The sequence below is a fragment of the Macaca thibetana genome, chromosome 1 (genome assembly GCF_024542745.1).
Source record: "Macaca thibetana thibetana isolate TM-01 chromosome 1, ASM2454274v1, whole genome shotgun sequence".
NCBI lineage: Eukaryota > Metazoa > Chordata > Mammalia > Primates > Cercopithecidae > Macaca > Macaca thibetana.
The window spans coordinates 21,562,642-21,848,969 of record NC_065578.1 but is presented as its reverse complement, the minus strand read 5'-3'; the positions used below and the strand labels follow the sequence as shown (position 1 = coordinate 21,848,969).

General features: G+C 50.9%; 2 protein-coding genes and 1 long non-coding RNA gene across 6 annotated transcripts in view; 1 reads left to right on the top strand and 2 right to left on the bottom strand.

The window, feature by feature from the left end:
* LACTBL1 (lactamase beta like 1) overlaps nt 1–15,998 on the top strand; it is a 20,124-nt gene extending 4,126 nt beyond the window's left edge. Inside the window, exons 3-8 of the mRNA XM_050791328.1 lie at nt 3,347–3,482; nt 5,560–5,669; nt 8,759–8,916; nt 9,932–10,170; nt 13,619–13,724; nt 15,017–15,998. Coding sequence (XP_050647285.1) covers nt 3,347–3,482; nt 5,560–5,669; nt 8,759–8,916; nt 9,932–10,170; nt 13,619–13,724; nt 15,017–15,998 — 1,731 coding nt within the window. The remainder of the gene's footprint in view (nt 1–3,346; nt 3,483–5,559; nt 5,670–8,758; nt 8,917–9,931; nt 10,171–13,618; nt 13,725–15,016) is intronic.
* A 34,663-nt stretch (nt 15,999–50,661) lies between these two features.
* Nucleotides 50,662–256,337, bottom strand: EPHB2 (EPH receptor B2). Of its 4 annotated transcripts, none has more exons than XM_050790405.1 (17): nt 256,138–256,337; nt 185,173–185,237; nt 181,560–182,244; nt 103,658–103,813; nt 101,606–101,941; nt 83,410–83,534; nt 72,751–72,913; nt 70,755–70,778; nt 70,207–70,315; nt 69,320–69,387; nt 59,950–60,072; nt 59,296–59,543; nt 58,095–58,310; nt 57,079–57,228; nt 55,663–55,856; nt 53,386–53,541; nt 50,662–52,517 (listed from the first exon to the last, which is right to left on the bottom strand). In XM_050790405.1, the coding sequence occupies exons 1-17, from the start codon at nt 256,196–256,198 to the stop codon at nt 52,409–52,411; spliced, it is 2,988 nt and encodes a 995-aa protein (XP_050646362.1). In that variant the 5' UTR covers nt 256,199–256,337; the 3' UTR covers nt 50,662–52,408. The 4 variants fall into 4 exon arrangements, with proteins under 4 accessions (XP_050646362.1, XP_050646371.1, XP_050646391.1 ...); XM_050790414.1 differs by having other exon boundaries at nt 69,320–69,384; nt 256,138–256,226; XM_050790434.1 differs by lacking the exon at nt 70,755–70,778 and having other exon boundaries at nt 69,320–69,384.
* Nucleotides 256,338–284,680: 28,343 nt separating this feature from the next.
* Nucleotides 284,681–286,172, bottom strand: LOC126956914 (uncharacterized). The gene is made up of 3 exons (XR_007726538.1): nt 285,972–286,172; nt 284,981–285,153; nt 284,681–284,858 (listed from the first exon to the last, which is right to left on the bottom strand). It is a non-coding gene; the product is annotated as an uncharacterized LOC126956914 (long non-coding RNA).
* Between the last annotated feature and the right edge of the window lie 156 nt (nt 286,173–286,328).

The window sequence follows — 286,328 nt, the reverse complement described above, 5'->3', positions numbered from 1 at the left end:
ACAGAGAAGTTAACTGATTTTCTTAAGGTCACACAGTGGTAAGTGACCGAGCTAAGATTGCAGATCAGGCAATCTGGCCATGGATTCACCACTACACTATTCTACCTCTCCACAGAAGTTATCAACACAGAGTGAAAATCAAGCCACAAACAAGAGTGTATGAACTCTAATAAGTAAAGAAAAGAGAATAGAAAAAGACCAGGCAAAGGAGAATAGTCCAACTGAAAAAAATCAAATCCAAATACGTACAATAAACACATGAACAGGTATTCAATGTTATTAGCCGCCAAGAAGATGCAGATTAAAAATATTAAGAGCAATGAGAATCAAAGGTGGGACGAGTAAAAATTAGAATGACAGCTTTAGAGAGGAACAGAACAGTATGTGGCTAAGTTGAAGATGGCTGTACCTTGCCACCCAGAAATTTCACTTTTAGCACAGGATTCCCAACTGGACTGTAAAATAGTCACGTTTTTAAGGTAGTCTGGCCTCAGGCTCTAACTACTACACTACTCAGTATGTTTATACAACAGCACACTCTACAGAAGTCAAAATGAATAATCCAGAACTGTAGTTAGCTAATTGAATAAAAAGCAAGTTGCAGGAGGATTATACAGTATGAAATCATTTATATATGTTCAAAAATGTGCAAAACAATACTATATGCTATTTATGGAAACATAAACAAATAGTAAAAGAATAAACATGTGCATAATTATGATAAACACCAAGATCAGCATGGATGTTACATTTGGGGAGAGTGGGAAGGGACTGAGATCCATGAAAGGTACCCAGAGGGCTTCAACTCCATCTAGAATGTTTCATTTTCATCCAGTCATTCATTTAACAAATATTTATTAGGGTCAGCTATGTTCCAGGAACTGTTTTGGGTACTGGGAATACCTCAGTAAACAAAACAAACAACAATCCTTATGGATGGGGAAACTGAACAAAGTAAGTAAGTAATGACATAGTATATTTGAAAAATGTAAATATATGAGAAAACTATGATAAAATGTTAAGATTCAACAAAGTTGAGTGTTAAGTGCCCAAGAATTCATTACAAGTCTCTCTCTCTATATATATATATGGCACCATTATATATATGTATACGTGTGTGTATATATATGTGTGTATATATATGTGTGTGTGTGTGTGTGTGTGTATATATATATATGGAGAAAGAGAAAGAGAGAGAGAGAGACAGAGACAGAGACAGAGAGAGCAAGGAACAGGGTCTTGCTCTGTCGTCCAGGCTGGCATGTAGTGGTGCAATCATAGCTCACTGTAGCCTCGACCTCCCAGGCTCAAACAATCCTCCCACCTCAGACTCCTGGGTAGCTGGGACCATAGGCATGTATCACCACACCCAGCTAATTTTTATTTTTATATTTATTTATTTTGAGACAGGGTCTCACTCTGTCACTAGGCTGGAGTGCAATGGTGTGATCTTGGCTCACAGTAACCTCCACTTCCCAGGTTCAAGTGATTCTCCCACCTCAGTCTCTTGAGTAGCTGGTATTACAGGCACACACCACTACGCCTGGCTAATTTTTCTATTTTTTGTAGAGGCAGGGTTTTGCCATGTTGCCCAGGCTGGTCTTGAACTCCTGAGCTCAAGTGATCCACCCGTCCTGGCCTCTCAAAGTGCTAGGAGTACAGGTGTGAGCCACTTCACCCAGCCAATGTTTAATTTTTTTGTAGAGAAAGGGTCTTACTATGTTGCCCAGGCTGGTCTCACACTCTTGGGCTCAAGTGATCCTCCCATCTTGCCCTCCCAAAGTGCTAGGATAATAGGAGTGAGCCGCTGGGCCCAGTGTATATTTTTCAGTAACCTTGAAATATTTTCTAATTGTAATAGGCCAGGAGGGCTTGATGACTGACTGGAGGTAGGGATTGAAGGACATAGAGGGGCCCAGGCAGACCCTGAAGCATGATTAAGTGGAGGCAGGTGCCACGAACTGATGTTGAAAACACGAGAGAAGGAGGAGGGGGTGAAACAAGCGAGTTTTCTGCTCCGGATGTTGAGTTCCAGGTGCTTGAGGACTTCCAGGTGGAAATGCTCAGCAGGCAGTTGAAATGGGAGTCTGAAGTAGAGGGGAGAGAGCTGGGCAGGAGAGAATCGGAAACCATTAGCATGTGGCTGGTGTCCTTGTGCATGAGATCACCTGGGGATTGAGTCTTTCAGGGAATTTGTCCACATTTAAACTGTCAAATGGATTGGCATATAGTTGTTCATAATATTTCTCTGTAGGAGCTGTAGTGATGCCTCCTTTCATTTCTGATTTGGTAATTCACCACCGAGGGATTGTATGTGTACTGAGGATAGAAGAGGCAAGGGGGACAAATACCACGTTTGTAGGACAGAAGTGGAAGAGGTGCCTTTGAGAAAGAGAGGTAGGCAAGGAGGAGTTAATGAAATATTTGGTTAACACCCATCTCCTCCTAAAACTGTAAATCTCCAAAAGGCAGGGAAGATTTCCTTTCTGTTCATCAGTATATCCTCAATATCTGGCTCAGTGCCTAGCACATAGGAGGCATTCAATAATAGCTAACACATATGTAGTGTTACCATGTGCCAGCTACTCTTCTAATTTATTAACTCATTCAATCCTTGCAACTGAATACAAGTAGGTACTATTATTTTCAAGGAATTGTATTGAGATATAATTCATATGACATAAAATTCATCATTGTTAAGTGTACAATTCAGTGGTTATAGCATATTTACAAGATTGTGCCATCAGCACCATAATCAATTTTAGAACATTTTCATCACCCCCCAAAAAACTAAAAGGCATTAGCAGTGACTCTTCATTCCTTGCTACCCCCCATCCCCTGGAACCAGTAATTACTTTCTGTCTCTATGGGTTGTCTATCTAGACATTTTATATAAGTGGAAGAATGAAATATGTGCCATACTTGTAAGTTTCCTGAGGCCTCCCTAGCCATGTTGAACTGTGAGTCAATTAAACCTCTTTCCTTTATAAATTACTCAGTCTTGGGTATGCCTTTATTAGCAGCCTGAGAACAGACTAACACAGGAGAGTTGAGGAAATCTTCCTGGAGGAGGTGGCATTTCAGCTGGTCTTACAACATTTCACTAAGTCCATAGAGGAACGAGGTACAGCAAGCAGAGGGGTGGGTGCTTTTGCAGGGCAGAACTATTGAAAGAGTCACACTGGGAAGGGCATTGGTTTCACAACTGTGAAGTTTATCCAAAGTTGTGGGCTCTTGTGACATCTGGCTAAACTGAGGCCTAGGAGGGGCCAGGGTTAGGGTCCCTCTTTTCCCTCTGTCCCTCTGACCCCCAAGGGGACTGTACCCTATGTCCTTGCTCTCCCAGGTTGGCTGGCGGCCCAACTTACTGAAAGTGAAGAAGAAGTGGCTCCTCCCGTCCATCTGTAGCTTCTTCTGCCTGCTCTCAGTGGTCATGACTGGCTGTTTCCTGTGGCAGTATCATCTCCCCAAGCTGAAGACCGGTGAGTGCAGAGACAGCCTAGAGTTCCTGCCCATAGCCCCTCTGGGTCCTCCTGGGCTTCGAGCTGCCACCCTGATTCTAGGGTGTAGGGAAGGACCATAAGATTTAGACTCAGAAGCTCTGGCCTCCATTCTGAGTCCAGCTGTTACTAGCTGTGCATCTTTGGGACAGTCTTGTGGCCTCTCTGTGCCTTGATGCCCTCGTGTATAAAATGAAGATCCTGATGCCACTGGGGTTCTTCAAGACACCCAGTTTGGGGGTAAAATTCAAGGACACCAAAGAAAGAGCAAATGGTGTTTCCCTTCCTCTGCCTTTGATCACCATGATGGGATCTCCGGGCTCTAGCCCCCTTTCAAGACTTTCCTGCAGCTGTGTGTAAGACCTCAATAGGAACAACTCACAGGTGTTCAGGGGCAGCAGCTGCCAAGCCTTGGAGCCTCTCCTTCCTGGGTGGGTCAAGGCTCAATAAAGGAGCCACCACTGCTAGTGATGCCTACCAGGCCCTCTGTTTTCCAATTAAAGTGGGAGGAGCACCACTGTCGACACCAGCCCCTACCTGGGTCCCAGGCTGAACAAAGCCTAGGCTGTAGCTGGGACCACCCTATTCTGTGAAACCCATGTCATGGGGTTGTTGAGAAATCCTCCCTAAGGTTTGTAATTTTCCTGTTTGGGACTGTGTCAGTTATCTATTGCTAAGTAACAAATCACCCCAAAGCCTACTGGCTTCAGACAAAGCAAGTGATTATTTCCCATAATTCTGTGGGCTGGCTGGTAGCTCTGCTGCTGGTCTAGCCTGGGCTCTTTCCGGTGCAGCGGGCAAGTCAGCTTAGGGGGCGGGGTGGTGGGTGGAGGAGGGACCGACCTCTCCCTCAGCGTGGACTCTCGCTCTCAAGGCCGCTATCCCAGATCCGTCCACAAGGTGGCAGTGTTCGCAGGGAGTAAGCCCCGTAAGGTCTAGCCTAGGCAGGTGGCAATTTGTTCCGCCTCATTCTTTTGGCCAGCCACAAAGCCAGCCAGCTTCGAAAGTGGAAGGAGCTGACAGAATTTATCGTCATATGGCTGAGCACTGCCTGTAATCTCAGCACTTTGGGAGGTGGAGGCGGGTGGATCATCTGAGGTCAGGAGCTCAAGACCAGCCTGACCAATATCGTGAAACCCTGGCTTTACTAAAAATACAAAAATGAACCGGGCGTGGTGGTGCACGCCTGTAGTCCCAGCTACTTGGGAGGCTGAGGCAGGAGAATCACTTGAACCCGGGAGGCAAAAGTTGCAGTGAGCTGAGATTGCACCACTGCACTCCAGCATGGGCAACAGGGTGAGACTCTTGTCTCAAAAAAAAAAAAAAAAAAAAAAGAATTTATGGTCATATGAAACCTACCGCAGGGACCTTGTCTCAGTTTTGGGTGGAGTCTCAGGGTGCAGTGGAAGACAAGGAGGATGTATTAATAGTCCTGGAGGGTGCTCATCCTCCTTCACACCCCATCCAGACTTAGAGGAAAAGGCTTGGGTGCTGCTGTGATGATATCACAGCCTGAATCCTGCCCTGCCAGCACCTCACCTTCTCCCCTGAGGTGCCGAGGAAGTCACACACCCGGACAAAGGCAGAACTGACTCAGGCCCCCAAAGCCCCGATGCTTAGCTCTGGTGAGAGAATAAGTTGTCGCTGTGGTTTAGGCCTGGATCCTAAGCGGGCTCGAAGTCCATCCAAACACATAATCAGGATGAAGGCAAGTCAGACAGACAGACAGACATGGCTGAGCCTGCCCCACGCAGCCAGAATGGTCTAAGTCCACTGACCACAGGGAGATGGGAAATTTGTTAAGCAAGAGAGAGGGGAGTACAGTGACCACCAACCAGTAGTGGTTGTGGCCTGCAGGGCTGTGCCTCCTCCCCAAGGACACATGCTGCTCCATAGGCCCCTCAGGGGCTATGGCTGGTCTCTGCACCCTGATATCCCCTGGCTTGGCTCGGCTGGGGAGGGCTGTCCTCGAGGCACTGCTCTGGCCCTTGCTGCCACTTGCCCCCTAGATTCCTATCCTGATCTCTGTCCCCTCCTCACCATGTGATGTTCCCTCCAGGTTCCCTGGGACCAGTGGAGACCTCTGCCCCTGTGAGGATGTGTCCCCGGCACCCTGAGCCTGTACCCCTGGCCCACCCACTCCCCGTGTTGAAGGAGGCCCTGGAAAAGGTCAGTGATGACCCAGGAGGGAACTGGGCATGTGGGCTGGGCCTGGGTGATGAAGGGGAGGGCAGTCCTTCTGAGCTGGCAGTGGCATTCATTCATTCATTCATTCATTCATTCATTCATTCATCCATCCATCCATCCATCCAACATGTATTTCTTGAGCATCTACTCTGTGCTAGGCACTATAGATATGGCAGGAAGAAGACACTGACCTGCTCTCAAGAAATTACTAATCTGGAAGTGAGAGAAACAGTGAAGCTACCAAACGTTTATAACCCTGGGGCAAGAATGAGGGTAAGAAAAGTTTAGAGGACTTTGGAGGCACAAAGGAACAGGTCTTAGAGTTAGGGAGGGCTTTTGGAGGAAGTGGTGTCTAGGCTGAGATGTGAACAAGTAGCAGATGCCCAGATGACATGTGCATGGTGAAGGAGCCTGGGGATGGAGAGGTGTGCTCCAGACAGATGGAACAGCACGTGCAAGGGCCTGGAGGCTGCAGAAAGTACATGACACATACAGAGAACTGAGAGGCCATAGGTGGGAGGTAGGGAAGCTGAGACGGGAGAGGATGACAGAGCCCGTATTGCAGAGGCCACCGTGATACTATTAAACACTCCATGCCCCCCAGCACAACATTGACCGTTGCAGGATGGCCAAACCCTAGAGGGAGGTGTCAGTCAGCTCTAGTCTGTGCCAGTCAGACCCCAGCCACTTGGGTCACCCACCTTGGGAGACATGGAGACAAGTGAAACATGATCAGAAGTATATGAGCTGCAGCATGGTGGGGGAGACTCGAAACTGTCATCCGAGGAACAGTTAAAGGGAAAGGGCTGTTGAGTCCCGAGAAGAGAAAGCGTGGGCCAATGCAGAGACAAAATCACTGCTTGCCAATACCTGAAAGGTTTTTGTGAAGGAGAGAGAACAGAAGGGTGCTATGTGGCTTTCAGGAGTTGTAGCACATTTTCAAAAAAGCAACAATAATAACCATGCTGCCTTCTGTTGAGCACCTGGTATGTGTGATTGCCACGTAACCACTTATATGCATTCCTCATGAATCCCTATCTATAGAGGAGGAGACAGAGGCTCAGAAAGGCAAAGTTAGAGCCGGGCGCGGTGGCTCACACCTGTAACCCCAGCACTTTGGGAGGCCGAGATGGGTGGATCATGAGGTCGGGAGTTCAAGACCAGCCTGACCAACATGGTGAAAGCCTGTCTCTACTAAAAATATAAAAAAATCAGCTGGGCATGGTGGTCCATGCCTGTAATCCCAGTTACTCAGGAGGCTGAGGCAGGAGAACTCTTGAACCCAGGAGGTGGAGGTTGCAGTGAGCTGAGATTGTGCCACTTTACTCCAGCCAGGGTGACAGAGGGAGACTCTGTCTCAAAACAAAAAACAAAAAACAAAACAAAACAAAACAAAAAAAAAAAAAAAGAAGGGCAAAGTTAGTGCAGGGATGGAAAGTGGAGGTGGACTGAGCTCTGCCAAGGATATGTAAAATCACTTGGCAAGGTGGTCTGGAGGTTAATTAAGACGTAGGGACCAGCTGCAGTGGCTCACGCCTGTAATCCCAGCACTTTGGGAGGCGTAGGTGGATGGATCTGAGGTTAGGAGTTCGAGACCAGCATGACCAACATGGTGAAACCCCCGTCTCTACTAAAAATACAAAAATTAGCCGCACGTGGTGGCGCATGCCTGTAATCCTAGCTACTCAGGAGGCTGAGGCAGAAGAATAGCTTGAACCTGGGAGGCGGAGGCTGCAGTGAGTGGAGATGATGCCACTGCCCTCCAGCCTGGGCAACGGAGCGAGACTCTGGTCTCAAAAAACAAAAAACCAAAAACCAAAACAACAAAAAAAGAAGTGGGGCTGGACTTAGCACAAGGTTCCAATCTTGATTCCATCAGCCAGTAGCCACTTGGGCAAATCACCTCCTAACTCACAGGCTCTCATTTCTTATCTGTAAAATGGGTAGAAATTAGCATTGACTAATGAGGATGAAAGGAGACAATGTATGAAAATCACTTTTGCCATGCCTGGCACATTCTAAATGTCCAATAAATGTCAGCTGTTATCATCATCATTGCACTTCAACATTGAAAGTTATGAGGTATTTTCAATCAATGTTCAGGCTAGGTGAGGCGGCTCACACCTGTAATCACAGCACATTGGGAAGCCGAGGTGGGAGGACTGCTTGAGGTCAGGAGTTGGAGACCAGCCTGGTCTACATAGTGAGATGCCATCTCTACAAAAAAATTAAAAAATGAACTGGGTGTGGTAGCATGTGCCTGTACTCCTAGCTACTCCACAGATTGAGGTGGGAGGATCACTTGAGCCCGGGAGGTCGAGGCTGCAGTGAGCTGTGCTTGAGCCATTGCACTCCAGCCTGGGTGACAGGGTGAGACTTCATCTAAAAATAAAATAAAATAAATAAATAAATAACCAAACAGATGTGCAAAGAGGGCCTAGGGGCCCTGTGTTAATAGTGAATTCCCCAACACTAGGGGTTCAGGCTAGACCTATTGGAGGTTTTCTAGGGCATCAGATATGGGTTTGACTAAAGCAGTAGTTCTTTTTTTTTGAGACGGAGTTTCGCTCTTGTTGCCCAGGCTGGAGTGCAGTGGCGAGATCTTGGCTCACTGCAACCTCTGCCTCCTGGGTTCAAGTGATTCTCCTGCCTCAGACTCCCAAGTAGCTAGGATTACAGGTGCCTGCCACCATGCCCAGCTAATTTTTTATATTTTTAGTAGAGACAGGGTTTCATCATGTTGGCCTGGCTAGTCTCGAACTCCTGACCTCAGGTGATCTGTGCGCCTTGGCTTCCCAAAGTGCTGGGATTACAGGCATGGGCCACCATGCCTGGCCTTAAAGCAGTCGTTTTAATCCCCTCTCCTTTTGAATTTTGTTAAGAAACTGTTTCTTTGAGAAAACATCTTATGAAGAAGCCCAACCGTGGGGACCCCAGCCCATGGGGCATGGTTTGGAGGCTCCCTGGGGTGCTGCATGCAGGGTGTGACTGTGGAAGAGGGTGGCTGTGCAGGATGATTACTGAGGGTGAGGGCAGGGGTCCTGTCACTGCACCCGTTCTTCTCCCTCAAGGTGGACCACATCCTGCGCCAGGCAATGTCTGCCCCAGGCGTGGCTGCCATGTCTGCAGTTGTCATCCACAATGATACTGTGCTCTGGACAGGGAACTTTGGGAAGAAGAATGGCTCAGACCCGGCTTCTGGGGCCCCCAATGAGTACACCATGTACAGGTCAGCTGGGCGATCTCTAGGGTCCTGTGGAGGGGGGTAAGGGATGGGAGGGCAAGGGGGACCTAGGAGATAAGGATACTGAAGAGAATCATGGCTGGGGTCTAATGTGCCAGGACCTATTATGAAGTCTTGACAATTTTATAGAAGAGGAGACTGAAGTCCAGAGAGGACCAGTGAGTGCCCAATGTTACATCACAGGGGTAAAGGGTCAGGAAGGAATCCCTTCTGGAAAGAACCTTAGCCCTAAACCTCCCAAATTAGAAAAGGCTACCTTGTGCCCAGCCCCCCAACCCTGACCATGTGCCACAAAGGAACCATAACCAGTTCCTGAGTCCTTGCCGCAGGTCCCTTCAAGTGGCAGCAGTGGCCCAGATGGAAACAGCTGGAGACATTCAGTAGCATACATGGAGTCTCCCCTCCTGCGTGTTGCCTGCAGGATCCTCAAAGCTCACGATGCAGAGTGAACACATTTGTTCCTGGGGACACTGTGGGTTTTACAGGAGTCCAGAGGGAATTGCACTTAAACTGCACCTGCTCTGTGCCAGGCATGGGGCCAATAGCTCTATGTGCTATCATGTATTGAGCACTTACCACCTCCCAGGTATGTAGACAGGCACTTTGCATGCACAACCTCGTTCCATCCTTTTATTAATACAACCGGTGAAGCAGGCAATGAAACTGAATCGTAGATGGGTCTAGAAACTTGCCCAAGGCCACATGACCAGTGAGAGGCAGAGGCACCATCCAAACCCAGGTCTGTCCTTGAATGAGAAATGGCTGGAAAAGAGCCTGGCACAGGGTATCCATCCCACCTCAGCCCCTCGGCTTCTGGTTATGTTCTCAAGCATCCCAAAGGCAGCTCCACAGAGGCTGGTTAATTTCTGTTGGAAATGTTGACTTAAGCAGGGATGCAGTGCTTTTCTAGAAAACTAAAAAGTTGCAGACTGGGGGCAGGAGGTGAGTTGTGGGACCAACAGGATGCCCTTTGACCCCTTGTGTTCCCCACATTATCTAGGATCTCCAGCATCTCCAAGATCTTTCCCGTTCTCATGCTGTACCGTCTGTGGGAGGAGGGCATTGTGGCCTCCCTAGATGACCCTCTGGAGCGGTATGCCAGCACCTTCACCATTAACAACCCGCTGGGCCTGGCATCAGCCCCCGAACAGCAGGGCCTGATGGACAGGCTGGAGCAGGTGGGCCCCGCTCCAAGGCCTTCGCCTGTCACCCTTCGAAGGATGGCCAGCCAGCTCTCAGGTGAGTCTCAGAGCTGACTCAGGCTAACCCAAACCATTTCAGGTGGGGAAGCTGAGGAGCAGGTTCTCATCCAGCCAGGCTGGGCTCACTCTTGGCTCTGCTTTCTGAACTGGCCCTACGTCCCACTCACGGGACGTGGGTGGTGGGCCAAGGAAAGAAACATCTCTAAAGGTAAAAACTGAACTGAAGCCTGGACATTTAGATCAAGTAGAAATATCAAGATGAGTTGGCAGGTCTTACCCATCAATGCAGGTCAAAATCAAGTTGAGAAGGCAAGAGCAAGTCAACGAGTCAATATGAGGACAGGCTCAGAGGCTCATGCCTGTCATCCCAGTGCTTTGGGAAGCTGAGGTGGGAGGAGCCTAGGAGTTCTAAACCAGTTTGGGCAACATAGTAAGACCATATCTCTAAAAATTTTAAAAAACAGCCCAGGCATGGTGGGTACACACCTGTAGTCTTAGCTATTTGGGAGGCTGAGGTGGGAGGATCACTTGAGCCCAGGAGTTGAAGGCTGCACTGAGCTATGACTGATGACATAGTAAGATCCGTTCTCTAAAAACAAAAGGCTATATTTGTAAACAATTCTACAAGGAAGACCTAATTTCCCTTAATATATAAAAGTCACCTACAAATTATTACAAAGACCAACAGCCCAACAGAAAAATGGGTAAAGGAGAGGAACAGAATTGACAGCGCACAGAAAATACTCTTAAGAATATTAAGGGCTAGGAGTAGGGGGAAGGGGGGAGGGATAGCATTAGGAGATATACCTAATGTAAATGACAAGTTAATGGGTGCAGCACACCAACATGGCACATGTATACATATGTAACAAACCTGCACGTTGTGCACATGTACCCTAGAACTTGAAGTATAAAAAAAAAAAAAAAGAATATTAAGGGCTGGGCGTGGTGGCTCACACCTTTAATCCCAGCACTTTGGGAGGCCGAGGCAGGCAGACCACCTGAGCTCAGGAGTTTGAGACCAGCCTGGCCAACATGGTGAAACCCTGTTTCTACTAAAAATACAAAAAATTAGCTAGGCATGATGGCTTGCGCCTATAATCCCAGCTACTCTAGAGGCTGAGGCAGAAGAATCGCTTGAACCTGGAAGGTGGAGGTTGCAGTTAGCTGAGATGGCGCCATTGTACTCCAGCCTGGGTGACTAGAGAGAAACACTGTCTCAAAAAAAAAAAAAAAAAAAAGAATATTAAGATATATTAAAAGATGCTCAACTTCATTCACAACAACATAAATATAAATTAAAACTATAATGAGATATGTTTTCCCTCATTAGATTGGCAAAGATGAACATGATGGACGCCCTGAGTTAGTGAGGTCTTGGTAAAACAGGCCTTCTTACCCATCAATGCTGGGAATTTAAATTGGTGCAGCCGTATGGAGGGCAATTGGTAATATCACAATTTAAAACGTACGTTCCCCTTGACTCAGCAATTTCATTTCTAGGAAATTCTCTTATAGATGTACTCACCCATGTCTTGCATGGAGGATGTATAATACACAGTTGATCACTACAGCACTGTTTGTAATAGCAGAAGACTGAAACAACCTAAATGTCCATCAATATGGGAGTGGCTAAATGAACTATGACACAGCTGTACAATCAAACACTGTATAGCCCTAAAAAAAGGATAATCATGTTCTGCATGTACTGAGATGGAATAAGAGAGAATACTAAGTAGGAAAAAAGCGTGTAACAGCATATTGTATATGCTACCATATAAATAATTAAAATAATATATACATATATAATGGATATGAATATATGTGTAATGTACATATTATATAACACACATATATGTATTAGCTTATATATAATATATATTATATATAATATTTAGTGTATATATTAGCTTATATATGCATCAAATATCTTTGGAAGGGAGCTAAAGAGATTGAAACATTAGGTTGCCTCCAGGGAGGGGAAATGGGTAGCTAGGGGGAAGGGTAAGAGGAAAATTTTTCATTGTATGCTCTTTGATTTCCTTTGAATCTTGAATCATGTAAATTAATTACTTATTAAAATAAATTATTTTATAATCATAAAGCTGTGATAACAAGTCAAGATGAAGTCAACAAGGTTGGGGGCGGGAGCAGGCTGGCACTGGAAGATGAAGCCAGGGCACAGGAATTGGGCAGGGCAGGATCAGGAACAAAGCAAGGTGGATGTGGAGGGATTGCTCTGAAAGCTTCTGAAGGACCCTCTGTTGGCCGTTAGAGGGAGGGGTGCTGTGTTTCGCTGTGATTGACACAGCCAAGCAGGAGAAGGCAGGTACCGTCTGCCCTGCCCCAAATGCCTTTGATTGGTCATATCTGCAGTCATAAACCCATCAACCCGAAAAAGTAGGAATCCCTCAAGCGCCCACGGCGTCCTCTTTTTACAAAGTGTGTTCAGGCCTGAGTCTTAGTCAATGGATGTGGTAGGTGTCACTCCCACACTCAGAACTAGGGCTCCTTCCTCCTCCTCCTCTTTCTCCTTCTCCTTCTTCTTCTTTTGGCAGGGTCTCACTCTGTGTCCCATGCTGGAGTGCAGCGGCATGAATATGGCCCACTGCAACCTGGCCTCCTGGGCTCAAGCAGTCCTCCTCCCAAGAAGCTAGGACTATAGACACGTGCTACCAAGTCCAGCTAATTATTTACTTTTTGTAGAGATGGGGTCTTGCTGTGGTGCCCAGGCTTATCTCAATCTCCAGGCCTCAGGTGATCCTCCCGCTTCAGCCTCCGAAGTGTTGGGATTACGGGCGTGAGCCACCCCACCTGGACCAACTCTTTTTTTTGTTTGTTTTTTTGAGATGGAGTCTTGCTCTGTCGCCTAGGCTGGAGTGCATTGGCATGATCTTGGCTCACTGCAACCTCCACCTCCCTGGTTCAAGCAGTTCCCCTGCCTCAGCCTCCTGAGTAGCTGGGATTACAGGTGCCCGCCACCACATCCAGTTACTTTTTTTTGTATTTTTAGTAGGGACGGTGTTTCACCATGTTGGCCAGACTGATCTGCAACTCCTGACCTCAGGCAATCTGCCTACCTTTGCCTCCCAAAGTGCTGGGATTGCAGACATGAGCCACTGCGCCTGGCCCCAAACTTTCTATAGTTGATGATAGCAATTATTTTTTGAGCAGTTAGTATGTGCCAGGCACCATATTAAACATTTTATCTAATCTAATCTAATCAGCCCTTGGATACAAGGATTATTTCCCTTATATTACAGATGAAGGACTGGGGCTCAGAGAGGCCCAGTGACCTGCCCAGTGACACACAGGCAGGAGGAGAAGGCAGGACTGGAGTCCACGCTAGGCTGATTTTCTTTTTTAAAAAACCGATTTGTTGTTGTTATCTCTCAACTCACGGAAGGTGGGGAGGGAGTGCACCCAGGGGCCCACCATCCCACCCTCAGCCAGGCCCGGTAAGTCTGACCACTGCTCCTCCATAGGGCTGCCCAGAAGGCTGCGCTCCACTTCGCTGCTATGGAAGGGCAGCACCCAGGAGGCCCTGAACCTGCTCAAGGATGATGTGCTGGTGGTGGACCCAGGAACCAGGTAAGGAGGATAATTTGATGCCCAGCCTCACGTTAGGAGCCTCCTGGGGAGACACAGCTGCCTGAGAAAGAGCCCACATCACCTCATCCTAGGTGGTCAGAGCCAGGACAGACCTGCTTCCCAGCTGGAAAGGCCAAGGCCTAGAGAGGGGAGGCCAGCAAGGCAGGGGAGAGCTGGGCCCAGAATCCTGTTCTGTTCGAATGGAATGTTTTTTCCATTCACCTTATTGAGCACCTACTTTGCCCAGAAGGTGCTAAACACCCAGTTTGCTCCTCGTGGAGTTTGCACTCTTGTGAGGGAGACACTGAGCAAATAAGCAAGGTGAATACAGATTTTGCCAGGTTGGAAATAAATGGGTTACTGACCAGACAAGGAGTGGGTAGCTGGGTGGCCACTGAACAGAGAAGCCCCACTCTGGGACCGTGGGGCTGTGGGGCTGGAAAGAGGACAGCTGGTACTCCCCAGCTTCAGAGGCCCCCTTCTGAGCCTCCGGTCAGTGACCCTTTTCCAAATTTGTCCCTCTGCTTCTCCAAATGCTGAACCTCAGGACCCACTTCCCTTAAGGAAGAAATGATCCAGGTGATGCAGAGAGAGGAGATACTTGGACATCTTTAGGCTGGAGTCCTCCTCTCAGCTCTGCAAATAACTTACTGCAGTGTGACCTTGGGTGATGCACTTTATCTCTGTGAAACTCATCTAACTAATCTTCCTCATCTGCAAAAATAAGGAAGTTGGCCTAGAGTTCAGGAATGCCTCGTAGAATTTGTGAATTTTCACCCATCCTTGCACCTTTCTGAGGCACTATTTTAGAGATTCTGAAACTGTATTTGCTCTGGGAAAGAAAAGAGGCCTCTTGCTGGTTACTGGTGTCTGCCGCAGCCTGGAAGAAGGGAGGGGCGAGACCTTGCCTCATACATGGTCACTATCAGTTTTGTTTCCCCAGAGCAGTGTAAGCCTTTAATTTTCCATTAGATAAGGTAAATCATACTAAAGTGTGAAGGACCAATAAGATTTGTGTGACAACTTTCCCAGGTGCACCGCTGAGCCCAGCCCTCTTCCAACCTGCTATATGACCCCGGGCAATTTCCTGCCCCTCTCTGGGCCTTGGTCTTCCCAGAGGTAGAAGAGAGAGAGTCAATGCTCCAAAGTCTCTTCCAGGTCTGACCACCTGGGATGTAGGGGAGCAGGTTCCTTCCCAGCCCCCAACCCAGTCCCATGAAACTGGTGGCATTTCAGACAGTGTGGGCAGGTGAGGAGGGGCCCCATCCCAGTTGACACTGCTTTCCTTCCAGGTGCCATTACAGCACGCTGGCCTTCTCGCTCCTGGCCCACGTCCTGGCCGCTCACACCGCCCAGGGCGACTACCAGCGCTGGGTCTCGGAGAACGTGCTGGGGCCGCTGGGGATGGCAGACACGGGCTTCGACCTCACGCCCGCCGTGCGCGCACGCCTGGCCGCGGGCTTCTACGGCAGCGGGCGGCCGGCTCCACTCTATGACCTGGGCTGGTACCGGCCGTCGGGCCAGATGTACTCCACCGCCGCCGACCTGGCCAAGCTGGCCGTGGCGCTCCTGGGCGGCGGGCCCCGGCGGCTCCTGCGGCCCGACGCGGCCAAGACGCTGCTGGCGCCGCTGCTGGCCTGCCCGGGCGCCTACTTCGCCAACGAGACGGGCACGCCGTGGGAGTTCCACGGGCAGCGGGGCTACCGTGTGGTGCGCAAGGACGGTGACCTGGACGGCTACGCCGCCACCTTCTCGCTGGTGCCGCCGCTGCGCCTGGGCCTGGTGCTGCTGCTGGCAGGGCCGCGGCCGCCCGGGCCCGACCTGGTGGCGCGGGCCTACGATGAGCTCCTGCCCGCCCTGGAGCGCGCCCTCCGGGAGGCCGAGCCCGGCCCGGCCCCGCCGCCCAGCGCGCACCCCTTCGCCGGCTACTTCACCTTCGCTAACCTGACCTTCTACGAGGTGCGCGTCGGGCCGGCGGGCGAGCTGCGCCTGCGCCAGTTCGGGCCGCGCGTGGAGGCGCTGGTACCCCCAGCGTTCCGCACCCTGGCGCTGCGCCACCTGCACGGCCGCGTCTTCCAGCTGCACGTGGCCCGCGAGTTCCCCTGCGCACTGCCACTCGGCGACGCATGGCTCTCGCTGGAGGCCCAGCACGGGCAGCTGGTCAACTTCTACCCCTTGGATCACCACGGGCTGTCACCCGGCTTCGACGTGCCCGGCCTCAACACGTACAGAGTGCTGCGGCTGCAGCGCAAGCCTGTGTTCAAGAACCAGTGACCCCGGGCTCGGCCTGGAACCCCCTACCCCTGGCCTCCCAGCTTTCTAGAGTGAGGTTTGGAAGGGGAGGCTGTGGGGATGCCTGTTGGAGAACCCGGGTAGTTGGCAAAGTGGAGTAGGGTGGTACTACTCAAAGTTTGGTCCGTGGACCACAGCCGGAAATTCAGATTTCTCCACATCTATGGGGGAGGAAGGATTAAGTACAGGCATTAAGAGTAAGCATTTAGAAACTTTAACAGGCAACCAAAAATTTCAGCATTGAAACAGTACTTTTGTGCCTGTTGAATCTAAAACAAAATATGGGCTTGTATTTTGTCTTTTAAAAATCAACCTAAGCAACCGGAGGCGGTGGCTCACACCTGTAATCCCAGGACTTTGTGAGGCCTTGGCGGGCGGATCACTTGAGGTCAGGAGTTCGAGACCAGCCCGGCCAACATGGTGAAACTCCATCTCTACTAAAAATACAAAAATTAGCCGGGCATGGTGGAGGGCACCTGTAATCCCAGATATGCGGGAGGCTGAGACAGGAGAAACGCTTGAACCCGGGAGATGGAGGTTGCAGTGAGCTGAGATTGTGCCATTGCACTCCAGCCTGGGCAACAGAGCAAGACTCCATTTCAAAAAAAAAAAAATCAACCTAAGCCTGAGCAACATGGTGAGACTCCATCTCTACAGAAATAAAATACAAATTAGCTGGGCATTGTGTCCTGTAGTCCCAGCTACTCAGGAGGCTCAGCCAGGAGGATCACTTGAGTATGGGATTTGGAAGCTGTAGTGACCCGTGTTCGTGCCACTGCACTCCAGCATCAGTGACAGAGCAATACTCTGTCAAAACAACAACAACAACAACAAACAAACAAACAAACAAAAACCTTATTGAATTATAACTTACATAAAATGAAATACACATGACTGGAGTACAGTTGGGTGATTTTGACAAATATTTATACCCACCACCACAATCAATATATAGAAAATTTCATCACCCCCAAGTAGTTTTCCCCTTACTCCTTCGCAGTCAGTTCTCTCTTTCTCACCTAGCCACAGGCAACTGCTGATCTGCTTCCTGTCACTGTAGATTAGCTTTGCCTCTTCTAGAATTTCATACAAATGGAACCATACGGTGGAGTCTTGCATCTGTCTTCTTTTGCTCAGCACGCTGGTTTTGAGGTTCATTCATGTTTCTGTGTGTATCAATAGTTCATTGATTTTTTGTTTTTTGTTTTTTTTTTTGAGAGGGAGTCTCACTCTGTTGCCCAGGCTGGAGCGCAGTGGCTCGATCTCGGCCCATTGCAACCTCCGCCTCCCTGGTTCAAGCAATTCCCCTGCCTCAGCCTCCTGGGTAGCTGGGACTACAGGTGCGTGCCACCACGCCCAGCTAATTTTTGTATTTTTAGTAGAGACGAGGTTTCACCATGTTGGCCAGGCTGGTCTCGATCTTGACCTCGTGATCCACCTGCCTTGGCCTCTCACACTGCTGGGATAACAGGCGTGAGTCACTGCACCCAGCCAATTGTTTATTGTTTTTATTCTGTTGCTCATATATGCCACAATTTGTTTATCTGTTTCTCTGTTGGTGGACATTTGGGTTGTCTCCAGATTAGGGCCATTATGAAAAAGCATTCCTATACAAGTCTGTGTGTCAATACATGCTTTCATTTCTCTTGGGTAGCTATCTAGGTGTGACTGCTATGCAGTTTTCCAAAATACATGTACCATATATATGATATATGATATATGTGATATACATGATATATATGACATATATGATATACATGATATATATGACATAACATATATACATGATATATGCGATATACATGATACACTATATATGACATAGTATATGATATATAATATGTGATATATGATATATATTATATGACATATGACATATATGATATATGATATATATGTTTTTTTTTTTTAGATGGAGTCTCATTCTGTTGCCCAGTCTGGAGTGCAGTGGTACGATCTTGGCTTACTGCAAGCTCTGCCTCCTGGGTTCACACCATTCTCCTGCTTCAGCCTCCCAAGTAGCTAGGACTACAGGTGCCTGCCACCTTGCCTGGCTATTTTTTCTTTTTTTTTTTTTTTTGTATTTTTTAAAGTAGAGACGGAGTTTCACCATGTTAGCCAGAATGGTTTCGATCTCCTGACCTTGTGATCCTCCCGCCTCAGCCTCCCAAAGTGCTGGGATTACAGGCGTGAGCCACTGCACGCGGCCACCATTTTATATTCTTAACAGCCATATGTGACAGCTCGCTTGCCCTATGTTTTTGCTAACAGTATTGTCAGACTTTTGCATTTTAGCCATGCTCATGGTTGTAAAGTCATATCTCACTGTGGTTTTAATTGCATTTATTGACTTGTGAAAGCTATTTATATAGTATGTATACTAATCCTTTGTTAGATATATGCTTTGCAAGTGTTTTCCCCCAGTGTCTGGCTTGACTTTTCATTTTCTTAATGGTGTCTTTTGAAGAACAGAATTTTAAAGTTTTGATGAATTTCATGCCTGTTAAATCTAGTATAAAATTTGGGCATGCATTTTGTATATATTTTTAAACAATTAAACTTTTGATTTTAAGATAATTGTAAATTTGAGATAATTGTAGATTCACATGCAATTGTAAGAAATAATCAATGTATCCTTTACCTAGTTTCCTCCAGTGGAAACATCTTGCAAAACTCTAGTGCAATAGCACCAGCAAAATATTGATATTAATACAGTCCAGGCTGGGCATGGTGGCTCATGCCTGTGATCCCAGCACTTTGAGAGGCCAAGGCAGGTGGGCCATCTGAGCCCAGGAGTTCGAGTGCAGTGGTGCAATCACAGCTCACTGCAGCCTCAACCTCCAGAGTTCAAGCAATCTTCCCACCTCAGCCTCCCCAGTAGCTGGGATTATAGTCACACGCCACCAAACCTGGCTAATTTTTGTATTTTCTGTAGAGTGAGCCCTCATCTCTAATACATCTCTAATACAAAAATTAGCCAGGTTTGGTGGTGTGTGACTATAATCCCAGCTACTGGGGAGGCTGAGGTGGGAGGATTGCTTGAACTCTGGAGGTTGAGGCTGCAGTGAGTTGTGATTGCATGACTGCACTCTACTCTGGATGGCAGAGTGAGACCCTGTCTCAAAATAATAATAGTAATAATAATAATAATGATAAAATACAGCCAAGGTCCAGAACATTTTCACCAGCACAAGAATCCCTCGTTCGCCTTTCCTAACCACACCCATTTGCTCCCCAACCATGCCTTCCCCTTAACCTCTGGCAACCACCAATCTGTTCTCCATTTCTATAATTTTGTCATTTCAAGAACATTATGTAAATGGAGTCGTATAATATGTAAGCTTTAGGGATGCTTTTTACCACTTGGTGTAATTCTTTGTAGAGTCATCCAAGTTGTTACAAGTATCAATAGTTTGTTTCTTTTTGTTACAGAATCGTGGTTCCGTGTATGGATATAGCACAATTTGTTTAACCATGCACTTGTTGAAGGACATCTGGGTTGTTTACAGTTTGGGGCTATTATGAATAAAGCTGCTATGAACATTTGTTTATAGGTGTTTGTATGAACATAAGTTTTTATTTCTCTGGGATAAATGCCCAGAAGTGCAACTGATGGTTCGAATGGTAGTTGCATGCTTAGTGTTTAAAGAAACTGCCAGAATGTTCCCCAGCAGCTATGCCCTTTTACAGTCTAGCCAGCAATGTATGCATGATCGAGTTTCCCCATATTTTCTGACTAGCATTTGGTATTGTCACTATTTTTTTCATTTTAGTAATTCTAATAGGTGGTACTGATGTATCGTTATGGTTTTAATTTGCACTTTCCTCATAGCTAATGATGTTGAACATTTTTATATGCTTTTTTGCCATCTGTATATCCTCTTCAGTAAAAAATACCTCTTTATATCTTTTGCCCATTTTCTAATTGGATTTTTTAAAAAACCTGTTGAGGTTTGAGGGTTCCTTAGACATTCCAGAAACCAGTCCTTTGTCAGGTATGTAAGTTTGCAAATCTTTCAATTCTGTAGCTTGTCTTTTCATCCTCTTGGGTCTTCTGCAGAGCAAAAATTTAAAATTTTGATCAAGGCCAATTTTGGTAGGCTGAATAGTGGTCCCTCAAAAGATGTATACATCCTAATCCCTGGAACATGTAAAGGTTACATTTTATGGCAAAAAAAACAAAAAAAGGAATTTTGCAGATGTGGTTGCAGGTGTGATTACGTTAAAGTTTTTTTTTTTTTTTTCTTTTTTTGATAAGGTTTTACTCTGTCCCTCGGGCTGGAGTGCAGTGGTGCAGTTGCAGCTCACTGCAGCCTCAACCTCAGGCTTATGCGTTCCTCTCACCCCAGCCTCCTAAGTAGTTGGGACTACAGGTGGGCACCGCTATGCCTGGCTAAAATTTTAAAAATTATTTGTAGAAACTGGGTCTTGCAATGTTGCCCAGGCTGGTCTCAAACTCCTGGGCTCAAGTGATCCTCCTGCCTCAGCCTCCCAAATTACTGAGATTACAGGCATGAACCACCATGCCCAGCAGGTTAAAGATCTTGAAATGAGAAGGTTATCTTGGATTATTGGGATGGACCCTAAGGGCAATCACAAGTATCCTTATGAGAGAGAGGTAGAGGATGATTCAGTACCAATGGACGAGGAAAAGGCAATGTGACTGGAGGCAGAGATTGGAATGATATAACCACAGCTATGGAATTCTGGTAACCACCAGAAACTGGAAGAAGCAAGGAATGCATCCTTTCTTAATACCGACAAGGGTTGTATAGACCTACTGACATTTTGATTTGTACCCAGTAATATTGATTTCAGACTTCTGGCTTGTGGAACTGTCAGAGAATAAATTTCTGTTGTTTTAAACCGCTAATTTTGTAGTAATTCTTATAGTTCCCACAGAAAATTAATATGCCACTTTGTCAACTTTTTCTCTTATGGATCATGCTTTTGGTGTCAAGTCTGCAAACTCTTTGCCTAGCCCTAGATCCCAAAGATTTTCTCCTATAGTGTTTTTTAAAAGTCTATCATTGGCCGGGCGCGGTGGCTCAAGCCTGTAATCCCAGCACTTTGGGAGGCCGAGACGGGCGGATCACGAGGTCAGGAGTTCGAGACCATCCTGGCTAACACGGTGAAACCCCGTCTCTACTAAAAAATACAAAAAACTAGCCGGGCGAGGTGGCGGGCGCCTGTAGTCCCGGCTACTCGGGAGGCTGAGGCAGGAGAATGGCGTAAAAACCCGGGAGGCAGAGCTTGCAGTGAGCTGAGATCCGGCCACTGCACTCCAGCCTGGGCGACACAGCGAGACTCCGTCTCAAAAAAAAAAAAAAAAAAAAAAAAAAGTCTATCATTATGTGTTTTATATTTAAGTTTGTGATCTATTTTGAATTAATTTTGTATAAGGTGTGAGGTTTAGGTTGGGGTTCATGTTTTTGCCCATGGGTGTCCTGTTATTCCAGCATCATTTATTGAAATGGCTATCTTTCCTCCCGTCTTAGTCAATTTGTGATGCTATAACAAAAATACCGGAGACTAGGTAATTTATAAAGAATGGAACTTTATTTCTCATAAACTAAATTTTGTTTAGTTCTGGAGGCTGAGAAGTCCAAGATCAAGGTGCCAGCAGGTTTGGTTGTCTGGTGATGGCTCCCCTCTGCTTCCAAGATGGTGCTGTGTATTGTATCTTCCGGAGGGGAGGAACACTGTGTCCTCACGTAGTGGAAGGCAGAAGGGCAAGCAAGCTGAATGCTGTGTGAAGAGAAGGCTCTTTTATACAGGCCTTAATCCCATTCACCAGAGGAGCCCTCATGAACTAATTACCTCTTAAAGGCCCCACCTATTAATACAACCACTTTGGCCATAAAATGTTAATACCTGAATCTTGGAAGGAACACAGTCAAACCACAGCACTTCTGTTGAATTGCTTTTGCACCTTTGACAAAAATCAGTTGGGCCAGGCGTGGTGGCTCACGCCTGTAACCCCAGCACTTTGGGAGGTCAAGGCAAGCAGGTCTCTTGAGACCAGGAGTTCGAGACCAGCCTGAGCAACATGGCAAAACCCTGTCTCTACAAAAACAAAAACAAAAACAAAAAACAAAAAAACCATAAAAATTAGCTGGGCGCAGTGGCACGTGCCTGTAGTCCCAGTTACTTGGGAGACTGAGAGATGGGAGGAACACTTGAGCCCAGGAAGAGGAGGCTGCAGTGAGCCGTGATTACACCACTGCATCTCCAACTCCAGTCTGGGCAACAGAGCAAGACCCTGTCTCAAAAATAAAAAAGAAAATCAGTTGGGCATATTTGTGTGGGACAATTCCTGGGTTCTCTATCCTATTTCAGTGATCTATGTGTCTGTCCCTCAACCAGGTGCTGTGGTTTGAATGCGTTCCTTCCAAGACAGCATAGTCTTGCTCACTATAACCGTATATAAATCTTGAAGTTATCAACTGGGTAGACTGATTTCCCCCACTTTATTCTTCTTTTTCAAAACTGTTTTAGCTATTACAGGTCCTTTGATTTCCATACAAATGTTATAGAGATCTTGTTTACATCTACTACAAAATAGCATGCTGGGATTTTGATAGAAATTTTATTAAATCTGAATATCAATTTGAGAAGACTCGCATCTTTTGAGTCTTCTAATTCATGAACACAATATGTCACTCTTCTGACATCTTCTTTGGTTTCTTTTAAAACTAGTTTATAATTTTCAGCACATTATTTCAGTATATGTTTTGTTAGATTTAAACCTAAGCATTTCATTATTTTGGAGTGTTTATAAAAGGTATTATATTTTTAATTTTACTGGTCACTTGTTTATTGCTAGTATACAGAAATATAATTTTTTTGGTATGTTAATCCTGTATTCTGTGAAAGTACTGTACCCATTTATTCATTCTAGGAGTTTTTTGGTTTTGTTTTTGTTTTTGGTAGATTCCTTGGCATTTTCTACATAGACAATCATGTTATCTGTAAATATGAATAGTTTTATTTCTTCCTTGCTAGTCTGTATACTTTTTACTTAATTTTCTTGCTTTATTTCACTGGCTCGAATTCCCAATATTGTGTTGAATAAGAATGGTGAGAGTGGACATCTTTTTTTTTTTTTTTTTTTTGAGATGGAGTCTTGCTCTGTCGCCCAGGCTGGAGTGCAGTGGCACAATCTCGGCTCATGGCAAGCACTGCCTCTCGGGTTCACGCCATTCTCCTGCCTCAGCCTCCCAAGTAGCTGGGACTATAGGCGCCCGTCACCACACCCGGCTAATTTTTTGTATTTTTAGTAGAGACGGGGTTTCACCCTGTTAGCCAGGATGGTCTCGATCTCCTGACCTCATGATCCACCTGTTTCGGCCTCCCAGCGTGCTGGGATTACAGGCGTGAGCCACCGCGCCCGGCCCTGAGAGTAGACATCTTTGCCTTGTTCCTGATGTTAGAAGAAAACATTCAGTCTTTTTCCACTAAGTATAATGTTAGCTGTAGGTTTTTATTTTTTGTTTGTTTGTTTTTTGAGACAGAGTCTTGCTCTGTCACCCAGGCTGGTGTGCAGTGGCACAATCTTGGCTCACTGCAACCTCTGCCTCCTGGATTCGAGCAATTCTCCAGCTGCAGGCTCCTGAGTAGCTGGGATTACACGCACGCGCCACCACGCCTGGCTAATTTTTGTATTTTTAGTAGAGACAGGGTTTCACCATGTTGGTCAGGCTGATCTTGAACTCCTGACCTCGTGATCTACCCTCCTCGGCCTCCCAAAGTGCTGGGAAGAAAGGCGTGAGCCACTGTGCCCAGCCTTTAGCTGTAGGTTTTTGGCAGGTTTTAAAAAATAAAATTGAGGAAATTATTCTCTTATTCCCAGTTTTCTGAGAGTATTTAAAAAAAATTAGTAACTGGATTTTGAATTTTGTAAATTTTTTTCTGTATAAATTGACGTGGTCATGTAATTTTTCTTCTTTAGCCTATTAATCTGGTAGATTACATTAGTTGATTTAAAAATATTGAACCAGCCTTGAATCCCTAGAAAAAAAAAACCCACTGGTCATGGCAGGGCAAGGGGCAAGACCTTTTCCCAGGTAAGAGTCGTCTCTTGGCAAACTTTAGAAAGCATCTCCTTGATGTCTTATGTATTCTTTCAGTCTTTCCAGAAAATTGGGGTCTCCAAGACAAATGCAGTTTCCAATTAACACCCAGAAGCTGCCATACTTCCTGGGTTATTTGGGCTATAAAAGTAGTTTCATAGCCTGGTGCAGTGGCTCACGCCTGTAATCCCAGCACTTTGGGAGGCTGAGGCGGGTGGATCATGAGGTCAGGAGTTCGAGACCAGCCTGGCCAACATAGTGAAACCCCATCTCTACTAAAAATACAAAAATTTGCTGGGTGTGGTGTCACACACCTGTAGTCCCAGCTACTTGGGAGGCTGAGGTGGGAGAACGCTTGAACCCAGGAGGTGGAAGTTGCAGTGAGCTGAGACTGCGCCATTGCACTCCAGCCTGGGTGACAGAGTGAGACTCTATCTCAAAAAAACAAAACAAAACAAAACAAAAACAGCTTCAGGCTGGGAGTGGTGGCTCATGCCTGTAATCCCAGCACTTTGGGTGACCAAGGCAGGTGGATTGTTTGAACTCAGGAGTTTGAGACCAGTCTGGGCAACATGGCAAGACCCTGTCTCTACAGAAAATACAAAAATTATCCAGGTGTGGTGGTTCATGACTGTAGTCCCAGCGACTAGGGAGGTTGAGGTGGAAGGGTCCTCTGAGCCGGGGAGGTTGAGGTTGTAGTGAGCTGTGCTTGCAGCACTGCACTGCAGCCTGAGTGACAGTGAAACCTTGCTTAAAAAAAAAAAAAAAAAAAGTAGCTTCATTGTCACGTTGGAGAGTTTGTGGGAATCCATATGGAGGAATTATTTCCTTCATTAGAGCCTTTACAACTTTGGCAGGTTTCTCAGTTCTAGTGAGGTAAACCTCAACCCAGCCTGGCCCTCCTGACTCCTTGTTCCATGAAATTGCTTCCCTCAGTGAAGAATTCTTTGTTGGGTTCTGTTAATAGCAAATCTGTGAGGCCCAGTCTGCTGGAGTAAACTTGATCAATTATTTGAATGCAGTCATCAACAGGAGGCTGGAGGTTCCTTGGTAGCTGGGTGGCAGGATTCAGAGTAGAAATAACTTTAAGAGTTATATTTGGTTTATCTAGAAGCATGGCTTGGTGCTTTTCCAGCCCTGGCAGTCAACAATAGCCCCCTTCTGCTTGGGCACGGGAAACACATAATGCATAGTAGGTACCTTCATGGGCTGCCCAAAGGTGAACATCTCAGCTTCCTGCAATATATCACAGGTGGCAGCCACTGCCCTTAGGCAGGTAGGCCAGACCTTAGTTACCTTGTCAAGCTGTTTTGTAAAGAAGGCAAGGAGACATTTTAAGGTCCCAAGGTCTTGAGTTAATTCTCCAAGTCCAATTCCCTGTTTTTCTTGAACAAATAAATCAAAAGGTTGGTGTAGGTCAGGGAGACTCAGGGCAGGGGCTGTCATCAATTTCTGTTTAATGGTTAGAAAGGCGTTTTGGCATTCTCTACTCAAAGGAAGGGGTTCCCTTTCTTCTTCTTTTAAAGTCTCCTAGAGAGGTTTGGCTATTAACCTGAAGTTAGGGATCTAAATTTGACAAAATCCAGGCATCCCTAAGGGACCACGTAGTTGTTTAAGGATACCGGAGACTGCCACCTGATTTATTGCCTCTGTGGTCTGGGAGAAGATTGTGAGTCCCTTGAAGCTCAGGTACTGAATGGTGGGATGAGAGATCTATGCCTCTTTCTTAGAAACTTGGTACCCTTTATGTGCCAGAAACTTTAAGACTTTGATGGCATGAAGGATGGAGTTACCCTCCATTTCACTGGCTATCAAGATACCGTCTGCATATTACAAAATAGTTCATATTAATTAACATGGAATTCTTAGGACTGTCGGATCTACATCTGTGTATTTCTTTTCTTTTCTTTCTTTCTTTTCTTTTCTTCTTTTTTCTTTTTCTTTTCTTTTTTTTTTTTTTTTTTTTTTTGTTGAGACAGGCTGGAGTGCAGTGGTGTGATCTTGGCTCACTGAAACCTCTGCCTTCTGGGTTCGAGAGATTCTCTTGCCACAGCCTCCTGAGTAGCTAGGACTACAGGCGTGCACAACCATGCCCAGCTAATTTTTTGTATTTTTAGTAGAGATGGGGTTTTACCATGCTGACCAGGTTGGTCTCGAACTCCTGACCTCAAGCAATCCACCTGCCTTGGCCTCCCAAAGTGCTGGAATTACAGGTGTGAGCCACTGTGCCCGGCCTACATCTGTATATTTTTGATAAGCCTCCAAAATTCTTTCCAAAATGCTAATGGATTCTCATCCACTTCTTGTCTAATTTCCTGCACCTTGTTTAAACTTTTGGTTTGAAGCACTCCCTTCCTGAGCCCCACCAGAAAACAGTCCAGAACCCTGGTAGATCAGATTCCAGCTGGGGTCATGGAGGGACACTGCCAGACTGTTACCAGTCCTCACCCTATTATTAGGATCTTCTGTGTGTAACCGAACAACCTTCTCCTGAGCCTTTTCTAGCACTATATGACACTCTTCAGATGTCAGCAAGACTTTAAGGAGGCTCTGAACATCAGCCCATGTAGGGCAATGAGTCGTGAAAATAGACTCAAAGAGGTTAGTTATATGTTTCAGGTCATCAATATAAGCAGGTTTGGTCTGCTTACAGTTATATAAGTTCGCATCATTCCAGCAGGCTGTCCTTCTTCAGCTAAACTTCCAAACTTCCCTGTCTCAGAGGGAATTGCCCTGTAGGGAAGGGTAGCAGAGCCCAGCCAAATTGTGTCCCCTGATGGGTCCAAGAGGACGAGACCATTTCTCTGGAGTTCCCAGATGTCTCCTTGGTGAAAGGAGAGAGCAAAGGAAAATATGGGGGAAGACCTGGCAGAACTAGGGTACGGGTCCTGGGTCCATAAGCGAGAGGGCTAGCAGGAGTCGGGAAAGGGTTTTGCAGGGTTTGGAAGTCTCAGGGTTTGGAAGTCTTAGGAGTTGGAGCCATCGAAGAGGCTGAAGCTGGCCCCAAGGCAGCTGGTGGAGAGTGCTGAGATGGCTGGGCTGAGGTTATAGAAGTTGTAGTAGCCCAGACTTCCTCATCTAAGGAGGATTCTTCTCTGCTGGCGACATGGGGATCATAGGGCAAAGTACAGATTCACCACCCTTCTTAAAAGCTTCATCCATTGCATCTAAATTTTACATTTAACTTGATCAGGTTTGTTCTGATAAAGGAGCATAAAAGCTTAGACATCAGGAATTTCATCCTACTTTCCCATTTGATAGCAAAATGAATCTAGTTGCGAGATATAATTAATCAATTTTGAAGAGTTTACTCAAGCAGGCTGCATTCTGGGGTTGAATTTTGTTTTATTATTTATTTAATTTTTTTGGGGGGGATCAAATTTTGATTTCCCATGACTGTATCGACACACACACAAATACTTATCGAAATACAATCTAGGCCAGGTGTGGTGGCTCATGCCTGTAATCCCAGCACTTTGGGAGGCCAAGGCAGGTGGATCACTTGAGGTCAGGAGTTTGAGACCAGTCTGGCCAACATGGTGAAACCCTGTCTCTATTAAAAGTACAAAAATTAGTTGGTTATGGTGGTGCATGCCTGTGGTCCCAGCTACTTGAGAGGCTGAGGCAGGAGAATCACTTGAACCTAAGAGGTGGAGGTTGCAGTAAGCCAAGATCATGCCACTGCACTCCGGACTGGGTGACAGAGCAAAACTCAGTCTCAAAACAAAACAGAACAAAAATCAATCTAACTGCAGTAGTGATTAACAAGCCCCAAAAGTGTCCAAACTGAAATAGAGTGCTTTCCACTCTCACATTAGTAGGATGGGCTTGTTTGACCTGCAACAAATGGAAATTCCTTCAGAATCTCCCAATCTGACAGGAGCAGCTCCTACTATCTGGTACCACACTTACCTGTCCAGATGCTGATGTCAAGTTCCAAAGAATATTCTTCCTAGGCAATCAGGACTGCAGTTGGGGCCAAAGAGAGAGAGAGACTGAAACCTCTGGCCAAATATGGCTGGACATCTGCTAGAAGGGTTTTCAAAACTCTCCCAGTCTGTGGCTGCCAAGTCACAAGCAATGCAATCCAAGTCAGGAACACCAGAATGTAGTCGCTGAATGCCAGGGGTTTGACCTAGGTCCAGTTACTCTCACTGCACAGAAAGCCAATCACTGAGACAACAAGTATTGCCGGGGAAGAAAGGCTTTATTGTGGGTAATGTCTGCCAGGAGATGAGAGACAAGTCTCAAATCTCTCTCCCCAACCAACTAAAGTTAGGGGTTTATATAGGAGTTGGTCAACAGGCATCAGGTAGTCAGATAAGGGGTTTGGTGCCTCACTGTCCAGATGCGGTGATCTGGAAAGTTTCAGCTCCCTGATAGCCAATTTCCTGAGAAAGGAACTCAGATAAGAAAAATCTAAGTTTCTCAAGCTTCAAGACTGGAAGGGTCAATTTCTGTTTTATTAAAAACAGTTGTAAACATCAGTTCTAAGGGAAAATTGGGTCAGTTCAATGGTATATAATTCTTTTGATATGTTGCTGACTTCTATTTGCTAGTATTTTGTTAAGAACTTTTACATCTGTACTCATGAGGAATATTGGTCTGTAGTTTTCTTTCTTTTTTGTGTATTATCTTTGCTTGGTTTTGGTATCAGAATAATATTAGCTTCATAAAATGAATTGGGAAATGTTTCTGCCTCTTCTATTTTCTGGAAGAGATTGTGTAGATGGTATTAATTCTTCTCTAAACACTTGGTAGTATTCTCCAGTGAAACTACCTGGCTCTGGAGATTTTCTTTTTTGGCAATTAAAAAATTGCCAAAAATTCAATTCAATTCAGTTCAATTCAATTTCCTAAATGGTTATGGGGCTATTCAAGATGAGCAAGTTGTGGTAGTTTTTACTTTTCCCAGAATTGGTCCATTTCATCAAAGTTGTTAAATTTGTGCCTGTAGAGTTATACCTAGTGTTCTCTTATTATCTTTTTGATATCTGCAGGGCCTAAAGTGACATCCCATTTCATTCCTCATATTGGTAATTTATGTCTTCTCTGTTTTTTTCCTGTTAGTCTTTCTAGAAGTTTGTCAGTTTTGAAACAGTGAAGCAAACCAGTTTTTTGTTTCATTGGTTTTCTTTCTTGCTTTTCTGTTTTCAATGTTATGCTCTTATTTTATTGTTTCAATCCTCTGCTTGCTTTGGGTTTATTGTGCCCCTTTTTTCCTAGATTTTTTTTTTTCTGGATTCTTGACATGGAAACTTAGATTATTGATTTGAGACTCTTCCTCTTTTCTGATGTAAGCATTTATTACTATTAATTTCCCTCTCACATAGCTTTAGCTATGCCCTGCACGTGTTAATATGGAGTATTCTTATTCTCATTAAAGTAAATGTACTGTTAAATTTCTTTTGAGATCTATTCTTTGACTGCATGAATTATTTAGAAGTGTGTAGCTCTGTTTCCAAGGGTTCAGAGATTTTCATGTTATCTCTATGCTGTTGATTTCTAGTTTGATTCCACTGTGGTCAGAGAACACATTTGTAAGATTTCAATTGTTTTTTAATTTGTTGAGGTTTGTTTTGTGGTTCAGGGTGTGGTCTATCTTGATATATATTTCACTGGTGCTTGAAAACAATGTGTGTTCTGCTATTGTTGGGTGGATTGTTGGATGTCGATTAGATCCTATTGGTTGTAGGTATTGAACTCTTCTGTATCCTTCATGATTTTCCATCTGTTGTTGTATCAATTGTTAAGAGGGAAACTAAAGTTCTCTAATTATAATTGTAATTTTGTTTATTTCTTTTCTCAGTTCTATCAGTTTTTTTTTTTTTTTTTTGAGACAGAGTCTCGCTCTGTCACCCAGGCTGGAGTGCAGTGGCCGGATCTCAGCTCACTGCAAGCTCCGCCTCCCGGGTTTACGCCATTCTCCTGCCTCAGCCTTCCGAGTAGCTGGGACTACAGGCGCCTGCCACCTCGCCCGGCTAAGTTTTTGTATTTTTAGTAGAGACGGGGTTTCACTGTGTTAGCCAGGATGGTCTCGATCTCCTGACCTCGTGATCCGCCCGTCTCGGCCTCCCAAAGTGCTGGGATTACAGGCTTGAGCCACCGCGCCCGGCCAGTTCTATCAGTTTTTGCTTCACATACTTTGCAGCTCTCCCTATTAACATGAATGCTTGGTATAGATTTAGAACAGAGTTTTTATTTTATTTTATTTTTTAATTTTTGAGATAGGATCTTGCTCTGTTGCCCAGTCTGGAGTGCAGTGGTGAAATCATGGCTCACTGCAGCCTATGCCTCCTGGGCTCCCACCTCAGCCTCCCAGGTAGCTTGGATTACAGGCACGCACCACCATGCCTGGCTAATTTTTGCATATTTTTGGTGGAGATGGGGTTTTGCCATGTTTCCCAGGCTGCTCTTGAACTCCTGGGATCAAGCGATCTGCCTGCCTTGGCCTCCCAAAGTGCAGAGATTACAGGTGTGAGTCACCATGCTTGACCTGACCTCTTTAATTATATGTTTTTAAATTGTATTTTATTAACCAAAAAATAGGTGTGAATAAAAGATGACCACAAGTGCCCTGCTGTTTCTTTTATTGAGAAGTGAGGGGCCGGGCATGGTGGCTCATGCCTGTGATCTCAGCACTTTGGGAGGCTGAGGTGGGTGGATCACTTCAAGTCAGGAGTTTGAGACTCAGCTAATTTTTTATTTTTGCAGAGATGCAGGGAGGTCTCACTTTGTTGTCCAGGCTGGTCTTGAGCTCCTGGCCTCAAGTGATCTTCCTACCTCAGCCTTTCAAAGTGCTGGGAGTACAGGAGTGGGCCACTGTGCCCATCCCTTAGCTGACTTTTAAAATAGGGAGATTATCCTGGATTATCTGGATGGGCTCAATGTAATCATAAAGGTCCTTAAAAGTGGAAGATGCAGGCAGAAGGAAATACAAGATGTAGAACAGTTAGAGAGAGATGCAACGTTGCTGGTTTTGAAGATGGAAGAAGGGGCCATGAGCCAAGGAGTGCAGGAAGCCTCTAGATGCTGGAAAAGGCAAGGGAATAGATTCTCCCCTAGAGCCCCTAGAACCTCCAGCTCTGCTGACACCTCGAGGTTGGCCTGTTGGGTCTTGCATTGGACTTCTAACCCATAGAACTATAAGATAATATATTTGTGTAGTTTAAGCCTCTGTATTTGTGGTGATTTGTGTTAGCAGCAGTAGGGAACATACACCCATGTGTCAAGGGAGAGGAAACTGAGATCCAGGAAGGGTCACAATTTGTTTGATTTCTTACAGCTGGAAGCTCTTTGCTTCTTCCAGAATCTACTGCTCAAGTAGCCATGGACAAGAGCTTCACCTGCCTTGCCCCATCCTTCCAAGAGCATCTGCAATATTCTCCCTCCCTCTCCTGTGACCTGACAGTCACTGTTTTATGAATGCAGAATTTTTTCATTTTCTTTTTCTTTTTTTGAGATGGAGTTTCCCTCTTGTTGCCCAGGCTGGAATGCAATAGCATGATCTCAGCTCACTGCAACCTCTGCCTCCTGGGTTCAAGTTCAACCTCCTGCCTCAGCCTCTCGAGTAGCTGGGATTACAGGTGCATGCCACCATGCACAGCTAATTTTTTGTATTTTTAGGAGAGACAGGGTTTCATCATATTGGCGAGTCTGGTCTCAAACTCCTGACCTCAGGTGATCCATCTGCCTCGGCCTCCCAAAGTGCTGAGATTACAGGCATGAGCCACTGCTCCCAGCCTGAATGCAGAAATTCTAAGACTTAGAACTGGAAGGGCCCTTAGCAAACATCTCATCACTAGTGAAACAGATTCCAGTGGTTTTTGAATATTTTTTTCTTTTTCCTGCCAAGATATATATGTGGTAGGCTTTTGAATATTTTTAAGCTATGTAATTTTTGTTTCAAACAACATGTAAATCTGATTTTTTTTTCTGGTTTTTTTTTTTTTGAGACAAGGACTTACTCTGTTGCTGAGGTTGGAGTGCACTGGTGCGATTACAGCTCACTGCAGCCTCATGACCTCCTTGGCTCAAGAAATCCTCTCGCCTCAGCCTCCTAAGTAGCTGGGACCGCAGACATGTGCCACCACACCCCGCCATTTTTTCTTTTTCCTTTCTTCTTCTTCTTTTTTTTTTTTTTTTTGTAGAGACACTCTCACTATGCTGCCCAGCTGGTCTTGAACTCCTGAGCTCAAGTGATCCTCCCACTGGGCGTGGTGGCGCACGCCTGTAGTCCCAGCTACTCGAGAGGCTGAGGCAGGAGAATCGCTTGAACCTGGGAGATGGCAGTTGCAGTGAGATGAGATTGCACCACTGCACTTCAACCTGGGTGACAGAGTGAGACTCTGTCTGAAAAAAAAAAAAAAAAAAAAGGGAAAGAAAAGGAAAGGAGCCCTTCAGAAAACCTGGGGGCACTGCAGGGGAAGAGGAAAAGCAAGGGCTTAGGATTCCTTTCCCCACCTGGGGAGATTAAAACTCCATAGAGGGAAGACCCAAGCCAAGGACTCTGGCTGGGGGCCTCCAGCTAGGAGGTTAGGCTTCAGTCCCTTCCCACCTGGAGGAGGAAGAGAGATAGTGAAGGGGAAGACCCCAGGGCCTTGGACAGGGAGGAAGCCCGGATCAACTCACTTCTGAGGGTGCGCAGGATTTATCAGCTATTTCTCCAGGAGTAGTAGGATTGAAAAAGAACAGTTGGAAGAAGGCAGTGCCTTCCCAGACATTGGGGATAAGTGAGGGGCCCCCTGGCATCCAGTGAATCACACCATTTAAGGACACTGGGGAAAGAAGGAAGGCAGCTGTTAGATAATTGTCATAGCAATCCCGAGGGTGGGGATTAGAAACCCCGTTTTGCTCAGAGAAGTGAGCTGACTTGCACAAGGTCACGAGTTTATCAGTGGGATCCCAACACAGCTCTCTAGGTCTCTATAACTCTCTGCACCAATCCTTGTTGGATTTAGAGTGTGAACTAAAGATGGGTTTATTGGGTCACCTGAGTGTGTGCTGGCTGGGCTGGACACCCCTCATTCTCCTTTGGGCCCAGGGGCTCCTTCATGGCCCCAGAGGCTCACTCCAGAGTTAGTGACCCTGGAAAGGTGTGAGGAAGGATTCAGCCTCAGGCTGCTTTTGCCAGAAATTTGGTTTCTAAGAGGTAGGAGGAGGAAGAATAAATTCTGTATGTCACACTGAAGAGCTCTAGGGATGCAGAGAAGATATGGGGAGAGAAGATGCTGGAATTTTCTGAGGGAGTTTGGAAATCTAGGAAACAGTTGAAAGAATTCAGGATAAGAGCAAAATATGCCTGGGTGTTGCCTCAGCCAGGCCACATTCAACTTGACCTTCAGCACTTGAGATGCTTCATCTCTGTGAGCCTCAGTTTCCACCATTGTAAAATGGGAGAACGGCCCGGTGTTGCATGGGAGATAATTCACACTGGATCTTGAGAGCCAACTGGTACATTTCCAGGAATTTTGGAAGCCAGTTGTTAATGCCATCATTAAAAATTAAATTCTAGGCCGGGCGCAGTGGCTTACGCCTGTAATCCCAGCACTTTGGGAGGCTGAGGCGGGTGGATCACAAGATCAGGAGTTCAAGACTAGCCTGGCCAACACGGTGAAACCTCGTCTCTACTAAAAACACAAAAATCAGCTGGGATGGTGGCACGTGCCTGTAATCCCAGCTACTTGGGAGGCTGAGGCAGGAGAATTGCTTGAACGGGGACCCGGGAGGCGGAGGTAGCAGTGAGCGAGATTGCACCACTGCACTCCAGCCTGGGCTACAGGTGAGACTCTGTCTCAAAATAAATAAATAAATAAATAAGTAAATAAATAAAAAATTGAATTTTATAGTAGAAATCACTTATGTCACTGAGGAATGAATGAAGTTCCAACATAATCTTTATTGTTCCACTTTTTTTTTTTTTGAGACAGGGTCTCACCCTGTCGCCCAGGCTGGAGTGCAGTGGCGCAATCATGGCTCCTTGCAGCCTCGACCTGGGCTCATGTGATCCTCCCACCTCAGTCTCCCAAGTAGCTGGGATTACAGGCACATGTAACCACACCCAGTTAATTAAAAACAATTTTTTTTTTTTTTTTTTTGTAGAGATAGGGTCCCACTATGTTTCCCAGGCTAGTCTCAAACTCCTGGGCTCAAGCTATCTTCCTGCTTTGGCCTCCTGAAATATTGGGACTACAGGCATGAGCCATTGCACCTGGCCTATTTCACTTTTACTTATTTATTTATTGGGACAGAGGCTCGCTCTGTTGCCAGGCTGGAGTGCAGTGATGTGATCTCGGCTCACCGCAACCTCCGCCTCCTGGGTTCAAGTGATTCTCCTGCCTCAGACTCTCAAGTAGCTGGGACTACAGGCACGTGCCACCATACCTGGTAATTTTTGTATTTTTAATAGAGACAGGGTTTCACCACATTGGCCAGGATGGTCTCGATCTCTTGACCTCATGATCCGCCTGCCTCAGCTTCCCAAAGTGCTGGGATTACAGGTGTGAGCCACCGCACCCAGCCTCACTTTTTATCTTACCTTCTTAACTTAAACAGAAATGTCAACCAGCATCCAGTAACTACAGTTGGAAGTTGGTTGTTAAACCTGAAAGAGTCCACCCTGGTAGTAACCATCTGGGTGGTCATAACATTCAGTGAGGAAAAGCATATGATGGAGGGGTCATGGTTGGTGGGGTCCATCGGCAGTCCCCAGACTGCCTCCAATAAACTCGCCATCTGAAGACAAACAGCACCCTGGCTAGGTAACTCCAACTGCAAGACCAGCCTCCTAGTTCTTCACCCCAGCGACTGGCTGCTCCCGAGTTCTTTCTGTAGAGAAATTCTGAGGCTGATGGCTTGGAACTGACATACATTATTATTATTTCTCATTTCTTTTTTTTTTTTTTAGTTTTTGTAGAGACAGGGTTTCGCTACGTTGCCCAGGCAGGTCTTGAACTCCTGGCCTCAAGTGATGCTCCTGCCTTGGCCCCCCAAAGTGCTGGGATTAGAGGTGTAAGCCACCAGGCCCAGCCAGTATTATTAATTAATAAGTCAGATGTGGGGCCTTTGAAAGGGGTACCCAGGGCAGCTGATAGGGGAATAATCTTTGATTCGACCTTCTCTGCTTACTGCCCCTCACTGTATCTCTAGTTCCCCACACATTGGCCTGGTTCCCAGTCGGGGTAGGGAGCAGGGGGCAGGGAGTCAAATACCCAGCGCTCCCCACCTACCCCAGGATGTTATAATGCTTCTCTCTGGCACTCAGCTCTGGCCATTGCCCACCCCATCCCCCAGGGGGCAGAGTAGCTCCATGGAAAAAAGGCCAACTCAGCCTCCATCCCTGCCCCGCCTCCCATCCCCCACTGGCAGTGCAGGGCTGCTTCTAGGGGGTCACAGGGAGTAGCGCTTACAGAGCCCTTACTATGGGCCAGGCTGTCTGCTGGGCACTGTGGCCCCCCATTAGCTCTATTTAGCCCTCCCTAGATAGGGTGGGCCTATTTAGCCCTCACGAAGGGCCTGCAAGGTGGAGGGTTAGCACTCCCAGCTTGACTCTCAGGCCATCAGGGAGACTTCCCACCCACCCCCTTCCCGCCTCCTCCTCCCACTTGAGCCTCCCAAGTAGCTGGGACTACAGGTGCATGCCTCCACACCTGGCTAATTTTTTGTCTTTTTTTTTTGGTAGAGATGAGGTTTTGCCATGTTGCCCAGACTGGTCTTGAACTCCTGGGCTCAAGTGATCTGCCCACCTTGGTCTCCCAAAGTGCTGAGATTACAGGTGTGAGCCACCACGCCTGGCTGGGTCTGAATTCTTGGTGCTTTCAATAACCACCTGGGATGACGCTGCTGACACCCTGCCCTTGGGATCCTTGAGCTCCTCCCTTGCCATCTATCCTACCTCCTATGTCCTATGGTCATTCCCTTGATTTAAAAACAGCAGCCTCTCAATCATCTTAATTTTAAGGACCCTGATTTCCAACTACTACCTCTCGTATTCCTAAGTCACTTCCTCCAGCATCCTCATTCCAAAAATCTCCCCCTGCCCCCCAATAACGAATGCATTGGTCCCACACCTTTGCTTTGTCTTCATCCGTCATGCTGCCCTGTGCTCTGTACCTAGCTTTGGTCCCAAGGTCCATTGCTATTGTCACTCTTTTTTTTTTTTTTTTTGAGACAGAGTTTCATTCTGTCGCCCAGGCTGCAGTGCAGTGGCATGATCTTGGCTCACTGCAACCTCTGCCTCCCAGGTTCAAGTGATTCTCCTGCCTCAGCCACCCGAGTAGCTGGGATTACAGGCGTGCACCACCACGCCTGGCTAATTTTTGTATTTTTAGTAGAGATGGGGTTTCGCCATGTTGGCCAGGCTGGTCTCGAACTCCTGACCTCAGGTGATCCGCCTGCCTTGGCCTCCTAAAATGCAGGGATTACAGGGTCAGCTACTGCACCCGGCCGCTATTGCCACTCTCACATTTACTCTTACCTCCTTGGTTCCGCTTTGGCTTTGCCAGACTCATCTGGCTAAATCCCAGATTCCAGATTTACTCTGCCTCCAGACTCATATATTCAATTGCCTGCTTGATGTTTAAGAGGCTTTCTAACTTATGTCCAAAATGGAATTATCCATCTTCCCTTAAACCGGCTCCTCCTGCAGTCTGCCTCATTTTAGTTAGTGGCAGCTCCATGTTTCCTGTTGCTCAGGTCAGACACTTTGGAGGCCTTTTTGGTCCCCAGTTTCTCTCACACCCACATCCAATCCATCAGCAAATCCTGCTGGCTTGACCTTCATACTGTGCCCAGAACCCAGTCGCTTTTCACCACTTCTTCTCCTGCCTCCCTGTTCCAAGCCACTCTCCTCTCCCTCTGGAGTTATTATCGTTATTTGCTAACTGTCTCCCTGCTTCTCTCCTGGTTCCCCGTGATGGTTGGTTTTCTGTGTCATCTTGGCTAAGCTGTAGAACCCAATAATTCAAACACTAATCCAGGTGTTGCTGTGAAGGTATTTGTATATGTGGCTCACATCTACAATCAGTGGACTTTAAGTAAAGATTATCTTCAGTAATCTGGATAGACCTCATCCAATCAGTGAAAGGCGCCTTAAGAGCAAAACTGAGGTTTCCCTAAGGAAGGAGAAATTCCGCCTCTGGACTGGAGCCTCAGCTCCTGCCTGAGAGATTCCAGCCTGCTGGCCCGCCCAACGGATTCTGGATATGCTAACTGATTTGGGTAAGTCAATTCCTTGAAATAAATCTTTTAATGTATATCGTACTGGTTTTGTTTCTCTGGAGAATCGTGACTGATACATCTCCCCATCATCGTTCTGCAGGGCAATCAGATCAATCCTTTTAAAAGTCAGATCACGGCACTGGTGCTCTCAGACACTCCACAAGCTTTCATCTCATGCAGAGAAAAGTGCAAGTTCCCCTCATGGTCCACAGAGGACCCCAGCTCTTCATACTCTCCCCCTTATTCTTTCCGCTCCAGGCATCCTGGCCTCCTTGCAGATCCTTGAGCAGGCATCCTCTGGCCTCAGGGCCTTTGCTCTTGCTGTCCCCTCTGTCTGGAAAGTACTTCCCCGGGGAGCCACTTGCTTGCTCCTCACCCCTTCAGTCGTTTCTTTTTCTTCCTTTCTCCTTCCTTTCTTCCTTCCTTCTTTTCTTCTTCTTCTTCCTCTCCCTCTCTCTCTCTCTCTCCTTTTCTTTTTTCTTTTCTTTTCTTTTCTTTTCTTTTGAGTCTAGCTCTGTTGCCCAGGCTGGAGTGCAGTGGTGCAATCTCAGCTCACTGCAACCTCCGCCTCCTGGGTTCAAGTGATTCTCCTGCCTCAGTCTCCTGAGTAGCTGCGATCACAGGTGTGCCTACCACATCCAGCTAATTTTTCTACTTTTAATAGAGATGGGGTTTCACCAAGTTGGCCAACTTGAGGCTCGAACACTTGGCCTCAAGTGATGATCCACCCACCTTGGCCTCCCAAAGTGTTAGGATTACAGGCGCAAGCTACCACGCCTGGCCCCCTTCAGCCATTTCTTTGTTCATATGTCATCTTCTCAATGAGACCTTCCCTGGCCATGCTATTTTTGTAAACTGAGGGATAATGTACAAAAATGTGTCCGGTGCATTAATCTTTGTGCCGTTTTTTTTGTTTTTGTTTTTGTTTTCACATATCTGTGCGACCACCAACTAGATCAAGAAGTAGAACATTTCCAGCCCTCTGTAAGGTTCCCTTTCACACTTCCCAGAAGTAACTACTCTTACGAATTCTATCACCATTGATGAACTCTTCTTGATCTTCATACAAATGGGATCTTAGAATATGTGCTCTTCTCTGTCCACTCCCTCTATTTTAAAATTGCAGCCCTGCTCAAGAACTCCCCAGAGCCTTTCCTGCTAATTTTTTCATGGCTTCCTCCCCACCTAATATATTGTGTTTGATTGTTTAAGTGCTTATCTGCCCCAAGTAGGACGTGAGCTCTGTGTGTGCAAGCGTTTTTGTCGTTTTGCTCACTGCTCTATTTCCAGTACCTGGTAAACCGACCATCGCTTGTGGGCAGCCAATAAATATTTGCTCAGAAAATAATGAATTAGGCCAGGTGTGGTGCCTCATGCTTGTAATCCCAGCACTTTTGGAAGCTGAGGTAGATAGATCACTTGAGGTCAGGAGTTCAAGACCAGCCTGGCCAACATGGTGAAACGCCATCTTTACGAAAAAACAAACAAACAAACAAACAAACAAAATTAGCCGGGTGTGGTGGTGAGTGCCTGTAATCCTAGCTACTTGGGAGGTTGAAGCATGAGAATCATTTGAACCTGGGAGGCAGAAGTTGCAGTGAGCTGAGATTGTACCACTGCACTCCGGCCTTGGCGACAGAGCAAGACTCTGTCTAAAACATAAAAAAAAAAAAAGAATTAATCTCCATTTTCTAGATGATGACATTGAGGCTTAGAGAGGTGAAGTGACTTCCCTGTGTCACACAGCATTAATGAGGGAGACAGGATTTGAACTGTCATATACCCAAACCCAAAGACTGCTCTTAACCTGCTGGTTTAGTCCCTCCATGAATGAGAGTCTGTGCACAGGTGTTCATGTGTCACTGTGGGTAGGAAGGTGAATGAGCACAAGGGTATTGATTTATTTGGAAGTATTTTCTAAGTGCCTACTGTGTGTCAGTCACTGTGCTGGCACTGGGGACCTTCTTGGTTAGCAAAACAGACACATCTGTTTACTTATGGCTGTATGTCTGTGTGTGTACATGTGGGTTTACTGCAGTGGATGGATACATGCTCGTATGTGTATGCTTGTGTTGGGAGTGCTTGCCCCTCTCTGTTTGCAGGTGTCTTCTGTTGTGTGTGTAAGTGGAACTCTGTGTCCAAGTGTGGAGGGACCTGAGATGGTGGAGTTTTAGAGCAGACCACTGGGTTCAAATCCTGGCTCCTGCCCTTGCTAGATGTGTAACTGTGGGCAGGTTTCTTCAAATTGCTGCGCCTCGGCTGGGCACAGTGGCTCACGCCTGTAATCCTAGCACTTTGGGAGGCCGAGGCAGGTGGATCACAAGGTCAGAAGTTCGAGACCATCCTGGCCAACATGGTGAAACCCCGTCTCTACTAAAATTACAAAAATTTAGCCGGGTGTGGTGGTGCGTGCCTGTAGTCCCAGCTACTCGGGAGGCTGAGGCAGGAGAATTGCTTGAATCTGGGAGGTGGAGGTTTCGGTGAGCCGAGATTGTGCCACTGGACTATAGCCTGGGCAACAGAGTGAGACTCCACCTCAAAAAACAAACAAACAAACAAAACACCCCAAAAGCAAAAACCAAAAAAAAAAAGTTGCACCTCAGTTTTCCCTTCTGTGAGATGGAGATGATGACAGTTGTTTACTTTCTTGGGTGCTTTAGGGCAGTGCCACTTTACCACTTAAAATATAGGCAGGAATGGTGCGTGTCCTAGAATTATTTGTTACCAGTGTATGACAAGATAGGTACAGACATTTTAGAACCTAGTGTGACAACCTGACATTTTCAGGGCATCCAAACATGTGACTGGTGGACTGGTCTTGTGGAACAGCGTTTGGGTGTTGGACACGTTTGGGTGTTGATTTCATAGTCAGACCATCTGCTGGATCCTCAACAGGCCGGGGGAAAAAAAAAGCTGGGCATGGTGGGGCACACCTGTAGTCCCAGCTCCTCGGGAGGCTCAGGTGGGGAGGATCACTTGAGCCTGGAGCTCAAGGCTGCAGTGAGCTATGATGATGCCACTGCACACCATCCTGGGCGATAGGGTGAGATGCCATCTCTAAAAATAATAAAAAATGTTAAATAAAAAAGGAAAAACAAATCTAGTCTTCCACCGCAGATAATTTGAAAAGCACAAGTTTAGAGGATTAAGCAGGATGATACAGGCAAAACACTCAGAACAGTGCCTGATGTGGAGTGATGTTGGAGAATATTCTCTATTGTAATGACAGAGGCTGAGTGCGGGTACATGTGACACGAGCAGAGTGCGGGCTGAGACTGAGCATGAGCCTGCATCTGTGTGCCTGTGTGTATGCATGGATGTGGGGAGGAATGTCACGGCTTTGTGTGTGAATGTGTGTCAGTGTGCAGTTGACAACATGACTGTGTGCACCATGGGAATTGCTTACAAATGTGTGTGTGTAAATGTGCGGTGCCTCTGGCTGAAAGGGGGTATTTATGGATGTGTGTGAGTGTGTAGGGCTGGGGGGCTGAGGGAAGGTGATGGGGTCAACTCCAGCACACGCTCTGCTGCCTGGGGACTCACCATCACCAGGGACTCTGCTGTAGCAATAGAGTCTTTTTTTTTTCTTTGAGCTGGAGTGTCTCTCTGTTGCCCAGACTGGAGTTCTGTGGCACAATCTCGGCTCACTGCATCCTCTGCCTCCCGGGTTCAAGCGATTCTCCTGCCTCAGCCTCTCAAGTAGCTGGGATTACAGGCGCCCACCACCATGCCCGGCTACTTTTTGTATTTTCAGTAGAGACAGCATTTTACCCTGTTGGCCAGGCTGGTTTCAAACTCCTGACCTCAAGTGATCCACCTGCCTCAGCTTCCCAAAGCGCTGGGATTAGAGGCGTGAGCCACCACACCTGGCTTGTAGCAATAGAGCCTTGGTTTTACCTTTGTGCCACCCAGGGGGGGAAGCAAGGAAGGAGGTGCTCACAGCAGGTGTGATTGGTAGAGGGTAGGGGGTGCTGGTGGCTCCAGGGCCCCCTGCACTGTGTCATCAGGGTTTCTGGGGCAGGGCTGATCCAGGCAGACACTTTGGTCTGATGGGTTTGGTGGAGGAGAGGGAGGACCAGGACCAGAGCGTTTCTATAGTCCCATGGGGGTGGGGGTAGGGTCTCCATAGCCATGACTCCAATCCCAGTGAGACACTATGGGAAACAGCCCCTCCCCTGTTTCTCTTTTTCTCCTTGATGACATCTCTTGTGGCAGCCACAGTGCCCCTGTGTCAAAGAAATGACTGAGCTTGTGGGTGCCCATTTGGAGCCTGGAGGGGCAAAGATTGGTCTCAGCTGTCCCAGGGATGGGAGAGAAGAGTGAGAAGAAGGTTGAGAGAAACCAGTAAGGGTCTGATGAGAGACCTGGGAGCTGGGGACCTGGGTCAGAGTCCCTGAGCTGGCAGCAGTCCCCTGTAAGATTGTACTGGATCTCAGAGTGGTAAGCAGAGTCTAAAGAAAGCCCAGTGTGGTCCGGGAACAGGGGCAGGTGGAACTAGAAAGGGGATCCAGGCTTCTCAGAGGAACCAGGCTGGGGGAACGAAGTCATCTTGGGTGATGGGTCACAGGTCCCAGGACACCTAAGGAAGGCCTGAAATTTGCAAGCTGAGCCACCCGTGCTGTGTGCCTGCGTGTGGTGCCTGAGCCAGCTGATCTCACCACGAGTTGCCACAGACTGTCCTCCTTAAGGGATCTGGTGGCCTTGCCAGTCTGCTTTATGAACTGCCATAAGGGGTCATGTATTACATTTAATCTAGCAATCACTTCTGTGCCAGTGTTACTTACACAGTGTCTTAATCAGTTTCTGCTGCTATGACAAAATAGCCAAGACTGGGTAACTTGTAAACAGCGGAAATTGATTTCTCACAGTTCTGGAGGCTGGGAAGTCCAAGATCAAGGCACCAGCAGGTTCAGTGTCTGATGAGGGCCTGCTCCTTTTAGACGATGCCTTCTCTGTGTCCTCACTGGTGGAAGGGATGGAAAGGCCAAAGGGGACAAACTCTGTGTCCTCATGTGGCAGAAAAGCAGAACAAGCAAGCTGACCACGGTGTGAAGCCTCTTTTCAGAGGGCCTCGATCCCCTTCACCAGGTCTCTGCCCTTGTGGTTCAATCACCCTCCAAAAGGTCCCCACTAAATCCTGTTACATTTGTGACTACGTCTCAACACAGGAACTTTTGCGGACATTCAGACCACAGCACATATAAATTCACAAAATATATTACGTCAGAGTTTGACTTCATACCTTTGCATCTGCCATTCCCTCGACCTGGAATACTCTTCTCCATCCTCCCTCAGCTTCTTGGAGAGCTCCCAGTCATGCTTTGGAACCCTGCTCAGCTCCTCAAGTGGTTCTCCTTTAGGGTTAGTTGCTCCCTTCCCGGAAGCTGTCGACACCTTGAATGCCGTGCGCATCGCCTGAGTTGTAGTGACTCACATACCTGCTGGTCTCCTCTACTGACTGAGCACTTCCACGAGGGCAGGCATGGGTCTCATTCGCTGCAGCGCTCCCAGCACCAGCCTAGGGCTTGGCTCTCCATGGGTGCCTGATTCATGGGCAGTGAAGTAGCCCAAATGCCCTGATAAGCTCTTGGGAGCAGGAGTCATTTCTGTTTCCCCATGGCATCTAATGCAGTACTTTTGTGGAGTAGGAATTCATTAAGTACTTTTAAAATGAATGAATGAATGAATGAATGAATGAGTTATGATTCACTCATAGCTCACAGTTCTGCAAGGCTGTACAGGAAGCATGGTTCTGGCATCTGCTTGGCTCCTGGGAAGGCCTCAGGAAACTTACAATTATGGTGAATCAGAGGACAGCCTCCTGGTTCCCATCCTTCTCTGGGCTCCATGCCATAGTGTTTTGCAGGCCCAACTTCAACCCCCAGCTCCAGATCTACCTCTAACTCCCAGAGCATTACCCAGGTGTGTTCCCAGGGACACTGGTCCCATGAGATGCTCTCCTAGAGGGAAAGCCTGCAAATGGTAACACCTTCTTAGAGATTCACATTGCGCTTTTACCGTATTTAAGGCTCTGCAGAATCCTGGGACAAAGAAATCTGATTAACCTGCCTTACCCCAGAATTTGCCAAATGTATTTGACCATGGAACCCTCCCTGAATGTCTCTGATATCTACTTGACAAACATGTATTGAGTGTCTAGCATGGGGCAAGTGATATGGTTTGGATCTGTGTCCCCACCAAATCTCATGGCGAATTGTATACAATCCCTGTTGTTGGAGGCGGGGCCTGGTGGGAGGTGATTGCGTCATAGGGGCAGAGTTCTCATGAATGGGTTAGCACCATCTCCACGGTGCTGTTCTTGTGATAGTGAGTTATGGTGAGAGCTGGTTGTTTAAAAGAGTGTGGCACCTCCTCCCTCTCTCTCTTGCCCCTGCTTCCACCAGGTGATGTGTGTGCTACCCCTTTGCCTTCCATTATGATTTTAAGTTTCCTGAGGCCTTCCCAGGAGCCCAGCAGATGCCAGAATCATGCTTCCTGTACAGCCTTGCAGAACCATGAGCCAATTAAGCCTCTTTTCTTTATAAATTACCTAGTTTCAGGTATTTCTTTAGAGCAGTGTGAGAACGAACTAATTCAGCAGGCATCGTCTTGGTTGCAAAGAACACAGCAAGAATGTGTGATAGACATTGGCCCTGCCATGGCGGGCCTCCTGCTCAGCACAATAATAATAGCTAATGTCTGTGAGTGCCAAGGCTTTCCATGCTCTATCTCATTGACTCCTCACCCACACTCTAGGAGTTAGAAACGATTGCCCGTGTTTTACAGACATGAAAATGAGGCTCAGCACAGTTATGTGACCTCTGCAAGGCAGCTAACAAATGGCAGAGTTGGGATATGAACCCTAGGACCCCTGACAGCAGAGCTGAAACTGTTAAAACACAATAGAGTGTTCTTAGAAAGCTTAAAAGTTGCTTTATGTCAACACTCTACCCTAACCCAGGCCAAATCCGCACTCCAACCCCAGCTCCAGGCCCAGCCTTAGCCTAGCTCCATTCTTAGCCCTGGAAAACTCCTAGTCATACTTCAGAACCCTGCTCAGGGCCTCTGGGAGCTCCTACTTGTTCTCTGGGGAACCTCAGAGGAAAAAGAAATACTGAGTCCAAGTGATAATTTTTACAATTCACATTTATTTTGGGGAAAAAAAAAGGTTCTGCTAAAAATACTCCTACAAAGGCATTGGAGTAACAGGGTCAGGTTTGATCTTGGACACAGCTGGTGAGATTTCCTTGGTCACAGCAGTGGGGTCCAGAGGAGCCAGGTCTGACCCACAGCCGTCGGAACACCAGCTGTATCACTCCCTGACCTCCCAACGTTGTCAGGAAAACCCACATTTATGACCACAGGAAACAGGGTTCTGGGAAACCCTGCCAGACAGCCCCATACCCCCGTTGAGAGCTCCGGCCTGCATAGCTCAGGCTGGGGCAGACAATTCCGGAGAAGGAGTGTGCACGCTCACTCCCACAGCCCGTGGCTCTGACAGCAGCTCCAGGGAGGCCACGCTCAAAGAGGGTGCCACAGTGCCCCCTGGGGATCTGGGATTTGACTGGCAAAGGATCTGACAGTGAAGAGGGGCTGAGTGTATACCACTGGTAGCAGCATAGCATAGTGATTAGGAAGGGGGTGCTGGGGTCAGAGGCCACTTACTGGCTGTGTGACCTGAGAGAGCCACCATGTCACATCTCTGAGTTTCCTAGTCTGTGGAATGGGAGTAATAATTGTACCTGTTTCACAGAGGTGTGAGGATGAGGCAAGACACTGTGTATAAAAAGTTGGGCACGATGCCTGGCATATTGCTGACACTCAAGAAATAGCAGCTATAATTGTGATTTGGGGGCTGGGCATGACCAAGTGATAATGACTCTTCTCTGGAGTCCAAGAAGGCTGGTTGTGAGTGAATGTCCCTGCCAGGTCTACGCTGGCTCAGCCTCAGAGGCTCAACTTGGTGCCCCCTGCCCATCAGAGTATCCACAGAGGGGACGGCGGCCAGGCTGATCACACAGCCATGCACAGGCACCGCTGCCGAGTGGCCTCCCAGCTCTGGAAGGCAGTGGCTGAGATTAGAAAGGTCAAGGGGGGTCTTGGAAGGGGGCAAGGGCTGTGTGGCCATGGAAGCTATGCCCCAAATGTCAGAGGGAAGGCATCTGGCTCTGGAGTTGGCAGCAAGACCCTGTGGTTGTCCAGTGTTAAGACTCTGGCTCTGAACAGGAAGTGGTTCTGCTTGGGGACTATTCCTCAGTGGGGGTCTCCCAAGGTAAATCCCTGGCCCTGCAGCTTTCTCACTGCGGGGAGGGAAATTCCACCCCAGATAAGTCCCTCCCCAAACTGAGCCAGTGAGGCCCCTGCTTGGCTCCTAGGTCCACCAGCTAGTGGGCACTGTGGCCTGTGTGGGGCTTTACTCAGCTGTAGCCTGGAACAACCAGCCCCTTTTCCCCCCAGGAAGGCCTGAGGCATGCAATTCTGCCACTCTACCAGGGAAAGACGTTCTGTACCCCACTCAAAAGGAGGGTCTTTGACCCCTGCCAAGATGCATCTCTAACTCAGATCCAAAGGATGGAGCTGTTGTTAGTATGTTTTTAGCTGTCTCCCTCCCCATCTCTTTCTCTCTTTCTTGCTCTTTTTTTTTTTTTTTTGTGCTTTTAAAAAATGCTAGGGCCCACAGGTTTGGGGACCAGCAATGAACGAGACTCGAAATTTCAAGAATTAGCAGCATAGAATCATAGTGTGATGGAATCTTAGAAACATGGAATCGTTCCATTGGAATCTTAGAATGGCGGGGCTTTGCAATCCTAGAATCTTGGAATCTTTCACCTGTGGAACCTTAGAATTCTTGACTCTTGCAGTCTCAGCAGGGCCCCCAAGAGTGTATGTGGTCCTGGCTGTGACCTCCTCCCTCCTGCCTCTCCTGCTCCCTCTCCTTCAACACGGGCCATTAGGTCTTGGGTACAGACAGGGCCTTTGCTCTCTCTCTCCTCCGGAGAAAGCCGTGTCTTAGTCTGGGTGGCTGGGCTTGGTGGTGGTGGGGGGGGGCATCTGTAGCTCTAGGTCCAACTGGAAGCCCCACTCTGCCTGTGCCTGCCCCACCTGGCCAGGTGTTGAGTGAGCAGGCCTGGACCATAGCCTTGGGGTCTGTGGGGTCTTCCAGGGTGGCCCTGAGTGGGCTGCTGGGCCCCATCCAAAGTATTAAATTGCTGCTCCTTCTTGTTATATCAGCTTTCTCAAGGCAGCCTCCATGCTGTGAAGCTAAACTCAGACAGACTCTGGGTCTGAGGGTCTTTCTAATTTTCCTGAAAGCTTAGCTCAGTCTGGGCACATTCCTGAGGGTCAGCTCTACCCCCTACTTCATGGGTCCTAATCTGTGTCTGGGTTTGGGCATCCTATCTGACAATGCCCTGCTTTTTCTTAATCCCTGTCTACACCAGACCCTCTCTCTGCAGACATCAGGGCAGTTTGTTGTGGGGGAAGTCAAGTGAGGATTTCAGCGTCTGGAGGAATCTCCTGGAGGAGCTTGTCAAAAATGGAGACTCTTGGGCCCAACCGCAGGGATTCTGATTTAGGGGGTTGGGGTGGAGCCCAGGAGTCTGCAAGTTAAACAATAAAGACCCTAGGAGATTCTGATACAGGTGGGCGATGGCAAACATTTGGAGAAATCCCAGGAGGTGGGAAGGAAGGACTGCGGACAGATGGCCTGTTTGGAATCTTCTGGGAATCAACTCTGGGAATCAGTTTCCTTATTTGTAAAGTGGAGAGGATAATGCTTTGGCACCTGGCATAGGGTAAGTATTCAGCGATTATTGCAATCCCTGTGGCTCCAAGCTCCTGAGATTAGCCTCCGAGGGGGTGTGCCCTGAGCCGACTCTCTTTCCTGTTATGTGACAAAGGCTGAGTCCTTTCCTGCAGCCAACACTCTGACCTTAGTTTCTCTGAAGGAAAAACGCGCGGCTGCAAAACCATTCTCCACCCTAAGTTTGATGGCAGAAATCATTTGGCAGAAGGCTGGGTCAAGGCCGCCTGATGGTGCCTTCGCATGTGTGTGTAGCATCGCACAGCACAGTGGGGGCTCCCTGAGCTTCCCTCTGGGTTTCCTCAGGAAACCATTGGAACCTGGGTTTCCCCAGGACACATTATTGGAAAAGACAGGACCCCAGACCCATTCCAACACATCCGGGTGATCTCTCCAGGGCTAGGGTGACCAGGCAGGGATGGGTTTCCTGAGCAATTGCTCATGCCCACCCACACACCCGCCCCCGCCCCCACCAGGCTCAGCTCCCTCGGTGCCTGGCAGCTGTCTCCCCACCTCACCCCTGCCACCTCCAGAGAAGCCTGGAGGAAATGGGGTAGACATCAGCCGAATTAAGAATCAGGTAGCACAAGACCCAACCCTGCTGCTCCAAGCAGCTGAAGTGACTCTTTGGATTATCTGCGTCAGTGAGGATGGAAACTGAAGCCGCAGGGCCTGGCTTCTGGAATAAATGAGGGCCGCTCTGGGAGCTCTTCCTTCTCAGGGAGAGGAGTAGCTAGGAGGCATCCTGCCCCATCTGATGGATAAACTGGTGCTTCTTCCTAGAACCTGATGCTCACTATGCTACTCTCCTGCTCAAGAACCTGCTGTGGCTGGACTGTACATCATGCCGGAACTACCGCAACCTCCACTTATATCAACCCTCACTTCCCCCATTCCACTGGCCCATCCAGACACAACTCCTCACTATGTTGGATCATTCTGGCAGCTGCACCTTAGAGTAATCTTTCTTTTGACCTCTGTCATTTTCAAGACAGCCTCCTCCATGAAGCCCTCCCTGACAGCCCCAGCCCACGTGACCTTTCTCTTCTCCTACTGGCCAGCATCAGACACCAACTGTTTCTTGTCATCTAATTGAGCATGGTAGAGGAGGCATTGGAAACAGAAAAACCAAAGCTCATGGCCTTGCTCTGCTCATTCCTGGCTGTGTTATCCTAAGCAAAGTACTTCATCCCTCTGAGCCTGTTTCCCCCACAAATATGCAGGGGGAATACTCCTTCCTCATGGGACTAAGGTGTGTAAGTGTTTTGCACAGCCTGCCTCACGCAGTCCAATGCTCTCATTTTACAGATGGCTCAGTGAGGGGAACTGTCTCCCCAGATCCACATCCCTAGTGACAGGAGCAGGCTGCTAGCCTGGGGTGGGGTTGCACTTTCCCTAGCATCATGTGGTACCCTGTCTTTTGAATGCATTTACGTTATCTTCCCCAGCAACAGTCTTCCAGCCTTCGGCACCATCTTCAAACAACAGGGGCCCTGGAGCGAGCCAGGTGTGGCCCAGGGCCCAGCACTGGGGTGGGTGGTGGTCTGGGTCCTGGGTCCTTCCTGTGCCTCAGCCAGGCAGGAGGATTAACTGGGCAGGGTGGAAGCTCCCAGCCTTCTAGAGATGAGCCCCTGATGGGAGAGGAGTGTGAGGCTAGCGACTGCTCACAGGATGCTGGCAGAGAAGCCCCTAGATGGTGGCAGGGTGGGGACCAACTAGAAATGCTGGGGGAAGTTCAGCTGATACCATCTGAGTAAGAGGTACTGCTGTTTAGTAAACAGCCACAGCCCTGAGTCCCTTAAGTGTCTCCCACTGCCCCGCCACCCGGGTCCCTGCTCTGAGGCCTCTGGTCCAGCACTCAGGCCATCATCCGTTCTGATTGGTCTGCCTGAGTCTTCCCAGTTGATACTGTGAAATCATCCCCCAGGGAGAGGACTGCTGAGCACCAACAATGACCCATTCTGGGGGCTTCGTAGCAGTAGGGGTGGGGGTGGGTAGCATGGCTCTCTCCTACGCAGCCTGGCCCTGTACAGCTCTGCTAGCCGTACCCTCCCAGAGCAGCTGGTCCCCATTTCCACGGTGCCCTGGCCTGTGTTTACAAGGCAGCTTTCTTTCCTGCAGTACCAACTGTGTGCAGAGCAGCCGGAAACTCCCCTAACACTGCTGGGCAGGCGGGGGCTGGCACTTGGGGAGGTTGAGCCAGGAAAGGATTAGTAACCAGGCAGCGGGTGGCTCAGAGCTGTGTGCCTGGGTGAGCGGGTGGTGTTAAGTGGAAGGCGCTTGGCAGCATGGCCTGCCACTCCCCACTGAGCAGCAAGCAAGAGGTTGGGGCGGGGCGACTGCCCCAGTAGCGGGTGGGGTGGGTGGGTGGGGGTGGAAGGATGTGAGCAGCGTCTGTACCCCTGGGACAGTCACAGTGACATCTGTTTGTTACCCTGAAGTGGAGACACAGAGGTCTGGTAGCACCTGTGCTCTGGGAAGCAGGCATGCAGGGGGCCATGGCCACTGAGGACCTCGGCCCTGGAGGGTGGAGGTGCAGACATGCTGGCTAGTGGTCACCAGCCCAGCAGCTTAGGACAGGAAGCCATCTGACGGGAAGCACCGACTGCCAGCCCCACGTGGGGCCCCAGAGCCGTTGGGGGGTGGGCTGGGGAGACAGAACTAATCTAAAGAGCATCAGGACAGCTCCCGCCAGAAGGTGACCTTGTGTGCTGAGACAGCTGCCACCCGCGCGGGGCACCTTTGGGGCACAAAGTGAAGGCCAGTGGGCCACTGCCGGCCAGTTTGTGGGAAACCTGCCAATGCTATCCCTGTGGCTCGCCCTGCTGTCCCCATGGGGGGCCCACTCTTCTCTCTAATCCCTTCCTTCCCTTTGCAGCTCAGGCTCCCAGAACAGGTGAGTGACAGACGACGGGCTGGGTTGTGCTGGATGTTCACTCTGACCGTGGCGCTTCTAGCTGGCTGCCTGTGGCCCAAATCTTTCTCACTGGCCATCTCCTCGGATCTGGGAAAGGTCCTGAGAGGTAGTCTCCCTGGCTCCCCTTTCTCAGCCAGACCTGATATCCATGGCACCTCATCTCCCTGCCTCCTCCTGCCACGTGGAGAATTCTGATTTTAATGTGAGCAGGAGCTCATCTGCACAGAGAAAACCAGAGTTGGCCTGGATAAGGTGATCATACCCGTGGCTCTGCCTGGGGGTCCATGAGCACTCTAAGACCCTCACATTCCCACTGTCACAGTTCACCTGACACCCGGACCCTCTTCCAAGTGCACCCTCGTCAATTCTTTGCTCCTTATGTACCTGCAGGGGCTCACCCTGATACCCAGGGCAGCGAAGAGTTCTGAGCCACTTCCAACTCACTTCCTTTGTTGCCTGTGCTTTTGACGAGCCAGGGCCAGAGAGGCCACGTGGAGCTGTCGTTCTCCATATGTTTTCTCTGCCCTGGGCTTTCTGGAAGCCTGAGGGAGGAAGGGCTTAGAAGAGCAACCTGGGCCACACGTTTCCCAAGGGTGCCAGGGTCTCCCTCAGAACTTACAGAGAACAGGGGTCATGTTATAACTAAAGTGTTTATTTCCATTCAATGCACTAACTGATTGCTCTGCTCGGGTGTCTGCGTTGGCTCACAGGAGGGAGTCTGTGGCCAGATCCCTGGCTGAGGGCTTCCCCATGGCCAAGACCTTTAGGCCCAGCAAAGGTCTGGTGGGGGGAAGGAGGTGGGAGAGAAATCACACACTTTCTCTCCAGGGAAGGGAAGGAGCATGCTTGCCCGCGTCTCTGAGCGCACCCTCTGGAGGGCAGGGTATCACAGTGAATGATCCGGGTCCTGGCCTCCGATGCAGCCTGGTTTAGGCTCCCAGAGGCAAAACTGGGTTTTGGCCGTCTGAGGGCACTCAGGAGCCTCAAAGGGGCCTGTTTGCCTGGGAAGTACTAGATCGATTGGGGCAGGAGAGTGGGAAGTGGGCAAGGACTTCCAGTCCTGCAGCCTCAGAGCCCACTTCCTCCTCAATCTGTCACTTCCGTCAACAGTCCTGGAGTGGAAGGCTCCTCCACCTTGGCGCCTCCCCCTCCACACCCAAATCTCACTCCAGTCTCTGAATGGCCCAGATGGCCCCGTGGCAGTTGGCTTTGGTGAGGCCTGGTGGCAGGTAGGAGGAGGGAAGAGTGTCAATGAAAACGGTATAAAAAATCCAGAAATGTGCATATAAAATCTTGCCCTTGGTGTATTGCCTAAGTCAGTAAGCAGAAAGCACCTTCTTCCTGGAGAAGGATCAAGTCCTCAAAAGGTAGGAAATGTCAAAGTGTCACTTCATTGTCATTAAAAAAAAAAAAAAAAAACAACCCAACAAACAAATCCCCTAAACCAAAACCACCCTGACCAAAATACCCCCGAGTCCACAAATTGCTGTAAACAAACCCAGATGCAGGATCAACCCTTCTCAGCGGCAGTTGGAGCTGACGGCAGTCACTGCAGTATCAGTCCTTGAGGCGGGGGCTGGCGGGAGCGGGCACCAGGCCGGTCGGGCCGCCGGGCTGTGCGCGTGATAGTACCTGGAGCTGCAGACCCGGGGGCGGCATCCTCAGGAAGGCTGACCTTTCTGACGTCCCCGCGTTCTCCCTGACCCAGAAGGACAAAAGCCCCTTTCAGCCCCATGAGCCGACAGGAGAAACGGTGTCTTTCATTGGAGTTTCTAAAATATTCGCCAAAGACAGAAAAATTCTTCTGTTTGCCCAGTGGTGGCGGGAATAGATTTTCCCAGAGGGGTTCCTGGGGTGGCTGCCTGTCCATCTGTCCTGTCCTCCAGGCACTTGGTTGTTGACTGAGGCCTAGAGGAGCATCAGGGACAGGAGCCAAGGGTGGCCCCTGTCTCTCCCCTTCACATTTGTTTTTCTGAAAGTGTTTCTTGGCTCTGGCCAGGTCACCTTCCCAGAGGGAGTTGGAGAGAAACTGCTTTTGGTGTCCGATTGGACACATCGCATGAATCTCCCAAGCCCTTTTTTATCCCCCCGCAAGAACAGTCATTGCTTTCCTTATGAGAATCCTCTTTAAAAAATATTCCTTGTATTTCCCGCCCCCTCCCAGGATCTGTTTTCTTTTTTCCCATTCCCTTTTTATTTCCGTCGCTTGAGTTGCATGTTTTCATGGTGATGTCTCGTGGCTGGTGCCGCTTGGTTCTTCCCGTGGCCCGTGGCCTTCTGGCGGGTGGCTGGCCCTGCAGTGGATGAAGCACCAGGAGGGCCGGCGCACGTGGGGCAGAGGGGGCGGGGCTTGGAGGAAGAGGTGAGCCGAGGCAGGTGAATGTCAAACCTCCACAGACTGAATCTGGTTCATCTGCGCCCGCATCACCTGGATACTGTTCAGGATTTTTTTCTGGTGGCCAGCCAAAGTGACCCCAACCCGGAGAATGTCCCTTTGGGAGAGAAGCACGTGTGTTAGGGAAATGTGCAGGTGAAGGAGCCCTGTGCCTGGTAGAGAGCTGCCTGGGCTTCCCCGGGAGGAAGACGGCAAAGCAAGGAGTACTGGGGAGTGTGGAGTGCAGAGTGGGCAGGCAGCCACAGCTGGAGGGAGTGACTATGGTGTGAGGTGGAAGAGCACGTGAGTAGGAATCAGGGTCCCTAGGGGGCCTTCTCTCCCCTGCTATGGTGAAGGGGAAGCCAGCTTACATTTTCTTTTGTTTTCTTTTTTGAAACAGAGTCTCGCTCTGTCGCCTAGGCTACAGTGCAGTGGCATGATCTCAGCTCACTGCAACCTCCACCTCCCCGGTTCAAGCAATTTCCCTGCTTCAGCCTCCTGAGTAGCTGGCATTACAGGCACATGCCACCACGCCCGGCTAATTTTTTGCATTTTAGTAGAGATGGGGTTTCACCATGTTGGTCAGGCTGGTCTTGAACTCCTGACCTTGTGATCTGCCCGCCTTGGACTCCCAAAGTGCTAGGATTACAGGTGTGAGCAACTGTGCCCGGCTGCCAGCTTGCATTTTATAAGCACCCACTTCCTTTATATCTCCCTCAACCTTCCTACCAACCCCCAGTTCGTAGGTGAGAAAACGGAGGCTAAGGGAGGTGCTATGATTTGACCAAGGTCACAGAGCTTGTAGGTGGCAGGTAGACCTGGGTATCAGTCCACAGGTGACTCCGAAGTTGGCTATCTTGCCCCTTGGTCCCTGCTTCCCTATTGGGACATGATCTATTCCTCACCCTCCAGATCACCCCACTTGGCTGGTGGGGCCGGTGGAGAGGGGGTGCTAAGGTGATGAGCAGAGGTGGCTGGGCACTTACTCCATCATCATCTGAGACACGACGTCAAAGGAGGTGAAGCCAGCATTGGCGAAGCTCTCCTTGTACTGCCCCATCTTGATGGCCTCCAGCCACTCGTCCACCGTGTTAAAGCTGGTGTAGTCGGGGATCGTGCGGTCCAGCAGCGGCAGGTTGATGCTGGGGTTGGGGGTGGGTGACAGAGATGGTCAGGGCACCTGTTTGCAGGGAGCGTGCAGGGACATGCCTGTAGGCTGCGTATGCATGAATGTGCACGTGTGCATCCATTTACGTGAACATGAACACAGGCGAAGGGGTATGTACGTGAGTATTTCTGCATGAATGCGGGCATGGGTTTGAACCTGTGGAAACATGCATGCATATATATGTGAGCATGTGAGAGCGAGTGTGCAGAACTCAAAGCTGGGGCCAACTGGGAAGTCTAGGGAAGGCACTGCAGGGATGGCCGAGAGGCTGGACCTCGGGAGTGAGGAGGGGAAGATGCAGCTCCATGCTTATTTTCAGGAGGAGGGATTTCAGCTAGACTAACTATGCTGGTTATTCAGTTTCCTCTCCCAGTGCCATTCTCCATCCTTCCCCACTCTGGTTTGTGCTATAGGAAGCTCACCTTCTGGACTGTCCAGAGACTGTATTTCCAAAGCCCAGCTAAGGCTGGTGGCGCTAATGGGAATGACTTCTTGGCTGGCAAGGAGTGAAATGGCTCTCATGAGGTTTAAAGCTCAGAGGGATTTGATCTGGAGAGTTAGGGGTGGCTGACATAGGGTCATGGTGAGGAGAGACAGGCAGAGGGAAGCACGATGGTCTCCCGCTCATAAGAACGTGCTCTCTGGCTACAGCCAGCCCTAGATCCTAAGGATACCTGACCAGACGCCCCTCTGAAACCCTGTGGGGTTGTGGGTCCTGAGGAGTAAGTGTGTGCAGGGGCAGCAGTGTGACCTGTGACAGCCACCCGGGGAAGGCAGAGGAGAGCTGCTGCCCCACAGAGCCTGCCCTGGGAGGCTTGAGCCTTGAGGAGAAGTGAGGTACCAGGTCCCCGGGCGAACACCCCTCAGGCTGAGCCTGTCTCTCAGGCATGGGGATGCTGACTCAGTGTACAGGCACAGATGGGTGTATGGTGAGTACAAACTTCTGAATGGTTGTGTGTGCAGGTGCCTATGGATGTGTGTAGGTGTGAGAGCCTGAGACTGTGTGTGAACAGTCATGAGTGTTTGTGCCTAATTGTGTGTTCATCTGCGCATGTAGGACTGGACCTGTGTGAGCATGTGTGTGATGAGGATATAAATGGAAGTTAGAGGGTCCAGGTTTGAGTATGAGGGTAGCTAGGAAGGAAACTTAGTGACAGGCATATCTATTCACCAACTAAGATTCTGGATCCTTTGTAATTTTTTTTTTTTTTTTTTTTAGATGGAGTTTCGCTCTTGCTTCTCAGGCTGGAGTGCAATGGCATGATCTCAGCTCATGGCAACCTCTGCCTCCTGGGTTCAAGCGATTCTCCTGCCTTAGCCTCCTGAGTAGCTGGGATTACAGATGCACACCACTAGGGGCCGGCTAATTTTTTTTTTTTTTTTTTTTTTTTTTTGAGATGGAGTCTTGCTCTGTCGCCCAGGTTGAAGTGCAGTGGTGCAATCTCGGCTCACTGCAAGCTCGGCCTCCTGGGTTCACGCCATTCTCCTGCCTCAGCCTCCCGAGTAGCCGGGACTACAGGTGCGTGCCACCACGACTGGCTAATTTTTTTGTATTTTTAGTAGAGATGGGGTTTCACAGTGTTAGCCCGGATGGTCTCGATCTCCTGACCTCGTGATCCACCCGCCTCGGCCTCCCAAAGTGCTGGGATTACAGGCGTGAGCCACTGCGCCCGGCCAATTTTTGTATTTTTTAGTAGAGAAGGGGTTTCATCATGTTGGCCAGGCTGGTCTCGAACTTCTGTCCTCAGGTGATCCACCCACTTCAGCCTCCCAAAGTGCTGGGATTGCAGGCGTGAGCCACCTCGCCCGGCCTTCCTTTGGTAATTTTTCTTCCTGGTCTCTCTGACCACACTTTAAAAGATGCCTCCTCTGCCACCCACAGGGTATGTGTCCTTTTCTTCCTCTGGGCAGTCTGTGTCCTCTGCTCTCCTGCACCCCTAAGGCAGGGCAGGTACCCAGCAAACACTAGTCCTGTTCTTTCCCATCCCAAGCTGCAGTAAGGAAGAGCATCGCCTGAAGTGGGGGGGGGCCGAAGCGATGGGAGAGGGGAAGAAGGGCAGGGCCTGGCTGGGGCGGGGCCAGGGCAGGGTCTTACCCAGAGGAGAGGGGCGCCATGGCTTTGAGGCTGTTGGGATTGCGGATCATCTTGTCTAGCGTGTTGACAATTTGGCCGAATTTGGGCCGGTGGTTGCGGTCCTTCTGCCAACAGTCCAGCATGAGTTGGTGCAGGGCGCTTGGGCAGTCCATGGGCGGCGGCAGCCGATAGTCCTGCTCAATGGCATTGATTACCTGGGACAATGCAGGAGTGGAGAGGGGTTGGGTGGATGGGCTGAGGGCATCTACCCTCTGCCAGGCCCATCTTGCCCCCAGTACATTGCATGTCTGACCTACTCAGTTGCTGTGGCAACCAACCAGTTTCACCTCCTGGAGGCAGCCCCAGGGACGGGATGACCTGGGTTTCTACCATCTAGACCTTTAATCTGACATGGCAGCTGGGTTCTTGCCCCACCCTCTGCCAATCTTGGGAAATCCAGAGCCCCGAGATAGCTTCTCCCCAGGGTCCACCAAGATGACCCTCCAGTGCCTGGTTCCGCCAGCTCCTCCCTCTTTCCCGTCTGTGAGCCCCTCTTGGCTTGGATGGCCCCAAGGCCTCCCCTCTCTGCCTCCTTGCTTGACCCCATGTGGCCACATGCTTGATTTTAGTGCCATTTACAGCTCTAGGTATGAGATACCTCCCCCTCATCAGGCCCACACCATGGCCTCAAGCCTGGCTGGGGCCCCCTCCCACCATCTCCACCTGCTTCTCTGTCAAGGAAATGCTCCCAAACACCCCTCTCAGCCTGTCCTGCCGCCACAGCCAGATTCACCTTCCACAGCTCGACTGTGGGTCACCCTTCTCGTGTAAGAAGTTTCTTCGAGTCCTTCCTGTCTGCATTTTTGCTAATGGAAACCCTCTGGTTTGGGTTCAACCCCGCACTGGCCCACCTCAGCCTTTGCACATGCTGTTCTTTCCCACTGGAAGCTCTCAAGTCTCCACGTCCTGCGACTGTTCGAACCCCACTTATCCTGCGATCACCTCCTGTCTGATCTTGCCCATGCTGCCGGTGCCTCAGTGCCTCCAGGGCTACTCCGATTTAGCACCTGATCTTAAAAGCTCCTGATCACAACATCCGGTTCCCTGAATAATCGTCTTGTCCCCCAGTTAGGTGGTAAACACCTGAAGGGCAGATGTGGTCTCATTTGGGGCTGGCCACAGGTGCATGCGTTCTGAAGACACACTGATGTGTGGATGAGTGGCCTTTCCTACTCCCTACCGCCTGGAGAGTCCAGGGTCCTGTGCGGACATTCGAATCAGCCACCATCGGGCTGGCAGCTACCCTGGGAGCCAGGCCCATGATCTCAGAAGCCTATGTCACACACTCTGGGAGACTGGCACAAGGCCAGGAGCCCCGATCTTCCCTCTCCCATCTGGTGGGCCGGAGAGGTCTTGCCCATCCCCTTGGAGACTTACATCCTGGTTGGTCATGTCCCAGTAGGGCCGCTCCCCGTAGGACATCACCTCCCACATGACGATGCCATAGCTCCACACATCACTGGCCGAGGTGAACTTCCGGTACTGGATGGCTTCCGGGGCTGTCCAGCGAATGGGGATCTTTCCGCCCTGGGAGACAGAATGAGGAGGGTTCGTGGGTGGGAGGCTGGCCTGTCTGACCTCTTCTCTTAATCCTCCCACTCTGTGCCCTGTGATACCCCAATCTCATGAGGCACCTCATTGTGCCCCAAACTCACCATGCAGCTTCAGACCACTGGGCATTTGCACCAGCTGCACCCTCTGCATGAAGTGCCTTTTACCATTCTGCCATCTGGAAACCTCCTTCTCATCCTCAAGTCCCTCCAAAAGCTTTTCTGAGCTCCCAAAGGATTGTCAGCTGCCCTCAATCCCACAGCTGTGACTTACGCCTCCCCATCAAGGAGGCACGTCTCACACAGCACAGTACTGAAGTGACTTGCCTACTTGCACCCGTCTCTGGGCTCTTTGTCCTTCCAGTTTAAAACTTTCAACAACCCCTGCTGCTTTCAGGAGAGAGGCCTGAACCTGGGCATTCCAGGAGCTCCAAGGTCCAGCCCTGCCTACCTCTCCAGCACTACTGCTCACTACCACTGCCCCTACAGCCTGTATTCCAGTCGCAGGACTTTGCCATGAGAACATGGCATTTGACAAACATTTCTGGGCCCTTCCGCTCTCAGCTCAGATATCAACCTCTCCAGCAAGCCTTCCTCTGCCTCCAAGGCTGCCTGTCCTGGCTTACAGCCCTGTCACGCCACATGGCTCTGCACATGTGTTCCCCATCAGTGTGGGAGTTGCAAGAGGGCAGGAGCTGTGGTTCCTGTCTCCCTGTCTCCAGGGCCCAGGACAGTGCTTGGCCCAGTTGGGCGTTAGTGAAATTGTCTTGCAGGGAGAGAGATGGCCACTCAGGCCTCTCTTCTCTGGCTCTGGGACTCCGGTGTTTCCTGCCTCCATCTTACCAGGGCACTGGTGTAGGTGGGGTCTGAGGTATCGTCCTCTAGAAAGCGTGAGAGCCCAAAGTCCGACACCTTGCAGACCAGGTTGCTGTTGACGAGGATGTTGCGGGCAGCCAGGTCACGGTGCACATAGTTCATGTCTGCCAGGTACTTCATGCCGGCTGCAATGCCCCGAAGCATGCCCACCAGCTGGATGACTGTGAACTGCCCATCGTTTTGCTGTGGGAGAAGTGGAGAAAACATAGAGTGAACAGAACAGGCATCAGGGCTCTGCATCATCCTCACAATGGGAAACCAGAGCAGGGCCCTGCCAGCCTGGCTCTAGGTTCCTTGGGGAAGGACTCAGATGCTTCGGGACCCTGGAGAGGCCCATCAGAGGCCAACTTCAGGGTGGTGGTGAGAACACAGGCTTTGAAGCAGATACACTTGGTTTGACTCTGGCTTTGTTCCTTCTTGGCTGTGTGACCTTGGACATGTAACCTAACATCTTTGAGTCTCAGTTTCCTCTTCTGTGTGTTAAATGGGCCTAAATCACACCCATCTCCCAGGGCTATTCTGGCTTAAACAAGAAGGTACATGGAAGGTGCCTGGCACATGTTAGGTGCTTCACAAATATTTACTGAATAGCAGCTGATCCAATGGCCTGCTTCTGATGCCCAGTCTGGTGCTATGTCTGGTTGGTTGACTGTGGTCTCCTGGGAGACCTTGACATTTTCCTCTGTTGGCCTTGAACTCCTCCCACCAGCCTATAGAGCTTTGGAGAACTCCAAAATCTGGTGAAAACCCTGGATGAGAGGTCAAGACACTTGATTCCAGTCCAGGCCTCATCTTGACCCTCTGGGTGACTCTGGGCAAATCCAACCTCTCTTTGAGCCCGTTTTCTTCGGTGCACAATGAGAAGGCTGGCTAAGAGCAGGAATGGAAACAGATTTAAGATGTGTGCCAACTCTGATCAACTGATTGTGGCTTCCTGGGGAACCATACTGAGAAGAATTCTGGGACTGCTTCTGGGCTTAGTGGATGAGAGTGCTGGGATTGATTAGCAGTGCCTGCCACGGGTAAGGGAATGGAAAGTGACAGCCTACAAGCCATTCCTGACCTAGAGCTTTTCCAAGACCGCTTCAGGCTCTGAGAGTCTGAAGCTGTGTCCATCATTCCTTTCCTGCCCCATTCATGGGCCCCTGGCCCTCTTGGCTTCCCCTACCCGGAGAAAGGAATCCAGGGAGCCATTCTCCATGAACTCAGTGATGATCATCACAGGCGTGCTCTTGGTCACGACACCCTCCAGGTGGATGACGTTGGGATGGTCGAACTGGCCCATGATGGAGGCTTCGCTCAGGAAGTCCCGGCGCTGCTTCTCCGTGTAGCCTGACTTGAGCGTCTTGATGGCCACAAAGATCTCTCTCTTGCCTGGCAGCTTCAGGTGGCCACTGCAGACCTCTCCAAACTCCCCTGAGACAGAAACACCAAGACAGGCAGAATGTCACTTGCCAGGTGGAAGGGCCACCTCCCTGTTCCCTGTCACATCCACTCACAGGGCCTGCATGTACATTTTCTTCTCAATGGCCCACTCATCCTTGCAGACACCAAACCCCTTCAAGAATGTCAGGGGTCCAGAAAAGTCCCAGCCACCTCCCAGCCCTGTGCCTCAGTTTCCTCTTTTGTCAGTGAGGTGATTTTACTGGATGACCTTTGAGGGCCCTTCTTTCATGGTCATTCTGAACCTTCAGGCCTTGGGCGGGGGGGTCCTTTGAGGCCCCTGTCTCACATCCTACCTTCTGCCCCAAGGGTACACATTGGGGTGGTCTCGCCGCCCATGGCTAAGGCCATAGTACATGTGAAGGTACCAGCCACCTACCTGCTCCGATCACCTGCTCAATTTTGACACAGGAGATGTCAATTTCCTTGGCAAATTCCCGGACTGCCTCGTTGGGGTCCTCATAGGTGAAAGGGTCGATGTAGATCTTCATGCCTGGGGTCACTGGGGGACAAGACCAGGCTCTGTCATATGGACTGACTCAAGATGCACACAAAAGGAAAAGCAGGAGCCAGTCCCTCTGTGGAGGGAAATCCACTCCCATGTGGCCCCCATAAGAACTGGGCAACTCCCTGCAGGTCACTTGACCCCTCTGGGTCTTACTGAGCAGATAGGCGTGAACTGAGTAGGAGGTGAGGAGAACAGAGACCAGCAGGGGTGGCAGATAGGTCTTAGCTCTTGTTCCAACTCTCATTGATCAGCAGTGGTTTTCTGGAGCAGCTGAGGCTGGCAGAACTGATAAGCAATGTCTGTTACGGGCATGGGCACACAAGGATAAATGGAAAGATAGGTGATAGAGAATCAAGGGGTGCAAAGTAAAGGAAGAGGGGGGCAAAAAGGAAGGGAGCAAATTGGAACTAAAATACAGAAAGATCAGGCAATAGACCATGTTGTCCTTGGAGTTCTGCTACGGAGAGCTCCTCCTTGTCTCTCCAGGCCTAACTCCAGGCCTAATTCAAGCCTCCTCTTCCCCCAGGGGGAAGCTGCCCCAACTTCCCAAACGGGCCCCCAGAGCCTGGGGCTGCCCCACTCACCAGGGACTGAGTATCCACAGCTGCTGGGCCACCTCCCCGGTCCCCCACTAGCCAAGTCTTAACCCCTTCTGGATCCCTGATTTTCTGGTAATCAACATGAGGCTAGACATCGGGCATTTGATTCCTGATCTGATGCATATTTTAATTTTATTATTATTGTTATTATTTGCTCTCCCTCTCTTCTGTCCCACACTTATTTTTTTATGCACTAAGAGAAGAAGGTAACCTGGATGTCAAAGACCCAATTCTGAATAGCCAGCACTGAGTCAGCAAAATGCTTGGAAAGAAGGGAAAGATGACCCATCCATCTTCCCCCTTCCAGACAGACAGCTGGTCTTCCAACACCCAGACCTCGCGGTCCAGAGCCCAAACTTTCCTCTGGCTTCTCCAGAATCCTGCTCACATTCTCCTGCCGCTCCAGGAGCTGCAACTTTGGAGGTAGGAGCTCTAGGAGTTGGGAGTTGAAATCCTTGGGTCACCATAAGGCTTGGCTGGTTGGTGCGTGAGGCCATCAACCCTGCTCAGCTGTGTGACCTTGGACATATGAGTTGATACTCTCAGCCTCTATTTTAGGCATTCCAGGAATCTAGGCGTTAGAGTGTGTAACACAGGTGTTGGCGAATTGGCTTACAGCCTATTTTGTAAATAAAGTTTTATTGGAACACAATCATGCTAATTCCTTTGCCTATGGCTGTTATTAAGCTATGACAGCAGAGTTGGGTAGTTACAAGGGAGACCCATAAGGTCTAAAATATTTACTATCTGTCTCCTTACGAAAAATTTGCCAACCGCTGCTATAACACGTGAGCTTTATTTGGGATTATTTGTGTGGGTATTTGTTTAGCTCTTGAGGTCAGGGTTTCTTAATTTGGGTCTGTGAGCTACTTAGCAGTCCTAACTATGGGCAGTAGGAGGTCTGATAACCTCCTGAGATGGGATTCATTTATTATGATTGTCCTTTTCTATTCAAAAAGTAATTCATGCTGCTTCGAAAGTCCAAAAGTTATGGAAATAAATATTGTCAAAAACAAAAGTTCTCAAAAAATCCATCCTCAAGTATAGACCTCTGAATTTTTTTTAATTAAAAATTTTTTTTTCTCTGTCACCCAGGCTGGAGTGCAGTGGCATGATCTCAGCTCACTGCAACCTCCGCCTCCCGGATTCAAGTGATCCTCATCCTCCCACCTTAACCTCCCAAGTAGTTGGGATTACAGCCATGTGCCACAACACCTAGCTTATTTTTTGTATTTTTAATAGAGTTTTAATAGGTTTTGCCATGTTGGCCAGGCTGGTCTCCAACTCCTGACCTCAAGTGATCCACCAGCCTCGGCCTCCCAAAGTGCTGGGATTATAGGCGTGAGCCACTGTGCCTGGCCTGACCTCTGGACTTTTAATAATTTTATACGTGTATCTGTTTTTCTGGCCATAGGCTCCAAAACTTTCAGCAGAGTCTCCCAGGAGTCTGAGGCCCCCAAAGAGGTTAAGAACCACCATCCAAGACTGTTGAGTGCTTGGGAGGAGGAAATGGACACTTTTTTTTTTTTCCCCTGATTTCTCCCTCCCCTGGCAAACTGCATAAAGCTCTGCACACAGCAGACACTCAGTGTCTGTAGGGCCGAGCAGAATCCAAATGACACAGATAGAATCATAATAGCAGCTGTCACTTACTGAGCCCTTTGTGCTCAACACCATGCCAGGCTCTTTATATGCCTTATCTCCTCCACTCAAAAACTCTTAGAAGAAAGGACAATTATTCCCATTTCACACATAAGGAAACTGTGGCTCAGAGAGGCTAAGTCATCTGGCCAAGGCCACACAGCTAGCAAATGGCACAGCCAGGATTTGAACCCAGGTCTGTCAGACTTGAGCCTGGGGCCAGTACTCTTAATCACCATGTTCACTGCCTCCTGGATGACATACAACCAGAATCTGGTCCATGCCTCCTTCTGGAGTATTCTGCCATGACCACCTCCTTCCCCATCAGCCTTCTCAGAGCCAGGGCGTCGGCTCCCTGGGGATGCTCTCTTGCTTGCTCAGACTCAATGCACGCCCTGTGGTTCTTGACAACTGGTTTTCAGCCTCCCTCCCAATAGGACTGGGGGAGGCCCTTTCTGATGGGGATGGAGGACAGGAACGGGTTGACTCTGGGAGGTAAGGGGAAGCACAGTAGCTCAAATCCTCCTTGGTCGCCTCCACTGCCAAGCAACTGGATACCATCGCCATGCTGTGGCCAGCAGCACTGGTCAGGAGGGCCTCTGCTGCTTGCAGGACAAAGGTGCATGCCCCTGCCTGGCATTCCCAGCTCTCCATGGATTGGCCTCACTTCCAGCTCCCTGCTCCCTAGATGCCAGCTCACAGGACTTACTGACCCAGGGGTTTCAGACTCACTTCATTATTTCCTGCCTCCATGCTTTTGTTCGTGGTGTGCTCTCTACCTGGAGTACCCTCTCCTCTTTCTTTTTGTGACCAGATCAAATGCCATTGCCTCTGTGAAGACCGCCTGGATCGCTCCAGGGGAGACCTGTACCCTCTCCTCAGGCTCCCACAGTCCTGAGTCCACACCCACTCTTATGACCTTGATGTCTGTTCTGGCTTTTCTACCTTGTACCAAGGTTCCCAGATACGCATGCCCACAGCCCCCTGCCTGTGGAACACTCTGCTGCCTGTGAGGGCTTAGTTTACCCTCTTCCCCAGGAAGACCGAGTCTGTGTCTGTCTTGCTCATGCTGAATCCCAGGGCCTGGCACACAGTGGGTGCCCAATAAGTGCTTACTGAACACATAATGGCATTACTACGTGTCTTGAATGTCTTTGAGAATTTGATGAAAATAATGAATCTGCTCCTTGGAAAAGTATCCCTGTGTGTGCATACTCCCATATTTCACACATAATTTTGGCGTATTCACAGGCCCTTGGAAGCTCTAGGGGTCTTTAGACCCCAAGCTACAAGCCCTTGCTTTAGAATGTTGCCTCTGGAGTACTTATGCGAAGGTGATATACAGTAGATGCTTAATAAACACTTATTGAATATACATTCAGTGTAGATTTACTGGGTGCCAGGCCTTGTTCTGGGCACTTTATAGTTTTTGATCCCATGAATCCTCCTAACAACCCTACCAGGTAAGTGCCATTATTAGGCTGATACCTTATGAAACTGTCAATATTTAACTGTTTCTGACCTACAGAAATAGCAATTTCATTTGGTACAATCCCATATGATGCCTGTTTTTCAGATGAGGAAACTGGCATAAGAAAGGTTAAATGAGTGGGACACGGTGGCTCAAGCTCATAATCCCAGTCCTTTGGGAGGCTGAGGCAAGAGGATTGCCTGAGCCCAGAAGTTCGAGACTGGCCTGGGTAACATGGCAGGAACCCATGTCTATGAAAAATAAATAAGTTAGCCAGGCATGGTGGTGTAGGCTTGTGATCCCAGCTACTTAGGAGGCTGAGGCATGAGGATTGATTGAGCCCAGGAGGTAGAGGCTGCAGTGAGCCGTGTTTGTGCCACTGCATTCCAGTCTGGGTGACAAAGCGAGACCCTGTTATATACACACACACACAGAGGAGGTTAAATGACATCAACACAGCTAATAAATGGCAGAAGTGGGGTTTGAACCTGGGCCGGCTACAGAGTCTCCACTTGTAACCCTCAGGCTGCGTTTCTTCCAGGTACTTCCCCAGTCTGCCTCTTGGAATAGAAGGTGAGTGAGTGTCTGGTGGCCAGAGCCTCCAACAAGCTTGACTCTCAGGAGGGGCACTTGCTGAACCGAGGTCGGGTGAGGACCTCTGTAGGCAAAGGCTACAGAAAATCCTGGGCTGTTGTTTGGATGATTTACGGCTGTCAGCCACTGCCTGTTGCCCTGCCCTCAAATGCGAAATTCACGATGAGGGAAGAGGAACCAGTGTGCCGAGTTCTGGGTCTGAATTCTGGCACTGCTGCTAATTCTGGTCACAAATGAGCTGCTTTGTGAGTCTGAAGCCAGGATCAACCACTGTGTTGATCCAGCTGTGTGTCCTTGAACAAGTTACTTAATCTCTGTGTCTTACTTTTTTCACCTACCCAATGGGTATAACAAACAATACCTACCTCCTAATGGGGTTGCAAGGATTAAACGAGAGCATCAAGGAAAGTGCTGAATAATTGTAAACTGTTGCAAAGAAGAGCTGGCTATTATTAAATATTACTCCAAAGCACTTTAACGTCCCTTAATTCATTGAATCCTCACAATTCCATGACAAAAGTATCGTTCTTGCTACTTCCCATATAAAGATGTCAAGGCTCAGAGAGGTTTGATGGCTTTCCCGAGGTCACCCAGCTGGCCAGTGGCAGACTAGGGATGAGAAGCCAGATCAGTCCCTCCGGCTCCACATCCAGGCATCACAGACCTTGGTACTCACTCAGCACCTGCTGGATGATGGAAACCGTGTGGCCATGTGGGTGATTACAGGCCAGTCACATGGATCTCTGGGCCTCAGCTTCCTCCTCTGTCCTGACCACGCAGGGTGGCTGGATGTATATGGGATCACAGGGCTGGCAGTGCTTTGAACAGAACAAAGTTCTGCTCAGATCTAACGTTAGAGCTTAGGATGGAGGGAGGGGCATCTTAGGCCTTAAATGTGCTGATCTAGCAACAAACCCTGGGGTCTATTTTAAAAATAGACCTCACCTGTTTCCCTATTACTGACTCACACACCACATAGCAATGCTCCCCAGTGGCTCCAGGAGACAGAGCATGGGAGCCTATCCCATTCCAGCTCAGTAGAATGGAGCCAGCACAGGATGCCAGCTCTGTAGCCAGACAGCTGGAGTTCATACCCCTGCTCCTTCCCTGGCAGCTATACAACCTCTGTGCCTCAGTTTCCCCATATTCAAAGTGAGACACTATAAGGATCAAATGAATAAGTACATGTAAAGCCTTGAAACAATTCTTGGCACACAGAATGCACGCAGTACGTCTAGCCACATCTATGATCATGGTTTCATTACTTGGGGCAATAAGGTGATGACATAATTTATAATCTTTTTCTTTTTTTTTTTTTTGTTTGAGAAGGAGTCTTGCTCTGTTCCCCAGGCTCACTGCAATCTTCACCTCCCAGGTTCAAGTAATTGTCCTGCTTCAGCCTCCTGAGTAGCTGGGACTATAGGCACCCGCCACCATGCCCCACTAATTTTTGTATTTTTATTTTTTTTGAGACGGAGTCTTGCTCTGTTGCCCAGGCTGGAGTGCAGTGGCCGGATCTCAGCTCACTGCAAGCTCCACCTCCCGGGTTTACGCCATTCTCCTGCCTCAGCCTCCCGCGTAGCTGGGACTACAGGCGCCTGCTACCTCGCCTGGCTAGTTTTTTGTATTTTTTTAGTAGAGACGGGGTTTCACCAGGTTAGCCAGGATGGTCTCGATCTCCTGACCTCGTGATCCGCCCGTCTCGGCCTCCCAAAGTGCTGGGATTACAGGCTTGAGCCACTGCGCCCGGCCTCATTTTTGTATTTTTAATAGAGATGGGTTTCAGCATGTTGGCCAGGCTGGTCTTGAACTTTTGACTTCAGGTGATTCACCCAGCTTGGCCTCCCAAAGTGCTGGGATTACAGGCGTGAGCCACTGCACCCAGCCAAAGATACCTTAGAGTCCTAGCCCCGGTACTTCTGTGTAATCTTATTTGGAAATCGAATCTTTTTTTTTTTTTTTTGAAACAGGGTCTTGTTCTGTCACCCAGGCTGGGGTGCAGTGGTGCGATCTCGGCTCACTGCAACCTCCACCTCCTGGGTTCAAACGATTCTCCTGCCTCAGCCTCCTGAGTAGTTGGGGTTATAGGTGTGCACCACCACACCCAGCTAATTTTTGTATTTTTAGTAGAGACGGGGTTTCACCATGTTGGCCAGGCTGGTCTTGAATTCCTGACCTCAGGTGATCCACCCGCCTTGGCCTCCCAAAGTGCTGGGATTATAGGCGTGAGCTACTGCACCCAGCCTTATTTTTCATTTTTAAATTTTTTCTTGAGACAGGGTCTCACTCTGTCACCCAGGCTGGAGTGCAGTGGTAAGATCACGGTTCACTTCAGCCTTGACCTCCTTGTACAATCCTCTCACCTCAGCCTCCTGAGTAGCTTGGGACTACAAGCGTGAGCCACCATGCCTGGCCAGCCCCAAACTATTTTTAAGCCCAGGAACTTTTACTTCAAATTATGTCTTACCCAGAGGCTTTGTACCTGGAACTCCTAGACTCTGCTCATGCTTACATACCCACATCCAATCCTGCAGCAAATCTAGTGGCTCTGCTTTTGAAATATGTCGGAATCCAACCACTTCCCACTACCTTCTCCCTGCCACTTGGTCTGGCCACCATCATATCTTCCCTGGATTCTTCCAACAGCCACCACACTGGTCTCCCTGCATCAGCGCCTTCGGTCCATTCTCCAGAGAGCAGCCAGAGAAGTCCCACCAAGGCCATAACTTGGAGAATGTCAGCCCTCTGCTCAGAACCTTCCAGCAGCTCCCCATTTCACTCAAGGAAAAGCCAAGGCTTTGCTGAGCCTGATGAGAATCTGCATGTTGGACTCCCTCAAAGCTTCCATTCCTCTCTTTGCTCTGCTCCAGTCACACCGGCCTCTGCTGTTTCTGAAACCTGCCAGGAAGCTCCAGCCTCAGGACCTCTGCATTGGCTGTTCTCTCTTCCTGGAATGCTTTTCCCTCAGATACCTCTGAGTAGCTCACTCCCCCAGCTCCTTTGTATCTTTGTGCAAATAAAACCCTGTCAGTGAGGCCAACCCAAGCTGTCCTATTTAAAAATGCCACCCTGATCCCCACAACTTTTGGTCCATTACCTGTTCCACTTTGTCTTTTTCCTATAGCACCTGCATCTTCAAATATACCATACGCTTTGCATTCATGACATGTATTTTTCTTTTCTTCTTTCTTTCTTCCTTTTTTTTTTTTTTTTTTGAGACAGTGTCTCATTCTGTCACCCAGGCTGGACTGTAGTGGTCAGACCTCAGCTCACTGCAACCTCGGCTCACTGCAACCTCCGCCTCCTGGGCTTATGCTATTCTCCCACCTCAACCTCCCAAGTAGCTGGGACTACAGGCACACACAACCACACCCAACTAATTTTTGTACATTTTTGGTAGAGACAGGCTTTCATCATGTTTCCAGGCTGGTCTTGAACTCCTGTGTTCAAGCGATCCACCTGCCTTGGCATCCCAAAGTGGTGGGATTACAGGTGTGAGCCACTGTGCCTAGCCTTATAACATGTTTTTATTTATTTATTTATTTATTTATTTATTTATTTATTTTGAGACAGAGTTTTGCTTTGTCACCCAGGCTGGAGTGCAGTGGCACAATCTCTGCTCACTGCAGTCTCTGCCTCCCTCAATCAATTTACCTGCCTCAGCCTCCTGAGTAGCTGGGATTACAGGCACACACCACCATGCCTGGCTAAATTTAGCATTTTTAGTAGAGACAGGGTTTCTCCATGTTGGCCAGGCTGGTCTCAAACTCCCGGCCTCAAGTCATCTGCCTGCCTCAGCCTCCCAAAGTGCTGGGATTACAGGAGTGAGCTACTGTGCCTGACCTTATGACATGTATTTTTTTATTCCCCATCCTTCCCACTAGAATATAAGTTTTTCAAAGGCCAGGATATTCGGTTTGGTTACTCGGGGATCCCCAGCACCTAGAACAGTGCCTGGCATATGTAGTAGGCCCATGACAGATGTGTGACAAGGGCAGGGATATGATGATGGGCCTCTGTACCCAGAGGCAGCCACCTGAGGAACCCCAGGGCATCCCACTGAGTACAGTTTGAGAATGAATGTTGGACCCATTTAGAACTCCTTTTTGCTGAATGATCTGAAGTAAGGACTAAGCTTCTCACACCCCCCAACTCTCTGATAACTGGTTTTGCCCAGGTCAAGCGGAGAGAGGAATCTTTGATCTACTTTTCTCTCTGGCCCTTCAGGAGGGGACACCTGTGTGTGTGTGGCACATACATCCCCAGCCCTGGCCCAATGGAGGATGGGATGGTGGGAGAAATGAGGGCACTGGGTAAGGGGAAGAGGCCACCGGAGGAGCCACTGGGGAAGAACAGGGGTCTAGAGCCACAGACTGAGAGGAAGAGGAGAAGGAAGGGGCTCCTGCTGCTTTTCTCACCTCCTGGGTCAGAGCCCGGAGTCCTCATCAACTCATTCATTCAATTTGATTCATTTATTTATTCTGCAAATATGTCTAGTGTCTACTATGTGCTGGGCACCGCACTGGTGCTGGGGAGACATGGTAAATGTCAGACACAATTCCAGGTCTCCAGCGGCCCCCACTATCATGGTCGTGAGATAAGAAACAGCCAGCTCAATGCAGCCTGCAAGCACAGATGCGGCTCCTGAACCCAGGATGGAGTGGGGTCAGGGAAGGCTGCTCGGAGGAGTCTGTGTATGGTGAGGCCTGAGGGATGAGTAAGAGCTACATGGGTAAAGGGAGATGGGGAGAGCGCTTGAGGCAGAGGGAACAGCGTTTGAGGCAGAGGGAACCGCACTTGCAAAGGCCTAGAGGTGAGAGTGAGCTTAGTGCAACCATGCAGCATGGCAGTAGGAGGTCCAAGATGGCTTAAGAGGTCACTGGGGAACCGACAGTAAAGGGCCCAAGGGTTCCAGCCTGCTGGGGTGTGTACATACTGTGGCCACTGGTGTAGTGCTGCAGCTTGTCCGTGTACTCCGAGTCGGCACGCTCAAACCCCCGTCTTCTGGAACAAGAGCAAAGGGCTGGAGCCACCTGGAGGCGCCCAGGGAGCTGGGAGCCACAGTAGGTGATAGGGAGAGGGTGGGCAGACCCTAGAAGCCACACCCCTGCCAGAGGGCTCCCTGCCTGTCCCTTCTGGCCCCACTTGTCCCTTCCCACTCCTCCCACCTCAAGTCCAGGTTCACGTTTTCCCCAGCTCCCCCTCCAGCCAAGCCCCCTTCAGAAAGAAGTCATCTTCCAGCCACGGCATCTGGCCCCAGAAACCCCAGGGGCTTCTGTCCACCTGAACTTATGGTCCAGTCTATTCTGAAATGGGGAACTCTTTAAAGAGACTCTTTCTTTGCATTATACCCAGCAGAAGTCAAGGAACTGGCCCCACCCCCTTGCCTTTGCTTGTGCCGTCCTAGCCACTTGGGAGGTCCCTCCCCGCTCCTCCTCCTAAGTCCTCCCCATCTTTCCAGCACCTCAGCCAGAGGGCCTGAACTCATGCAGAAAGCAGGACAATCTGTACACCCCTTCCACCAACCACTAAACTCCTAGCAGCCTGCAGTCTTTCTTGCCCATTGCATTAGTGTCTCAATGTGCCACCCCCTTCAATAGTGGGCTTGTCAGGGACGATGCCTATCCCAAAGGGATGGATTGCACATGGTGGCTGCTTAGGTAGCAGGAGGCCACTTGAAGACTTCCACTTCCTACCCACGTCTCTCCCTGCAATTGTAAGAAGGCCTCCTCAGTTCACCAGCACTGTAGAGGAATGACTGAATAGAGGGAGAGAAGCCATCTGGGACAGCCAGGCCCAGCCAAGCCTGGAGACCCCACCCACCTGTTACACACGATGGCGATGACAACCACAGCGATGAGGAAGACCAGGCCAGCGGCTGAGGAGCCGATGATGAGGGGTAACTTCTCCTGGATGCTTGTCTGGTACTCGGCTGGGGAGAAAGCATGGTAGGGCATTCTCAGCCTGGCTGTGGGAGTCATAATACCCCTGTCCCCTAACCCCTGCCATGCTGTTGGGTCTCCTGGGATCCCTAGGCTCTGTTCCTGCCCCTGACAGAGCACCTGTCACATGCCCATGCAGAAAAGGGGCTGTCACTGACTCACAGGTAACCCTGGACAAGTCCATGAACTGCTCCAATCCTCAACTTCTCATCCATAAAATGGGCATAATTCCTACATCTCAATGTTGATGTGAAAATCAACAATAATAACAGCTGACACACACACACACAGGCAGTTAAAAGCACAGACTCTGGAGCCAGACTCCCTGGGTTTGAATCCCAATGGTGCCACTTACTAACTATGTGATAGTAAGGCAAAGTGACTGTGTGATAAGGCAAAGTGACTGTGTGATAAGGCAAAGTGACTTACCTCTTTGTGCCTCAGTTGCCTTATCTGTAAAATGGGGAGAATAATAGTTCCCATCTCAGGATTGTTGGGTAAAGCACTTAGAACAACACTTGGCACACAAGCAAGCATTCAATCAATATTAACTATTCTTATCCCTGAGTGTTTTATGTGTCACTCACTGTGCTAAGTATGTTACGTATCTCGGAACAGTCTTATGATTACCCCATTTTACAGAGGAGGAAACTGGGCTTAGTGAGGTCATGATGTGCCTGAGGTCACAAAGAAAGTAGCACTCCGGCCAGGCATTTGAACCCAGGTCTGCTTGACCCAAGGGTGGGAGTTGAAATGGGAGAACGCAGAAGATACACTTGGCATTAGCCTGGCTCTTGGAAACCATTCAATGCCATTAACACTATCATTGATTTACATTTTATTATTTTTACTTCTCTCTTTTTTTTTCTTTGGAGTGTGAGTTTCACTCTTGTCACTAGGCTGGAGTGTAATGGCACGATCTCGGCTCACTGCAACCTCTGCTTCCCAGGTTCAAGCCATTCTCCTGTCTCAGTCTCCCGAGTAGCTGGGACTACAGGTGCCTGCCATCACTCATGGCTGATTTTGTAGTTGTAGTAGAGATAACGTTTCACCATATTGGCCAGGCTGGTCTCGAACCTCCTGACCTCAGGTGATCCGCCTGCCTCGGCCTCCCATAATGCTGAGATTACAGATGTGAGCCATCACACCTAGCTATTTTTACTTCTCATCTGTCTCACTGACCAGAACAGGAACTTGTTGAGATCAGGGACACGCTCTGGGACCTTAGTGCCCACACTTGGCCTGGTAAGTGGCAGGGCCCCAGCCACATTTGTTGAATTAATAAAAGAATCTTGGGACAGTCTCTCAGTTCCCAGTCAGTGACACTCACCCAACATGGAAAAGGGCTTAAAGAAGTGAAAAAAGCTGCCACGAGGAACAGAAAGATTACAGAGGAGGTGAGTGCTGGAAGAGATGGTAGAGCCATAGGGAGGATTTTTGTGATAAGGCAAGAATTTAAGAGTCCAGGAGCCTCTGAAATGTTCAACCAGGCAAAGGCCAAGGCACGCCTAGTGGTTAGAGCAGATACTAAGAAAGGATGGTGGAATCTGGTCAGATAGAGCCACCCTGGAGTTTAGCTGACTGGTGAAACGGATCCCAGACTCACAGCAATGACAAACTATGACTTACCTACCATCTGGTGAGTGATGATATGCCTGGGACCTAGTGCCAATCCTGTGCTAGGTCTCTCATTCTTACACTAGTTTGATAATGATGGTGATAATGAGATCATTGTTATCACCCCCACTTATGAATGAGAAAGCTGAGGGTTGGAGAGGTAAGGTGACTTGTTTAGGCACATACAGTTAGGGCTAAATCAGAAATGGAATCCTCATTTCTTTGGTTTCAGAGGCGACAGTCTTTAAACTGTGCTGCTTCTAAAGATTATTAGAGCAGGAATGGTGCTTAGAAACCACGTAGTTCCAGAGTAGGAAACGTAGCACACAGGCTAGATCTCTCACTCCCTTGCCTGGGGCAGACAGTACTAATCTATCCCAGAACTTCTTCCTGCTGAACTCAGAAGCAGCTTCAGAATCCTTCTCAGTCCAATTGCAAGTCACTGGAGTTGTGTATGGATAAAATATGCTTACTCTCTCAGATTGAATGTGATGCTTTCATTTTATAGATGAGAAAAAATTGGACCAAGGAATGCGTGACTTGCTCAGAGTGGCTCTGGAAGTTAGGGCTGAGCTCCTCAGAGTCCTGGGAAAGAAAGTGGCCTGGCTGACACAATGGGAACACAAACAGGGCTTTTATATATGGTTGTGCACAAAGGTTCGAAATTAGGAAGGAGGGAGGAGGGCTGACATCTGGAAGGGAGTGCCTTTTCTAATTTGCACAAAGGTGCTTCATGGGAATGGTGACCCTTGAGTTTGTTCTGTTTGTGGAGTCTGTGCCCTCCTCTTGCCCACTGGACTCTGCTCACCTTCTGTCATGGTCTGGAAGTACATCTTGCCGCTGTAGCGCCCGTAGCCTGCCACGGTGCGTGCCCGCACCTGGAAGACATAGATGGCGCCGGCTTTGAGGCCCTGCACGGTGACCGTGTTGGTGGGGCTTTTTATGGCTGTGGCGTTGTACTCACTGAGCTCCTGCCGAGGAACAGAGAAGAAAATTAGTGAGGTTGTGGCTCACAGTGGGCCCAGAGCCCACTGCCTGCTCCTGCCACACTGGGGGCAGTTCTGGCCATTGGATAAACATCTATGGTTTCCAATTCTTCATCCCCTCCCTGTAATAGAATTATGCCTTTTGCCATGTTACTTTTCAACACTGCTCACAAAAGTAGGCAGAGTACATGTCTCTGTCTTATGGATGTTGAATTTGTCCACATGACTTGTGTTGGCCACTGGAACGTTCTAGTGGACATGATACAAACAGAGGCTTTACAGATCCCTGCTGATTTGTCTTGGTCTCTTGTGTTTCTGCCATGAGAGGAGCTTGCACTGGGCAACCACTGGCTGCAGAATGAGAAACAGGAGAAGACCATGACCCAGCTCTTAGGATGAAACAGGGTCACCCCTATTGACCCACAGACATAAACCCATGGCCAAGAAAAATAGCCAGTTGGTGTAAGGTGTTAGATTTTTGGGATTGTTTGTTTTGCAGTGTTATCTCAGGAAAAGCTGACTAATACACACGTATTGAGTGGTTCCTATGTGCAGACCCTGAGGACTATACTGTGAGTTACTGGAGATCGAAGGGAGAGGGCCCACCTCATTCACTTCTGCATCCCCTTCCCTGTCCTATGCCTTGATGAGTTAAGTGTAAGGGCCCTTGTTCAGCCTCAGCACACTTGGGTGAGTCAAGAACTAAGGTCCAGAAGGGAAAATGATGTTCAGGGTCACTATCAGTTCATAGTTGCTTTGAGATTCAAAACCAGGCTGGATCGGTGGCTCACACCTGTAATCCAGAACTCTGGAGACCGTTGTGGGAGGATCACTTGAGCCCAGTGGTTTGAGACCAGTCTGGGCAATATACCAAGACCCTTTCTCTAAAAAAAAAAATTAGCTGGGCGTGGAGATACATGCTTGTGGACCCAGCTACTTGGGAGGCTGAGGTTAAAGGATCACTTGAGCTTGGGAGGTCAAGGCCACAGTGAGCCATGATTGTGCCACTGCACTCCAGCCTGGGCAACAGAGCAAAATCCTATCTAAAAAAAAAAAATACAACAACAACAACAACAACAACAACAACAACAACAACAACAAATGAAACCAGAGTCTTGCATGGAGCCACCTCTAATGTCCATGCCTTTGGATACCCCAAACCTAGTGTCTTCTCCTTTGAGAGATGAAAAACATCAATTCTGGCTTCCTGAGTGCTACCCAGGGTGATCCAAGGAATCTAGCACAGGACAAAGATCCAGCTACTGCAGTGGGAGTGGAGATGTGGTTGGGTCGGATACAGATGATGCTCGTTTAGGCATCTGCCAGCCACCTGGCAAAACTTCCCCAAATATCCTCTTTGCACTAGGCTGGTACTGGGTTTCTAAAGGGGGCTAAGGCACAGGTCCTGGCCTTGGAGAGCTCAGTCTGGAAAAGCGAGCAGTGTGAGAATCCCAACCCTTTGAAGATCATGAAGCTCTCTGAGAAATTTTTTTTGTGATGAAAATCTGTGAACCCTTATCCAGAAGAAGGCACACCTAGTTGTACATGCCAGTCACATACACATCATGGAGTGCATGGAGCCCTTGAAAACCTTCCCAAAACAATGGAGATTCAGTGTGTGCAATGTTATTACAGGCTTTATAGCATGGAGGTTAAGATCACAAGCTGGAGCCAGACTTCTTGGGTTCAAATCCTGGCTCCACTCTATATTACCTCTGTGACCTTGGGCAAGTTCCTTAACTTCTCTGTATCTTCATCTGTAAAAGGGGGATAGTAACAGTAGCTACCTCAGAGTTTGTTCAGAGGACAAAATGAATCAATAGGCATAACAGGCTCACACTGATAGGGTAAGCACATGCTGTGGGGCATGTGACCTGGTCTAGGATGGGGGCTGCGTTAGTCCCTTCTCATGCTGCTATAAGGACATACCCAAAACTAGGTAATTTATAAAGGAAAGAGGTTTAATTGACCCACAGTTCCTTATGTCTGGGGAGGCCTCAGGAAACTTACAACCATGGCAGAAGAAGAAGCAAACATGTAGTTCTTCACATGGTGGCAGGAGAGAGGAGTGCCAAGCAAAGGGGAAAACGCCCCTTATAAAGCCATCCAATTTTGTGAGAACTCACTCACTATCATGAGAACAGCATGGGGGTAACTGCCCCCATGATTCAATTACCTCCTACCAGGTCCCTCCCACAACAGGTGGGGATTATGGGAACTACAATTCAAGATGAGATGTGGGTGGGGATACAGCCAAACCATATCAGGGGCTACCAGGTGAAGTCAGGAAAGCTCCTTCATGAGTGGGGGGCACTGGAATGGGATCTCAAAGAACAAACAGGAACCACCCAGGCGAAGATGTGCATGCCTGGCAGAAGGGGCAGCAGGTTCAGAGGAAAGGAGGTGAGAAAAAGCTTGGGATATAGGGGATATGAAGGGGGCGGACCTGAAGATGTGTCTCTACCACCCCCATAACAGGGGATGGCAGGGATAGCTTGGTGGGGCAGAAGCAGAGAGGGTTTCTTTTGCTGAGCCAGATCATCTGCCTCCTCCTCCAGGAAGCCTCCTTGACGTCCCAGCCACATGTACCTCTTCCTTCTCTGAGTCCCAGAGCACTATCTGTGAGTGCCACAGGAGGGGGTTTCTGCTACGCCCCCTCAACTTTGGGCTGAGGCTCCTCTCGCCCCCTTGACTATGAGCCCACGAGGGAGGGCTTGTTTTTGTTCCCCTGTACCAAGCCCAGGGTCCCTCAAACAAAGTCCTTCTCCAGTGCCCACAGGGTGAAGGCTGACTCCTTAGCCTGGCATTCCAGACCCTTCATGACCCGCCATTTTCCAGTCTCTCCTGTGACATCCCTAATGTTTCCTAGGTTCCTGCTACCCCTAACTCTTTCCCCCTTCCTTGGTAGAGCTGCCAGATTTAGCAAACACAAATATAGGATGCTGCTCAGTCAAATTTAAATTTCAGATGAACAACAAATACGTTTTCGTGTAAGTATGCCCCATGCAATATTTGGGACACATTTGTACTAAAACATTTATTTTTAAAAAATTCAAATGTAATCATGTGTCTTGTATTTTATCTAGCAAGTCTATCTTCCACGGACACGCTGAGTTTTTGCAAGCACTGTTGCTCCTGTCTGAAATACCCTTTCCTCACTTGTCTTGCAGTGCCCTACTCATTGGTCTAGACTCAACGCAAGTGCCACCTCTGCTGGGGAGACTTCCCAGATGTCCCAGCCAGGGGTTGCAGGTCTCAATTGTCTCCTCTCCCACCTATTGTCCTAATATACTTCTCCATCTTCTTTAAGGATGTGGATTTCCTGAGGCCAGGGACCATGTCTTGCTCATCTCTGGACTCCCCAGGCTTGCCACACAGCAAGTGTTCACTAATTATTGACATAATGAATGAACATTAAATTGGTATTCAAAAATCTACAAAACCTGGGATGCAGTACCAGACATGAACACTAAGTGCCACTGTACGACATGGGCGTTGCTCAGACTTGAAAACGGGTTAGATTCTGTAAACTGGGTGGGTGCCCACTTAGAGACGCTGGAGGTTTTAAGTCCTGATTATGTGAGGGAGATGGGAGATGGCTGTGGGTTCCATAGGTGCCTCAGGAGAGCGAGGAACCATCCTGAGCAGCTCCCTTCTTTAAAGCTGGGCAAGGGATTAGAAGCTGTTCCTTTTTAAATTTCTCTCTCTCTCTCTCTCTCTCTCTCTATATATATATATATATATTTTTTTTTTTTTTTTTTTTTGAGACAGGGTCTTGCTCTGTGACTCAGGCTGGAGTGCAGTGGCGCGATTATGGCTCATTGCAGCCTGGACTTCCCATACACAAGCGATCCTCCCACCTCAGCCTCCCTAGTAGCTAGGACTACAGGCACACACCATCATATCCGGCTAAGTTTTGTAATTTTGGTAGAGACAGGGTTTCATCATGTTACCCAGGCTGGTCTGGAGCTCCTGGACTCAAGTGACCCACCCGTCTCAGCCTCCCAAAGTGCTGGGATTACAGGCGTCAGTCACTGTACCCAGCTGGAAGCTGCTTCATATCCTTGTTTTTTCACTTAATTGCACCGTGACCTTAGGAAAGACCCTTCACTTCCCTGAGTCCCTGTTTTCTATTCCAAATAAAAGGAACAATAAATGCCAACCTTTCAGGGCTGCTGTGAAGATAAAATTTGATCAGGTAGTGCCTGGCACATTGGAGATGCCCTAGAGATGCTAATTCCCTTCAGTCTCTCCTCTCCCTGGGGTACCTTTATCTGAACAGTGATTAAGCACCAAGGGGTGATGGGAAGAAATTCAGTATGAAATCCGCTACTCCTTAGTCTGAGCACTTACCTGGAAGCTTAGGGCCACTGAGGCATTGAGTGCATGTCTTAAGCCTTCCAGGCCTCGGTTTTCTAATTTCTAAAGTGGGTTAATGCCAGTAGTTACCACAAGAGGTGGTTGTGGAGATTTAAAAGGAAAATATAGGTAAAGCTTCTTAGCACAGTCTCTAGCACATAAAAAGACTTAATAAATGTTGGCTCCCATCATCACTGTTATCATCAAAACCATTACAGAGGCCGGGCGCAGTGGTTCACACCTGTAATCCCAGCACTTTGGGAGGCTGAGGCGGCTGGATCACCTGAGGTCAAGAGTTTGAGACCAGTCTGACCAACATGGTGAAACACCATCTCTACTAAAAATACAAAAAATTAGCTGAGCGTGGTGACACATGCCTGTAACCCCAGCTACTTGGGAGACTGAGGCAGGAGTATCACTTGAACCCAGGAGGCGGAGGTTGCAGTGAGCTGAGATCGCGTCATGGCATTCCAGCCTGGGCAACAAGAATGAAACTCTGTTGTCTCAAAAAAACAAAAACAAACAAGCAAAACAAACAAACAAACAAAACCCAAAAAACAAGCAAACAAAAAAAAACCATTATAGAGTAAGCCCTTACCCATGTTTGTTAAATGGATGGATGAAGGCAAAAGTGAATGAATGAGTGGACGAACCTCTCCAGGTAGATCCTACTCCAGGTACTGGGCAACAACCTGAATATGGCCTGAACTTTCATAGTTCGCCCCCCATCCCCCAACATTTGCTCCTTCTGCCTGGAATGTCCTTCCTCTTCACTTTCTGTTAAATAAATCCTAAAATCGATGTGGGCTACAAGGTCCATTGACCACAGGTGGCCTCATGAACGGCTCTTCTCCTTGAGTTCTTGAGGGACTAGGGGGATCCTGAACCTGTGTGTTTTGGCGTAGCTGCCAAATGAGGCCACCTCCCCTGGGGCGCTGGAACTGATGGAAGCAGCCAGGCCTGGGTCTGCACAAGGCCACCGCCATTCATCAGTGGCCTCCACAAGCCATCTAGCAACGCAGTTGTCAGCTCTGGGCTCCGGGCAGGCTGGGAAATTCCAGTGGGGCTGGGGAAAGGCCAAATGGAGAATCCGCTCTAAGAAAGCCATTTCTGAAGAAGGAAAAGAGTGGGGAAGAGGTGGAGGTGGGGGCGGCACGGGCCTGCAGGGCTTAGTATCTGACTTCCCTTCCTAGGAAGATTGGAGTATTCAGGAAAGAATCTAATAGCAGACACAAGAGGATTCCCGTGTTAGGTAAGCCGGCTGCGGACTTGCTGGAATAAATCTCACCACCTGCAGCCTAGCTGTCCCTCCCTGGTGGTGATGGCTGGCATATCACAGCCTTGTCTGAGAGGTCAGGGATAGATATGGCTCCTGGTTCTGCTCCTACCCCTCTGCCAGCACCTCCTCTAATATTTTCATCAACTCTGCTTTCTTCCCCTCCCTAAACCCTGGCATTCTCCCGGATCCTATCTTCTGGTTCTTCCTCTGCACACTCTCCTGGCTGCTGTTCTCTACCCTCCCTAAACTCCAACCCCTTTGCCCCAGTAAGCACCACACCTGCAAATCACAAACCCGCATCTGCCCCAGGAAAAGGCACCTCCATCTCTTAGGAGTCACCCTTCACATTTCCCGGGTCCTCCAGGCTTTAAACTACAGACTTTGCTGGTTGGGCGCAGTGGCTCACGCCTGTAATCTGAGCACTTTGGGTGGCCAAGGCGGGCGGATCACTTGAGGTTGGGAGTTTGAGACCAGCCTGACCAACATGGAGAAACCTCGTCTCTACTTAAAATACAAAATAAGCCGGGCATGGTGGCTTATGCCTATAATCGCAGCTACTTGGGAAGCTGAGGCAGGAGAATCGCTTGAACCTGGGAGGCGGAGGTTGTGGTGAGCTGAGATCGCACCATTGCACTCCAGCCTGGGTGACAAGTATAAAACTCCATCTAAAAAACAAAACAAAACAAAACAAAAATATATATATATATGTATATATATGTGTGTGTGTGTGTGTATAGACTTTGCTGGCATTTGCCATCTCTGCTGCCAACTCCCCCAGCTACCTACCATCATTTCTCACTTGGCGTCCACTGGGAGCCCTGTACAGGTGCTCCCTGGGTCTCTCTGTCTTCCTGGAATCCATTCTCCACACAGCAAGCTACAGGGATCTTTAAAGGAGTCTGAGTCAGACTGCATCATTCCAGAGCCATCCCATCATACTTTAAATTGAATCCAGACTCCCAAGGCTGGAAGGCCCATGACATTTAGCCTAGCCTCCCTCCCAACCTCCTCGCCTGATGCTCCTGCTTCTGCCACACTTGCCTTGTCTGTTTCCTGAACACAGCCCTCACATCCCTGCCCCAGGGCCTTTGCACCTGCGATTCCCAATGCCTAGAATGACTGTGTTCCCACCTGCGAGTTTGTCTGGTGAACTCCTAGCATCTTTCAAGACTCAGCCCAAGTGTCACTGAATGAAGGCTTTCCCTCACTCATGCCAGGACTGTGGGCCCCTATTGGTGCCCCCCTGGGACCTTTGCTGACCCTTCTGTGGCTAGTGTCACACCTTGTCTCATGGCTCTCAGTGTCTGACTCTTTTTCCCTGGACTGTGAAGTCCCTGAGGCCTCCGAGTCACCTGGTCACCCTCAGAATTCCTGGTACCCAGCTTAGTGCCTGACCCAAAACTGGTGAGACTGAAAGTTGAGTGAACCAGTGTCCATCTCCTCACTGGCAGATGCCAAGCTGTCCCTCTCTGTACCCCAGGCCCTGGGGGAGGGACTGAAAGAAGTAGGGCCACGTCTCATCACAGGTGTACTTCAGGCTGTTGTGCCTTCAGCCTCTCACTGCTTGGCCCGCCTCACCATTTATGCCTAACAGTCTCCGTGGCAGGGGCTGGTCCTGTCTACCTCTTAAAGGTCATCCCAGAAGCATCCCTGGGGAAAAAAATCTGGGAGGCAGGACAGCCAAGTAAAGAGTGAGACCATAGGTCAAAATCCTTGCTGGATCCTCTTGGGTAAGTTATGGAACTCCGTGCCTCAGTTTCCCCTTCCATCCAATGGGGTGAAGAGCCCTGTGGTGAGGATAAATGAGACACTAGAGGTGACGCGCTTAGCACATAGCAAGTGCTCATGAAATGTGAGCAGGTGGTAACCTTGGCTGCTGCAGAGCCTGCAGGTCCTGCCACCCTCAGCAGGGACCTGGGGATGCTCGGGCAGCGGCAGAAAGTAGGGCAGAGCTGCCTCCCGGTTCACACCTCCAGCAGCCTCCCCAGGCCTGCCCGCTGTGGTAGGAAATGGGTCGTAGGCAGGACCCGCACTGGGATTCCTCATTTCCGTTGCTGTCTTTGGGGGCAAACACTTTCAGTTTCATTTAATCACAAAGCTCCTTAATTAGGTTTTTTTTTTTTTTGGCCTTTTTGGGTTCTGAGTTGCTAAGCTACTCCTGCTGCGGGGAGCAGAGACGCTGGCTCCTGCCTAGAGGCCCTCCAGGGCCCAGCGAGGGGTGGGGCTGCTTCCTCACACCACCCACAGCTCAGGCCCTCATGTGGCCACTTCCTGAATCATCCAAAAAACAGCTCTTGAGTACCTACTGTGTGCCAGGCGCTGGGGACACAGCAGAGATCATGGCAAGATCTCCACCCTCAAGGAACTTACTATCTAACTCAATGTAGAAGTAGTAAATACCTAATTACTCAATAACACTTAAAAATGGTAATTGTGATAAACGCTATGCAGAAGGGCAAGGTACAAGGAGAAGATGAAATGGGGCATTGGATGGCATCTGGGCAGTGATGGAGGGCTTCTCTGTGGAGGTGATGTTAGGCTAAGATCTAGAAGGTTGAGTCAGAGCTGGCCAGGTGGAAAATGTAGGGATAGGAGCAGTTTAGACAAAAAAAATTCATCCATATATCTACTCATCCATATCCAGCCACCCACTGGGTCCCTCTTTTTTTTTTTTTTTTTTTTTTTTTGAGACAGTATCTCACTGTGTCACCCAGGCTGGAGTGCAGTGGCATGATCTCAGCTCACTGCAACCTCCATCTCCTGGGTTCAAGTGATTCTCCTGCCTCAGCCTCCTGAGTAGCTGGGATTACAGGCATGCGCCACCATGCCCAGCTAATTTTTGTATTTTCAGTAGAGACGGGGTTTCACCATGTTGGTCAGGCTGGTCTCGAACTCCTGACCCCGTGATCCAGCCACCTCAGCCTCCCAAAGTGCTGGGATTACAGGCGTGCGACACCACGCCCAGATAATTTTTGTATTTTTAGTAGAGATGGGCTTTTACTATGTTGGCCAGGCTGGTCTCGAACTCCTGACCTCAGGTGATCCGTCCGCCTCGGCCTCCCAAAGTGCTGGGATTACAGGCATGAGCCACGGTGCCCAGCCAGTTCCCTCTTTGATTCACAGGCTCCGTCACTCACGTCTCTCATTCATTCACACGATTCATTCCTTCAGTGTCCACGGCCCCCTGCGGGAGACAGGAGCACCCTCCACCCACATGCGGTGCTGTAAGAGAGGGGCAGAGTCCATGTTCGCTTGTGGCAGAGGTGACATTTGGGAGGGACCCTGAAGATTCCAAGAGATGAAGGGAGGATGAGGGAAAAGGGTGGGCAGCGAGGTAGGTGGGTGAGGGGATGGCAGGCATGAAGTCCCAGGAGGTGTTTGGGGGCCAGGGCACAAGGGAAGGGATTTATTCACTTGTTCATTCAACTGATATTGATCAAGTGTCTCCCTGGTGCCAGGCCTGGGGCCTGGGTGCCGGGGAGAAGGTGGTGAATGGAGATGTAACCCCTGACCTCTTGGAATGCACTGCCTAGGGGACAGGATGAACACATGCTCAAGCAATGGTAAGGCGGCCGGTGAAGGCAGGGTAAGTGTTTGAAAGGCCCCGGAGACCACCCTGGTTAGCTGATCCAGCAGTTAAGACAGTGCAAAGGCCAGGCTGGGCCCTAGAAAGCCGGGCTCCAGCAGAACTGGCTGCAACTGTCTGTACTCTTCCTGTCAGCCTTCAGGGAGAGCCCTTCTATCCATTTGCAGTTACCCTTGGACTTGCCCTCAATGAGAGGCCTCCCTATCAGTCATTGATGTCTTAGTCTGAATGGAAGCCCTGCGATGCCTTTCCCAGGGGCCCTTGCAGCCTCTGTGGCTGTTTGTTGCCTCCTGGAGCAGGTAAGAGAAATCATCATTCATAGGAGAGGCTTCTGGGGGCCTCTGATATCCAGCCATGTGGGCGGGCAATCGTGCTGTCTACTTCCCGGCCCCCATACTGTGCAGGCCCCACATCCACCTGGCCTCCTATCCTGTCACCATCATCCACTGTGCAGCAGGCAGGGCAGAGGAGGAAGGCCAGGGACATGCGTGGCCTGTGCTGAGGGCCAGGTACAATGCTGCCCTTTCTCCATAACCTGTATAGCTCCCCACAAGGGGTCTCACCCACACTCGACACAGGTGGAAACTGAGGTTCAGAGGGAGAAAGACGCCTGCCCAAGGTCACACAGCTGGTGAAGGATGGAGCTGGGATTTGAACCTATGGCTTCTCACTCCTAGTCCAGTGCTCCTTCTACCATCCCAGGAGCTTCCACCTTGGGTCCCCGAAGGGAGTAATGAAGGTCTGATTGAAAAGCTCGAAGTGAAATCACCTCCCCCCATGCAAAGGGCATACAGGCGAGTGAAAGTGGGTGTTTTAGCAGGAATCAGAGCGGGGCAGGCCGAAGCGCCCTCGAGCAGTTTCAAATCTCTGTCCAAGAAGAGGTGAGTGACTAATTGTCACTTCATAAGTGCAGCTTTTTGGAAACCCAGTTTTTCACAACATCAAGCCACTGAGGTCAAGATGAAAGGGTCGTGGTGGGGAAAGGGATGTGACTGTTGCATTTTATTGAGATTGCTGGGCGGATCCTCCAGACTAGAAAAGTGAGACCCAGAGAGGTCAAGGCACCTGCCCGAGGTCTCAGTGGGGAGGAGTGCAGCCGGGTTGGGAGCCAGGCAGCCTGTCTCCAAGGCCAGTGCTCTTTCTCCTGCACCAACGCATCTCATCTTGCGGAGGGGCAGAACCCCCAGGCCTCAGCCTGGGACAGGGGCCCTCAGGGAGGTGGGTGATGGGGAGAGCACCAAGCCCGCCCATAGGTACCTTCTCATAGTACTGCAGCTCATAGTCCAGAATCACGCCATTGGGCTGGTCTGGCTGGGACCACGACAGGGTAATGCTGTCCACGGTGCGGCTCACCTGATGCATGATGGACACGGCCGACGGAGCTGGAAGAGAGGCCAGAGGTCAGGGGTCAGGGAGGCATGAGAAGGTGCAGCTTCTGGCCCACCCTCAGAGGTGCTCAGACATGGGGGGAACTGTGGGATCAGAGAGGGAAGGGCATCTGGCGAGGCCACACAGCCAGTCTGGGAGGGGCTCATGCAGGGCTATGGGTGCCGCTGCTGAGCTCTCATTGGGCACCTTCAGGTCATAGACACTGAAGACTTCACCAGCCCTGGGGAAGCTCCGGCCACATCAAGTCGAGAGACAGTAGAGATAGAAACAGTTAATTGTATGTCATGTGAATTTCATCTCAACAAATCTATCAGTCACTTCCCCGCCTCCCCATTCCTCCCATCAGTGCTGCAAGTGCACTCACAGAGGTGGTTGGATGAAGAGACAAGTAGTCAGGGAGGCTGTGTGCAGTGCTAGAAGGATGCTTAGAAATACATGTACTTAGAAATGCTTAGTACACGGCCAGGTGCAGTGGCTCACGCCTGTAATCCCAGGACTTTGGGAGGCTGAGGCAGGCAGATCACCTGAGGTCAGGAGTTCAAGACCAGCCTTGCCAACATGGTGAAACCCTGTTTCTACCAAAAATACAAAATTAGGCAGGCATGGTGCTTCATGCTTGTAATCCCAGCTACTTCGGAGGCTGAGGCAGGAGAATCACTTGAGCCTCAGAGGTTGCTGAGCTGAGATTGCACCATTGCACTCTAGCCTGGGCGACAAGAGCGAAACTCTGTCTCAAAGAGTGGCAAGAAGAAATACCTTAGTACAATTCCCTCATTTGATTTTATGATCGTTATTTTTTGAGACTCTGTTACCCAGGCTGGAGTGCAGTGGCATGAACACAGCTCATTGTAGCCTCAACTTCCTGGGCTCAAGTGATCCTCCTACCTCAGCTTCCCAGGTAGCTGGGACCACAGGTGTGTGCCACCATACCTGGCTAATTTTTTTTTTTTTTTTTTTTTGAGATGGAGTCTTGCTCTGTCACCCTGGCTAGAGTGCAGTTTCGTGATCTTGGCTCACTGCAACCTCTGCCTCCTGGGTTCAAGCGATTCTCCTACCTCAGCCTCCTGAGTAGCTGGAATTACAGGTGTGCACCACCACACCTGGTTAATTTTTGTATTTTTAGTAGAGACAGAGTTTCACCATGTTGGCCAGGCTGGTCTCAAACTCCTGACCTCAGGTGATCTGCCTGCCTTGGTCTCCCAGAGTGCTGGGGTTGCAGGCGTGAGACACAGAGTCTGGCGTTAATTTTTGTATTTTTTGTAGAGACAGGGTTTTGCCACGTTGCCCAGGTTGGTCTCGAACTCCTGGGCTCAAGTGATCCCCTCCTGCATCAGCCTCTCAAAGTGCTGGGATTATAGGCATGAGCCACCATGCCTGGCCCAATTCCCTTATTTTGCAGTTGTGGAAACTGAGGTCAAGAGAGGAGGTGTGAGCTGCCGAGGTAGGTCTATGGCACACAGCCCATACTTGAGTCCTTATTTCATAATGCATCCGGCCTGCTGTCTTTTGCCTCCTTCTCACACGAAGCAAACCTCCAGGAAGCATCAACTCTGTGTAGACATGGCCCTGGGCCCTTTACACTCGCTTCCTGAGTTGACTGTTGATAAGAGAGTGTATCACTCCTGCTGACAGGTGAAGACATTGACGTTCCAAGCTGCATGTGGCTTCCTGAGATCGCACAGTCAGTGGGGAAGCCGGGATTTGGACCCAGGTCTGCATCTTGCCAGAACAGTGTTTGTTCCAGAGTGGGACTGGCCAGAGAGGGACTCTCAACGTGGTCCCCACACCCGTGGTGTGACTCTGGCAAGCCTCCTTGCTTCTCTGGGCCCGAGATGTTTGTGGTCCCAGGAGGGGCTGAGGACTCACCAGGGTGAAGGGAGCACCTCCTGCATTCTTTCCTCGTTCCTGGGCAGGTCTTTCACAAGTAGATGTCCTGTATCAGCTGATACAGGGACGCTGGAAAGTGGAGGCTGATGCTTCTCCCAGCCCCAAGTCTTGCTCTGTAGGGGCTCTGACCATATGGGATGTGAGTGTGGAGCAGGCCTGGTAGGAGCTCAGGGGGACCTGAACATCGGCTGTGGGGTTTGAAGGCTGGAGCTGATGCACCCATTTCCTGCTCTGTGTCTGCCCCTAGACTGCCTCTCTGCCTTGCTGCTAACTGGCTGTGTGACCTAGGCGAGCTGCCTCTCCTCTGGACCTGGCTTCCTCCTGGGCACCCTAGGCCAGGCTAGAAGATCTCTGAGGCCTTGAGGCTCCGATGTTCCCTGCCAGTCCTCCCCCTGCAGCCCTTGACGCCGAGGATGAGCCTGGGGGCCAGCGTGGGTCTGGGCAGGTCCAGACTCCCCCCAGCACCCCAAGGAGCCGTGGAAAATTGTCCTGAGACACTCCAGATGAGGTGGCAGCACACGCACGAAGGACTTAGACCCTGGTCCACATGGCCCTGATGAGCCTCTGTTCGTTTTACACCCAGGGGAGGCTGCCTGACTCTCAGCTTGGCTCCTTGCCCTGCCAGGGGCATTGGCCTCTCCCAAGAGGGATCAGGGGTCTGGTTGTGTGCTCAGTGTAGTGCCTGGCATGTGGTCAGCGCCGTCGGTGTTCGTGGGTGTCACCTGTCACAGTGCACTGAGCATGGACCTGTGGCATCTCATTTAACCCCCTCAACAATCATGTAGGATGGGGGTCAATATCTGCACTTTGCAGAAGAGGTATCAGCGGCTCAGAGAGGCACAGTGACTTCCCCAAGATCACACAGCTGGCGAGGAGCTGAGGTGGGCTTGGAGCTGAGTCATCCTGCCCTAGCTATTACCCCCTCTGGGTCTCAAAGCAGTTCCTACTTCCCACCTGCCTCCAGCCCCAGCGCCACCCCTCCCCGCGGAGCTGCCTTTGTGAGGAGTTGAGTGTTCTGCTGTCCGGAGTGCCGAGGGTCCAGCTTCTTTATGAAGTCCAGCTGTCTGCCCCTGTCACGGGCTTGTCAGTGGTCGGTGTCCCAGTGAAACAACAAAATCAGGCCCTTCTGGAGTGTCACAGAGCAGGGCCAATCTGAGGGCTCATCCCCTGTGCTGGCCCGGGAAGCACCCCAATCCCCATGCTTCCCCCCGGCTTCTCAGCGCCTCTCATCCAACCCACAGGGGCTGACAACTGGGTCTGTGTGTGGTGGAGGTGGGGGTGTGACAGGGGGTGCCCTGAGAAGCTAAGGAGGATGCTTGAAACTCAGCTGCCAGAGATTCTGGGAGTGATGCCCCCACCCCTGCCTCCAGGGGCCTGAGGACAGTTCTGGGGTGAGGGGCTGGGTGAGGCAGCCTCCAGGGCTCCTTGAAATACTGGGTCTGTCTCCCAGAGGGCCGGCCAAGCAGGTGGGGAGGGATGTGTGAAGGGTGGAGTCGGAGGCGTGCTGCTGTCTCACAGCACGTCGATGTGTGTTGCATCAACAGAGCATCAGACTCAGAGCCGCAAGGGCAAGGATGGGTGAGGAGTATTTGGATTGCGCTGCTTCCAGGTGTGCTCACTCACCTACTGCTTCATGCCTAGACCCGCACAGTGCCCAGGTCAGGACGCTCCCATCCAGTCCCGGGCAAGGCCATCTAGCCTAGCGGTGGGGAGCCCTGAGGGTGGAGTCCGACAGACCTGTATGCAGCTCCCTGCTCCTCCACTCACTCACTTGTGGCCTTGAACAGGTACTTTTAGCCTTCCTGAGCCTCAGTTTTCATACCTATCAAGCAGGAACCCTCACCTGGCCAGGATGCTGTGAGAAGGCAGTGGAAATGCATGTGAAGGTCTGAGTGGGGTGCTGGGCACCCCTCAGGAGGGAGATATTGTGAAGAATTTTTCAGTTCATGGAGTTGCTATGATGCTAACATGATGCTGGGTGCCGGGACTCTGGAGAGGAACCTCACAGCATCCCAGCCTTCCAGGGACTCACGGCTTAATGGGAGGAAGCACACTGTGTTTCAACTAAATGAGTGCCTGTCCCAGGATGGGCACCATGCTAGGCACTGGGGAAGCTGTAAGACTCAGAAGCGGCATGGAGCTGTGGGATCCAAGCTCCCATTTCAGGACTTGATCAAAGTGATTCAGCCTTGAACAAGAGCAGGGGCTGCTCCATTCACACTTCTCCTTGGGAGTTCAGCAGAGGCTGCTCCATTCACATCACCTTCAGGGATTTCAGCAGAGGCTGCTCCATTCACACCTCTCCCTGGGATTTCAGCAGGAGCTGCTCTGTTCACACCACCTTCAGGGATTTCAGCAGGGGCTTCTTCATTCACACCACTGTCTGGGATTTCAGCAGAAGCTGCTCTGTTCACACCTCTCCCTGGGATTTCAGCAGGAGCTGCTCTGTTCACACTTCTCCCTGGGATTTCAGCAGGAGCTGCTCTGTTCACACCTCTCCCTGGGAATTCAGCAGGGGCTGCTCTGTTCACACCACCTTCAGGAATTTCAGCAGAGGCTGCTCCGTTCACACCACCTTCAGGGATTTCATCAGGGGCTGCTCCATTCACACCACCTTTGGGGATTTCAGCAGGGGCTGCTCTGTTCACACCACCTTCAGGGATTTCAGCAGGGGCTGCTCCATTCACACCACCTTTGGGGATTTCAGCAGGGGCTGCTCTGTTCACACCACTGTCAGGGATTTCAGCAGAGGGTGCTCTGTTCACACCACCTTCAGGGATTTCAGCAGGGGCTGCTCCGTTCACACCACCTTTGGGGATTTCAGCAGGGGCTGCTCCATTCACACCACTGTGTGGGATTTCAGCAGAAGCTGCTCCATTCACACCTCTTCCTGGGAATTCATCAGGATCTGCTCCACTCACACCACCTTCAGGGAATTCAGCAGAGCTGCTCTGTTCACATCACCTTCTGGGATTTCAGCAGGGGCTGCTCTGTTCGCACCTCTCTCTGGAGTTTCACCTCCCAACAAAGGACAATTGTAGAATGTATCCTAGATTACAGCACTTTTAAAACTTGAATGGGCATAATGATAACCAGGAGACTTTATTAAAATTCACACTGCTGGCCTCCCCACAACACCCCCCACCGAGATGCTACTTCAGCAGGTCTGGGGTGGGGCCTGATAATGTGCATTTCTAGCAAACTCCCAGGTGATGTTGATACTGCTGGTCTGTGGACCACACTTTGAGGACTAGTGGATTCAGGGCCAGAGAAAGAAAGTGACTTTTCCAAGGATACGCAGCTGGTAGTGGTAGACCTGGACTAGAGCCAGGAGCAGCTGAGTCCTGGTCTAGTATATGATCCACCTGCCACGCGGCTGCTTGTAGCTTGGCTTCTGCTGAGCCTGCCCCCCTCACCTGCCTGGGCTACACTCTTCATATAGGGCCCTGGAGCTCAGAGGGTCTTGGGGCAGCCAAACAAAGAGCTCCATGAGAGGGGAAGAGGCGAGGCTGCTGAGGAAAGTGTGGGTCAAACTTTCAGTCCTGAGGCACTGGGGAGCCACAGAAGGACTAGTAGGGGTGGTAACCTGCTCCTCAACTAAAAAAAGCTTGTCATTCAGCTTGCCATTCTGACAGCCCCTGTATGCCCCATGGTGCCCAGAAAAAGGGAAAGGCCGTGCAGCTAACAGCAAACCACATGGTTCACATCCGTTAACTTACTTCATGCTCCTGTCAACCCTACAAGGCTGGTATTACTGTTATACCCATTTTACAGATGAGGACATGGAGGCATGGAAGTGTGAAGTAACTTGCCCAAGGCCACACAGCAAGCAGTGGAGCTGGGATTTGAACCCAGGCTCACCCAGGTCCCACACATCCTTTCCCCTCCACTGGCTGTGGCTGATGCCGGCTGACCAGGGAGATCTGGAAACCAGTGGACCTCCGAGGGCCCCTGATCCAGCCCCCTTCCGACTGCTGCAGAGCTAACCCTGCCTGCTTCCCGCTGACTCACCTACCACCCACCCAGCCCGCCCCAGGTCTGGGAGCTCAGCTGCTGGTGGAGGCCGGTCCCACACGGCCTTGGGGGTCTGGGCCTGGCGGGTGTAGCTGGCAGGCTTGGGTTACAGGCAGCTCACCCGGGCTCTGATCCCATAAGCCTGTAACTCCAGGCGTGGCAAGGAGGCGGCATTTGCCGGGAAGATGATCAAGGCAGGCCATGGGGGCCAGCAGGGCTGGCCTTTCTCCTGGAATCCAGGGGGATTAACAGTGGAGAAAAGGGAACAGCTGGATGCTCTCCCACCCCTCCTGCTGCCCACCGCCCACCCTGGGGTGTCAGGTTTCCCTGTAAGTTGGTCATCAGGGAATTCTGGTATTTTCAATTACCAGCCGGGCACGCTGACAGGGGAATGGGGTCAGCGGTGCCCTGTGACCCCTGCAAGGAGATGGAGCCCCAGGGAGTAAGCACAAAAGAGGCTTGTGGCGGAGAGGGGCAGGGGGAGGCCGGCCAGGCGGGGCCTGCTTGTCTGGAGCAGGTGGTCAGGGGCCCTGTTGCCCTCAGCGAACCCCAGTGGGGAGTTTAGCCCCTTCCTTGGCTGAGACTTGGGGAAGGAGCCTTCCCTCTGTGTGCCTCCGTTTCCTTCTCAGGGCATGAAGGGGTTGTATGGGATGGTCTCTCAGGGTCTTCTGGGACTAGGATCCCAGGACAGGACAGGAAGCCAGCAGCCTGTGCCCCTGGTTGCTGCAAGAGGTGGGGGGGCTTGGGGATTGGCTCAGCTTCCCCTCACAGCCCTGACCTACGACCCTTTCACTGGTCCGAAGATCCCTGAGCTCCAAGGGAGTGGGGGAGAGGTCGCTGGGCATAGGACAGAGACCCCATCCCAAGCCCCAGACTTGCAGATCCCAGTGTCTCCCTGATGTCTTCACTCCCCATTGACGACCCTTAGCGGCTTCCCACTGCACCCAGAATAAGACACAGATACACTATGGTGGCCCACAAGGCCCAGCTGCCTGGCGTCTGTCACCTCCCTCTGCCTGCTCCCTCTCTCCCAAGCCGTCCATACTGGCTGCCTTTCTGTTCTGCCTCAGGGCCTTGGCCCCATGGTGTTTCTGCTTGGAAACCTCTTCCCCCATATCTTCCATGGCCAAATCCTCCACTTCACTGAAGTCTGAGCTCAAATGTCACTTCCTCCAAGATGCCCTCCTGGACTACCTCTCCCCTCCAGTAGCCTTCTCATACCCATTTTATTTTTGTCATAGCACCAACACTATCTGAGATAAGGGACTTTGTCTCTCATTCAATCCTTTATCCCCAGAGCCTGAAACAGTGTGTGGCTTAGAGTGGGTGCATGACCAATATTTACTGGAGAAAGAAAGGAAGACAGGAAGGAGGAAGGAAGGGAGAAGGTGAGGAAGGAAGGAGGAAGGAAGGGAGGGAGAAAGGGAAAAGCGAGGACTAGGCAGATTCTCCCCTTTTCTGGCCCCCTCAGGAACCTGAGTCTACCGACCTTGTGGGCTGGACACTAAAACAAAGGCCCCAGGCAATATTTCCCAAGCAGCCAGTGGAAGGCAGGTTCCCTCTCCCCCAGGCCCTGTGCCCACCCACAGTTGGGAACTGCTGCAGTGACGTGGGGCCTCTTGCCACCAGCCAGCCAACAGTTCCATGACAATTGCTTGTCACTGTGCTCGTCCTCTCCAGGGTCTGTAGCAGGGACAGTTTACTTGGGACAGGACTCTTAGAATTCCCAGCTAATCATGGGACAGCTGCTTTTCGAGTGTTTGTCCCTTAAACCCGTAGCAACGCAGTTAACCCCCGGTGATCTGTCTGCGGTTCTGGATGACCTGACGATAATTCTCACAACCGAATTTCTGCGAATAAAACTTCCAGAAAGTGGGCCTCTGATTCTTTCCGATGGGCCTCTTAGAGAGTGGTATGGGACAGAAAAAAGGAGAGCTGACAGCTGGTACTAGAGTGGCATATTGGTTGGTGCTCTGCGTATTCTGTGGCTGAGGAAGTTTGAGGAACACAGAGTCGTAGCCCCTCTGCTTGTGGAGATTCACACTGCACATGTGTTTAATTCAAGGCTCTGAGAAGTCCCGCAGGGGAGAAACCCAGTTAACTCTGTTTAATCCTGTGGTCCCAGGTTCATTTGGCCTCAGAAACCTTTTCTCACGTAATAGTTATTAATGTTCTTTGGAACTAGCAATCTGTGGAACACATGAAAAAAATAAAACAAAAAACTGGGTCCAGGAGACATTATTAGTACTTTTTCCTTGAATTTGAGAAGAGCCCCTCTCTAGGGTGGCAGCTGGCTGTTCATGTACTCATTCGCTCTCCCCTGGATCTAGCATATATGCAGCAGAGCCCGCCCGGCGCCAGCCCCCTTCCTCACAATCAGATGGAGTAGGGGTTAATCCCTCCCTTTTCACCAATGAGGAAAGGAAGAGACCGACAGGATGGCCCCACACCCCAGGCAGCAGGGCTGGGCTGGGGACCCAGGTCTGTCTGACTCTAAAGCCCAGGTTGGTTTCTTCTACTCATGGTTACCTGGCCCTGCCCATAAGTAGCCTATGAGTGGGCTGAGGCGAGGTCCTGGGCTTTGTGCTGGAGAAACATCAAATCACCCACCTCCTAGTGGGTTTTGGAATCGTCTTGACCTCACGTTTGGACTCCTGGTGGGACAGTCCTACCCCAGCACCTGGACTAGCAAGATGCTAAGAGCCTGGGCTCTTAGCCCAGGTGGTCTGGGCAGCCTACCTCCACCTCCTGTGCCTCAGTTTCTCCTCTGTAGAATGGGCAAGGAAGGTTAAATGAAGACCTGTTTGCAAAGTGATTAGCACAGGACTTGGCCCAGATTACGGGGTCAGGGGATGATGTGAGCCACATGCAGCTGTCTGGGTTGCTCAGATTCTCAAGCAGCACCATGAGTAGCCAAGTGCTCTGGAATAGCGGTGGCGGTGAAGGTGAGAAAAGGTGGCGTTCAGGGTTCAGATGCCCGCTGTTCTACTCCTAGGCCAATGTGTGACCACAGGCAAGTTACCGCTCTCTGAACCTAGGTTCCTTACCTGTAAAATGGGATGTGGCAGACGCTACTCATTGCCTATCAACTATCCATTCTCTCTTTCTCAACTTAACAAAATCCTGGTTCTTAGCTAGGTACATTGTGCCCAAATAGAAGACAACATTTTCTGACCCTCTCTGGCAGCTAGAAGTGGCCATGAGATGTGGCCATGAGATATAAACTGAAGCATGTGTGGGACTTCCAGGAAGTTTCCTTAAAAGGGAGGGCCCTACCCTTCTCGCTCTCCTTCCACTGCAACCTGAGACATGGATGTGATAGCCAGAGATCTTGCAGCCATTTTGGTCCACGAGGACACGAAGCTGTGTGTGAGGAGTGTGGATCTCTGATGGCTCCATGGAGATGCTGTACTCCTATCTTCTAACATGCTTCACACATGAGAAAAAGAAACTTCCCTTTGGTCTAAGCCACTCTGTTAGACTGGCTGTATTAATCACCCCCCTGTATCTATGCCCTTTGCCCTGTAACTTATGTAGTCCTCTCTCTCTGACTCTCGCTTGGCCATGTGACTTGTGGTGGCCAATGGGATATAAGCCAACACAATATAAGCAGAGGCTTGCAAAAGCCCTTGCAAGTATCTGCCTGCTGCCTTGGTTCCCCGTGATTGCCATGAGAAAACACGCACAGGCGGACTTGCTGGAGGCTGAGACATGTCGGAGCAGAGTCGTTGCTCCAGTTGTCCCCTCCAGGGCCACTCCAGACCAGTGGACAGCAGTCAACCCCCAAACATGCAATAAAGCCATGACAAAACCCAAAGAGCTGCCGAGTAACCCGGAGCAGATGAACGACAAACCTGAGAATGCACCAAGCCAAGACCAGCGTCACTGTCCAGTCAGCCCCGAGGCTCCCGAGCTAGCTAAGTGCTTCTTGTTCCATGCGGTCGGCTTTGTGGTGAATGGTTGATTTTTAACCAGCACTACTGTGGCAGTGGCTGTCTGTTATTTTTCTTCTTGGAATATGCAGCCAAAACCAATCTTAAATGATACTCTAGGTCAGCAGTGCCTTCCCTGCAGAATGCTTGGGAGGATCAGAGAGAGAGATGCGCGCAGAGGGCTCAGTCCAGGGAGGGAAGTGCCCTCCCCCTCTATCTCCCTCTTGAACCTCGTGGTCCCAGGCATGAGTGCACAGGGGGCTCTCTTGGCCCATTTCTCTCTGATCCCCTTGGTCCCCCAGGGAGAGAAGTAGGTGAGTACATGTTCATGCCAGTTCCAGAGGCTGAGCCATTGTGTGCCCGCCCCACAGCAGGACGGGAGGATCAGAGAACACAAGTGGCAGAAAAGGCTTTGGAGAGTTGAAAGTCTTTCCACAAGAAAGCCATGTGGAGTGATGTCACGGAGACCCAGTCAGGGTGTTGGGGACCTGCTGTGGGATCTTGGGTAGCCACTAAGGGACCTCTGTGGGCCTCAGTTTTCTTCTAAAAGGAGGTGTTTGCCCTAGGTGAACTCCAAGGCCTCTGCCAATGCTGCTGAGTTTTAATTTGATGTAGGTTTAACTTCTGTGATAGGCAGAATAATGACCCCCCAAAGATGTTCACGTCTTAATCCCCTGGATCTGTGAATATGTTACCTTACATGACAAAAGGGACTTTGCAGGTGTGATGAAGGTTATGACCCTGGAGATGGAGAGATTTTCCTAGATTATCCAGGTAGCTTGAACTGCATCTCTTGAGTGCTTACATGAAGAGAACCTTTCCCAGCAGAGAGTTAAAGAACCAATGAGTTGGAGAGTGAGAAGAGCTCAATGTCCTGCTGCTGCCTCTGAGATGTCGGCGTTCTGTGGAAGGACCCAAGAGAGGCCTTGAGGAGCTCAGGCAGCCCCCAGCTGATGGTCAGCAAGGGGAGAGAGGCCTCACTCCTACAGCCACGTGGAACTGAATTCTGCTAACAACCCCTCTAAGTAAGAAAACAGATTGTCCCTTAGCACCATCAGAAAGGACACATCCCTGCCAACACTGCTTTTAGCCTGATGAGATCCATGCTAGAGCTAGACTTCTTTTTTTTTTTTTTTTTTTGAGATGGAGTCTTGCTCTGTCACCCAGGCTGGAGTGCAATGGCACGATCTCTGTTCACTGCAACCTCCGCCTCCTGGGTTCAAGCAACTCTCCTGCCTCAGCCTCCTGAGTAGCTGGGATTACAGGCATGTGCCATCATGCCCGGCTAATTTTTTGCAATTTTAGTAGAGACAGGTTTTCACCATGTTGGTCAGGCTGGTCTCAAACTCCTGACCTTGTGACCCACCCACCTCGGCCTCCCAAAGTGCTGGGATTACAGGCGTGAGCCACTACGCCCGGCCCACTCTAGGCTTCTGAACCTGCAGAACGATAAGATAATAAATGTGTGTTGTGTTAAGTTGCTAGGTTTGAGGTATTTTGTTCTGGCAGCAATAGAGAACTAAGCCAAGCTGCCATGTACTGTCCCTCTATGTGCCAGGCGCTGTCCACATTCTTGTTAATGTCCACAACCATCTAGCAAAGCTGCAGTGATAGATAAATGACCATTTTGTAGGTGATGGAACTGAGGCTCAGAGAAATGAGGTCTTCTTACATCCTGGCTACACAGCTTGGAATGGGCCATGTGGGATGGGGGCTGAGTTTGTCAGGCCCAGCTCCGATGTCCTTTCTCCAACACGAGCTCCTAGGATATGCGGATGGTAGAGCTTCCTAAGTGGTTGACCGTGTTCATTACAGGGGGCCTCAAAGGCTGGGGATACCCAGCCAGGCTGTGGTATGGATGGGGCATATGGACTGCCTGCCCCATCTCTGTAGAAGGCATGGGTCTGCTCAACATTGGGCCCTGAGGATGCAGAGACACAATTATTCAGGCTCTGTTACTTCCTGGCCTGGGAGAGCGGAGTAAGTTACTTACCTCTCAATGCCTTGCTTTCCTTTCATCTATAAAACAGGATGACAACGGGACCTACCTCGTATCGTTGTGAGGATTCAGTGTGAAGGGCTTAGCACTGTGCCTGGCACACAGTTAGCACTTGACAAATGTGAGCTGTTTGGGGGATTAGAGTGAATAGAGAATGATCTCTGTGTTTTAGGTGCCTACCTGTGCCAGCAACCTGGGAGGCACCTGGCATAGCTTAGCTGAAATCCTCACAGCTAAATCCTCCTGTAAGGAGAGGGCGAAGGTGTCCATGAGGAAGATGCAATCAGACATAAGCTGAGTGACTTGTCCAAGGTTGCATGCTGGTGAGCAGCCAGGCTTGACTCAAAGCCAGGTTCGGCTGCCTGATTCCAAAGCACAGACCCTTCCCACTACCTCCGGAACCTGGCAGAGGTGGGGGTGTTCTGGGCTTGCTCAGGGTGAGATCCTTAAAGGGCGAAGGCTGTGTCCAGGGCAGCCCTGGAGAACGGCCAAGGGTACTGGATAGAAGCCCTGTATCAGTGAAATGCTACACCTCCCAGCCCCCAGGTCTGCAGGGCTGTCTGCTTGTCATTCGGACCTCAGCTTAAATGCCACCTCCTGAGAGAAGCTCTCCTCTGACTGCCCACTCTAAGGCTCAGCCTCCGTCCCTCCCCCCTGCCCCTCTCTGCCGTGGTCTTGTTTGTGGGTGTGGACAGGCAGGAGGGTAGTGTGGCTCACTCTGAATAGCTGGACTGACTCTTGGGTCTGCCACTGTCCAGCAGAGTGCACCTGGGTACATGGCATGACCTCTCCCAACCCCTGTTTCCTTACCCCTCAAGACCAGCCCAGCCTCTTTCCTTGGGGGCCATGAGCACGACTCATGAATATGAGGCAGAAAGGTGTTCTGGAAAGGCAGAGCGTGGTTTGAAGGCGGCATGATGGCTATACGAAGTCAGAAGACAGTTGTGGCCCCGGTGAATGCCAAGGGATTGTGAGCGAGGCCCAGTCACCTGCCCAAAAGAAACACTTTTTTGGCCGGGCGCAGTGGCTCACATCTGTAATCCCAGCATTTTGGGAGGCCAAGGCGGGCGGATCACAAGGTCAGGAGATGGAGACCACGGTGAAACCCTGTCTCTACTAAAAATGCAAAAAATTAGCCGGGCGTGGTGGCAGGTGCCTATAGTCCCAGCTACTCAGGAGGCTGAGGCAGGAGAATGGCTTGAACCCGGGAGGCGGAGCTTGCAGTGAGCCGAAATACCGCCCCTGCACTCCAGCCTGGGCGACAGAGCGAGACTCCATCTCAAAAAAAAAAAAAAAAAAAAGAAACACTTTTCCCTTTTAAGGCAATGAGCTAGATATTTATATATTGAATTTTAGGGTCTGTTTAAAACCAACCACTGAATGCATTTGTCTGGAAATCGAGTCCCCAGCCTCATTTCCCAGCCCGACTGCTCTTCTCCACACCCCACCTCACCCCACGCTTCTGCGAACCCTTCTGAAAATGTTCGCTGAATGTTCACTGTGGTGCAGCCCCCTCTAGGTGCTGGCAAAACCATGGTGAGGAAAAGCAGACCCATCGTGTGCGCCGAGTGCTGATGATGGAGGAGACGAACAAGAACTCAATGATCAATGACACAAGGTAATATTTCTACCACGGGAACTAGAAGGCCCTGGTGCTGGGGCTGGGGAGGGAGGTGTCCCACCAAGTCAGGAAGGTCAGCGAAATGAGCTGAGGCCTGAAGGAAGAATGGGATAAGAAAGCCTTTCCAGGCAGAGGGAACAGCATGTGCCAAGACTCTGTGTCAGGGAAACCTGATACTTAGGAGGAACAGAAAGAAGAATCCTCCCTCCAGTTGCCTCCTGCACTTCCCTCCCCCAGGCCATCTTCCTTCCTGTATGATTCCATCTCTGCTTGCTAGAAGCCTCTCCATTCTTCAAAGTCAAGTTCAAATGCCTCCTCTTCCAGGAAGCCTTCCAGGACATACCCTTTGCTCATTCCCTAGGAGGATGATTTTCCTGCCTGTGATCTCCCTCATCTCCCCCAGCACCTCTTGGGCCCTCATCCATGCCATCTTGTATGTAGGCTCTGTGTCTGTGTCTTATTTTTCCAACTAGGACATACATCCTCAAGGGCAGATACTGTGTCTACACTACACTGGAGAACAGTGTAGACATGAAGTCACGTGGTCCTGGGTTTAAATGTTAGTAGAGGTCACTTAAGTAGTAGGACCTTGCATAAATGACTCTATACCTCTTTGGACCTCAGTTTCCTCATCTGGCAAAGGGGGATAATGGGGTGGGGGTGTGGTGTGGTTATACAGCCCCCAGCTGGGCTCTGAGCAGCTGTAAGAGAAGGGGCTTGCCAAGGGGCTTGGAATAAAGAAGAGGGGGAAAGACTTGTTATAATTCCCAAAGCCTCAGGGCTTTGAGGGCTTCAAGGGGGTTAGACCTGAGTTTCCCAAATTTGTCCGATGGTAAGAAACACGTGAGTCACTCGTTAACAATGTGTATTCCCAGGGTCTACGCCTGGGGTTCTGATTCAGCAGGACTGGGGTAGACTGATATCTGTGTTCTGGAACTTGTGCTCATATATAGTTCTTACGTAAAATTTGGTGGGGAAACTGAGGCCTCAGAGGAAGGAAGTGATTTTCATGTGCATGGTAGATTAGATCAATGACTGGGGTCATTGATAGGATTTTTCTGTGATAGGATTAGGTACCCACATCCTTTGCCAAGTAACTCTGCAGGGCTCACTCACTGCGCATAGAGTATACTTCCCCATCCCACTGATGCTGGGCTTGGCCGTGGGACTTGTTTTGGCCAATGAGGTATGGTTGGCTCCCTCCATGCTCCTACCCTTTACCTTGAGAGAAACAAGTCTGGGGTGGCTGCCAGTCCAAGGAGAATGAGGAGAAACATGAAACAGGCTGAACCCAACTCACATTCTGGACTCCTGCCCAGCACAGAGAGCACGGCCAAGATTAGTCAAACCCCAGCTGACCCACACACTGGTGAGTAAGGAAATAAATGTTTATTGTTTAAACTACTGAGTTGTGGGGTGATTTTGTTATGCAGCATTATTGCAGGAGTAACTGACTCATACACTGACTAAATGAATGCTGTTCATTTGCTAATGTCATGCAGCAAATGAATGGCAAAGCCAAGCCTAGGTCTCTGCTCCTAATCCACTGCTTGTTTCTCATTGCTTCTCTGTCTTTAAATCCTGAGGGCTCTCCCTGTATGTCTATTCCCTGGAAACCCCTCACTTCCATAGTCTGCCCCATCTCTACTCCTGGGTACATCCAGCTCCAGACAGCAGGGTTCATCCCAGCAGCCCAGAACCACTTCTAGCTGCTAATAAGCTGAGGCGTCTTGAGTAGGCAGTTCCACCTGCAGAGCTCCCAAATGGATGTAGGAGAGTTCCCTGCAACCAGGGAAAGGGCTCCAGGAGCTTCCTTCTGGCTTCTACCAGTTAGAAAGAGTTCTCTCTCCACCACCCCCATTGGGGTCCTGGGTTTCTCCAGTTCAGAGCTTTGTCAAGCCAGAGAGACGCACAGCTGAGGCTTTCTAAACTGTTAGAGGTCTTTTCTATCACTTGCTGGCTTTTTTTCTTCTTTGAGATGGAATCTCGCTTTGTTGCTCAGGCTGGAGTGCAGTAGCACAATCTTGGCTCATTGAAAGCCCTGCCTCCCGGGTTCAAGTGATTCTCTTGCCTTAGCCTCCCGCATAGCTGGGATTACAGGCACTCACCACCACGCCTGTCTAAATTTTGTATTTTTAGTAGAGACAGGATTTCACCATGTTGGCCAGACTGGTCTCGAACTCCTGACCTCATGTGATCCATTCACCTTGGCCTCTCAAAGTGCTGGGATTACAGGCAAGCGCCACTATGCCCCGCTGGTTTTTGAGGGTCTTCTCAGATTGCCTCCTTTGAGTCAGCTCCCTCTGGACCCCAATCTGAGTGCGGCTTAAAGGCACCCAGGGCCTCAAAAGAACTACAGTTCAGTCAGTCACAAACATGCCCTCTCAGCCACAGCAACACCACCAACATTCCCAAATAAAACCACACTCCTCAGACCCAAACACACAGACAGGCAGAGGCACAGTTAGATGTACAAACTCATGCTCAGATACACAATACCCCCTACGCCTGTCCCCAAGGCCCCACGGGTTGACACATCCATGCTCACAAATGCATGTATACAGAACCCACATGGCCACAGTCATATGCGTTGTAAACACATGGTCACCAAACACATATGACAGCACACTCACACATACACAGACTCAAATGCACAATCAGACCCACAAGCTCAAGGTGCTGTGGATACATCAAGGACTTCGCCCAAGGACTGGAGTCTGTCAGAGCTAGTCAATTCTTGCCTCTCACTCTTCCTGGCTTTGCGACTCAACTTGTCTGAGCATCATCTGTGAAATGGGGACACGGAGGCCTCCTTCTCAGAGAGGCCACAACGATGCAGTGAGGTCATGCACGGAAAACACCCCTCAACCAGGTAGAGTCAGTTGCCCTCTCTCTCTCTTTTTTTCTTAGAGTTTCGCTCTTGTCGCCCAGGCTGGAGTGCAATGGCGTGATCTCGGCCCACTGCAACCTTCGCCTCCTGGGTTCAAGTGATTCTCCTGCCTCAGCCTCCTGAGTAGCCGGGATTACAGGCATGTGCCACCATACCTGGCTAATTTTTGTATTTTTAGTAGAGATGGGGCTTCACCATGTTGGCCAGGTTGGTCTCGAACTCCTGACCTCAGGTGATCCTCCTGCCTTGGCCTCCCAAAGTTCTGGGATTACAGACGTGAGCCACTGTGCCCAGCCAGTTGCCCTCTTTCTTTCTATGTCCTTGGCATGCCCTTCCTCCCTTCAATGCCATTTTTTTCTATTGTTCCTTTCAACATTCTACTGGCTGGGTGCAATGGCTCTTGTTTGTAATCCCAGCACTTTGGGAGGCTGAGGCAAGAGGATCATTTGAGGCCAGGAGTTCAAGAGGAGCCTGGGCAACATATAAGACTCCATCTCTAAAAAAAATTTTTTTGACTGGTCCTTCAAACTGCAAGTCAAATTCCACCTCCTCCAGGAAGACTTCCTGGGTCTGGACTTCCACATCTGGATCCCTGCATGCTTACCGTGTGGGCCCTACCCTACATCAGAAAGATCAGCTTGGAGGCCCACTCACTTTCCCTCCTGCGGCCTGGCCTCCCTCAGCTCTTCCATGGACACGGCCCTGACCATGCTCACTGTAGGGGTTTGGCAAAGGTTGCTGAGTGAATAACTGAGGGGCACGCTCACAGTGCCAACCGTGAGATCTTCTACCCACAGGTAGCATAATGTCCTCGATAATCACATGTGGCCCTCAGGTGGGGATGAGGCTGGGAAGCATCTCTGGGACTCAGCCTCACGTGACACTGAGGACAGCGGTCCTGGTGGAGAGGGGAGGCTAGGAGCCCAAGTGAGTGGGGACTAGAGAGAGAACAGGGTGGAGGGGAGACTGCGGTGTTCGGCAACTTCCTTTTTCGCTGTGAGGGAAAGAAGGGTGGTGGGTGGAGGATGACGCGAGGCCACAGAAAGGGTTAGTAAAGGGGAGCTTCAGGAGAGTTTCGCTGGAGTTAGACTGGAGTGGGCTGAGCTTCACAGAAAGCACTTGTGATCGAGGTTCAAGTTAGGCTGCAAGAGATGACACCTCCGGGCTCTCCTGGGTCTCAGTGAGGCCATGTGACTGAGGCCCTGCCCGTGGAATGCATGCAGAAGAGAAAGATGCTGCCTCTACCTACCTTGCTTCAAACATCATGCTGCCCTGTCTTCCCTCTCTTCCCACAGACATGCCTGAGACTCAGTTTGGATCATACAGATAAGGAGCAGGGGGCATGGGGAAACGAGGAAATCACCTGGGTCCCTGAGTCTCTGAGTGGATCAGAGCCACCCCGCTAACGTGGACTGCTCACCTCTGGATTCTCCCATGAAATACGTCCACGTTCTTTAAGGCACCTAATGTTGGATCTTTTCGTTACAGCAGCTTAACTTTTACCTTCAATAATATGCACTCAACAAGTGGGAGCAATTATTACCAATACCACCACAATGAAGAGGTAGCGCTTACTCTCCCAGGTGGACGGATCACATGAAAAACCTTTGAAAAGAAGAAATCACTCCACAGATGTGAAGGAGTCTTTTGTGAGTCTTGCGTGTGCCCTCCGTGGCACAGCACGATGGGGCGCTACCCTGGCCCACGTCGGAAGCGCTTACCTGCCTGGTTGGTGGTGATGTTCACAGAGGCGAACTGAGGCGAGAAGGGGCTCTGGTCAGTAACGCCATTCACGGCCTGGATCTCGAAGGTGTACTGGGTGTGGGCCAGCAGGTCGCTGATGTAAATGCGTGGCTCGGTCAGGCCCAGCTGGCGCGGTGCGTACTGCACGTTGTCCCCGCAGCGGGTGCAGGCGCCCCGGCCCGAGCCACAGCTCTTGCAGATGATGTTGTAGACGAGGTCCTCTCGGCCTCCAGAGTCACGGGGAGGGGTCCACTCCAGCATGAGGGAGGTCTCATTGACACTGGAAATCACAGCCTGGGGTGCAGAGGGGATGGCTGGGGCGGGGGAGAGGTGTTGGTCAGTGGGGGGGCTCAGGGGGTACTATCCCCCACTGATCACTCTGTGCCCACTGCTCTGGCTCCAGCCCAGGCCTCCGAAAGGACCTCCTTAAATTCTTTCTCCTGTCTCCCCACCAGAGAGGTGTTTCTGGAGTATAACTTAGCCTGCCGTACACCTGTTCAAACCTTTCCCTCCAGGTTCCAACCTGCTCAGTGTTTGTTACTGAGGATCGTATTTTCGCATTTGGAATTATACCTGCCCAGTATGTATTTTCGCCTTCTTCCTTAGAACAGCTCAGCTTTATTCACGGTGGCAACATGTCCAGCTAAAAGATGGCATTTCCCAGCCTCCTGTGTTTAAGTGCTTGCCACTGATATAGAGCAGAAGTTGTTGACTAGGACTGTTTCTTTAAAAAGAGACAGACAACTATGGCATGTCCCTTTGTCCTTCCCCCCTTCTGCCGCCTAAAATGTGTGTGATGGCTGGGACTTCAGCAGCTATGTTGGACTATGAAGTGACCTTAAGAACAGAAACAACAGTGGCTCACACTGTAATCCCAGCACTTTGGGAGGCCGAGGCAGGCGGATCACCTGAGGTCAGGAGTTCAAGACCAGCCTGGCCAACACAGGAAACCCTGTCTCTACTAAAAGTACAAAAAATTAGCCGGGTATGATAGTGGGTGCCTGTAATCCCAGCTACTCGGGAGGCTGAGGTGGGAGAATTACTTGAACCCGGGAGGTGGAGGTTGTCATGAGCTGAGATCACGCCATTGCATTCCAGAGCCTGGGTGACAAAGCGAGACTCCATCTCAAAAAAAAAAAAGAAAAAAAAAAAAGAACCAAAACTAGGTTGGGTGTGGTGGCTCATGCCTGTCATCCAGCACCAGCACTTTGGGAGGATGTGGGAAGATTCCTTGAGCCCAGGAGTTCAAATCTAGCCTTGGCTAGATAGAACATAGTGATACCCTGTCTGTATGAAAAATTAGCTGGGTGTGGTGGTGCACGCCTGTAATCCCAGGTATTCAGGAGGCTGAGGGCAGAAGGCTGAGGGCACTTGAGCCCAGGAGGTTGAGGCTACAGTGAGCTAAGATTATGCCACCCTGAATGGCAGAAAGTCAGGCCCCAGAGGCCATCGTGGATTGACCATACTGTTTCAGGACTGTCTGCCTTGGGCTCCTTTTGGGTGAGAGAATAAATCTGTACAGTTTCAGCCACCAGGGTCAGCTCTGTTACTTACAGCTGAATGTCATCCCTGACGGATACAGGTGTTGTGATGCCGTGCTCTTAGTCAGCCCCTTCCTAGAGGACCTTGGGCTGTGATTCAGGCAGCCGCTGCCAGGTTAGAACACTGGGCAGCCTCTTCTGCCACAGACACTACCTGTGTTGCTTCATCTCCTGCCAAGCCTCCCTTCCCTTGTCCCTTTGTGAATCCAGACCTTGACTTGATCTTTCACGTGACTCAGCAGAAGGGGGTAAGGAGCCAGACGCCAGCACCATGGTGTCTGCATGGTGGGAGCACGGCCACCCCAGGATGCCCCTTTCTTGATGCCCCTTACTTTTCCATTTCTCTTCCCACCAGGGAAAGACTGGCTGTAACCGGATGGCACCCAGCCCTCGCTCTGACCGGATGGCACCCAGCCCTCGCTCTGAGCCTTTCTGCAGGTAGACCTGGGACTCGGTCAGGCATCGCCCTTGAGGGGCCCCGGGACTTACTTGTGCAGGGCATGTCCAGGGGATCCAGGTCTGCTCTGTAGTAGCCATTGCGGCAGACACAGTTGGTGGCCCCTTCAGAAGTGGTCCGGCTATTGATGGGACAGTGGGTACAGGCCTTGTCTCCTTGGTTGGCCTTGAAAGTTCCAGATGGACAACCTGAGAGAGAAGACGAGGAGAGTCACCAGGAAACCAGATGAAGACTCAGGGAGGTCACGAGCCACGCAGTCTCAGGCAGGGGCCACGCAGCCTCGTAGAGGGGCCCTGCAGCACCATTGCTGGAAAATCTCATCTCTTGAAGCGTTTGAAGTCTCCAGACCCCAACGTGGGAGTTCTTATTCTGCCAGGGCTCCCTAGTTTCTTGTCCCTGAGCTGTCTAGGGCTCCCAGCAATCTTCCCTCACCTATCCCAGCCTGGCTGTGTCACGGTCTCTAGAATCAATCCTGACCTAGTTATGAGGCACATCTGAAGACATCTGGGGCAGTGTGCATGGGTTCCGGTCTTGCTTACTAATGTCTGGCTGGGCGCTGATTCTTAGAACTAGATTCCTGGGTTGCAGACAATTGAGATGACTACACAGCAGAAGAAAAGTCCTAGGGCAGCATAGAGAGGCGATGTGGCAGAACAGAAGAGAACACTACTTTTGGAATCAGACCGACCTGGCTTTGAGTACTGGCTAGGCCTTTTACTAGCTGTGCAGCCCCAGACAATCTGCTTAACTACTCAGACTCAGTTTTCTTATTTGTAAAATTAGGATTCTAAGGCCCATCCCTGTAGGGTCATTGTGAGTATTCTGCTTAAGCGTAAGGCACATGGCACAAGGCCTTGCACAGTATAGGTGCCCAATGAATAGTAGCTGTTATAGTTGGTATGTGATCAATTTATTAAAATATTAATAAAAGGGGCCTGCAGTACCAGGGCCAGCCTAAGGAGGGCACTGCTTGCACTCGGCCCACATTTGCACTCGGCCTGCATTTGGCTTCTCCCATGGGCTGTGGCCATCATCCTTGATACGGAGTCCACCCCCCATGCAGCTCTGAGTATGAGGTTAGGGCCTATAAGAGGCAGCCGCCTTGTGTGCACACATATTCAGATCCACCTTCCTCTTCTTGCTGGCCCTGGGCTGAGAATTAGGAGGCTGAGGGTCTAGACCCTGCCCCTCTCCCAGCTTCAGCCTGCTGGGTTCATGAACCCAGCTCTGCTATCATACCCTTGAAGGGATTGTGCAATGGGTAAGCGGGTGGACACGAAAGAGCTTTGCAACAAACATTTCGTCTCCTTGGGATGAAATGCAGCTAAACCATCCACAGGCCCCCAGGCCCTCACCGGGAGTACATTTCATGCCTGGGTGCTGTGGGTTCTTCAGCAAGTGACTCAGCCTCTCTGAACATTAGTTTCTGTGTATATAAACAATTAACATAAATTTCCCTAGTTCATTTTTTTCCACCTCTAGTCTTCAAGGCTTATCTTCCCAGTCCAAGTATTAGCAAACCACTCTCCCTCAACCCTCAACCAGCTCTGGCCTCAGAGACTCTGCCTTTCTTGGTGCCCAGAACATTGCTTGGGTTCAGAGTGCTCTACTTACCCACCATAATTATTTTTCTGGGGGTCTCCTGGCCATGCTCTCAACTCCCCCAGGATCAGAGCCATGTCTGACTCACAGCTGCTCGTCCTGTGCCTAGCTTGGAATCTGCACTCAGCAAGTGCTCTATAGATACTTCTTTTGTTGTTGTTATTAAATTTTTTTGGTTTTGTTTTGTAGAGATGGGGGTGTCACTATGTTCCTCAGGTTAGTCTTGAACTCCTGGGCTCAAGCAGTCCTTCTGCCTCGGCCTCCCAGAGTGCTGGGATTACAAGCATAAGCCACCACACCTGGCCCATAAATACTTCTTGGAGTTGCCTGCTTAAGTGGAATGAGCATGGGCTTTGGAGGCCATGCAAGCCGGAGGGCAGTGAACACAGTGGTTAGTGTGCAGGCTGCTGGCAAACCCAGAGCCCCCCGTGTGAGCAGTGTGGCCTCGGGGAAGTCACTTAAACTGTTTCCTTATCTGTAAAATGGGACAATGGTATCTATCTCCTAGGGTTGTTGTCAGTTTATATTGCTTAACTTATATAAAAACACTTGTAACAATTCCTGGCAGTATTGAGCCATCTGGTTCAAAAGCAATTTGCTGAGTGACCTTTGACAAGCTGTTTGACCTCCCTGAGCTACACTATTCTCACTGGTAAGAGCATCTACCACACAAAGGGGCCATGAGGTTTACTGCACTGGCTCTGGGTCCCCTGAGTCCTCCTGCCCTCCTTCTCGTCTTCCTCTTGGGCACCGACCTTTCCCTGATGGCTGGATGAAGGGGCAGTCTCACCATCTTGGCACTGCCCAGAGCTTCTGGGCAGTCAGGACACGCAGGCTGCAGCCCCAGCTCTGGTCAAGCAGTCGGCCTCTCTGAACGGCTTTCCTCCTCCACAGAATGGGGGCACAAGGTTCCCAGGAAGGTCTAGAACCATCCTTAGAGATGCCAAAGGGTTTTGGCCCCAAGATCAGGCTCCTCCTGCTCCCTCTCTGGAGACAGCCTACCCGATTCAGCATCCCTCGTCCATCTGTGGGGCATTCCCGGGGGGCTGCCAGTGGGTGGCTGCTCTCTCTCCCCTCTGTGTGGTGCCAGCCCTTCCATCTGGACTGCCTTCCTGGCTACCCTCTCCCCCTGGCAGTGTCCTGGCTCCCTCTCAGATTCCCAGACCACCCCTGCCCTAAGCTGCCCTTCATTTGCTGTGTTGCCTGGCCAGGTTCGACCCCCACCACCAGGCACTGTATCATTTCTGTACCTATGGCACTGTGCTTCATGAAACTCACTCTTCTCTGTCCTGGGAAGTGGCGTCACTCTCTACCCTGTCCCCCTGTAGCCGATCAATTACTAGGTCTTCCCTCCTCAGCAGTCTCTGGTCTTGTCTTGGCCGCTCCCCCCGCTGCCAGCATCTAGAAAGCTCTTTCCACCCATGCCTCAGCCTCTCATGCCATCTGGCCTCCTCCCGCCCACCCACTCTCCAAACTAGCTCTCTGGAGTGCAGACCTTTCCAAGTCACTTAAACATCCACAAAGGCACATACACTGGAATACTATTCGGCCATAAAAAGGAACGAAGCATTGACACATGCTACGGCCCAGGCGACCCCCGGACACATCGTGCTCAGTGAAAGAAGCCAGCCATGAAAGCAGGATTCCATTTATATGAAACAGGCCCAGCACAGGCACATCGAAAGAGACAGAAAGTCGATGCATGGCTGCCAACGGCTGGGCATAGAGGAGCAGGGGGAGGAGCTGCTAATGGGGAACAGGGCTTCTTTTTGGGGTGATGAATATGTTCTAAAATTGATGGTGGTGATGGTTGCACAATTCTTTGAATACACTAAAAACCATTGATTTGTACAATTTATTTTATTTTTTTTGAGATGGAGTCTCACTCTGTCACCCAGGCTAGAGTGCAGTGGCGCAATCTCGGCTCACTGCAGCCTCTGCCTCCTGGGTTCAAGCGATTCTCCTGCCTCAGCTTCCCGAGTAGCTAGGACTGCAGGCGCCCGCCACCACGCCTGGCTAATTTTGTATTTTTAGTAGAGACAGGGTTTCACCATGTTGGCCAGGCTGGTCACGAACTCCTGACCTCAAGTGATCCACCCACCTCGGCTCCCAAAGTGCTGGGATTACAGGCGTGAGCCACCACACCTGGCCTGATTTGTACAATTTAAATAGGCAAATTGTATGGTATGTGAATTTTATTTCAATGAAGCCACTATTTGAAAACGTCCACACCAACTCCCCAGCAGACATGGGAAGCCCAAACTCTGCAGGGCCCCTGGGCCCCAGGGGGCTGGTACTTGCCCACCACTCCTACCTCAGTGTCTGGTGCTCTCCCACACTCAACTAGGTACAATGTCCACCCCAGGCCCACCTCACGCCCCTGGCTTTTGTCCATCTGCTGTTGTTGCTTAGAATGCCTCCCCTTCGCCATCAGGCAAACTCCTAGACTCTTTTAAGACATCATTTCTTCTAGGAAGTCTTCTCTGAGCCCCCTGGCAGCGTCTATTTTATTTATTTATTGAGATGGAGTCTCGCTCTGTCGACCAGGCTGGAGTGCATCGGCATGATCTTGGCTCATTGCAACCTTTGCCTCCCAGGTTCAAGTGATTCTCCTGCCTCAACCTCCCAAGTAGCTGGGATTACAGGCATGCACTACCACGCCGGGCTAATTTTTTTGTATACGGTACCTATTTTAATTACTTATGAATGTGTCTACCTGGCTGGACTGTAAACTCCCAGTATAATGTTGGGTTCCTAGCGGGTGATGGATGGATGAATGAGGAGCTGGAAGGCGATCGAGCCCTACCCCTTTAGTTGACATTTGAGAAAACTGAGGCCCAGAGAGGAACAGACAGGCAGAGCTCTTCAGTAGCACAGGCCAATTCTGATCCCAAGTCTACTGTGTGACCGTGGGGTGCGCTGGGGCCTCAGCTCCCATCAGCTACCTCTGAGAGGTCTGGGTGGCCACTGTCCACAGCACCCAGGGGGCCACACTGCTCCCAACTTCTGGGTGGGAAGGGAACCTGTCCTGCTGGCATCTGCATGTCATGTGCAGTAGTGGAAAGAAGATAATGAGACCTGAAACACAGGAAGGCAGCTGTACCTCTGACAGGTGTGTGGGCTTGGGAAGGCCTTCTCCCCTCTGAAACTCAGTCTCCTCATCTGGAAAGGGGGCTAATGATGCCTGCATGGAATAATGACAGAGACAGCCACTGAATGGGTCTCTGCTCCACTGTGGCCTCTCTGCCAATCCTCCACAGTCTCTGGAGTGATCTGTTTAAAATGAATCAGACCTGCGGCACCTTGTCTAAAAACTCCCTCATGTGCAATTTATCCCCACTGCACTCAGAATAGATCCACACGCCTAGCCTGGCTACAAGGCCTGTGACGTTGGTCCTGATGGTCTCCTGGCTGCTTCCCCCTCCTCCCCTCACTCACTGTGCTCCCGCCTGTGGTCATCAAACCCGTTCTCACCTCCAGGCCTTTGGCCAAGCTGTTCCCTCTGCCTGGAATGCTTTCCCTGCTCTTCCCATGGCTAGCTCTTTTTCTCCTTCAGGCCCCAGCTTAAATGTCACCTCCTCTGAGAGGCCCACCCTGACCACCCTGGCTAAAGCAACTGTCTCTTGCTGTGTTCCGTCTCAATCTCAGTTTCCTTACTGACCCTCATCACAATTCGTAATTATATTAGAAAATGGTTTGTCAACTTATGTGTTGTCTTTTTCCCTGCACTGAAAGTACCTGGAGAAAGGGAGGAGGAGCCGGGGTTGTCTGGCTCTTGTGGTTTCCCCAGGCCCTAGCAGAGCAGCGGGCCCGTAGTAGGCACTTGATGTATACAGGTTGATGGAATCAATGTGCCTCTTACAGGGTGCCATCAGAATCAGAGGAGAAAGTGGGTGAGAAAATGCTTAGCTGAGTCCGTGCCTGTCTGGGTACCACCAGAGTCATCTCGATCTTACCAGCCCATCATCAGGCTCACGGTCCTCTCTGCCTCCCATTTGTTCTCCCCATGGTCTTCCCAGGGACCTGTTGACCAGGGCGTTGACCAAAGCATCTCAGTTTTCAAACTGCAAGTCCTGTATCCCAGAAACTCCCTGGGATTGACCGGGAGGATTGACCATTTTACTGTAACCTCTCTGGCCCCATCTGTCACCTCTCTCATCTGCTTGCAGTTCCCTGGACGTCGGGCCACATATGCTGGTCCCTTTGCCCGAATGCCCTTCTCCCCCATCTCCCTGGCCCCTTGGATTGGTGAGTCTGATGTGTGTGCCCACTTCTAGGCGGCCTGCCCTCCATTTTCCTACAGTGCCAGCTCACACCTCCACTGTAGCACACAAGACATGCTCCGTGTGCAGTGGTGTGCTGTTAAACTGGCAGGGGAGGGGAAAAGAAGCCCTGATTGGTTGTGTTTGCCAATTTGTGTGGTATAAATACTCCCACCAGAGCAAATGCCGAGCTACCAACTTGAGATCACTGAACGCTGACTTGGGAAAACATGTGCACAGTCGGCTCTTGCAAGTCAAGCTCCAGACCACCACTGGACTTACATGGCACATGACTTTGTTCTGCCCACTGGTTGGTGAACCTTGGTTGGGGCAGGGGCTGGGTCTTTCACTTCTGCATCCCCAGTGCCTATCCCAGGATCTGGCACATGGTAGGTGTTCAGCCAATTTAGTTTTGCTGAATGAAGGCAGGTCTGTCTCCCTGGTTGGACAGTGAGGAGGAGGGGCTGTGGATTTGAATGGATTGATATACACAAGGCACTCAGAACACACAGTAAGTGCCATGTAAATGGCTATTATTACTCATCCAGCATGGAATGACAAAAATAATTCCCATTTATTATGTACTTTCCAGGTGGCAGGCCCAGTGCTGTGTCTTACATGGATTCTCTAACTTATTCCATAAACCGCCCACCCAACTAGGTACCATTATCATTCCCATTTTACAGATAAGGAAACTGAGGCTCAGGGAGAATGAAGTGACCGCCCTAAGGTCACATAACAAGTCAATGGCACAGCTGGGGTTGACCTTAGATCTTCGTGATCCAGAACAGCTTGTGTCTAAATGCTACTGGTCCCAGAAATTAGTGAGTGGTGAGTGTCACGGCTGGACACCATCTTGTCAGGTCTGCCGAGGGGACGGGATTTGCTGGAGCCTCTCAGAACGGCAGAAGTAGCGCCTGGACCTCAAACCCAGGACTCAGGGCTCAAAGCAGCCAGCCAGCGCCAGCCTTCTGCAATCACCCAGAGCCCTTGGCCAGGCAACCCAGGGCAGGATGGCAGCGGGCCGGGGAAAGGAGGGAGGGTTACAGGGAAACAGATTTTCTCCCCGCCTGCCCCCTGGGCTCTGGGGATAGGTGATAATTGACCGAGTGAGCCCTGAGTCAGGCCGAGGCAGAACTCCATCTGGGCCTGGCACGATGGGGCTGTTAATTGGCATCGGGTGATCCTCAAAGCCTCAATGGCTGGCCTGCTGCCTCTGCTCCCCCCTGTCCTCCCAGGGACTCCGGCTTAATCCCAAAGACAACTGATGCCACCTCGGAGTCAATCGCTGGGTCAGGCCCAGTGTGTCAGGCTGCCAAGGCTTGGAAGGAGCATCTCTGTCTTCCTTGGGGTCCTGTAGACCAGAGGGCGCTGTCTGTGGTTCTGGGTAGAGGTGGCATCTGAAAAGGTCTGCACCCTGGGGTCAAGTTCCTATTCCCCAGACCTGAGCAGGACGTCTGATGAAACTGAACCTGGGCATGGACTGTGGAGCTACGGCCAGGGCTTAATCCCAGTTCTACCTCTCATTAACTCTGTGACCACAAACAAGTTACCTAACCTCTCCGTGCCCAAGTTTCTTGTCTGTACAATGGGAATAATAATATTGATTGTATTTGCTGGGCAGATTAAACAAGTTAACGAAAGTAAAGCACCCTAGCAGTGTCTGCCTGGCTCATGTTAAGTAAGTGTTGGCTATTATTATATTCATTCATTCTTGGCCTCCATTTGCTATGTGCTAAGCACTGGAGATAATAGAGATAAAGAAGACAGTCCCTGTCCTCAGAAGTTCAGGCCCAGGTGGGGAGATAGTGAGTTGTAAATTTATTCTACAGGCATTTACTGAGTCCCCTAGTAGGTGCCAGGTACTGGGACTTTGAGACAAAAGGCCTCGGCCCTGGAACATAAGAGACCATGACTAAGCAGGGGGCTGAGATGCCTTCCTTGAACCAGGCTTACCTGCTGGCTGCTGTGGGCAGAGGGGCCAGGGAGCGGGTTCTGGGGTCAGCGGTGGCAGGTTTGAAGTGCAGCCAGCTCGCTTTCCCACCTTGGACTCTCTAGGAAGTCAGTTCTGGGTTTCAGTTGGGGAGAGGAGTTTGACTGGATGGAGAAAAGAGTCTTGGCCCCAGGGTAGGGGGGCTGGCGGCCCCAGCAAACTGCCGTTTGCTCCGTGAGCCTAGGCTACTTCCTGCCCACTCTGGGCCTCAGCTCTACTAGATTTGAATGGATTGATATACACAATTCAATCCAATCATTCAATCCACAATCCAAGGGAGGTGCTGCCTGGCACCCCCTCCAGGGCTTCTTCCAGCTTGGGACTCCAGCTGTGGGTGGCTCAGACACCCAGTGCTGGGCCTTGCATTCTCTTTGAACTGTGGAAAGACTGATTTGCATATTTTCAGGGGTTTGTGCTGTGTGTAGGGCAGGGCTGGGCTTGCTGGGTTGAGTGGGTGGGGTTTTGGGGTCTGCCTCATGCAAAGTGGCTTTTACATTTTGCACGCTTCCTGCTTTGGCTGCAAGGTTAAGCCAGCAGAGTCAGTCCCTCTGGGCTGGGCTGGGCTGGGCATGATGCCTGATCCTCCTCCGTACTGTGGGCAAAGCTGCGCTGAAAGCAGGCAGCTACCTCCTGAGATGGAGAGGAGGTGCTTCTAAGCACTGCGTGCCTAGGATGTGCCCAGTGCTGGGCCAGGAGCCTCCCTGGTCCATGCCCTCCTTGGACCACCCTGTGCAATGGGAGGTGTTATTCCCATTTTAGAGATGAGGAAACTGAGGCTAACAGAAAGGAAGCGCCCTGTCCAAATCACATAGAGACTTAGGCTCAGAGCATGTGCCTCCACAGTCCAGGTTCTTAATTTTTTTTCTTTCTTTTGAGACAGGGTCTCACTCTATCACCCAGGCTGCAGTGTAGTGGCACAATCACAGCTCACTGCAGCCTTGACTTCCTGGGCTCATGTGATCCTCTCACTTCAGCCTTCTGAGTAGCTGGAGCTACAGGTGCACACCACCATGCCTGGCTAATTTTTGTTATATTTTGTAGAGATGGGGTTTCATCATGTCATCCAGGCTGGTCTTGAACTCTTGGGCTCAAGTGATCCTCCTACCCTGACCTCCCTAAGTGCTGGGATTACAGGTGTGAGCCACTGTGCCCAGCTTTAGTCCATGTTCTTTCTAAAACCCCCGTCCTCAAGGTCCCTGGAGCTCCTTCCCACTTGATGAAGGGTTTCCCTTCTTGCCTGTTTACTCCTTCCTTTCCTCCCTCTTCCCCCTTCCTAGACAAGACAGCTTAAGTCCAGCGAGTGCCTCAGGGCCATGCCCTTGCTGGGGTGGTTCCCACGAGGACCACCCAGGGGCTGTCAGTCATCCTGCCCCAATGCCCAGGTTCCCCCTGTCTGCCCCTGCTGGGACCTGGCTTCGTGGAACCCAGCCAGCAGCTGACAGGACAAAGTTGAGGCAGGGAGCTGCACGAACATGCCTCCCCTTTGCCTGAGGGGGCACCCGGGCCTTGCCAGCCAGGCCGCCACCCCTGCCATCTGTCGAGTCACTCCTCTGCTCAAGACCCTTTGGTGGCTCCCTCATGCCCAGGGATAGTCCAGCCTGCTTTGGCCTCCCGTTCCACAGTCCACCTGGCCAGCTTCAGCTCCCTCATGCTCCCAATCACACCTTGGGCTCCAGCCACTGCAGGCACTGCCAGTTCCCAGAACAAGCTGTGCTTGGTCTCACCTCTGGGCCTTTGCTCAGGCAGCTCTCTCTGCCTCACATGCTATCCCAGCTCCCACTCAGCTCTTTCTTGTCCTTCATCCAATCTCACTCCAGCCCGAATCAGCTGTTGGTCCTTTTCTAAGATGTCCCTTGCCAGGGCTGGGTCTGGGGGCACTCTCCTGTGCTCCAGGAGTGCCTGGCACTGCACCTCTGCCACTGCATGAGTATACAGGATGGTGACTGTCTACCTCTCCTACCAGTCTGTGAGCACAGTGATAGTGATGGTGGGTAACCCCAAGGTCTGGCACCAGCCCCAGTGTCTGCCTGAGAGGTGATCGATAGAGGCTTCAGGAATTGTTTGTCGCCCAGGCTGGAGTGCAGTGGCACGATCTTGGCTCACTGCAAGCTCCACCTCCCAAGTTCAGGCCATTCTCCTGGCTCAGCCTCCTAAATAGCTGGGACTACAGGCGCCCGCCACCATGCCTGGCTAATTTTTTTGTATTTTTAGTAGAGACGGGGTTTCACCATGTTAGCCAAGATGGTTTCAATCTCCTGACTTCATGATCCGCCTGCCTCGGCCTCCCAAAGTGCTGGGATAACATGCGTGAGCCACCAGGCCCGGTCAAAAGATGGAATCTTGTGCTTAAGCTCATTCAACTTGTGTGTGGACTGCAGATTTTGCTCGAGGCCTCTGGAGTCCTCTGAGCTCCTCCTGGAGCCTCTGGTGACAGGCTCTCAAGGCCTCCTACCTTTGTCCTTGGCATTTGATTAACATCTGTCTCTCCACCTCCATCTCCCCTCCTCCCGCCAGCTGTGAGCTCCATGAGGGCAACCACTGTACCTGCCCTGCTGACTGCCTGGCACAGAGCTGGCACAGAGCAGACGCTCCGTAACAGCTCTCTAAGTGACAGGCTGCAAGGCCTGTAGGTCCCCTGGCCCCAAGGCTGGAGCAACCAGGACTTTTATGACTGCTGTGTGTTCCCCAGTAGTAGGGGGAGCTCACAGTCTCCCAGGGGAGCCAGACACTGAACCCCACAGTCTGTAAAGGCTGGTGAGCCAGTGAGGGTGTTTCATGGCCTGGTCTTCCCAGCCTCTGGACCCCCGCGTTGCCCCCAGCCCCAGGTCTGGCCTGCCTCCCTTCGCGATATCCCAGCTCCCCCACAGTGGGGGCTGAGAGCTCCCGCCCTCCCAGCAGGCAGCCCCATTCCTCCAATTTCCTCCCAATTAATCAAGCTCTGAACTTTTTAATTATCTGCCTGCAGGGTGACTCCCCACTCTGGTGAAGCAATTAAGGAAGGACATTTCCAAGTGTTGTGTGGCTGCCAGCAGGCAGCGTTGACCAAGCCCTGATGGAGGAGCTGGTGACAGGAGGGGTGGGCAGGAACCCCCTCCCCAAAATGGGCTGCTGGGAGGTTGTCCTGGGGTCCGAGCTGGAACCCTTCTGGGAATCTGGGGCCACACTGTACAGGGTAACCCCCTCCCATTCATTCAATGGCTCTTTCTCTGCAGCTAGAATCTGACTTCAAAAATCCTAGCTACCACGTGCTAGGCACTGGGTAGGTGCTTAACAATGTTGCTGCATCTTCACCTTGACTCTGGGAGTAAGAATATGATGATCTCTGTTTTACAGATGAGGACACAGAGGCTCAAAAACATGAACGACTCCAGATATGTAGCTGGAATCTGAGGCCAGCTCTGACTCCACGGCTTCCTCATTCTATTGTCTTCTGAAAATCAGTGTGTGGTCTGTCAAAGTGCTCAGGGCACTGAGAAAGGGGAGTGGGTCAGCCTCTGGAGGAGATGCCCCCAAGCTGGAGACCTGCTGAAGAACACAGGCCGTCTGTGTGCAGGGCTGCTGCTGGGAGAGGGTATTGCAGGGAGAGGCAGTGTGCAAAGGCACAGAGGCGTGAAACGGCGTGGTGTGTGTGCGGAGAGCTACAAATAGTTCAGGGTTGCTAGCACGTGAGGTTCAAGGCCAGGAGAGGAAGGAGATGAGGGTGGAGAGTAAGGCAGGGTCTCAGGCCTTGGAAGTCAGCAGAACCTTCACGATCTTCTGGGTTAAGCTCCTTACTTTATGACTACAAAATACATGACCCAGACAGGGACAGGGACAGGGACAGGGACTTGCCTAGGGTCACACAGCAAGTGAGTGGCCGGCAGAGCTGGGGTTGCAGCCCAGCTGTGCTGATGCCCACATTGGAGGGAAGAGAGGGGGGCAGTGGAGTGGAAGCATCATCACATCAGGCAGAAGCCTAACTGGCTGCCTGGCTTTCTCCCTTGCTCCCATGTCCTTGCTCTCCTCCAGCTGCATTCAGCCTTCCACAGCAGCCAGGATTCTGCAGAACAGCGATCAGCTCATGTTGCCCAAAGGCCTCCAACAGTTTCCCTCTCACTTGGAGTAAAGGCCAATAGCCTGGGCACGGTGGCTCACACCTGTAATCCTAGCCCTTTGGGAGGCCAAGGGGGAGGATCGCTTGAGCTGAGGAGTTTGAGACCAGTCTGAGCAACATAATGAGACCATGACTCTACAAAAATTTTTTTTAAAAATGAGCCGGGCGTGGTGGCGTGACCCTGTGGTCCCAGTTACTTGGGAGGCTGAAGTGGGAGGATCTCTTGAGCCTGGGAGGTTGAAGTTGCAGTGAGCTGAGAGCCCACCACTGCACTCCAACCTGGGCAACAGAGCAAGACCCTATATCTAAACAAAGCCGAATTTCCAAAAAGAAACAAAAACCCCCAAAACAAGAGCCTACAAAGCTTCCTTTTCCTCTCTGAACTCCCCTCCACCCGCCTGGCCTCTTGCCCACTCCACCTGAGCCACACTGACCTCCTGGCTGCCCGCAGAACACCAGGCTTCTGCTAGCCTCAGGGCCTGTGCTCCTGCCTGGTTCAAGTCCTGGTTCGGTCACTTCTTCCCTGAGCCCCTCTCTGGGCCTCACCTCCTCATCTATATTTGGGGTTCATGCCACATCCCTCCCCGTCCTGAGAAAATGGGGACCGATCGAGTATCCCCTTCCTCCCAGCTGGAGACTATCACTGCCACAGGGCTCATAAGGCTGCAGCCTCCCAGCCTGTAATCCCTGGGACTCACAGATGCAGGAATAGCAAGTGTTAAACAATAATCACGATGTGCCCGAGGGGAAGCCGGATGTGTTTGCAAAGCTTGACACATCTGGCAGGGCCAGGCCCAGGCCCCTCCCGCACATCTGGCTGCTGTATTGACAGGTGGTGTAGTGGGCCACTGAGGTAAGGCTTGGTAGGCCCAGTCCTGGTACCGTGAGGGTGAGATGGACCTGGCGAAGCTGGGGAGCATCTCCCAAGCCGCCCTACATGCGGGGCCCCTGTTCAGGCCATCCACTGTACCTTGCTGGCTGTGTTCTGAGAGAAGAACTTAGGACCCAGAACCCTGCCCTCAGATTCCTAAATCCCTGCATCATTCTGTCGGTGTCTGGTACTGGCCACCCCTGCTGGGATTTGGGGAGCCTGGGAAAGCCCCCTCCCCCTCCAGAAGAGGGGGGCGCTTTTTCAGGGTCACCTCACGTAGCACTTCCCCTTCTGCGGGATCCAGAAATGTGGTCATCAGCTGCACCTGGGGGAGCCGCTCCGGGCTGAGACTGGCCTCCTCCCTCCTCCCACCTGCCCCAAGAAAGCCATGGTCATTAATAAAGGACACAATTAGCTGTCAGCAGAGAACATGTCTGGAATTTTTTACCTGCTTGGTGAGCTCGGTTAAGGCAACAAACCCCCGGAGCCCCCGGGGACACAGCTGCCACACACCTTTCAGGGCCCCTTTACCGGGACCCAGGGCAGCAGGGCACCTGTGAGCTTTTTCAGTGTGGGTTCTGCAGGCCTGGGCCTGCGCAGGGCAGTTTTTTTCCAGGCCAGTGGAGAAAGTGACAGAGCAAGAGAGATTCCTAGCAGAAGTTTTTTTTTTTTTTTTTTTCAATCCAAGAGGCGATACCATTCAATACAATTTTCTCCCGCTTCCTGGGCCGACTTAGAGTCTTTTAGGGCTCAAAGGACTTTAGAGAAAAAGTTAGTCTCTTTATCATTTCATTTTACAGCTAAGGAAACTGAGGCCTTGCTCAGGGCAGAGAGGACTAAGCATGCTTCTGTCTTTGGTTCTATAGATCCCCTGGTCCCCTGGATCCCACAGTTAGAATTTGTTGCCAAAGTCTGAGAGAACATTCTGAAATCTGCAATGGTTGTTCCACATACGCTGCTGGGTTCTGGTTATGTGCTGGGGCTGGGGAACAGCGGGGACTGAGGAGACACAGTTCCTGACCTCATGGAGCTGACAGTCTAGTGGGTGAGAGAAGGAAGGAAAGCAATAGACAGACGGAAATGACGTGCACACCTCATGATGGGCCACGAAGGAGACAGACAAGAGCTGAGATCAGACCTCAGAGGGATCACTTCAAGGACCATGGGCAGAAAAGGCCTTTCTGAAAAGGTGACCTGGAAGAGGCGACAGCTGAGGAGAAGAGCATTCAGCTCAGCAGGAGTGATATTTGCAAAGGTGGGAAAATCTCAGCGCCGCAAGATCCTCATCAGTGCAGCAGCAATGGGAGCGGGGTATTCACAGAGACTTAATACCCATTTGCTCTTAGCCCCAGCTGCCCATGATCCCAGACAGAAAGAGGTACCAAGCCCTGGGAGGGACTTCCTGCCTGGGTAGCTTTGTCCTAACAGTGCCATGATGTTGGAGACTTGTCACCCCCATTGTACAGATGAGAAACGGAGGCTCCAAGCAATGAAGTACCATCCCCAGCGCACATGGACATCAAGCTCAGAAGACTGGGCCTCCACCACCTGTCTCTCTCTCCCTGCCTCGTCTAGGTGCCTTCCAGGATCACTGCATGCCCCGGAAACCCGGAAGGTTGGTCTGCTTGAGCCCCGCTGGCCTGTGACTTGAATGCTAATGAAAATCCCACTCAAGAGGTCCCAGCGTTTGGCACCTCTGGGAGAAGGGATTAGGAAATACAAACAACAAGGATCTTGATTGGGAGGCCTGGAATCGCTCTCCCTCCTAGGGGTACAGAACCCGTCGCCTTCCTCCTGTTGGCTTCTGGGGAGCAGGAGAAGGCCTCAGCTAACCCAAGTCATAAATCAAATGCACAAGATGTGGCTTGGCAGCCATCCCAGTGAAAAAGATCTGGGGGTTTGAGTTGACCACAAGCCAAAAGCTGCTGAAAAAGCCAATGTGATTGTAGACTGTAAGAGTAGAAGTAGAGTGACAGCCAGCATCCTCCTGGTAGCTCAGGCAGGGCTAGTTTTGGGCTCCACATTTTAAGGAGTTCCACTGAGTGATAGTGGACAGGCTATCTCAGGCCTCTAGCTCATTTTCCGCTATCTCTGAGTGGTGCTGGAGTGGATCGGGGTTGAGGTCCCAGGTATGAATTCTCTCCGCAGCAGTCGTGGGCACACAGCAGAGTTCTGGAGCCCTACTTGTGCGGGAACATTTCCTAGTCTGGATCCCTGAGAAGTATGAGTTCTCTTCTTAATCTCACTTGGTTCCTACCTCCAAATCTAAGCCCTCCTGGACACCGGGGATTTGAGATCGTGTGTGTGGTTCCATGAGGGCCTGCCCTTGATTTGAGGATAGATTTACTCCATAAAAAACTCAACAAGCTGTTTCTCAACGATCACTTTGTGCCCAGCTCTGTGTCAGACACTGGGCACAGAGTTGAGTAAGACACAGTCCCTGGCCTTGAGACTCACTGTCTAGCAGGGGAGAGAGAGTATGATTAGCTAGGGGTACCAAGGAAGGCTCTCTAGAGGAGAAGACATTTGAATAGGGTATTAAAGGATGAGTAGGAGTCTGTCAGGGTCCGAAGAGATCAAGGACATTTCAGACAGGCAGAACAGCGTGTGCTGGAGGCATGGAGGGACGAAGCACAGGGTGTATGGGGGCAGGGTTCAGACACGAGGTGAGACAGTTGATCTGGGATTATGTCACAAAGGGTTTTGTGTGCTTGGCAATGGAGTTTGGAGTTTTATTTCCCAAGAGCAGGGAAGCCAGGGGTGATCCTATTCCAGTGCCCAAATGGCCACATAGCCCTGGTGCCCTCAGCCCTTTCCTCCAGTAGCCTGCCTGGGCCCCGGCCCCCTCACACTCCAGCCCACCTGCTCTGGCCCTGGACGGCCCTCTCCCCAGTTTCAAAGCTTTCCTGTTTCCTTTTTGTTTCCTCCTGTTCTCTCCCTCCCATAGGTCTTGAGCCTTCCTCCCCTGTTGTGCCCAGTCCCACCTCTTTATCATTAAAAATGAACCGAGCACCTATTAACAGCAGCAGCCACCATTTATTGAGCACTTGCTCTGTTCCAGGCTTTATATAAGTTATCAGGGGGCTGTGCTTCCCAGTGGTTAGGGGCACAGGCTCTGCAGCAGGGTCCTTCTGGCCTTGAACTCTGACTCTGCCACTGACTTTGGGCGAGCTCCTCAAACTCTCTTTGCATCTCAGTTTCCTCATCTGGAAAATCGATTCATGCATAGGACTTACCCCGCAGTGAAGACTTGGAGTTAATAAGCATAGAGTGTGTGCTTGCATCATCAATTCCTATAGCAACCCCATGAGTACTATTGATATTCCCACATCTAGAGGAGGTGATGGAGGTTCTTTGGGGCTGAGGAACCCACCCCCAGCTAGTGTTGGAACTGGGAGGGGAGTGCGGGAGCATTACCTCTGAGGCCAAAGGCAGGGTCTTAACTACTGTATCACATGGCCTCACCTCCTCAAGGCTGGGGCCTGGGCTAGGCTTAGGGATCCACAGCTCAAGGGGCTCCCAGCCTGGTGGGGAAGATGCCCAGGTCAGTAAGCAATTTCCAAACAATGTCTGCGGAAGCGGGTGGGGAGGAGGCGCTGGGCCTGGGAGCCCAGAGGAGGGGTCTTTACCACTGTGGCTCCCTGGAGGTGCAAACACTTGAGCTGTGTTGAAAGACTAAGAATGACAAGACAAAAGCAAAAACGGAGAAGCATGCGAGGCCGAGGGAGCAGCCTGGGCGGAGGGGTGGAGATGGGAAACTGCATGGCAAGGCTGAGGACCTGCTGCTTGTTTGTGGCAGTTGGAACCCAGGGTCTGTGAGTGCAGGGATGCAGGACAGGAGGCTGGGCAGGCCTACCCAGCAACAGGTGTGTGCCGACCCGTCTGTGCCCCGTGCCTGCAGATCGGGCAGTTCTGTCTTTGGCAGGGCGGTCTGTGAGCCTCTGGAGAAATCAGGAGGAAGTCTGCCCAGTCCCTGACCTGGGACTTTCTTTTTTTTTTTTTGAGACAGAGAAGTTGCCCAGGCTGGAGTGCAGTGGCACGATCTTGGCTCACTGCAACCTCCGCCTCCTGGGTTCAAGTGATTCTCCTGCCTCACTCTCCTGAGTAGCTGGGATTGCAGGCACGTGTCACCACGCCCGGCTATTTTGTATTTTTAGTAGAGATGGGGTTTCACCATGTTGGCCAGGCTGGTCTCGAACTCCTGACCCAAGAGATCTGCCTGCCTCAGCCTCCCAAAGTGCTAGGATTACAGGCGTGAGCCACCGCACCTGGCCACGCCCTGGGACATTCTTGAATCATTAAGTACTTTGCAGCAGAGCAGGTACCAGGGAAATCTAGGCTCCTCTGCAGGGATCCTTAGGATCTAACTGATCCCAAACGTTCCCAGGACCAAATGGCTTCTTAACAAGTTACTTTAAAATACTCCCATCCCCAAAACTTACCAAGATCCCACAGCTTCTCAGTTTTAAAGGGTCAAAAGTTGAAAATTATAAGCCAACAGCGAGATTTGCAGCACAAGTGATCTCTGGCCAACAGCCGGGAGACTTCATGACAAATTGCCTAGACATGGCCATTTAGAGCAATCACCTTTAAATGGTGCTTCAGACTTCCCCTAAACGTCTCCTTTATTTGAACAATGTGTTTACAGGGCCTGGGGCTGCCGTGCTGTCTGTGTATGTGTGTGTGTGGGTGTGTGTGTGTATAAAGAGAGAGAGAATCAAAGCAGAGGAAAATGACAAACCTCGAATGGTACAGACCATTCTCATCTCAGCCCTTATAGAAATGAGGAGGCCTGGCTGTTTCTAAAAATGGCTCTGAAAGTTCATAAACTTGACAAGCACTTAGCTCTAGCACCCACAGAGAAGGACTAATCCTTGAGAAAACTGGAGATGAGGAGTCGGGAGGCAACTTGCGGTGAAGGGCAGCCTGCAAAGATAGCCCACCCTGTCACCAAGTGAGGGCTTGAGACCACAATTTCCTAGCTTATTTTCTCTGACCTCATGGCAACCCTGCTTAGAAGCGTCTCTTCAGTCACAAAAGAGGCCAGAACTAATGTTTTAACATTTATCTTCTATTAAATGACGGTTCACACTTAGTGCTTACTGTGGAGCAGAAGCTGTTTTAAGTGCATTATATGGATTAATCATGTAATCTCAAATTATACTATAATTATCCCCACTTACAAGGGATACAGGCAGAGAGAGGTAAGTCGCTTGTCCAATGTCACTGATGCAGTGAGTGGTAGAGGAGGGATTTAAATTGAGCTGGACACCACGTGCTTTCAGCCCCTGCTCGCTCACCACTCAAGGAGTGGGACTCCACGCTGGATGGAGCCTAACTCAGCATCGTCACCTCCCCTGCTGTCATCCCAACATCCTGATGAACTCCTGGTCCTGTTTTATGGCCGACGAAACTGAGGCTCTGAGTATTCAAGCAGCCTGGCCAGGAACACACAAATCTGGGTGTGGGCTGGGCCAGGGTCTACCCCTGCTGCCTGGTTCCAGGGCCCGAGTACCTTGCAGGGTACTGAGCTGCCAAAGGCCTTTAGCTGCAGGCAGGACCTAGTGCCCTCTTGATGACCAAGGACCCCAAAGGACTGGCTGGGATCAGTGAAGGTCCCAAGGATGCTGGCCCTGGGCTATAGGCTTCCTTCTTGGGGGCTTCCTGGAGGCTTGGTGCCTGGCCCAGCTTCATCTCCTCAGAGAAACAGTGCTGTGCTGTGGTTAGCAGTGTGTGCTCTGGAGCCAGCATCACCACTTCCCAGCTGAGTGACCTTGGGTAAATCATATAACTTTTCTGTGCCTCAGTTTTTCCACCTGCAAAATGGAGATAATAACACTCTCCCTCCTAAGGTTGTCGAGAAGACGGCTAATCCTCGTGAAGCACTTAGACCCTGCTGTCAAACTGGACAGCCTCCTGCCTAACCCTAAGGCCCCTCTCGCTATAGACAGCTGCCTGGCTGGGCCAGCCTCTCAGCTGCCTGGGTCTCCTGCCAGCCCCTGCCTCTGCAGAGACAGCAGCACTCTGGGTTCCAATCCCAGCCCTGCTCCTCCCGGCTGAGGCTTTGGGCACACAAGCATATACCTCTCTGAGTCTCTGTCCTCTTACGTGTTAAACAAGGGCAATAAGCCTGTTTTAATAACAGTGTGGCAATGTACGTTAGCCCAGTCATTGTGGAAAGCAGTGTGACGATTTCTCAAAGAGCTTAACACAGAAGTACCATTTGACCCAACAATCCAACAATCCCAATATTAGGTAGATGCTCAAAGGAATAGAAATTGTTCTACCATAAAGATACATGCACATGTATGTTCACTGCAGTACTAGTCACAATAGCAAAGCCAAGGGATCAACCTAAATGCCCATGAACAGTAGAATGAATAAAGAAAAGGTGGTACATATACACCATGGAATACTACACAGCCATCACAAAGCCTTTGCAGCAGCATGGATGGAGCTGGAGGCCATTATCCTAAGTGAACTAACGTAGGAACACAAAACCAAATACCACGTGTTCTCACTTGTAAGTGGAAGCTAAACACTGAACACACATGGACACAAAGAAGAGAACAAGAGGCCGAGTATGGTGACTCACGCTTGTAATCTCAGCACTTTGGGAAGCTGAGGCAGGCAGATCACTTGAGGCCAGGAGTTCGAGACCAGCCTGTCCAACATGGCAAAACCCTGTCTCTACTAAAAATACAAAAATTAGCCAGGCATAGTGGCAGGTGCCTGTAATCCCAGCTACTCGGGAGGCTGAGGCAGGAGAGTCACTTGAATCTGCGAGGCAGAGATTACAGTGAGCTGAGATCGCATCCCTGCACTCCGGCCTGGGCAACTGAGTGAGACTAAAAAGAAAAAAAAAAAAAAAGAAGAAAGGAACAAGAGACACTGGGGCCTACTTGAGGGTGGAGGATGGGAGGAGTGAGAGGATCAAAAAACTACCTATTGGGTACTACACTTATCACTGGGGTGACAAAATAATCTGTACATCAAATCCCTATGACATGCAATTTATCTATATAACAAACCTTCATGTTACCCCTGAACCTAAAATAAAAGTTAGGAAAACAAACAAACAAACAAAAAAAACCACAGTGACAAGAGCAAGGACTCAGAATTAGACAGACCTGGGTCTCTGCTTCTTGCTCTCTGCATGGTCTTGGGAAAGTTGCTGGAACCCCCAGAGCCTCAGTTTCCTCAGGTGTAAAATGGGGACACTCCCTTGCAGGGCTTTATACTGTGAGGACAAAATGAGGTTACAGATGGACGGTGCCATGTACTCGCAGGGGCTCGGTAAGTGGCCACTAGTATTACCTATTTCTCCTTGTGGGGATCCTTCATTCAACAGATACGATGCCCAACCATGTGTTCTAATCGCTCAGATACAGCCACAAGCAAAAGAGCTAGGTTCCTACTTGAGAGTTTATAATCAAATGGGGAAGACGGCAAATAAACAGGTATTAGATAAACACAGGGGGATGTGCTAGAGAGTGCTGCGGGGCTGTTTGGCTCGTGGTCAGAGGAGGCTTCTCTGAGGATGTGGCATCTGAGCTGAGACCTGAAGGACAAGAAGGTGCCAGTTAGGAGGAGTTAGGGGGAGTGCGCAGGGAAGGGTATTCCAGACAGAGGGAACAGAATGTGCAAAGCCTCTTCCCCAGAGGGAATAAATAAGCCTGGGGCTCAGTTTCAGGCTGTACAGAGGTCTGGCCGCTGAAGCAGGTGAATAAGGGGGAACTCAGTGGGAGACGGGGCAGAGCAGGAGGAGGAGCCAAAACCGTGGGCCCCATGGCCACAGAAAGGAGGCTGAGGGTGGCTCTAGGTGTGATGGCAAACCATGGGAGGGTTTTGGAGGGGCTGGGAAGTGGCTTGTGATGTGAACAGTTTCCTCTGTCTGCTGAGCGAAGAATGGGCTACGGGGGCACAAGGAGGCCAGGGAGGAGGCTGCACCGAGGTCCAGGCACGGATGGCTATGGATGGACAGGGTGGTGACAGCGGGGGTGGAGGGGCGGTCAGATCTACCAAGGACCCGTGACCAAGCTCTCCAGCCTTCGAGAACACCCTACGCGAATGCGAGGTAGTGACGAGTGAGATGCTGTGTTATCCTTCTGCGAAGGAATAAACGTATTTCCTTTGGAATATTTCACAATTTCAGCACTGCCTCTCCCCAAGGACTTGCAATCAGTAAGCTGGCTGCCCATCGAGAGCCAGTAATTAGGCTTCTGGGACAGGTGCCCGGGGGGCTGGCAGAGCCTCCTCTCCAGGCTATGCAGAGCCTGTAGCCACGCTGCTCCTTGGCAAAAAGTTGAAAGAGAAGAAAGTTACTCCTGGCAGCTCTTTGCTCCATTTTTAGGGTTCTCCTGTTGCCCCTCACCCAACCCCAGGCATGTGGCTCCTCCAGCTGTCCCGAGGCCCCATGGGACCCCTGCTGGAAGCCTCAGATCTTGCCCAGCTCCTGGCATCGGCCCTCTGTCTCCAGCCCTGCCTCATTCTCTCTGATGTCAGCTCATGCTGAGAGGGGCCAGGGATGTGTCTTTGCCAGGGAATCAAAATGTCACACTGTCTGTACCCTGCATGCATGAAAACAGGATCCCTCCTGGAAACACCAGGCCTTCATCCCAGATGTTCATCAAATGATGGACACTTCCGGCATTGTGACACATAGAGCAGGAGGGACCGTGGGGCCGACAGGGCATGGGGCTGCCATTCACATCTCACCATGGCCTCCCCCTACTCCCACCTTCAAGACTGAGTCACCCCTGAAGCCAGCCTGCCAATCACCTCTTTCTAGAACAACCCTACCTTCTACCTCTGTGTTTCCTAAATGTGGCCACGTGTGTGCCTTCCACCCCCACAGCCTTGAGGGGGATGCCGTCTCTATTTCCCTGTCCTGATGAGGACAGTGAGGCTCAGAGAGGGAAGTCGCTGTCCAGGGATATACGGGGTGTTGGTGGCAGAAGTGGGCCAAGGTCCCCACTGGCTTGGAGTTGAGCATGGCCTTCTTTGCACCAAGCCCTCCCTGCAGTCCAGACTCCCTCCTGCTCTACAAGGACTTAAATGACAGCAAGACGCTCTGGTTAAGATCAAAGGAAAAACAAGAGGCCATTCATGGGTAGTGACAGCAGGAATGGACAGCAAAGCTTGTGTCCTCCACAAGCTTTAAAACTGACCATGACAACTACTTAGATAAGACAGTCATCTTGGATCATTCAGGCACTAACCCACTGCCCTTTGTCTACTAATACCATGATTAGAGCCCGTCACACTGCTCTAGGGTTGGTGGTACGCAGATTCATTTGTTTATTCATCCATTCATTCCACAGACACTGATTGAGAACCTGTTACATGGTGGGCACCTTGCCGGGGTCAGAGATGCAATCTCTGCTCCTAGTAATTGCTACTCAGTGTCCTCCGTCAGAGAGTGAGCTCCTCAGGAGGCTAAAAGAGTGGCCTTGGGAGTCAGACCACTTCCTGGCTGTGTGACTTTGGGTATCTTTCTGTGCCTCAGTTTCCCTATATGATAAATGAGGGTAATAACAGTACTTAACACAGGGGGGTGTTGTGGGGATTAAATAAATTAACATGTGTACAGTGCTAGGATAATGTGTCTGCACAGAATAGGTGGTTAGCTCCATTCTTTCATGTTCTAAAATGACTTGGGGGGTCGGGCATGGTGGCTCATGTGTGTAATCCCAGCACTTTGGGAGGCGAAGGTGGGTGGATTGCTTGAGGCCAGGAGTTCCAGACCAGCCTGGGCAACATGGCAAGACCCCATCTCTGCTAAAAATACAAAAATTAGCCGGGTGTGGTGGTGTGTGCCTGTAATCACAGCTACTTGGGAGGCTGAGGCACAAGAATTGCTTGAGCCCAGGAGGCAGAGGTTGCAGTGAGCCAAGGTCGTGTCATTGTACTCCAGCCTGGGCGACAGAGCAGACTCTGTCAAATAAATAAATAAAATAAAATAAAATAAAATAAAATAAAATAAAATGACTTGGGGCATTTTCCATCCAAGGTTTTACCACCCTGATGGTCACCACTAGGCTTGATTTCTAACAATCGTGTCCCAGGCTTCCTCCTCTTTTAATCATCCTGTTAGAATATATGCAAAATTTATTCATCAGGAGTTTATCTATCAAGAGTATCTTTACACTTGCGCTCAAGTAGCCATCGTTATTGCTTCAATAAATATTCTTTTTTGAATGCCATACAGCATGCTAGAGGCTTTCGTGACATCATCTCCTTTAATCCTTATAACATCCCTATGAGTTTGGCACTATTTCTCCCATTTTGCAAAGGAGAAAACAGGCTCAGAGAGAGGCTGCATGACATCTATCTGTCCATCCACCCATCCATCCATCCATCCATCCATCCATCCATCCATCCATCCACCCATCCACCCATCCATCCAAGATTTACTGAGTACTTATGATGAAGCAGCCAGGCACTGTGCCACGGCTACGTTCAAGTCCCAGCTAGTAACAAATGCGATTAAGTCCCTGCCCCATCAGGGCTCCCAGCCTAGATCTATGTTAAATAATTAGCAGTATGATGAGGGCTACAAGTGAAGGAGTGTAGGGTACGATAGGTGAGTTCAGTAGGGGCTTGATGGTATAGTTCACTGGGCTTCAGCTCAAAACAGCCTAGAAACTTCCCTTCCTACCTCCTGAGTTGCTCCTCCCAAGTCCCGACTTTGCCCATTCACCAGGGTTGGTGGCCCTGCTACAATGCCTTCTAATGTCAGTTCATAGATGTCCTTCATCCTCAGAGACACCTGAGGCATCTGGACCCTATCCAGGATCCCAAGTTTGCCATATATTTGCTGGCTGAGTGCTGATTTCAATGTCCTTTCCTTTGGGAAGCCTTCCTTAACCACCACTCTGCTCCCTAACCCTGTCCTTGAATATACAGGTTGTTCTCTTCTCCAAATTCCCACAGGGATTTGTGTATATCCCCGACTTCCTCCCCATATCACAATTACTTCCTCTTTGACTTTCTTCTCCCCCAGATTTTGAGCCTCTTGCTGATGGTCACCAGGCTTTATTCATCTTTGGTGGATACTCCATGAGAATTGGTTTCAGGAATAAATGGAGATGCAGAGTGGGTGAAAGACCCTAGGTCTGAGTGTCAGAACAGATCGTTCTGGCCAAATGGCCTTGGGCAAGTCCAGGGTTAGGATTTAGGGTTGGTATGCATAGTTCCATCTTGCTCTCCAGCTCTGACCAATTGACGGGTGGATGCCCAGAGTGTGGTGTTGAGAAGATCCTGAAGCAGCATGTGGGTTGGCAGGAAGAGCATCGTGATTGATTGGCACTGTCTGCCTTGGATTCAGCAGAGAAGTGGCAACAGGTATTCCTCATTTCTGATATCCTGGGAAAGCTGTTTTGCTTTTTTGGGCTTTGTTTTTCCCATCTGCAAAATGAGCAGACTGGACTCAATTATATCTGACCCTCTAGGATTCTGAACCCCATACTCTTCTCTAGTATGATTTTTCTTTTTTTTGTTTTGTTTTGTTTTGTTTTTTGAGACTGTCTCACTCTGTTGCCCAGGCTGGAGAGCAGTGGCATGATCTCGGCTCACTGCAAGCTCTGCCTCCCGGGTTCATGCCCTTCTCCTGCCTCAGCCTCCCAGGTAGCTGGGACTACAGTCATCTGCCACCAAGCCTGGCTAATTTTTTTGTATTTTTTCTAGTAGAGATGGGGTTTCACCGTGTTAGCCAGGATGGTCTCAATCTCCTGACCTCGTGATCTTCCCGCCTCGGCCTCCCAAAGTGCTGGGATTACAGGTGTGAGCCACCACACCCGGCCTCTAGTATGATTTTTCTACTAGAAAATCATACTAGATTTTCGGGGACAGGAGTTACATGCTAGCCTATCCCAGGGCCTGGTGCATGGAAGGTCCTGGGTAAATGCTGGTTGGATGAATAAACTTACTTGGTCACCATAAGACCCTGTAGAGAGAACAGGGCTTACGATTCCATTTTAACGTAAGTGGAGCTAAAAGGGATAATGAAGCAAAAGCGCATGCCCAGAGCCACACGGTAACGCCTATACTATCCCCTGGGTCTTCTGACTCCTGGCCTATGCCCCTTCTCCTGATTAGTTTAATGTGCCTTTCTGAACAGATATGTTCCCTTATGCCAATCTAATAATGACTGTAATCACCAACCATATTGCATTTTGACTCTACAAAGCATTTTTACATTGGTTATTGCACTTGAGCTTCACTGGGATGGGGGTGACCATTGCCCTGAGATGGCAGAGTGGAACATGATGTCCAGAGAGAGCATGGGATCTGCGAGGGTCACACAGATCTGGGACTCAAACCCAGGTGTTCCAGCCAAACCCCAGGCTCTGTTTATCTGCCCCTTACTAACCAGCGCTTATGTTTGACTCCACTTCTTTCCTCGTGGCCACCTCTGCTTTTTCAGGAAAGATGAAAGAACAGAGACATAAAGGGATGAAATAGGAGCCAAGCTCCCCTCTTCCTTGAGGCCAAGCCCCACCTTGGGTCACCTCTTTGGGGGAGGCCTAGAAAGGGAGAGAAGGGGTCATTAGACCCAAGCAGTGGGGCACCAGCTGGACGACAGGCCTCCTCAGTCTTCCTGGCGACCCCAGTCTGGGTTCACACCAGCTGGGTAAACAAGAGCCAGTCCTTCCAAGGGCTGGGGGTGGGCTGGGGGATTCCAGCCCCTCTCAGGCTGTCAGTCTGTTGCTAAGGATTCTGGGAAGGAGTAGGGAAGGCCAAGGTGAGAAGCTGAACAGGAAGGATGGGTCTGGGACTGTCCTGAGGAAGACAGGGATGATCTGGAAACAGATGGGAAAATGGCTGAAACTTGGTGTTCGCCTTCTCCCTCTCCTTGCTCCATACATGCCTAGTTTAACCTGCTAAACAATGTGCAACTCTGGGTATGTGACTTGGTCTCCTGTGACTCAACTTTCTCATCTGTAAAATGGGCCCAAATTCTTCGTGACTTGAGAAACTCTTATTTCTCCCCCTTCCTCTCATGTTAGAGAACCACCATTCCTCTCATCAACTTGTGACTCTGTGAACATCACATCCTCCCCACCCCACACAGCAGCTGGCCAGAATAAGGAAAGCAGGCATCTATGTGTGTGCAGGGAGTCATACTAGTAAGTCTCTCTCCTCGACTGTGGAAATGGCCCTAGAAAGGGGACTGGGGGTCCCAGGGGCCCTCGTGACAGTGGGAGAATGGCTTCCCCTCTTCAGGCCTGGGCTGCTTTCTTTATAACACTGAGAGCTGAAATAATTAGGACCCTCTGGTTGGGACGTCTTTTGAAAGACTGACGGCTCTCCCATCCCTGACTTTGCTGATCCAGTGCCTACGGCCGTCTGCAGACTTCTCCATCTCTGCACACTCAAATCCAGTTCAAGTCCCCCTCCCCCGCCGTGTAAGGCCTCTCCTGATCTTGCTCCAGCCACTTGGAACCACAAGGGCCCTCTTCCCACCTCTTGTACCTCACAGGACTTTATCTGCATCTTTGAGGAAACAAAAAGCTTTCTACCAGGGCCCTGGGCCGTTTACCTCCTGGGCCTGTGGGCTCTTAAAAGAAGGCTCTGTCTTCTCCTCAGTTTCCCCAGTGCCCAGCACAGGGCCCAGAGCACAGCAGGTGCCCACCACAGCTTTGTCATTGGACAGAAGAAATGAACAAGAGGGCTGGCCTCATTTCTGCCCCTTCCTGGCCCTGGCGCATGCTACAAAAGGCCAGGGGTCACCGCGGCTCTGAAATCTACGCCTTTTCTTGAAACACACAGAAAAGGTGAGACAAATGGTGGGAGAGGGCTGAGGTTTTCAGCCATCGGGCGGGATCTGAAGCTGCAGGTCACGCACAGGTCCCCGGAAGGTCAAGTTCAATTACCGGCTGGCTGTAAGGGCTTACCTGGTCGATCCCTGGCCTAGCAGCAGCCATTATGCACTCCCTCCCGCATGCAGGATAAAAATGTCCAACGTACGACAACATTCTACGGATTCTACGGATCAATGTACCAAAGTACATGCCCATTGAAGCAACTGCTCACAAAACCACAATAGCTGTCTTCCTCCAGTGTTTTCAAACAATGGGAAAATGGGGACAAGCGAAGGGGCCTCGCCGCACTCCTTGTCTGGTTCATCTTTGTGCCTCCGAGAGCCTGCTGTAGAGTTGGACTCGGCAGAGTCTGAGGAATGAGTGGCTCTCCCCCACACCCTGGTGCAAGCCGAGCTCTCTCTTGGACACACACACTCCGTGGAGTGGAGACAATCAGAAGGCTTCGGGGAAATCAAAAGCGGCTACGCTGGAAAGGCCGGGGCCCTGCTGGTGAGGCTGCTCTGTGGGGCCACTGGGCCCCCGGGCCGGTGATTCATGTCTCGCTTGCTCGGGGTGGGAGCACAGGCCGAGTACGAGCTGAATTCATAAGACCTTCTCTGTTTCATCTCACAGATGTTTCTGGGATGGATGTGTCAAGGAAAAAAAAAAAAAAAAAAGGCTGAAGTTGAAAATTCCAACCCAGCACATGTCCTCCAGCCCTCAGAGACGTGATGAGGGATTAAAACGCCTTTTCTCCTCATTTGCCCAACATCTCAGGAGAAAGCCAAGTGAAGTCCCCGTCAGGGCTGCCCTGGGCACCCGCTGGCTACGAAGACAACCTCCTCATTAGCCTGGCTTTCCTCTGAAAACGAGCTCACACAGACTGCATTGTGGGTGCCTGTGTGAACGTGTGGGGTATCAGGTACCCCTTACCATGCTCCAGACCCATTTCCATATGGAATAAAGTCGACTTCCGAGTACTTACAATGTGCTAGGCATCGCACGGATCACCATGGACTCGTTTGCTCACAACCCCATGAGGTCCATGTTCTTATCCCACTTCCTAGACGATTTGCCTACATGTATGAAAGCATGCCCACATGCGTGCATATCTACTCATGTGCACAAAATGTGCTTACGTGTGCAACCCAGTCTTTACATATCCACATGCAAACATATGTACATATTCTGTGTGTCTCTGTACACATATGTGTGTATGTGTGTACACATTTTCCTGTTATGTCCTCTTTCAAAATGGGTACCCTCCTTTTTTTGTGAGATGGGGTCTTGCTTTGTCACCCAGGCTGGAGTGTAGTGGCGTGATCATGGCTCACTGCAGCACTGATCTCCCAGGATCAAACAATCCTCTGGCCTAAGCCTCCTGAGTAGCTGACACTACAGGCACATGCCAACATGCCCAGCTAATTTTTGTATGTTTTGTAGAGATGAGGTTTCACCATGTCACCCAGGCTGGTCTCAGACTCCTGGACTCAAGCGATCTGCCCGCCTTGGCCTCCCAAAGTGCTGGGACTACAGGTGTGAGCCACTGTGTCTGGCCCATAGATACCCTTTATTGAACTCCTGTGCCGCATACAATGTTTTACTTTACTTACCATTCTTTATATCATCATCAATCTGGGCAAGGCAAATAGTATTATCTACATCACAGGTTGGCAAACTATGCCCCCACAGGCCAAATTGGGCTTGCCTTCTTTTTTTTTTTTTGAGTCAGAGTCTCTGTCGTCCAGGCTGGAGCGCAGTGGTGTGATCTCAGCTCACTGCAACCTCCGCCTCCCAGGTTCAAACGATTCTCCCACCTCAGCCTCCCAAGTAGCTAGATTACAGGTGCGTGCCACTACACCCAGCCACTTTTAATATTTTTTGGTAGAGACAGGCTTTCACCATGTTGGCCAGGCTGGTCTCAAACTCTTGACCTCAAGTAATCCGCCCGCCTCAGCCTTCCAAAGTGCTGGGATTACAGGCATGAGCCACCGTGCCTGGCATTGCCATCTGTTTTTGAAAATAAAGTTTTATTGGCACACAGCCAGGCTCATTTGTTTATGTGTTGTCTGTGGCCGATTTCAGGTCACAATGGCAGAGTTGGTGGTTGCGACAGAGACTGTAAAACCCACAAAGGCTAAAATATAAACTTTCTGACCCTTTATAATTTGCTGTCCCCAAATTGACATGTTTTACATAAGGAAACTAAGATTCAGACAAGGTATTTTAATCGCCCAAGGTCATGGAATTGTTTAGTTAGCCAAACACCTTGGCCACCATGCAAGACCCCCTCTCACATCTGGATGTCTTTGGGAGAGTTAACTGTTCCTACACTCTTGTCTCTCTGTCCCCATGTACTTACACACCTGGGGAAGGTTTGTGGGCCTGTATGAGACTCTCTGTGTGGTAAATCTGGGGGAAAAAAAGTGTAATTTTTCTTTGTTGGGAGCAGGGCTCTTATTAGTCAGCTCATTTGAGTCTAATAGTTTGTGTCTGCTTACTCCCTTGATTTTTGAGAAAGCTATGCTAAAATACCCCACCAAGTGGATCTGATTTGACACTTTCTTCTTGCACGTGTATCTGCTTTTTTTTTTTTTTTTAAGTGTTTTGAGACTAAGTTCAGGATTATTATATCTTGTCATTACAAGATATAATGACCTTCTTTGTCCCTAATAATGTTGTTTTGTCTTAAAGTCTCTTTATCCTCTGAAATGTATCTTGCTACCTGTTTTATTCTAGAGAATATTTGCTGATACATAATTTTCTCTTCTTTTACTTTTACCCTTTGTGCCTCACTATCTCTTTTTTTACCCTCACTATCTCTTAGGCCTGTCTGCAGTAAACAGATAGAGCTGTACTGTTTTTCCTCCTCCAAACTATGAATTTCTGGTTTTTAACAGTTTTGAACCCATTTTCATTTATTGTGAACACTAACATGTATTTGACTTTATACTCTTATGCTGTATGTTTTATTTGTAATCCATTTAAAACTTTTTTCTCCTTTCTTAATTCTGTGGAATTCATTGTATTTGCTGTATGCCTTTTTATTCCCTCTGCTGGTTCAGAAGTTATACACTCCGTCTTTCATGGGTACCCTGACATTTTTAACACTCACATTGGCCTCAACCAAGCCAAAAGTTAATTGCTGTCCCTATCTACCTCCCAAACAATTTTAGTATGTTGTAATTCCAATCCTATTCCTCCCAGCTTCTATTTTATGGCTGTATTTTTGTTCCATCTACTATTTTAAAAATCCCTTAAATGAGGCTGGGCGTGGTGGCTCATGCCTCTAATCCCAGCACTTTGGGAGGCCGAGGAGGGTAGATCATGAGGTCAGGAGTTTGAGACGAGCCTGGCCAATATGGTGAAACTCCGTCTCTACTAAAAAATACAAAAATTAGGCAGGCATGGTGGCATGCACCTGTAGTCCTAGTTACTCAGGAGGCTGAAGGCAGGAGAATTGCTGGAACCCGGGAGGCAGAGGTTGCAGCGAGCTGAGATTGTGCCACTGAACTCCAGCCTGGGCAAAAGAGCGAGACTCTGTCTCAAAAAAAGAAAAAGAAAAAAAAAATCCCTTAAATGAAAAAAACAAGTCACCCAAGGATTTTCTTTTTTTTCTTACAAGGTTGTATCAATATCATCTCTAGTATTTGTATGTGTTTATATGGGGGTGGGGGGATGGGGCATCCACATCAGCACAATTCATGCTCCAGAAAATTCTCCCTGTCTGTAAACATGTGTACTCACTAAGCCACATGTGCATGGCTGTGCATGCATGACTCTGTTACTTATACATGTGAGTCCGTGGACACCGATCTGTCCCTTTATGCAGGTGCTATAGTCATTAACAAAATATTTGTTATGCCCCCTCTTCTTCTATTATACAGAAAGTACTGGCTGAACCCTCAGAGTCTTAGGTGGGAGCACCTAACGGTTGTGACGACTGCTGATAAATGCTCTGATAAATGTCTCAAAGGCTGTGGGAGAGCAGAAGAGTTGTACTAACGAGGCTCTTGTGTGGTCAGGGAGGGCTTCCTGGAGGAAGAGGCATCTGACCTGAATCATGGCAGAGGAATAGCAACCACCCAGACTGCAGAAGAGTGGTATAGCCTGGCTGGGGTGGCCCACTCCATGACAATCACTAGGGGTGCATCCCAGCCCAAGGGTTAGAAGCTGTGTGATTCTGAACAAGTCCCTTAACCTCTCTGGTAAGAATCCTGGACACCTTGCAGAAGTGTTGTGAGGCTCCAAGGAGAAAAAGGACAAATGTGGCTGGCAAGCTGAGAAGGGATACATGGGGTCAAGATTGTAAAATTATAGCACTGGCAACAGCCACCATTTCTTGAGGCCCAGTATTGCGAATCTGCCCAGCAACACTGAGAGGTGGCATTGCTTTGCCCTTACTATTGAGAAAGAACCCACAGCTCAGAGAGGTGACACGACTCACCCAAGGCCATGCAGGGCCGGGCAGGCGCAGGGGGCCCCAGGGCCCATTGTTCTGATGACGTGCACCCTGTTCCTGCTATTCCTGCTGCTGCACCCCAGCCTGGAGTGTCTTGTCCCTACTTTCTGGCTCTCCATCACTCTCCCTATTCCCTATTCAAAGAGCCAGGGGCCTCGAAGGTCCTCCTGGACTGCAAGAGAGGAAACTAGTACCACTGGCTGCTCCATTTGGTGCCTGGGGAAGCCCAATTCTCTCCCTCCCCAGTACCCCTCCCTCCAGGGGCTCCCTTTGCAGGTTTATGTGGGGCAGAGAATCAGGTTAATGGAATCCTGGCTGCCTCTGGCTAGGTAGGGGGGTGGATAGCCCCCTCTGGAACCCACACAAGGGTCAACCCTCTGTTTCCAGCCCAGCCTAACACAGCCCCTCTTGAGCCCTTGAAGAGCCTGAGGGGAGGGTGTCAACATTTCACACCTTTCTGAGGAAGCCCAGGTCAGCATCTCCCATCTACTGCCATGGGGACTGGATTCCCACGATCATTTTGGCCCTCCCCTTATAATCATCTCCAACAACTCTTGCTGTCTCTGCCAGCACAGTGTGGCATGGTGTTAAGGCTCTGAATTTGGAAAGCCCTGGATTCTTGCCCTGCTCTGCCTGACCTTAGGCAAACCATTCAGGCTCCTTGAGCCTCAGTTTCTTCATCCATAAAATGGTAATACTAGTAGACTCACTTGGTAAGGGTTGCTGGGTTGAAATGAGAGGATTCACGCAAAAGGCTTCACAGGCTGCCTGGCACACAGTAGGCACTCAATATTTTTGGATAGATGAACGCTATTACACAATGCCTACAGCTGAGCTTTTGTGCAAAATGCTTTCACTTTTTACTAAGCGGGGAGGTAGCAAGGGGCAGCCACTCGCCATCCCAGTTCTGGGTTTGTATCTGATGCTCACTTACCTCCCAGGACCTGAACACCTTCTATGTGCAAGACACTCTGTAAGTTGTTCTATATAAATTGCCTCACGCAATGCCCATCACCGTCCCTGCAGCCGCCCTTCATCCCCAGTGGACCTGCTGGTCTTCAAAGTGCACAGGCTGCCAGCGTGGACCTGCAAAGATGCAGTTAGCACTGCTGGGTTGATCTGGAGAGCCCCTGGGTTTACTGCCTGCCTGGCATCCCAGGTTCAGACTTTCAGACTCTGGTAGTCAACACGGAGCATTACCCCTCTTCCTTCATCTAGCTTCCTCTTCCTGACACCCACACACTTGGCCATTCTACCTTTGAAATGTCTGCTGTCGTTCTTGGAGCCTCTGTTTTCCTACCTGTAAAATGGGGTGACTGGACTAAATGCTTCTTGTTGATCTAAGACTGCTGGCATAAAGAAATGAATATGAGGCCGGGCGTAGTGGCTCATGCCTGTAATTCCAGCACTTTGGGAGGCCGAGGCGGGTGGATCACGACATCAGGAGTTCAAGACCGGCCTGGCCAAGAAGGCGAAACCCCATCTCTACTAAAAATACAAAATGAGCCAGGCGTGGTGGCGGGCACCTGTAATCCCAGCTACTCGAGAGGCTGAGGCAAGAGAATCACTTGCACCTGGGAAGTGGAGGTTGCAGTGAGCTGAGACTGCACCACTGCAATCTAGTCTGGGCAAGACTCCATCTCAGAAAAAACAAACATAACACCAAAACAAACAAACAAACAAAAAATAAATGAATATGAATTTTGAACATATTAAGGGCCAGGTATCCCTTGCCTCCTGGTGGCCCTGTGAGGGAGGTTCTGCTGTTAGTTCTCACATTACAGATGGAGAAACCAAGGCCTGGGGAGGTAACGTCACTTGGCCAGTGAACTCAGCAATATGAAGACAGTCAGGGATTCAAGCACAGGCCTGTCTGGCTCTTTCCTTGGTGCGCATGGCCTCCTCCTCTGAGCAGGCTTCTACAGAGGCTGCAAAGAACCTGAAGGAATCACACGGGTCCCCTTCAGTGTCTGCGAACCGCCCCTCCCCTCAGAGCATGGCGCCTCATGCCAGCCTCTGGGGACAAAGGCTAGGCAGCCAGCACCCCTCAGTGCAGCCCTGGAATTCCCGCCGAAGCCCTTTCTCTGTATTTTTGGAGCCCAGCCCAGGGTTGGCCCACCAGTCCTGGGAAGGAATTTGCAGTTTCTTGTTTCTAAAGGAAGGAAAAGCAAATTGTCAGCCCTAGTCCCCCCTTCCCACCAGTCAAACTTGAGCATGATCATGAACTTGCACAGCCATTTATTGTTTACAAATCCCGACCTCCTTAGCCTGGCACTCAAAAGCCTCTACTTGGTGCCTCGACTTACCTCTCCTGCCCCATCGCCATCACTCGGAGCCTTCATTGCTGCCCAAACAGAAGTTCCTAATGATTCCTCAACACATCACACGCGGCTGTCTCCTGGGCCTTTCCTCCTGTCACTGCCTCTGCCTGGAATGCCCCTGCCATCCGTCATCCCTATGGAGCCAAATTCTGCCTAGTCTGAGACCCAGCCTCACCTCCAGGAAGCCCTCCGTGATGCCCTGGCCATCCCCACCAACCCCAACCCTCACAGCACTTCCTCTGTGTCCCCAGATGGCCCTACCATTCTATTCTTTAGAGCAGGGGGCTGTCTTGATTCACGTCCACCTCCCCAGTGACCTCAGAAGGTGATCTGAAAATGACAACTGACAGAATGGATGAATGATGGATGGGGGAAGGGTGTTTGATGAAAATCAGTGTGGTTATTTGCGCACTAGACAGGCAGGTGAGGGTCAAGGCCAGTTGTGCGGAGGCCTCTGGGGACCACGCGCCCATGGTCTCACACCCTGGCTTGGAATCTGGGTGGGGCCTGTAGAGCCCAGCCCATCAGGCTGCAGCGTCCTGCCCATACGCTGGAAGCTGATCTGGTGGGCCCCTAAGAAACACATTAACAAAGGGAGAGCCGCTGACCTGAGCCTCCCCGCTGGGTGTGTGCTGGGGGTGGGGAGGGGCTGACTGCAGGCCCAGGCAACTGCTCCCACCTTCCCTGCCAAGGCTCCAGGGCCTGGGGGCTGCATGTGGCTCCCGCCTCCCAGCCCCGTAGTGGATCCGCCCACTTCACCAGCGCTCTGAGGAGTAATGAGTCAGTCAGTGTCACGTGCTTTGCACAGGATCTGGCACAAGACACGTAAAATGTTCTTGCAGCAGTCACAATCTCTAATTCTTGATGTGACACTACGGCACCTGAATATTGACTATTCTACAGTTCTTGACTATGACATTCTATGACTGTAGCATTCTGTAATTCCTGCCTGTAAGTCTACAACTGAATATTCTACGTGTGTGTGTTTACTGTAACAGTCTACAGTTCTGTGACTGCACCCTTCTAAAATTCCTGCTTGTAAGCCTACAATTTTAATATTCTATGGTGGTACAATTCTATAATTCTACGATTCTGACCCTTTTATGCCTGTAACATTCTAAAGCTCCTGCCTCCGTGCCTCGTCGTCTTAGTGCTTCAATGATTAAATGATTGTAACATTCTATAATTCCATGATTACAACCTTTCTAGGCCTGTAACATTCTAAAATTCTTGCTTGACTGTGATTTTAACACTGTGTAATTCTGTGGCCGTTAACAGGTGGTGACTGTGATGTCACGTGAGCCTGTGACCTTGGGTTGCCTGACCTCGTCACCTTCCCCTACTGCTAGCCCCTGGCTGCTTGGCAGTTCTATCAGTGTTCACAGTTCTCTCCGAAAGGTCTCCAGCTTTCTTCTACAGTCTGGACCCTCTGGCCTCTTCCCGCCAGAACAAGGATTGGGTCAACTCAATGTTCATCCATGCAGATGTTTACAAGAGGCTCCAGCAGCTGCTAGGTGGGGTGGGCAGGGCTGGGCTAGGGAGCTGGAGGGGCCCAGATGCCTCGACTGCATCCTGAGCCACAGTGTTGGGTGAGTCGTGGAGCAGTGTAGGCCCTGCTGCTGACACTTCTGCCAGGGTCCATGGAGAGGCATAAGCACCCACTCATGAACCCCACACTGCAGTCCCTGAGGAGCTCAGCCCCTGGTGGTGTCCCTGCTCTAGTCACTGACACAAGATCTAAAACAGCCATCAGCCCGGGCAGCTGGCTCAACCCAGAGAGAACTCAGTGGGGATGGCTATAGCCCATCAGTGGCCCAGGGCTGGGAAGGCAGAACAGAGATCCCCCCGGCCACCTCTGCTTTGAAATGTTTGTCTTTGCCTGGGCATCAAAAGTGGCCTCTTTCTCCTTATTCTGAGCGTGCGGCTGTGTGGACACACACATGACTGTGAGTGCTCATGTTTACAGCCCTGGCTGTGTCTCTGTGAGTATCACTGTGCACGTCCCCCGCGTGTAGGTATCTAAATGCACGTGGATGGTAAGGCCCCCCGGAGCAAGGCCAAGGGTCTGTCACCTTTTGGCTTGTTATCTCTGCAGTCACCTGAGCCCTGGCGGAGCCATTTCCAGGCGTGAGTGAGACAGGGAACAGGAGGGTTAGCAGGTCTCACTCAGAATTAGGCTTCTTTTAACTCTGCTGGCTCTGTGGAAAGCACTCTGCCCCCAGGGCTGTGGCTTGGGGGCTCTAGCGCTTCATCACCATCATCACTGGCATGGTTTTATTGAGGACTTACTATGCCCCAGGTGCTTTACATGAGTCCCCTAAATTAAGTCTTCACAGTGACCTCACGAGGTAAGTGCCATCATTACCCATTTTCTAGATGAGAAAATTGAGATTTCAAGAGATGCAGCCCAAAATCACCAGCTGGTTAGCGGTCAGGCTGCATCCAGGCTTGATGGACAGCAAAGCCACTACTATGTATAACACCACCATGCTAAAGGCCAGGCTGGCGGCCACTGGACCCTTGTGGAGAATACCCTGGGGACGAGGGGTACCTCTCTTCCACCTGTTCCTGCGGGCCTCTGCTGTGAGCCAGGTTGGGAGCAGAGGACACAGAGATGGGAGCAATCCAGTTCCTGCCATGAATATGGTCAACGCAAGGCAAGAGAGGACCTGGGCCTGGGGGTGGCACATGTTCCAGGGGCTCCAAGGACGGACTGACACATTCATCTGGGGAAGCCAGGGAGGGCTTTCGGCAGGTGGCCTGGTCTGAGCTGGATCTGAAGAAATGTGTGGAGCTTCCATGAGCAAGGGAGGGGAATCAAGAAAGGTGAGAGTTTCTTCTCCTTTCATAGAAATCTTGCGCTCTGGTGGGGAGGAAGCGGGGCAGGAGCTCTGGATTCCATACTCATGTACTAAGAATTTCAGGAAAAACTGGTTTGGCTCAGACTGGACTGAAAGCAAAGATCAACTGGAGGTCAAAGGCAGGGGGGAGGGGGCTGTGGGACATCCAGAAAGAACCTGGCTCAATTCATAAACCCTCTCTAGGTTCGGACCTCTGTCAGGCCATGGGGACACGGTGAGCCAGACCGGCTCCAGCATTGCTGAAAGAGCTTGCTGTCCTGGGGGAGGCAGGCGTGACAGCATTTCTCAGGGCCAGACAAGGAGAGGGCTGTGGGACATCCAGAAAGAACCTGCCTCAATTCATAAACCCTCCCTGGGTTCGGACCTGTGTCAGGCCGCGGAGACACAGTGAACCAGACCGGCTCCAGCATGGCTGGAAGAGCTCACCGTCCTGGGGGAGGCAGGCATGACAGCATTTCTCAGGGTTGGACAAGAACAGGCTCTTTAGAAACGGAAATGGTCTTTTGTGGCCCTTGGAGACTACCTCTCCAGTCCTCCAATGCCAGGAGCAAGGACGCCTTCCCCCTTGAGAGATCACTGGGAGAGAAGTGTTGCTTTAGAACCGGTCAAAACCAAATTGTCTGTTTGAATCAGCATCCAAATCTAAACATCAAAAGTTTAAATTCTCCTAGAATTCCTGGGCCCCTGAGAATATATTTGGGACCCTCTCCCCATTCTGGGGTTTGCAGACCCCAGTTGCAGAAAGTGTGAGCTATATCCTGGGAGCTGGTACCATAAGGAAACTCCAAACACACGCCGTAAGCCCAAGGCTGTGGGGAGAGAGGCAGGTGCGCTCACCTTTTCCTCAAGAGTGCACTATCTATACTTCTGGAAGTCACGCTGAACGCGCTTAACAGACTCACTGCCTGCAGCAAGGCACCCTTCCTGCCTCCTGCTTCCTCACTCCAGTTCACTCCCCTGCTCCTCTCCTGCTCAAAATCTGGCCATGGCTCCCCAGTGCCCTCAGGGGTACAGCTTAAATCCCTGAGCTGGCATCCAGGCCTCAGCAGGGGCCTCCTCACTCCTCGGGCCTCAGCCTTCAACCCACCCTGCAGTCTTAGCTCCCAGCCACTCTGGGACAAGAGTCTGACTCAGATACCGGACTCTCCCCTCCCCACCTCAGCCAGCAGCCAGCATTCCCCCAGATGATCCTCATTTGTCTAACTCTCTTGGCAGATGCTTCTCTGGCTCCTGCCAGGGCCAGACATGTTGATTTGGTTTCCCACCTGCAGCAGGGTCCTGGTAACCAGGGCGGCCACTGCCTCCTCGGCTAGTTCCTGGTTTGCCTTGCAAAAGGCAGAGGCCGCACCTGGCCCCCAGGGGGGCCCTAGCCCCCGGCTCCGACTTGGTCCTCCTGCTCCAGATGTCAGGTTTTCTGAGCCAGTTGTACATCTATTCTCTAACCCTGGCCAATGCATGAGAGGGTTCAGAGAGCATCTTGTTCTCCCTCTTCCTGCCCCTTCCAACTTATGGATGGGAGTGAGGTGTAAGTAAGCCCAGAGAGGGCGAGAGACTTGAAGGTAGCAACAAAGCTAGGCCTGAGACCTGAGTATCCTGAGTCCTGGACCAGTGCTCTGCTCGCCCCTGATCTAGGCCCCTTCCCAGCCCTCTCCACTCTTGACCCAAGGGTGGCTGTCATAGTGTGTGTTCTGCCTGGATCATCCAAGGAGTTAGGTGTGCATGCAAATCACCCCTGAAAAACTGCATCTTTGGTGAAAGCGCGATGCCAGCATCCAGGTTACCAGCCCCACCTCATTGGTCCCATCCATTGATTAGATCTTCTTTCCTTCGGACCATCTATCCAACTGTGTAACTAACGAATGGGGCTGATAACCTAGAACAGCTCAAAGAGGTCAAGTGGTTTTCCTAACCTGAGGTCGCACAGAAATCCAGGTTTACCTGAATTAGAGCTTGTGTCCAGAAAGTGTGGTCAGTTTATGAGGTCTGCTTGAGATCAGGGTGCAGTCACAGACTATGCTCCTGACCTACGAATGTTCTGGGAGCTCCTGGTGACCTGAGAACACTTCCTTGAGAAGAGAGGAAAGTGTCCCATTCCCAAGTTCCCTTCCCCCAAAGGCTGCAGAGGAGCCAGGCTCTGTTACCAGCTCTGCCCATCTCTGGGCTGTCTGGCAATGCCCCTGGGAACCTGGCACTGGACAACCCACCCTGCCCTGGCCACAGGTGCCCTGGGACAGAATGCTCACGGGGCTGCCATCCCAGGCTGGAGCTGAAAATTAAATTAAAACCACGACAGGGACAGTTAATTAAAGCAGATTAGCGCGAGACTAATTAGGGACACTGACACTGGAACCATCGCACTCTAAGATGTTAATTAGCTGTTCATTAATGTCAGCTCCCTGTTCAAGGGAGAAATATGAACAGCCCTTCTCCGGGGCTTCATTCCGGAGCTGAGTAAACAGGGGCGGCTGCCCAATGGCAGACCCAGCCTCCACTTGTCTTCCCTCCCTCTTTCTGGCCCTGGTATCTGCCTACTCCCTTTGTCTCCCTCCTACACCAGTTTCTGAACATTGGCACCGCCAGAGAGACCTTGGACCCATGGAAAGGAAGAGCTCAGCTGGGGCCCAACACACAGCAGCTCTGGAAGGTGGCGTACCTGCTCTGTAAGCCAGCCTTGTACCCAGGAAAACCTCTGTCTCTGCCTTCCTACTCATGGCCTGAGTCGGATGGAGGCCTTTCTTCTTCTTTTCTTCTTTCTTTCCTTCTTTCTTTCCTTCCTTCCTTCTTCCCTCCCTCCCTCTCTCCCTTCCCCCATCCATCGATTAGACCAACCTTCCTTCTTTCCTTCCATCCATCCATCCATCCAATCATGTATCTACACATCCATTCACAAATCCATCTATGATCCACGTATTCATCATTTTCTCCCATCCACTGACGATTTTATAAAAAATCTACCTACCTATCCAGCCCCTCCCAAATATTGAAGTTTCCCTTTGCTGAGCCATTCATATAGCCATTCATTTAGCATGAATATGTCCACTCACTCTCTCCACCCATCCATCAACCTATCTTCCTAGGCACTGTTTTACCTGTCCAGCCAGTGAACCTACCAATACATCTGCTGGGTCTTCTACCCACATACAGCAGCCACTCACTTGCTCACTGTCATTCATTCGTCTAAACACTGATTCTTCCACCTGCCTACCAATCGCTCATCTTTCCATTCCTCTCATACACATCTATGAACACCTACTACGTGCCAGGCACTATGCTAGGTGCTGGGGTAGAGGAGGAAAACAGAGATGAGGAAAAGCTTAGACAGTGGAATCCTCACTTTTGTTCCTATTTTGTAGATGAGAAAATCAAGATTGAAAGAGGTGAAGTTACTTGCCTAAGGTCACCGAGCAAATTGACAAATATTCATCCAATGCTCACTTAATTAATATTTATTATATCACCTACTTGTATTGTTATATATCACTTGAGGATACAGTGACAGACACAGTTCCTAACTGTATGAGCATCACAGTCTAGAGTGGTAATTCTCAAGACACTCTGATGAAAGTTATTACTGCTGCCCACTCAAATGCACATATATCCACACAGGAAGCATTTTGTGAACAATTCAGTAAGTTCACAAACCTCCTTAAAGGCCATCCACACAGGTTAGGTCAAGACCCATGGGGCTAGCTGGAGAGACATACAAGTAAAGAGAAAGCCAAACCCAGTGTTCTATACATTATAATACAGACGTGAAGAGGAGTCAGTGAAGGCTTCCTGGAGGAGGTGATACCCCAGTTGAGTTATGAAGGATGGGCAAGGTTAGCTAAATAGGCTAGCTAACCGCCATTTGCACATTGTGTTTTGTGTGTAAAATTTAGAGGAGCGAGGCATTCGAGGATGCTTTCTGGGAGCCCTGGTAGGCCCACCTGGGATGACTGGAGCCTGATGTGTGCAGGTGATGTGGCAGAGCTAACTTGGACCCAGGTCTCCTGTCTGGCTCTTCCTAAGAAACAATAAGGACCTGCCGATGGCCCCACTGTTGCCCTCACTCTGGGAATGGATAGGGTAAATGTAGGTCTCAGTGGCTCCTAGCTTAGGGCTCGGCCGAACCATGGCCAGACTGTCTCCTGGAGGCCTCAGGCCTGCTGTTCTCTGCCAGGCAGAGGGAACTACATTCCAGGCACGAACCTTAGCCATGTGGCTCTGTGGGACGGGTCCTCTATCATCCCAGCCTCTGCCTGAGACTAGGGATTGGAAGGTGGGGAGTGGAGACCCCTGTGGGCACTGGGCCTGAAGCTGGACGGTATGGCTGGCTCTCTGGGAGTCGGTCCAGGCTCTGGTCCAGATGCCAGTGCGTGCCCTGACCCAGGACTGGTCCCTTTGGCCAACAGGGACTTCCTTTCACTTTTGCCTGCTCCAGTCTGGTCTGTGATGGTGGGCACCTGGATCCAGATCAGTATCCCATCAGGGCAAGGTCACAATGCTGGCCGACTTCATTGGAGGCAACCAGACGTTCCCAAGGAAGCAGGAATTTAAGAGACAGAAAGACCTGGCTTCAAATCACACCTCTGCCAGTGAGGGGCTAGATGACCTCAGGGGAATTACTTTATCATTCTGAGCCTCAACTGTGAAATAGGCATGATATTAACATTGCTGCTCTTGCTTTCTTTTCTCATCTTCATTTTAAATTTAATTTTAGCATTGTTTGGTAGGTCTTTTCCATCATTTTCTTTCTCTTTTTTTTTTTTTTTTTTTAAATTAAAAAATAGAGATGGGGTTTCACCATGTTGCCCAGGCTGGTCTCAAACTCCTGGCCTCAAGTGATCCTCCTGCCTTGGCCTCCCAAAGTGTTGGGATTACAGATATAAGCCACTGAGCCCGGCTCATCCCTTTACCTTTGGTCCTCCTCCATTTTGCTTTAGATGCATCCGTTCAAAAGATCATGTAGCTGGACTTATTCTATTTTTTAACCCTATCTAAGAGTCACTGTCTAGCAATAAGGAGATACTTACTTACATTTATTGTAGCACTGTAATTAGTACACAGGAGATGTCTAACAAAGATCATTCTTTCCTCCTGGCATCATCCAACGACCTTAGTTTTTTTTCTCCCTTATCCATTGCTCCTTCCACAAGTACCACCTCTGAAGCCTGATATGCTGAGGAATATATGGATCTGCTGGTACCAGTAACCACATTCACTAAGCAAAAGCCACCCCTAGCTTCAGAGTATGTCGTAAACTGACTGTCAGAGCAGGAAAGATTTTTAAGATCCTCAGACCAGAATGCTAAAGGCCAAGGTCAGACATCTTTTGTGTCCATGTTGGGAACAGGATCAGATGCTCTGTTACTCAATCCAAAGGTTAGTAGAAGCCCCAAAGGGCAAATACCCTAAGGCCCAGGCAAGGGAGAGAGGAAAATGGGAAAGTGAGAGAAACAATCCAAGAACCAGAAGAAATGTCCCAGCATATAGGAGGGACAAAGGGTATTTCTTGTGCCAATAATTCAGGTTTTGTGATTACTAAGACAGGCTTCTGAACATGATTCTGCTCCCATTTTTTGTTCAATCCTGGGTGAGTGCCTTCCCCTCTCTGGGCTTCAGGTTCCTTTTCTGGGATACCAGAAAGCTGGATTTGATGACTTATCAGACTGCACTGTAAATTTCCATCTAAACATCAGCATTAGAATAATGCTGATGGAAGTCACTGATGATTGTCCCAGTATCTGACCTCTCCTTATTCCTTAACAATAGGCTCTACTTTTTAGCTGGGTACATGGCATTCCAGAATCAAGCTTATGCTTCCCATCTGTCTTGCATCTGGGTAGCATAGTGATGTGATTTGGTTCTGACTGATAAGGTGTTAGCAGAAATGGTAGCTGCAATTTCTCGGAATTGTCCTCAAAAGAAGCATGTGTGTCTATCTTTACCGCTTCCTCTTTCCTCCTGGCTGGAATGTGGATGTGATGGTTGGAGGGTTGGCAGCCAGCTTAGATCTTGGGACCAAGACAGGAACCTGAGTCCTTCACGATTATGGAGCCGTACCAGCTGCCTACTTCTGGATTTCATTTACTTGAGGGAAGAATAAACTCCAATCTTGTTTAAGCCACAGTTATTTTTATTTTCCGTTACTCACAATCCAAACTGATGCAAATGGTTAAAAGTGCGTGCCGTGGATTCAAACATAAAGTCCTAGTTCTACTAGCGCCAATAATCTGAGCAATCTTATGCAAGTCACTTAACCTCTAAGTCTTGGTTTCTCTATCTGTGAAATGGTTATAATAACAAATACTTCTTGGTGTAGTTCCAAGGAGAAAATAAAACACGCATGTAAACCCACTGGCATAGTCTGTGTTTCAAAATTAAGGGCTCAGTAAATAATAGTTGCTAATTTTTTTTTTTTTTTTTTTTTTTGAGACAAGCTCTCACTCTGTCACCCAGGCTGGAGTGCATGGAGTGCAGTGGTGCAATCATGACTCACTGCAGCCTCAACTTCCTGGGCTCAAGTGATCTTGCCACCTCAGCCTCCTGAGTAGTTGGAACCATAGGCACACACCACCTCACCCAGCTAATTTTTTTTGTATTTTATGTAGAGATGGGGTCTCACTATGTTGCCCAGGCTGGTCTCAAACTCCTGGGCTCAAGTAATCCTGCTGCCTCAGCCTCCCAAAGTACTGGGATTACAGGCGTGAGCCACCGCGCTCAGCAATAGCTGCTATCGTTGTAGCTATCATGATTATTCTCATCAGCTAATCTCTGCCCTAGGAGCTCCATGAAAGCTGTAACTCCTGTCACTCTCTGGCTTTCAGGGGAACCATCTTCACTCTGTGTTATACTTGGGATGACACAGATTAGAATGGGAACACCGAGGCTTAATGCCAGAAAGACCTGGGTTCAAATCTCAACTTCACCATTTATTAACTGTGTGATCTTAGCTAGGTCTCACCGCCTTTCTGAGCCTGCCTCCCCTTTTCCTGGGGATGGTGAGATATATCTCAACAGGGTTGTTTTGTGGGTTTCAACCTGATAGCCTTGGGGAGGGCCTGGGGCGGGGTTACTGCTGGAGAAATGGGAGCTGTGACTATGGCTTCAGGAAGTGCCTGTCTTCAGCATGGAGGATACGTGAGTGGTGTGGGTATGACCAGGCTGGTCTCGGCTCTTCCAGAGAAGAAAGTCACGCCATCACTCATCTTTTGGTCTAACTGGCCCTGAGGGGGTGGTTAAGACACGGGGAGGAAAACCAAAGCTCCATTAAAAAAAAAAAAAAAAAAAAAAAAACCAATCAATTTGTAGCAATCCAAATAAAAGCCATTAGATGTGGCTTCCTCACTGGAGGTACCCAGGAGCCTCTTCCTCACCAGGCTCCCAGGAAATTGATTGGCAATTACTGACACTAATGGGAGCTGGGGAGGCCTGGTGATTTCCCCATCACTCTCCGGGGACAGTGATGACATGTCAAGATCTGTCAGGCTGGGTCTGTCCCGGGGTGGTCGGGACCCCAGATCTGGGCAGAGATGGGGCAGCCAGCTGGGGTTGAGTCCCCTTGGGGACCCTCACCCCTTTACTTATTTATAAGTTGGTTTGACTCATGGTGACTTAATGGCCCTACTGGGGCTATGCAGATGGCAGGTCCCAAGACAGGAGGATGGGTGGGGGTACCAAGAGGCTTCCAGGCCTGCCCTTCGACCTGGATCTGGAACTCCATAAAGAAGGCCTCAGGCTTCATGAGAAGTTTTAGGGCAGAAAGGGAAAGGAGTGGCTGCCAGAGAGGCTGGAACAGAGGTTGTGAGAGGCGGTGGCCGGAGACGGAGTTTTGAGGCAGAATGAAAAGGCACAAAAACCAGCAGAGAGAGAGAGAGAGAGATACAGACATCTGCTGGGCGACCAGGCTGTGGAACTGCAGAGCTGGCAAGGCCCCGAGAAGTCATCTAATTCAGGCTTGTCTTTTTATAGCTCCTCGGCAGTGAAGGCACAGAGAGGGGAAGACACTATCCTGAAGTTTCACAGCATGACTCCAGGGGAGCTGGGACTAGAACTTCATTAGCTGCCCCCAGTGAGCCAGGAAGTAAGAATTCCCCTGGGATAGGGGAGCCTAGGTTGGGGGTGGGGGGCATTCACTCTAACCTATGGGGGCCATCTTTGAGCCTGTGGGTGGGGACTCTGTGTAGTGGAGAGAAAGACACATAAACAGATGGTGACAACTCAGAGTGACAGGGGAGGCATGAAGCGTGGGAGCTCAGGGGATGGCCAACTACCCCAGTCTTGGGGGAGGGAGTGGTTAAGGGAGGATTCTCGGAGGTGACGTCACAACTGAGACCTGACGGTGCTAAGATGAATGGTGCAGAGGAGGGAAGAGAAATAAGGGAATTCTATGCCTAGAGCACAGCACGTGCCAAGGCTCAGAGGTAGGACTCAGCACATCCCAGCTGCACAGCATGGCTGAAGGCAGAGTGGCAGTGCCCAGGGCAGGGGTGAGTGGGAAGGCTGGGCCAGAGGGTGTGAGGTTTTCCTTGTGGGAAGGGAAGGAGTTTGATCTTTATACTGTGTGTAATCAGGACATGTTTTAGGTAGATACACACCATGACCAGATTTCCATTTTAGAAAGATGATTCTGGAGCTGCCAGAGGGAAATGGCTGGATGGGGAAAAGGGCAGGCAGGGGCCGCAGGGAGACCGCTGCCCAAATCCAGAATTACGACAAGGTCTGCTGAGCCAGGGCAGGGGTTCATGGGGCCTAGAGGGAAGGTGACTACTCAGGGATATTCAGGAGAGAAAATGGGCAGGACTTGGTGTCTGTCCCCATAGCCAGCCTGAGGTGAGGGAGGGCTGGAGGATGACTCCGGGTGGGACTGGAGGAAGAGGTCGTGGGGGGCTGGCCAGGTACACTGAGCTTGAGACAGATGGATCGAGCACAAGGACCTGAAGGCAGGTGGATCACGTGGTCTGACGGAGGGCAAAAGGGCCAGCTGTAGTAAGGGAGGTAACAGACTAAGGATCAGAGAGGTTAAGTGTCTAAGCCCAGATGACACAGAAGGCAGGGGCTTCGCTGGCTGGAATCCCAAAGCCCAGACATTTCCTATCACTCGGGCTGCCCTTCAGGGAAAAGACAAATGGGCTGGGCCCTTCTTATTCAGCAGTTCCACAGCTTATGCGCTGACCTCTGTATCACCTCCCAGTCTAACCCCAGGAAGCTCGGCGATGGAGTCCTCTTCCCGTCCTGCCCGTCAGGTAGGCCCATCCTTGGCTACGGGTATGCAGGCCCCTAGCTGACGGGCAGTGAGGCTGAGACCACTGCAGTCCCAGGGCTCGGATCCCTGAGAGTTCATGCCAGGCAGGGGGTCCCTCATGCCCAGAGTGTCTACAGGGGCCAGGCTCGCCTTAACCTGCCTGCTCTGAGCTCTGGAAGAATGAGGTTGAGCATGGGCATCTGCTAGGTAGGTGTCTGTACCTGTCAAGGAGCTCTTGGCTAAAGCAGAGTCCAAGCTCTGAAAACTCCAAGAAGCTCAGGCACGGAAGACCCCTGTGCCCAAAGCACACCGGGGGCTGGAGACAAGGCCCCTGATTTGCCATTTCTGAACAGGAAGGAGCCTGTGGGCAGGTGTGGCCACAGGATGGTCCAGATGACTAAAAAGGCAGCAGACTATCCCAGCAGCAAGCATGGGCTTTGAGCCAGGCAACTGCGGGTTCTAAGCTAACTGTGCGACCTTCGGTGAGTCATAAGCCTCTCTGTGCCACATTTCATCTGTAAAATGGGAATAATGTCAGGACCTGCTTCAGAGCGTGGTTATGAGGATTCGGTGAGTTAACACGTTAGGAACAAACAAGTTGACGAGAGTTTATGTCTAATCAGGCTGCTCGGGATGATGATGGGATAATGCCACAGGTGGTCCCATCAAAGCTGCAGCATTCTCGTTTGGCCTGCTCTGACCCTGTGGAGGGAGCAGGCCTGGTTATATTTATTCTTGGCCCGTTCTCACCCTTGGGGGCTGGCTGTGGCATCGAGCGAGGCTGCCCATCCACCTTGGTATTGATCTTCCTGTCTACTGGAAGGCACGATGCATTTCACACATCAGCCAGCGGCCAGTGATTACCCAGCTGGGAGCTGGCCTGCCTGCTTGCGGCTCTGCAAGTGGGTCAGGGAGTTGGAGAAAAGTAAAACTTCTCAGAGGGGCACTCATGATGGTCTGGGGCTCTAGTGGTCAACGTCCTGGCCAGCAGACCTGGACTGAGGTCCTGGCTTGGCCCCCATCCCCCCCAAGGTGACCTTAGGCAAATCACTCAGCCATCATTAGCCTCATCACTTCAGACTTCATACATCTCCTGCCTATCCATCATCTCATCTGACCTTCATGACCACTCCGGGAGTTGGCAGAGCTTGAGTTACCATTCCCACTCTACAGAGGAGGAAACTGAGGCTCAGGAGGACCCAGCCACCAGCCTGCCTGAGGTCACACTACAGGTGACAGGCCTAGCCAGTCTAACTCCACACCCCAGGCTTACAACCTACAGTTGCTATGAGGGGCTACCTGGTGGCAAGGAGGCAACGCAGACCTGGAGGGTAGACTGTGCCACTCTAATCAGCAACGTGAGACAGGGTGGAGGTTGGAGGAGAGGGAACCGCAGGGGTCCAGGTGGGAGGGTTGCAGGGGGAACGGCAGAGATGGGACAGGCATTCCAGGCAGAGGGAACAGTGCGAGCCAAGGCCCAGAGGACGGCAAGGGCAAGTTTGAGACTTAAGGTACTGGCGGGTGGGGATGGGGGAGTTGGGTCAACGGGCTTGGAGGGAAGAGTGCTGGAGAAGGCAATGGGGTATGAAGAAGCCAGGAGGCAGGACTGGGATTGTGACCAGCCAGAAACTTCCATGAGGCATAGATAGGAATGGACATCCTGGTCAACCAGGGCCTTTGGCACAGTGCATGGCTCCTCCCCAGTGACAGACACAACAAGGCTGGGGCTCAGAGAGGTCTGGTTTTAGGAGGGCCGGCAGGGCTATGATAGAAAGCCAGGCTTCCACCCTGGATAGAGACCCCAAGTCCACACCCAGGAACAGTGTTAACTAGTTCTGGATGGGGGTGTTCTCTGACTAATCCCACAGACGCCTGAGATGAGATGGGTGGTGGACAGTCAGGCCTGCAGCACAGGTGGACTAAGTCCCACTGTATAGATGGGGGAAAAGAAGGCCCAGAGAGGTTAAGTAATTGGCCCCAGGTGACACAGCATGTGAATGGTAAAGTTGGATTTTAAATCCTGTCCTGCTGCTGCCAACACCCACACACCTTCTGCCTCTCAGAAGAGCAGATGCCCGATGGACATGGCAGCTTCACAGACTGAGCCCTTGGAGAGAAAACTGGGAGCTTAGACAGCCATCAGTTCCACTTCCAGCACTGCCCCGGGCTCCCAGCCATGCTTCCAGCCCCAGACCCTCACACTGCCTCCGGACCTTCGCCCAGGGCCCGCAAACCACTCTGGAAACTATGAACAACAGCCTTTACAAATATAACAGATTCTGGAATCTTGAAACAGTCTTTGGAGCCTCCTAGCAGCTTCCAGGACTGACAAATTGCTTCCAAAATGTTCACATGCCTTCGGAATCTTTGAACAGCCCCTGAGACTTGGACCAAAATTGAGAGCCAAGAAGGGCCTGGGGCCAATGCGGGGCTCAGGCCAGCCTCCAGCGGGGGCTGGCTGCACCCGTCACGGCCAGATCCTGGGCCCAGCCCCACCTCAGGTTTCACTGAGAAGCTTCATGGTGGCCTGGAAGGAGCACTGAACTCAGAGTCAGGGTCCAGCCAGGCTTCCTCTGGCCTCTACCTTGATGGGTGGCCTTGGGCAACTCATTTCTTTTTTATGGGCCTTGGTTTCCCTATTTGGAAAATGGAATCTCGGTGTGAGGGTGTTAGGCTTTGTGAGGCTGCACTTTGGGACTCAAACCCAGTCCCCTGTACCCACCCCCACAACCACCCCCCACCTTCCATCTCTAGCCTGTCCTGATTCCAAGGGTGGCGGACTAAGGGAAAGCCCAGCTTTACCCAGGAAGAGCGGGCATGTGGTGGGACAGAGAGGCGGCCCTGGCCCACACGGCTCTGCTGTCAATGAAGCAGACTTGACCTTTTCACTTTTCATGCGAACTGGATTTAAACCCTCACCCTTTGGCATCCACAAGCACCTCTCAGGAAAGGCCTCTATGGGTGCCCTACCCAGCATGGTGACGGCCCCAGCACCTGGCAGCCTTCACGCGTGGCCATAGAGGGCGACTGGTTCCAGCCACCCAGAGCTGTCTCCATGGTTACAGGCACAGAGCCGAGCTGGGCTTTTGAAGAACGCTCATAAAGGCGTAAATGTACCCCAGATGAGCCGGCGTGCATTTGTGAAGCAAAGCAGTCGGGCCAGCCCCGTGCCTTGTAAACCACGCTGCCAGTGGCCTCAGCTGGCCTGGTGAGAACATAGCTCCTGGGCCGCTGGGCTTGGAGCCCCTGCTTCTTCCCAGCCTCCCTGGGCCCTACCTCAGGCCCACTCACCCAACCTTGTTGGCTTTGAGGGTAGATGCACCTCAGCTGCGGTTGGCTTCTTGGCTGTGTGACCTTAAGCAAGCGCATTCAGTTTTCTGAGCCTCAGTGGCCTCATCTGTAAAGTGCACATGAGGAGGCTACCATGATGCAGTGCAAGAAGGCTTGACAGGGAAATGGATGGAAAAGGCAGAGCATGGTACAGAGCAGGTGCTTAGTGGTGTCTGTTTCCTTCCATTTGTGCCCCCCGCTCCTTTCCAGCATCACCCTGCATAGGTACATAAGCCCACCTCCTCCAGGCAGTGTAGGGGATGCCGCCTCCTGCTCCCGCTGCACCTTGAATGTCGACTTGCATTAGGGCAGTCATCACCCTGAGCTGCAATGGCCTCTCTGTTGTTTCTCAGATAAGCTTGAGCACCTGGCCCCAGTGCCCTACTAGCCTCACTGAGCAATGTTCACGTTCAGCACTCAGTGGGTCCTTGGTAAATACATAAAGATGAGCCAACAAATCCATGTGGTGAGTATCATTTCTTTCTCCTTTATTTATTTATTTTTTTTTGAGATGGAGTTTCACTCTTGTTGACCAGACTGGAGTGCAATGGCGCAATCTTGGCTCACTGCAACCTCTGCCTCCCAGGTTCAAGTGATTCTCCCACCTCAGCCTCCTGAGTAGCTGGGATTACAGGTGCCCGCCACCATGCCCTACTAATTTTTGTATTTTCAGTAGAGAGGGTTTCACCATGTTGGCCAGGCTGGTCTTGAACTCCTGACCTCAAGTGATCTGCTCACCTCAGCCTCCCAAAGCGCTGGGATTACAGGCATGAGTCACCATGCCCAGCCACGTGACTATCATTTCTGAGCCTCAGATACAGGGGTGTGGTCTTTGGAGGGCCAAAGGGCATATTTCAGGGGGGATGAAATAGAATACTGGGAACTGAGAGGAAGGCCAGCCGGGGTGCCCAGTGCTCTGGGCAAAGGACTGTGAAGTCTCCCTCACTTCTCTCATTGTAGCCCCCATTTTGCAGAGGAGGAAACCAGGGTTCAGAGAGTGAAGTCACTTGCTGTGGTCACACGGCTGGTGGACAGTGATGCTTCATTCGGGACACTTCATTCAGGAAAATCTGGGCATGCCCACCCATCTTCCAATGCCTCGTGGTGCCTACTGCTGACCCTACCTCCCAGATGGCCCCTCCACAGCCTCTGCCAGCACCCACCTCAGCTGCCCATCTCGAGGTCAACCTCCTGTGGCACAGGCCCTTTGTGCTCCCACAAGGAGCTGGACTGTACCCCAGATAAGGCCTTGAGCTTTCCCGACCCTCAGCCTCTGATCTCAGATGCCCAACTTCACCCCATTCTTCTTGATCCCACCCCTAGTGGCCCCCTCACCCTACTCTACACTTTCAAGTCAGGCTCCAGACCACCAGAAACGCCCCAGCCCTGCTGGCAGTGCCTCAGGAAGACAAAACACCCAGGGTGTGAATTCTGGTCCTGCCACTCAGGAGCTGTGTGATCTGTAACAAGTTACTGAACCTCTCTGAGCTTGGGTTTCCTCACCTGAAAACAAGAGAACCTGCCAGACTGGCAAGTTGAAGGGTCTAGATATGCGTTGTAAACAGAAAAGTACTAGGTAGGTGCTAGACTTTACAGAATGATAACAGAGTACGATATTGAAGTATAACACAAGTATATAATATGCCAAATTATAATAAATTACGGATCATCAATTAAAAGGGTACTAGATGTCAGCAGCCAGCTGGGGGCTTGTGGGTGAGAGAAGAAAAATACATGACACAGATTTAGGCTCCTGTGGCCAGTGAGGGTGGTTTCTAGTCATTCACTTGTCCCTTTACCTGTCCGTCAGTCCATCCACCAAGCTGTCAATCTGGCCGTTCTACCAACACTCATCAAACTCCTGCCAGGTACCGGGTGCTTGCACAGCCTCAGATGGTTTGAAGACGGCAATGCTCAACTCCCACCCACGATGAAGAGCGATGCCAGCTGCTGTTTATGGAGGCCCGTCTAACCAGGCTTGCTCCAACTTCTTCCATCCCCATAGCTGTTACTACGCCCATTTTACAGATGAGGATGCTGAGGCTCAGACAGGCTGAGGCCAGGACCCAGTTCGACATGAATGGCCCTTCTGGCTGTGGGGCCATGTTCCTCTCCCTCTGGTTGCCCTGAAGTCCCCTCCCTCCTGCCTTCACAGGCAACGAACATCTCACTCTCCACAGCCCCCGCCCTCAATTTCCTTCCTTCTGAGGGTCCCCCCAACTCAACCGGGTGGTTCTGGCACCTCTGAGTACCACACCCCTCCTGCTGTGGCTTCCAAGGGCTCATAATTTCCATCTTCATCCGTTCCTTATTAATTTTCTTACAAAATGTGTTCCATGATTTCACTGACATCATTGCTGTCCACTCGGAGTGGAAGCCTTGTGGAAAATCCCCAGGTGGGCCCAAGGTGTGCCAGCCTCCAGCAGTTCAGGCCCTGTGGGCAGGGCCGCAGCTTCACTGCCCTCCTTGAAGCTCCCCTTCCCTCCCTGATCAGGCAGGACAAGTAGGGTATGACTGGTGGTACCTAAATTCACTACAGTTTCATCCTCCTAGTATCTGGAGAGAGAGGTGTGGCGCCTTCATTTCACAACAAATGTCTGGGGGCTCAGAGAAGTGAACTGACTTGCCCCGGGCCACACAGCTAAGCAGGGTTGTGGCTGGGGTTTTTATTTCATTTTTTTGAGACAAGGTCTTGCTCTGTTGCCTAGGGTGGAGTTTTGCAGTGTGATCATAGCTTACTGCAGCCTCGACCTCCTAGGCTCAAGTGATCCTCCTACCTCAGCCTCCTGAGTAGGTGGGATTATAGGTGCATGCCATCACGCCTGTCTAGTTTTTAAATTTTGTGTAGAGATGGGGTCTCACTATGTTGCCCAGGCTGGTCTGGAACTCTGGGACTCATTAAATCCTCCTGCCTTGGCCTCCCAAAGATTTGGGATTACAGGTGTGAGCCACTGTGCCCGGCCAAGGGGCTGGGATTTTAAGCCCAGGCCTGACTCTGCAGGCTCCCTCCCCTCTGCCTCCTGTACATGGTCCTTGTCCTCCATCCCCAGTGCCCAGGCAGTTATCTTTAGCCCTTTATCTCACCACCCACAAGGACAGACAAGCTTGGGGACAGCCATCCTGAGAGTGAAAGAAAAGGGAAAAGATGGCTTTCTGCCTAAACCTGGCCTGGACATCCTAAGTATGGTGGGGACTGATGGAGTGGACGCTGTCTTGCTCTGAGGTCCTGGTCATTAGGGTCCGAGGGGTTAAATGGAGAAGCACAGAGAATCTGAATCTAATGCAGAGTTCACAAATGTTGGACCTGAACTTGGCCCTCAGAGATCTCCTACACCAGTGGTACCCAAAGCACAGGATGGCTGGTCCCATTCTCAGACCAACAGCATCAGACATGGGATTGGGGGCCCCGGAGATTCTCATACACACATGGGCTATGAATCATTCATCTTTCCAACCCATATCTCATTTAACAGATGAAGAAAAAGAGGCTCAGAGAGGGCAAGGGACTTACCCAGGTCACACAGCACATAGCTTGTCAAGCTGAGCCAGGACCCTTCCTTCTGACTCCCTAGTTTAGGTCCTTGATACCTCACTCCAAGGGGCAGGGAACAGGGTGTTTTAATAAGAGCCTGTTTGGGAGCTGCCAGTGGGCTGGGTGGCATTGAGGAGGGGGACTTGGGGCTGCCAGGGCCTCTTGGGTGTGTTAGGGTGCCTGAAAGTCCCTCATTTGAACTGTATTTCTTTCCTGGCCTTGGGGTGGGATGACAGGGACCGGGTGACATTTCAGGGGAAATTAAGTGACAAGGAATCAGATGGGGCCTGGATGGGAGTAGGATGGGAAAGCAGAGACTGGAAGATAAACTTCCTGCCCTGGCAGCTCTGCTGGGGTCGGCTGTGTCCCTGAATGTGCCCCTTGTCATGGGAAGTCCCTGCACCCCTGCCCTGATCCCCACCCACTGGGAAACTCTCAAGAGGTGGAGATTTACCACTCATTCTCTCAGGGAACTCTAGGACGCAGAGGTATAAGGACGACCACTGGTTTAATGCCTTCTTTGACTTTTGGGGAACCCAGGCCCAGAGAGAAGTGACTTGCCTCGGGTCACAGAGTGAGTCAGTAATGGCCCAGTGTGGGGTGGTGCTGGACAGGTGGATGTGAAGTTCCTGGAGGGCAGCACGAAGAGGAGGCTCAATGGCCAAGCAATCCACCAGCTCCCTCCACCCCACCACCGTGGGGCACAGGAAACAGGAGAACAGTGGAGGGCTGGGGGATACCTGGCCAGGCTCAGCGCCCTGGCTGCGTGGTGTTGAGCAGGCCCTTCCTGCTGTAGGATCATGTTGGCAGTGGCAGGGTCCCGCTCCCATTTCCTGTGTCTCTTCTTGGCTGGTGCCCGGGTCTCCCGCACAAGAGCTGCCTAGTCCAACCCTCTAAGCCCCACAACCCCAACGATCTTATCAAACATCCCATCAGACTGAATTCCAGTCACTTCCCTAGCACGCAAAGCACTGTAATGTCCATGCTGAACTCTCCACCTGGAATGCCCTTTGACTCATCTCCACCAGGCAGACTCCTATTCAACCTTCAAAACCCAGCACAAAGTTTGTTTCCTAAGTGAAGCCCTACCCTACCTTCAGAACCAATCAAGCTGGCCAGACCTTGGGCTCACATATTGGGCAGCATATGTCTTTAAAATGATACTTCTCAGAGCAGGGAAGGGGTCTCGTGCTCTTATTCTTCTCTGTGCCTGCTGTGGAGCGCCACATAGGTCCACAGCACACACTGGGTCTTCTCTTGCCCCTGGCTCAGTCTTGGTGCCTCATACAGTACTACATACAATCAATCAGAGACCAAGAAGGAGGTCTGTTCTGTGCAAAAAGCAGAAGCTTAGAGTTAGACAGTCCTGGGTTCAAATCCTGACTCTCCTGTGTGACTTGGCAGATGTCTCCTAACCTTGCTGGGAGTCAGTTTCCTCATCTGTAAAATGGGGATAATTGTGTCTACCTTGCAGAGAGATGGTGAGGATTCAACAAGGATCCTGGCACACAGTGAGTGCTAAATAATTAAATGAGTATGTATATAACATATATGTTATGTATATTAATATATCAGATACTAATAAGGATGAATAAAGACTATAGTTCCCTGGAAACTTGTTCGTAGGCACTGATCCCTTGGAAAAACATCTTAGGGAGGTTTCTGTCTGATCTGTGGACATCTCTGCACACCAACCTAAGCTCCACTTAATTGTCTTGCTCTGAGGGTGCCGAGTAAATACTCCAGGCCAGCTGGTGCCTGGAAACTGCCAATTGCTGGGGAGCAGCTCGTTAATTTTCCCTTCTCTGCACAGACCCTGCAGCTTCTGCAACTCATCTTGGGAAATGGAGTGGAGTGGGTCAGGTCAGGGCCAGGGGTCACAGGAAGTGGGACTGAGGGTGCCAGGGGACTTAAAAGGGCCTGCAGAGGCACCGCCGGGAAGCTGTCTGGGCCGGAGGAAATGGGCCCAGAGGCTGCTGAAAGGCAGATGGATCCCAGGCCTGGCCCGGCCCTGCCAGCTCTGACTCAGCTGTCTGTTCTCCACCGGAGTGGGAGAAGCCAAGGCCTTAGAGCAAGGCAGGACGCCCAGCAGCCCGCAGGGTAGCCAGCTCTGGGGGCCACGAGGTCCCACGCCGATGGAGGACAGGCCATATGGCCTAGTGGTTGACAGCATGACTCCGGAGTGAGGTTCCCTGGGTTTGAATCCTGGCCCTGCAATGTACTGATGTGTGGTGTTGGGTAAGTTACTTAACTGCTTTGTGCCTCAGCTTTTCTCATTGTAAAATGAGAAGATGAAGATTAATACCCGTGTCGTAAGGGTGTTACGGGAATTAAATATACATTAAGAGCTTAGAACTGTGCCTGGTATATACATATCATTCAGTAAATGTTAAGCTATTAATCTTATTATCTCTTCCTCCTCATTCGGAAGCATACTATTTGGATGTTCTCATCTGCAAAATGTGAGCATTGGACTTGACTCTGCGGTGACACGTCAGTTTCACCACACTCACCAGCTCCCAGGAGCTGGCCTCGGGCCCCTTCTGGACTGGGTGGAAGAGGGCCATGGTTAATCTGGGATGTCTGCAGTGTGCCCAGGAAGGGAGACAGGTAGCCTGTGGGCCTCTCACTTGCCATCATTGGAACATTTTACTTACTCAGCAGATATATCCCCAGCCCTTGCTCTGTGCCAGGCACTGGCTGAGGTCCTGGATTCAAAGGTTAGCGAGCACAGTCATGGTTTCCCACAGGAGCTGAGAAATGGGGTGGGTGCAGCACTGCATTCAGGTTTGGGGAACCTCAGTCCCCTCATCCACAATGGGCCCAGTGACATCCTTCCTGCCTGAACTGCTCACCTTTCCCGGAATTTGCTTTTCTTTTTTTTTTTTGAGACAGAGTCTCGCTCTGCCGGCCAGGCTGGAGTACAGTGGTACCATCTCGGCTCACTGCAACCTCCGTCTCCTGGGCTCAAGCAATTCTCCTGCCTCAGCCTCCCAAGTGCCTGGCACTACAGGCACGCACCACCATGCCCGGTTAATTTTTGTATTTTTAGTAGAGACGGAGTTTCACCATGTTGGCCAGGCTGGTCTCAAACTCCTGACCTCAGCTAATCTGCCTGCCTCGGCCTCCCAAAGTGCTGGGATTACAGGAGTAAGCCACTGCGCCTGGCCGGAATTTGCTTTTCTTTTATGCCCCTGGCCTTTGGCTAGAATACTTTTGCCCCACTGTCCTCTTTGAGAACCAGCTCAAATGTTCCACCACTCCCTGCAAAGTCACTCCCTCCTCTGTGCTACCCGGGAATTCTGTAGAACCCTCCACCATTGCAGAGCACTGCCACTGTGTAAAGGTCTGTTGGTGGCATCTTCCCTTTACTGGGACCATCTGGAGGGCATGGTTGTGGCTGTGACTTCCCCAGTACCCACTACCTGGCACATGGAACAGGCTCAGACCATGGGGGTAGAGGCTGGCAGGGAGCTGGACCAGCTGACCTTTTGACTTCTAGGAGGCTGGGCTCCTCATATGCGTAGATCCAACCAGTATGCTCAGGTCAGAAGGCCTGACCTTAAATGCTAGTTCTGCTATGTCCTTGTCATGCCTGGCCAAGTCACCAAGCCATTCTGAGCGCCTTGGCAGCTCCATCTATAAAATGGGGATATTTCAGAATGATGTTGTGCAGAGCCAGAGTCTAGCAAGGGCCCTAACATACAGCAGGTGTTCAATAAAAGCCATTCTTCCCTTTTCCTTCTTTCGTAAGGTAGTACTTAGGGCCAGCATCTACACCCCACAGTGCCCAGGTCAGACACAAGATTCTGGGAGAAAACATGTGGACAGCCCAAATACCAGGAAGCAGGCCCAGAGGAGCAGAGGAGACAGAAGGGGAGAAGGGGAGGTGGCAGGTCCCTCAGAGGTGCCCCAGGTGGCTGTTCCTTGAAGCGTGGGACCCATGGCCCACATGTGCCAGGCCACCCCAGGGTCCTCAGCTCTTCCTGCTCTCCCGCCCAGCTGGGAAGCGTTCCCATCCTTCCTTTAAGCAGAGGCGCTTGCCTCTTGGTGCTGCAGCCGGAGCGCTGATAATAAAGGCACCTCTGTGTGTCTCTGGGGAAGTAGGGCTGGGGGTGGTGACGAGGGGGGACCCACAAAGCTCCCGCAGCTGTGTGTTTGCAAACAGGGGAGCTGAGCTGTGCAGAGGGGCTGAAAGCACTAATTGTCTTTAATTAAAGGAGGTTGGAGGCAGTGCAGGCTTTGACAAAAGAGATTTCCAGCCTGTTAGCAGCTTCAGCCTGTGCAGGGGCTGGGCCGCCCAGGCGCGCCCTCGGCTTTGTCCCTGTGGGGCCTGGCCCTGTGGAGGGCACAGCTAACACCTGCCTGGTGGGGGTGGGAATGGGGGCGGCAGGAGCCAAGCACACACAGTAGGACCTTACTGTGCTGCGAAGCTGGGCTCCTGGGGCCTGGGAAGCCATCCTCATGGTGAACTCCTTTCTCATCCATCCATCCATCCATCCATCCATCCATCCACCCATCCATCCATCCATCCATCCATCCATCCATCCATCCATCCATCCGTCCACTCATTGACTCAGCAAGCACTGTTAAGCATTTGCTATGTGCCTAGACAGTGCTCAGAGCTGGGGGCACAGAAATGTGACGATCCCTGCGGTTCAAGGACTTGCCATTCTAAGAGGTACACCAAGCACAGACTCTGGAACCTGCTGGCTTGAATCCCGGCTCTGCCACTTATTAGCTGTATAACCGTGGGCAAGTTACATGACTTCTGTGCACCTCAGTTTTTTCCACCTGTAAAAGGGGGATGATTACTGCATTTGCACTGTGCACTTTACAAACATCAAGGGCCATTATTCATTATTTCATTTATCTAACTTCATACCTGGCTGGAGTCTCTAGCACTCCATTGATGGGAAGAACCCTGGTCTAGGAGGCTGGCTGGGTTCCAGTCCCAGCTCTGCCAGTCACTTGCTATGTGGCTTCCCAGCCTCAGTTTTCCCACCTGTACAGTTAGGGCTGGACAGGATGGAGTGTGAGGGAGGGCTCTGCGGGCGTGGATGGTCTCAGCTCCCTCCAGAGTCCTGGGAATGGAGGCTCCTAGGAAGAGCCAGCCTTGCTGGGCTCCTGCCCCCTGCTGCATACAAATGGGCTCGGTCTCCCACCCCAGGCGGCTGCTTTAGCTCATTCTATTCTTTTGTCTTCTCTTTCACCAGGCTCCCCCTCAGACACATCTGCAGCCCCCGGCAGGCACATATGCGCTAGTGAGCTCCCTCTCCCTCCCTCTCTCTCTCTCTCACACACACACACATGCACGCGCACCTGCCTGATTCTCACCCTCACCCCCATTCCCACCCAAAAGAATCATAGCCTTTGCATCCCCACCCCCTCCTTGCTGACCCTGGGTCCAGGGTGGGTGGGAGGAGGCTGCTCACAGTCTCTGATCCCCTCCAGCCCAGCTGTCTGGACTGGGTGGTCGCAGAGAGGTGGAGAGAGGGGCAGAGGGTGAGAGCATCCTGGGCCAGAGTCCTCAGGCAGTGGGAGGGAGGTCAGCTCCTGAAAGGGAGGGCCTGAGTCAGGCCACAGGGGAGGGGCAGGTCTGGAATGTTCACCTTGGGGAGCATCACGGGAGGTCAGGAGACATTTATCCCAGCCTACTCTGGGCCAGCAGCCCCTCGTTTAATTTATTCAAGGACCTGGTGGGGAAACTGAGGCTCAGAGAGACTGAGTATGACTCAGAGACACACAAATGGGGTCACACCAAACCAGGACACACTTCTATCCCTTTAGAACACATTTTCTGAAGTCCTTCAGAATCAACAGGCCAGGCCCCCTGGGGGGGCATGGATTTGACAGGTGTCTGGTGTGGACTCCAGGTGCATGGCTCATGCCATACCTGCAGGATGCCAGCCCTGGGAGGTGGTGGGGGCAAGGAGAGGGGGCAAGGTATGGCCCTGGTGTGTAGGTACCTGTGCCCCTTGCTAGGGGGGAAAGTTGGGGGGCGTGTTCTGACCCCAATGTGTCTGGGTTGAGGAGGGAGGCTTCTCTCTCTATCCCACAATTTGCCCAGGGTCCCTGGCATGTCCAGGCACAGGCAAGTGGCCTCTTAGAGAAGGAGATGGGGAGGGAGCTAGAGAGATGGGGAGAGAGAGAAGTGGGGAGGCAGGGGAGGGAGAGAGAGAAACAGAGAGCGGGGGAGATGGAGAGACTAAGACAAGGAGAAGGAAGACAAGAGGACGCTGAAGGAGGAGGGGATGGACGAGGGGGCAAGAGACAAGAGGAGGAAGGAGAGAAGAGGCAGGTGTGAGGGAGGAGTCAAGTACAGAGAGCTGAGAGGGGCAGGAAGGGTGTGGGATGGGAAAGAGCAGGGCCAGTGGTGGCCCAGAGAAGCCTGACCTGGAAGGGGCCCAACTGAGCAGGGCAGGGTGCGGCGGGGAGGTTCCTAGAAGGGCTAGGGAGGGTGGCTGAGGACTGTGAGTGGGTCTGTGTGACTGTGAGAATACACTTCCGAGTGTGAGTGGGTGTGAGCGTGCACTTTCAGGCCCAGGCAGACTGGGGTGTTTTGTCTTGATCTCTTGGCTTCACACACCCTCTGCATTTTGTATTCATGAGAACTGAGCTGAAAGATTAATTCGTATTTAATACAGCCTTCGCTGGCAGGATGGGGAGTGGTGCAAATTTTTTTAAAGGTACTAGGTAAGGAAGAATTGATTGATTGGTTGATTGATTGATTTTCTCCATCCATCCATCCATCCATCCATCCATCCATCCATCCATCCATCCATCCCCCACCCACTAAGTACCTCCTATGTGGCAGGCACGGTGCTGGGGCAGGAGGACCAAACCAACCAACTCAATAAGCTCATTCCCACACTGGCCGCGGCAGCCTAGGACGGTGGGAAAGGTCTAATGCGGTCCTGAGTGTAAAGGACAGTTCCATTAATGTGCTCTGTGAGGCTGCACAAGCCCTTCTGCTTCTTAGAACCTGTTTTCTCACTTGTAAGACAGGGTGGGCAACTCCTGCTCCCGGGGGTTGAAGATGTGTATAGAAGGTGCCTAGCACCACCACAGAAATTCCAGACCTCTAAGGCTGGCTTGTGGCACTGTAGCCTCCTAACCACTATCTCTAAATACTATTTTTTTCTCTCTTGAGACACGGTCTCACTCTGTTGCCCAGGCTGGAGTGCGCTGGTGCAATCACAGCTCACTGCAGCCTAGAAACTCCAGGCTCAAGCGATCCTCCCACCTCAGCCTCCCTAGTAGCTGGAACTACAAGCATGCATCACCACACCCAGCTAATTTTTAATTTTTATATATGTGTACACACACACACACACATACACATATATATTATTATTATTATTTTTTGAGACAGGGTCTCACTCTGTTGCCCAGGCTGGAGTGTAGTGGTGAGATCACGGCTCATTGTAGCCTGATCCTCCTGGCCCAAGTGATCCTCCCACCTCAGCCTCCCTAGTAGCAGGGACTACAAGTGCATACCCCCACACCTGGCTAGTTTTTAATTTCTTTGTAAAGATGGGGTTTCACCATGTTGCCCAGGCTGGTCTTGAACCCCCGGGCTCGAGTAATCCTCCAGCTTCAGCCTCCCAAAATGCTGAGATTACAGGTGTGAGCCACTGTGCCCGGCCTAACCATGATTCTTACAGAAGATCCTGAGCATCTGGTGGCTGCCAACTCCACAGCAGCTGCAGCTGTGCAGCCTCACTAGGGTACCAGGTGGGAGGTGGGTCAGCCCTGCCCGGCCCAGGCAGCTGTGGAACGAGTACAAAGATTTGAGGGACAGGAGATGCCCTCCCCTTAGAAGCCCCACAACTACCCTGCCTCTCAGGCCTAGAATAGCCAGAGTCTCTTCAGGCTATTTCTTGTTTGTCCTCTAGATCTCTGTTCTGATGGCCCTTCCTCTAGAAAGGCCTCTGGGCCTCCCAGGTTCAGGGTGGACCCATCCCCATATCCTAGTCCAAGTCTCCCCAGTGGGTCCCATAGTCCTTATTGCTCCATGCACACACTCCATCCTCTCTGTGCACCAGGGGCTCCTTGTCTCTCTCCACTGTGGGCTCCCGGGGGCAGAGGCCATGGCAGATCCCACTGTGTTCTGGCCCAGCACAATGCCTGGCACATTTCTAGAGGGGCGGGGGCATTTGCTGGTCCACGGGCTGAGAGTCAGACCATATTCTACCTGGTGTTGCTTCCCCTGAGGGCCTGAAATCTACTTCCTTAGATGCCACATCCCTTTGTGGGGAAGGGCATCAGGGACTCTCCCTACTCAGGAGGTCCAGGGAATTCGGGGTGGGGCCTGGGTGATGAGGGTGGACAGGGGGATGAGACATCTCTGCTATGGACTACCTTTGTGTCCTTGAGCCAGACCTTTCTCCTCTCGGAGCCTCAGTTTCCGCAGCTGTAAACCAGGAGGGTAACTTTCATGGTGCTGGGTGGGGAAGGGCATAGTCTTCGGCCTTAGACTGGTGGCCCTGCCAAGGGGTGGCTGGTGGTGGGAGATTCTCTAGACACATCTCTCAAAGGCTGCCGCTTCGCCATTCCTAGGGTCCCCACCTCCATCATATATAAAATGTTTTGCAAATGAAACTTCAATACCCACTCCTGCAATCCAATCAATCCCCCAAAGCCCCTCCCAGGTGGAAATCCTTCTGGTGCCCACTCCACAGTAGACACAGCTGAGCTTGGCTGCCAGCTCTATCCTCCAAGCCTCAAATGGGGAACCAAATGACCCAAGTGGGCCATCATTTCCCCCATGCACCTCCTATAGGCCAGGGTAGTCTGCCCCCCCGCCCCTTCTCTTCTCTTCCCCAAGCTGGATTCAACATTGGGCGGGCCCCCTCCTCCACTCTCTGCCTGGACGTGACATTCACCAGCATCACTTCTGGTCCCATCTGCGAGCACCCCACCCCCCAGCAGCTAATCCCCACAAAGCCCTGCGCGGGGCCCAGCATGACAAGCAGGCCCTGCGCTGCTTGCAGCTTGGCTGAGCGTGCTCGGAGGGGCTGAGGCGGGATTCGGCGCGGCTGTCACTCTCCCCGTCCGCTCCTCTAATTGGATTCCCAACACGCAGAGGTCAGCAGAAACGCTGGGGAGAGGAGAATCAAAGGGAAGGGGCGTCTGGGAGATAAAGAGAGGCATTCTTCCTGGGCCACAAAGACCGCAGCACGAGGGGGTGGGAGGGGACCCCACGAGGGGCTGCCCATCTGGAGGGGGAAGGGGATGGGATGGGAGAGCCCAAGGCAGGCGACAGAGGCTGAGGGCCTATTTCCTCTAGGCCAGTATTTCCCTACGCTGCACCTCTGCCCACATGGTGCCTCGGGCCTGTAGGCCATCCCCTCGTGTGGGGTCTAGGCATCCTCCAAGGCCTGGCCTCTCACTCCTGCCTGCTGGAGGAAGCTTTCTTGGAATGCGGTGGGAAGGTTCCGGAATCCACTGGACCTGGGTCCCAATCCTGGCTTGCCACCTGCGTTCAGCGAAGTTTGGCAAAGCCCTTGCAGTTCTCTGGGGCTCAGTTCCTCTTCTGTGGAAGGTGGATAACACCAGCTGCCACCCAGGGCGGTGGCTGGAATAAAATGAAGGGATGTGAGCAAAATGTTTGGAGCAGAGGGCCCACAGTAAGAGGGGCATTCGTGGGTGTCCCTTCCCAAAGCTCCTCTGCTGGCCTGGTGAGGACAGACACAAGCCTCTCTCCCAGGCGAAAGTGATTCATAAACATAACAGCCAGGACAGACGAGAGGGGAATGGTGACCCCCAGCCTGGGCAGGGGCTTCACCACTCACATCTTCACCAACACCCTGTGCCTATCAGGCAGAGGAGGAACCCAAGGCTCAGGAAATGACGGGAAATGGCCAAGGCCATACAGCTAGAAAGCAGCAGAGTCTGGCCAGGGAGCCTGGCCCCTGTACCCCTGCAGGGCTGCTGTGCCCACCTGAGCACAACAAGCAGGTCCTGTGGGTACATGTGTGTGTGCAGGCACAACCAGTGGAGGAGGCAGGCAGGCCAGGGATGGAGCCTTGCTGCAGAACAGGCCCGTTTGCTTTAAGAACATTGGAACCACTGATTTTGCTTCATGAAAGAGGCATGAATAGGACCTCAAAGGGAATTTCTAAGAGACAGAAAATCAATGGCCCTGACATCTTGGCCCCCAGAAAGAGAGAGAGAGAGTGTGTGTGTGTGTGTGTGTGTGTGTGTGTGTGTGTGTGTGTGTGTGTCACACTCCACAAATTGATCCAGTCATATGCGTGCGCGCGCGCACACACACACACATATACACACACAGATAGGGCTCACATATGCTGACAAGTACCCATTTTCATGTACATCTGGCTTGATAAAATATACAGATGTACACACGAATCTGAATACTTTGGCTGATTTCCCTGCAGGTGGGTGGGCACCCATGCAAACACATACCTGCATGACCCAGTGAGCATACTCAACAGCAGTGGCGTGTACAGACGGGGACCTCCCTCCACGGCTGCACCCACACATTCTTAGGTGTGCACTTTGATCCACCACACTCATGAGTGTGCTCCTCCCTGCACACATATGCTGGGGCAGGTCAGGCAGACACAGGAACCCACCAATACAGGGAGAGGAATGGCTCCCAGCAGGCCCCAGCGTCACCTGCACAGGCAAGCGCTGCGCGCGGCCCGCCCATGAAATGTACGTACATGCCCATAGCTCCAGAGACGTCCCAACTGCACGGGCAGAGGCTGGCTCAGTGGGTACACTAGTGCACATATGGGTACACAAACGACTCCCAGCAGGCCCAGCACACACGCATGCGTACCAGGGACGCTCTGTGCTGACCCAGCACGTGCATGCACATCCCTCCCGGGTCTCCAGGGAGCTCCCACAGACAAGACAGCTCTGACAGCAGGGTGTGGGGGAGGGCAGCTCAGGACCAGGGTTGCCAGGGATACGGATGTGGGGCTCTCAAAGCTGCATGGCCTGCCCAGGCAGCACAGACAGGCCAGTGACCACTCTTAGGTCTTCAAATGTTGCTAATCAGATGGCAATGCCTTTCAGGGAGGAAACCGGGAATTTGAGGGTGGTTTCCTAGAATGAGCCAGTGTAACCCTGACAGGTCCCAGGTCAAGCCTGCAAAGCCCCCAGGGCAGAATCTTTTCTCTCTAAGGCTGACATGAGGCTCTGGGCCCAGAATTTGCTGGGGACACAGCAACAGACAGCTCTGCATGGCCCCTAAGCCTCATCCAGGCCATATCTCCTGCTCCACCAAATGACCTGTGTTCAGTGACAACTATTTACTTGCTGTGTGGCCTGGAGCAAGTCACTTGGCTTCTCTGAACCCCAGTTCCCTCGTCTACAAAAGGGGATGGTCGCAACTTCGAGCATTTAGATCGCAGGGCCAGGCTGTGACAAACAGAGCTAACATTTTCTGACCATGTGCCTCGTGCCAGGTGCTGTGCAGACATTTTCTTTTCATTATCTCCTTGAGTCTTCACAACTTGCCCTGTAATACTCCATTTATTATTGAACCCATTTTAGAGATGAGGCAATCAAGGCTCGGGTAGGTGCGTCACCTGTCCAGGGCCACACAGGTAGCAGATGTCAGAGCCAGTATTTGAACCCAGGTGGCTGGCTCCCACCTACTTTGCTAAACCTTCCTGCTTGTGGGGGTCTGGAGTGGTGGGAGGCAACACAGGTCCTTATCCTCATGCCGCGGAAGGTCACGGCTGTCCTGATGGCTTCTCGAGGAGCGCCACAAGGACCAGGTAGAACAGAATCACGGACTGTTAGGTACATTCTACAGATGGTAACACTGAGCTCCAGGGTGGGAGGAGCAGGGGGAAGTGCTCTGCCGAGGTCCCAGAACCCACATTTGTACCCAGGGACCCTGACTTTGTGAGCTGCTCCTGCACTATGCAATTCACGCACCCTGGCTGGTTAAAACAGTGCCGTGACACACGCACATATTAGGTACCTGCTGTGTGCTCGGACCTGCTTAAAACTGAGGGCTCGTCCATTACCATGCCCCCCCAACTTTAGACATGTAGGCACTGCCTTGCTTTCTAGAAACTCTGCCAGCACTGGGCTGGTGCCCACCCTGAGAAACCATCCTTCCTGTGGCCGGACAATGCCTCCCTTCTCATCCTGCTCCTGTCTCCTGAGCTCCTTTGACTCCTCGGAGCCTCCTTCAAAGCCTGGGTAACTGGGACTACTGCTCTCATTTAACAACAGGGAAACTGAGGCTCAGGAAAAGGATGTAACCAAGTCAGTCAGTCTCATGGGTGGCTAGTGGCAGAGCAGGGAGCTCTCTCTGTGCAGGGCTCCCCCGGCAACTTCCAATTCTGGGTCTGCACAGACCCAGACACACGGTGGGCTCCCACCAGCTCCTTATGAGAGAATTGGGTCCCACAGCAGCTTCTGGTTTAGGATCACACTGCAGAAATTCAGAACATGGTCAGGCCAGGGCAGGGAAGGGAAGGGAGCAGGAGCTGAAACTACAGTGGTTTATGTTAAAAAAAAAAAAAAAAAAAAAAAGAAAAAAAAAAGAAAAAGAAAAAAAAGGGTAAGACTGAAAAATGCTCTAGTTCCAAGACGGAGTTGAGATCTGAGGGAAATCTCAGTATCAAGAATAAGGAGTCTCCATCCATGCTTAGAAACATCTATTCCAACCACAGACAGACCTGTGGGGCGCCGTGGCCATGTCAGTCCCTCAGGAGCCCTCCAGAGGCGGCAGGAAGAACCCCATTCTCTCCATGGGCCTTGGTTAGTAGCGTCACTCCCAGCAGGGTTGAAAGGGTCCACGTCTGAGACTGGGGTGACTGAGACTCTGCAACAAGTATTTATTGAGCACCTTCTGCGAGCTCAGCACCATCCTAGAACCTGGAAATACAGCGGTGAACAAAACAGACGAAATGGCTGCTCTCGTGGAGCCCACACTCCACCCGGGAAAGACTGGCAGCTGGGGAACACAGTGGGGAATACGTGGTATGTCAGCTGGCGATTAGGACGACAGGGAGAACACAGTGGGGAAATACGTGGTATGTCAGCTGGCGATTAGGACGACAGGGAGAAATCAATCACGGAAGGGGACAGGCTGCGTGCCTGTATACAAATTGGGTGATGGGGGACCTCAGTGAGGTGACATTTGGGCAGAGACCTGAAGAAGATGATGGAGCAACCACTGTGGGTATCTAGGGAAAGAACATGCCTGGCAGAAGGAGGTCAGAGTGCCTGGAGAGCGGGAGGGAAGGAGGAAATGGGAGGAGACCAGTCAGAGAGGTGAGAGGAGGGAAAGATGATGGAGGGACTTGTGAGCCATTTCTAGGAGCTTGGCGTTTGCACTGTGCAAGATCGGGAGTCTTAAAGATTCTGGCTAGACCAAGCATCCTAGGGACCCCAGACTGGAGGAGGCAGGGTGGGAGCCGGGTAGAGGCGGTCAGGAGGCAGTGGAGTGAGTCTGGACTTCAGAATAGAGGTCTGGGCTGGAGTCAGCCCAGAGAAGGCATTTGAAGCTGTGGGACTGGGTGGAGTCACCCAGGGAGAGAGAATAGGAGGCCAAGGACACAGCACTGGGGCCTTCCAAGGTGGAGAGGTCGGGAGATGAACAGGAACTGGCCACAAAGTGCTCAGAGCGAGAGGTGGAGGCGGGTGGCACCCCGGGAGCCAGTGCGTTCCCAGAAGAGAGAGCAGTCACTTTGTCAGATGCTGCTGGCAGGTTGAAGAAGACCAGGTCTGGGACATTGTGTCCATGTCTCCCACTGGCCTGGCAACATGGACATCACTGGAGGCCTCGATGATGAGCTGTTTTAGTGGAATGAAGGGGACGAATGTCTGATATGAATGTGTTCATGAGCCCTAGGAACGGGAGTCAGCAGCGAGGGGGGCTTCAGAATCAAACCAACCCAGTGACCCCGTTCCAGTCCCAGCTCTGACCCTTTCTAGCAGTGAGCCTTGGGCAGGTCACTTCACCGTGCTAAGATTTCCTCATCTGAAGAATGGGGACAATAGCCCTTTTACTTTCCTAGAGTCCTTGAGAATCCAATGAGGTAACAGTCATGGAGAAAATTTACTAATGATGAAATACAGGAACTATTCCAGCAGGACAAGTACAGGCTTTGGATTTCACTTCTGGCTCCTCTGTCCATTAGCTGTGTGACCTTGGCTTGGTTATTTAACCTCTCTGAGCTTCTGCTTCCTTTTCTCTAATAGTTGTACCCAGCTTCTGGGGATTGTAAGGATTCAGCAGAGTGTTCACCAAGCCCAAGGTAGCAGCCTGGCACAGGGTGAGCACCCAATTGATAGTGCCTGAGCCTGCCTCCTCGGGGGATTCTTATTTCTGTTACTTACAAGAAGGTTCCAGCAAGAGGTACAGAGTCAGGAGTCGGACCCTGAGTTTGAGTGCCAGTCCCCAGACAAGTCATTTCATCTAACTTCTTGGGCCTCAGTTTTTACAGCTGTGAAATTGGCAAGCTGTGGCCTTGGCCCCCTTTGTTTGGGGGATGGGGGGACAGAGAGGACAGGAGACAAAGCTCACGAGTTGCAAGTGAAATGGAAATGGCTGTGCACGCATGGCCCTCTCCTTGGCCTGTCATCTCATTGGGCAGGCAGGTTACTGTGACCAGAAAACACACTCCGGTTATGAAAACAGCAACTTAAACCAGCCTCCACCAGGTCCCATGGGAAGAGACTGGGAAGGCCGGAGGAAGGAGCAGAAAGCCCAGCATACCAGCAAGAGCAGGAGTCCCAGGCCAGCCCACCCCACAGGGTGACCCCTGGCCCCCCAGCCATGGGGGCTACGCAGCCCATCCTCTTCCCCGATTGATTTCTCCCTGTCGTCCTAATCGCTGTCTGACATACTGTGCATTTCCCACTGTGTTCTCCAGCAGCCTGTCTTTCCCAGGTGAAGGGTGGACTCCACAAGAGCAGCTATTTCGTCTGTTTTGTTTGCCGCTGTATTTCCAGGTTCTAGGATGGTACTGAGTTCACAGAAGGTGCTCAATAAATACTTGTTGCACCCACTTCCACCTCAGCATTGGTGAGACCCCCGGGCTCCCGTGAAACTCCAGAGAAGACCTTGGTCTCTGCCCCGGGTGGGAAGAGGCAGGCCAGCCTCAGTGGGAGCTCCTCACGGACCTGAGAACACACAGCTCCTGTGAAGAGGAGTGTGGGGTGGGGGGGTTTGGCGGGATGGTAACAGGTCCTGGAAAACCTCCCCTGGTCGCGGGAGCTGTGTGATTGGACATCTTAGAGATGACAAGGGGCTCCAGAAAGAGCCAGGCCTAGGAGCCTGCCGCGCTGGGTTCTAGTCCCGGCTTCTGCCTGACAAGTACCTGGGACCCTGAGAAAATCATGCCTCCTCGTGGCCTCAGTTTTCCTTGTCTCTAAAACAGTGCTAACAACCTTTGCCGTGCTTCTCGCATGTGGGTATCATTTAGATCAAAATATCTCATGGAGTGAGTCCGAATGTTACACAAAAGCAGCCTCCAATCTTTTCTGGAACAAAGCAGGGTGTAAGTAAAGAAATACTGTACATATGTAAGACATTATCATTACAAATGGCATTTTTCCCACCAAGCTATGGGGAAAAAAAAGGAAAACAAAACAGAAACCAGTTCAGTATGGCGCGAAGGATTCTCATTAGGATTTCAGGAGGCCTGAGTTCTGGTTCCAGCTCCGTAGGCACCTGATAAGGTGAGTGAGCCTGAGCGAGCCACCTCCAACTCCCTGCCTTGCAGCCCTGGTAGGGAATCAAACAGATGTTGGTTTTAGAGAGGCTTTGCAAGTTCTGCCAATGAAGAATTAACAATAGAATGTTCCCTCCTCTCCAAGGCAGGGGGTCTGGGATGGGAGAAGGGACTCAGGCAGGTCTTGGTTTAAGAGTCTCACCTGCCATGCAGCCTTGGGTAACTCTCTTCCCCTCTCTGGGCCTCAGTTCCTCTTGTGAGGTGTGAGGTGTAGAGGCTTACGGTGGGGGGAGTGAGGATAACGGGCCCCAGGGAGGGGGGTGCCCAAACAGGGTGGGTGAGGCCAGAGCAGACCAGTGGGGCCTGAGCCAGCTGCCGCAGAGCAATGAAAAGCTCTTAACCACACAGAATTGTTAACAGCTCCCAAATCCTGTTGTACCACAGGCTTAGAAAGGCTTAAACTGTTAAATGCATAAACTTCCTCAATAAACGGGCCTCTCTTGCCAGATTCTGAAGCCCAGCCAGATGAAAAGGCAGTGGTCGGAGGGCGGGGAACTTCCCCAGCTGTTTATGGTCCTGCTGGAGTGATCTGGAGGCAGCCCGTGTGCTTTCAGGGTCCAGATGAGCCAGTCTGGGGCCAAGAGCGGACAGTGCAGGGCTCTGGGGTCAGATGGCCTGGGTTCTAACCCTACTTCTTCCTAGCTGGGTCATCTGGGACTTTTCCCCTCAATTTCCTCTTCTGTGAAATAGGGATGACCTTACCTAACCCTGTAGGGTGACCAAGGGCCAGTGGATACTGCTTGTATCGGAAGAAATCAGGAGTGGAAGGCACAAAAGCATAGACCTGTCTCTGCCACCTAAGAGGGCTGTGATATTGACCAAGTCTCTGTTTCCTAGTCTGATGAGAGGACACAAGGAGGTGACTGGGCAGGAGCGGCCCACCCAAGGTGAGCATTTGGTATGTGCGGTGTGGGACAGACTGGGGGCTCTTCTCTCTGGCCAGAGGTTAGCCAGGGTTGGGGAGCCTCCTTCCCTGAGGCTTCCTTACTCCCGAGCCTTCGTCCTGGGACGGTGTTCCATCCTGCCTCGCATCTCTTGATAGGAAAGCACCTCGTCATTCAAGGCCCAGCTCCGGGTCTCCTCCTCTCCTGAGAAGCCCTCCTCGTTGCCCCAGTAGGGTCAGCCCCCTCCTTCCTTTGAGGTCCCACAGTCCTAACCATGAGCCCCTTAGCTGGTTATCTGCCAAGCTCTTCACTTCCACCATCTTGGGGGGTCCTCCGTCATCTGGAGGTAGGCAGGCCGGGGCGTAGTGTTTCTATTTCCCAGGTAAGCAAACTGAGGTTCTTTCTATCACACCCTGCTGGCCGCTCTGCATAGGGTCTACAGGATCGGGACTCAATGACCAGGTGGACAAGACATGGGCCTCAGGTATAAAAGGTGAGTACATTCTGGCATCCGTCCTCTTCAGGTTACTAAGTTGTCCCAGCAAGCTACAGAAAGCCAGGTGCAAATTCTAGCTTGGCTACTTAGTGGCTGTGCGCCCTTGGGCAGCTTGATGACCCTCTCGGGGCCTCAGTCTCATCGTTGGTAAAATAGAGCTAATAATACCAACAGAAGTTTCAATAAGATAATGGAAGCATAGCATATACCGCAGTGCGGGACACACAGGTGGCACTTTTCACCTCCCTGTCTCGGGCCTCCTCCAGGCCTCTCAGGACTCCCCTCAGCCTCTGAGGGCAGTAGAACTGAAACCCTGGCAGCCCTTCCACCATCCTCCCTTGGCCAAGAACACTTTTCTTCTGCTCTTCCCTGGATGGCTGAACCTTGTCTGGGGATAAGCAAGAGGCCAGGGTTTAAAAAGAAAAAAAATCACCATCATTTCCAATCATTTTTTTTCCTGGACTAATTGCCCTTTTAACCCTTGGTTCTTCTCATCCTCCCAAGCCCTGGGAAAATGGCTCCTCCTCCAGGAAACCTTCTTGGCTCTCTCCCCATTCCCTCCGAAGCACCCCGAGTCTGTAGTCATGGATGGAGCTCTCTCCTGCGCCCTAGACTGGCAGCCCCAGGGAGGGTACGGAGGGCCTTCAGCATCTGGGCAGCTCCCACACCTGGCCTAGGAACTGGTACACAGCAGGTGTCCTGGAAGTGGTATTTCAGTGAAAAATGAATGAGCTGTTCTGAAGCCCAAATTGTCCCATACTTCCTACCCAGACCACTGGGAACTTGAAGACCAGAGAGAAAGAATCATCTCATGTCCTGAGATCCAGAACCTTCCATTTAGCTGAATCAGAGAGGAGAGAGGATTGAGGTGACTGACCCCCGCCCTTCCCAGAAGCACGTACTCTGGCTGCCTCCGGGCCTTTCCACGTCCTCCTCGCCTGCCTAACTCTTGCTCCTCACTCAGCTTCCACCGGAGTGGCCCATCTTCCTGGAGGCCGTCCTCTGATCGCCTGTTCCTGGCTAACGTTCCCCTGGATGGGCTGGGTGCCTCTGTCTGCTTCCACAGACCCTTCCCGCCTGCTGTGCTTTCTTCAGCATGACCCCAGTCCCCCTGCACCTTCACTGTCTGTAGAGGTATCTGTCACCATCTCTAGGCTGGGTGGGCCTTGGGGACAGGGGTCATCATGGCCATTTCCAAGGCCCCCTAATGCCTGGCACATGACACTCAACAAGTGTTAGCTTCCTCGTCCTCTATGAAGACATCATTGAGCCCTCCAAGAAGCAGAAAAATCAAGAGCTGAATGATTTCAGTGGATGTCTGATGGATGGATGTATCATAGACAGACGGATGGATGGATGGATGGATGGATGGACCAATGGATGGATAGGAAAGGGGAAGCTGGGGAGGGTGTAGAATTTTTCCCATTTTTAAGAGCAAAGGCTTGAATTGCTTGAGTACACTGGCCATGGTCCCTATCCAATTCCCTTCACAAAAGGCTGGCCTGTGTGGTCTCAGCCCTGGCCTGAGCCTGGGGGTCTGCCCGAGTTTTCTGTACCCCCTCCTTTTCCCTCAACTGGGTGTCTCCACCCTGTCCTTGAAGAAAAGCAGCAGAATTTTCTGTGTGGGGGTCTAGGCCTCCCCTCCCACCCAGCACTCCAACCCTCACACCCTTCCCCAGTCAGCACAGCACAGGTTGCCAGCTGGCGGCCTCCCTCCCGGAGGCCACCCCATTGACCGCACCCTACCCCTGCAGACTCCCCCAAACACATCTGAGCCACTGGTCCAGCCTCTGTAAGAAGGGCTCGAGCTGAAAGCAGGGTGGGAAGGAGGATCCAACTCTGAAGGCCCAGAAAGGACCCCTGGCCCCTCCCTCCCTTGGCTGGGAAGCACAAGATTCTGGAGTAAAAGAGAAAATAAAGCCACAGGCATAACATCTCATGCTGGAGAGCATGCCAGCAAACAGGCACTCTCAAAGGCAGCTGCTAGGAGGGTAACTCGGTCCAGCCTTTCTGGAGGGTAATTTGGCAATGTTAGTCAAAAGCTGTAAAAAAAAGTGCATGCCCTTTGACCCTACAATTCCACGCCTAGAAATGTATCCTACGCAAATAGCAGCAGCCATGCAAAAAGACAGAGAAACAATGAGGCTCACCCCAGCATTTGTTTAAGATAGTGAAATACTGCAAGCAATCTATCTGTCAATCAAGAGAGCAGTAGTAAATAAGTTACGGTACATTTATTCTATGGGATCCCAAGAGCTTCCCCACAATGATGTTATAGCTCTAACATGATATGCAAAGATGTCCACAAAATATTATTGTCAAAAATTCTCCTCCTGGGCATGGTGGTTCATGCCTGTAATTCCAATACTTTGAGAGGCTGAGGTGGGAGGATCATTTGTGGCCAGGAGTTCAAGACCAGCCTGGACAATATAGTGAGATACTGTCTCTCTGAAAGAAAAAAGAAAAAAAAGAAAAAAGAAAAAAAACTCATGTAGTTTAAGCAGGAGTCCATTTTTTCTTAAAACAAAAAATCAATATGTGTAAATACACATAAATCCACCTGGAAGAACCTATACCAGTTGGTTTCACGGTGCTTATTTCTAGATGATAGGATTATGGGTGATTTTAGTTTCTCCCTTTTTGCTTATCAGTAATTTCTAAAGATTCTACAAATAACCTGCATTGCTTTTGTGATAAAGAAAAGTTATTTTTTCCTCAAAATAAAAAGCTAACCAGGAAAAAAAAAAAAAAAAGTCCACAGGCAAAGACAGTGTTCATACAAGTCCTTAATCTTATTTTTATAACACTCTTCTGGGTATTTTCTGATTTACTCTGTATAACAGGCCTCTGTTTATTCTGTTTTGCAGATGAGAAAACAAAGGTTGGGAGAGGGTCAGCTGCTCACCCAAGGTCACACAGCTAGCAAGAAGCAGGGCTGGGGTTTGAAAGCAGGTCCCTGAAGCCAAGGTCAAGGAGAGGCCATGAGCTGGGGAGAGAGCAGGAGCTGCACAGCAGGGCAGGGCAGAAAAGAGGGAGAGGCTGGGAGGAGAAACCCAGCAGCTGGGAACTGGGGAGTCTGAGCTGGAGCCAGCGAATCAACATGTGCGTGCAACCACCCTGGCTAGCAGCCCCTCTCCCCATCCAAGCTAAATATTAAAAATCCCATGACGCCCGATAGCATCGCAGCAATCATGCTCACTGCGGAACTGCCTCTAGATCCCTCACAGATGCGGGTTGGCCACTGTGAGAGAACACAGCAAGGTCCCCAAAGAAGGCTAGGTTGGGGGCTCCTGCTGGGCTAGCGGAAGTCGGGACTGAGGTGGGTAAGGAGAACCAAGGAGAACAGGGATCTGGAGACAGGCAGACTTGGAGAAACTGAGGCAGGGGCACATTCACAGTCACACCTATCATACTCTGGAAAGAGTCAGAGAAACAGACTTGGGTGCAGGCGGCTGCTGCAAAGAAGGCATTCCAGGGACACCTTCTGCCACTCCCAGCAGACCTGCTGGCGGGAAGCCCCAGTGGGGACTGGGGTTGGGGAGGGAACATGGCTCTTCTAAAGCCTTCCAAGATGCCCAGTCATACAAGATGCCTTCTTCTTCGTGTCCTCAAAGCACTTTGCCTGCATGGACCTCATTTGTGGCAGGACCATACTCTGCCTCGTTCCCTGGGTGTCTGAGTCCCCTGCTCACCCAGGAGCCACTTCAGACCAAACCCTGAGTGTCAGGGTTTCTCAGGGACCCTCTGCCTGGAATGCTTTCCCTCAAGCCTTCTCAGGCCCATCAGTTCAATGATGTCTCTTCCGGGAAGCCCTTCCTGAAGCACGGCCGCTTTCTCATCTCTATTGTTGCACAGTTCTTACCCCCTTCACTCATCACAGTCTGCAACTAGTTTGTTGATTTGCTCATTGACTTTTTCTTCTGTCTTCTCCTATCCACCCACTCAGACTAAAAACTCTGGGAGGGCACTGAATGTGCCTGTCTTGTTCATTTCCGTATCCGACTGCACCCGAACGTGTCTGGCTCATAGTGGGTACGCAATACATATTTGTTACAGGGCTAAATGGCCCACAGAGGTTACTCAAAACGTGTGTTGAATGGTTGGCTTCCCCAGGCCCCTCCCCTCTCCCACTGTGCCCTGTACACAGTAGGCACCAGAGGAAGTTGGTGAGATTGAATCAGTTTAGCCCCCATCACTGTATTGGGAACTAGTAAGCCTTTGAACGCCATCACCGCCCACACCAGGGATGGTGGCCACTCCCTATGAAGACTCCCCCATTCTCCATCTGCCAAGAAGACTTAATCCAGCCTTATTTTCTCTCATTTATATTAACAAAGCAATGGATGTTTTCCTATTAAATTATATCTCAATAATAAACGCATCTTTTCAAACCACATCCTCTTAGAGATTCTGCTAATGTTCCGCTGCCCCAGTGGGGACGATCCCTGAGGTGGTGTTGGGGCTGGGCTTGTGTCCTCTCTTTGGCCTTAGGTCCCAGCTTGGTCCAAACATGTGTTATCACATCGTGTGTCTGAGCTCATGGTCCTGGCACCAAATCATCAGGCAGGGCTGCTTGTTTAAAAATGCTGATTCCAGCTGGGCATGGTGGCTCATGCCTGTAATTCCAGCTTTTGGGAGGCTATGGCAGGTGGATCACTTGAGGCCAGGATTTTGAGACCAGCCTGGTCAACATGGTGAAACCCCATCTCTACTAAAAATACAAAAATTAGCTGGGCATGGTGGTACACGCCTGTAATCCCAGCTACTCAGGAGGCCGAGGCAGAAGAATTGCTTGAACCCAGGAGGCGGAGCTTGCAGTGAGTTGAGACTGCGCCACTGCACTCCAGCCTGGGTGATAAAGTGAGACCCTGTCTCAAAACAAAAAACAAAAAACAATCCCTGCTGATTCTCAGCCCCCCATCTCAGAGCCACATTCCCAGACCTGGGGGAGAGGTTTGAGTCAGACCCAGAAACCTACACTTTAACCAACTAACCAGGTGACTCTGATCCACAATAAAGATTGAGAAGCCCTAAGCTAGAGGACGAGAAAGCACTTGACCAATGTTACTTGAATGTGAGCTGGAATCACCATTCCTACACGTCCTGCTCCAGTGGGGCCAGTGCCTATGGGGCTTGGCCTGCAGCAGCCTCACATCTGGGTGACAGCAGCACAGGCCACAGCAACAGCTGGTGTCCTTCTGGGTTCCCTGAGCTCATTAATCACACCCTGACTGGCCCCCACTCACACTCAGTGGATGGCTGAGCTGGCTGGGGCCTTGGGGAGGCTGTCAGGTACAGGGGAAGATGGGTGTGGAAGGGAACCTGGAAGGGAGCCAGGGCTGGGCACACCTTACCCCTGCCCCACCTTGCACCCTCACCATCTGCAAGGAGCAGCTCTGACTCTGAGTTGGGTGACTTGCTTTTAATGCAGAGAATATGGCAGAAGTGGTGAGATGTCACTTCTGGATTAGGTTATAAAAGATTGTGGCTTCTGTCTTGGGTGTTTGCTGGTATTCTCTCTTGGCTCTCTCACTCTGGGGAATGTCACTGCACATGCAAGAGGCCCATGTGGTGAGGGACAGAGTCCTGCCAAGAACCCCGTGAGTGACCTTAGAAGCAGACTCCTCCCTGGTCGGGCCTTCAGATGAAACCGCAGCCCCAGGCCACACCTTGAGTGCAACCTCACAGGAAAATCTGAGCCAGAAGTACCCAGCTAAGCCACACCTGGATTCCTGACCCTCAGAAGCTATGAGATAATGAACGTTTGTTGTTGTTTAGAGACAAGGTCTTGCTCTGTCACCCAGGCTAGAGTGCAGTGGCATGATCATAGCTCACTATAGCCTCAAGTGATCCTCTCACCTCAGCCTCCTGAGTAGCTGGAACTACAGATGCACACCACTACACCTGGCTAAATTTTTTCTTTTTCTTTCTTTGTAGAGACAGGGTCTCACTATGTTGCTCAGGCTGGTCTGAAACTCTTGGGCTCAAGCAATCTTCCTGCTTCAGCTTCCCAAAGTGCTAGGATTACAGGCATGAGCCACCACACCTGACCTGTTGGTTGTTTTAAACTGCTAAGTCTTGGAATAATTTTTATGCAGCAACAGGTAACGAACACACCTTCTCATCTGAACACCCTGCCTGTTGCAGTTCTTCCTACACCCCTCCACCAGCCCTTAGCTATGGCCATACCAAACCTGCCTCCCTAATGGGCCAAGTTGATTCACGTTCCCAGGCCTTTATTCATGCAGCTGCATCCTCCAGCATTCCTGGGCCACCCACCCAAGACTCAGCTCCAATGTCACCTCCTCTGTGAAGCCTTCTGTCATTTTCTGTGCCCACTGTAGCCTGAGCAGTTCCTATTAAAACAAGTCTAACACATCACCACCTTTGTACATTTATATGTCTGTCTCCCCTGCTAGACTCTGAGCTCCAGAAGGCAGAGCCACAGTCTGATTCTTCTCTGTACTGCCTGATGCTCAGCATAAGGTCTGACAGAGCAGGCTCAGTAAAAGTTTGATGAATGAACGGACCATCAAAAATGAGTGGCTGGTTTCCCATTCACTTGTTCTGCCACCCACACCCTGTCTCACCACTGCCGTCCCCCAAGGTTGTGCACTTTTACACCCAAGGACGTAAAACCAAATTTGTTATCTTCCCCAAGAAACCAGCTCTTTCTCCTAACTTGCCCATTTCTTTCCTAGAACCATCACCTTCCTGCAAGCTGTAATGCCCTGTTCTCTGTGATTCTTCCCTCTCCTCCCTTTCCATCCTGTCTTCCCATCCCATCCCTTTCATTGGCAAAACATCCTTTGATCTTACCTCTCCTCTTCCCCAGCACTGGTGCACGCCCCACTCCAGGATGCCACTGTCTCTTGAGATGACAACAATGGTTCCCCTATAGGCCCCCTCCTCCTGTCTCTGGCACCCCCATCTGTCCTTCTAGGTATCTTGAAAAGCTGCCTTGCTTATCTCAGAGGGCTAGAGGGAGGAACCACAGAGCTGGTAGATTTAACAAGCATTTTATCAGATTGAGGATCACTGCAACCACCCCCCAGCTAAACTTTCCCTGGCTCTCCAAGGACACTGGATTAGGGTCCAAACCTTTAGCCTGGCATCTGAGGCACCCCAGGATCTGGCCCCAACCTCTGAATCCAATGGGGAATGCAAGAGGACATGACACAGGCAGCTTCAAGTCCCCTACACCCCCAGCACCACCACTGCAGTTCACAGGCTGAGCACCTGGGCTTTGTACACATCCTGTCATTTAGTTAACATCTATTAAGCACTTCCTGTGTACTGGAAACCATCGCAAGTACTTTGCATGCATCAAGTACCTGACTCCTCACACCAACCTAGGAAGGAGGGTTTTACACTTGGCCAAGGTGATACTGCTACCGACTGGCAGGGGTGATTTAACCCAGGTCCTTCAACCTTCACAGCCTTCTTAGCACCAGGCTGTACCTCTCACAAACTTCTCGTGTTTGCAGACCACCTTCATGGTTCTCTGCCGTACTCAAACATCACTTACACTTACTTAATAGTTCTCCTTAAGCTAACTGTGTGGCATGGTGGTTAAGAGGGTGGGTTTTGGAATCCCAGATCCTCTACTTAGTCTCTGCTTCAGCTCTCTGAACCTCAGTTTCTTCATATACAACAGTACTCTCTGTCACAGGGTCCTTGTGAGGATTAAACGAATTAAGTCACAGAAGTGCTCAGCATATAGTACAAGGGGGAGTCGTGGGCCTGGCTCACGGTAAAATCGCACTTCTCCATCTCTTTGAATAGGAAGTAACCTTGTGACTTGCTTTGGCCAGTGAAATGCACACAGAGGTTACGGCGGGGGTGCATCCCAGGTGGAAGCTTTAAAGCCAGTAATCCATCTGCCACACTCCTTCCATCCATCTGCCCTGCGGATGGCAACATCCCGAATGGTGGCGCTCCATCCGTTTGACTCTCAGAGGGAGGAGTCCCAAGCTGATCCACAATGGATATGGAGCATTAAGGGGAGAAATAAACTTGTATTGTTTCGTCACTTCAGCATTGTCCAGTCTATACTGACAGAGTAAAAGCTCAAAAAATGTTACCTTATTAATACATAAATGTTACTTATTATAACATACGTTTTCTTAAAAGGGGAACCATATCACCTTTGCAAATGAAGAAAAAGACACCACTTGACATACTCGTATGATGACGTAAACAAAAAACCTTTATCCTACGCCAACCCAGATCATCTGGAATACCACCTGCAGGATGTGCACGGATCGTTTTCAGGAAGTGCGATATTCAAGTGCCTCCCTCTAAGAAGCCGAGCGATGGTTGCCAGTTTGGAAAGCCTGGCCCTAGAGTGCCTCATGGTCAGCTCTGAGCTTTAGAGGCCAGGCCCAAGTCTGCAGCCCGAGTCTGCAGCCAAGACCTGTTCTATGCATTTGCAGGGGCACGTGCCCCGCCCTGGCCCTTACCTCGGCAGACGGTGCCATTCTCAACGGCCTCGAAGCCTGCTTTGCACATGCAGCGCCCGATGGGCACCAGCCACTCGCCGTCCCCGTTACAGTAGAGCTTGATGGGCACATCCACCTCTTCCGCATTGGCGATGCAGCTGCCCCGGGCAGCCACCAGCGATGTGCTCTCAGCTCCCGACAGGGTTTCCTGGAAGATGGCGCCATTCTGGATGATGCGGGGGCACTTGCGGTAGAAGACACGCACGGCGATGAGGGACATGCAGCCGCCATAGTCCTGGAAGGCCAGGTAGAAGCCGCTGCGGGACACAGGTCCAAAACTCCGCACCTCCGTGTTGATTTTCATGACGCGGCCACCCAGGTCCACCTGGGAGAAGCTCTCGTCGGCTGCAATGGTATCCACCTTCACCCATGGATTCTCCATCCAGTTGGGGAAGGTCTTGGTGGCCGAGTCAAAGTCAGCCTCATAGTAATAGAGGTTGAAGGTCTCCTTGCAGGAGCCAGGCACGCTGGGGATGCTGCTGCAGTCACGCACCGAAAACTTCATCTCCACGTGGATGCGGTGGGCGCCACGGCGCCGGATAAACTTGGTCCGTAGCCAGTTGTTCTGGCTTGACTCAAACACGTTGCACACCTGGTACGTGCGGATCGTGTTCATGTTCTCATCGTAGCCACTCACCTCTTCCCACTGTGGGTAAAACGCTCGTCAGGTGGGGAGGTAAGGGCTCAGCCCCAGCACACACTCAGTCTAAGGTGGAAGACACAGACTCTGCCTTAGGGAATCCTCCAGTCTAATGGTGAAGACATCAGAGAATTCCCAATCTGATGGGGGAGACATGCCAATCAGGTGGGAAAGGCACACATCCTTCTCTTGGTATTCTGCTAGCTGACAGGGCAGACGTGGCCCTTATTGTCAGCGGTACACTAATCTGATAAAGGAGACAGGGACTCTGGCCAGGAAGTTCCCACCTGGAAGGGGAAAATAGGGAGAACCCTTCCCCGCTTACAGAATTCTTTCTGATGAAAGTAGACACAGCTTTGTGGTTGGGGGGGCTACCAGTCTGATGGAGGAGACAGAACCTCTGCCCTCGGAGAGCCCCCTGTCTGATCAGGGAGAGAGAGCCCTTGCTCTTGGGAACTCTCAGTCCGATGGAGGAAGACAGTCCTCATCCTCAGTGAACGCCTAGGATGATGGGGAAGACAGGGTCCTTCCCCATGAGAACAGCTCTGCTCTGGGGCTTTTGGCTGCTAGAATTTGCTCTCGGGTACCTGGAGGGAGGCCGCCCACCCTCCCTGCCTGGGGAAGGTACTCCCGTACCCTCTCTGGGGCAGCCTGGGATCTCACAAACCCAGCAGAGAGGTGCCAAGCCTCACTGCTGCAGGGGGCTGGGCCCAGTGGTGGAAAGTTGGGGCGGGAAGGGCCTAGGGCGGACCCGGGTTATCTCCTCACACTCATGGACCAGGCTCGTTCCCACTGCTGAGCCTTTTGCACACTTCTGTGCCCTCCTGGAGCACCGTCTCTGGTCTCCTCTGCACCAGGCTCTCTGGCTGCTGCTGTTTGCATTCACCAACTTTCCCAAGGGCCTTCGGGAACAATCTCCCTGCGTGAGGGCCCAGTACACTCAGCCCTCTTGGGCCAGTGTCAGTGGGACTGAGAGCTTGCTGAGGGCAGCCACCCCTCCTGTCCTTCTCCTGTGTCCCCCTTGGTGTTGGCTGGCTTCACCTGGGGTAGACCCAAAGGAGCCCCAACAGCAGAGTCCCCTCTCCCATCCACATCCGGGGCTGGGCACCCTAACAGAATCTCATTTCTTTGGCGTGATTATCACACATGGTCTATATGGTTAGACCCCTTTTACAGAGGGATAGGGCGTAGAGACCAGAAGTGAGGTCACTTGGCCCAGGCCACACAGACCCAGAGCTGTTCGTGTGCTTGCCCGTGCTGCCTGGAAACACAAGGACCCCACGTGTGCCCCAGGAGTCCCGGGTTCTAGTCCCAGCTCTACTAACTTGATGAGTGGCCTTGAGCAAGCCATTTCTCCCTCCTGGGCCTCCAATTGCCAAATGTGCCTGTGGGAGTGGCAGCTGATGGAAGAGGTGTCCCCCTCAAGTGGGTGTCCTTTATCCTGTGCCACTCAGATTCCCTGGGCCAAGTCTGTGCGTGTGGAGCAGGGGCTGGCAGCCTGGGGAGGGTCAGGTGCGATGAAGGGTGAGTGCACACAGGGAGGGCAGGTCTGGAGCTGACTGGCTCAGCCTCTTCTTCAATGGCGACTCTGAAGCTCCCTACATTGCATTAATTTTTTTTTTTTTTTTTTTTTTTGGTGGCACCATGTGACAAAGTCAGCCCCTTGTTACAACCGCTGCTCTTCTTCAGAACTTAATTAGAACACTTAATTAGAGCACTCTGCCTTTCTCCCCTCTCTCTAATTAACATGCGGAGGCCCTGCAGCCTAAACACCCCAAATAATTGCGTCCGGGGGCCCTGCAGCCCAGCCTGGCCTCATTACTGGCAGGGTGGGGCTGTGGGCCCAGCCGCCTTCGCAGATGGAAAATTGGTGACAAGAAAGAGCCACAGAAAGCGGCCTGACCCTGGGGCCCTGCCTATTGAGAACACAGGCCTGGGGGGTGGGAGGAACGCAGTTCCCTGGGGCAGCAGCTGAGTCCCAGCGGAGCAACCGGGGTGGGGGGAAGGGAAGGGCTGGGTTGTAGAGTCCAGAGCCCTCCCCAGAGACCACGGGGATGAGGGATGAATATTCAACTTCATGACAATGACAATGATGATGATGATTATAGCTCTCTTGACTGGGAGCCCAATCTATGCCAGGCATTGTATTAGACACTTTGCAGGAAAACCTCACAACAGTCTTGTGAGGTCTAAGACATCATCACCATTTTATAGAGGAAGAAACTAAAGCTCAGAGAGATTAAGGAACTGGCCCCAGATCACACAGCTGGTGAGTGGCAGAGCTAAGACAGATTTTCAGGACTGTTTGACCCCACAGCCTGTAATTTATGCCCGATTTTGCTCTTGGAGAGCTCACAGCATAGACCCTAGGATGATAAGAGCCAAAGGATGGGGAGCTTTGTGTTATGGGGACCCAGAAAGCGGGCAGAGAGGGCTCAGTCATAGTCCTGAATACAAACCTTAGCCCCTCACTTATTATCTATAGGGCCCTGGGCAGGTGGCTACACCTTGTTGAGCCTCAGTTTTCTCATCTGTAAAATGGAGATAATTCCTCTCTATGGGATTAGAGATGATGTGTACAAAGGTGCTTAATACAGTATCTGACATAGAGTGGGTACTCAGGAAATGACAGTTCACTTTCTTCATCTGTAAAACGGGGGTAGTGCGAGCACCTACTTCTCAGCCTCGCCCTATGGATTCCACGGGATAAAGGCTGAAAGCATCCAGCCTGTTGTCATGGTAACTGGCTCCATCAATGGTAGGGGATCATGGCTCCATCAATGGTAGGAGATTGGGAGGGTGGGGCTGAGAGAGGCCTGGCTCTGGGCCCTGAAGAGGGAGAAAGGGGTTAGAATATGAGGGGGCATTCAGGTCCTGCAGCAGGGTTTGAGGGATCCTGGGGACCAATGCAAGGTTTGGGGACCACTGACTCACCCCTGATGGAGGATGCACCATCCAGCCCAGCTCAGCCGTCGCTGTAGTGGAGTCCATTAGCGTTTCTGTGGGGAGAGCAAAGAGTCACCGCTCCGCCCCACCTACCAGGTGCTGTCAATCTCTCTGTTGGGCCCTCATCCTTCTTTACAGAGAGCCCCGCCTACTTCCACTGCCCCAGTCATCTGGCTCTAATTCTCCAGACTGCTCTTGGTTTAGACTCCGCCTCTCTACTCCATTATCCCGCCTACCCCCACAGCCTAGCCAATCATCTAATGCCACTCCTCTAGGCCCCGCCCCTCCAGGCCAAGTCCACCCTTACATCGTGGTCAGGCTCTACCTCTCAGCCAGTCTAATCCCACTAACCTAGGTACTGTCCTTCCCTTCCTTTTCTGGACGGAGAGGGTCTTACATCCACTAAACCTGGGGTCTACTGGATGGGTTTCAGAGGGTCTGCCACTAAACTCTTGGGTCTTGCCACTAAACATCAAACTCTGGGGATCTGTTTGCTTTTCAGCGTGCATGAAACTCTCAAAAACGGGAACTTGGGCCTTAGACGGGCTGTTCTTGTGTCCCAGCTGAGACCCCCCAGTTTCCCCTCCTTGCCCCTCTGGCGCACACATCTTGTCAAGACACTCTCCCTTTCTCTAGAAACCTGGAGTCTTCCATCATGTTCCTGTGGCTGAGGTCCCTCCCCCGGGGCTCAGGTAACTCTGCTCCCAGGACAGGGTCCCGGGAGTGGAGAAGTGTTGAGAGCAAGCACTGCACCCAGTAGGGGCCAACTGTCACATGGCCTGTGGGGGTTCAGGAGACACATCAGCGTCTGGGACCATCCTGAGCCCCACTTGCCTCCCCCAATTCCAGCAGCTGCAGGGAGCCACATGGCCTAGGGGGAAGAAGAGCCACATGGCCCTGGAGACCCCCATTCTCCCCAGGTCAGGTTCAGGACCCCTCTCTTCTACCCCTTCCTGGCCTCTTTGGCTTCCAAACACTTTCTGAATGGAATTGCAATACACCGAATGAATTTAAATGAACCCCTTTCAAGCATTCATTCGACAAAATATCCTGATGCCCATTATGTACCAGGCACTGCACTGGGCACCCTGAGAGAGAAAATCATGGCTAGCGAGACCCTACCATGGAGCAGTTCCTGGTCTGGCAATGGAGATGAGGTATGAATATAAATAGCTATGAGACAGTAGGGGGAGAGACCTAGAAGGTCACAGTGACACCACCTCGCTCGGTGAGAGTGGGTAAGAGGTATGCTTGCTGCCATGCTCCAATTCTGTGCCCAGGGCAGGCATCACTCATCAGTTCCTATACTATGGCCACATGATACTTCTTGCCACAGTATTCCAGGAAACAAATATAAACCAGAGATGCTGTCCCTGGCCCAGCCCAACTGCCTCCTTTCGGAGACAGGGCAACTGAAGCACAGGGGTGAGAAGGGGCTTCCAAAGATTGCACGGGAGTTGGCGGCACAGTGGGAAGTGCAGGTGTCTTGCCTCCTAGCCTATAAACCTTTAGGCACTTCAAACAATTAGTTTAATGGTCTGGGCTAAATGACAAGGACCAGGAGATTGGGGCTGTGCGCCCAGTGTCCAGGCAGCTCAGAAGTTCCAAATGGCAGATAATTAGGGCTTGAACTATGGCAGGGGTGGAGGGGATAAAGGGTGGGGACAGGAGGAAGCATTTGGCCAGAGGTGACCCCAGTCAGACCCCTGAGCTGACAAGAGAGGATGCAGAAGTGTCCCCACGACCGCCTGTGGCTTGTGTCCCTGTGCACTGGCATCCCCGTGACCGCCTGTGGTCACTGTGTCCCTTTCCACTGGGGGCTGGCACAGGGAGGGGGTGTGGGGTAAGGGTGCCAGGGACGGTGGAGCCAGTGCCAAGGGCATCTTTTTGATGGCAAATTGGAGGGAAGTTCTATTATGCAGCTTTGGAGCTGAAAAAAGGGTTCCTTTTCACACTCCGAATGCTACAGATTTTTCTTCCTGGAGAGAACAAGGGCTGAACTTTTAACCTGTTTTCTCTCATCGGCCTCAGCCAGAGACACGCCAAGCCGGGCTCTCTGCCTGGGCCCAGGGAACAGCTGCTGGGAGCTGTGTCGAACAAGGCAGAGGAGAGACTCTGCTTGGGACAAGAAGAGGGTCGGGCGGGGGAGGCAACCCCACCAAGCAGGTGGCCCCATCCCTTGGCTAGATTCCTGGGCTGACCCAGAGGCCAAACACTAGAGGATTCCATGGCCCAGAGAAGGAGGGGCCGGGAACTGACATCTTCATCGTACGGGTGGAAACTTGGGCTCAAGGAGGGCAAATGGCTTGCCAAAGTCACACACTAAAAGTTGGTGCTCAAACTCTGGGCTCCCAAGAAGCTTAGGGTGGGGGGACCCACTGTCCGCCTGTGTCTTCTACCTCTCCTGGCCCAAAGCAGTGGCCCAAAGCATTGGGAGGATCTCAGAAGGACTGGAAGTAAATGGACTGGCTGGTTTGCAGACACAAAGGAAATACGAAGGAACATGAAGTTTGCAGATCCCCTTGGGAGGAGGTAGAGGGCCGGCATCTCCTCTGCTCCCTTCTCCAGTGCCACTCCTGGCTTTGCCTGGAAGCCTGGCTCTGGGAAATCTGTCACCCCTCTGGGTTGTGGCAGGAGGCAGCACAAGCATGCTCTCTCCCCAACCTGGTCTTTTGCTTTTCAATTTTAACACCTCCCTCTACCTCTGCACGAAAGGCAAATGAGCAGAGCACACAGACCTGGGCTCTGGAGGTCACAGAGATCTGGATTCTAACAGCAGTTCTGTCCCTTCCTTGCTTGGTAACCAATATCACTTGCCATAAAAGGAAGGAAAATAAACACAGACTCTTACAAATGAACCTTTTGAGGCAGGCAGATCACTTGAGGTCAGGAGTTTGAGACCAGCCTGGCCAACATGGTCAAACCCCGTCTCTACTAAAAATGCAAAAATTAGTCAGGCATGGTGACGCATGCCTGTAATCCCAGCTACCTGGGAGGCTAAAGCACGAAAATTGCTTGAACCTGGGAGGCAGAGGTTGCAGTGAACTGAGATTGCACTATTGCACGCCAGCCTGGGTGATACAGCAAGACTCTGTCTCAAAAAACAAAACAAACAAACAAACAAACAAAAAACAAATGGACCTTTATTTGTTCTATCTCTTGTTAAGTCTCAGTTTCCTCACCTGGAAAACGGCCAAAATACCTTCCGAGTCTGGAAGTATAGCAGCTTGGATCCCAGCACAAAGTAGATCCTCACTTAGTAACAGCTGCTGTCTTTAGATGGTGTGCAATGCTTTTTGGCACACCCAGTGCCTGCACACACTGCTTCCTCCTTTGGGCTTATTAGGTGGCCCCTGAAAGTGAAGGCAGTCCCAAGAGGCTCCAGCTTAGTCTGCCTGCCTTCCCCCACCTCCCAGATACGCCTGCCAACATCTGACAAGCATCAGTCTCTTGCTCCACGGCCAAAGCCTCCATGGAGCCCATCCCAGTCCATCTGATGCTGCTTTCCCTGGGGTGCCCTGAGTTTTCTCTTTGTTCCTCTCAAACCAAGCACAAAAGTCAAACTCTGTTCTCTGGGGAATCTGGAGTTAATAGTTATTGCCTCAAGAACTTAGTGGGTTCAGGAAACCAAGCTTTGTTTCCACCACCATCATGTCCTTTTTCCACCCTGTAACACACCAGATGCCTCCCCTCCAATCCCAAAAACCTACAGAGGGAGAGAACTCATGTCTGCTGAGATCCTATTAGGAGCCAGAATCTCTCACCAACATTCTCACAATAATGCCAAGAAGTACTTGATACTGTCCCATTTCACAGATGACCCATTTCACAGATGAGAAAGCCGAGGCTTCCAAAGCCTCGGGAACTTGCCCAAGATCACACATCTATTCCACCCACAAGCTGCCCTCCAGTCAGCTATGAGTAGGTGAAGAGACTGGCCGTCTCACTCTGCACAGACAATGTGGTCTTTTCTCACCCTTGGACCTCACACATACTGTTCCTTCTGACCTTCTCACCTCTACATCTTCTCTGCCTGCCCTACTGTTCGTCTGTGAAGTCTCAACTCAGGTCACCTCCTCTAGCAAGTTCTCTTAAATCCATTCTGCCCCAATGCTCTGCAGCCAAGGGTGTTTCAAGGTATCCCGGCACTTGAAGATATTCTGGGTGGTAACTACCCCTATTTGCTATCTTCTCCCAAAGCTCTGTGGTCCCCTGAGAGGTGGGTGCTGGGTCCCGGTCCTGGGATCCCTAAGACCTAGCACAGGGCTTGGCACACAGGCCTCCTCTCCCCATCTGCAAGGCTTGAGCATATGCCAGTGTTCTGCTCCACTACGGTTGCCCAGGCTTGAGCCTTTCACATAGACAACGTTAATGACTTTAGCCATTTCCACCTACAACCTGTACAATTATTTAGTTACTACTTTTTCTTCCACTTGACTCCTTTTCTTTCTTAAACGCATCTTAAAGAGGAAAAAAATGTAATCATGATTATAAATGGAAAACCAATATCTCTTGCCATAACAGGAAGGAAAATAAACACAGACTACTACAATTAAAAATGTTTGTCTGCAAAGTACCGAACATCATTTCACTTCCCATACTTTGGGAGCTGCTGGGCTCCCTTGAGCTGCCTCTGAAGCTCTGGAAATGTTTCTATCTCTATCCCCACTGTGACGGTGACAATCTCTCATGCAGGGGAAGCTGTTGTCACTGTACACAGATAATTAATCACCACACTATGTGGCTGAGACCACAATGAGGACGTGCGTGGTGTACTGCAGGTTATAGGAAATGAATATGGAAGCAGGGGAAGAAAATGCCAAATTTAGGGATGGCTTCCAGGAGAATGTGACGCCTGCACAGAGGCTTAAAGACTGGGTGAATGGGGAGTGACTGATGTGGAGTGGGAAGGGCACGCTAGGCAGAGGGGAAGCAGAGGCAAAGGCCAGGAGGTGAGCTGGGCCACAGTGGGGTTTGTGGGAATCAAGCGCTGGCTGAAGGATGGGGCTGGAAGCAGTGGGAGCTGACAGCTGAGCCTGGAGAGGTTAAGCAGGGGCTGCCCAGGTAGCACAGGACAGGGCCATGAAGGGTCAGCAGCTCTCCGAGGCCCCTCTGCTGGATCATCCCTGTCTCTCCACATCCTTGCCAGCCTCGCTGTTATTACCTGCTTCCCACTCTGCCCACTGTGCTGTTTCACCTGCTCTTAGGCCCTCCCACCCTATTGAAATGTCTGGTTCCCAGACCTGGGCTGCTCTTAATGCCCATTTTTAAAAATCCCAATGGATAGATGAAGAAAGAGACTCACAGATTCTTAGCATCCAGGCAAAAGCTGGACCTGGGGCCACCAGCCCAGAGCGTCTTCCTCAGTGTGAAAACAGGGGCCCGGCCATGGGAGTGACTTTGGCGCTACCCCTACTGTCCCCACACCCCCTCTCCTTCCTGGAGGCTGCACAGAAGAAAGCAATCAGGAGGCCCTGACTGCCGGGCTGGGGAGGCCCGATGGCCCCTCTGGCTATGTGTGAACGAGCAGTGTACATTTCAGAAATATTTGAACTTAAAGGGGAGACACACTGAAGTCGTTAGCGTTGGGCTGAAAGGAGGTGGCTGCAGGGGGGCCCCTTGCTCTCAGGCTGGAGCGGGTGGTTGCCCCCTAGTCTCCAATCCACTCCTAGTCAGCTCTGTCTGATCCCCTCGTAGGCTATAATTCTCTAGGACCACAGATGCCGCTTGTCTGCACTAATGACAGTATGTGAATGTTCCAAAGTCATGAAGAAAGAACTTTCATTAAGCACCTGTTGCATGCCAAGCACTGTCCAGGGCCCTCTAAATGCCATTGCAGGCTCAACCTCCAGAAGTATATACTAGTATTAACCCCATTTCACAGATGAGGAAACTGAGGTCAGAGAGGAGAAGCAACCTGCACAAGTGCACACAGGCAGGGCTAGGACTGGAACCCACATCCATCTATTTTCACAACTGTGTTATTTTTAAGATGCCATGGCCATAGCCTTAAAAAACAGACAACACAAAGCAACAAAGTCTTCAGGGCTTGTGTGTGTTTATCTTCTCTCTCTGCATGGGCCTGTGTGAGAATAGCAGGGGGCGGGAGAAGGGCAGCAGGGGAGTGGGGCATAGACTGCCCAGGCCAGAATCTTGGCTGTGGCACTCTCCAGTGTGTGATTGCAAGCACGCCAGTTCTTCTCTCTGGGCCTCAGTTTCCACATCTGAAAAATGGGTCATGGTGAGAATTAAATGACACCATGTAGGTGAGTCCTGTTCATCTGATGTCTCCCAGGGCCCACATATAGGGGAGGTCTGCATCCACCTTGTTCACCACTGTACCCTCAACACTAAGAACGAGGCCTGGCACTAGCACACGCATCCATCCTCCACACGGCAGCTGGGTGATGTTCCTAAAGTCCACGTGTGATCACCCTTCAGAGCTCCTGCTGCCTGAAAGATCAAGTCCTAGCTCTCAACAAGCTACTCGAGGCCCCTGCCAAGCAGGCCAGCTAATTACCTTCCAGCCAGTCTTCCGCATCTCTCATATCCAGCCATCCAAAATTTCCTCCTGCTTGCAGAAAGCACTTTACCTCCCCGAACACTGGTGACTTGACCCTTCTAGATTTTTCTGCCTGGAACGCCTGGCCCTTCTTGCTTTGTTGGCCTGGCTAACTTCTCTTCCAAAACTGAGCTCAAAGCCTCCTTCTTCCTTCTTCCTGGCAGCTGTCCTGACTCCTCCTGCTCTGGCTGGGTTAAGTAACAAAGTCATGGTCATTCAATGAACATCTCCTCCACCCGATGTGTGCCAGGCCCTGAGCCAGGCACTGGAGACACAGAGGCAGATCAGCAGGCCCTTCCCTCAAAAAGCTCCCAGACTAGTGCCCGACGTGTGAACTTACTGCAGGGAGGGGCGGAGTGAGACGGCTGGTCCCGGCCAGGAGCCAGGAAACCCAGAGGAAGAAGGGAGTAGCTTTGAGCAGGAAATTTGGAAAGGCATCTCAGAGGAGGTGGCGTGTGAGCCGGGAGGAGAGGGAAGGGCACACCACATACAGGGCCCAGCAGAATCAAAGGCACAGAAATGTAAGACATCGGGGAAGGCTGGGCAATCATAAAACTGATGACTGGCTCTCAGTGGTGGGCTCCAGGCCAAGCGCTTAGCACTCATTATCCCATTTCATCGTTAACTATTTGTGAAGTAAGTACTTTAGGATCTCCCTTTACAGTTGGAGAAATCAAAGTTTGGAGAGGTTGTTCAAGGTTTCCATGGCCAGGAAGCAGTGGAACTGGGTCTGCCTCGCACCAAAGCCCATGTCCTTAGCCACTGCGCCACGCTGGAGTATCCGTCCCATGTAGTGGGAGCAAAATGCTTCATGGAAGGAGATGGTAGCACAGGACAGGGCATCAGAATGTGGAGGGCCTCTCAAACGTGGGGCTGAGGAAGTTGGGTCTTATCCCACAAGCAGCGGGGAGCTATGGAAGATTCTTGAAGAGGGTAGTGATGTGATCTGCCCTGAGAACCGCTGAGTTACAGAGTGGCCTTGGCAGAGGAAATTAGGCTAGATTTGGGGGACAGCTGGGGGAAGGGTTGAAGCTGAAGATGAACAGACACCTGGTAACCACACCCACGGGTCTTCACCTACAAATTGACTAGCAGCCTGCAGCCCAGGCAGCAAACCAGCCTGGCGTGAGACCCATGCAGCAGTTGCAAGCCCGGGCTCTTCCCAGCGGCTCCTGCTGCACCCTGTCTGGGGCTGGCGGGGCTGAAGTGGCCTGAAGCTAGGCCTGGCTGGGATCTCATGGCCTGGTAAGGCCAGCCTGGAGGCCTGACCCAGACTGTCCATGGTCACAGCACTCTTTCCATGGTCCAAGTTAGAAATTCCAGGAGGAGGCAAGGACACTGACAAGCTTGGAAGAGTCACTTCACCTCTCCGAGCCTTAGTTTCCTCATCTGTAAAATGGCGATGACAAAATCCTTGCTCTGTATACTTCACTGCATTGTTCTAAAGATCAAAGGAGGCATTGGCAGCCAAAGGTTTTTACAGCATGCGAAGGCTGGACCATACAGAGCCATAGGGAAAGTCACTGACATTGATGGTGGCCTCCTAGGGGCAGGCACTTCATTGATATTGTCTCATTTACATCCCAGAGCAAACTTAGGGGGAAACCAAGGCTCAGAGGGATCAAGGACTTCCAAAAGGCCACATGGCCAGTAAGGGGCAGTGTAAAATTTGATCGCTTTGGTCCGATCCCAGAAGCCACTAGATCATGCTGCCTCAGGAAACGGAAGGAAGAATCACTGCTTTCATCTCCCTGTGCCCTCGTTGCCAGGCCCTGAGCTAAACCCTCTACATGCCCTGTAAGGCCAATACCTTTATCCCATTGTACAGATGAGGAAACTGAGCCTGCAGAGGCTCAGAGATCTGCCTCAAGTCCTACAGCCAGAAAGAAGCAAAGCTGAGATTTGAACCCAGGCCAGCCTGACTGAGTTTCCTGAGCCCTCTCCTCTATAAACATCATGAGAATGGGAGCCCAAGATGGCCTTGGGTTCCCTGGCCCAAAGCAAGGCAAGAGGTGGAGACGCCAGAGAAGACCCCGACTAGCTCCTAGAAGAATGCAGATTTTCTAAAGTGAAATCTACCAACAAGCAGCACGTTGTTTTTCTACCTCGGCCCCCTGCTCAGCCCTCAGTCTCAAGGAAAGAGAACCTGGCTAATGTAAAATCCTTCTGCCCAAGGACTCTCGTAGCACACACCCCTTCTTGTCCTCCCACCGCTCAGAGGCCCTTCTCTGCCTCGGTTGCCTGCTTGGAGCCTGCTCTTGTTTTCTCAGGCCCAGGCGGAGGAATCCCTGTGACGCCAGCTCCTCTGCTCTGTCCCCTGCCTGCCTGCCGCTGGCCTGGGCATCCGCCAGCGCCGGCCGCCCCGGCTGAAACCCAATCCTCTGGGCCAGCCCGGCTGCTCACTAACAGCGGGCCACATTGTGCAGCCGGGGCTTCGGGAGAGTTTGGATTCGCTGCTTGGGGACCCACTTAACCTCGGCAAAGGACAGGATGATGGATGGGGGTCTGGGACGGGGTTGCTGGGGGTGGGGTGGGTGGTAAATGAACACCAGGGCTTGCTGGGGAAGGGAAAGAAGGGAGGCAGGGACGGGAACAGCCCTGGACACATTAAGCGCTCCTTTAGTTCCCACAACAACCCTGAGGGATGCCTGCGACTGGTCCCATTTTAGGTGACTTGACCAAGGCCACATAGTGAATCAGAAACTGAACCCACGCCAATTGCCCTCAAGTCTTCCCGATACACCAGGCTGCATCTCACAGCCAGCATTTGCCGAGTGATTTTTTAATTTTTAAAGCCTTTTACTTAAATGAACCCACACAGTTTTCACATCTATTCAGTAGGTAAAGAAGTATCATCATGGCAGCTGGCATTACTGGGCAGCTACCGTGTGCACGGAACAATGCCTACCACATTAATACTCATCTCCTGAGATCCTAACGGGACATATTGAGGGAGGACCAATCGTCAGGGCCATTTTACAGAAGAGGGGAGGAAAGCTCAGAGAGGCAGTCACTTGCAAGACACGGCAGAGCTGAGATACGCTCAGGCTAGCTAATGAAGGCAGGGGCCCTGGGCACCCCAGTTGCTTATAGCTGCATCCCTTCTGAGTGGTTCTAAATTGTGTGCATCTCCCCTCTGCCCACTGGACACAGCCTCACTCCACTGTTGGCACTCGAGGTGCTGTTCCTTCTCCCTGCCATGTCCCTCGCCCTCCTGGCCTGCCTAGGACACTCAGACATGTTCATTAAGACCCATCTCAAATGTCTTCTCTGAGAAGCCTTCCCTGATGACCCTGGCGCTGGGGCTCCCGGAGTCCTATATGTGTCTCCCATCATTGTACTTGTCACCTTGTCCTGCAACTTTCTTTTACTCATCTGCCCCTCAACTGGACTGTAAGTGCCTTGTAGGCAAGACCAAGGCTGGTTCACTGTGGTAGCCACCAGCCTCTAAAACCACCTTACTCCTGATCACCCAGGCCCACCCAGACCTTAAATGCTCTTTCTTGCTGACATCATCAGTCTGGGTGTCTGAGTTTTTCCTCCAGGAAACGCGGTCACTGGTATCAAGATGACTCCATATAGTAGATAATCCAAAGTACTTACTGTGCTGAGCTGTCACACATATTATCTGTTTTGATGCTCACAATGCCCCACGTGATAATGATTATTGTCCCCATTTACCCACCCACCCATCTATTCATCCAGCCACCCACCCTGTCACCCCATCCATCTGTCCCACTCCACTCACCTAGTATTCTACCACCTGTTCATCCACTAGCATCTCGCATATGTATCCATTCATCTTCCTACTGAACCAACCTCCCTTCATCCCTTCCTTCCTGCAGATGGGGGAAAATAACCCTCAGAGAGGTTAAGTAATCTGCCCAACATCACACAGCGAGTACATGGCAGATCCAGGAGCAGAACCAGGTACTCTTTTAATCACTCTGCTATGTGGCCTCTTAGCTGTCTCACTTTATTTCTAACTGTCCTGTTGCATGCAGGTTTAATCTTACAAGTCACCTCAAATCCTTCTGCATGTGAATGGAGTGTAAATTACAAATCAATAAGACACAGGCCACTGTAAGTCCAAGATGGGGTCTGTCGGGTTGGAGTCAATTAGCAAGCCTGCTGCAGGACCTGCTGGGACTTGATGGATTTGCCTAATTGGCACTGGTTTCCCCCAGTGAAGGACAATTAACTCAAATCCCAGAACCCAGACCACCCCTCTGCTTCTGGGCAGGGTGTCAGGCATTGAGCTACATGAAATTTACTGTTTATTCATTCACCCATTGACCCATACGCCCACTCATCCATCTATCTTTCCAACCATCCAATCCTTGCAATCATCCATAAACCATCTTGACATCTGCTCACTCACCCACCTACCTATTTACCCACCCGCACACATCTATACGCTGATCCATCTGCCCGCCCATGTAGCCACCCATTCACTGATCCAGCAGTCCACCCACCCACACGCTCACCTATCCATCCATCCATCTAATCACCCAATTCAAGCAGCTATTTAGGAAGTCATTCTGCCATCTTGTCTTCCACTCACCCATCTATTTATTCATCTACTCATTCTCTCATTTACCGCATTCATCTGTCTATCCTTACACCACCAATTCATCCACTCACCCCATGCCCAGCATCCCACTTAGGTTTTCTCCCTTCCCCTGAAGTAATCTCCCTCCCTACCTCTCCTCTTTCCATTCATCTATCCACTCGACCATTCATTTACCTGTCCATCCATTCGCATCATTTATTTATACATCTATACATCTGCTACCCACTCCTCCCATCCAGCCAGCCTGCATTTGTTGAACAGCTACTATGTGCCAAGCCCATGCTGAGTACTAGAGAATCAGGCTGTATGTGGTGGCTCACGCCTGTAATCCCAGCACTTTGGGAGGCCGAGGCGGGTGAATCACTGTAGCTCAGGAGTTCCAGACTACCCTGGGTAACATGGCAAAACCCTGTCTCTACTAAAAATACAAAAATTAGCTGGGTGTGGTGGTGCATGCCTGTAATCCCAGCTACTTGGGAGACTGAGGCACGAGAATCAACTTGAACCCAGGAGGCAGAGGTTGCAGTGAGCTGAGATCTCACCACTGCACTCCAACCTGGGTGACAGAGTGAGTGAGACTCTTGTCTCAAAAAAGAAAAAGTAGTAGTATTGGAGAATCAAAAATAGATACTATCACTGACTTAGAGAAATTTACTGATTTGAAGCAAACCCTGTATGGCTCCTGCCACTAGTTCCCAAGTACTTTCCAAGCTCCACATTCTACCTGCGGATTGGGCCCTTGCTGAGTCTGGCATCCTGGGCTCTGTTCTGTGGCCTTGGAACTTGGCTTCCCTTTGCCTTCAGATAGCCTGCTTCACCAGGGCCCCATGTGGCCTGAGAATCTGTTGTCCACATCACATTATGAACATGCACATGGCTGGGGCCCGTCCCACCCCAAGAGGGGCCAGTGAATGGTAACTTAAACCAGGTTCAGCCCCACCCCTGCCACAGTCTCCTGTCCTACAGTCTGTAAGGGAGATCCCAGACATAAGGGGTCCCAGTCTATAAGGGGGATCCCACAGCAAAGGAAGAATCCTAACCCTGCCTGGAGGTTAAAGGAGACTTCCCAAGTGAGTGGCAACTGGCTTGAACCCCAAACTGAGTAGAAGACAGCAAGGCAAAAGGAAGGAGGGAAAGAGAAAGCACCAGCAGAAGGGGAAAGGGTGTCTCGGGCAGAGAGAACAGCTTGTACAAAGGCCAGGAGGAGAGAATGATCAGGGCCCCTTCAAGAACCTGCAGGAGGGAGAAGGAAGGCCTAGGAGAAAGAGAACTCCAGACACCAGTCTTTTTTTTTTTTTTTTTTTTTAAATGGAGACAGGGTCTCTCTCTGTCACCCAGGCCAGAGTGCAGTGGCAGCATGACTCACTGCAGCCTCAACCTCCAGGGCTCAAGTGATCCTCCCACCTCGGCCTCCTGAGTAGCTGGGACTACATGCGCGATCACCACACCCTGCTGGCTTGTTTGCTTGCTTGCTTATTTATTTATTTATTTATTTATTTATTTATCTATTTAGTAGAGACTGGGGTCTAGCTATGTTGCCCGTGCTGGTCTTGAACTCTTGGTCTCATGTGATCCTCCCACCTCGGCCTCCCAAAGTGCTGGGATTACAGGTGTGAGTCACTGTACCTGGCCTCACAAAGAGTCTTGAATGCCAGGTTGAAGGACTAAGACTTCACCCCTAAGATAGCAGGGGACCATAGAAGAAGTGGCCTGACAGCTGTTGCTGTGTTCTCTTGTGTAATGGATCCATGTTATAGATGAGGACATTGTAGGATTAGAGAGGTACGGAGGGCTTCTCCAGGCCACACAGCTGGTCAGGACCAGAGAAGAGATTCCACTTTAGGTCTGGTGGCTCCAAAGCCCTCGCTCTTTCTGAGAGAGGCTGCTGCCTCGGAGGAGACGTTTCCAGAATGCCTGCATCCCTCCCACATCAACGCTTGGCTCCAGGACCACCTCCGCAGCCCTCGGGAGTGTGGGTGCAGTGACAGAACACCCCAGGGTGCCATCTCTGCTCAGCATGACTCCCTGGGCTCTCTTGCCAACCGCACCTGGCATCTCAGGCAGTTAAGCAGTCACGGCTCTGCTGGGGCATTTTCTCGCATGTCGATGTTTCTCAGGAGAGCTGCTCAGCAATTTCCCATCACCATCTTCACCAGAGCCTCTGTGTCTTCAGCATTAGTGACCATTTCTTTCCCACCATTTCCCACTGACACCCTGAGAGGCAATGCCAGCCAAAGAGCCAGCTTCTGGCAGGGGCTGGTGGGGCCCTTGACGTGGAGCAGGGCTTGAAATTAAGAGAGCTTTTGGGGTGCAGAAGACACAGGGGGATGAGGGGCACCCTGAGCCAGTGGTGGGAAGGAGGACATGGGCCAGGAGGTGAAGGAATACTGCTTCCACCACTAGGATCTCTATCATCATAGCTACTGTCTACTGAGCACCTACTACCTGCCAGGCACTATCCCATGCAATGGACATCCAGCACAGCACCTGAGCTCCTCTAAGCTTTCCAAAACCCTTCAAGGGATGGGTCATTGCCCCCATTTTGCAGATAAGTAAACCAAGGGGCAGGGGGAACAAGTAAGCCGGCAAGATCCCTGCAAGTTGGCTGCCAGTTGGTGAGGGAGGCAGGCTTTGATTTCTGGGCTGTGTGACCCAAACTCCTTTCCTGATCCCAAGGAGCCTTTTGGGAGTTGAAAGTCTCCGGTGACAGCTGATGCAGGCAGCGGGGTCGCGAAGGGTGCGCTTCCAGGCCTCAGGTGGCAGCATGGGATCAGACCACCTCCACTTCCCCAGCTTGAGCTAGACGCCCCTTCTCTGGGCTCCAATTCGCCCTCCAGAGTGTGTCTGAGGCCCTTTCCTAGTCTGGTTTTGGACTGGGCCCGGGGCCCTGCAAGCTGGGCTGCTAAGTGGAGGATGAAGGCCATTGGTGCCCAGCGTGACCTGGAGACAGCTTCCCCTGAGACACAAGGAGAGGCTATGTCAGATGGCCTTGTGCTAAGCCCACAAACATGGCAGACCCGGCCTTGTCTCTGAGCCAAACAGAAGCCTCCCAAGCTGCTGGCTGTGCCACTCCGCTGGTCCACATGAGAGCCGGAGGCCACAGGACCACAGACCACAGCTGGGCCCAGTGCCCTGCCCGGTCAGCCCATCAGCAACCCAGCCCCACACTGGGGTTCCTTCTCACCAGGAATTCTGTATTGGTGGTGGTGGCGGCAGCCTGGGGCAGCACAGTCAGACCTACTGATGCTGGGAGCAGGCTCAGAAATGTTTTCCTATAAAGGGCAAATTGGACCCGGAACCTCAAGCATCTCACCACGCTGGCTCGCATCCCACTGGGACAGGATACTTCTCTGATGGGGTGGGTGATGGGTGGTCCCCTCAGGCTGATGGGCTCCCAACCCCTTCCCTGCTAGCCCTCTCCTTCCCCCACCCACCACAGGATGCGGCCTCAGTGACCTCATCTGGGAAATGGGAATAGTAAACAGCACCTACTCATAGGTATGGACACAACACCCTTTGCACAAGGCCTGGCACAGTCAGCCTAGCTCAGAGGAGGCTAGTACCACAATCATCGTCGCCCCTCCTTCACCTAGAGGCTGACATGGCTGAGAACAGCTCCCAAAGAAACCTCTGGGGTGGGGTGGGATGAGTGGGACAGGTGAATCTGAACAGGGATAATAATCATAATCCTTATTTCCAGCTATTGAGTACCTACTAGGTGCTCAATGTACCAGGCACTATGCTAGCGACTTTCCATAGATGATGCCATGTGGTCTCCATTTCAAAGATGAGGAAACTGAGGCTCAGAGAGGGGCTGTGACTTGCCTGGGGTCACCAAGGAGGCAGTGGTAGTGCTGGGACTCTGAGTGCCATTTGAGGCTTCCTCCCAGCTGCCTCCCTTCAAAGCTCAGAGAGTCCCCTGTGCTGTGCCTGGGAGGGAGCGTTCACTTGGCCTTATTTAAAGTTGCAATTATCTGTCCCATTTCCCACTGGCTACAGCTGAGCTCTCCAGGGAGGCAGGAAGACCCTGATGGAGGAGGATGCTGCGAACAGGGAATGTCTAAGGAATCTTCCCTGAGCCTCCAACTGAAGGAGCAGGGAAGACATGTACTCCTGCGGGAGGCCCTCTTCCTGTACCTGGCCTCTGTCCCCTCTGCCCCCGCCCCAGGGAGCAGACCAGGCCAGCAGTGGGTTCCCAGGGTGGGGAGGTTCCTTGTCAGTCCCGCAAAGGTTGTGAAGGGGTCACATCATGAGCTGAGGCCTTAGGGATTGCTGGCATGCAGCATGAAGGCAGCACCCAATGCAGACACGGAAAGACTGAAGCAGCCTGGGGGTTGGTCCAAGATCCCATGGTGAGGTAGCAATGTGTGGGGCCTAAGACGCAGAGTGACAGAAAGCCTGTGGAGAGGTGGAAAGACAGAACTGGGGAAGGGCCCCAGGGCTCCAGCAAAGGAGAATGCTGGTGCTCAAGGGATGGACTCAGGGTTTCCTTTTTTTTTTTTTTTTTTTGAGACAGGGTCTCTCTCTGTCACCCAGGCTGGAGTGCAGTGGCGCCATCTCGGCTCCCTGCAACCTCTGCCTCCAGGGTTCAAGCGATTCCCTGCCTCAGCCTCCTGAGTAGCTGGGATTACAGGGGCCTGCCACCACGCCTGGCTAATTTTTGTATTTTTAGTACAGATGGGGTTTTGCCATGTTGGCCAGGCTGGTCTCGAACTCCTGACCTCAAGTGATCCTTCCGTCTCGGTCCCCTAAAGTGTTGGGATTACAGGCGTCAACCACTGTACCTGGCTAGACTCAGGGTTTTCAACACACTGGTGCTTCCTAAAGGCTTTGCAAGGAGCAGAGTGCAGTGGGGATCCTATGCTACAGACAGCCTCAGAGGTTCTGGGCCAAGGCTCCCTATGAAACACTCAGTGGTGTGGCCAGAATTGGTTCCCAGAATGTCCGGCTCCTCACCCTCACCCAGATACAGAATTAGACTCAGACAGACACCCACTCCGCTCTCCCACAAGCAGCCCTCAGCACCCCTGCCTATCCTCCCAGGCTCCGCCCTCCTCCCGTTTTAACATCCCCTCTGAGCGCCTCCTGTGCATCTACCCCAACCGCAGTCCCTGCTTGGAGGAACCCAAACTGGCGAGGGTGACACCCCATCAAGCAGTTCTTGTATCTGCCACTGGAGCGAGGGGCAGGGGAGCGGGAACCTGGCAGTGGAACCCAGGTGTTAGGTCCAAACAGCACGGAAATGGCCTATCCAGCGGCACATCCCAGGGTCTGAGGCAGTGGCCTCAGCAGTCATTTAGACTTTTTTTTTTTTTTGAGAGTCGCCCAGGCTGGAGTGCAGTGGCACAATCTTGGCTTACTGTAACCTCCGCCTCCCTCCCTGGTTCAAGAGATTCTCCTGCCTCAGCCTCCTGAACAGCTGGGATTACAGGTGTGTGCCACCACACCCGTGTAACTTTTGTATTTTTAGTACAGATGGGGTTTCACCATGTTGGCCAGGCTGGTTTCAAACTCCTGGCCTCAAATGATCCACCCGGCTCGGCCTCCCAAAGTGCTGGGATTACAAGAGTGAGCCACTAAGCCCGGCAGAGTCATTTACATTTGAACCCCACTTTCTAACCCACTACCCCAGGGTAAGTCTCGAGCTTCCCTTTCTGAGCTGTGGGATAGGAACAAGATTGGTACCTGCCTCGCAGGTGGCTGTGACAAGATCATGCATGTTAAGTTCTTAGCCCAGAACCTGGCTATAGTAAGTGCTCAGTAAAATGTTGACCGTGGTCATTATCACTCAAATTATAACACAAAGCAATCACTCAATAAGCGGATGTTATGATATTGTTATTATCAACATCAGCCAGCACCCTCTGGGCAAGGCTGAGCAGACTTGCTTTCTCTTTTATGAGAGACAGAATAATGTCCCTGAGGAGATGCCCATGTTCCTAATCCCCAGAATCTGGGAATGTTGCCTTATGTAGCAACAGTGACTTTGCAAATGAGATGAGATTAGGAATCATGAGATGGGGGGATTATCCTGGATTAGCCAAGTCGGTCTAATATAATCATAAGTGTCCTTGTAAGAGGGGGTGGGAGGGTTAGCATTAGAGAGGAGATGTGATGTCAGAAGCCAGGTGGGAGTGACACACTTTGGGGATGAAGAAGCCACAAGCTCTGGGATGCAGGCAGCCTCTAGAACGCTCTAGAAAGGGCAAGGATCCTCCTCCTGAGCTTCTGGAGGTAGTGTGCCCTCCACCGCCCCCGGCCATTTCAGCCCAGTGAAATCCTTTTCAGACGTCTAACCTCCAGGGCTGTAAAACAATAAATGCATCTTGTTTTAAACCATGAAGAGTTTGGTAATTTGTCATAGCAGCAACAAGAAACTAACAGACCATCCTCAGTCAAGAAAGTGGTCATCTCTCACACCCCGTGATGGCGGGATCCGTGAACCCCACACACTCACTCCTTGCCGTTGAGAAACCACCCAGACCCTCCGCTGAAGGGCATTTGAAGTGGTGGGGGGAGCGGTCTGGCCACTTTAGTTGACATCTATGGTTGAGGGGAGCCACCCCACCTCCACTGTGTGCCCGTCCAGGAGAGGCTTGGAGCTGAGGCGGGGCAGGTGCTGGTCCTGTGTGATTGGTCCCTGGTGGGCCCAGCAACAGTTTCCGTCCTGGAGGGATGGGATTGCAGGTGGGGGTGTGCTGGTGCTCTCAGGGGTGCCATGGATGTAGTGTTTTCCACCTGCCAAACCCTGCCCAGGACTCGTCTTCCCAAAGCCCTACGAGGCAGGAACAATTATCAACCCCATTTTAGAGATGAAGAAATTGAGGCCCAGAGAAGTGAAGCAACCTGCCCAAGGCCATCCTGCAGGATGTAGCCTGGGTTCTGCTTGCACAGGCCCAGACTCAGGCAGCTCAGGTCCTCCATGGATGCCCTGTCCACTCCCAGATCACTCAGATCCTGGCAGCTAACCCCTGCGTGGGCCTAGCTATGTGGGTCCAGGGCTGCTCTCTGCCCAGCACTCTCTAGGCCTCGAGGTAGGAATCGTGCCCCCTTGTCTGCCTCACTGAGGGTCTGCACAGTGGCTGGCCATAGGCACCGGATGCTGCTGCAGAGAGCAGGACCCACGGGGGAGGAAGAGATGCTGGGAATCACTGGGCACCAGCACTCCTGGGTGAATGCCAGCCTTCCTCGTGATGAGCCACTGCAGCCAGCGCAGAGCTCACCCAGGCTTTCTATGGTGTGGGGCCACCACGCTCCCATTTCACAGAAAATCAAGATAATGAGAAGGATTACAATAGTGGCCATTGGTCAAGTCCCTGTCCATGCCAGGCACCAAGCTAAGTGCTTACTGATGTCTCCTTTTGTCCTCTGACACATCCCCTACAGGAAACTCCTAAATCATCCTCATTTCCAACTAGGTCACTGGGATTCAGTGAGGGGAAGGGGCTTCCCCAGGTCCTGAAGCCAGGAAGGAGCCTTGCTGGAGACAGGAGCCTCAGAAGCCCACTCACACACCACCCCTTGGCCCCTACCAAGACCCTCATTGGACAGAGGAGGAAGTAGGCCCCCAGGGGTTCCTGGCTTGCTCAAAGCACAGGGGTTCAGTGAAAAGGTGGCCTGGGAACCTGGTTTCCAGGCCCCCAGAAGAGGCTGCCTTCCTTTCTGCCACAGGGTGTCCCTGAGCCACTCTTGGGGGGTAGAGGTTCCAGCTGAGGGTCCTGCAGCCCTGGGAGGAGTGGAGGGTGTCTGAAGTCTGCCCAGCATATGGCCCCGATTCCATTTTCTCCTGTCTCTGGTGGGACACCAGCTGCTGGGAGCTGGGAAACTGGAATCAGGGGTCCCCAGTGGCCCCTGGTGCCATCAGGGACACTGCTTGCACCCTGGTCCCTTCCCATACGCCACCAGGAGACGTTCGCCTCAGATGACTCCGGGTGATGTCGGTGCCAGGCTGGGAGGAGGGGGAGGCAGGCTGGGCGTCTGCCACAGCAGGCCTCAGAGCCCCGCTCGGAATCCCAATTGAGCTATTTTTAATGTGCTTCAATTTTCATTTTCTTTTATTGGAAAACACAGATGGTGACTTGCTGCCCCCTCACACACACTGAGCAAGGCAACGACAGGCAGAGATGCGCAGCAGACACGTGTACGCCCCCCTCCCTCTGCTGGGGAGCCAGAGCTGGCAACCAAGTCCCTCAGCTGCCCGGGGCCTTGGTTTCCCCATCTGCAAAATGGGCTTTGCTGAGGCAGCCCTGAAAGCCCCTGGCAGACTGCACACTCCATGAGGGTCTGGGTGAGCTGGGGAGGAGGCTTCAACTGCTTCAACTGGGCATTGGCAGGGAAGGGCGTCCAGGGAAGGGTTGCCAGGGAGAGAGAGGTCCAGGAGAGGGAAGAAAGAAGGAGAATTGTTAGCTCTAGGGAATTATTTCCTAGCTGTACTTTGAGAATTTCCATCCCCATTTTACAGAGGAGGGAATGGAGGCTCAGTGCTCAGTGTCAAGTGCCCTGCCCAAGAGCGGGTGGCTGACCTGGGTCTGTGTGGACATGGCTCCAATGCTCATTCTCACCCCTCTCCAAATGGTTCCCAGCCAGATGCTCTGTTACTTATTTTTTCACTATAAAAGCAATACATGCTCATTAGAGACAATTTGGAAAACACAGAAAAGTCAGATGGAAGTATAAAGTACAAAATAATAATTATCTCCCCCCACTATCCCTCCCCCTCTCCATGACCACTGCCAACATTTTGGTGTGTTCGTGCTACTCTTTGTTTTTTTGCTTCTCATAATCTGTTACACTTTGAACATCATTTGGTGGTGGCACAGGGTAGTGGCTGGCTGTGCATCACAACGGACTTGGGCAAGTTTTAAAAACATCAGTCCTGGCATTCCCTGATGCCCATAAAACCAGAAGAGAATCATGGGGGCAGGCTCGTAATTGGTAGCTGGGAATCTGTATTTTCCACAAGCCTCCCAGGTGATGCTGATGCTGCTAGCCTAGGAAGCCTACAGACGTGCACTTGGCAAGACCACTGGCTCTGGAGACAGCTGGCATCACCTGGGTCAACCTGGGGCTGGGCTGTGTGGCGTTGGTCGCATGCATTCACCTCTCTGAGCTACAGTTTCCTTATCTGGACTCATGGGACCTTCCTTTGCAGGCTTGTGGGGAGGATGAGAGAAAAAGGCCAAACAGGCTCTTATATCCACCCGAGACTCTGAGGGGCTCAGCTTTGCGAAGGCTGGAGAGCTGCTCCTTGAGGACAGAAGCAACAACACCTGAAGCTGGGGAAGAGGGCACAGGTGGGGCAGGAGGTGCTTTTAGAAGCAAAACCAAAATAGATGTCATCAAGACTGCCTCTGCAGACAGGGGACAGAATTGTCCCTGTCTTAAAAAACCCAGGCCCCCACTACCAAGCATGGAATTGACCTGAGCCCACAGTCTTCCCCAGCCCACCCTGTTTGCCAAAATTCTGCTCAGCTTTCAGGACCTGGCTACAAGGTCATTTTTGGGTTCCCTCGGCCCCACTTTCTGTGAGCCTCCACCCCGTCCTCCACGCTGGGAGATCATTGTTTCTGAGTGCTCCACCTCCACCCAACTGTGGGGTCTTGGAGGGCAAGACTGAGTCAGGTTATGCTCTGTCTGAATAAGTCAAGCATGAACTTCTTTAAGTCTAAGTTTTCTCAGCTGTAAAACGGGTGACTTGTGTTATCCATCTGCCATGCCTCAGAGGTTTGGCATCTATAGCAAATTAGAGGATGCAGGTGCCTCTTGAACCCATAGCGTGCACAAGCCTCAGGCTGATAGGCAGTGAGAATGTTGCATTGGTGGGATCTGGGGCAGGTTCTTGAGCCTCTCTACCCCTCCCCTGACACACACGCAGGCCTGCTGTTAGGCCCAAAATTTGGCTTTGAAGCAGTGGGTGTGGCTGTGGTGAGAGAATCCCTCCAGAGGGTGCTACAGTCATCAAGGAAGGTGAGCTGCTAATTGTCCCCCTTGTGAGGATGACACCTCCTCTAAAGTGTGTCACAGAACTCAAGGGGATGGGGGTGGGGTGGTAGAAAGGGCTTTGAATTCTCTGCCCAAAGGCTCGGAGCCACCTGGTGAGGGAGGTGACTGGGCAGAGGTGTTGGTATAGACCGAGGCATAGCTGAGCTTCCTGAAAGGCAACAGCACAGTGCTAAACAGTTTGCAAGGCCCCTTCCCATCACTGTCAGGGAAACTCAGACACTCAGACACTCATCAGAGCCTCCCTGAGGGCATACTGCAGGGTTGTGCTGAGCTCAGCCGACTCCAAAAGGAATGAGATCCCACCATCCCTCAGGGCAAGGCAGATAATGGGGGCCAGGTGGCAGGAATGGCCTGGGGCAAATGGACCACCATTAAGTGCAATAAAGGGTAACAGGTACTGCAATTGAGAAGTACACAGGGAGCACCCGAGCAGTATAAAGGAAACAGGTAAGCCTCCGTGTCCCCATTTTACAGATGAGATAACTAGGGTTCGGTGAGGCCAAGGGTTTTGCTCAAAGCCCATGGTGATTAAGTTTCCTTTCAGGATGCTTCATGGCAGGTGAGGAAGCTAGACAGGAAAATAGCTGGGAATAATGTTCCGAGAGGAAGGACCAAGTGCAAAGGCCTGAGGAGGGAGCATTCATTATCCAATTCTGTCATTTTCTGGTGTGTTCATGAGTTAACTAGATAACCATCCATCCACCCACCCATCACCCATCATCCATCCATCCATCATTCATCTACCCACCCATCCATCCATCCATCCATCCATCCACCATCCATTCATCATTCATCTACCCATCCATCCATCCATTCATCCATCATCCATCCATCCATTCATCCACCCACCCACCCATCACCCATCATCCATCCACACATCTATCCATTCATCCATCCATGCTCCATGCTCCATCCATCCATCCATCCATCCATCCACCATCCATTCATCATTCATCTACCCATCCATCCATCCATCCATCCATTCATCCATCATCCATCCATCCACTCATCCACCCACCCACCCATCACCCATCATCCATCCACACATCTATCCATTCATCCGTCCACGCTCCATGCTCCATCCATCCATCCATCCATCCATCCATCCATCCATCCATTGTCCATCCACCAGGACCTGGCTGGGCCCCCAATTAGGTACCAGGCTCTGTGCTAGGAGATGAGGTATGAACTGGTTCTGACAACTAGCTGCAACCTCACAGACTATAAAATCTTGAGTGGCCCTCAGAAAGAGGTCCAGCTTGCCCCCTTATACCACTATCTCGCAGAGAGGGAAACTGAGGCTTAGAAAGGTGACCTGATCATGCAGGGAAAGACCATGAGTGAGAGGTGGCACTGGGACTTGAGTCTCAGTCTCTGGAGGGCAGCCAGAATCCCGCCCTGGCTTTGGATCACAGCTCAGGTGTGGCACAAGGACAGCATGGTGTTCTGCTTTGAGGCTGCCCTGGGAGCCCCAGGGAGGCAGTGCTCATGCAAATGAATGCCAGCTGCCACTGGATACCCGGACCAGGATGGACCTTGACCTAAGCATTGCCTGGTGCCCTTATGACGTGCTGCTAGTATCATCCAACTGCCTAGGAAGCCCTCTCCTAGGAGAAGCTGTTCTTTCCTAGGAGGGTCCCTCTCCCTCTATATGACCCTTCCTGACCCTAGGCCTTTTCAGGCTGGGGTCCTGGACATCTGGCAGGGTACCTTCAAATTATCAGGGGCTATCCCCCAGCTTTTGGGATCCCTACACCTAAAAACATAGCTTACACATAGTGAGCATGGTGTGGTTTTTTTTGGGGGGGGAAAGGGTCTCACCGTGTCACCCAGGCTGGAGTGCAGTGGCACAATCATGGTTTGCTGCAGCGTCAACCCCCCAGGCATAAGTGATCCTCCCACTTCAGCTCCCAAGTAGCTGGGACTACAGGTGTGCACCAACATGCCTGGCTAATTTATTTTTATTTTTTGTAGAGACAGGGTCTTGCCATGTTGCCCAGGCTGGTCTTAAACTCCCGGCTTCCAAAATTGACAAATGGGATCTAATTAAACTAAAGAGCTTCTGCACAGCAAAAGAAACTACCATCAGAGTGAACAGGCAACCTACAGAATGGGAGACAAATTTTGCAATCTACTCATCTGACAAAGGGCTAATATCCAGAATCTACAAAGAACTCAAACAAATTTACAAGAAACAAACAAACAACCCCATCAAAAAGTGGGCGAAGGATATGAACAGACACTTCTCAAAAGAAGACATTCATGCAGCCAACAGACACATGAAAAAATGCTCATCATCACTGGCCATCAGAGAAATGCAAATCAAAACCACAATGAGATACCATCTCACACCAGTTAGAATGGCAATCATTAAAAAGTCAGGAAACAACAGGTGCCGGAGAGGATGTGAAGAAATAGGAACACTTTTACACTGTTGGTGGGACTGTAAACTAGTTCAACCATTGTGGAAGACAGTGTGGCAATTCCTCAAGGATCTAGAACTAGAAGTATCATATGACCCAGCCATCCCATTACTGGGTATATACCCAAAGGATTATAAATCATGCTGCTATAAAGACACATGCACACGTATGTTTATTGCGGCACTATTCACAATAGCAAAGACTTGGAACCAACCCAAATGTCCATCAATGATAGACTGGATTAAGAAAATGTGGCACATACATACCATGGAATACTATGCAGCCATAAAAAAGGATGAGTTCATGTCCTTCGTAGGGACATGGATGAAGCTGGAAACCATCATTCTCAGCAAACTATTGCAAGGATAAAAAACCAAACACCGCATGTTCTCACTCATAGGTGGGAATTGAACAACGAGAACACTTGGACACGGGAAGGGGAACATCACACACCGGGGCTTGTCATAGAGTGGGGGGAGGGGGCAGGGATAGCATTAGGAGATATACCTAATGTAAATGACGAGTTAATGGGTGCAGCAAAGCAACATGGCACATGTATACATATGTAACAAACCTGCACGTTGTGCACATGTACCCTAGAACATAAAGTATAATAATAAAATAAAACAAACTCCCGGCTTCAAGCGATCCATCTGTCTCAGCCTCCCAAAGTGTTGGGATTACAGGCATGAGGCACCACGCCTGGTCAATTTTTAACATCATTAGGGTAAACGTTACACAGATGAGAAAACTGAGGTTCAGGGATGACAAAATTTGCTCAGAGTCCCATGACTGGTAAGGAAAAGAGCAAAGACATGGATTCACACCTCTCTGACTCCAGAGTCTGCTCTTAGCTTCCCTTCCAGAATGCCCGAGGCTGTCCTTCCCATCTAATCTAATTGTCTTACCTTTCAATGGCCACCACCTTTTCGAAACCTCCCTGACTGTCTCTAGCCCCCTCCCTGGAACCGGTCTGGGCCTGCCTTATCCTGGGAGCTCATCCATGTGGGGTCTACCCAGTGAGGCTGGGGTCTCTCAGAGGGTGGGACTCTCAGCAGAGAATGACCTAAGTATTCCAGAACCACCCAACCCTGAGCACCCTCAGGCCCCCACGACAGCAACCCCCTATCACCCATAAACACAAAGGCCCTCCACCACCCAACATCACCTCCTACCATTACTCTGTTTTTAAAAAAGTTTGTAAGTGAAAAAAGTATATGCTTACAAGATATTGAAACAATATAGATGGGTATAAACTGAAAGTCGAAGCTCTTTCCCTAGAAGAAGTCACAATTAAACACCATTTAGGCATTTTACTGCACATAAAATGTATTTATAGAGGCACAGATGCATATTTATTCCTTTCAAAATTGCAAATGGAATTGTACCCAGCATACTGTTAGTAACCTGCTTTCGTATCATAGACATCTTCCGACCCGGGTACAGAAGCTTCTAGCACGTTCTGTCTACAGCCCCCTCATGTCTAAGGTTCTTGCATGTAGCCTCTCTCTACTCACCCCTCGAGGTGTCTGTGAGGAGAAACTGAGGCAGCAGGTGCCGCCTTGTTCTGGGGCTGGCCCAGTGAGATGGGGCGGGGTTAGTTCGGGGTGGAAGTGGGGTCAGCACAGGTCCGTGGGCTGGAGAGCGTCCTCCAGCTCTCCCCTGTCCCACCAGGGCTGCCTCACACGCCCGCTGCCCCCGCCACTTCCCCTACACCTCATAAATCTGCAGGCGGCCAGGCGGGCTCAACCCAGACGGGACGCCCTCCGGAGACTCCCAGATAAAGCCGCCCACGGGCGAAGGGAAGGACTGGGGCCCAGTCCGCACCTCAGGCAGGACTCAGGGTCAGGGCCGGGTCAGGGCCCAGGACCATGAGGTCCTGGCGGTCAGTCTGATTGAAGGCTCCCTGTGCCTCTCCCAGGGGACTGTCCCAGGCCAGCCGCCCAGCGGAGCTTCCTGCCTCCCCTCCGGACCCTTCCGCAGCCCCCATCCATCCTGAAACCACAGCCACACAGACCTTTCCCGAACACCCCCTTTATCATGTCACTCCCTACTCGTGGCCTGCCCGTGGCTCCCCAGGGCCTGTGGGAGAAAGTGCAAGCTTCTTCCCACGGAATTCCTGAGCTAGCCCCAGCCATCCCTTCCAGCCTGATGGACCCCCAGCCCACCCCCGCCTCAGAAGCCCTCAGCTCAGCTGTCGGCCCCTCTCCCTGAGTTTCCACCTCCCCACTTGTTCTGAGTCCATGTAGTGAACATCTGTGTGCCCAGAGTCAGAATGTGGCTGCATCCCCACAATGACGGGACCCTGGGTTCGTCAATGACGGTCTCAGACAAAGAACTACCTTTCTAGAGTTGTGAAATTATATAAGATGAGCTGCTTAAATTGCAGGCACAGTGCTTGGCCATTCATAAAGACTAAATACAGGTTAGTTTCCTTCCTTTCTTCCCTGTGCCTAATAATAATAATAATAGTACCACTGGCAAACACAGTGTTTACGCCAGGCACAGTTGGAAGCATTTACATGTAGTAATTTATGAATATTTAATATCCTAAATGTTCCTTTGACATAGGTACTGTATTATTCCCATTTTACAGATGAGGAAACCGAGGCACTTTGCAGTGAAGTAATTGCCCAAGGTCACGTGGCCATTTTAGGGCAAAGCAAGGATTCAAACCCAGTGCATCTAGCTCCCCCAGAAGCCCCTCCTAGTGAGATGGCTCCCCTCTCTGTCCTTACCATTCGTCTACTATCAAGAGTTCTGAGCTCACCCTGGGCGCATGGGCCAGAAGGGCAGGGAGGAGGTGGATAGGCCAGTGGGATGGATGGGCCTCTCTGAGGCTTCTTTCTCTAGACCTTAGCGTGGCTGAAGTTGGCCTCCTGCCCATTTGATTTGGGGCATCCCCTCCCCTGCATCCATCTAAAAATGTTTTGTTTTGTTTTTTTTTTTTTTTTTTTTGGTCTTTGTTTTTAAAAATAGTAACAGTGAGCATAAACAGATTCAGGGACAGCAAGTCGGTGCACTGACAGGAGAGGCCATCTTTCTGGCGTGTCCATGCCCTGGCCAAGTCCCTTCCTGGCTCTGGACCTCAGTTTTCTCACCGGGGCCATCTGCAAGAGGATTTAGTGGCACCTGACACTGCATTCTAGGATGCCATAAACTGGGAACATTTTCCCTTTTTCAATTCTCTTCAATCCCCTGATCCCTCAAAGAGAAAGTCTCCACTGGGGCTGCTGAGACGTTAACACCTCTCCACCTCTCTGAAACACACTGGCCTTCTGCAACAAAGAGCAGGAGGGGGGGCCTTGGGCTCAGGGTCTCGTACGGAGCTGTCTCTAGTGCACAGGCCCCTCGGTTCACCTCTCCTGCCCCTCACCTCACCTCCCCTGCCCCTCATCTCACCTCACCTGCTCCTCACCTCACTTCCCCTGCTCCTCACCTCACCTCCCCTGCCCCTCATCTCACCTCCCCTGCCCCTCACCTCCCCTGCCCATCTCACCTCACCTGCTCCTCACCTCACCTCCCCTGCCCCTCACCTCACCTGCCCCTCACCTCACTTCCCCTGCCCCTCACCTCACCTGCCCCTCACCTCACTTTCCCTGCCCCTCATCTCACCTCCCCTGCCCCTCACCTCCCCTGCCCATCTCACCTCACCTGCTCCTCACCTCACCTCCCCTGCCCCTCACCTCACCTCACCTGCCCCTCACCTCACTTCCCCTGCCCCTCATCTCACCTCACCTGCCCTTCTCCTCCCCTCCCCTGCCCCTCATCTCACCTCACCTGCCCCTCACCTCACCTCCCCTGCCCCTCGCCTCATCTCACCTGCTCACCTCACCTCCCCTGCCCCTCACCTCACCTCCCCTGCCCCTCATCTCACCTCACCTCTCCTGCCCCTCACCTCACCTCCCCTGCCCCTCACCTCACCTCTCCTGCCCCTCATCTTACCTCCCCTGCCCCTCACCTTACCTCCCCTGCTCCTCATCTCACCTCACCTCTCCTGCCCCTCACCTCCCCTGCCCCTCAACTCCCCTGCCCCTCACCTCACCTCCCCTGCCCCTCACCTCCCCTGCCCCTCACCTCCCCTCCCCTGCCCCTCATCTCACCTAACCTCTCCTGCCCCTCACCTCCCCTGCCCCGCACCTCACCTCCCCTGCCCCTCACCTCACCTCCCCTGCCCCTCATTCACCTCCCCTGCCCCTCACCTCCCCTCCCCTCCCCTGCCCCTCACCTCCCCTATCGACCTCTCTTTTCTGCTCTGGGGCCACAAAGATGCCCAGTGTCTTCAAGAGCCTCTGCCTCCTGACACACGGCACACAGGAACATGTAGGGGAGGCAACTCCCCATGAACAGCCTTGACAAGAGAGGGCAGGCGGCAGTTCTGAGGTATGCTCTCCATGGCCTCGTGCCAGGCCTGGGGGATCGAGCCCCAGCTGCCCACAGCAGTGGTCAGCTCCACTACACACCTTGCGCCACCTTTGCTTGCCTCCCTGGGTCCCTCTCTGGCCCCCTGAGCCCTGGTCTCAGGCGCCCTCCCTTCTGCAGAAGCCCAGCCAAGGAGTGAGCACAAGGCTGGAGCCGGACATGGTCACCCTGTCCTGCCTCTGCTGTATTTATGGTTACAGTTAACTTCTGTGTGTGTCAAGAGATGCTGGTGTTTTATTTATGGCAGGATATGGACTTTCCATCTTCATACATTAAATAGAAAAGTGAGTCATTTGTAGAACAACAGTGAGAACATGGCTTGAGATGGTAGAAGTTGAGACTGACCGCGGGGAGCCACAGGACGGGAGGTTTCTGAGCACCTTCGAGCCACCATTTTGGTTTGCTCTGGGGACATTTCTGCTATCTCCATGGGTTGAAAGCTTACTGGCTGCCTGTCTCACTCCTGGGGTGGCCACAGGGGGTCCAACGTCTCTGGGGTGCCCCTTAAGGAGCCCACAGAGCACTCAGGCCCAGGATTTGGGGTCCCTACAGCGGCCTGGAACCCCAGGGGATCACGAAGCGGAGTGTCTTGGGCCCATGTAAGGGTGGAGCCAAGGCTGAGTTGCAGGCTCTAAGGCCTTCCTATCTCTTGGTGAACGAGGACTCATCCCCGCAATCCCAGCACCCTCCCGGCTTGAGGTAGAGATTTGGGGAAGGCCCCTTCACCACATCTGGAGCTCATTATGCCGAGAAGCTGGAGAGGCGGAGGATATAAATGGGTCCAGCAAGGGTTTAGATAAATACTGGGATGATAGATCCGCACCAGGTTATTGAGGGAAAGTGAAAGGATGTCCAAGGAAGATCCTTAACCTTGTCAAGCTCCCCGACAAACTGTCCCCAGGAGGCCCGTCCACTCAGCAGCCTCATCTCCTGCCTCTCCCCCACACGAAGCCTGGGCGCAGCCAAAGGAGAGGGCCCCTCCCACTCCGGCCTCCACGCTCGGGCCTGTGCTGGTCTCTGCACCTAGTCAGCCCTAGCCTTCCCCTCCGACTTGGCTCACGGGAGCCTTCCCTGACCACTCAGACTGGGCTTGGTTCCTGCATTTCCTCCGTCAGGGCAGGGAACTGACTGACTTTGGATGTCCACCAAAGCCACCTGACTGGACCATGACAGCCCAGTGCAGGACCCAGTGCCTCGTGATCATGTGACAACAAGAGGAGCCATCATTTAAGTGTCCACCACAGGCCAGGATGTGTGCCGAGTATTTTATGTGCGGTGACTCATTTAATCCACACGACAATCTGGCGAGGGACCCCCATTTTACAGATGAAGAACCTGAAGGTCAGAGAGTTAAAGCAACTTGCCCAAGGTCACACAGCCAGGATTTGGGAGACTGGGCTATAGATCCAGGGTTGCCCAACTCAAGGGCTCACGCTCTTTCTTCCATACCACGATGTCTAACCCGGCAGTGGGTGAAAAAGACTGTTGACTGGAAGAACAGATGGGAAACAAAATATCAGCCTGGGGCCAGGTGTAGTGGCTCATGCCTGTAGTCCCAGCACTTTGGGAGGCCAAGACAGGAGGATCGCTTGAGCCCAGAAGTTCAAGAGCAGCCTGGGCAACATAGTGAGATCCTGTCTCAAAAAAAAAAAAAAAAAATATATATATATATATAGCCCAGCATGATGGCATGCACCTGTAGTCCTAGCTAATCAGGAGGCTGAGGCAGGAGGATTGCTTGGGCCCAGTAATCTGATGCAGAAGTGAGTCATGACTACAATGACTACACCATTGCATTCCAGCCTGGGCGACAGAGCAAGACCCCAACTCAAAATACATGTGTGTGTGTGTGTGTGCGTGTGTGTGTGTGTACATGTGTGTAAGTATACATATATATTTACTTTATAAATATTAAGCTACATGAAAATATTAAAATATTAAAAATGTATTTACGTGCATATAAATATATTTTTATATGCAAATATATAGATCAGCCTGGATCCAACTCTGCTCAGGCCTTCTTCAGAGGCTCTTACTAAAAAGTGGGTTTTAATTCCCTTGTATGTCCTGACTACATGGTAATTTTATTATTATTCTTTCTTTGAGACAGGGTCTCACTCTGTAACCCAGGCTGGAGTGTAGTGGCGCAATCAGGGTTCACTGCAACCTCGACCTCCTGGGCTTAAGCCATCCTCCCACCTCAGCTTCCCAAGTAACTGGGATAACAGGTGCATACCACTACGCCCAGCTAATTTTTGTGTCTTTGCAGAGACAGGTTTTCGCGGTGTTTCCCAGATTGGTCTTGAACTCCTGGGCTCAAGAGATCTGCTTGCCTTGGCCCCCAAAGTGCTGGGATTAGGGGTGTGAGCTACCACACCCCACCTAGTAATTTTAGAGTGTTGCACACTTATTCTTCTGCCTATACAAGGAATAAAAACCATCATAAATAACACCTGTGAAGTACATCAGACATTTCCAAGAACATTCATCATGTTTAAGTTTCACAATAACCCTGCATGGTTTCACTGGACAGATGAAGAAACTGAGGCTGGGAGTGGAGAAATGACCCACCCAAGGCCACAGGGAACCAGTGAACGCCCAAATCCAAAGCCTGTGACTGGTGTCACTGTGCACAGGGTGGAACTCCAGACCAAAGCCCGATTTTTAAAGAAGCCAGACCCCAACTTGGGGTATTCTCATCTCTATGATGGGAACAATGGCCCTAATTCATTCTCCACTTCCCAGGACCCTCATGGAGAAAGCCGGTGGCCTTCATGACAAAGGAGGTGGCCCTGCAGCAAGGTGACTCCAGAAGGAGCTGACATCATTCCTGCCTTTCTGTGTGGCGGTGATCCTCCCGGCCCACTGTCTTTGATCTTGTGCATCCCCACTTCCTACATGAGGACGGCACAGCTTACAGGGGCTAAGCATCTGAAAGAAAGCCACATGGTGGGTATGTGGCAGAACCAGGATTTGAATCCAGGGTCAGCTCACATCTCCCAAGGCGGAGGCTATGGAAGCTTCTGGAAAGGCGTAAAGGTAGAGAAAGTGAGCCCTGACCAGCAGGCTGAGGACAGAGCTCCCCACTCAGGTTCTGTTGAGACTTGGAAGACAAGGTAAAGACATACAACAAAAGTCAGCTCAGCGGTGGCCAAAATGCTGACTTGGGCTTGGGCCTCGAGGCTCAGATCTGCCTGTTCCCGGAACAGCAGAGATAACAGGGATCCTGTTACAGCACCGGGACACTTCTGGGCAGGTGAGCACACCTCTGCGCTCCTGCCACCTGGCGCCCCATCAGTCCTGCGTGCAGGAAGCAGACGGGTGTGGGTGGCAGGTGAGAGCTCCCATCTGTCCTGGCAGCCTCCAGGCTCACTCACTGTGTGACCTCTGTTAGGTCCCATACCCCCTCTGTTCTTCGGAGCATCCTCCCCAGCAAATGAAGGGCTTGGACTGACGAGTGTTCTTCAAACTTCAGTAGCCCTTCAACTACTGTTAGGGCTTTGGCTATTTCCACACAACCACTTGAACTCCACTTTACTTTTAATATTTTCACGGAAATGAATTCATCAGTAAAGGAAAAATCAGGCTACTGCTGGAACTAGAAGAAAGGCAGCACCAATTCTGAGAATCAGAAGCAGTTTGGGGAGATGCTTAAGAGCATGGGTTCTGGGGCCCGCTGCCTGGATTCCTAGTCCTTGCTCTGACATTCTGGAGGTGTACCTGGGCAGGTGACTCAATCTCTCTGTGTATCAGCTTACTCATCTGGAAGGTGGATAATAGCACCTATCTCATAAAGTCATAATGGGATGAAATATTTGTAATATGTGCAAAGTACTTAGAAAGTGCCATGTATGTATAAGTTAAACTATTCACGATGAAAACAAGATGATGTCCTGGCGTTCCGGCTCCCTAGCAGGGTCTGAGCTTGAAGTCTGCTTTTCCCAATTGAAAACGGAGATTAGGGGCTGTCAGAGAGGTGTTAGAGACGTGCTGGCAGGAAACAGAGACTTTCTCCGTGAGTAATCAGCAGGCACAGAGGAGAAGGGAAGGGGAACTTTCTTACCGTGTGATTCAGCGTTATTTAATGCCATTTCCGTGTTCCCCTGGAGCCTGCTCCGTCTGACTGTCATGTAAACACAGGACTACAGCACATCAGAAGTCTGGCTCTGGTGACCCACAACTCCAGAAAGAGAAGAGAGCAAAGCTCTGATGCCACAGAAAGGTCCGGGCCTCAGCACCCAGCCCAGCCCATCTCCCCTGCTTCCCTGCCCCTTGCCTGCTGAAAATCCTTCTACTGCCCTGGCTACTACCTTCCCTGGATTCTCGGGTTGCCCCAATGTAAACTACCCCACTGCCTTTCTTTTCCTGGAGAGGTGGGACATGGGAGAAGTTGAGATAAGGATTCTGAACTTTAAATTCCACATCTGACACTTGCTTGCCATGTGACCTTGGGCAAGTCACATCCCTGCTCTGGTCTGTTTCCTTATCTGCCAAATAAGAATATAACAGCCTTCTTCAGGGGGCCTTGGGGGCTTATTAATAAGATAATGCAGGTTAAGGTCTTTGCACAGCTCTGAGTGCACAGTTGGCACTCAATGAATGTCAGTTGTTGTTATAAATAAATTCAAAATTTGAGAAGAAAGTCCTTTGTCAAACCACGTGTCTTGATTGGGGTATCTTCATGCATCCCTTCCTCATCTCCATCCTTTTGTCCGTATGTCTTTCTAGGTGTTCCATGAGGGCAGGGGCCAGCTGACTCGTCTCAGTATCCTCAGCCCCCAGTATAGGGTCTGGTACCCAGTGGAGGTCCAGCTGAGTAAATGAATGAATGAATGAATGAATGAATGAATGAATGAATGAGTGGCTCTGGTAGACCCAAGCCACCCTGTGGATGGGGAGGAGATAGCACCCTTCCCCTCTCCATCCTGGGCCCGATACCTTCACCTTCCTTTCCCCTTCCCTCAAAGAGGAGCCAGGAGGGACCGCTCCCTTGGCAATGGGAGCTGATGTCACATAGGATCTGTGACACAAGACAACCAAGAAACACCTGTTGTCACTCACAGAACCAAACACCTTAGTCTGAATCCTTCAATTCACCTCCAGGTTTCTGTTTGATCTTTATCATGTGCCTGGACCTGGGCGAGGCAGTGTGGGGGGTAGAGAGTTCTAGAAGAAATGTACATCCCAGTCCCTGCCCTGCATTCCTCTTTTTTCCAGGGCACCAACATGCTGGCAACAAGCAAAGCCACAAAGTAAAAATGAGGCTGGGCGTGGTGGCTCACACCCTAATCCCAGTACTTCAGGAGGCCAAGGTGGGCAGATCGCTCGAGGTCAGGAGTTTGAGACCAGCCTGGCCAACATGGCGAAACGCTGCCTCTACTAAAAATATAAAAATTAGCTGGGCGTGGTGGCACCTGCCTGTAGTCCCAGCTACTAGGGAGGGTGAGGCATGAGAATCACTCGAACCCAGGAGGCGGAGGTTGCAGTGAGGCGAGATCCCACCACTGCACTCCAGCCTGGGCAACAGAGTGAAACTCCATCTCAAAAGGAAAAAAAAAAAAAAAAGCCACAAAGTAAAAAGGAAAGAATGGGACAGGCCCTGATGACCAGCAGCTCACAGACAAGAAGCCCCATGACATGTGTTGCCTACCTTGTTGGTTTTCATAAAACGCGATACATTCTACTAGATTGGTGCAAAAGTAATTCTGGTTTTTGCCATTACTTTCAAAGGCAAAAACCACAATTACTTTTGCACCAACCTAATACTATTTCTAGAAAGAACTGGAGGAAAACTTTAAAATAAATTATGTAATTTATTTTACTTTAATACTATATATATGTGTGTGTGTGTTTATGTATGTATATGTATCTCAGGACATTAGAATCAAATTTATGTAAAAAGAGGACCCAGAGCCGGGCACAGTGGCTCATGCCTGTAATCTCAGCACTTTGGGAGGCCGAGGTGGGCAGATCACAAGGTCAGGAGTTTGAGACCAGCCTGACCAACATGGTGAAACCCTGTCTCTACTAAAAATAAAAAAATTTGCTGGGCATGGTGGTGCGCACCTGTAATCCCAGCTACTCAGGAGGCTGAGGCAGAAAAATGGCGTGAACCCGGGAGGCGGAGCTTGCAGTGAGCTGAGATCACGCCACTGCACTTCAGCCTGGGTGACAGAGCAAGACTCCATCTCAAAAACAAAACAAAACAAAACAAAACAAACAAAAAAGAGGACCCAGAAAGCCCCTTGAGGTAAGGGAAAGATAATTCTTCCATGAACCTAATTAGGAAACAATGTTTGCTCTGAGCTTCCCAGCAGCCAAAGTGAGAAAGGAAGCAAGCTGGGAGGGTACAATGAAGGAATATTAAGAACAACAGCCAAACTTACTGAGTGCTTACTCTGTGCCAGGCATTAAGAGCTTCACTTGTGGAAACACATTGAATGTTCACAGTAACCCAGTAAAATCGGGAAGATTATTTGCTCCATTTTACAGATGGGGAAACTAAGGCCAGAGAGGATTAAATAACTTGCACAAGTGGCTAGCAAGTAGTTGAGCCAGGAAGTGAACTAGGAAATTCGGTTCTAGAGTCATACTCGTTCTCAGCTACCATGCTATTCTGCCAGGCCCTTACATGCGATTTTTTACTGGCTTCATACAGCTCTACCAGGTGGGTGTTATTATCTTCCAGTGCTGAATGAAGTTACTGAGGCACAGAGAGGTGAAGTAACTTGCCCAAAATCACACAGCTCATCAGTGGCTGAGTGGGGCCGCCCAACTTCCTTGTCCTTTTCCCCAAGCAGACCGGCTCCACTCCACAGCATGATGGGTTCTAGAGTTCAAGCCACCAACCAAAGGAAGCAAATAGGTTCATTCCAGGTGAAGAGACAGGTCACACCTGAGTCCCCGAACGGCAGAGGAATCCCGACGGCTAGCTTGCCTGCTCTCCTGCAGGCCGCCCCTGCTGGCAGAGGTCCCTGATGACTGGGGGTCTGGCAATGCCAGCTCACAGACCACATGCCACCCCAAGGTGTTTGCTTTGCTCAGCTGGGTGGGTGAGTCATCTCAGAGCCCCCTCCCTTGCCTGTGACTGTGCAAGGGCTTTGGCAGCTGGGATTTGAAGAATCTCAAGCCCCTCTCGATTTGCTCTACTAGGATGACAAAGAATCTCTGGAACAGCCTGGTCGGTCTGGCATCCACAGACCTTGATTTTGAGTCGGACCTTGGGCAAGCTACTTCACCACCTGGGGGCAATGTCAAGGATTAAGTAATATAATTAGAAAAATATAATTCAGTAAAAGCGCTTATCAGTGCTTTGGCACAGAGAAAGTGCTTAATAAATTTCAGCCATTATTAATACAAGTAACCTTGCCTGGGCTATCTGTGGCCCACAGCGGCTCTGACCACAGTGAACAGAGGACATGAGTCTGCCTCGCTCAGGCCCTCAGCCCGGTGACTGAAGCCTGAGCAGAAGGCAGTTCTCCCTGTTTGCCTGGGTTTCTGGTAAGCAGCAGCTGATGCAGAACCCGAGTTTGGCTGTGTGATCTGGGGCCAGCCAATCTCCCTCTCTGGGCCTTAGTTTCTCCCTCTGTAAAAGAAAAGGCTTGGACTGAGGGACTCTCCTGCTCTGACCACCTGTCACTTCTTCCTTTATTTCATCTGACTTTAAAACACTCCCTAGGAGGGAGGCAGGGCTGCTCCTAACCCCCTTCCAGGAATGAGGAAAGCAAGGTTAACCTAAGAGATTTGCACCCCGAGGGGGTCACAGGTCAGGAGGGTGCAGAGGGAAGCGTGTGGATGTGGCTTCAGACAGAGCCGGGTCTGAATCCCAGCTCTCCCACACCCTCGTGGGAAGGTCATGAAGAAAACACACTTCATACCCTCGTGACCTGACTTCTGCACCCTGAAAGGTGGGGGTGAGGCCTCCCATGCAGGAGGAGGTCAGTATTTAGAGGTATGTACTGGAGGGCCTAACACGGTCCATGGTCCACGGTCCACAGTAGGTGGTCGATCATGGAAGTTTAGTTATTCTTTGTAAAAGGCTAATTTCACCATCTCCTCTCCCCCGTGCAGGAAACACTGCAATGACTTCCTGTTGCTCCAAGTGTGAAGACACACAGGGTGTGGCTCGAGGAGCCCAGAGGCCTCCCTGGCCTCACCCTGCCCCTCTCCCCATCGAGCTCTCAGTTCCAGCCACTCTGGATCCTTCTGGCCACCAATAACTCACACTCCTGCTGGGCCTTTGCCCAAGATGTTTCCCCAGCTTGGTGCACCCTCCCTTCCCTTTTAGCCAGGTCAACTCCCGCTCATCTTTCAGGCCATACTTCTGTGTCACTTCCTCCAGGAAGTCTTCCCTGGCCTCCCTACCAGACCCAATCATTACAGCCTTTTTTGGCAGTTGTGAAAGATGCAGTTGCCCCATGTCTATGGGCTCATTCTTCGAAAACTGTCTGATCTGTTGCCAGAGGTTGTAAGGTCCACAGGGCAGGTGTCTGGTGCTATCTTTCCACGGCTGCACTCACCTCCTTCCCTGGCAAAATGCCTGGCCCAGGGCACGGACTCAGTCATTACTGGATTTCGATCAGAGCAGAGTTGATCACTATGTGTTTGGACGTCTTTCTCACCAAACCGTGCTGGCATATAGAGAAGCTAAACATCCTGATCCTGCTGCATCCCCACTGTGCAGGCTGACTGCTGAGGTATGGAAATGGGTGGGGTGATAGGCTTTGGAAGATAAGCTGCAGATTGTCACAGAATCCAGAGCAGCGTCAGCTAGACACGCCAGCCACATCTGTGGGCAGACGTCAGGCCCCTCCTGCACTCACAGCTGCCAATCATCTGAGGCCCAGCCTGAGCCTTGCTGAATGACATCAACAAAGCCCCCCATTGCCAAGCACCCACCGTGAGCTAGGCTGCTGCATGGATTATAATTATCTCAGTATGTCCTCTCAACCCCTGTGACCACCCCCTTTCAGAGATAAAGGAAACTGAGGCTCAGACAGGTCACTTGCCCAAAGCCAAGCCATTAGAAAGTGGAGAGGGATGTTTGCAGTTTTTTTTAATCGAGGTATAGCTCATATACAGTAAAGCACGCAGATCTTAAGTGTACAGCTTGATGAATGTCTCAAATGCATATACCCGTGTAACTACCACTCAAAAAGTTCCTCGTGCCCCTTCCTCATCAATATCCTTCCCTCACCATAGGCAATTGCGATCCTGATTTAATTGCCATTGATTCGTTTTGCCGGTTTTGAAGTTCCTATGAGTGAAACCAGTCGGGTATGTATTGTTTGGTGTCTGGCTTCTTTTGTGAGGTGTAATGATCTTGAGATTTATCCATGATCTGTGTGTTATCGGCAGTTTGTTGTTCTTTTTTATTCCTGCGTCATATTCCATCGTGTGAATGAATACCCCACAATGTATTTGCCCGTTCTTTGTTGATGGATATTTGGGTTGTTTCCAGTCTGGAACTGTGACAGGCAAAGCTGCTATGAACACTGTGCTCTAGTCCCTGTCTTTCAGTGAACATGTGCATTCATCTCATTTAGGTATATACAGCTGACCCTTGGGTAACACCAGTTTGAACGGAGCAGGTCCACTTATGCTTGGACTTTCTTCTGCCTCTGCTACCCTCGAGACAGCAAGACCAACCCCTCCTCCTCAGCCTGCTCAACATGAAGACGATGAGGATGACCTTTATGACAATCTACTTCCACTGAATGAACAGTGAATATATTTTCTCTTCCTTGTGATTTTCCTTTTTTTTTTTTTTTTTTTTTTTGAGACATGGTCTCACTCTGTCACCCAGTCTGGAGGGCTGTGGCATGATCATAGCTCACTGCAGCCTTGAACTGGCCTCAAGCGATCCTCCTGTCTCTGCCTCCCAAATAGCTGAGACTATAGGTGTATGCCACCATGCCTGGCCTATGATTTTCTTTTTCTTTTTCTTTTTTTTTTTGAGACAAAGTCTCACTCTGTCGCCCAGGCTCACTGGGCGATCATAACTCACTGTAGCCTCAAACTCCTGGGCTCAAGTGATCCTCCTGCCTGAGCCTCTCAAGTATTTGGAGTACAGGCACACACCACCATGCCCAGCTTATAATTTTCTTAGTATTTTTTCTCTAGTTTACTTTATTGTAAGAATACAGTATATTATATACATTATATTATATATTATATATAACATATAACATACAAAATATATAACATATTTTATATACATAACATACAAAATATGTGTTAGTTGACTCTGTTATCAATAAGGCTACTGGTCAACAGTAGGCTATTAGTAGTTAAGTTTTTGGGGAGTCAAATGTTATATGTGGATTTTCAACAGTGTGGGGGGTCAGCACCCTACCCCACATTGTTCAAGGATCAAATGTACTAAATAAGGAGGGGAATTACCGGGCTATGAGGTGGGCGTGTGCTCTATTTTATTAGAAACAGCTCAACTGTTTTCCAAGGGGGTTATGTGCCTGATTTTATTCATATCCTTGCCCCAGTCTGTTTCTTAGGGAAATCATGATTTGGGGTGATTTTGTTATTTTGAGTAAGGTGATTCATTGTGTTAACAATGAAATGTGATCTGATTCTTTTTAGTGCTACTGAGTGAGTTCCATTAGAAACAAATCGGCACATCAATTATAAACTCTTTGTCAGAACTCCTATGTTGTAATTTGGGGGTTCAGACAAGAACATGCCCCGGATGCCATGTCAAGCTTCCTGACGCAGAGCTTGGGGGCCCAGTCTAGAAGCAGATGACATTACCATTTGTAGAGGTGGCCGAGGAGGCCTACTATGTGCCAGGCACCATACTCAGAGCTTTGGGGCTATGATCTACTTTAATCCTCCTGGGCCGGGCACAGTGGTTCACGCCTATAATCCCAGCACTTAGGGAGGCCAAGGTGAGCAGATCACTTGAGGCCAGGAGTTTGAGACCAGCCTGGCCAACATGGCGAAAACCCATCTCTGCAAAAGAATACAAAAATTAGCTGGGTGTGGTGGTGTGTGTCTATAATCCCAGCTACTTGGGGAGGCTGAGGCACGAGAATCACTTGAACCCGGGAGGTGGAGGTTGCAGTGAGCCAAGATCACCCCATTGCACTCCAGCCTAGGCAAGAGAGTGAGACCCTGTCTCAAAAAAATAATACTAAAAAATAAAATTAAATTTAAAGAAATCCTCCCAAATGTATTATGAAGCAGTGATGACCATCCCATTTTACAGAGGAGGAAACTGAAGCTCAGAGAGGTGAAGTGCCTCAGCCTGAGTCTCAAAGAAGTAAGCTGATCCTGGTAAGCTGGCGCTGGAGGTCAGCAGCCCTTCAGGTGTAGGGGTGGCATCACCAAGCCCTGGGTTGCTGTGACCATTAATAGCCAATACATTCCAGAGAGCATGATGCCTAGTACAGAGTTGGCGCTCAAAAAGGCTTGTTTAGGCCGGGTGTAGGAGCTTATGCTTGTAACTCCAGAAATTCAGGAGGCTGAGGTGGAAGGATTGTTTGAGCCCAGGAGTTCAAGACCAGCCTGGGCAACATAGTGAGACTCCATCTCTACTAAAAATTTAAAAATTAGCAGGGCGTGGTGGTGCAAGCCTGTAGTCCCAGCTACTCAGGAGGCTGAGGTGGGAGGATCGCTTGAGCCCAGGAGGTCAAGGCTGCAGCAGTGAACTATGATTGCTTCTGTGAATAGCCATTGCACTCCACTCCAGCCTAAGCAGCACAGTGAGACCCTCTCTCAGAAGAAAGAGAGAAAGGAAAAGGAAGGAAAGAAGGAAGGAAGGGAGGAAGGGAGGAAGGGAGGGAGGGAGGGAGGCTGGAAAGTCAGTTAGTCGATTCACCCCATTTTCCTTTTGATCTGAGTGAGGTCCAGGAGCTGGGAACCTGGACAGACCTCCGGCTCTCAGCTTTGCCCCTGTCCCCACCCTTTCTACCAATATTGCTCCATCATTCCTGACTGTTCCCAGGCCCACCCTGAATGCAGAAGAGAGGGTTCTCTATCTCAAACCTGTCTCATTCTGGGCATCCTTCTACATTAGCCAGGGCGGGGCGGTCCTCATGTCAATAACCCTATGGCTTGTCCATACCACGAGCCCGGAGCTTTGCACAGCAACACAGCCTATGGGCTCATATGGGCCAGGAGGGTGATGTGGATGGACCCTAAGAGCAGGGCCCTGGGTCGGACGCCGGCTTGGACCCTGCCCACCCACCCACCCACTCACCCAGGGGACCTCGGGCAAGCTGTTCTCTCTGAGCCTCAGATTTCCCATCTGTAGCAGGATGAGTTTGTGAGTAAAATAAAACGGTGCAGAGGAGGTGTGGGGTACCAATGAAGTACATGGGCATTAGAGACACAGAACTAGTTCAAGTCCCGACTCTACCACTTCCCCACTGGGGGCAGGTGCCTTAACTACACTGAACCCCAGCCTTCTCATCTCTGAAACAGCGAGGAAAATAAAGCCCATCCCCGAGACAGGCATGTAAGACAACAAGCCCAGTGTGTGGAGATTTGGGGCTTCCACGCAGGTCAACTATTATTGCCCTTGTTTTTGTTATTGCACAGAGCCAGAGCCAACATGAGAAACTGAGGGTTTTTTTTTTTTTGTTTTTTTTTGTGTTTTTTTGCTGGGAAGAAAACCAGGCTGTCAAAGCAAATATATCCTGCCTTCCCTGAGCATTTAGACCTCATTCCAAACCTCCAAACAGGAAGAACAGATGGGCTACAAGGTCCTTTCACTCATTCAACAGATATTTAAGTGCCTACTATGCACCAGGAGTGATTCTATGCATCAGGCAGTGAGCACCTAGGATGTAAGTACAGTAATCTGCAGGGAACCCCTTATCTCCCAAAGAGAGACAGAAGGGCTTGGGATTTAGATAAGAGGGAGACTAGGGGGCGCAGGCTGGAGGGAGGCAGCCAGGTGTCGTCAGGGGAGGGAAAACAGACGGCTCCAGGAACGCGGTTTGAAGGAGTTTTACTTAGGGGGAGGATAAAGTACAGGGAATAGACTTGTGAAGTGTCGGGTTGGGAAGACAGGTCCCAGCGGCCCCACAGCGAGACAGGAGATGTCTCCCAGGGCTGCCGCTGGGAGAGATTAGGCACTTAGATAGAATCAGAGGATGGGGTCGGAGGGGTGGTCTCCAAAGCCAGTGCCCCCTAGGAAAATGGGACCTGCATCCCCCACCACAGGGGAGACCTGGGGACAGGGAGAAGGGGAAGCAGAGGGGAGCAGGGCACATGAGCTGGGGCGCCAATCCCTGCCGTCAGCAAGGAAAGGCTTGGCCTCGCAGGGACGGCTCACGCTCACCACTGGACACCAAGTTAAGAACTTTACACGGACCACCCCTCAGCCAGGGGAGGAAGGTTCTATTCTGCTCCCTATTTTACCGGTAAGGAAAATGACACTCCGAAAGCTGAAGAAATGAGTACAAGGCCACCCACATCAGGAAGCAGGGAGGGGCCAGTATGATGGTGAGGGGTCTGGGGCCGAAGGAGGGCGGGGCTCTGGGAGAGATGAGAGGGGCGGGGCAGGGCCTGCCAGGCAGAGGGAACAGTGGGAGTAAAGGCAGCGAGGTTTGAAAGGGTCAGGTGAGTTCCAGGCATGGCAAGACACTCAGGGTGGTGGGACACGAGGCTCTGGTGAGACCAGTGGGTCTTGCTATGCATGGTGTCCCCCAGGTGGCACTCAGAAATGCAGCTGTGGTTGTTGTAGTGACGAGTGAGGCTTGAGGGCACGCTTGCTCAACGCTGATGCCACAGAGGTACCATCCCAAGCCCACCAGACCGCAGGACCTCAGGGCCACGAGTCCCACCTTTTAAGGATTGTGAGGGCACAATGACCATACTGGGTACCACTGGCATTTCATGGGCTGGAGCCAGGGGTGGAAAACACCTTGACTGGGTAGGACAGTCCCACAAAAGGAAGAACTGTCCTACCCAAAATGTGAATAGTAACCTTGTTTAGAAAAAAATAGTAGATTAGACTGATCATGACACACTTCCCAAAAGAACAAACTATCCCAGCGACCGCAGTTGAAGAGCGTTTCAGTGATGCCACGTGATGGGGACATCACCCAGGTGGAGAGGGCCTGGCTGCGTTGGTACCACTGAAAAAGGTCTCAGGGTCACTGGGGACCTTGGGTTGAGTGCAAGGAAGCAACAAAGGGCTCAGGGAAATCGTTTGGACCCGAAGCTTCAAAACCGGTTTATTTGGATAATCCCTCACCAGGCCTCCCTGCCTCAGCGCCTGGTTTCTCTAAGGATTTATTTTGTGAAAATGTCTCTCTCAACAAGTAAGTTATCCTAGTCTGAGCCGACGAGGGAATTCTTCTCTGTGTTCAAAACCACAAACCCCGGGCAGCCCTTCTACGTCCCGGCACAACTTTCTGCAGTGTCAGGTTATGAATCACTCATCAAATCTGAGAACGATTCCAGGCCAGGCCGGGCACGTGGGGGAGGGCAGCTTCCTTCTACTCCCAGTTTCTGGGCTGCTGCGCAGGCTCGGACCAGCTTCTCCTGACCCTGACTCCCCAAGGGGCACCTGCCTGGGACCCCAGAAATGCCCAGACTGGGTTGGGTCTGATCATCCGTGCCAGATCCTTTACACAGATGAATTCCTTGAGGCTGTGGATTGCCCAGGTGAGCTAAGGTCTGGGTAGCTCACTTCAGAAATGTGCTCCGAGATGGGGTGATGTGGTGAAATGGAAAAGGTGGCAGAGCTAAGTCTAGAAGCCAAAACCCTAAACAGGCTGAGCACAATGGCTCATGCCTATAATCCCAACACTTTGGGAGGCCAAGGCGGGTGGATCACTTGAGGTCAGGAATTGGAGACAAGCCTGGCCCCACCTCTACTTTAGCCAGGCGTGCTAGCGTGCGCCTGCGGTCCCTGTTACTTGGGAGGCTGAGGCACGAGAATCGCTTGAACCTGGGAGGCGGGGGTCGCAGTGAGCCGAGATCATGCCACTGCACTCCAGCCTAGGTGACAGAGTGAGACTTCGTCTCAAAAAAAAAAAAAAAATAGCTGGACATGGTGGCACATGCCTGTAATCCCATCTACTCGGGGAGGCCAAGGTAGGAGGATTGCTTGAGCCCAGGAGTTTGAGGCTGCAGTGAGCTATGATTGTGCCACTGGATTCCAGCCTGGGTGACAAAGCAAAACCCTGTAGCTAAAAAAAGTACACAATACAATTTTTTAAAAAAAATAAAATAAAAAATAGATTTAAAAAAGCAAACCTGAGCATGCTTTACTGTGCCAGGGGAGACTTGGGACTGAGAGCACTTACTCACTACTGGTGTCCTCCCCAGCCTGCTACTCTACAGGACCCAGGGCCGCAGGTCCAAACCGTTCAAGGACTGTGGGGGCACCTTCGTCTAGAGGTTCCTGCATCACGGCTTGAGAATGCCTCTCTTCCTTCTCTCTGCCAATGCCAACCTCAAGGTCTCACCTCCCCTAGCAGTTTCTGCAGCAGAGTCCTGGCACATAGTTGGTCCTCAGTAAACAACTGCTGAATGCAAGGGAGGAGTAAATGGCTACAATGACTAATAACAGCACGTGAGCTTCGCGTGAGTGGCTACTGAACGAATGGCTCGATAATGAATGATTGAATTGCAGTATGGCCCTAGAACAGGAAAGCACACGGAACTCCTGTGTAGATCTGAATCCTGGCTCTGCCGTTTACTACCTGGATGACTTCTGGGAAATTACTTTGCTTCTGTGAGGCTTGGTTTTCTCATCTGCAACGTGGGGTTTAATGGTAGTACCTACCACGGGGGGTCGTTAGGAAGCTCCTATGGTTACGGTACCAGCAGAGCTTGGCATAGGACCTGACACGCAGGCGTGCTCAGAGATAGCAACTGTTATTCTCATGACCATCATCACTACATGCTTAAGGGTTTGGGGAGCTAGAACATTTGGGCACTCCTGGCTTTGGAAAGATCATCAACACAGATAAGCACAGAGCCAGGAATACTAAGGAACAAGAACATGCCAAAGGAAAAAGAGGAAGAGAAACTAAGACGAGGATCCCAAGCGAACAAAGGCATCTGTGCTTCTGTATAAATCATCCCCAAAGAGGGGGTTGGGACAGGTAGCCCCTAAGAATCCATCCAGCCCCTAAGTAGAGAATTCTCAACTCTGCGATGAGTTAGTATTTTTTTTTTTTTTTTAATCTTTAAACGGTTTGACCAGGTCTTGCCTCAAGGTAGAGCATGAACTCCAAGACCTCTGCAAGGCTAGGTTGATATAAGAGCTACCTTGTTCTGGCCTGAGACCCAGATCCAGTCTCATTCCAGGTTCTACTAGTTTCAGAGGCATCTGAACAGCCTGTGCATCATGATTATTTCCTCCTACTTCCAAGGTCTTGTGGGAGTGGCATGCTGAGTTGTAAAAGCCTCTAGGATAGAGGAGGAAGTTATTTTCATGGGCAGACAATGTATTCATTCATTCCCTCATTCATAAAACATCAACCCAAGAGCCTGTTGGTAACAGACTCTGTGCTAGGCACTGGAGGCCCACCGATGAATAACACAAGAAAGTCTCTACACTCGTTTAATGGGGGAGGGTGATGTAGACAAAATTAGCCATACTTTGGTGTTATAAGAATTGCTAATCAAGGGCTGAGGGTAAGTACAAAGAAGGATATACCAAGGAGGGGACATTTGAGTTGGGCCTTGAAGGATGAGTAGGAGTTCACTAGACAGAAGTGAGAAGGGCATTCCTTCTAGGCAGCAGCTGGGGCCTGAACAAAGATCTGGGGGCACGGGAGTTTATAACATGTATGTATGAAACCTAGAGTTTGTGGATGAGAATGACATCCAACTAGAGTTTGTGGGATGATAAGGACAGGCAGAGAAGGCCTCAGGGACCAGGTCAATGAGCAGCTGTTTGACCTTGATTTTTTAAGATAAGGAGCCCAAGGTCAGAGCAGGAGGGTAATGTGGTCTCAACTGCAGTTTCGAAGACTCAGTGGTGATGCTTTGGGGTTCAGACGTCAGATGGTCCAGGTGGGGCGGGGGAAGACTTGAGGTCAGGTGGTAGCTGTAGGAACAGAGAAGCAGGCAGTAGCTGAAGGGCCAGGGTGAGAGCGAGGCACAGCTGAAAAGGGCCATGCTAGCTCTGGCCCTGGTGGTCTCTCCTGAGAACCACAAGGCAGCCAGATTAGGAAACGGAAGCAGTGGACGACTGGCCCTTCAAGATTCCTCGTCAGGCTGATGGCTGGATTCGCAGACACCTGGAGGCCTGGGGGAGTCCCAGGTTCTCCCCTGTGTCTTCCCTTCTGAATCCACCCAGAGTGCCATGGCCAAGGTAGCGGCTGATCCAAGCCAATCAGTCTCCCCATCTCCCCTCCTCCCCAGCTCCGACAGGGAGGGGGCCAGCTGAGTCCTGCGTCTCCATTGGCCCAAAGCTCCATTATCCTCCTAGGCAGGGTGACCCCCTGCCGCCGCCCCACAGTGCGCTGGGAAGAAAGGCTCCTCTCTGACAAGAAAGCCCCATTGCAGGCTGTGCCCGGGGTCTGGGCAGTGCCTTTATCCACAGTGACCCTGCCAGAGTGTCAGCGGCGCAAACATGCCGCGCCGCGGAGACTGCCCCCACCCCCAAAGGGCCTCGTGCTGAAGCTGTGAAGGGGCCCCCTCCAGGGCCTCTGGGAACCAGACCGCGGCCTGCAGGCCCCACCGAGGCTCCCAGGCTCCTTCCCACCCCCCAGGGAACCACGCTTTGGCCAACACAGTGACTGAGGCAGGTCTGTGGGGTGGGAGCTGCTAAACAGAGCCTCGGCTCATGCATTGGGAAGGGGGGCCCCATGGAACTCTTTGTCCGGCCTCCAGAATTATTTGGGAGGAAAGTTGAAGGGGAGAGGCTTTTGTGCCTCTGGGCCCAGCACCAGGCCTCATTCCCTACACCAACCAGGCAAGAGGGGCCTCCTTGTCCCCCAACGTTCCCCCATGCCAGCCTGATCACTCCTCGCCCAATCCTCTTCCAGGTACAGTCTTGCCAAAGAGAAAAGGGAGGTCTCCTCCTGAGCATCCTCCTGTAGACCCCCGTGTGTGCGATGTGCTCTCTTCCACAGCCCCCCCACTCTGCTTACGACAGCAACAATGGTGACCACTATGATTATCTTTACCGAGCACTTCGTTTGGGCCAGGGCCAGGGCCAGGGCCAGGTCTCTTAGTGCTGTTTATCATCCTCATTTTACTAATAAGGAACTGAGGCTCAGAGAGGGAAAGCAGCCTATTGAAAGCCACAGAGTGTGTAGGTGTAAGCCAGGATTTGAACCCAGGTCCCTCAGAGCCCACACTCTTATCCACCATACAAGATACCTGAGGCTGCTCCAGTCCTGAGGGGTACATAGGCAGGGGCTCTGCCCTAAGTCTAGTGACCTCCCAGCCCTACCGACCTCCCAGCCCTCTCCCTCAGTCCTGCTCTCGGGCAGACTCATTGCCAAGGGAGTCCCGAGTGCCCTACAGGAATCATTAGGCTGTCCTGTGGTGGGAAGACGATTTCAAGGAAGGCAAATTCCCATGAGTTAAGCCAAATGAGTCCAGCTTGAATTGCAGACTTTCCCATCATATAGAGCTGAGAGACAGGCTCTACCCAGGGCCGTCAAATCAGACCCCTGGGAAGTGGGAGAAGGAGGCTCCCTGCTGGGAGTTCAGAGGTTGCTAGAAACCCTGTCCTCAGTAGCTCTTCCTGCTCTCAGGGCTGGGGTAAGCCAGCAGTCTTTTCCAAAGGCAGAAAATATGGACTCTAAACTTCCTTAAGAGGCCCTGGTCCTTTTTCTTCTTCTTCTTCTTCTTTTTCTTTTGATACAGGGTTTCACTCTGTTGCTTAGGCTGGAGTGCAGTGGCATGACCATGACTCACTATAGCCTTGACCTCCTGGGCTCAAGCGATCGTCACACCTCAGCCTCCCAAGTAGCTGGGACTATAGGCACACGCCATCATGGCTGGCTAATTTAAAACAACAACAACAACAACAACAAAAAATTAGTAGAGATGGATTCTTCTATGTTGCCCAAGCTGGTCTCGAACTCCTGGCCTCAAGCAATCCTCCTGCCTCACCCTCCCAAAGTGTGCTGGGATTATAGGTGTGAGCCACCGTACTCAGCAAAGGTCCTGGTTCTTAACACAGCCTCAGGGAGATGCTCCCACACCATGCCCCGCAGGCCACAGGAGTCGGTAGAGCAGGTTCATATCCCTGCTGTGCCGCCTTAGTGTCACCCTCTCTTGAGCCTCAGTTTCCCTACCCTGCAGGGGTATTCTGAGATAATGTATGTAAAGCATCAAATACCCTGCCCAGCAGAAAGCAGAGGCTCAATAAAACAAAGTTGTATTCATTATCATCAGCAGCAGCACCGCAGAGCAACATAACAGAGGCTTATAATCTGTCAGTCCCCCGAATTTGTGCATAAAAGTATCTGTGTGTCTCCAACTTTCTAGGAGGGGGGCAGTTCATAGCCTGTGGCAGCTTCTCAAGGCTCTTCATGACCCCAAAGAAGTTAAGAATCACAGCAAAATAATATTGACGTTCAGGCCGGGAGCAGTAGCTCATGCCTGTGAATCCCAGCACTTTGGAAGGCCGAGGCAGGCGGATCCCCTGAGATCAGGAGTTAGAGACCAGTCAGCCTGGCCAATATGGTGAAACCCCATCTCTAATAAAAATACAAAAATTAGTCAGGCGTGGTGGTGCACACCTGTAATCCCAGCTATTCAGTAGGCTGAGGCACAAGAATCGCTTGAACCCAGGAGGCAGAGGTGGCAGTGAGCAGAGATTGCGCCACTGCACTTCAGCCTGGGCAATAGAGCGAAACTCAGTCTCAAAAAAAAAAAAGAATATTGAAGTTCTGGTGGTACTTTATTGAGTGTATATACCTCTGGGCTTCGGTTTCTCCACTTGAAGACTGGGGAGCCCTACCCTAACTGTCTCACAAGGATGTTGCGAGGCTCAGGTGAGACTGTGGAGGGGAAAGGATGCTGTGAACTACAGTGGGCTATCCAGGGGGGCGGCAGATTTATCCTGCTCCTGCTAAAGAGGCAGCCAGGGCCAGCTGTCTGCAGGCTGGGCCACAGAGGCAGCTGCTCCAAAGCCCCCTCACAGAGAGGCCTGATAGAGACACGAGCCCCCTGCCCCAGCCCAGGCTGGCCCTGGGTGGGAGGCCCAGGGCAGAGCTCTGTCTTTCTTGACTGAGAAGCTCCTGACAGGGCCACCCCTGTGGCCTCTGGGCTGGGGTTTTGTTTTTGGGGATCAAGAGGCCAAGAATCCAGTCCCAGGTTCAACTTCTAGCTCTGTCCCCACCAAATCATACCAGCCTGATGTAGTAGCGTGTCATGAGCATGGGCTTTGGACTTAGAGAACTGTGGGTTCAAATCCCAGTTACGCCACTTACAGGCTATGTGGCCTTGGGCAATTTACTGAACCTCTCACAGATTCAGTTTTCTTCTCTCTAAAACAAAAATAATAATAGTCCTGCCTCACAGTGGTGGATTCAGCATGGCAACATGGCACATAATAAGGCCATGATATATGCTGATTTCCACCGTGCAAAACTGCTCTGTAAAACCAATCCTTTCAAATGACTGTTATCATGAATGTTAAAATTGTATAACGCTAATTTTTCATCATTCATATCATCACTCATCACTCTGTGACTTTGCACAGGTCCTTATCCTCTTTTGGTCTTGGTTTCCCCATCTGAAAATAAAGAGGCTGGTTAGAAAGGCAGCCTGGGCCAGGGGTGGTGGTTCACACCTACAATCCCAGCACTTTGGGAGGCTGAGGTGGGCGAATCACCTGAGGTCAGAAGTTTGAGACCAGCCTGGCCAACAGGATGAAACTCTGTCTCTACTAAAAATTCAAAAATCAGCCAAGCATGGTGGCTAGGCACCTGTAATCCCAGCTACTCGGGAGGCTGAGGCAGGAGAATCGCTTGAACCTGGGAGGCAAAGGTTGTAGTGAGCCAAGATTACACCATTGCACTCCAGTCTGGGCAACAAGAATAAAACTCAAAAAAAAAAAAAAAAAAAAAAAAAAAAGGCAGCCTAGGAGGGGGAACATAACATACAGAGAGTCTGGACAGTCCTGGATTAAAACTCAGGAAAAATCCACTTGGGCAAATCCTTTAATCTCTTTGAGCCTCAGTTACTTCATGTGTGTTATGCGTCTCATTCTTCATCTGTATTCAAGACAATAGCTGATTTTTTGTGTGTGATGGGCCAGATCTGGACTAGATGCTGCTGGTAAAAAGATGGTCCTACCTCTAAGTGATGGGTCATGGGGACAGCCCCTCCCAGGAGCAATGGAGATAGCAATGTGAATGCACCTTGTAAGCTGCAGAGCCGCACAGTGTCACCTGCTGTTAATGGACCCTAGAGGGCCTCCAATTGCAAATCAGAAAATAAAGCGGGTTTGGGGGTGGTCCCTAAATATTTACCTGCTAGGCAAAAATAAGAACCCCTTCAGTAGAGGCACAAAAGGCAGCTTTAAAAATCTAGACATTTGTGTGCGTGTGTGTATCTGTGTGCACACGCGCACTGAGGGTGTGGAATGAAATGAGGTCATATGGAAATGGACTATTTTTATTTCAACAAGGCATTTTAAAAATACTCTTAATTATATGAAGATGGGGAAAAGATTTTCTCAAAAATTAGAGAGAAGAGTTAGAGCCGCCCTCCGGCCCCCCACGCGCTTCCCCAAACCCTGCTGCCTCCGTCTCCAGGCTTCCACCCCCATCTTCTCTGGCCCCCTCACCTTTCCCAGGCCCCTGCAGCTCTCGGCTCCCACTCCTGGGAGCCAGTTGGCCCACACATCTGGGCAGAAGGGAGCCAGAATTCAGAGCCCCACCCTCTAAGCCCTTTCCAAGTGGGTTCGTATGTCATCCTCACTCTGGGAGGCAGGCCCTCTACTTCCCATTGCACAGATAAGGGGAGCTCATCACCTCTGGAGCTCAGGAAGGTTGTGCTCCCAGGCTGAGGTCACACAGCCTGTAAATGGTCTGTACAGCCTGGAGCCGAATCTCCTCCGCTAGAGGGGGCCGCCTTCCAGGGCAGCTGCTGCTGAAGTTCTGCAAGTCCTGAGACCCAAGAGATCCTTAGGACTGCTCAAACCAAGGACCAAGCAAATTCCTCTCAGGTGGGACAAAGACTGGGGCACAGGCCGGACAAAAGCATTCCGGCCCTGGCTTTTCTGCTCTGGCTTCTACACAGTGATTTTTTTTGTTGTTTTGTTTTGTTTTTGTTTTTGAGATGGAATCTTGCTCTGCTGCCCAGGCTGGGGTGCAGTGGCGTGATCTTGGCTCACTGCAACCTCCACCTCCCGGGTTCAAGCGATTCTCCTGCCTCAGTCTCCAGAGTAGCTGGGATTACAGACGCACGCCACCACGCCTGGCTAATTTTTATATTTTTAGTAGAGATGGGGTTTGACCAAGTTGGCCAGGCTGGTCTTGAACTCCTGACCTCGTGATCCGCCCACCTCGGCCTCCCAAAGTGCTGGGATTACAGGCGTGAGCCACTGCACCTAGCCAACGATGGTTATTTATTGAGCACTTACTATGTCTCAGCCACCTACTAAGGTAAGGACTATTACCATCTCCATTTGACAGATAAGGAAACTGAGGTTCCAAGAAGTAAGGCAACTTGTCCATAGTCACACCTAATAAGAGCTGGCACCAGGACATGAACCCAGCTGGTGTGACTGCAGAGCCCCTTGGTGGTCCGTTAATCCCCCAGTGCAGCCCCCAGCTCAAAAGAGGGAAAGGGCCTTGTGCACAGTCGCTCAGCAAGTCCTGACAGGGGTGGATTTGGGCCCAGACCAGGCTCTTGTCTGCCCCTCTGCCCTCCATTCCCCCCAGAATGATCTAGCACATGCCAGAGTCACCAACCTGGCTGCCAGGAGATCACATTGTCAATACATTATCAATTTACATTAGAAAGAAAGTGACATATGCTTCCACGCCAAAAATGCCAACAGAGCCTCCTGGGGTGAGTGGGGGCAGGCCAGAGGGAGAAGACATTTAAGGTCCATTTTCTCTCTGCCCCCTGTGGATCCCCCAAACCATGTGAGGCAGCCTGGGGAGCAAAACAAGGGCCACTTACTGACAACTCCCCACCACTGCCCCCTTGGTCCAGCCACCACCGTCTCCCGCCTGGACTCTGTGATGGTTCTTCCTGTCCCCTGCTTTGCCCCTGTCCCCCACTCTCTGACCTCTTATGACAGTCAGAGTGGTGCTTTCTGAACCCAGGTTAGATCCTGTCTCCTCCTCAAAACCCTGCACCGCTCCCATCTCACTCCAGGTAGAAGCCAAAGTCCTGCCATGGCCGGTCCCTCTGTGTCACCCACTCCAATTCTCCCCTGGCCCTCCCGCTGCAGCCACACTGGCTGCCTTGCACATCCTTGTCACAGGGTCTTTGCCCAGCTCTCCCCACTGCCTGAAACACCCTCCTCCAGGTATCCCCGAGCCCCCTCTCTTGCTTCCGTCTGGCCTTTGCTCAAACATCACCTCCTCAGAAAGGCCTTCCTGATCCCTCCTCCTGCTGGCCCTCCCATCTCTGCTGCAGTTTTCTTCTTAGCACCATCCCTACTTAAGCTACTCACTAGACATCTGGCATCAGTCCTGTCCATTAGAATAAAACCTCCATAGGGCAGGACAATCCATGCTGCCCCCTGTAAATTGTCCACAGCCACATGGCTGGCAAGAGTTTGGGATGTCAAGACCCCCAAAGGCCAGGGAGCCCTGACACCTCCCACCCAAGTGCCCGCAAGAAGTGGGGGAAGGGCCACCTGGCTTGATATCCATCGGATCTGAGTGCATGTCTGTCCTGCTGACTAGCTGTGTGGCCTCATCAAGCCACCCCCACCTCCGTCCCTGGCTCTGAGTATTAGGAGCCTCATCTGTCCACACAGGAGAACAATACCAGTGGGACCTTCCTCCCACGGGGCTCTGCACAGCCAGTGTGTGAGCTCCCCAAGGCCAGGCCCACGATGCCTAATTCACCTCGGATCCCACACCCCCACCCTGGGGCCTGGCCCTGTGCCAAGCCCCTGCAGACTTCAATCCCACTCTGTTCAATTAAAGGGAGATGACGGATGTCACAGCACTCTGCCAACTGTCACCCAAAAGAACAAACAGAAGCATATCCTCCTTTCACTCATCTGAGGGCCGTGCATTCATTCATTCATTCTCCCCATCAATATATATCAGTTGAGCACTTACTAGGGGCCAGGCGCTATGCTAGGCCCAGGGAATCTAAGTGATGAAGCTATTGGATCATGGTCCCTGCCCTTGTAAAGTTGGCGGTCTGGTAGGAGAGGTAGAGATGTTCAAAGAAACACACTAATTATTTTAAAACTATGATGTTGATAAATGCAGCAAAAGATTGGCCCATGGAGCCATGCAGGGCTCTGGGAAGACTTCCTTGAAAACGTGGAGGATGGGTGAGAGTTATCCCGGTGATAAGGGAACAGCATTCCAGCTAGAGGGACCAAGCAGTGCAAAGGCCCTGTGGTGGGAAGTCTAGGAGTTGCAAGGAACTGAAAGGCCAGAGTGGGTAGAACCCCTAGACCGAGGTGGGTGATGGAAATTAGGCAGAGTGGGCAGGAAGCAGACTGCACAGGGCCTATGGGCCAAGGAAGAGTGACCCAGAAGCAACAGGGAGTCGTGGAAATGCTCTAGAGCAACAACATGACTAGATTCACGATCCAATCCTGGGTCACGTTCTCCTAATATAGGTCTGTGGGTTTCTGTCTCCCAGTGTGGCTATGGGCCAGGGTGTCAGGCCTGAAATCCTAATCTGGAGATTTCAAGACAAAAGGTCATCGCCTTGCAGCATCTCATGCCCAGGTGAGAATGTCCACCCCCCTCAGGACGGGGCATTCCAAAGCTGTCTGGGTACCCGCTGGCCGAGGTCTACTTGCTGCCCAAGGTCTGCCCAACAGCACAGATGTCGCAGAGAATTAAAACCCACCCAGAAGTTCAGGAACCTTGGTGCAGCTCCCCCTGTGATCCTAACTGGGAGGCATTACCCCGAGTGAGCAGATTATCAGGATGTGTAATTTCTGGAATAAACACAGCTGTGTTTGTTTCTCCACGCAGCGCTCCAGACAGAACGGCAGCCTGGCCCGCCGCGTGCAGCTGGAGCCTCGCACCTTGGGACGGATGCCGTCAGGGAGCCGAGAAAACACTCCTCCCGCAGGCCACTGGGAGCTGTCATGCAGGCGGATCCGCATGGAGGCCAATTCAAGGCCCCTAAGGAAGCAAGTGACGAGACCACAGAGGTGCTGGGGTCCCAGAGGGGAAGTGAGCATTGAGACACCTCCAGACGCCTTTTCCCTTCGGGATTGAGGCTCATCATCAGGCAGTACAACTGGCCTTAGAGTTGTCAGGCGTGGGAAGATCATCCCTAGCGTGATCAGTCCATGTGGGAGGACGGTGAAAAGGTCAGAGTCCAGCCCTGGAGCTTTCCAGTGGGGAAAGCTGAAGTCCAGAAAAGGGGAATGCGGGGATTAGGACAAGAGACAGGGTCTATCCAGCACCTACTTTGTGCCAGGCCCCACAATTGTTCCCAGAAGCACTCTCCCGGCTCTGCGCCAGCCGTGCAGCCCTGCAGCCTGTGAGGCCCCACAGAACAGGGCTTCTATCCCAGTTCCATCACCCAGGAACGGTATGAGCACGAGTAAGTCACGTGTAATCTCTCTGAGGCTCAGTTTCCTCCTCTGCAAAGTGGAGATAATCAAACCAATTCCACACCTCAGGATTGTTTTGAGGATTAAACAGGATTCCACATGGAAAGCATTTCCTGCAGCACCAGGCACACTGTGAGGAACCCATAAATCGTATGGATTCCTTATTCATTCATTCATTCAGTAATTTTTTACCGAGCATCTGCTAAGTCCTAGGTGCCATGCTGAGCATTTGTAAACAAAAGAGATAAAAAAAAATCCCTACCTTTGTGAAGTTCGCATTCTTACAGGGAGGTAATAGGAAAAATGATGACTAAATAATGTTTTATTATTATTATCCCCATTTTACAGCAGGGTAAACTGAAGTTCAGAGTGATTAAGACTTTTTTAAAAGGCTCACTATTTATTTTTATTCCACCTTACTCTCAAGAGGGCTAGAGGCAGATGTTAAATAATATGTCTGAGTCTCAGCCAGGCGCAGTGGCTCATACCTGTAATCCCAGCATTTTGGGAGGCTGGGGCAGGAGAATTGCTTGAGCCCAGGAGTTCGAGACCAGCCTGGGCAATATAGAGCAGACCTCGTCTCTGTTTTTTTTTTTTTTTTTTTTAAAGTTTTTTAAAAAAAGAAAAGAAAAAGTAGGCAAAGACAGGAGAGGAAAAAAGAAAAGAAAAGTATGTCCAAGCCTCCACCGCTAGAAAAGGGAGCCACCAACTTATCTCCCTTGGAACGAGTTTTAGGCTATAGATCTAGCCCCAAGTTCCAGCCCTGCCACTGTCTCTGTGTGTCCTCAGGCAACTAGCTGTCCCTTTCTGGGCCTCAGCTTCCCCATATGTCCAGCTCTGACATTCTGCATTCTGGGATGGTTCTCAGGGTGCTGCCTGGATTGTCCAGGCTCGATGGAAGAGCTGAGGCCCAGCAAGGTGCTGGTAACCCTTCCCTGGCTCAAGGAGTGAAGTGGGCAGGGTGGGACAGGATGCAGAGGAGCTCCCTGGGAGCTGTGGGGCTTCAGTGAGGGGAGAAGGCAGGCTGGCAGCTGCTCTGCCCTAACTCATTCACTCTGCCCTCTTCCCTGCCATTGTGGCCCATCCCCCAAGGATGTGAGCTACATCCTGGCCTCTCCCACTGCTGGAGTAGCTGGCTGGGCAGCAGTAGCCACATCCGGGGTCTGGCTTAATGGAGTCTAGGCCCCTATAGCCCCTCCTGGCCTCCAGCTTGCCTCTCCCTGCTCTGGATCCTCCTCCCATGCCAGGCTTCATGACCATCTTCCTGAACCCTTCCCTCCTTTTGATTTCTTTCAGTGGCTCCCTACTGCTTCCAGTGTCAGCCAGAGCTCATCACTCAAGGCTTCTCTTAACAGACTCAAACCTCTCCTGCCATTTCTTTCTCACACTTTGCTTCACCATGGCTCCTACAAACCTGCCCCTTTCCAGCCTCCAGGCCTTTGCCTAGGCTGTTCCCCCTGCTAAGAATGCCCTTCTTTCCATCCACTATGTATCAAAATCCTACCTATCAAATAATGCCATCCTGACGGCAAAGGTTGAAGGACTTTCCCCTCTGCACTCAACATATGCCATCTCATACACAAGTATGTACTAAAAAGTGTGACCTTGGGTATATCACTGAACATCTCAGAGCCTGCTTTTTTACCTGCAAAATGAGTGTTATTAACTATTATGGGCCAGGTGCGGTGGCTCACGCCTGTAATCCCAGCACTTTGGGAGGCCAAGGCAGGCAGATCACTTGAGATCAGGAGTTCGAGACCAGCCTGCCCAACGTGGTGAAACCCCGTCTCTACTAAAAATACAAAAAATTAGCTGGGTGTGGTGGTGCGTGCCTATAATCCCAGCTATTCGGGAGGCTGAGGCAGGAGAATCGCTTGAACCCGGGAGGCAGAGGTTGCAGTGAGCCAAGATCATGCCACTGCACTCCAGCCTGGGCAACAGAGTAAGACTCCATTTCAAAAAAAAAAAGAAAGAAAAAAAAAAAACTATTATGCAGGATTGTTGGGGGAATACATTAGAGCATGTCAGAACCTCACCTATGATGGTGCCTGGCACTTAGTGGGGACTCAACGGTAGAGGCTGCTGTGATCATCAACGAGGGAAAAAGAAAAGTAGTAGAAAAAGAGGAGAAAAGAAAGAAGAGGTAGAGGAAGAGGAAGAGGAAAAAGCGATGGAGTAGGAGAAGGAGAAAGAGGAGGAAGGAGGCCTTGCCTATCACCTCTACTGGGATATAATTCTTTGCCATCGGAACGTTGATTCTCTTTAATTTCCCTCTATGTCCCCTAGCATCCTAGAGTCTTTCAAAAATGATTGTTGAATGGATGGACAGATGGATGGATGAAGGAGGGAGGGTGGGATTGTGAGAAGGAAGGATGTACGGACAGATGAGCAGAAACAGATCAGTCTGGAGGAGACAGAGTGTGCTATCCCAGAAGCCTAGCAGCAGAGCATCCCACTGGCAGCAGAGGCTTCTGGGACCAGATGCCAAATCTGCTCCCCTGCTGTTGCATCTCCTCCTGGCTCTAAGCTCCTGTGCTCCTGGCCAGCATCGGTCTGCTCTCAAGGTGGAGTGAGTAGAAGCTCAGGGCAGCTGACACCCAGGGGAGTTCCAGCTCTTCCCCCACCTGTCACCAGCCTCTGACAGCAGGAACATATCTCCAAAAGTGTGGGCCAAGTCAATGGGAAAATAGGATTTACTTTACAGAAATTCACTTTGGGGGCCAACTTCTCCAGAACTCTGCAGTGCAAAAACCTTGGCAAATCCATAGTCAATGGCTCAGAAGGTTTCTCCAAACCTGGGGAGTGTGCTGTTTGCTAGCTCTTTCCAGGGCCAGAAACTGGAAAATGAGGAAATGTCACAGTCCAGATACAAAAGGGAGTCTCAGGGGGAGAAATGCACTCTGGTTTTTGGTGTTTGTTTATTTATCCATCAATTTCATTGATTTATCCATCCGACTATCCAAAACAGGCAACCTTATCCTGCCATTGTCCCTTCACTCATGAAACCATCCTGTTATCTATCTATCTACCTCTCCATCTATCCAGCCAACTAGCCAACCATCAACCACCCAACAATCTACCTCACCATCAACCCAACCATCCAATCCATGCACTTATCTTCTATCTATCCAGCCACTTATCCATCTAACCATCAATCACTCATCTACTCATCCAACTGCTGAGCTGCTCACCCAACTAACTGTACACTACCCAACCAGCATGGATGAGAATCTCCCAGTACGATTGGGGAGAAACCTATATACATGGTATGGCATAACCTAGGCAATATAAAAGGGGTGCATATAAGGTGCCACCAAGGACACAGAGGCCACAAAGAGCAGAAGGGGGAGGGGCCAGTGAGAGAGATCAGAGCAGGCTTCACACAGGAAGAGATGCTCAAGCTTCATCTTAACAGACAGCAAGAATTGACCAGGGAGAGAGAGTGAAAAGGGTACCCAGGTGAGGAGGAGAGGGAAGAGCAACATAAAACAGCATGGTAGATTCTAGGAGCCCAAGCCTTGAGTCCTCAAAACTACTTGGTTAGCTGTGGGCCCTGGGCCGGTCCCCAGTTTTTCCAAGTCCACCAGACTCTATAATTCCCTCTCGATTCCTAGAGAGAAAGGGCCATGTCCTGTGGCAGCTGGGTGGGAAGCTGCCATCTGCTGCCCTGGGCTGTGCTCTGATGGCTACAACAGGGTTAAACCCAGGAGGGAGGGAAAAGTGGGTGCCCTAAGATTTTGTGAAACAGGCTTTGCTACCAAGCGAACCCAGGTATAAATCCCAACTTCTTATTTTGCGACAAGTTATTTAACTTCTGAGTCTTTCTTCGCCCTCTTCTGAAAATGAAGAAAACACCAAGAGCTCTATGCCAGGCCATTGTGAGGACGGAACCAGCTAATACAGAGGGAGTACCTGGTAAGCTGTGGGAAATACTAGTTACTTTTCCTGGTTGCTGCCAATACTCAAGTCCTACTGTGTGCCAGGCAAAGTGATCTAAAACAGGGGTTAGACAGCCGGCCTTAGACAACAGGAGTCAATTCTCAGTAAATATTAGTTCTCTGTCCATGTATGCAAATTATGTACAAATGGTTCAGGAAAAAATACATCTACATTATACACACACACCCCCACACACATGTGCAAGGGGGAAAGGGGGCCAGAGAGAGTGAGAACATACAGGAGAGCAAATGTGGCAAACATGTTGATAATTGTTGAATCTAGGTGAAGGCTAGACAGGTGTTTTACTCTGCTTTCAACCTCTCTGTATGTTTGAAATGTGAAAAAGATAAGAAATCAGCTCTTTCTCCATCTACCTTGGAGCAAGACTGCCTAAGCTTGGATCCTAGCTCCACCATTACTGGCAGAATGGCCATGGGTACATGAATGCCTTCTCTAAGCCTTAATTTTTTCATCTGTAGGATTCAGCTAACAATAATACCTAAGCCCAGTGCCTGGTCCTTAGCAAGTCCTTAATACATGCTAGTTGCTGTTGTTATTATTACTACTATTATTATTGTCTTTGAGTGGCTGAGACACTGAGGATGAGAGAGGCTTGGTAAAACACCTGGTTTTTTTTTTTTTTTAAATACATGAGCTCTTTTAATTCCTCAAACAACACCATGGGGTAGGTGACAGTATCCTCACTTTACAGATGAGAAACTAAGACCGCCGGTGAGTGGAAAGACTAGGATTTGAACACAGGTCTGTCTGTCTCCAAAGTTCAGGCTCTTTCCCCCAATATGTCCTCCCTCTCCTGGACTCAGGCCAAGAGGCCCAGCCTCATCGCCCTTTCAACTCCAAAACGGGCTGGTCAGAGGGAGTCTTGAGCTTTGCTGGCATGGCTGTGCTTCCGGGCCAGCCAGGGGCACCCAGTGTCAGGGGCTCCTTGGCAGCTCAGGAGCCCTTTTCCACTGTTCTCCCGAGAGCTGCGGGAGCTGCCATCCAAGGCCGTGGGGAGTGACAGCTGACGCTGATGGAGACAGGCAAGAGGATGTACCGGCCAGGGCCCTGACTCGAACAGACTCCCTGGGCCATGGCCTTTCGTGGGTTCCAAAAAGGCCCTGCGGGCTCTGGATGAGGCTGTTCCCAGGCTCTGCCTCCCCGTGAGAGGCGGAGAAGCCCCATTCAGGCGGGACGCATCCCACTGTGCGCTAAGCCGCTTTCTCCCCACTTACACGTTTCAGATGCTTTTTGTCCTTCCGGCTTCCCATGGACTCAGGCCAAGTGACAAGTTGGTGCCGTGGACATATGTCGTCGCCATAATGGGAATGTTGACCCCACGCTCTCTCCCTGCTGGGGCCAGGCAGCTTGCACCCCGCCCCAGTGCTTGGCATGCCCTGTTCTCAGTCATACAGGACTCCTTCCAGCTCCCCAAATACATCACACACTCACGGGCCTCCTATCCGGATCTTTGCAGATGCTGTTCCTGTTGCCTGGAATGGCTGCCTCGCTGCTTCTTCACCTGGCTCTTCCTTAAGAATCATCTTAGAAGTCGCCTCTTCTAGGACACCTTGTCTAACCTCATTGTATAGTTCAAGAAGCTGAGGCTCAAAGACCGAAGAGGGCCAAGGTCACACTGTTAACTGTCAGAGCCAGAGGTCCAATCTAGCATGGTTCTATTCTAAGACCAGCTGCTTTTCATTCATTCTGCCAACTCTACCTCCCTCAAGAAGAAACCTAGGGAAGACATGCTTTCTGCCTTCGAACACAGCAGATGCCTGCAAGATGGATCTTATGTTCCCGGATTGTTCTGGAGGGTGGAAAACAGGGGCCATGCAGGGAAGTTACAGGGAAAGAGACTCTCCATTTCAAGGTGAGGAGGCATGTTTGAACACCTCCCAGTGCCTACCAGCTATGTGACCTTGAGTAAGTCCTTGAACCTCAACTTCCCCATTTGTACAACGGTGCCAACAATACCCTTGCTATTTCTTTACCCCAAATACCTAAACCAGAGGTTGTAAACTGCCAGACAGGGAGTCAAATCCAGCCAGCAAACATGGCTTGGTTTGGCCAGAACTGTATTTTAGAATAAAATGAGTAAACATTCAAAAACCAGTTTTCAGACCAGGCATGGTGGCTCATGTCTGTAATCCCAACAATTTGGGAGGCTGAGGCGGATGGATCACTTGAGGCCAGGAGTTTGAGACCAACCTGGCCAACATGGCAAGACTCCATCTCTACCAAAAAGAAAAAAAAAAAATGCTGGGAATGGTGGCAGGTGCCTGTCTTTACTAAAAATACAAAAATTAGCCAGGCATGGTGGCACTGTAGTCCTAGCTACTCAGGAGGCAAAGGCCCAAGAATTGCTTGAACCTGGGAGGCAGAGGTTGCAGTGAGCCAAGATAGCATCACTGCACTCCAGCTTAGGCAACAGAGCGAGACTCAAAACAAAACAAAACAAAAACCAGTTTTCCCATAAGCATCAGAACTTTGCAAATCAGGGTGGGTGCAATGGCTCATGTCTGTATTCCCAGACATGGGATTTTTTGGGAGGCTGAAGAAGGAGAATCGCTTGAGTTCACAAGCTCGAGACCAGCCTGGGCAACATGGTGAAATACTCTGTCTCTACCAAAAAAAAAAAAAAATGCTGGATGTAGTGGCAGGTGCCTATGGATCCAGCTACTTGGGAGGCTGAGGTGGGAGAACTGCTTGAGCCCGGGAGGTCAAGGCTGCAAGTGAGCTGCGATTGCGTCATTGCACTCCAGCCTATGAGACAGAGTGAGACCCTGTCTAAGAAAAAAGAGAGAGGAAAAAAAAAGAACTTTGCAAATCGGAAGATCTGGCAAAACCGAACACAGATTCCTGTGTGACAACATGGTCAGGAGTGGGTAGCACCTGCCTCCTTTAGACTGGACGTGTGCTCTTCCTGGGGCACTGTTATACTTTCAACAGTCAAGTCACAACGCGGGCCAGCTCACAAGTCTGGGGTCTCTGAGCAAGACTCTTGTGATTTATTCCCTGTATTACGTTAGGCCAGATTTCCCGGTCAGTCAGCAAACAGAAGCCCAATTTCTTGCTCCATGGTTTAATGTATCAACTTTGACTATGTGTTGCTCAGGTCCCCCTCAACTATCTTTGGAAGTGACGCTCAGAGCTCAGTGATCTGACCCACTCACTTCACTGTCTGTTCACATTTTCATGTGCTCTGGGCCAACCTGTGGTCCAAACTTAATTTGACAACTGGCCCATGCCTTTAGAAATTTTTCTTTTCCTCTAATGCTTCCCCACTCCTACGATGACCTCTGGCCAAGGTGGGAGTGACAACCACAGTCACCCCTTTACCGGGTCTTTCATAGTAGAATGAAGAACACAGTTGCTCCTCGGCACAGCCTTCTGTGGTGCCTGAAATTACGATGCCCCTTTCACTGACAAGGAAAATGAGGCCTAGAGGGGTGAAGTGACTTGCCCCAGGCCACAGGAGCACCTGGGACCCATCCTTTCAGTTAAATCCCACCAGCCCAAGGCCCCTTTCTCTGGCCTTACACCTCACACTAGGTCTTGAATATCTACAACTCCAGGCTACCATTTTTCATGAATTTTAGGTGCATTTATTGTGCAAACATCTATCTAATATCTGTCAGGAGCCAAGCTTTGTGCTGTACATGGTGAAGTGGAAAGTCCCTGCCTTCTCAGAAGAGGCAGATAACACTGAAGACAATTCAGGGGGTAAGTGCTGGGGGTGGGGTGGGAGGGAATGAGGTTTCTGGCTTCCTGTTACCTCCCCACCCCCATCCCTGGACTGGACAATAAACTACCTGTGAAAGGCTGTCTACAAATATGGCTGCCAACAATTCCTCCCACTCCTAAACACGAAGCCACTCCTCCCAGTAAGGGGGGTCTAGATTCAAGTTTGGACCACGGGTTGGCCCAAGAAACATGGAAGAGAACAGGGTGCAGGGGCAGGGACTGAACTCTGAGTGTCACCTGATTGAGTGGATCAGGACATGTTGAGTGGGATGCTGGACAACAACCCACCATTAAATTTTCTGTGCTAAACAGTTGAGCAAGAAATAGGACTTCTCTTCAAGGATAAAACAAAAAAATCAAGCCCAGTATAATTTCCTTTTCCTTGAACCTGATGAGGAAGCCTAGGATGAATCTGAGCTGGCGCTGTGACTGGCTTTGACCAACAGAAGGCTGCAAGGGGGGACACTTTGTGACATTAGAGCCCAGTCCTTAAGAAGTCTTGCAGTTTCCATTTCACCATCTTGCGAGCTACTTAGCATGGATAGAGGCGCAGTCTAGACTAGCAAAGGATGGGAGATAGAGAGGAGCATGAGCGGACCAGTCTTCCAGCCTTCTCTATGAGGGCCTCAAAGATGTATGTGAAGCCATGATGGAACTTCCAGCCCAACCTAGCTGAGTGCAGCCTCCTGAGTGATCCCGGCTGACAACCTGGTGAACAGAATAAGCGCCCAGCTGAGCCCAGCCAATCCACTGAATCAGGACAACTAAGAAATCATTATTGTTTTAAGCCAGTAGGTTTTGTGGTGGCTTGCTAAAGATTAGTGATATGCTTTTCAGGAGTGGAGTCTTGTACTTTTTGTAGCTCTCCCTTCCCTTGCCTGAACCCTGGCACTGGCCACTGAATCCTGGAGCTGGAAGAGGCCTCCAAAACCATGGAGTCTCACCCCTGTCATTTTATAGAAGAGATAGCTGAGGCTCAGGAGGTCACACAATTAACTCCAGGTCACACAGGGTAACAGAGGTAGATCCAGGAGGCAAACTCAAGTCTTACAGGACTGAACACCAAGGGTACCTCTCCACTGACTTGCAACACACCAATACAAATGTATGTTGCAAGTCAGTAGAGAGGTACCCCTGGTGCTCATACATTCTGTCTTAAGAGGCAGTCACTATTCAGCTGCAGCCAACTGTGGCCATGTGGGAATGTGGGCCCAGCAAAATCACACTGTCTGACTTTTCAGAGATGCCAGAAACAGGACTTTTCTGTAAAATCTCTTGATTTTCGAACGTTGGCTAAGAATTCGAACTGGATGGATGAGCTATTAAGATTGGCCCTGGGCTTCAAGCTTGGTCCAGCTGCTGGCTTTGGGCAAGTCACATTGTCTCCCAGACCTCAGTTTTCTCATCTCTAAAGTGGGCCCCGTGGCTCCTGCCCCTTTCAGGATGGCTGTGAAGTCCTGATGAGCTATTGTATTTGGAAGTACAAGCTGCAAATGGCCCTGTGACGGTTCCATAGTCTCCGTTCTCTGTGGAAGCGCCCCTTACAACATAATGAGTTAACACCCGATTTGTCTAAGTTAGAACAACATTATTCTGACCATTATGACAGAGATTGCATTTTTATGGCAGGTTTGTGAGTTCCAGGACCCTCCCACTTGCATTATCTCAGGATGTTGATGGAGTTGGAGGCTGGACAGCTGCCTTAGAGACCCTCATCAGAGCCAAGCCTTTCCTCTGAGCAGGGAGGCACATTCCAGAAGTGGAAAAGAGCATGAGCTCTGGAGTCACCAGACTTGGGTTTGAATCCCTGCCTCACCACTCCCTAGGTGCCCTTGGGCCAGTCACTCCTCTCAGAGCTTTGGTTTTCTCATCCGTAAAATGAGCATAATAATACAAATGACCTGTGGGGCTCTTGGGGCAACTGCACAAGGCAACACACATAATGCTGTTAGTACAATGACTGACACAAGAATTGACAGCTGCTGGACGTGGTGGCTCACACCTGTAATTCCAGCACTTTGGGAGGCCAAGGCAGGTGGATTGCCTGAGGTCAGAGTTCAAGACCAGCCTGGCCAACATAGTGAAACCCCATCTGTACTAAAATATACAAAAAATTAGCTGGGCGTGGTGGTAGGCACCTGTAACCCCAGCTACTCAGGGAGACTGAGGCAGAAGAATCTCTTGAACATGGGAGGCGGAGGTTGCAGTGAGCCGAGATTGCGCCATTGCACTCCAGCCTGGGCAACAAGAGCGAAACTCTGTCTCAAAAAAAAAAAAAAAAAAAAAGAATTGACAGCCATTCCCATGATCATGGCAGGGAAGGTGGTGCCTGGCAGGCACTGAGCCAAGAAGGAGGGCACGGCCATGAAGGAGTCTACGCCTTTCCCAGATTAGGGAGGCTGAACTGGAGTGAGGAGGGGGCCTTTGAGAAAACCTGGATGGAACCCTGAGTGGGCAGGCTGGAGGGCCTCTCAGCCACTTAGCAAGCCAGTCAGACCCTTGCCCTCTAAGGCTCAGAACAGAGTGGGTGGGGGAGAGCTGGAGATGGAAAACCTGGTACACTGGCCCCTTATTCCCCTAATGTGAATTGAGCTTCCCATTGGTAGAAAGCAAGGATGGCAACCATTAACATTTATTGCAAGCTTAGCACATCTGAGGCACACACTCAGCTTAGTCTTCCTCAGATTAACACGTCCATCGCTCACAACCATCTCAAGAGCTAGGAACAACAATTACCCCCATTTTAAAGATGAGGAAACCAAGGCTCAGAGATGTGAAGACACAAGCCAGAGGACACACAGTACGGAGCAGTCTGACTCCACATACTCTTCCTGTAACCCCCCAGGCTCTGCTGTTTATAGAACAAGAGAGAAAGTGATCACGGCTAAGCAAAGGCTCTGTGGGACTTCAGAGAAAGGGGCAAGTCATTCTGGCCGGGGGCACGAGGGTGCTGCTGACATTTAATGGTTATGGAAACTAATAAAGAATGGGCACAGCTGAGTGCCAGGCGGTTCTGCCAGTCACAGTACACAGCATCTCATTTAATCCTTGCCGTGAGCCTCTGACACATGCGCGGTACCTCCAGTTTCCAGATGAGGAAGCTGAGGCTCAGAGAGTGGATCACTTGGTCAAGGCCACACAGCAGGCAAGGTCCCCTCTTCTGAGGACACTCCCCCCCTCCCCGCAGGGGCTACAGCAGGGCAGCAGATGGCTCCAGGAAGCTCACCTAGTGAGGGTGTCCTAGGAAAGCCCCCAAATGACACGGGGGTACTGGGGAGACAGGTGTCCCCCTCCTGCACCCTCCGGAAGGCAGCTGCTTTAAAAGGCCCTAAAATGCTTTCAAGGCAGCCTTATCAGAGGGCCTGAGCTGATCCCAATCAGGGAGCCTCCAGGTGCTGCCACAATCAACAACTGCCCGCCCGCTGCCCCACCCCTGGGAGCTGTGCAAACATTCTTTCCTTCCCTGCCTTCCCCCAGCTAACCCTCTTTTTATGCACGAGCCAGTGGCAGCCAGGGCTGGTGGGTGCTAACTCTGATTGATTTCACTTCATTTCAGTCTTTTCCAGTTTCCTGCTGAGGTTTCTCTTCCTCTTTCCCAGGAGTCCTGTGCTTTATCATAGGCCGCTGGGGGGCAAATTTACCTGCCTAATGGAAAGACCTGGAGAGTGTGTTAAAAATACAGACTCCCCAACCTTGTTCCCCATCTCCCAAATCTCCAGCTAAGTCAGGCATGCAGGTGCCAGGTCAGGAGATGGGTCCTTGTCAGAGGTGTGGCAGATCCTCCTCTGCCAGGAGGCCCACCCTGCTCTGCATCTCCTCCACCCTCAGTGGGAGCATGGGTCCCCTGCCTTGCCCAGCCCAGGCATCCTGTCACCCAGCGGGCTCCATCTGCCCCTTCCTGTTAGGGGCCTTTCTGTGTGCAGAGATCCAGTCTCCAGTCTAAACTCACAGGTGAGCTCTGGGCAGCCAGAGTTGACCAGAGGCTACCACAGGCTGAATGCCCAGCAAACTGGCCCATAGAATCTGTCCCAGGCAGGGTGCAGTGGCTCATGCCTGTAATCCCAGCACTTTGGGAGGTCGAGGTGGGTGGGTCACTTGAGGTCAGAAGTTTGAGACCAGCCTGGCCAACATGGTGAATTCCCGTCTCTACTAAAAATGTAAAAAAATTAGCCGGGTGTAGTGGCACATGCCTGTAGTACCAGCTACTTGGGAGGCTGAGGTGGGAAGATGACTTGAACCCAGGAGGCGGAGGTTGCAGTGAACCGAGATCGCACCACTGCACTCCAGCCTGGGTGACAAAGTGAGACTATCTAAAAAAAAACCAAAAAAACAAAAAACCTGTCTCCACTTTGGCACTGATGCAGAACCTTGAGGAAGTAGGGCCAAGGGTGCCTAGGACAATCCCACAGGAGGGAGGGGGCCCATCCAATGTTCTATGACAATTTCAGGGTGATTACAGATCCCCAGGACTTAGGAGGCTTAGGGACCCCAGACGAGAGCCCCCCTGGACTAGGAATATGAGTATTTTCCCCTGACGGGGCTCTGGAGAAAGAGGCAGGGATGGAGTCTGAGTCTGTCCACACTTGGGGGGTTGCCATCCCAAGTCTGGGGGAAGTTGGGAGCTTGTGGGGTGGGTTAGGGGGAGACACTGAAGGTTGATCTGGTGCCTGGACAAACTAAATGCCAAAAAGGGGGCCACATCGCCATCACTGAGGGAAGAACTTCAGAGGGGTTGAGACCAGCATTTAATGTCCACAGCACTCAATGAGTGTCTGACACAGGAACCCAGGAGGCAACTGAAGTGCAGGGAGTCTGCGCTCCTCGCCCCAGAGCACACAGCTGGGATTTGAACTCACGTCGGTTTGCCCCTGAAGGCTATGCCTTTTCTCTACCACACACTGCCTGTGAAGTCAGCTGGCCCTGTTCCCCACCACAGGCAGAATCCCTTCTCCCGACCAGCCCCTGACATGAACTAGGTGCCTGGTGACTCTTTAAAAATATATGGATGGATGGAGAAATGAATGAGTGAATAAGTTAACTGGCTTTCAAATTCTACAACATTTAGGTTTTAAATCTAAGCCCTGATTTCCTGGCTAAGACAAATACATGAGAGCAGCCTCCTTTAAAAATGAGAAGCAAAAGAAACAGACGTAAAAGGAAAACCAATTCCAAATTAATCCCATGGAAGGTCGCTGGGTCTTAGACAGGTAATGCCCCAGAGGTGGGCCCAGTAGGGTGGAGGTGGGGATGGGGGTGGGAGAGTCGAGTTAGGGGAGGGAAGGAGGCACGTTTCCCCCACCCCCCATCAGAAGTAGACTTGTCTACCTAGCACACAGTGGCTGCTGGCCCATCTGAATGCTCTGCTCCAGCTGAACTGGTCTATTCATTATACCCAAGCCCCTTCTTGCATCTCTACTCAAGCCATTCCCTTGGTATCTCCCTCCAGGAAGACCTCCTTGATTTCCTCTGCCAGATGGACCTTCCTCCATCTCCACATCATTCTCCCAATACTTATCACATAACACAGTATCATATATTCATCTGTCTGTTCACTCAACATTCAATTCATTCCACGTTCCTCAGCTGACAATGTCATTCCATTACTGAGCACCTGCATGGCTGGGCACAGTTCTAGGCACCGGAGATGTCATAGCCAACATGGCACATGAAGTCCTGGAGTTTATAGTGTAGTGGGCAAGGCAGATGCCAAACAAGTCTTTGATGCTTCTTCAGGTGGCGATGGGTTTTATGGAGCAAAACAAAGCAGGTGGGATGGAAAGCAGCAGAACTGGGTCTGTTTTAGAAGAGAGAATCAGGGAAGGCCTCTGGGGAGGTGGAATTTGAACACAGCTCTTCAGACCAGAACTGTGGACACAAAAATGAGGCAGATGGGTCTCTGCCTTCAGGGAGCTCACAGTCTAGCAGGGAATCGACAAGCTGGCTTTACTGGGACTGTCCAGGACCAGATCTGGCTCATCTGAATGTCATCACACATTGCAAGTCAGTGATCTTTCCAAGCATGAATCTGGCCAGGTCCCTTGATAGCTCAAGAACCTTCAAGGACTCCTTGCTGCCCTCAACATCTGATCCAAACTCCCCAGCCTTCCATTCTAGCCCTTCAGGACCTGACCGCCCCACTCCCATTCTCAGTCTCAACCCGCACTGCTGCCCTCAACACCCCACCGTCTTCAGACACATCAAAGCAAGCACCTGATCATCCTGCCTCCATGTCTTTCTATGGACATAGAGACATGCTATTTCCTTTTTTAGGTAAAATTCTCCACATCCTCTAAGTTCCAAAGTCAACCTCTTTAACTCTTGAGAACACAGTTCGTTAGCATGACAGGTGGCTAAGAAAGTTTCATAGCAGGGAAAATGGGTGGTGAGAAAATGAGGCAAAGCATAACGGCATAAAAGATGAAATAACCCTGTTCTGTCCTCAACTGCCCCTGCCGCCCCGGGGAGTTCACAGCCTCCTCTGGGAAGCACGTTGGACCCCATATCACACTCTGTCTCGCCCACTCTTTTCCCTGTCAGCTTGTCCTATCTCCTTGCCTGTCCTGGAGTCCACCACCCTGCCAGCCAGAGAAGAAAGTCCATCGATATTTGGAGAGCAAATGAGCAGATGTAAGGAGGCTGATTTTCTCGAGACCTCGACCTTTGGATTCCATCTAGTGGCGGGTCTGCCACTGGCCTCCTGTCCTGTTGGATGTTTCCCCAGTGCTCTTCCATCCTGCTCTAAGCCCCCACTTCACATGCTCCATGCTTTCTTTCCCTTGGTGGCAGGGGCGGTCTCACGGTTTAGGGGAGATGCTAAGCTTACCATCCTAACCTAGAAGCCCCCCGTATACACACACACTCTCTCCTCTCTCCCATTCCGAAGGTTGGAGATGGGGATTTCCTGGGGCCTTAACCGGCAGGACAGCCCTTTACGGGCTGAGGAGACAAGGAAGGAGGAAGGGAAGGAAGTGGTGACCATGTGGCTTTGGGTTCTGGGAGCCAGAGGGGCCCCCCTCCTACTGCTCCATGGCCCAGTCCTGTCTCTACAGACTGTGTTACTCTCAGGAGGACCCTGGTGTCTCCCAAATGTGCACAGGCAGCACTGTCCATCCCTGGCTTCGAAGGGGGGACTTCTCCCATCCGTCATCTGTTCTGATTCTCACAAACACCCCAGGAGACAGGCAGGACAGGTGCTGTCATCACCCTCATTGGACGGAGGAGGAAAATGAGGCTCAAAGAGCGGAAGTAGGGTGTAGACGATGGACTCTACAAGAGATTTAGCCAGGCCATTTTACACCCAAAGAAACTGAGGCCCCTATAGGGAAAGGACCTGGTCCAGGGTCCCATAGTAAATGAGAAGCAGGCCCTCTGACCTCCACCTCGCACCATCTCCCCATCCATTCGGCCAGCTCCTTATTAACCGCTGATGGACTAACTTCCTAGCGTCCAGGGGGCAAAGGGAAGAAGAGCCTGAGGCAAGCATTGGGGTGCCTGCTGCAGCCCTCCTCCCACCCTGCTGTGGCTTCCTTTCCCCACCCTGCCCCCAAGTGGCAGTCCAAGTAGCCATACCCTTCTGTGACATCAGCGCCCACCAGCCCTGTGTCCAGGGCCAGGGTCCAGACTGGCCACAGCTCACCAGATTCCAACCAGTCCCTGCCAGGGCAATGGCTGGACAGACGTGGCCCTTCCATCTACCCCGGAGTAATTAAAAACACACCCAGGCCTCTTCCAACGAAAGAGGGGCCAATTTTCTTCCCTTCCAGCACTGCTGACTGCAACCTAAATAGCAATATTTATGCCAAGCTCCCCATAATACTGTAAACATCCCAATGTATAGCGGGCCAACACATGAGTCATTTCCCCAAAGCCAGAGTTAATAAGTGGTACCTCAGTCATATTCCACAGAGCTCCCGCCAGCAGCCGGGCCCCAGGGCTGCCCTCCACACCCAGGGCCCGTGGCACCCTCGGTGCCCCAGTGGCCCCACTCCGGGAAACCGCAGGCAGCCGCCAAATCCCCCAGGAGCCGGAGGACAGCTGCCTCAGTGCCAGAAACTGTGGCTGCCATCCAGGGACACCACCCCCCCAACTCCCTGATTGCGGTCACTAAAGTGCTCATTACCGAAAGAGAAACTGAAGTTGTAGCACAGGGTCCCCCACAACGCCTTTCCCAGAGGCTGCAGCCCCCACGCCTGGTCTGATATGTTTTCTTAGGCTGCAAGAAGGGAAGGGGCTTCCCACAACCCCAAAGTGGCCTGAGAAGTGCACACAGACATCATCCCTCAGCCCACGGGAGCAGAACCCTGGAAGGGCTCACGCAGTTTAGGGGCAACAAAACTCAGCTAAGTGAGTGCTGGTTTCAAAGAAAGACCACAGACCTGGGTTCTATTTTTGTCACCCAACGGCCCTGGGTGAGACATTGGACTTTCCAGGGCCTCAGTTTCCGTATCTGTTAAAGAGAAGTAGGAATCATACCTACCTGGCTTCCCTAGAAGGTGTATTTTGAGGTATCCAACACAATTGTGGGCGGGAAAGCACTTCGTAAAGCTTAAAGTACCTTGTCAACTGTGCAGCACGTTGTAAACCACAGAGAGCTGCGTATAGTGCGAAGTACTTCATAAACTGTAAAGTGGTTTGAAAACTGTAAAGTGCAGTACACGTGAGAACCATTATTCATGTTCGCTTCTTACCCTGCAAGCTCGGCCATTCCTGGTGGACACACCCAGACCGCACTAACTTTCCCTCCAGAGCAAGCTGGCTCGGGAGACCTAGCAGCTACCCCTGCCCCCCTGGGGGTCGGGTGGTACCAATACACGAAGCCACGGGGAGAGGGCCCGGCGACCCTGGCCAAGGCCAACACATGGCAAGAGCATCTGGTCCGGCCCTGGCGGCAGCTGGAGAGTTCCCGGGGCTCCAGCCGCCACGCTGAGCGCTGCGGCCGCGGGGCGGTGGCCGGCGGGGGTGCCCGGAGACCCCGCGCGGCGGAGAGATGCCCACAGACCCATCCCCCGCGCAGTCCTCTCGGGGAGGGGACCCCATTGTACGCCGCAGGCGATGGGCAGGCACCGACGCGGGGGCTGGCGCGCTCCCTTCCACTCTGCCAGTCCCCGCTCTCCGGGGCGCCGGGCCCCATCTCGGGGGCGCGGGCCGGGAGCCCCCCACCCCGGCCAACCGCGGTGCCTCCCACCCTCTGCTCCCTGCCAAACTTTCCAGCCCCGACCGCGCGCCGGCCTCCCCCCCCGCCCCCGCCACCCTAAGGCCGGACCTGCGCCCCTCCACCCCGTGCCGAGCAAGACCAGGCCGGCGCGAGGCGGCTGCCCGGGCCGGGGGCGGCGAGCGCGCGTGGGCAGCCCCCAGCCCTGGGCGGCGCTCGCTGGGCTGGCTACAAAGCCTCGGCAAGATGGTCCCTTCGCCTCCTCCTGGCACAGTCAATCAGCACCCGCCGCTCCCCGGGCGCCCGCGGGGCCCGCTCCTCCCGGCGCGGCCGGACACACCTCCCCGCGGCCACCTGCGCCCGGCGCCGGCCCCCGGGCAAACTTTGCGGGCCGCAGAGCGGAGGTGGGCGCCGGCGGCCGCCCGTGCCCGGCCGCTCCCCGCCCCCATCGCCCGCCCGCCCGCTCACCTTCCACGGCGGCGAGCAGCGGCAGCAGCAGCAGCGCGGCCCCCAGCCTCCGCAGGGCCATGGCTGCGCTTCCCGGGGCCTCGGGCCGCGGCGCCGCGGGGCCCGTACGGCCCGGGCGGGAGCGCGCGCCCCAGGCTCGGGGGGCCGGGGGGGGCGGCAAGGCGCGGCGCACACACAACCGCCGCCACCGCGCAGCCAGCAGAATGAGCCATCCAGCCCGGGCAGAACGGGGACCCGGGCTCCGCCAGCGCTGGGCACGGCCCACCTGAGCCGCTGGCGCGGGGGGAGCCTGGCCGGGCCGCCGTCCCCCGCGCGCGCCCCAGCCCCCGGCGGCCGCGCGCCGCCGCGAGCCCCGGTCCCCACACCACGATCTCAGGGTCACCCGGGGGCAGCGCGGGCGCTGGAGCGCGGCGACCCCTCTCGCCCGAGCCACTGAGACCCCGGGCTCCCCCCGCGCAGCAGTGGTCTCTCCCGGCGCTGTGGCTCCTCCAGATAAAGCAGCGATTTCAGCCCAAATGTTTCTCAATTTTTATTGAATGCTGCAAAGCCGGAGAGCGTCTGGCGCGGCTGACAGGGGCAGGGAGAGCGGACGGGGGGGCGGGGGAGGGCGGGGGAAGGGGCTTCCCAAAGCGGGGCCGGCACTACCTGTCAGGGCAGGGAGTCCCACCCCCTCGCCTCAGCCCTGCCACCAGGGTCCCTGCGGCTTCGAAAGGGACCGAACTGCTATGAATGGAAAAAAAAAAGGGGGGGGGTGGGGGGGCATCTGGGAACAAAACAGGCGGCTTTCCCAGGCACTGGGGCTGGGCTGGGGCCTCCGAGTGGGAGATTGGGCCTTGGTGCTACCCGAGGGCCCGGGGTAGGGTTGCGCGGGGGGGGGCGGGGGGTCACTCGGCACTGGTGGGCTGGGTCCTGGCAGGCAGACCCCAGGCCACCCCTCCCTGCCCCGTTGTTCTGAGCGGGCCCGCGAGCCCCTCCCTGCATACTCGTCTATACATTAGATTTCTCCTTCTCTGTTGATCTTGCTTCCAATGCAGTTTGGGGATGGGGAGAAGGAAGTCCATGGGTGAAGCTGGGGAAAGCCCCAGCCACCCCCACGCTGTGGAATGGACCTGTCTGTGCAGCCGTGGTTTTGTGCATGGCCGTCCCTTCAGGGAGAACACAACCCGAGTCCCAACCCTGTGGGCCCTGCCCTGCTCTGACAGCCTTCATCACCATCATCATTAACAGACTTTACTGAGGTCTGAATGGTGGGCGGCTGCAGGGGGCCTGCGGCAATCACCCAGGCTGAACCCCTGGCGGTTGGGAGCCCACTCCTGACTAAGGAGACTTCATCAGGAGCTTGGAACTCTGTGGAGTGAGTGGAGGAGCAGGTGGTTTAAGTCGAAGGCAGTTTAAGTCTATGCTACCCACATCTCCTGTGTCTCTTTGTCCCACATACTATCAAAATGTCCCAGCAATCCCTTTCCTTCAGTCCATACCAAGAAAATGAGGTATCACAGGCTTTGGGAATCCATCTAAGGTTTGGAAAATTGGGTCGTCTCTTGAAGCTTCAAGAGTTCGGTTGAAATGGGTCTCATCCTGGAAGGCCACCAGGAGGAGGCAGCCTGGGAGGGAGACAGAATAGGAGTGAGCAGGGAGAGAGGAGAAACAGATTTCCCCCTATTAATCCTACAGACCCCTCACCAGGGTCAAGAGCCAGTGGGATGGGGCTGGCAGAGCCACTACTGTTCCTATTTGAGTGAGCAGGGGGAGAGGAGAAACAAAAGATTTCCCCTTTTAAGCCTACAGACCACTCACCAGGGTCAAGATTCACTGGCGTGGGGCAGGCCTTTATTTTCAGTTCCTGCCTGTCAGGCCTTCCAGGAAACCCAGGGTTTGAGGGACCCCAAGCTTGGCCCATCTTGAGGCAATCCTCCCTCTTCTGGACAGAGCAGCTTTAAGCTCTGCCCCCCTCCAGTGCATCCAGGTGCTAGACACTTCCAAATTCAAGAAGTCATTATTGAGCACCTATTATGTACTGCACAGGTTCAGATTTTTTGCTGTTTCTATTTCCTGGGACCCTTGACTCCACCTACCCACGGCCAGTGGTTACTTCCCTTTTTGCTTCAAAATAGGAATACCAGTGACTCTGCTTTATTGAGGACCTGGTACCAGGCGCTAGGCTGAGCTTAATTTCTTGTCCCCCTTAATCTTTCCTACTCTGTGCAGCAGGTGCTGATCTTTTCATATGATGAAACTGAGGACCAGATAAGTAATTCGTTCAAAGTTACACGGCAAATCAGAGCTAGGATTCAACCCCAGGTCTGTCCAACCCCAGTGCTGATCTCCTTGTACCTTTCACAGAAGCACAGAGCTCAGGGCTCTTCCCACAACCTATTTCACAGATAAGGAAACTGAGGCCTAAAGAGGAAAGTGACTCACCCAATGTTATCTGATGAAATAGACATCTATCCAGGACCTTTACCTGGCAAAAATAGAAAATTAGTGATCATAATTAAGTTCCCCTTCTCTCCCATCCTTTTCTCTCTAAACAGTATTTTTTTTTTTTTTTTTTTTTTTTTGAGACTGAGTCTCGCTGTGTCGCCCAGGCTGGAGTGCAGTGGCCAGATCTCAGCTCACTGCAAGCTCTGCCTCCCGGGTTTTTACGCCATTCTCCTGCCTCAGCCTCCCGAGTAGCCGGGACTACAGGCGCCCGCCACCTCGCCCGGCTAGTTTTTTGTATTTTTTAGTACAGACGGGGTGTCACCGTGTTAGCCAGGATGGTCTCGAACTCCTGACCTCGTGATCCGCCCGTCTCGGCCTCCCAAAGTGCTGGGATTACAGGCTTGAGCCACCGCGCCCGGCCTAAACAGTATTTTATTCCCCATTTGGGATCCTATGGGGTGGCTGGGTTCTGCAGTCCGGCCAGGCTCTTCCTCCCTGATTTCTTGGCAACCACCTTTAGCTGTGCTTTTGTCCTAGCTGTGCACTCCACCTGGTTGCCTTCTTGGCTTTAAAGACTTGGATTTAGCCTCACCCCGGCCCCCATTAAGAGCTTAACTGACATTGCCTCGCCCCTCTCTGACCAACCTATTTGCCTATTATCTGTTCCCTGAAAGATAATCAGCTCCACATGGTCCATTGCTGGTTTCTCTGATGGATTGTTTCTGATTTGCATGTTATCTCTACAACTCCAGCCGACTGTGAGCTCCATGAGGGCAGTGCCTGGATGCAAAACTATACTGTACAATGCCAGGGCAGGAGGCCCCCAGGGAGCATCTGACCCAATCCCCTCCTCAGCAGAGGAGGAGGCGGTTTAAGCTTCATTTGTCTAATGACAACAGCTACTCGAATTTGCAATCACGCTTTAACAGTTTACAAAGCAGCGTTCACACCCATCAACTCGACTCATGCTAATTCAACCAGCCTATCCTGCGAGCCAGCCTGGCAGCCAGGGAACGCCATTTTTCAGAAGGGGAAATTGGGACCCAAAGAGGGGCCACTTGCCCAAAGACACGTGGAAGGTTTGGGGTTTTTTGTTTGTTTGTTTTTGGTGCAGCTGGAGTGAGGCTTCAGTGACCCATCTTGTCTATGTCTCTTTCCATCAGAGTTGATTGACAAACATTAGTTGGGCACCTCCTGAATACCAGGCACTGGGGAGGCAGGGACGCAGCTGTGGATCTGCCAGACAAGGCCCTGCTCTCTGGGAGCCTCCATTCTGCTGCAGAGAGACCCATATATGGACAAGCTCATAACGATAACGGTAAGTGCAAGAAAGATAATGATCAGGGTAATGGGGCAGCATTGACGGAGGGCAGGGGAATCAGGGAAGGCCTCTTAGGCAACATGACAGCTGAAAGCTGGACAGCGAGGAGTCCACCATGCCAACATGTGGGAAGAGAGCTCCAGGTGGAAGAAACTGCGGAGGCAAAGGCCCTGAGGTGGGAACACACTGGGTACCCTCTGGGAATAGGAGCTGAAGTACGGCAATCAACTGGGGCGTGGAGGAGGTTATGTCGGGAAGGGAAAATATGGATTGTAGCTTAAGTGCAATGGGGGGTCATGGAGGATTGTAAGTTGAGACTGGATAGATTGGAGGTGGAGGAAATATCATGAACTCGGCCGAGCAGGGCCTGGGGGACCCCATGTGTTAACCCATGCCACCATCCTCCTGGTCTATGGGGCTGGGCTGGCCTCTAGAGCTCCTAGATGGAGACACCAGGGGTTCTCTTGACTTGCTTCCCTTAACTTGACTCCCTTAACTCCACTCCCCAGCCCTCCCTTCACTTACTGTGTGACCTTGGGCAGGGCACTCATCGTCTCTGGGCCCCACTTGCCACAAATGCCAAATGAGGGCATTGGCCAAGGTGGTTTCTCTGAGGCCACTTTCAGCCCTCTCGTTGTCGTGGATTCAGTGGGGGCAACAGGACCTTGGTGAGGATCTCAGCCATACCAGAGGATGCCAACGAGCTCTATAGGCTCCCTTTGCTTTCCCTGAGACTCCTTCTTCCTGAAGGGAAAGGTAGTGGGGCTCCTGAAGGGGGGCAACGTGTTACACTGAGTGGCAGAGCCCAGAGAAAACATAGAATAGACATCCCCTCTCGGTGTAACCAAGTCTCTGACTCCCATCCCAGTGGCTTTGCTGACTGATGCGGGATTGATGGGGTCGCATGGCCATTTGTGGGTCAAACTATCCCTATAGCCAGTGCCAGGCCACGGGAAATTTCTTTTTTTAAAAAAAATATATATATTTTACTATACTTTTAAGTTCTAGGGTACATGTGCACAACCTGCAGGTTTGTTACATATGTATACATGTGCCATGCTGGTGTGCTGCACCTATTAACTCGTCATTTACGTTAGGTATATCTCCTAATGCTATCCCTCCCCACTCCCCCCACCCCACAACAGTCCCCGGTGTGGAATGTTCCCCACCCTGTGTCCAAGTGTTCTCATTGTTCAATTCCCACCTGTGAGTGAGAACATGCGGTGTTTGGTTTTCTGTCCTTGCAATAGTTTGCTCAGAATGATGGTTTCCAGCTGCATCCATGTCCCTACAAAGGACATGAACTCATCCTTTTTTTTTTTTTTTTTTTTTGAGACGGGGTCTCGCTCTGTCCCCCAGGCTGGAGTGCAGTGGCTGGATCTCAGCTCACTGCAAGCTCCGCCTCCTGGGTTCACACCATTCTCCTGCCTCAGCCTCCTGAGTAGCTGGGACTACAGGCGTCCGCCACCTCACCCGGCTAGTTTTTTGCATTTTTTAGGAGAGACGGGGTTTCACTAGCCAGGATGGTCTCGATCTCCTGACCTCGTGATCCGCCCGTCTCGGCCTCCCAAAGTGCTGGGATTACAGGCTTGAGCCACCGCACCCGGCCAAACTCATCCTTTTTTAAGGCTGCATAGTATTCCATGGTGTTTATGTGCCACATTTTCTTAATCCACTCTATCATTGATGGATATTTGGGTTGGTTCCAAGTCTTTGCTATTGTGAATAGTGCTTCAGTAAACATACGTATGCATGTGTCTTTATAGCAGCATGATTTATAATCCTTTGGGTATATACCTAGTAATGGGATTGCTGGGTCAAATGGTATTTCTAGTTCTAGATCCTTGAGGAATCGTCACACTGTCTTCCACAATGGTTGAAGTAGTTTACAGTCCCACCAACAGTGTAAAAGTGTTCCTATTTCTCCACATCCTCTCCAGCACCTGTTGTTTCCTGACTTTTTAATGATCACCATTCTAACTGGTGTGAGATGGTATCTCACTGTAGTTTTGATTTGCATTTCTCTGATGGCCAGTGATGATGAGCATTCTTTCATGTGTCCGTTGGCTGCATAAATGTATAGAGACATGGCTCAAGTTCTAGTTCTGCCACCAGTTGGCTGTGTGACCTCAGACAGGGCTCTTCCCCTTTCTGGGCCTGAGCTGAGAGCCCCAGATCTACCCTCATGAAGCTCATGAACCAGTACTGTCCAATAAATTTATGATTTAAGCCCCATATATAATTAAAACATTTCTAGTAGCCATATTAAAAAAAAGAAATAGGTGGAGTTAATTTTAATATATTTATTAACCTAATATATCCAAAATATTATCATTTCAGCACGTAATGAATAAACCATTTTACATGCTTTTTTCATATGAAGCCTTTACCATGTAGCATGCATTTTGTATTTCAGCATAGCTCAATTTGCACTAGCCACATTTCAAGTATTCAATAGACACGTGTGGCTGGTGGCTAGTGACTACCGTATTTGATAGCATAGATACAGACACTGACAGCAATAGTTATCCTAAGGAACTCAAAGTGCTCTTTAATAGAGGTTGTCCAAGCCTTCTGTGGGCACAGAGGAGGGAGTCACTACTTCTGCTTAGAGAAGGGGAGAAGGCTTCCTGGAGGAGGTTACATTTAAAAGATAAAAAATTACCTTGATAGCTAATCCTCTTCCCACTTTCAAGAAAACTTTTCTTTCTACCTTATGATAAAAGAAATACACACTTAGTGTTAAAAATGAAGAAGATATAGAAGAGATAAGAAAGAAAACAAAAACCACCTCTAATCTCCCCAGCCTGAGAGCCACTACTACTATTTTGATCTGTTTCCATCCAGGTATTTTTTTTTTAAGGCACAAGTATTTTGCATGTAACTATAAGCTTGCTCTTTGTACAGTGCTGTGTCCTGTTTTTTCCCACCTAGCACTGTGGAGTGAGCATTCCCTTGGGTTGTTAAAAAAAAACCCTCTGGAAACGTCATTGCTAACCACTGCGTACTATTCCAGGGAGGTGATGGGCCATGAAGCCAGAAACTCTCCTGCTTTCCCACTTCTCCTGGAGGTACCTGAGAACCTAGCTCCACTTTGGACGCCCCTCTGAGGCTGCAGGGAGAGTGGAGAGAAGCAACCAGGAGGGGAGAGTTCCCTGAAAGCCACGCTCTGCCTGACTCCTCACTGTCAGTCCTGAGTCTTTGTGACTTAGGGCTGGAGGAGGCTGGGCTGGGCTGCAGCGCCAATTAGCCAGTCTCTTGACTGCCACCTGGTGGCCCTGGAAGTGAATGCATCCTCTAGGAGAACCATCAGGGAGGTGGCCAGAGGCAGAAGGTGCTGGGATCCTGGGTTTCCACTTTTGACCCCTGGCCCCGCACCCCACTTCATGACCAGCCTTCTGTGGAAGGGGTCATCTGAGTTTTCATTCTGGAGAAGGGGTTCCCTCCTGCTGTCATTTTAAAGGGTCATAGCCTGGGGAGAGGACTGCCTGGGTGCAAATCCAGCACCACCTCTTACGAGCGCGGTGTCCTCAGGCCAGTCTACGTTTCTGTCTCAGTCTCCTGATCTGTAACATGGACTAATAATAGTGCCTATCCCCTAGAGCTGTGAGGCTGAAGTGAGATAATCCATGTGGACAAGCACGGGGCCTTGTCCACGGTACATGTTCAGTGTTTTAAATTATTTAATGTCAGAGGGAAATTAAATGCAAAGTACAAGGATGAATCTTATTAAATCTCATCCTCTTTCTCTGGTTCTCTGCTCTTAACCCTTAAACCCCTTTGATGGAGCCACTTTCCTGCTCACAAGTCTTGAATGCCCCTTATTCCCCCCTGCAATAAATATAAACTCCCTAGCCTGGCATTCAAGGACCCTCAAGGACGGGACCCAGCCACCTTCCCAGTCTTGTCTCACTGTTCACCTCCAGGTACCCTCTGCCCCAGCCAAACTGTTGTCCTCAGCTCTCCAGGAACTCCTCCACTATCTCACCTCCATGCTCTCCTCATGCTCAGCTTCACGCTAGACCATATTTCTCCCCATCCTGTCTTCTAGAATTCTGCTTATCCTCCAAAGACCTCATCACAGACCAGCTCCTCAGGAATCCTTCCACAGACCCACACCTCTTCTGGAAACTTCCCCAGCCTGCTGATGACACACACCTCAATTTCCTTCATCCTATATTCTTGCAAAGTAGCCTTGTGGAGCAGAAAGAGTGTGGCCTTTGGAGTTAGGGGAGGGAATGTGTTGGAATCATGTGTGATCTTGAGCAGGGAGAATACTCAACCTCGTCTAAGCCTCAGTATTTTTCTTTCTTTTTTTATTTTAGAGATAGGTCTCACTCTGTTGCACAGGCTGGAGTACAGAGGCGTGACCATAGCTCATTGCAGCCTCAAACTTCAGGGCTCAAACGATCCTCCCACCTCAGCCTTCCAAAATGCTGGAATTACAGGCATGAGCCACTGCACCCAGCCCTTAGATTTATTTATTTGTCAAATGGACCAGATCCTTATAGGTTCATGATAAGCGTAGCATGGGACGACACACAGAAAACACCTGGCATTAGAGAATACCTGTGAAATGTCAGTTTCCTTTCCCTGCGAGTTCATGCCTCATCCATACAGGAAGCTGCCCTGGGGAAGTCTACATTCTGTTCACCCCTGAATCCAAGTCCAACAGAGGGCCTGACACATGCGCACTGACTCATTGCTTGAGAGAATGAATGGAAACTTCTCTCCCACCAGTAGAAAGAACTGTGTTGGTGTAGGAAACAAGTGGTAAAATGCTACCCAGTAGCTATGAGCCATGTAGCTCCCAGTCGCTCCATTACCATGTGCAGCCAAAGACTCACTTCCTCCTGGGAGCTGGGAGGGCCTGGCTTGTCCAGCTTGTAGGTGAGGCTCCTGGTGGGTGGGTGGGCGTCTAGCTTGTAGTGGGTAGCCTGTCTCCACAGTCTGTTCCCACCCATCGTCTGCTTTGATCCTTGCAACCACCTTGTGAGCCTGACAGCCCTGTCACCTTACAGTGGAGGAAACTGCAGTCAGGAGAGGAAGTGACTTAGCCAAGGTTGCCCAACAGACTCCTGAATGCTGGGCTGGGAGCCAGGTCTCCCGATTCCCCAGATTAAGGCCCTTTCGAAGTTTGTGGCTGTGATGTGGTTGCAAAGGCACTGGATTTAATGTCAGGAGAAACGAGTTGCAATCCCAACTCAGCCCTTTAATTTCTGCGTGGCTTTGGGTGGTTGTGTAACTTCTTGAACCTCGGTTTCCTTGTAGCCAGGGGCCCTGTTGGAAGCTGAAAGAAAACAGGAGATGGGGAACACCTCTGTCAACTGTGGAGTGCCGTATCCAGGTTAAAGGTTGTTACGGTTATATACTGAGCCTGATATGGGATACTTTGATCTTTGCGCCCCACAGGAGTACACAGAATTTTATGGCTATTCCCCTGGCCGACCGTTTCCCAATCTGCCTCTCTCCCGGAGTTTGATAATGCTGTTTTGATGGGTTCCTGGTAACAGAGGTGCAGCAGGGTGGGGGAGTGAGCTGGGTGTGGAGGCTCTGAAGGCCAGGACAGCTGTCCCCTATCCAGGTATAATCACAGAAAAGATCCAGACTAGGCTGGGCATTGGGGTTGGGGACACATACAGAAGGGTAAGGCACAGGTCCCATTTTTTAAGGACCCTGGACGTGAAAAAGAAAAGTCATAGAACTGGGTATGGGTGTAGCTAAGCTCTCCAGGAAAGTTTTGGCTGATTCACATTTCAACAGGACCAGGCAAAGAAGATGTTCTGGAAGTGTTTGCCAAATGGACTAGTGGATGGATGGATGGATGGTTGGTTGGCTGAATGGATGGAGAGCAGAGGACATGACGATAAGCAGGCAGGCTTCTAGGAGGTAGTGACATGTGAGCCATGATGATTCTCTGGATTGCAAGAAATTGACTAAGGAGTTTTTGAAAGGACACATATGGCAATCAAAAACCAGGAATGTCTACTTTGTGATCAGGACTTATTGGAACCCAGCAAAAGCCTTAGGGGGCCTGAACAGGACTTGTAGTTATTGAGAACCAAAGGCATCTGTAACCACTGAGATAATGATAATAACAATGACTGGCTGGGTGTGGTAGCTCACACCTGTAATCCCAACACTTTGGGAGGCCAAGGTGGGAGGATCACTTGAGCTCAGGAGTTCAAAACGAGTCTGGGCAACATAGCAAGATCCTGTCTCTACAAAAATAAAAATAAAAAAATTAGTGGGGCATGGTGGTGCACACCTGTAGTTCTAGCTACTTGGGAGGCTGAGGTGAGAGAATCCCTTGAGCCCAGGAGGTTGAGGCTGCAGTGAGTTATGTTTGCACCACTACACTCCAGCCTGGGTAACAGAGCAAGACCCTGTCTTGAAACAAAAACAAAAAACAAAACAAAACAAACAAACAAAAAGTTGGTGCCAGGGGCAGTGCTGAGCATTTTACAAACATCATCTTATTCACTGTCCCAAATTCTCTTAGGATGCTTGACAAAGACTCTGTACCTTCCTTCTCTTGGCAGGTTGCTCCCTCTTAGTACCCACCTTGTCTGCCTGACTCTTTCTGTGCCATTCAGGAGAGACTGGGATCGGCCCAGTCAGCACGTCAGCCCAGTGTGGGTGGAGTACCACCTGGGCCCCTGGCCAGTCCAAAGCCCTATTGACTTTCGGTCTCCTAAGAGAGAGAACAGTCCTGCCCAGGGTCTCATGGTGGGTTGGAGCAGTGTCAGGAGTAGAACTCAATGTCCCAGGGCTTTTATATCTCTGCATTCAGATGGGAACAGGCATTTGGGGTCCAGGAGAGGAGCTGAGATAAAAGAAGGAGAAGGAGCTTTGAGGGTAGTGAGCCTAAACTTCTTAGCCTTCACAGGTGTTCCTTGGATAGACTCTGTTCCCAGGAAATAGGCCTCAAGATGTTGAGGTGAACTGTGCCTATAGCCAGTTTTCAACCCATGTCCTTGATATTGATGATGACAGAATGCTATCATCTATTTTTTTTTTTAAAGGAGTTTTAGTCTTGTCGTCCAAGCTGTAGTGCAGTGGCACGATCTTGGCTCACTGCGACCTCTGCCTCCCGGGTTTAAGCAATTCTCCTGCCTCAGCCTCCCAAGTAGCTGAGATTACAGGTGCCTGCCACCATGCCCAGCTAACTTTGGTATTTTTAGTAGAGACAGGGTTTGACCATGTTGGCCAGGCTGGTCTTGAACTCCTGACCCCAGATGATCCACCCACCTCGTCCTCCCAAAGTGCTGGGATTACAGGCGTGAGCCACTGTGTATGGCCAGAACCCTAGAATCTTTCGATTTGGAAGAGCCAATCTGGAATCAGCTTCTCCATCCCTCTCATTTTATGAATGAAGAAACTGGTTCTCATAAAAGGAAAGTAACTAACTCAAGGTCACACAGCAAGTTAGTAGGCAACGGTGGTGAGATGTTCTCCAGCTCATGGAGTGGAATTGGCAGTTGGCTTAAGATTTCCAACTGGAAGTCTGGGACAAGGAGCCCAAGCAGAGTCCAAGGAGATAAGGTGGGTGGTTTCCGTTTTTCTAGGACCATCTCAACGGCTGGGGCCAAGCTCAGCACTGCAACTGTCTGAGATGGAATTGGAATGCAGCCAGCTTGTCAATTCCATCTATTAACTAATAGTCTATTATTTTCCTCTAGGATTAATATTTAAATGCAAATGGCCTGTTTTATCACACATTTGAGCATTCAGCACCCATCGGTCCATGGCCTCTGAGCAGGGGCAGGCCTTCTTCCATTGGCTTCAGGGGCCCAGGCAGCCCCTGGGGAACACAGGAACGGGGGGGCACATGGGTAGAGGGTCAAACCTTTTGTTCCTGAATTCCGATTCTGCACCATGCCCATGACACATTTGGGAGGGATGAAGCAGTGGGGGGTGGCATGAAGGGACAATGGTTGAAAAACGGGAGCCAGTTCTTGTCCAGGACATTTTCCTCCACTTAATTAATATCACAAAGGGAAGCTGGGTCTGCATTGGATTGTGGGGATTATGCAAATGAGGCTGTGGACGGTGGCGGGGGGCCGGGAGGGGGGCGGAGGGGAGCGGGGAGATTTCTGAGCTCCTGGCTGTTCTAGTCGTTTTAAAAACCTGTCCTTTTCCAGAAAACCTCGACCAAGGCCACAGCTGGGACTGTGTCCTTTCTTGAGTCTAGGGCCAGGGTGTGGCAGTTGGAAGAATCCTGACTTAACAGGGTGCAGCCTGGGACTAGAACTTCTTATTTATTAATTTATTATTTTATTTTAAGGTCTGGGATACATGTGCTGAACGTGCAGGTTTGCTTCATAGGTATACATGGGCTGTGGTGGTTTCCTGCACCTATCAAAACGTCATCTAGGTTTTAAGCTCCTCATGCATTATGTATTTGTCCTAATGCTCTCCCTCCCCTTTCCCCGCACCCCCCGACAGGCCCTGGTGTGTGATGTTCCCCTCCCTGTGTCCATGTGTTCTCATTGTTCAGCTTCCATTTATGAGCGAGAAGATGTGGTGTTTGGTTTTCTCTTCCTGTGTTAGTTTGCTGAGAATGATGGTTTCCAGCTTCATCCACATCCCTGCAAAGGACATGAACTCATTCTTTTTTATGGCTGCATAGTATTCCATGGTGTATATGTGCCACATTTTCTTTATCCAGTCTATCATTGATGGGCATTTGGGTTGGTTCCAAGTCTTTGCTATTGTAAATAGTGCTGCAGTAAACATACATGTGCATGTGTCCTTATAGTAGAATGATTTATAATCCTTTGGGTATATACCCAGTAATGGGATTGCTAGGTCAAATGATATTTCTGGTTTTCTGTCCTTGAGGAATTGCCACACTGTCTTCCACAATGGTTGAACTAATCTACACTCCCACCAACAGTGTAAAAGCGTTCCTATTTCTCCACATCCTCCCCAGCATCTGTTGTGTGCCTGGGACTAGAACTTCTAGAGGGAGTCTAGGGGTAGGTTTTACCAACAGAGGGGAGATTAGACTGGTCACCCTGAAGAGAATCCAGCATGGGAGGCAGAGCTTAATTCTTCTCCAAGAAGACAGTGAGGCATAGGAGAAAGGGCGAGGGTTTTGGAGTCAGAACTGGGTTCAAATCCCTGCTCTGCCACTTGGTGGCTGTGTGACCTTGGGTGAGTCATTTTACCCCTCTAAGCCTCAATCTCCTCATCTGTGGCTTGGGGGACAATGATTGTACCCTCATAGTGTTGATGAGAGGATTGAATGACGTAAAGTCTGTTAAGGGCCTGGGACTCAGCTCAGTCATACCAATGCTTGCCTCTTCATCCACTTGCTCCATATGGAATAAATACAACAATAATTCATGTAATGTAATAATATTTTTTGTATGCACAATATAGCAGCAAATTATATATATACACACACGATAACAGCAAAAAGTAATATGACAGCGAATTCTTGGAGAGGACCTACAGCAGCAGCTGGGAACTGTTCCGAGCCTTTTATTAGCTCACTGAGGGCTTACAACAACCCCACGATAGAGGCAAATACGAATGCACCCATTTCATGCCTGAGTGTGTGTGTACAGGAGGGGTGTGTCTGTTGTCCTCCCACCTCTGAGCAGATCCTGGCTGGTCAGGGGCCCTCATCTCCCCAGCGGTACAGACACTATAGAAGGGCCCTGATGTTTATCAGGTTTGACCTGCCTATTTTACAGTTGGGATACTGAGGCCTAGAGAGGGAAAGTAACCCAGTGACCATAGCAGATGGAGTTACCAGCAGGTCTCCTGTCTCCCAGCCCAGAACTTGGTTCTCTTCCCACTCCCACCCACCCTGGGGCGATTGATTGCTGAACCACCAACTGCCTCATGGGCTGAAAATGTTTGCTAAGCCTGAGTTGGCCTAGCCTGAGCTAGGCCCTGGGGGTGGGCGGCACCAAAGCTGAACAACTTTGCACCCGTCTGACCTCAGACGGAAGCCAAAGAGCGGAGCTCTTGATGAGGTGCTGCGGAAGGGGAGTGGGGAAAGGGTATGGACAAGAAGGGGCAGAGATGATGAAGAGACCCTGGTCCCTGCCCTTTGAGAACTCACAGTCTGGTGGGTAGTCAGACCTCTAATTGGTAGCATAAGTAGACCACCACAAGTAGCATTTATCAAGAGTGGTCTTGTGGCCGGGCACGGTGGTTCACACCTGAAATCCCAACACTTTGGGAGGCTGAGGCAGATGGATCACTTGAACCCAGGAGTTTGAGACCAGCCTGGGCAACACAGTGGGACCCCGTCTCTTTAAAAAAAAAAAAGAGAGAGAGAGAGAAAGAAACAAGAATTAGGCTAGGTGCAGTGATTCACTCCTATAATCCCAGCACTTTGGGAGGCTGAGGTGGGCGGATCACTTGAGGTCAGGAGTTCAAGGCCAGCCTGGTCAACATGGTGAAACCCTGTCTCTACTAAAAATACAAAAATTAGCTTGGAGCGGTGATGCATGCCTGTAATTCCAGCTACCCAGGAGGCGGAGGCAGGAGAATCACTTGAGCCCGGGTGGCGAGGTTGCAGTGAGCTGAGATCATACCACTGCACTCCAGCCTGGGTGACAGAATGAGACTCCGTCTCAAAAGTAAAAAAATAGGCCAGGCGCGGTGGTGGAGGCCAAGGCGGGTGGGTCACCTGAGGTCAGGAGTTTGAGACCAGACTGACCAACACGGTGAAATTCTGTCTCTACTAAAAATACAACATTAGCCGGGCGTGGTGGCGCATGCTTGTAATTCCAGCTACTCAGGAGGATGAGGCAGGAGAATCGCTTGAACCCGGGAGGCAGAGGCTGCAGTGATCTGAGATCGTGCCATTGTACTCCAGCCTGGGCAACAAGAGCAAAATTCCGTCTCAAAAAAATAGATAAATAAAGACTAAACTAAACTAAAATAAAACAAAACACAAGAAGTAGCCAGGAGTGGTGGTGTACCTCTGTACTCCCAGCTACTCAGGAGGCTGAAGTAGGAGGATCACTTGAGCCCAGGAAGCCGAGGCTGCAGTGAGCTGTGATGGAGGCACTGCACAACAGCCTGGACAACAGCAAGATCCTGTCTCAAAAGAAGGGTGACCTTGTAGCATACATTGTGCAACAGGCTTTATACTCATACTCTTCATTGATCTTCATAATAATCACTGGCTGGTGATATTATAATAATGTATCAGTTAGTTAGTGATATAATAAATAATAATATAATATCACATATAGAATTTAACAGTATCACATATATAATAATGTCACATGTAGAATATCACTGCCCTTTTACAGATAAGGACATTGAGACTGAGAGAGACTAAATAACTTGTCCAGGATCACACAGCACTGCAGCACATGAGGGAGGCAGAATTCACACCCAGTTCTGCAGGTACCTACCTGGGCCTGTGCTCAGGGACCTGAGCACTCCTCTGTCTAACAGAGTGGCCACTGGCCACATGTGGCTATCAAGCACCTGAAATGTGGCTAGTCTAAATTGAGATATGCAGTAAATGTAAAATATACATGGGATTTCAAAGGCTAAGGAAAAAAAAAGAATGTAAAATATCTCATTAAGAGAGTTTTGTTTTTGTTTTTGTTTTCAGAAACTAGAGATGGGGATCTTGTAGGTTGCCCAGGCTGGTCTCAGATTCCTGGCCTCAAACAGTCCTCCTGCCTCAGCCTCCCAAAGTGCTGGGATTACAAGCATGAGCCACTATGCCTGGCTGAAGTATTTTTTTCTTAATATTGGTGAAATGTTGAAATAATATTTGGAAGATACTGGATTACATAAAATGTATTAAAATTAATTTCACCTGTTTCGTTTTACTTTTTTTTTTTGAGACAGAGTCTTGCTGTGTTACCCAGGCTGGAGTGCAATGGCACCATCTCGGCTCAATAAAACCTCCGCCTCCCAGGTCCAAGTGACTCTCCTGCCTCAGCCTCCCGAGTAGCTGGTAGTACAGGCGCCCGCCACCACACCCGGCTAATTTTTGTATTTTTCGTAGAGACGGGGTTTCACCATGTTGGCCAGGCTGGTTTTGAAATCTTGACCTCAGTCAATCCACCCGCCTTGGCCTCCCAAAGTGCTGGGATTACAGGTGTGAGCCACCGCATCTGGCCTCGTTTTACTTTTATTAACATCGCTAAATTTCCTAATTTGAAATTCCACATGCGGCTGCCTTATATTTTGGTTGCACAGTGTGGCTCTGGACCAGCGCTGTCTGAGAACTTTCTGTGATGATGAAATTGTTCCATTCTGCAGGGTCCAGCAGGGTAGTCAGTGAGTCACATGTGGCTATTAAGAACTTGAAATATGACTAGGGCGACTGAGCAAGTGCAGTTTTAATTCTAATTCACCGTAATTAATTTAAATTGGAGTTGAAGTGACCAAATATGCCTCGTGGCTACTGTATCATACAGCACAGCTCCAGAGGGGCGGGCTTTTCTGCCTTGTGAAGACAAACAAGTGCCACAGTGTGTTCTGGGTGTCCCGATAGATGTGTTTGTACAGGGTGTGGGGGACACAAAGAGGAGGTCAGTGAACAGGACTCAGAGAGGTTAAGGATTACTCAAGGGCACACAGCTGGGAGGTGGCAGAGTCAGGGGTTGGCCCCAGGTGAGCCTCCCTCCAAGCCCTGGGCTTGTTCTCAAGGTTTGCTGCCTCCTTTGTGGGGTGGGAGGGCGTCTCCAAAGAACCCCTCCAAGTCTACCACTGGCCTGTACCCCTCCACCCCAGAGCACCCCACCTCCTGGGCACCCTGCTGGAACCCCCTTCCAGGCTGAGGTGACCTGCTGACTTGCCTCAGTCTGTGCTCAGATACTGCCACCCTCCCCGCCCTCATCCCTCAGCACTTCATGCCTGAATGGGCCTCTCTGCACTGGCTACACCCTGTCTCAACCCACCCCTCCTACGTGCTCTCCAGGCCCCTCACATCCTGTCCCATCCTCTGCTCTGGGAGGAGTGACGGCTCCTGCCTGTGGTCTGCTACTTTTCCATGGCTTCCGGGCTTCCCAGGTACTTTATTATTAATAATATTTTTATTTTTCTGAGATGAAGTCTTACTCTGTTGCCCAGGCTGGAGTGTGGTGGCACGATCTCGGCTCACTGCAACCTCCACCTCCCAGGTTCAAGAATTCTCCTGCCTCAGCCTCCCAAGTAGCTGGGATTACAGGAATGCACTACCATGCTCGGCTAAATTTTGTATTTTTAGGAGAGACAGGGTTTCGTCATGTTGGTTAGGCTGGTCTCGAACTTCTGACCTCGTGATCCACCCACCTCAGCCTCCCAATATGCTAGGATTACAGGCGTGAGCCACCGCGCCTGGCCCCAGGTACTTTAAAATGCAGAACTTGAACTCCCATCTCGTGTGGAAGCAATACTAGGAGCAGCCTGGCTCACTGCTCCCCTACCAGTCTGAGGATGGGCAGGGCTCCAACCCCAGGGCTGCCAACAACTGTTTGTGTGACTATGGGCAAGTCACTTCTCTCCAACTCTCAGTTTCCTCATCTGTAAAATGGACATAATGATAGCGTAGGGCTCTGATGAACATTAAATGCAGCTAAGGATGCAAAGTACCCTGTTAACTGTCAAATGAAATGCAAGCATGGGAAATCATTATGATCCTTACTGTGGGCCGGACACCCTCCTTGGTGTTACCCTCATGCTAACCTCATACTGTAGTGACTTTGAATTGTGTCCCCAAATTCTTAAATCCTCCTCCTTTCGGAAGGTGGAGTCTAATTCCCTCCCCTTGAGGGTGGCCTGGACTTCGTGGCTTGCTTGTAACTAATGGAACAAAGTAGAAGGGATGATGACATGTGACTTTGGAGACTAAGTCATAAAAAGGCTTGCTCCTCTTGCTGTCTCGTGTTGGGGGATGTTAGCTGCCACATCTTGTGGACCCTTGGACACATATTGTGAGGCCCAGGTGGTGAGAAACAAGGCCTCCTGCAAGTGTCTAGCAAGAAATTGAGGCCTCTTGCCAAGAGCCCTGGGAGTGAGCCACCGGCTATGCGGGCCCTTCAGCCTCAGGCAGAACTTCAGATGACCACAGGCCCTGCTGACATTCTGACTGTAACCTCATGAAAGACCTTCACCCAGGGCCAAAGCCACTCCTGAATTCCTGACCCACAGAAACTGTGGTTTAATAAATGTTTGTTGTTTTTAAACCACTACATTTTGGGGATAATTTGTTATACAGTAATAGTAAAAACACATGCATGATCTCATTGAATTCTCATAATCTAATGTAGATACTGTTGTTACCCCCATTTTACAGAGGAAAAAACCAAGGCTCAAAGAGAAGACACTTGCGTAAGTCCACTCAGTAAAGATGAGATGGACTCAAGACCTCAGTCCAGGCCCATCTGAATGAAAACCTGATGATATGTATGTAAGTGCTCTGACATATCACCTCCTAGCGGGATTCTTTTTTTTTTTTTCCTGTTTTGTTTTGTTTTTGAGACAGAGTCTCTCTCTGTCACCCAGGACCCAGGCTGGAGGGCAGTGCCATGATTTTGGCTCACTGCAACCTCTGCGTCCCAAGTTCATGTGATTCTCATGCCTCAGCCTCCTGAGTAGCTGGGACTACAGGTGTGCACCACCATGCCCGGCTAATTTTTTTGTATTTTTAGTAGAGACAGGGTTTGGTCATGTTGGCCAGACTCAGCCCATCGACAGATACTGTTGAAATAATATATGGAAGATACTGGATTAAGTAAAATATGTTATTAAAATTAATTCCACCTGTTTCGTTTTACTTTTATGAACATCGCTAAATTTTCTAATTTAAAATTCCACATGTGGCTGCCTTCTATTTTGGTTGCACAGTGCAGCTCTGGACCAGCAATGTCTGATAGAACTTTCCACAATGATGAAACTGTTCCATTCTTCATAGTCCAGTAGGATAGCCACTAAGTCACATGTCTTGAACTCCTGGCCTCAACTGATCCGCTCGCCTTTGCCTCCCAAAGTGCTAGGATTATAGGCATGAGCCTCCTAGAGGGGTCCTGATGGCTGAATCTAGATTTGTCTGGGCTCCACTATGAGCTGGTGCCCTCCCAAGAACAGGGGCTGTAAACCACACATCTTGACCCAATTCCCAATGCCTAGCAACTAGTAGGGGCTCATTAAATGCAGGTTTCAATGAGAGATGTTTGAATCCTGTGTGGTCCTAGGCTGGTTCCTGGGCCAAGTCCATCCAAACATTTGTGGGGTTTAGGACAAGATACAAATGGAGTTTGTATCTAATATTTAAAAGTTATAAATCAGGCCGGGTGCAGTGGCTCATGCCTGTAATCTCAGCACCTTGGGAAGCTGAGGAAGGTAGATCACTTGAGGCCAGGAGTTAAACATATGTAACTTATATGTGTGTGTATGTACATATATATGTGTGTGTGTGTGTGTGTGTATATATACACACATATATACATATATACACATATATATACATATATATACACACACACACACATACATATAGCTGGGCATGGTGGCACATACTCGTAGTCCCAGCAATTTAGGAGGCTGAAGTGGGAGGATCACCTGAGCTCAGGAAGTCAAGGCTGCAGTGAGCCCTGATCATGTCACTGCATTCCAGCCTGGGTGAAGAGACTAAGACCTTGTCTCAAAAAATGAAATAAAATAAAAGTTATAAATCAAATTTAATAAACAGTTAAATAAAATATGGCAACTATACCTTTATTATAACAAAATAGAAAATATGCGTAAAGCTGCAGTTTTTATATGGCTAAAAGTCAGCAAGGTATCAAAGGTGACTGAATATAATATTGCATATGTCTGGGTAGTCTCTTGATAGGCTGATCATATTTGAATAAGCAATAAAACAAAAACCTACATGATTCATAAATTATTATTTGTTCCATCAGTTTTGTCTTTCTTGCCTTTCTTTCAACAAAATAGTAATTGTGTGGTCATAATCAAGATTCTCATGTAATTTCTGTTCTGTTGATGGCAATGTGAAATTAGACAACCTTTCGCAAGTCATTGTATTTCTTAGCTAGTTTTTAATTAATTTCAAGTTGGAAACACTTGCTCTGTTGAGGATGTAGCAACAAATTGTCAATAAAATTCTTAAAGCAATATTTAGATTAGGAAATGAGCCATGAATTTTATGTAGTAAGCTCAAACATTATAATGGGGTTGCATATGATAAATTATGATTATTATGGAAAATGTTACAAGCTGTAAGTTCTTCGTGTAAATCATATCATATATATCATGATTTTTTACTGTCTCTCAAGGCAATATCGAGATCTAACAGCCACGTAAGTAATTGACGTCACATTTTAAGCATGTTACAGCTGGACCTACGTATACACAAATTTAAGAGTAATATCAAAGATTTAATATTGCAAAGTGTTCTTCAGCTTCCCTGTGCAGGTCTTGCAGATGCCATGCTCTTTTTTGAGCACCTCCAGAACCAGGACCTGGAACATAACAAGAAGTAAGGAAAATAGATGTTTGGTTCTAGTGGGAATTTACTGCATTTGTGCTCTCTTAGAGGAAGGATTTAGCAAGTTAATTAATTTGTCTTTTTTCTTACCTAAGAGCGAAAGCTTTTCTTACACTGCTCAGAGCCTCCCTGTGCCCCAAAGCAGCGTCCATCTGCACTGTCAGCAGCCGCACAACACACAGCCTTTGTGGCATTTGGATGCAGTCATCCTTTGTGTCAAGGACATAGAGCAAGAAAAGAGAAGTGAATCCCTTCTGCCTCCTGGGGCCTGAGCAGTGTCAGTCACGAAAGTGGATGTTGAGGGTTACATGGGGTGTGCTGGGCCAAGTGACCAAGACTCCATGTATCCTTTAATAAATTGTGTGTGTTTGTGATCTGGGGGTCCCTGTGCTACTCATGTGTGGTCTAGGCCTGAGTACTGTGGCTGGTGCATGAACTACTCAGAAACCAAGAATAAGTATTTTAAAACACTCGTAGCATTATTGCTACATCCAAGCTCATGTTCACTTTTCTAGTAGTTCATTTTTAAGTAATTATTTTATAAAATGTTCAAAGACAGTGAGAACATGTTTCTCTCATTTCCTGAAATTTTATTACCATTGCTTTAGGATGTATTGACTGTCGTTTCAAAATAGCACACATTGTATATTGGCATCTCTATCGTTGCAAGTTATAAAGCTATTTTTTTTTCGTTGTGGTGAAAAAAAACACATCACATAAAATTTACCATCTTAGCAATGTTTAAGTGTACAGTTCCGTGGTGCTAAGTCTATTCGCGATATTGTGAAATAGATCTCTAAGACTTTGTCATCTTTACAAAAAGATGAAAACTCAGTACCCTTTAAACAACTCCTCTCTCCCCCTCCTCCCCGCGCCTGGTAACCATCATTCTACTATCTGTTTCTATAAATTGGACTGACTTCAGATACCTCATTATGGATTCTTTTTTTTTTTTTTTTTTGAGATGGAGTTTCACTCTTGTTGCCCAGGCTAGAGTGCAGTGGTGCAATCTCAGCTCACCGCAACCTCTGCCTCCCGGGTTCAAGCGATTCTCCTGCCTCAGCCTCCCGAGTAGCTGGCATTACAGGCATGCGCCGCCACACCCAGCTAATTTTGTATTTTTAGTAGAGATGGGGTTTCTCTATGTTGATCAGGCTGGTCTCGAGCTCCCGACTTCAGGTGATCTGCCCGCATCAGCCTCCCAAAGTGTTGGGATTACAGGCGTGAGCCACCGTGCCGAGCAGATTCATTTTTATTGTCTCTTATTAAAGTATCAGTCTGAGACAGATTAGAGGTTTAAAAACCAAAATGGTCCTTTGCCTTAGGTAGTTTGAGAAGCACTGCTCCCAAAATGCAGGGCCTAGGACAGGACCCCTCTTGCCCAGGTCTAAAGGCATTTCTGCTTTACTTCCCTGAGCCTCAGTTTTCCCCAGTGTAAAAAGGGGTGACCAAATGGTGGCCCTCTGAAGGCCTCACAGCCATGTCACCCGGGGATGCTCTGGTCACTGAATTCACCGAGTTAGGACTGTCTGGCTGGGCAGCCACCCTCTGTCCCCTCCCGGTGGGCCCTGCTCCAAGTCCCATTTCACGCGCCGAGGACTCCATTGTCTCCACTGACACCTGGTTTCCTGCCTCTGCAGTCACAGCGGGGCCTTCTCATGGATGACACACGCAGGCTGCTTCCACTGCTTACGTCCTGGCCAAAGGTTTATGGCATTACCCACTAGGTTCACATTCCTCTCTGCTTGACCGTCACTCCTGTTTTCCATGAGTCACACGGGGCTGAAAGAGATGAGTTGATGTTGACGAGGATGCAACCAAGCGAGGGTCCCACATTCCAGAATTTCAGAGCTGAGGGCTTGATTCTATTTTTTCTCTTATTTCACAGTGATGCACATTTACTGCCAAACAACCCCAAAAGATCTCTCTGTCTCCTACAATCCAAGCATCTAATGATAACTACCTTTATTTATTTATTTGCGGTTTGTTTTTTGAGACAGAGTCTCATTCTGTTGCCCAGGCTGGAGTGCAGTGGTTCTATCTCAGCTGACTGCCACCTCCGCCTCCTGGGTTCAAGTGATTCTCTACTCAGCCTGCTGAGTAGCTCAGACTGCAGGTGCCTGCTGCCATGCCCAGCTGATTTTTGTGTTTTTAGTAGAGACTGGGTTTTACCACGTTGTCCAGCTGGTCTCCAACTCCTGACCTCAAGCAACCTGCTGGCCTTGGCCTCCCAAAGTGCTGGGATTACAGGCGTGAGCCATAACTACCTTTAATATTTTAGTAAATACTGGTTGAGCATCCCAGATCTCAAAGCTGAAAATCCAAAATCCAAAATACTTCTGGTCCTAAGTATTTCAGACAAGGGATGTTCAACCTGTATCTTGCTTGTTTTCTTCCATACACTTTTAAGACAACGTTAACAAGAATGTGTTGCTTCTACTGTTTCTAACCTGCTTTTTCCATCCAACCATGAATATTTTTCTACATCTATAAATGTGCTGCTACATCATCAGTATGAGTGGCTGCAGAGTATTCCCTTGTGTATATGTTTGGCAGGACCAGTGTCCTCTCTCTCTCTCTTTCTCTTTCTCACTATTTTGAATAATAAATAACATTCCTGTATTCAATTTCTTCATTATTTCCATAGGATAAAATCCTAGAGGTGAAGTCTCTAAGCCAAGGGATATGCATACCATATTTAAAAGACTTTGGCTACAGGATTTGACAGTATTGATTAACACTGCCATCAAAAACATCAGGAGTGTCCATTTCAGCTCATGCCTGCCAACATTGGGTATTATCACTTTTTATTTAATTGTTGTTTTAATTTGTATTTCCTTTGGGGATGTCACGGACGTGTTTTCCTTATGCTTATTGGTCAATTATACTGAAACAGATTTTGGAACTTATCATCCAGCTTTTTATTTTGACAAATGTGAAAACAGGCACAGAGGTGAGGAGCTGCTTCTTCAAGCAGGTTAGGGATAGATCAGAATGGAAACCAGGTTTTCTGATGTCCAGGTGAGGGGGATGTTTCTCCATGATTCTGGGGCCCCCCAGGTTGATAGAGGGAGATAAGATTATAAACTGAGAATGGAAAACACCCCTTCAGTGTTCCCTGTCGTTGTGTGACATTAGACAAGTGACTTCAGACTCCTTCTCTCTCAGCCTCAGACTTCTCACCTGTAAAATGAGAAGGCTGGATGAAATCGATTGCTCAGGTCTTCTTTTTTTTTTTTTTTTTTTTTTTTTAAGACAGAGTCTTGCTCTGTTACCCAGGCTGGAGTGCAGTGGCACCATCTCAGCTCACTGCAACCTGTGCCTCCCAGATTCGAGCAATTCTCCTGCCTCAGCCTCCCGAGTAGCTGGGACTACAGGCGCATGCCACCACGCATGGCTAATTTTTTGTATTTTTAGTAGAGACAGGGTTTCACCATGTTGGCCAGGCTGGTCTTGAACTCCTGACCTCGTGATCCACCTGCCTTGGCCTCCCAAAATGGCAGGATTACAGGCATGAGCCACCGCACCCGGCTGATTGTTCAGGTCTTATTCAGCGCTGAGATTAAGGCTATGATGCCATCTCCAGGTCCCTTCCGAGCTCTAATAGTTACAATGAACATCTTGCATGTGTACAGTACTTTACAGTTTGCAAAACATTTCTGTGAAGCAGGGAGGAGAGGTATTGTCGTTAACCCCATCTCACAAGTAAGCAAACTGAGGCTCAGAGAGTTCAAATGACTTAACCTATCTGAGTCACTACGACTTCAGTGAATTCCTCAGCCATCCCGCAACAGGCCTTCTAGCAAGATAGCTGCCTTGAAGCTCCTCTATATAGAAATTCTGGACCCACCACTATTTGTCCACCTGTCACAGGCTACTCATTCAGCTCCAGGATTCACTGAGCAACTACTCTATGCTAGGCTCTATGCCAGGGATGGGGATGCAGAGACCAGCATGGGGCTTCAGTCTTCTGGGGAAGACACACCAAAACAGACCATTTCAACAGAGGGTGACGGGTGCTCTGAAATGCTTTGACAGAGGGCAGTGTGAGAATGATAGGAGCAGAGAGGGGCATCCAGCTCAGATGAGAGGCATCTGGGCAGGCTTCCTGGAAGAGGTGATGCCTGACTCTCATCTTGAAGAGGGAATTAGGCAATAGTCAGGTGAAGAAGGACAAGGAAGGTATTTGGGGCAGAGGGACAGAGTGGGCAGAGAATTGGAGACAAAGAGGGAACAGCACCTTCGGGCAACTTTAAAAAAGCCATGGGGCTTGGACTAAATCCAGTGGGCAGTGAGGAGTCAAGGAAGGGTCTGGGTGGGGAGGGGGACATCTTCATTTACTTGTTCAGTAAGCATATGTTGAGTGCCAGAGCCTACTACGCTGAATGCCAGGCACAGCGCCAGGCCCTGATTGAGAGTAAGACAGATAAGACCCTTGTCCTCACAACCTACGCCTCTGACAATCAATTCTAGAACCGTGATTCTCAAACTTTTTGCTGTCAGTATCCTTCTATACTCTTCAAAACTTTTTGAGGAAGAGCCGTCACTTATATGGTTTATTGATACAATCCATGGACATGATATTTACGTGTATTGAAAATTAAGACGGGCCATGTACTGTGGCTCACGCCTGTAATCCCAGCACTTTGGGAGGCCAAGGCAGGCGGATCACAAGGTCAGGAGTTCGAGACCATCTTGGCCAACATGGTGAAACCTTGTCTCTACTAAAAATACAAAAATTAGCCAGGCATTGTGGTGGGCGCCTGTAGTCCCAGCCACTCGGGAGACCGAGACAGTAGAATCGCTTGAACCCAGGAGATGGAGATTGTAGTGAGCCAAGATTGCGCCACTGCACTCCAGCCTGGACAACAGAGCAAGACTCCATCTCAAAAAAAAAAAAAAAAAAGGAAAAGAAAAAAGAAAATTAAGACTGAGGAAATGTGAACATTTTTATCTATAAATTCATTTCCAAATAATAATAACAAACCCATTCCATGTTTAAGTGAATAATATATTTTATGAAAAATAACTATTTTCCCAAATAAAAGTATTTAGTGGACAGAATACCACTGTTTCACATTTTTCCACATCTCTTTTATGTCTGGCTTATGATTTTGAAAAAAGTTTGACCTTGAAAATTCCCCGTAAAGGTCTTGGGGATCCCAGGTCACACTCTGAGGAAGATTAATTGGATGAGGGGAAATCTGGGAGACGGTGAGACTGGTGAAGGGGCAGCTTTTAGGGATGGGATGGGAGCTAGGGCACAGGAGAGCAGGGGCAGGTTTGAGAGAAGGCAGTGGGCTGGGAGGCAGGGCCTGGGTGCCTGTTGCTGGCTGCCAAGACAGGGCCGCAGTCGCAGTCGGGGAGCAGGTCTGGGGAGGAGATGATAAACGGGAATGCACTGGGTTTGAAGTGTCTGTGGACTCCCACATACAGTGCCCAGAGACAGGCCTGGCCGAGGAGGGAATGAGTTTGTGTAGGAGGGAGAGTGTCGCTGAGGACAGAGCTGTCAGGACCAGGAATGAAAGGGCTTCAAGGGGGATGGGAAGGAGAGTGTGGCCTGGGGGCTGTGCGCCAGCGAGGCAGGGGCTGCTGTGGGAGGATGGGAGGGTCTGTCTCCTCCCAGCCTTGCTGAGCAAAAATGCTGCATAATCCAAGCCAGTTTCCAGGAGGAGCAGCCAAGGAGGGGCCCTGCCAGGGCTCAGCCTGAAGGGGAACTGGGGACAGGGAAGGAGGAACGGGCTGGAGGCCCCGGGGCTAGGAGATGATGCTGGAGGTGTGCGACGGACCCAGACGGGGTGGGAAATACTCATGGGAGAAGCATCCAGGGTCTCAGCGAGAAAGCAACCGGAGGGGTTCTCTCCATCTTTGAGTTGCTGGTGTGTTTTGAGAATTCAGACGCCTTGCCAGCGCCTCCCCAGAGGCAGGTGCTAGGTCAGACGATCGCAATGTGTGTCCTCCCAGCATCAAGACATGGGCCTGGCCCTCTGTGCCGATACTGTTCTATGCAGTCTCTTTTGTTGGATTTGAGTGGAAGAAAGCCAATCCCAGAATGCCCTGATCCTTCCCCAGGCAATTGGGCGGGTTCTGCCCGTGTGCTAGCCCCACGCTGTTTGCTGGGGAAGAACTGGCCCACAAGGACCCCCAAGACACTTGGGTGAGATAAGCAGGGACCCATGACAGTAGCTAATAGTGAATACTTACTACGCACCTTACTGTTCCTTAAGAGGACTAATTCAATTAGTTCTCACAGCAAATCCTGAGTGGTAAGAACTATTGTTATCCCCATTCTAAGGGTAAGGAACTGAGAGACAGAGAGGTCAACTGGCTTTCTCAGGGTTTGAACGCAGACAGCCTGTCCCCAGAGCATGACACTTACCCACTGTCCACTGCCAGTGTGACTCAGGAGTGCCATACCCCACTAGGAAGCCCTATGGTGGCAGCCACAGAAAGGGCTGGGGGAGATCTGAGGAGTGCATTCTCCCAACTGGGGGACGTCAGGAAGGCTTCCTGGAGGAGATGCCATATAACAAGTAATTAGCCAGGCAAAGGGGGTCGAAGCAGGAAGCATAGAGGAAACAGCATATGCAAAGGCCATGAGAAGGTTGGGGAGAACGTGGCTTCTTCAAAGAGCTGCAGAGGGGTGCCCTGTGGCATGGAAAGGCGAGGGGCCAAGGGAGAGCAAGGACGCTGCTGAGTGGGTGGGACTGTACCGGCACGAAGGGTCAGGCATCCAGGCTTGGAAAGGTATGAACACAGAGATGGATCCACATCTGCATCTGGAGGTGCTGCAGGCTCCTCAAACCCCACATCCCCAAACCGAAGCCATCCCCTTCCCTGGCCCCCGCCCTGCTTATACCCCGTGTCCTCCCTCTCAGGGATGTCCCACCAACCTCCTGCTTGCAAAAGATGGAAACCCAGATATCACCCTGGCGCCTTCCCCTTCCCTACGCTACTCTTTTCAACCAGTTGCCAGCTCCTGCCACTCCACTCTTTCCACCCTCTGCCACCCCGAAGTCCAAGCTGCCTGGGCCCTGCTACGGCTCCAGCTGGATTTTGCTCAGGTTTGGGCTGCCCATCTCCATATGGGGACTAACGTGGTCTCCACCACATCTCTCTGCTATTCACAACCTTCAGCGGCTGTCCAAGGCTCGCAGGATGAATCTGAGCTCCTTGGCCCGGTCTGGCCCTTCCTGCCTCACCCACCCTCTCTAATCCAGGCCATCTGAATTTTTTTTTGGTTTCATGGACGTGCTGTGCACTTGTTGGCTCTCAGCCTTTGCACACTCTGCCTGGAAGTCCCCTGGCCCCTCTCCCCAGCAGCCCGTGTACAGCCCCACCCTTTGGCTCCTGCGTTTCAATAGTCCCTCTACTGACTTCCCCATCATCATGTCACACATGATGTTAACTATTTTCTCATCAGTTTCTCTAGATCAATGGAAAGCTGCATGAAAGGAAAGTCTGTCTCTCCCCCAGCACGCAGCACTGAGCCGTGTGCTTAGCAGAGACTCAGAGCTCTGAGTAATACTTGTTGAATGAATGAATGAGTGAATGAGTGAATGAGTGAATGAATGAATGAGTGAATGAATGAATGAATGAATGAGGCATGATGCCTGATCCAAAGGAGCTCAGAAGCTCCAAGACAGACCTTACAATACAGACTGCTATGAGGTTCCCCCACTCCCTGCCACCAGGGAGAACAGCATGGCAGGGGGAGCTAGAAGAAGGCAGAGGAGGGAGCAGCAAACTTTCAGGGAATTTCTTTACAATACAGGTGACATTCTCTGCTGTATCTTGAAGGATGAATAGGAGTTTACTAGGCAGAGAATCAGGGAAAGAAGAGCGTTTTTTCTTTTTCTTTTTTTTTTTTTTTTTTTGAGATGGAGTCTCACTTTGTCGCCCAGGCTGGAGTGCAGTGGCGTGATCTCGGCTCACTGCCACCTCTGTCTCCTACCTCAGCCTTCCGAGTAGCTGGGATTACAGGCGCATGCCACTATGCCCAACTAATTTTTGCACTTTTAGTAAAGACAGGGTTTCACCACGCTGGCCAGGCTGGTCTCAAACTCCTGACCTCAGGTGATCTGCCCACCTTGGTCTCCCAGAATGCTGGGATTATAGGCGTGAGCCACCGTGCCCGGCCTGAAGAGCACAGTCTTCCTTACCATTATTATTGGCTAATGATGCCTGGGATGGGCATGAAGGTTATTGGTCCAGCAGGGAAGGTGGGGAGGGCAAGAAGTTGTGTACTTGTCATCTGAGGGTGGCTCACACTGCCTTCCTTGGAGTTTTCCAGATAAGAAAATAGTGTAAGTCAGGACACCAAGTTGGCTAGAGTGAATAAATGGAGTTTATGGATGCACATCATTGAAATGACCAGAAGTGAACTTCAGGTGTGGCTGGATCCAGGTTCTCAAGTGATGTCATCAGACACAGGGAAGAGGCCATGTGAAGACAGAGGCAGAGATATGAACGATTCCACCACCAGCCAAGGAACGCCAGGGCCACCGGAAGCTGGAAAAGACAAGGAAGGATTCTTCCCCAAGTCTTCAGAGGAAGCAGGCCTCCCCATGCCTCGATTCCAGACGTTCAGCCTCCGCAACTGCGAGACAATCCATGCGTGTTGTTTTGAGCACCTGGTTTGTGTTATCTTATTGCGGCAGCTCTGGAAGACTGATAACCATCTGAAATGAGACATGATCGTATTTATTTATGGATTTATTCTTCATCCTTCTCAAGGGATCTGCTCCGTAAGGCCAGATGCCATCTGGTTTTGTCGCTGCTGTGTCCCTCATGTCTGGAACAGTACCTGTGGCATAGGAGATGCTCATGAAGGATTCCGTCGAATCAAAGAACCCTGGACTCTGCATGCTGGAAGGATCTGTCTAGTCCAGCCCCAACCTGCTTTCCAGCCAGGCCCTCCTCGGGCCCCTCCATCCCACTTCCCACACATTTTGCTTTTGACAAATGACTCTGGTGACAGACCATGTTCCCACCACCCAGATACACACAGTGGCTCATGTTATCCTTGAAGAGGCAGCGCAGCCCAGTAGCGACAAGCTTGGAGGTACGGGGACCCCAGAGCCAGGTTCAGTGGTGTCTGGCTTGCCCTGTGGCGATCCACCAGCAGGTCCCTGTGCCTCTCTTTCCTCCCCTGGAAAACAGGGACAGGATCCCAGCCTCTCAGAGTTACTGTCAGTGCCTGCCAGTAGGTGCTCAATCATGGTAGCTGTGGGCCCAGTGTAGTGGCTCACTCCTGGAATCCCAGCACTTTGGGAGCCCGAGGCAGGTAGATCACTTGAGGCCAGGAGTTCAAGACCAGCCTGGCCTACATGGAGAAAACCCGTCTCTACTAAAAATACAAAAATTAGCCGGGCATAGTGGTACATGCTGTACTCCAAGTTACTCAAGAGGCTGAGGCTGGAGAATCGCTTGAACCTGGGACGCAGAGGTTGCAGTGAGCCGGGATAGCACTACTGCACTGCAGCTTGGGCAACACAGCAAGACTCCAACTTAAAAAAACAACAACAAAAATGGTAGCTGTGGTCAACTCTCCTTGGATGTCCCATCTTCCCTGTGAGGCTGACCCGAACCCAGTCCTCCTGCAGGAAGCCCTCCCTGACTAACCCCACCCTCGGGCCGGCTCTCCCTAGCACAGACTCACTGAACAGCTCCCCTGCTGCTCAGCACAGTCTGGGACGGTGAATTCTCTGTTGGCGCACACGTGGCCTATCTCCATAGCCGCCTCAGCCGTTGGCCATGTTTTAATGAGGACTTCTCTTTGTAAATAAGGAAGCAGGCCTTTGATCTCCCTTCTGGAATCGGCTGTCTTTGATAGCCTGCACTGAGGAACTTAAACGTCGGGCTGGAATTCAAGTCTGGGCATTGCTGCCACTCGCCGCCAACCCTGGGCAGGTTGCCTCCCTTCTCCCAGCCTCAGTATCCCCCTAAGTAGAAAGGGTCTGGGTGGGGCAGACAGTCTGT

Bases quoted from the DNA above. Each gene is read 5' to 3' on its own strand.
- EPHB2 (XM_050790405.1), bottom strand. From the start codon at position 256,198: ATGGCCCTGCGGAGGCTGGGGGCCGCGCTGCTGCTGCTGCCGCTGCTC. The intron at 53,542-55,662 runs GTAAGACCCTGC...CCCCAACCCCAG, and splicing joins ATGGCGCCCCTCTCCTCTGG to CATCAACCTGCCGCTGCTGG. The intron at 52,518-53,385 runs GTAAGTGCCCAG...TCTCTCCCAAAG, and splicing joins GTGTCTCAGATGATGATGGA to GGACATTCTCCGGGTTGGGG.